A 288358-nucleotide genomic window follows, 5' to 3' on the forward strand; every position below is an offset into this window, starting at 1 on the left:
AGAACTGACCGAGTTTGAAGTAGCAGCAGCTACACTATATATACAAAGGAATGTGGACACCCCTTCAAATTAGTGGATTCGGCTATTTCAGCCACACCCATTGCTGACAGTTGTATACAATTGAGCACAGAGCCATGCAATCTCCATAGACAAACATTGGCAGTAGAATGGCCTTATTGAAGAGCTCAGTGACTTTCAACGTGGCACCGTCATAGGATGCCACCTTCCCAACAAGTCAGTTTGTCAAATGTCTGCCCTGCTAGAGCTGCCCCGGTCAACTGTAAGTGCTGTTATTGTGAAGTGGAAACATCTAAGATCAACAACGGCTCACCCGCGCAGTGGTAGACTGCACAAGCTCACAGAACGGGACTGCAGAGTGCTGAAGCGCATAGCGCGTAAAAATTGTCTCTCCTCGGTTGAAACACTCACTACCCAGTTTCAAACTTCCTCTGGAAGCAATGTCAGCCCTATAACTGTTAGTCGTGAGTTTCATGAAATGGGTTTCCATGGACGAGCAGCTGCACACAAGCTTAAGATCACTATGCTCAACGCCAAGCGTCAGCGGGAGTGGTGTAAAGCTTGCTGCCATTGGACTCTGGAGCAGTGCCAATGCGTTCTCTGGAATGATGAATCACGCTTCACCATCTGGCAGTCGGAGTGAAGGGAATTCCTAACGCTACAGCATACAATTACATTCTAGATCAGGGTTGGGCAACTCCAGTCCTCGGGGGCATGATTGGTGTCACACTTTTTCTCCATCCCTAGCAAACACAGCTGATTAATCAAATTCCTTTCTAAACTGAAGATCATGATTATTTGATTATTGGAGTCAGGTGTGTTAGAATGACACCAATCATTCCACCGAGGACTGAAATTGCCCATCCCTGTTCTTGATGATTCTGTGCTTCCAACTTTGTGGCAACAGTTTGGTAAAAGCCCTTTCCTGTATCAGCATGACAATGCCCCCATGCACAAAGTGAGGTCCATACAGAAATGGTTTGTCAAGATCGGTGTGGAAGAACTTGATTGGCCTGCACAGAGACCAGACCTCAACTCCGCACAGAGCCCTGACCTCAACCCCATCAAGCACCTTTGGGATGAATTGGAACGCCGACTACAAGCTAGGCCTAATCTCCCAATATCTGTGCCCGACCTCACCAATGCTCTTATGGCTGAATGGAAGCAAGTCCCCGCAGCAATATTCCAACATCTAGTGGAAAGCCTTCCCGGAAGGGTGGAGTCTGTAGCAAAGGGGGTACCAAATCCATATTAATGCCCATGATTTTGGAATGAGATGTCCGACGAGCAGGTGTCCACATACCTTTGGTGATGAAGTGTACAACAAAAATATCAAATGTTTCGAGGATTAGGCCTATTGCCCCTCTGTTATCAGGTAATCCAATGCCTCTCTTTTGAGTTTAAGGTCTGTCATCTTTTGATGTGAGCAAGTGCATAGCTTAGCTTAGCCTACAGGTTGCATCCCAAAGAGTACCCTATTCCCAATGGGCCCCAGTGAAAAGCAGTGCACTACAAAGGAAACTGCCTACAACTGTTACTTTTTAAAATGTTTTTTAAGCCCGTGGTCAAACTTTCATAACCAGTTAAATATTGATGTGTGCAGTAACTTCAGCTGCCACAATGGAAAGTTCTAATTGGGGGGAGGGATTGCTTCTTCCTTGTCGACATCACAGTTAACTTGATTTGGAAAATCTCTCTTCTATGAATCATACAGACAATTGAAATTGATTCGTCTCGCTTAGTAGCCTATACACAACGTGTTATGCCCTAAAGCCTTCCTAAACTTATTCTGTTTAATTGATGAGAAATTAAGTTGTTTGGTGTCTTGGTGTGTTGGTTGGTGGCAGAAGGCATTAGACATCTCCACACGGCATAGAATGACTGTCTACAAGCTACCATGTATATTAGTCGACCGAGTTAAACGTAAGAACACTTGCCATGCCACTGCCATGATATCTTGTTATCATGATTTGACAAATCAAGCGTTTATTATCACACATAACATTAAACATTCCCGATGGTATATCAATGGCAGTCTCTCTCGCAGATCCAAGAGACTTGTTGCAACGTCAGAATCGTAACTCTCATTTTTTTGGGGAAGCCCGTCACATCCTCTGTCCATGTATGGGCATGAAGTTTACACGCAGCAGGGAATCCTCTCACTGGAGCCGATGAATGCGGGGAGGGCTCTAGCGACCCGCCAGAGTGTATATAAGGAGAGGCGAAGGAAGCCACTGGTGTGAAACATAGCCACAGCAACAGATAGCCGAAAAGCTACAAAGCGATACAGCACGCAGTCATCTGGACAAAAAGGACATTTCGAATTATTTATTGACACCTTTTTCCTCAAACGACTACCTGCACATTTTTGGGGATAATCGACGACCCCGTGCATCAGAGGGAAAAGGACGCATAATTTGCATCTGCTTTGTTTTATTTTTTTTGTCTACCTACACTTACCTGGATTGACAGACTTGAAATCAATCTCGCAATCATGCTGAACAACATGGATTTGAACTCTAAAGATTCCTTCTACCCACAGTTTGAGAATTGTAACGGTTCTTCCCTGGGGGTGGAAAATAGCGCTCGGAAAGATACCCAGGAGATGTTTTCGGACGCAGAGAGAGGAGCACCTGCCCAGTATACCGCTGGTAAATTCGCAGTAGCCTCTTGCTGCATTGCATAATATAATAAATCAATATGCATGCATTGACAGTTTAAATAAGATTGTTTGTGGTTGCACATTGTGATTTATTAGAAACATCTCATGGATTTAATTTGGCCCATTTGCAGCGTACATGTTATGCATTTATGCTTATTGATTACCCAACGACTTTACTTTATGTGCAATTATCAGAATTACAATCAACCGTTGTAATGACAAACTTTCCCTCTTTCTTTTTCAGAGGGAGCACCTGTAACCCTGAAAACTGAGGCCTCCAACTCAGATTTCGCCTTTAATCCCTGTGAGGGGCCCAAAGGCACCTCCTCCTCCCTCGCCTACTCAGGCAGATTCTATGTCGAGGCGACTCAGGGGGGCCCGTGCAGCACTGAGACATTGCTCAACATGATCACAGAAATTGTCGGTATTTCTACGTTACCGATCTCCGAAGTTCAACTGAGCACCATGGACAGCAGCAGCTTCGGCGACGCGGGCGTCCAGAGGCAATCCTCCACCTGCAGCGCCACCCCGCCCCTGTACTCGCCGGGGCAGACATGCCCCAGATACCCCGACGGTCAGTCCGGCGGCCAAGCTCAAGATTCAACCTCTCCCCACGTGAGCTTCGGCTCCCCTGCTCAAGTCCGAAACCAGAACAGCACCACCGAGCCACAGTCAGAAGCTGCGTCTTTTCCAGTGGTGGTCAAGAATGAATTCGATAGCAGCTGTTACGAATGGGGCACGTTCAATAAATCGGACGCCTATTTGGAAACGAGCTTCCAAACATCAGAAACGTTCCCGATGTCCAGTGACTTCTCGTCTGACCAACAAGTGGATGTAAAGGAACTTTTGGACTCATTTTCACCCATGTGTCCTAACCCAGAGATGGAGTTCAAAGTTGAAGGTGGAATCAAGCAGGAGCAGTGCTATTCTGACACCTGCTCTCAGAGTTTCTGCAGTTCTCTTTACCCCAACTACCCAGTGCCAGTCATGGACCACTCAACCAACAACCTCCTCAAGCCAGCTATGTTTCCCAACATTGAACTTCCGCCATTATCTAATCAATGCGATTCGTCTTGCCAGCTTACCTCACCAGCTTTACCCAGTACTATAGACTCAATTCTTTACTCCTCCTTGTTGCCAGACTCCTTTGCCCAAAGTTACACGCCGCGCGCGCAAAAGGCACCGCGTGTCAGGAAAAGCCCCGCCGCCTCTACTGGGCCTGCCAAAGAGAAACCCTTCACCTGCCCCATGGAGAACTGCGACCGGCGCTTCTCCCGCTCGGATGAACTCAACAGGCACATCCGCATCCACACGGGACACAAACCCTTTCAGTGCCGCATCTGTCTGCGCAGTTTCAGCCGTAGCGACCACCTCACCACCCACACCCGGACTCACACGGGAGAGAAGCCGTTCTCCTGCGACATATGCGGCAAAAGGTTCGCTCGGAGCGACGAGAGGAAACGGCACGGTCGCGTGCACCTTAAACAGAAAGAAAAGATGGAGCTGAAGCCACAAGTGATCAGTGCGTGGCCATTTACTCTTCCCGAGGGAATTTGAAGAGACCCCATTACGCACACGAGTAGCTCTGTCCACACAACCTTACAATATTTCCGTCGAAGATAAAACGCTTAACAGTTCATTGCTGATTACAGGTCGACGTATCAACGTTTGCGGTGTGACATATAGGTCGAGTGAAATTGGTTTGAGTGTGAAAGTCTCTATAGGGAGTCTAAGAATAAGGATGTTTTGCGAGTTAGATTTGCATAGTGCTATATCGGGGAGCGAATTGTGAAAAGGGTCTGCTCTTTCGACCCTAGTTTACTTGCTGCTGCTGACTCTATGCAAGACATGCATGACTTGATTGTAAAACCTTCCCGAGTTGACAGCTCAACAGACACGTATTGTGTTTCTCTGTTACAATCAACCAATTTGATCATTTCAAACCAAACACCAAGGCATCATAACGAATGTCTTCACCAGTTCAGTACCCGTTCGTCTGGACAGCTCCAACGTCAAACCTCGACGAAGAAATATACCATTAAGACAACGAACTGCATCGAAATTGCTGGGCTATATTGCACTTATATACCTAATTTGAGATAGCCTCTATCCACTAGAAAGTCGTATATTTTTTGCTTTCGAGGCTTTTATAACACTAACACTGCAACCAGTCAGATAGTGGTTCTTCAAATGCATGTTTATGTTCATGTGGTATTATTAAATATAGCCAACAAATAACTTAGTCCTCCACTTACCGAATGGAAGTGAAAGAGACTTCGTTTTATGACATGAATGTAACACATTGTTCTTGGCTTTAGTCACAAAGCAGTCCATTTGTGCCAAGGTTTTGAGAATTTATTTTGCTTTGCTGTTAGTAATCTATTGATTGGTCTTTGTGTTGTATTTAAAGAAAACTGGTTGAATTATTAAATCGTGGAAGTTATACCATAAATGGAAAATAAATATATTTGTATGACTGTACTTTGTATTTTTATAGCTGTGTATATACATATTTCAAAAGACCACTGTTTAATCTTGAATTGTTAAAGTGTAAAAGGATTTTTTAAACAAACTCACAATGTTTTACGTGTACTTTTGGAGGGCTGGTAGCAAACAGTGTTTTAGAGAGATTGTCATTTGATATCAAATATATTTCTAAGACAAGTAAAAGATGACCTAACTGTTCCTATAATAGTGACTCGAAATCTCATTTGATTCCACTGCTAATCAGTTCGTGATGAGGACTATAGTATTAAACTAGTAAGTCATTATACATGGCTCTGGTACAGTACGATGTACTGTATTGTACTGTCAAGCCAGAATTGACTAGCAGCACAACACTAAAACATTGCTGTTGAGTAATCAGGTAGCACACATTGCTGCGAGTTTATGTACTTTTCAGATGAGATGATTTAAGACTTGACAAGGCATTGCTGATGAGGAAGCTAATTCACTTTAGCAACAACAAAAAAACAATGGTTATGGCTTGGCGAGAATGTCACCAATCAGTCAGGGTACTGTAAAAAACAACATTTAACTCGCCTTAAGTTATATTAACTGCTTGGGTATATAATGAATTTTGTATATATACACAGTTTATATGAAAATAATTTCGATAAATTGAATATTGATGTTGTTATTTTTATGACAAATGTTTATGAATAAAATGTGTGGTTTTCTGGAAACATTGCAAGAGTCATTTGTCCATGCATAGAAATTCCTCAGTCCTTCCTCCCTATGCTGACAACTTCCTTTATGTAAGTGGCACACTCATATGGATGACTATTGCGGCTGTTCCTAAAAATACACGTTCTTAACGGGGCATCCTAGCACCAGCAGATAGTGGAATCCTAACATTTGACATCACAGTTCTATGTAATGTTGACTCACAAGGCTTTGGACTCCAACTCATTAAAGTGAATACCCGATTACTCATTGTTGTGTTTCTGTTCCATCTGACAGGAAAAAGATCACAGGTTTATAGCTACCAAAAGATGAGATACTCACATTAGGTGAGGGATGACATCATTATAATTGGTATTTATTTGGTATAACCTCAGCTGCAGATGTTTCAGTCTAAAACAGACCTTCATCAGAAAGAGACCTTAACAATACTTCCTATTTCCATGGAGGTCTATGGCCTGTTGTACGTTGTTAACCTCAAATGGACCCATAGAAATACTGCATGTCTCCATGGTTAGCCTCTCCTCTGTCTAACCTGTCATTCATTCCCACAATGCTGACAGATAAGAGATCAATGATGTTTGTTTCTCTCTAGTTGGCTCTTTGTGACCCAGTAGCACTGCAATCGTCCCATTTCACCTCCTCCTTTTCATAGTGGCTGTGTCGAGAGAATGTTACCTATTGACAGTTGTTGCTCTGACTCGCTCATCATTCATATCCTTCATATCACTTATCAAAATGAATATGCACAAAGGATATGCAATTTCCAGGAGATCACATCCTGCTAATTCAATGGTACTTTGACTTTTATGTGGTCCTGCTCCTTTACCAGTGTGCAGTAGGTCTACTAAATGCAACTGAGTCCATTTGAATCAATGTGTCAGAGGTTTAAAAAAAAAGAAGGCAAGAGACTAGCATATTTCAATGTCTAATGTTATTTCTATGCAAATGACAGATTGCACTCTCATCGGGCTGTTGTACTCTTGAGCTGGCAATCAGTTATCTCATTGGTCACTCATGAGTTAGATCAGACTTGGTAAGATTGTTCCGAACAGAAACAAGCATTTTCTATGTATCGTTATTGCCCATTATTATGCTCATAATTATGCTATACTTGAGGTTTTAACAACCAAGATATTTGCATACAATACTTTATACTGTATCACTGGCACATCATATAGTGTTGATTGTTGTGCCCTGAAAGTTTAATTCCCAACAATGGCATGTGAAAAGGCCTACTTTAACAACTTCGAAAAATTATTCTATTCTATGCATGGTCTTTCTGGCTGTTGGTCCACATTAGAGCAGAGTAGAGCAGGATCTTCCCTGACGGTGGTTAACGCAACTCAGCCCGTTGTGTTCCCCACTGAAGGGGAGTAGGGATTACCAAGAGAGGAGACAAGAGAGAGTTATATCGGGATAACACTGGAGAGACAGTCGAGATCTTCAGCACACTTCCTTCTGTAGGCAACTCGCTTGGACTCTCTCCAGGCAATCTGTCGTTGGTAGTGTATCGGCAGGCAGGCAGGCAATTTAGAACCCCCTGTGTGCCTGTGACGTGGCTGCCTGGCAGAACATTGCCCCTTGCCCACACCAGTGTGTAAGAGCCTGCGTTCTCCCCGTCTCTCTGACAACACAACGCACCATACCAGGCAGCGTGAAACATGTGACCCACACCACAGGGAGCTCAACGTATATTACCAACTTCTGTCCATCATCACTTATGGATGGCAACAGTTATCTTCCATCCATCCTCACCACTTCCAAAAGCAGAGGGGACAGGGGGATATTCAGTGGTATAGCACATTGTTTAAGTAGCCAACATGTCCAGTGGAGGATGGTTGAAATCTGAATTGCATAGCTGTGCAGTTACAGTGATTCATTATCCAGACACTTGAAGTCTGAAGAGCTGTTGAACTGTGCCACTGATAGAATCCCGCATGGAGCAGCTCAAACTGGTATTCTTCTTCCGCATTCAGATCTAGAACATGACTCCTGTGAACCCCGTGACTGCAGCCTCAACCATATCAGCTGTGATTACCAACCCCCGCCCCCCTAAATAGCCGATCACGAATTGCTCTCAGATATATGTTAATGTTGTTTCAAACCATGTATATTTCATGGAGATGAGAGTCCAGCCCGCAATACATCAACTCCACTTTCAGGTTGACATTTATGGAGCTGTAGCCGCACGGTGGTTGTTAATAATTATATGAAGGCCATTAAGTAGCCCTGTCGGGAAAAGCTGGCGAGCCCCGCGGAGACCTGTTTTCACCGGGGTAGGCCCTGCACGACGGTGATGACAACTCATTGTGTCAATCAGACCCCAGCCGTCAGCTCCGTAATGCATAGTGTTGACATGAAGCTCAAGCAACAACCACAGGAGAAAGGGAGAGTCATAAAAGTCGAATTACTAGAACGGAAATCCCCATTCAAGTCAATGTTCTGTGATGGGTAATGAGTTTCAGTAATTTAATTCATATACAATGTCTGTGTGATTGATGCTTTCTAAGGGGCCAGTGAGACAAAAAAAGCGTAGCCCGGTTGTGTTTTCCATTGAATCGCATTTCAACTGGATATGAAGTCAACCTTGCTATTTATCTGCCTGAACCATATTCGTGTTTTGGTTGAAGATTACACGAAGAATCGTGACGCGGGAATGAAACCTAGTAAAGGATTAGATATTGTAGTGAATTTGGGGGTAGCCAAGACTTGAACCCGGTTCCAGCGACTGTCAAGCCAACACCTTATCCTTTATGCCAGTTACGCCTTGTTGATGAGGTTGGTAGGTGTTGGGTTAAGTTCGCTACATTACCCCTTCCTTTGGGAGAGCGTGTCCGCATGCTTCTCTATTCTAAGTCACTCTCGTGTACACGCCTATCCCCACGGCTGCCATCCCACCTCTGACACCCATGTTACGAATTCGGGTTAGGGTTATCATCCCCCTTTTCTGGCCTTGTGCACTAGGTCTATTGGAATGTCAAAGAATTCCATGTACATGTGGTTAGTTGCAGCCCAACTTCATCTCACAAGCACACTTCTGTTCTTGGCATTTATCCAACATCTGCAAACATCATGACTTGAAGGATGCAATAACCTAGAAGGGCTAAGGTTAGATAATAACCCCTGTGTGGTTAAGGTCAGGGTATTATTTAGGTACAGACAGCTCCATAATAAAAAGCATTCACTACTAAAATGCCTATAAGGGGTGAAAAGTTGCACTCCATCCGCTGTGCAAGCTATCCACTACTGTGGGGCTGAAATTAGTTAGGGAACGCCTGTATAAGTAGTTACTGCCCTGGGCCTCTCAAGAGCACAAAACAACCCCATTGTCTATGCTTGAACTCCAAACATTTCTGTCTACGGCAATAATCCAATAATCACTCTTCTGAAACGTATTATGAATGCATTTGCTTATATTACGCATCAGGGTCCGATTTAACGGTTCAAGTCTACAGCGTTCAGGCCTCCTCAAGTACCCATTAATAATCACAGTCACCCTTCTTCAGACGCACGTCTACATGGTGTATGACCACACCGGCCGCAACGTCTCGATTGATCCGTTACAAGGTAATCACTGCGTAATTTGATTCGCACCTAGAGAACGCGTAGAAGCAGGCGCGCCATGGTCCTTCTGGTGGGCTCGGTAATCAAGCTGCATAATCACACCGCGGTAATAGCAATCAGGCTTAGCGGATTAATGCCGCGGCTCAGATCATTTCCCGGTCCGGTGGTCCCCATATCTGATCCTGAAGAAGGGTGTAGGTGTTCTGGAGAGCGCCAGGTGATTAAGACTAGAAACTGTTGAAACCGGCGAAGGAGCTCGTTATGCAAACCTGTTCTCCAAGTGTCTAATTCTTTCCCATTGTTCCGGAGGCGCCAAATTTCTTCATTAATATGACTGATCAGGCGAGGCACCATAGTGGATGGATGGGAGGGGAAACGCACTGTACTCATTTCTCGTATCTCTTCCCTGACAAATTGCGTGTCAAACCAAAGGGTCAAGGAGTCTTCGTTTGCTGTTCTATTCCCGCACACAACATCTCCTTGGTAACTCATTCAAAGGTGCACGGCAATGGAAAGGTGAATATTTCTTGGCGTGAGGTAAATTACTTCAAGGCAATTCAATCACTACTGGACAATTCACCGCTGTCCTTGATGCAAAGCAAAGGCCCTCATAATAACCCTGGATCGTTAGTATGCTGTGCATCTGCCATGACAGGCATTATTGGAGAAAAAATATTTCTTGAAGATCCTGGCAGGCAGTGTCTTCTCTACTTTTACCATTGTTTATTCCCAAATGGCGCCCTATTCCCTAAATCAGGGATGTGCAACTCAGAAAAAAATCTGAACTCACCGCAGTTGCTCCCAGGTCTGTATGCAAAACATTTGAGTGGCCTCCCTCTTGACAGCTGAGAGCATCATTTTTCAAGTTTCAGAGTTCATTTCGTGCAATTCTACACATTTTGCCATAGGGTGAAGAGAAATGTTTGCAGTTTTTAATATGATATCGGAGTTCGACTGACTAACAAAATCAGTGGGGGACCCCAGCCGGTAATTCCACCATGATAACAGGTTTTGATAGTTTAGCGGCCAGCTAACTTAGCAATCAAAAAAATGTTAGCTAACATGGGCTAATTGACTGACTATCAGTGAATGACATAATAAGAGAAAAACTGCTGATGCACAACTAACTGTCTAAATTGCAACTTGTGCATTCTACGATTCTAACTCGCAACAGTAAATTGAGCCCCCGGCTGAGTTTAACTTGTGGAAATTGATCCCAGTGCCTTCAAAAGGGGAGCCCATCCCTGCCCTATATAATGCATTACCTTTGACCAGAGCCCCATGTGTGGTTGTATTGTGTTTAAAATCAATCAATCAAACAAATAAAGGGAATAGGGTGCCATTTTGGACACACATCATGTTAACACAGGGGGATAATGTAGTTTCCTAGTATTTCTGGTGGGATTCATTTATTGCCAATTTATTGATTCACAGCTCTAATGGAAATGTGAGACGAATTACCAGGCAATGACCAATGTACTCTACCAATGTGCAGTACCATCATGTACTGTCCCAATGTAAATGATATCTTAGGTGTACTCTACTGCACTAGTTGTCTCTCTGGATAAGAGCATCTGATAAATGACTAAATGTGAGATTACTCACTGTGTATACCTGTGGCTTCTTGCCAGATGTCAAACTGATTGATTTTGTGGAATATCTAAGTAAATTCAGTTACAGTTGATACTCTTTGGATTCTAAATGCCTACAGTTGTATTGATAGCCCTGAGTCATCGACATGTCATTACGTAAGGTTTTCTAAGAAGATCTTTGATTCGGAACTAAATGAGACTAGAAACAAAGAAATTACCAGGAAAACCCCAAAGCGAGAACCCAAGACAAGAGCACTCTGTTACGACAACAACCCCCCTCCCCCTCTCTCATTGTCGCCTTAGCTTGCATTGGAACTTTATCAGCCCCCTGGCCATAACAATGCCCCTGACAGTGGCTCCGCCTGCATGGGATGGCATCCAGCAGATCCAAGATGGATGACAGGATGCAATGGGTTAACCATTAACCTGGTCCAGCCGGTGGCACTGGAAGCACAGCAACAGGCTCAGCGACTCTCAGCGGCTCAACTTCCTCTAGTCTAGTGTGATGGATCAGTCTGTGATGGCCGTCATTGTGTATAGATTCTACTGGATACCTCCCCTGTTTTCCCCAGATTGGGCTGAGCTGTAAGTGCACTGGGGCCCCTGTGATGGCTGGTTCCTGCCACGCCCAGTGATGGATGGATCGGCTCCACCACTCTGCTGATTCAGCGATGCACTCCTAGTGTCTGAAGAGTAGAAATTTCAGTGTGTTTGTGTAGTTCACACCTTGCAATACATTGTTCTTAGTGGAAACGAATTACAATAGCGAAGTGTTGTACCAGAATGCTGGAGTTGGACTTCACAACCATGTCATAGATATGCGACTACATTTAGCCACACTTTATTGGCCAGAGACCCATTTTTTTCTTCCAACTGGCTCTCAAAGCATTCAGCTTTATGGCAGCCTGTTTCAAGTTCTCCAATTTAATAAACATCTACAAATATCCATGCCGTACAAACACAATCACACAACGTCCTCTCCTAAAATAAAGCGTCACGTATGTTCAGGCCCGGCAGATCAGTGTGTGCATTGAGTGATGACTTTAGGGGAGGACATTTGAGGAGCATTAATGAGGCATGTCTTGTGACAGCTGTGTCACTACGAGCCGTCTGTTTGCGGTCTTGCTGTACTGTCGCGATTCAGACGAACACTGGGGAAGGAGATGTACTGTGGCCAAGCGATGGAACCGGTGCACCGCTCTTCTCTAACGATGGCTCACCCACCGAGCATCACTGCAAATGGCAGAGTCCTGGAGAAAACTCGGTGTGTGTGTGTGTGTGTGTGTGCGCGTTTGTGCGCGTGTGTGTGTGTGTGCGTGCATTTTTGTGTGTGTGTCCGTGCATGTGCATGTGTGTTAATGATAACCCCTCTGTCACGGGCAAGATGGAATCAGAGAGCCTGAAAGAGAGGGAGAGCGAGAGAGAGAAGCCTGAGCCATAAAGAATAGCAGTATAAAATGAGTGGGCTGAACGGAACGCGGGCTCTGCTAGTACACTGAACCTTCAGCTTGAGCAGGGTGAGGATTTGCATTTGCTTACCAGGCTCAACGCAGCTCTCTGTTTCCTGCATCTGAATTAACCATCAAATCAAGCATCGCACATCTGAGCAGCATGAAATGTATGCAAAACGTACCTACTACAGTAGTAACAGCATCGATCATCTAGCAAGGTATATGGTGTGCATGTCAAATACTGTGTTGCTATAGCAGTGAATTATAACCATTAGCTGGGGGACTTTGAAAAATCTAACCATGTAAACATAGTCATTCTCCTTTGTGGCTTGACAGTATAACGATAATAAATGCAATTTAGTAGACACCTTTATCCAAAGCGACTTACAGTCATGCATGCATACATATTTTTATATACAGTGTATTACAGAAGGTATTCAGACCCCTTGACATTTTCATGTTACAGCCTTATTCTAAAATTGATTAAATAAAACATGTTCCTCATCAAGCTGTACACAATACCCCATAATGACAAAGCGAAAGCAGGTTTTTAGAAAGTTGTGCAAATTTATAAAAAACAAAACAGAAATACCTTATTTACATAAGCATTCAGACCCTTTTCTATGAGACTCGAAATTGAGCTCAGGTGCATCCTGTTTCCATTGATCATCCTTGAGATGTTTCTACAACTTGATTGGAGTCCACCTGTAGTAAATTTAATTGATTGGAAATTATTTGGAAAGGCACACACCTGTCTATATAAGGTTCTACAGTTGACAGTGCATGTCAGAGCAAAAACCAAGCCATGAGGTCGAAGGAATTGTCCATAGAGCTCCGAGACAGGATTGTGTCAAGGCACAGATCTGGGGAAGGGTACAAAAACGTTTCTGCAGCATTGAATGTCCTCAAGAACACAGTGGTCCCCAAGAACACACATTCTTAAATGGAAGACGTTTGGACCCACCAAGACTCTTCCTAGAGCTGGCCGCCCGGCCAAACTGAGCAATCGGGAGAGAAGGGCCTTTGTCAGGGAGGTGACCAAGAACCCAATGGACACTCTGACAGAGCTCCAGAGTTCCTCTGTGGAGATGGGAGAACCTTCAAGAAGGACAACCACCTCTGACGCATTCCACCAATCAGACCTTTATTGTAGTGGCTAGACGGAAGCCACTCCTCAGCAAAAGGCACATGACAGCCTGCTTGGAGTTTGCCAAAAAGCACCTACAAGATTCTCTGGTCTGATGAAACCAAGATTGAACTCTTTAGCCTGAATGCCAAGCGTCACGTCTGGAGAAAACCTGGTACCATCCCTATGGTGAAGCATGGTAGTGGCAGCATCATGCTGTGGGGATGTTTTTCAGAGGCAGGGACTAGGGGACTAGTCAGGATCGAGGGAAAGATGAACGGAGCAAAGTACAGAGAGATCCTTGATGAAAACCTGCTCCAGAGTGCTCAGGACCTCAGACTGGGTGAAGGTTCACCTTCCAACAGGACAACGACCCTGAGCACAAAGCCAAGACAATGCAAGAGTGGCTTCGGGACAAGTCTCTGAATGTCCTTGAGTGGCCCAGCCAGAGTCCGGACTTGAACCCGATCGAATACTTTCCGAATGCACTGTACGGGTGGTCCTGGTAATTTAACCCACTATGCTGGCGTTCTCCACCGACTACAAAGGACCAAATTATCCATTCTTAGATTATGTTGAATTACATGTTTCTTTGAATTATTGTCATCTACTAATTGCTCAGAGGCAAACATGCCAAATTACATTGGTTGTGTCTCGGGCACCATATTCCCTACGGGTCCTGGTCAAAAGTAGTGCACGATATAGAGAATTAACTTTTTTTTTTCATAATCTCATACTCAGTTATGATAGAAGTTGATGGGACCCAATCAGTCGTTGAGACAAAGCGGAGTAATCTAAGTTGATCGTGCTCAGGGCACGAAGGTAGGCTACACAGTATGACGTCACCTGTCTGTCATATCGATACACCACACATTATAACCTGTCCAGTCGAAACACCACATTGCAGCCCCCCAGGCAATAGTGTAACGTCACATGTGGCTTGCTCCAGTCTCAGCTAGCATCATACAAACACACCTCCACATGGAAACACTGTGGCTGTGTACCAAATGCATAATATTGTGGGCCATTTAGGACTCATCCTCAGCCAGCATCACACACACCTCCGTAGGAGTACAGTAGCAGGCTGTTGCGGAGTAGTAGTAGCTAGCTAGAGAATCCCCTGTTCTGTTCCTCCATCCTGGCTTGTACCTGCTCTTTACCCCCCCCCCCGGTTAAAAGTATAGCATCACACAAAGTCACTACCCCCTCACTCCTCTCCTCCCCTCAATGACGCATAATAGAGCTGCTCCTCCCTCTCCGCTCCCCCAGTGCCGTGGCCTTTAGGCGGATGATGGATTGTCCCCCTCACCTGGGGGAGGAAGGGGAGAGTGACGTCTCTCTCTGTTCTGAGTGTATTGACGCCATGCTGGGGCCACACAGAGGCCCCTCAAAAGGCCTCAGTTGACCCAGAGCCCAGACCTTGGCAGTATCGCAGACGGAAACTGTCGCTGGATGTGATCCCCTTGGAGGGTTTTGAGCCCCTTAAGAGACGTTTAGCGGTTATTTGCTTTGTTCTTTTTAAATGGGGGTTTCGTATGAATGACTCAGAGCATCGCTGGCCATTTGAAAATCAAAACACTTTCTCTTGTTATAGCCGCTAATTCCCTTGTCTTGGGCTGCTCTAATAGCACTCCCATGGATCATGGGACAATGTGAATTAATGCTCGGTTGGGTAATTACTTTTGTGGCTCAGGTGATTATGAGATAAACTTAGGTGAAAATGGAAAATGATATAAAAGGGGCAATTAAACCGGTTTCTAAATTCTAAAAAGGAGAATGTGTATTTTAAATGTGTTAAAAAAGTAATGTTTCTGTTGAATAACAGACCGTGGACTGTACTTAAAGAGCCACAAGGCTGTTTGAAGAGCCAAAGTTGAATATGCATTATCCTTCCTCCCTAGTTTAAATAATACATGGCATTAGTACAATATAACTTTGCGATATAGTTAAACTATACAATCTAGTTCACAGTGTCCGTGTGCAGGCCAATAATTTATTTAATTCACAAAACCTATCACAACTCAGATGCAGACACGGGAGGCGGATTGTACAGTTCTCAGATTATTTATTAGAAACACGGGGCAGGTTGAGGACAGGTAGAGGTTTGTGATTAGGTCAGAGTCAGGCAGGTACAGGACTGCAGGCAGGCTCGGGTTCAGGGCAGGTAGAGGTTTGTGATCAGGTCAGAGTCAGGCAGGTACAGGACTGCAGGCAGGCTCGGGTTCGGGGCAGGCAGAGATTTGTGATCAGGTCAGAGTCAGGCAGGTACAGGACTGCAGGCAGGCTCGGGTTCGGGGCAGGCAGAGATTTGTGATCAGGTCAGAGTCAGGCAGGTACAGGACTGCAGGCAGGCTCGTGGTCAGGGCAGGCAGAAAAAAACTAGCAAACAGAACTAGAGAAACAGGAAGGCGGGAAAGAACGCTGGTAAGACCTGACAAGATGAACTGGCAACAGACAAACAGAGAACACAGGTATAAATACACGGGATAATGGGAAGATGAGCGACACCTGGAGGGGGGTGGAGACAAGCACAAAGACAGGTGAAACAGATCATGATGTGACAAAACCTAGAAAGGCTGAGACGTAATGACATGTTGATGATTCATGACTATAAGTACAACTGTAAGCAAGTTTATTAATATTAATTAGTTATGTGATTCATTATTCAAGTAACTCAACAAGGGCTATTAACTTCCATTGCCATCTGGTCATTTCTCTTACTTAAAAATGTTTCCAAACTCACAGAACTGAATTTTTGAGAAAGAGAATACATATTACAACTGGAAAGGATCGAGGTCAACACAAACACAAAACTACACAAAGACAAATCTCATCAGTCCTCTCAACTGTCAATCAACTCTCAGGTGGCATAGGGTCCACTTCCTGTTAACAAACTATTTGGATGATCCGTGTACAATCAGATGAGTCGATCCTCAGTATCCCGTGTGTGTATTTGTGCCCTCTGACAGTCCAGCCGATTGATTCATGCGTACCCCCATTAACCATTAACCGAACAGCCATTGCGTGCCAAGGGGAGACAGACAACGAGAGAATTCCATTCCTCCACAGTAGATCCATCCAGGTCCAGGCACCCTCTATTGTTATGGATCCAAAATGACGGCTGGTGTCAGGATGCTGGGTTTAGTCATTAACCAGGTACATGACACTGGGGCAGGGGAGCCAGTTTCCTGGGCTGCTCTGGGGGGGTGATAGATCACACGGTCCCCAGGACGAGGTGGTTAACCGTTAACCGTGTCACCGCCGGGGCCTTCATCTTGTCCCGTAGACAGATAGAGAGTGATCCCTCCATCACCATCCCTCCTCCTCTTTATTTGTTCATCCCTCTTTCATTCACCACAGAGGACAGTTGTGTCCCCCGACACGTGAATGATAAGGAGAAACAGATAGATTGATCTGACAGCTGACGAACGTGCTGTTTCCTGTTACTCTACATGGCTGAAGAATTTATGGACTCGTCGTTCTCACTGGATGGAGGCACACACACCAAGGGAAAACAACAGAGCTTGTCATTTCAAGTAGTTAAGAACAAATTCTTATTTACAATGACGACCTACCAGGGAACAGTGCCTTGTTCAGGAGCAGAATGACAGATTTTTACCTTGTCAGCTTGGGGATACGATCCAGCAACCTTTCGGTTCCTGGCCCAACACTCAAACCACTAGGCTACCTGCCGCACCATTGTTTTATGATTGTTAAGAAGTTGTCACCATATCATTTATATATGTGACAATAAATGTTACCATATAGTTTTAAGAGTACCATAATATACCTCTTTTAGACATGGCTTTGAGTGGATGTGTAATTTTACAAGCTATACATTTGTATTTTATGATAATCTCCACATAGCAAAAGCACACATACTCCTATGAATGCAAAGTCTGTGTACACAAGACAACCACTTTATTGACAACACTTTATTACCCCCTTTTTCTTGCATTGTTTTTTTTTTCTCAGACTTTTTTCAAATTAGATTTTTTTTGTTTTGAATTTTACCCCCTTTTTCACCCCAATTTCATAGTATCCAATTGTTTTTAGTAGTTACTATCTTGTCTCATCACTACAACTCCCGTACGGGCTCGGGAGAGACGAAGGTTAAAAGTCATGCGTCCTCCGATACACAACCCAACCAAGCCGCACTGCTTAGTAACATAGCACTTATCCAACCCGGAAGCCAGCCGCACCAATGTGTCAGAGTAAACGCTGCGCCCCTAGCGACCTGGTCAGCGTGCACTGTGCCCAGCCCACCACAGGAGTCACTAGTGCACGATGAGACAAGGATATCCCTACCGGCCAAACCCTCCCTAACCCGGACAATGCTAGGCCAATTGTGTGTCGCCCCATGGACCTCCCGGTCGTGGCCGGCTGCGACAGAGCCTGGGCGCGAACCCAGAGTCTCTGGTGGCACAGCTAGCACTGCAATGCAGTGCCTTAGACCATTGTGCCACCCGGGAGGCCTGTTTTTTTTTTACTTTAAAAAAATAAATATATTTTTAGCACTTTTTCTCCCCAATTTTGTGGTATCCAATTAGTAGTTTACAGTCTTGTCTCATCGCTGCAATTCCCGTACGGACTCGAGAGAGGCGAAGATCAAGAGCCGTGTGTCCTCCGAAACACAACCCAACCAAGTCACACTGCTTCTTGACACAATGCCCACTTAAATTAGGTGGGATTTCCTAGTACAACCTAATTTGAGCATTACGGCTCCATCCCTCCAGTATAGTTTAAAAGGGGTCATGTTCCCAGCTGTAGCCACGGTCACATTCTGCTGTCCCACACTATAAAGTCTGCAACTAGAACTCTATGGTGGCTTTAACCGCTCTATCCGGCTCCATAATGGCCGCCGCTTGTGGGACCAGATAGACTGAAGAGCTTTCAAGTCGTCTGAACAGCAACACTCCTCTCATTATCGGCTATAGTAGCCCTACATCAAACCTGCTCGTTATTTTCAACAAGGGAGGAAACGCGAAGTACACAGAGATGACGAAGCGGGGGCTACAAAGTGACTGAAGTTCAAATCATATCTGAACCTTGTGGTTATGCTATGCACGCTATATCGACAGGCCACCCATCTCTATAGGCAGAGAGCCTGTCAGACTGTCAGTGGAGATAAAAGTAGTTATTATTAACACAGAAAATACTGGTGCAGAGCCTGTGGTCTAGTGGTAGCGTATATACTGTGCATTCCTCCCCACTGGAGACAAGGGTTCAGTCCCCATGGCGGCCCCTTCCTGCTGTGTCTCCCCTCTGCTTCTGTACACTTTTGGGATTTGCGTAATTCTGCTATGAAGTAATTACACCATACGTCAAATTGTGTTGTGTGAGATATACGGTGTGAAGATGACATGGTCTTCAACGTGGTTTGTGATAAATCGGAACCCTCCATGAGCCTCACTGAATCAGAACGGGAATGGTGTTGATATCACCATCCGTATCTGAACGACCACCCATTTATAGTTACCAAGTGTTTTACACCATTTACGTAGAAGCCCAAGTTCTAGGTAATGTGACAGTGATTTGACGAGGTCCCTCAGGCAAGGGTTAAACTAACACACAATGGCTGTTAGCAGTATTAATATGCAAATGAATGCAACTCACCAGCCTGTTGTCATACCTACACCACTGAAAGCTGGCCCAAAATAAGTTCCACTGGGGAAAAAATCCACACAAGAGCCATACTTGATAAGACATACTCTGTTACCATGGCAGCATCGACAGTATGGCTCATGCTAAAAATGCAGAGGTCTGTATAATCATTGTCATTGTGTACATGGATTTTGCTACCAGACCCATGTATCGTTCTCATCAATGGGATAGAAGAAATCTGGTTTCAACCAGTCGTAATTAGGGAGCTTTCAATATTGGCAGAAAAAATCTAATTATTCTTCGTGCAGAAGGACTCATCCATGGTCCCTTACAAACTCATTTTTACAACTGATGAACAATGCATTTGGCACAGTTTCTGTGACATAATGGAGAGTTTTTCTGCACAAGAATTAGAACACTTGCGCTGTGGAGAGAACAAGGGCTGAGTAAGCAATTTTGTGCAAACAAACTCTCCATTGCGTGACAAATATCAGTTGTATCACAACAGTTGTGTCTAATGCGTTGTACATCAGTAACAACCCGAGTGTGTACGGGGGGGCTATGTTGTAGACAAGATGTTTCCTTTTATTGGAAGTCGTAGTGGAGATACACGTACCTTCATGAAAACTGTTCTATTGATCTTTCAACTTGTTGGATCGTCTGCATACACTGTTACATTGATCTGTTAGACTCTCTCATCATATAAATAATAATGTAGAAGTCAATTATCTCTATCTGGAATCGTGGATCTTGTTGGAGCTTCTCTATGCACCACGGTCCATGTGGTATCATCATGCCTGATCTACATCAGTATGCATAGAATGCTCCTATCATTATGAAGCCTTTCACCTGCAATTTTTTACATTTCATTCACTTACTGTGTTTAATTGGCACTTGACGTAATACATTAGTACCAACCAGTGATCCCTTTGACTTTTTGTCGTTTTGTTGTTTTTGTCCTCCATTTTCTCATTGTCTAAGTGACATAATAACAGGACGTAAACTAGTTTGACTTTCTGATGAACGTGCCAAACGTTGAAAAGTTTGGCTCGCTTTCTCAGTCAGACCTTTTTTTGATTGGTTAGGTCCTATATAACTGTGAAAATGTTGTCAATCTATTGAAGTCAACTACCTCTCTCAACAATCCCCTGACCACTGCTGCCACACCAACATTTTTCATACTTTGAATCTCTCTCTCTCTCTCATAGGGCTCTAGTGAAGGGCTCTAGTGGGCTCTAGTGAAAAGTAGTGCTCGAAATGTGGAATATAGGGTGCCATTTGGGACTAAACGTCCGTATATCATAATATGTACATTGTCCGATATTTCCTATTCACTTAAGAGTGAGCAGCAGTACCCAATAATTTTGAAAATGGAGCTGTTCTTAGTTTAATCTGATTTATGAGGTACTATCACATCACGATTAGTTCTTCCAGTAGTATGTGTTGACACTGTTATTATTTGTACACTACTGCTGCCCTCTGCTGTCCAGAAACATCATCCGCAGGTTGGATGTTTTCTCTCTTTTCTGTATTATTCTGCCATCTTAAAGGACAATTCCACCCAAAAAATATTTTATGGTGTTTGTTTGATTTGTCCAAATGTTTTTCTTGTCAGAAATCAAGTTTTCAAGATACGTAACTTTCAAAATACAGAAATCATCCCCTTATGATACATTTTGCATCAACTAATGAAAAAACGCAGCATCATATGATGCAAAATGCAGCACCATATGATGATTTCTGTATTTTGAAAGTTACATATCTTGAAAACTTGATTGCTGACAAGCAAAACATTTTGGGACTATGTCAACAATAGACTAATTAAACAAATACCAAAATATAATTTTTGGGTTGAGTTTTCCTTTAATATAATATCCAGTGGTGTTAAGTACTTAAGTAAAAATACTTTAAAGTACTACTTATAAAATACTTTAAAGTACTATTTAAGTAGTTTTTTGGGGTCTCTCTGCTTGCCTTTACTACTTATATTTTTGACTACTTTTACTTCAGTACATTACTTAATGTACTTTTTACTCAATACATTTTCCCTGACACCCAAAATACTAGTTACATTTTGGATGCCTAGCAGGACAGGAAAATGGTCCTATTCACACATCAAGTTAACATCTCTGGTCATCCCTACTGCCTCTGATCTGGCGGACTCACTAAACACACATTCTTCATTTGTAAATGATGTCTGAGTGTTGTAGTGTGCCCCTGGCTATCTGTAAATAAACGCCATCTGGTTTGCTTAATATAAAGAATTTGAAATTATTTATGATTTTACTTTTGACACTTAAGTGTATTTAATACCAAATACTTTTACACTTTTACTCAAGTAGTATTTTACTGGGTGACTTTCACTTTTACTTGAGTCATTTTCTATTAAGGTATCTTTACTTTTACTCAAGTATGACAATTTGGTACATTTCCACACTGGTAAAATCTGAATAAAAAACATGTGGTTTCATTGATGCCCCCTGGAAATGAAATGCAGTATACTGTATGTGATATAGATTAATTGAACCATGGTAGTGTACAGTGCCTTGCAAAAGTATTCATCCCCCTTGGCGGTTTTCCTATTTTGTTGCATTACAACCTGTAATTTAAGTAGATTTTTATTTGGATTTCATGTAATGGACATACAATAGTCCAAATTAGTGAAGTGAAAAAAATAACTTATTTAAACATAACATTTTTTTTTTTTAACTGAAAAGTGGTGCGTGTTCACCTCCTTTATTATGAAGCCCCAAAATAAGATATGGTGCATTAGTTAAATAAAGTCCACCTGTGTGCAATCTAAGTGTCACATGTATATACACACACATGTACACACATGTATATATATATATCTCAGTATATACACACCTTTTCCGAAAGGCCCCATAGTCTGCAACACCACTAAGCAAGGGGCACCACCAAGCAAGCAGCACCATGAATACCAATGAGCTCTCCAAACAGGTCAGGGACAAAGTTGAGGAGAAGTACAGATTAGGTTTATAAAAAAATATCCGAAACTTTGAACATCCCATGGAGCACCATTAAATCCATTATTAAAAAATGGAAAGAATATGGCACCACAACAAACCTGCCAAGAGAGGGCCGCCCACCAAAACTCAAGGACCAGGCAAGGAGGGCATTAATAAGAAGAGACCAAAGATAACCCTGAAAGAGATGCAAAGCTCCACAGCGGAGATTAGGGTATCTGTCCATAGGATAACTTTAAGCCACAGAGCTGGGCTTTACGGAAGAGTGGCCAGAACAAAAGCCATTGCTTAAAGAAAAAAATGATGAAACACATTTGTGTTCGCCAAAAGGCATGTGGGAGACTCCCCAAACATATGGAAGAAGGTACTCTGGCCAGATGAGACTAAAATGTAGCTTTTTGACCATCAAGGAAAATGCTATGTCTGGCACAAACCAAACACACAAACCAAACACCGCATCACCCCGAGAACATCATCCCCATCATGCTGTGGGGATGTTTTTCATCGGCAGGGACTGGGAAACTGGTCAGAATTGAAGGAATGATGGATGGCACCAAATAAAGGGAAATTCTTGAGAATTTGAGACTGGGACAGAGGTTCATCTTCCAGCAGGACAATGTCCCTAAGCATACTGCTAAAGCAACACTCGATTTGTTTAAGAGGAAACATTTAAATGTCTTGGAATGGCCTAGTCAAAGCCCAGACATCAATCCAATTGAGAATCTGTGGTATGACCTAAAGATTGCTGTACACCAGCAGAACCCAATCCAACTTGAGGGAGCGGGAGCAGTTTTGCCTTGAAGAATGGACAAAAATCCCAGTGGCTAGATGTGCCAAGCTTAGAGACATACCCCAAGAGACTTGCAGCTGTAATTGCTGCAAAATGTGTCTCTACAAAGTATTGACTTTGGGGGGGAGGGGGTGAATAGTTATGCACGCTCAAGTTTTCTGTTTTTTGTCTTATTTCCTGTTTGTTTCACAATAAAAAAAAATATTTTTATTTTTATTTTATTTCACCTTTATTTAACCAGGTAGGCTAGTTGAGAACAAGTTCTCATTTACAACTGCGACCTGGCCAAGATAAAGCATAGCAGTGTGAGCAGACAACACAGAGTTACACATGGAATAAACAATTAACAAGTCAATAACACAGTAGAAAACAAAGGGGGAGTCTATATACAATGTGTGCAAAAGGCATGAGGAGGTAGACGAATAGTTACAATTTTGCAGATTAACACTGGAGTGATAAATGATCAGATGGTCATGTACAGGTAGAGATATTGGTGTGCAAAAGAGCAGAAAAGTAAATAAATAAAAACAGTATGGGGATGAGGTAGGTGAAAATGGGTGGGCTATTTACCAATAGACTATGTACAGCTGCAGCGATCGGTTAGCTGCTCAGATAGATGTTTGAAGTTGGTGAGGGAGATAAAAGTCTCCAACTTCAGCGATTTTGCAATTCGTTCCAGTCACAGGCAGCAGAGTACTGGAACGAAAGGCGGCCAAATGAGGTGTTGGCTTTAGGGATGATCAGTGAGATACACCTGCTGGAGCGCGTGCTACGGATGGGTGTTGCCATCGTGACCAGTGAACTGAGATAAGGCGGAGCTTTACCTAGCATGGACTTGTAGATGACCTGGAGCCAGTGGGTCTGGCAACGAATATGTAGCGAGGGCCAGCCGACTAGAGCATACAAGTCGCAGTGGGTGGTATAAGGTGCTTTAGTGACAAAACGGATGGCACTGTGATATACTGCATCCAGTTTGCTGAGTAGAGTGTTGGAAGCCATTTTGTAGATAACATCGCCGAAGTCGAGGATTGGTAGGATAGTCAGTTTTACTAGGGTAAGCTTGGCGGCGTGAGTGAAGGAGGCTTTGTTGCGGAATAGAAAGCCGACTCTTGATTTGATTTTTGATTGGAGATGTTTGATATGAGTCTGGAAGGAGAGTTTGCAGTCTAGCCAGACACCTAGGTACTTATAGATGTCCACATATTCAAGGTCGGAACCATCCAGGGTGGTGATGCTAGTCGGGCATGCGGGTGCAGGCAGCGATCGGTTGAAAAGCATGCATTTGGTTTTACTAGCGTTTAAGAGCAGTTGGAGGCCACGGAAGGAGTGTTGTATGGCATTGAAGCTTGTTTGGAGGTTAGATAGCACAGTGTCCAATGACGGGCCGAAAGTATATAGAATGGTGTCGTCTGCGTAGAGGTGGATCAGGGAATCGCCCGCAGCAAGAGCAACATCATTGATATACACAGAGAAAAGAGTCGGCCCGAGAATTGAACCCTGTGGCACCCCCATAGAGACTGCCAGAGGACCGGACAGCATGCCCTCCGATTTGACACACTGAACTCTGTCTGCAAAGTAATTGGTGAACCAGGCAAGGCAGTCATCCGAAAAACCGAGGCTACTGAGTCTGCCGATGAGAATATGGTGATTGACAGAGTCGAAAGCCTTGGCAAGGTCGATGAAGACGGCTGCACAGTACTGTCTTTTATCGATGGCGGTTATGATATCGTTTAGTACCTTGAGTGTGGCTGAGGTGCACCTGTGACCGGCTCGGAAGCCAGACTGCACAGCGGAGAAGGTACGGTGGGATTCGAGATGGTCAGTGACCTGTTTGTTGACTTGGCTTTCGAAGACCTTAGATAGGCAGGGCAGGATGGATATAGGTCTGTAACAGTTTGGGTCCAGGGTGTCTCCCCCTTTGAAGAGGGGGATGACTGCGGCAGCTTTCAATCCTTGGGGATCTCAGACGATATGAAAGAGAGGTTGAACAGGCTGGTAATAGGGGTTGCGACAATGGCGGCGGATAGTTTCAGAAATAGGGGGTCCAGATTGTCAAGCCCAGCTGATTTGTACGGGTCCAGGTTTTGCAGGTCTTTCAGAACATCTGCTATCTGGATTTGGGTAAAGGAGAACTTGGAGAGGCTTGGGCGAGGAGCTGCCGGGGGAGGAGCTGTTGGCCGAGGTTGGAGTAGCCAGGCGGAAGGCATGGCCAGCCGTTGAGAAATGCTTATTGAAGTTTTCGATAATCATGGATTTATCGGTGGTGACCGTGTTACCTAGCCTCAGTGCAGTGGGCAGCTGGGAGGAGGTGCTCTTGTTCTCCATGGACTTCACAGTGTCCCAGAACTTTTTGGAGTTGGAGCTACAGGATGCAAACTTCTGCCTGAAGAAGCTGGCCTTAGCTTTCCTGACTGACTGCGTGTATTGGTTCCGGACTTCCCTGAACAGTTGCATATCACGGGGACTATTCGATGCTATTGCAGTCCGCCACAGGATGTTTTTGTGCTGGTCGAGGGCAGTCAGGTCTGGGGTGAACCAAGGACTGTATCTGTTCTTAGTTCTGCATTTTTGAACGGAGCATGCTTATCTAAAATGGTGAGGAAGTTACTTTTAAAGAATGACCAGGCATCCTCAACTGACGGGATGAGGTCAATGTCCTTCCAGGATACCCGGGCCAGGTTGATTAGAAAGGCCTGCTCACAGAAGTGTTTTAGGGAGCGTTTGACCGTGATGAGGGGTGGTCGTTTGACTGCGGCTCCGTAGCGGATACAGGCAATGAGGCAGTGATCGCTGAGATCCTGGTTGAAGACAGCAGAGGTGTATTTGGAGGGCCAGTTGGTCAGGATGACGTCTATGAGGGTGCCCTTGTTTACAGAGTTAGGGTTGTACCTGGTGGGTTCCTTGATGATTTGTGTGAGATTGAGGGCATCTAGCTTAGATTGTAGGACTGGCGGGGTGTTAAGCATATCCCAGTTTAGGTCACCTAACAGAACAAACTCTGAGGCTAGATGGGGACGATCAATTCACAAATGGTGTCCAGGGCACAGCTGGGAGCTGAGGGGGGTCGGTAGCAGGCGGCAACAGTGAGAGACTTATTTCTGGAGAGAGTAATTTTCAAAATTAGTAGTTTGAACTGTTTGGGTATGGACCTGGAAAGTATGACATTACTTTGCAGGCTATCTCTGCAGTAGACTGCAACTCCTCCCCCTTTGGCAGATCTATCTTGACGGAAGATGTTATAGTTGGGTATGGAAATCTCTGAATTTTTGGTGGCCTTCCTGAGCCAGGATTCAGACACAGCAAGGACATCAGGGTTAGCAGAGTGTGCTAGAGCAGTGAGTAAAACAAACTTAGGGAGGAGGCTTCTGATGTTGACATGCATGAAACCAAGGCTTTTACGATCACAGAAGTCAACAAATGAGGGTGCCTGGGGACATGCAGGGCCTGGGTTTACCTCCACATCACCCGCGGAACAGAGAAGGAGTAGTATGAGGGTGCGGCTAAAGGCTATCAAAACTGGTCGCCTAGAGCGTTGGGGACAGAGAATAAGAGGAGCAGGTTTCTGGGCATGGTAGAATATATTCAGGGCATAATGCGCAGACAGGGGTATGGTGGGGTGCGGGTACAGCGGAGGTAAGCCCAGGCACTGGGTGATGATGAGAGAGGTTGTATCTCTGGACATGCTGGTTGTAATGGGTGAGGTCACCGCATGTGTGGGAGGTGGGACAAAGGAGGTATCAGGGGTATGAAGAGTAGAACTAGGGGCTCCATTGTGAACTAAAACAATGATAACTAACCTGAGCAACAGTATACAAGGCATATTGACATTTGAGAGAGACATTCAGCGAGGCATACAGTAATCACAGGTGTTGAATTGGGAAAGCTAGCTAAAACAGTAGGTGAGACAACAGCTAATCAGCTAGCACAACAACAGCAGGTAAAATGGCGTTGACTAGGCAACGGGGCCGACAGATTAAACATAAACAAGCAGAATGGAGTACCGTGATTAATGGACAGTCCAGCGTGCATCAGCTATGTAGCCAAGAGATCAGTGTCCAGGGGCAGCGGTGGATGGGGCAGGGGAGCTGGACTGGCGAGTGTTATCCAGGTTGAAAAAAAGTTAACAATGACTAAATAGCTTGTAGCTAGTTAGCTGGTTGGCTTCTGGAGGTTCTTGAGTGTGTTCTAAAAATTAAAAATAATAGCGATTCCGTGTCACATTGGGTGAGGCAGGTTTCCGGAAAGGTATAAACAGATTAAAAATCAAAAAGAGATAGAGAGTGAGTATGGGTCCGGTGCGTGTTTGGGACGCGGCGATTCAGACGGTTAGCAGGCCTGTGCTAACAAGCTAACAGTTCGTAGGCCCGGGCTAAACAAGGTAGCAGTTAGCGGACCGGGGCTAGACAAGCTAGCAGTTAGCAGGCCGAATTAGCAAGCAGGGAGATAGCGAGGGCTAGAGAGTTAGCCTTTGGGGGACGTCGCGATGGGGTGAGTCTGTTTATTCCTCTTCATGCGGTGACATCGATAGACCGGTCGTGGGCCCGGGTATTGTAGCCCAGGAGTATGCTACGGTGGTAGTACAGGTGCGCTGGCCGGGCTAGCTTCACGCTAAGTGGGTGGAAGCGCTAGCCAGGAGTAATCATCCGGGGTTGCGGTTTAGCTAGATAGCTAGTTGTGAAGATCCAGCTGAAAAATGTTCCGTTTGCGGTGGGAATCCGGGGATGAATCCAGGGATGAAAAATAAATAGGTCCGTTATGCTCTGGTTAGAGTCGCGTTGTTCGAGCTGGCGAGAGCTTTCTGAGCTAAAGGTTAGCTTAGCTGATGACCGGTTAGCTGAAGACCGCTAGCATAGCTGGTGGTTAGCTGGCTAGCTTCAGTTGAGGGGTTCCGGTTCCGAAGTAAATATAAATACTTTAGGAAAAATAGCTACATTGGGTGAGGCGGGTTGCAGGAGAGTATTTGGAAGCTTAGGTTTAGCAAAATGTTTTTGAAGAGATATGCGAAGAAAAATATGTAAAAAACGAAAAATATACGATATATACAAGGGACACGACGAGACAGGACGACTTACTGCTACGCCATCTTCATGTTGTGTAAATCAAATTATCAAAATATATTTTAATTCCAGGTTGTAAGGCAACAAAATAGGTAAAATGCCAAGGGGGATCAATACTTTCGCAAGGAACTGTGTGTGTTTTTTTTGTACACAAGTCTATTGTCTTCATGTTGGTAATGACACAGTCACACAGACCAATATGATCGAAAAGAGATTCTTCGCTGAGGTAATCACTGCATTTGGGAGCAATAATAGTATGCTGAATACTAGTTCCGTCTCAGATGGTACCTTTTCCTATTCCTCATGGGCTCTGGACCAAAAGTAGTACGCCATGTAGGGAATAAGGGTGCCATTTGGGGCGTAGACACTGTCTCTGAAATGTTCTGTGCCCTTTTCCGGATCTGCGTGTATCTTATTATCTGTACTGTACGGTATTGTCTGTGACATGCACTGGCATCATTCAACGTCCTCTGTCATTCAAGGTCTTTTGAATTACATGCATTTCCTTGCCGAGGTACAAAGAAAAGGCTAGACGAGAGGTTGACTCCAAATCTCACTCTTGACATTTTTCCTTCCTCCATTCTCACGGCTAACCAGCATTAAAATACACTCTTGGGAAGAGAACAAAAACAACTTTATTGTATTGAAATGTCAAGCATGTGTTATGGCATTTATTATTTATTATTATGGTTGCTATGCAAACGGATGTTAATAATATCTACACCAGAGGAGGGTGTTTGCTCAATGATGAAAGCAGACCAAAGCACAGCATGTCTCAATCAGCCAGTCGAGAGAAAATAAAGATTCACAGCCCTACTATTACACAGCAGCCAATGGGGCTGTCACTTCTAATAAAAAAAACTGAATGAAAGGAACGGGATGGGGGAAGTGTCTGATCTAAATCTGTCACAGTACTTGGAACTTTGGTACAGTATCATCTTCATTTAATCCAAGCAATTAAGGTTTTATTCTAACACCAACAAGGATGTGTTACGGAATGGCATGTTGCATTGAACAACAAAAGAGCTGATTGGCTGACACTGCCATTCCATAATGGCTGCGGTGGCTACTGCTAGCTAGTATGAGGACAAAAAAAGGACAGTTTTCTGGAAAAACTAGCAGTATTTCAATCTTCTCGATGTATCAGTTTGGATAAAGGTACAATTTGGATTACAGTGGCCTATCCCATCCCTGCTTTGATCTCGCGCCGGCTCCACAGTTTCTTAATCTAACCATGATGGCGTTCCGACCACAGTGCAGCTCAGTGTAAACAAGCGTAACGGTACGGTCAGAATCTTCTGGCTAACTGCCACTTGAACACCACCAGGATTCTCTTCTTGGATGCATCCCAAATGCCTCCCTATTCCATACATAGTGCATAGGACATCCTTGAGAAATACAGTGTTCCAATTGTATCGGGACATACAATATACCATTAACATCGCCTAAAGTATGTATTTTTGAGTGCACAAGATAATATTAATTAGTGTACAGCGTGGCAAAATGTTTTGCAATGTTTCAGCCCATTTGCTTCCATTTCATTCCTGATTAGGACCGATCTCTGAATGGCTCCAGGCGGTGTTTTTGACTGTCAACCTCATATTCAAATTCTCCAGCACCAAACCAGTGTCTCTTATGTGGAAACAGAGTCTTTCTATGATCTGTTGTTATAAAGAAAGGTACTAAAAAAAATGCTTCTCTGTGACATCACAAGGTAGGATTTAAAAAAACCCAGTGATTTTCAAACCCTTCATACAGTTTCTAGCCTAAGGGAGGATCTTTTCTTGCTCACAGTCACAGCAAATCTCATTATTTGAGAATCCATTTTTGAAATGTTAACTTTGAAGATGTCATCAGGTAGAACTTTTTTAAACGTATTATTATTATTTTTTTACAAAACAGAATTGCACCATTTTCACATATTGACACTGGTATTGTGCTGGATATAATGAAAATGAGGTTGAAAAGTGGTGGTGTTGCCCTTTAATGTGGAGAATTATGGAGTGCAGTCTTCTCATTTGGCCACAAGGTGGTACTTTATCCCCCCTTATCAAAACATCAGACTGTACACTGACAGGCAGGACCTGCAGTATCATCCACGTATTGTATTGCACACTGTGTCCTGGCTGAACCTGTATTGGGAACATTAAACACCAGGGTTGCATTCACTAGGCACCACATGGAATAAAACAGACTGAAACAGGAAGGGACTACCTGAGTAACGCTTGTTTACATTACATTACATTACACTAATGTACACTATTGAATGCCACCCAGCATTAGAGTTTTTTTTTTCGCTATCTAAAGGAAAATGATAGTAATGATGAGAAATGACAAGAAGGGTAGCAGAGGATTAATCCTTGAGAATTTCCTCTATCTTGATAGACAATTGGATTGGGCTTGTAGATAACAACAACAAATAAGTGTGTAGGCTATATTGAAATAGTTTAACTTCTCCATTGCCCTTTGCTATTACAGATTCCTGTCTGTCACCCTCCCTAACCATGTAGCAATTTGCTAATGGGCCACTTGCACACAGTGACAGACAGGCAGATACACACGCATGCACAACACACACACACACATACACTAGGCACCCGGTCGAAAAGTTTGAGAATTTTGCAAAGGTGAGAACACCTTTTCCTGCAATCTAGAGCCATAATCATTATTCTATTTTTTGTTATCAGGACATCTGAGGGGGCACGTCGCCCTGTGTCCCCTATGAGCATGACACCTCTACACACACACACACACACACACACACACACACACACACACACACACACACACACACACACACACACACACACACACACACACACACACACACACACACACACACACCTCACCTCATCTCCATACAAGGACTCCTAGTCCTCTTGCATTAGCTGCTGATTTTTATAGTGGATTAGCCTGGGATGTTACCTACCCGTTTATACGGGCACTTTTTTTTTTTATTGACAAGAGAATCTCATTGATTGATGCATTTATTACTGATTGATTGGTTGGAAATAAAGTGTGGAACACATTATAGATGACATGACAGGTGGTCATTATCACTGGTACATGCAGTTGCAGTAACTAGCCCTACTTGGACATGATTTTAAAAAAATGATTCGTTTGTAGAAATGTTCTCTGTTACGCATGCAGTCATCTGAAGGCCTCGTTCTCCAGGGAACGATCCAGTGTTTTTCTGTCCTGTGCTCACAGGAATGAAAGCTCCTTGGGAATCACACAGGTAGAGGGATGCCTTTCATCTTCTAGATTTCGGCCGGCAGAAATCTTTATTGGAGCTCGAACAGCCTTATCTTCTCTCCTTCGCTCTCCCTGTGCGCCCTCCCGCTCTAGAGCAAGCCTACTGTATTTCTGCTGCAGAGTGGGGCGTGTGACGTCAACGAATGCTGGAGCGGCTCCTTGGCTCGAGCGAGAAATGGGGAGAAAATTCCGAGGTGAGAAAGCGCTTTTTACCCTACATAATGTTTTTTGGGGGGTGGATGACAGTGCTTAGTGTTTGCGTGTATGTATCAGTCGAACAATGCCGTTGACACCACGTACGAGGGAATGGCTGAAAATAACTCCAAATTAGAGCAAGCAGGCAGGACACCAGTGATGTGCCTGTGCACTGTCGAAAATGGTAGGCAGGAAAATCAGGGCATGCTGCTAGTGCTACGCTACTACCCGCGCCGGACACTCACCGCCTTCTGCACGTTGTCATCCGTATCGACACGACTGCATTGATATTTGTCAATGTTATGTTATTGAATAAAACGTGTAGTTTTTCTCCGCTTATTCAAATCGATGAATGATAGGTTACAGTCAAGCCGCATGTCCCTGCTGCGGTAGGCTACCTTATGCCACTTGTCTTTGGGTCTTCATACCCAATCGAAGACTGAAATCAATGTGTGTAGCCATTCATTGCACGTGTGTAATTGTCGCTTAATCAATCAGTTGTCAATCGAATCATTCGGAATCCATAATGTCACGACACCGGCCTAATTTGCTACTCATAGGCTACGTGACGGTTAGTGAAGATCTGGCCCCATGCCCGTCATAACATGATATCAACCATTCGGTGGAATAATTTTTCAGCTGATAACGTGTAATGTGGCCTATTTTTGTTGTTGCATATAATAGGAGCTTTTATTGGAAGCTTTTAACAGTCAAGAAACACTTTCTCATTCCAGTATATCCATGTGTTTTTATTCCCGAGAAATGACATTTATTTGGGCAGAATGTCCAAACATCAAAGCAATATGATTAGGGACTATCTGATAATACATCATATCATCATTCACTTTAAATATGTATTTATATTTGAAAGAGCCCACTACTCAGCTATGAGCCTCATAGTACCGCCAGCTGTCTCACTAAATATACTTGAGCTCAAGGGGAAGGTCTCAAAGGAAATCATGACTTGGCATAACTTCCCAGGATCTGCCCCAACAGCTCTTGAAGCCAAAGCAGCACTTTGCCTAAAGTGACAGACAGGCTACTCTAGTGTGGGGAATTGTGCTCTGTGTGACCCGTGGGAAATACTAATTTACAGTTTGTGTGTGACTGGCTGACTACTGTGGGAAATACTGCCTCGCTGTTGCTGTGCCCTTGCTGCCGTTGGGCATCCATCAGATGTGACTGAAGTCAAGCTTTAAAGATGTCCTCCAGTCATTTTTTTGTTGTTTAGCTTTTCCTGTTCAAAAGTGATATCCCAAGTATAAATACAGTAAAGTACACTCTAAAGCATAGCTGCGGGAAGTACAGGTGCTATAGCACCCCCTGTACCCTCACCACCCCTACTTCCCACTGCTATGCTTTAGTGAGTGTACTTTACAATATTTACTCGATTTTTATTCCTTTAATTTTTTAAATATTTTTTTTTACAAAAGTAGTGCCCTGGGGCTTTATTAGTCCTGTATTAGCAGGCCGATATTAGGGGAAACAAGTAAGATTGCACATATTATTTACTTTTAGGCCTAAATACAAGATGAAATTGCATATATGTGCACGCCAACAAACCATCAAAAACATGAGAGCACTCTTGCATGCACAGACACCCCCCACTGCATTTTTATCATTTGTCAGAAGAAACACTGCACACACACGTTTAGTCAATTGAAATACATTTGCATGTACATTGCTTGAGAAGAAAGATATTGTTTCCTCTCGTTTTAAAGGTAAAAGACAGTCAGCCCACCACAGAAATCTCTCTGCCTGTACTATAATAAGCTATCACCAGTGATTTCACTTCCCAGTCAATTACCACTGCAATTAAGTTAGTCAATAGGAGGATAATGTAGGTCACAATCACATAACGAGTCTCAGTGACGTATTTACACCAAACAAAAAAATATAAACGTAACATGCAACAATTTCAAAGATTTTACTGAGTTACAAGTTAAGGCTTTGTCCGCCGACTGGTCGATCTTCAAGGCATTCCTAGTTGATTGCCAAACATTTCTGTAGGCTCAGTGCCTCCAGATCTTCCACGACCCTGGCCGTAGCAAAGTTTGACACTAACCTAAGTAAGATTTAATAACTTTTTAAAACCATGGCAACAGAGAGACTGTCAGAATACAGCAAAGAGCTGCTGTTTTTATGATCGCTTTTCATTTCAGCACTGTCTACACTTTTTATTCAACACGATTGCCAAACATAAAATGCGTTTCTCCGTACTTTCACTCGCACTGCTGCAATGAATGAGTAGCCAAGTGTATCGATAGCCCAACAATTTTACATCAGCCGATGTCACAAAGTGCTATACAGAAACCCAGCCTAAAATCCCAAACAGCAAGCAATGTAGAAGCACGGTGGCTAGGAAAAACTCCTTAGAAAGGCTGGAACCCAGGAAGAAACCTAGAGAGGAACCAGGCTCTGAGGGGTGGCCAGTCTTCTGGCTGTGCTGGGTTGAGATTATAACAGTACAAGATGTTCAAATGTTCAGAGATGACCAGCAGGGTCAAATAATAATAATTGGCCTCATGCAGTTAACACATCTCTTTCGCATAGAGTTGATCAGGCTGTTGATTGTGTCCTGTGGAATGTTGTCCCGCTTCTCTTCAATGGATGTGCGAAGTTGCTGGATATTGGCGGGAACTGGAACACTCTGTCGTACACATTGATCCAGAGCATCCCAAACATGCTCAATGGATGACATGTCTGGTGAGTTTGCTGGCCATGGAAGAACTGGGACATTTTCAGCGTCCTGGAATTGTGTACAGATCCTTGTGACGTGGCTGTGCAATATCATGGTGAAACATGAAGTGATGGCGGCAGATGAATGGCACGACAATGGGCCTCAGGATCTCGTCAAGGTATCTCTGTGCATTCAAATTGCCATCAATAAAATGCAATTGTTTATCTGTAGCTTATGCTTGCCCATACCATAACCCCACCGCCACCATGGTGCACACTGTTCACAACATTGACATCAGCAAACCGCTCACCCACACGACGCCATGCACGCTCTCTGCCATCTGTTCGGTACAGTTGAAACCTAGATTCAGCTGAGAAGAGCACACTTCTCCAGCATGCCAGTGGTACATCGAAGATGATCATTTTCCCACTGAAGTTGGTTACGACGCCGTACTGCAGTCAGGTCAAGACCCTGGTGAGGACGACCACGTGTTTGCAGATGACCTTCCCTGAGATGGTTTCTAACAGTTTGTGGAGAAATTCTTTAGTTGTGCAAACCCACAGTTTCATCAGCTGTCATTGTGGCTGGTCTCAGACAATCCCACGGGTGAAGAAGCCAGATGTGGAGATCTTGGGCTGGCGTGGTTACACGTGGTCTGCGGTTGTGAGGCCGGTTGGACATAGAGACAAATTCTCTAAAACGATGTGGCTTATGGTAGAGAATTGTACATTCAATTGTCTGGCAACAATTCTGGTGGACATTCCTGCAGTCAGCATGCCAATTGCATGCTACCTCAACTTTAGACATCTCTGGCATTGTGTGATAACTACACATTTTAGTGGCATTTTATTGTCCCCAGCACAAGGTGCACCTTGTGTAATGATCATGCTGTTTAATCAACTTCTTGTCATGCCACACCTGTCAGGTGGATGGATTATCTTGGCAAAGGAGAAATGCTCACTAACAGGGATGTAAACAAATTTTTGCAAATTTTGAGAGAAATAAGCTTTTTGTATGTATGAAACATTTCTGGGATCTTTTATTTGAGCTCAGGAAACATGGGACCAACATGTTGCATTTTATATTTTTGTTCAGTATAAATATATTAAGCTCTGATAAGATTTTTACTTCCCAAACGACCCAGAGGCTTTTCATTTTAGTTTATTTTGCAGCCAATTTTTCCTCAAGCCTAAACCTATTTCTTCTTTTATATTGAAATTCATGGGACATTTTTGTTCACTTTTTACACAGTGACCCAGGTGGAAGACATTCCCAAAACGATTCAAGAAAATCTCCTTGACAATGGTGACCGATGAGCACTATCTCTGTAAACTACTGCACTCCTTTAACAACTAGTTACCTCAGATGAATGCGGCATATTCAGTGAAATGTCATTCTCATGCAGAATGTTTACTGTCTGTCACGCTGACAGTTGAGTGTCAAGTATTCCCAACTGTGTGTGTCTGTGACAGCGGATCTTCCCATAGTCATTTTTTCTTGTGTAGGTGTCAACTATTCTCTACAGTGACAGCGGAGCGTCCCAATTCCATAGTAATTTTCCACAAGTAGACATACAGTATCGCATCACCTCTGGCAAAACAACATTGATTGTACTCCTCCTGTCTCATAGCGCCACGACTCTATCTATGACTGCCTCTATGGAACGGTAACGAGAGCTTGTTTTTGTTTACATTAGAGACCTCAGTTGTTGACTGCCTCTGATCTCCCCATCAATCTTGAACGGAGATTCGATACAGCACCATGTTTACACTCAGTCGGTGGTTTATAAGGTACACCCATCAAGTACCAGATCGGAACCCCTTTGTGTCCAGAACGGCCTGAATTATTTGGGGCATGAGAACATTGCTCAATTGGTATCAGGATGGGGCCATGGACTTATGCCAAATCCTGACTCTGCCATCAGCATGACATGTTATATATTTCAATTTGTTTGAACTCTTTTTCCAATAATAGTGAATTGGATCAATCAAACCTTTGCCGTTGTGTGAATAAAGGCCATCCCCAGTCAGAAGGGGAATATCATCAAATTTGATTTGTCACGTACTGAATTACAACAGGTCTTACAGTGAAATGCTTACGCCATCTGCATCCCAAATTGCACCCTATTCCCTATGTGGTGCTCATGGTGCTCAGGTCAAAAGTAGTGCACCTTATAGGGAAATGGGTGCCATTTGGGACACGGTCATTCTCCCAGCCTTTCTTTGCCTGCTTTTCCTACACTAGCTTTGTCACTTCATTTCCTGCCAAGAGCTGCCCCTTCAACAATCTACCAATTCCCTCCTTAATCAAAGTGACTCTATTTTCCCACTAGTGAGCGGTCTAGTTTGAGTGATTGAGTCTGAGATCTGTAGTGGTGAATTACTGGGAGGTGGAGAGGAATCCCAATGGGGCAGCCGAAATTCTCCGGCAAGGATTTGGGAGTCTCTCCACGCATACAGTACTTGGTGACAGCTGTGCAGAGTCAATCACCTTGAAGATGCACTGTACATATTCAGACCTGTGATCAAATTGTTCATAATACTTTAAAGCAGTTCTTGACTGAGCTTGCCTGGTGCAATGGAACCAATGAAATAGTCCCTAAAGTGCAAACCACGCCCATCTGGCACTCCAGGGTCTGAATCAATTGAAATATTACATCCATCCTTGATGGATATTTGCACAGACTAATTGGTGTCCCTCTGTCTCCCCTAACATAGGTTACATGTATGGATTGTGGACACACATCAATGCACGTTGCTTTGCCACCCCAAAAATCAATGACCTCATATACTGTGTTTAGAAATCTCACAGCAGAATGGAAATGCAGTAAGGTTGTATTAATAACCTATTGTATTCAGCGCATGTGATAAATACAATTTGATTTAATTACTTTTGACCACTTCGCTATATAGAGAATATGGTGCCATTTTGGTCGCAACCTGAGAGACAGTCTGTGATTTCTTGCTCTGCTCCTGAGGCCATTTTCTCCACAGTTTCCCTCTATAGAAGATCTGCCCTCTATAAAATGAAAAGTCTAAGCCTCATTCTATTTGCAAACACACAAGTCTGTTGTGGACAAGTGTATATAGGGAGGCTATAGGGAAAAGGCTGTGAAATGGTTTTAGCGCCCATTCAATCCGGGCTTTGGCAAGGCACTGACAGCTTGACAATAAGGCAGGGCCCTTGGGTTAGATAACATAATAACGGCCTTGATGCCAGCAAGCACACACAACCCACTATCACAGATTTTTTTAAATGGACACAAAAAAAAGCCGGTGCCGATTATTGGAGGACCAAAAAACCCCCGGTGCCGATTATTGGAGGACCAAAACACCCCCGATGTCGATTATTGGAGGACCCAAAAACCCCGATGCCGATTATTAGAGGACCAAAAACCCCCGATGCCGATTATTAGAGGGCCAAAAAACCCTACTGCCGATTATTAGAGGGCCAAAAACCCCCGGTGCCGATTATTAGAGGACCAAAAAACCCAGATGCCGATTATTTGAGGGCCAAAAAAAGCCGATACAGATTAATCAGCCCAATTTTTATTAAAATGTTTATAAAAATGATTTTAATTTGATTTTTTACAACAATACTTAATTAACACTTTTATTTGATCTTAATATAATACATAAATAAAATCAATTTAGTCTCAAATAATGAAACATGTTCAACTTTGTTTAAATAATGCAAAAACACAGTGTTGGAGAAGAAAGTAAAAGTGCAATACGTGCCATGTAAAGAAGCTAACATTTATGTTCCTTGCTCAGAACATGAGAACATATGAAAGCTGGTGGTTCCTTTTTAACACGAGTCTTCAATATTCCCAGTTAAGAAGTGTTAGGTTGTAGGAATTATGACGCGTAAACTATTTCTCTCTATACCATTTGTATTTCATATACCTTTGACTATTGGATGTTCTTATAGGCACTTTAGTATTGCCAGCCTAATCTCGGGAGTTGATAGTCTTGAAGTCATAAACAGCGCTGTGCTGTGCTTCAAGCATTACTACGAGCTGCTGGCAAAACGCAGTAAAGTGCAGGGCAGAATTAATGATTCTGCTGCTGCCTACCACCACTCAGTCAGACTGCTATATCAAATCATAGACTTAATTCTAATATAATAAACACACAGAAATACGGGCCTTAGGTCATTAATATGGTAAAATCCGGAAACTATAATTTTGAAAACAAAACGTTTATTCTTTCAGTGAAATATGGAACCGTTCCGTATTTTATCTAACGGGTGGCATCCATAAGTCTAAATATTGCTGTTACATTGCACAACTTTCAATGTTATGTCATAATTATATAAAATTCTGGTAAATTAATTACGGTCTTTGTTAGGAAGAAATGGTCTTCACACAGTTTGCAACGAGCCAGGCGGCCCAAACTGCTGCATATACCCTGACTCTGCGTGCAAAGAACGCAAGAGAAGTGACACAATTTCCCTAGTTAACATTGCCTGCTAACATTAATTTCTTTTAACTAAATATGTAGGTTTAAAAATATATACTTGTGTATTGAATTTAAGAAAGGCATTGATGTTTATGGTTAGGTACATTTGTGCAACGATTGTGCTTTTTTCCCAAATGTGCCCGTTTGGCGAAGTTGGTGTAGGCTCTGATTCGATGATAAATTAACAGGCACCGCATTGATTATATGCAATGCAGGAAAAGCTAGTTAAACTAGTAATATTATCAACCATGTGTAGTTAGCTAGTGATTATGTGGAGATTTATTGTTTTTTATAAAATAAGGTTAATGCTAGCTAGCAACTTACCTTTGCTCCTTGCAGCCACAAGGTCCTTTTGATGCTGCACTCTCATAACAGGTGGTTAGCCTGCCACGCAGTCTCCTCGTGGATTGCAATGTAATCGGCCATAATCGGCGTCCATAAAGGTAGATTACCGAATGTTATGAAAAATGGAAATTGGCCCTAATTAATCAGCCATGCTGACTAATTGGTCGACCTCTAGTGCAAATAACACTGTCTACCAACCCAAACGTTGCGTCTTCGAATCACATCATGGACAATTTGAGCTAATTAGCAACTACATACTACTTAGCTAGCATGTTAGCTAACCTTAACCCCTAATCCTGACCTTAACCCCTAGCCTAGCTAATGTTAGCCACCTAACTTACCTAGCTAACATTAGCAACAACAAATTGGAATTCGTAAGAAAATTGTGTAATGTACACATCTGTTATGAAGAAAATTGTGTAATACCCATGAGAAAGTTGCTAGAATTTCGATTTTGTGTCTATTTCAGAATAACTTGTCACACACACACAGACAGATCCAGGGTCAGAAGGCTTATCTCGTGCCTACATTATCTCAAATAATAAAACTTACTTTGGTCGCTACTGTACATTTAGGATTTTTTTTTAAAATGTCGTTTTTCATTATGGAAGCATCTTGCAGTTACAGAAAACTTGCAGGTACGTTAGGTTTAACAATAGAATGGAGATTTAGAATCTGCCTATTTGTATAACGAACATTTTAGTTTTTTAAAGTTTTATTATGGAAGTAACTGGCAGGTACAGAAATGACTGTGGGTGAAAATTATGGCGTTGAAATTGATTTGGTATTCATGTTGGCAAGTTTGGGAAAATGTAAGGACTGCTAATCCTACTAGCCCGGATGACGTACTTCTAGTCAAGGGTCCAAATCTGCCATGCAATAATTAAAAAGAGAAGATTTTACCCATCGCTCAGGTTAACGCTGTTCATGTTCTACTATCCTGGTCTGAAAAGTGTTAAGGAAACTGAGGTTATCTTAATGTCCATCCCATGTCACTTCACCAAGCAAATAAACAGATGTACCTACATTTACGATATACGCGCAATTTACTCCATATGCAAGCATACTGTAAAATGGCAGCGTGAATCTGTCACATAAGCAGAAGTAGATCTATTAAATTGTAGCACATGCAGGTTATGGAGGGGGCTATTGGATGGGGGTTGGGTGGATCCAAGGCTGCGAGTGTTTTCTCAGTGACATACCCAGCCGAGGCACGGAGCATATGATGATGCTCTCACAGTTCTGTGTAATGGTGGATAATTGCCTCTGACGAGCCACGTGGATCAATAGAAGACAGTGGAGGCGGTGGGACAACCGACTCTGAGTGAGTTTCCTCATACACCCAGTGTCCTTATGCTGTGCAGTGCTATGCAGCCACAGCCATCCCATCTCCTCCCAGCTCTCAGCCCCAATTCTCCACCCTTTTCCTGCGCTTTCACACTTTCTCGCATGCATTTGACAATTGTGGAAACTCCCTCCAGCAAATACTTACACCTATCCTTTTAAATCCATGGTGAGAAGTGTGCAAGTGCACACTTCTGGAAAAGGGTGAAGAATTGGGACGTAGCCCCCGCTGTAGCTTCTCACTGGGTGGCATATCCAGAACAGTGACAGTCGCACCGTGTTACCACAATACGCTCACTGTGTTACTGCTGTTTATTGTCAGGCCTCCTTGTGGTGCCAATTGGGTAAACTATGTCTAATTGCAAATTAAAGTTGAATACTCCGCTCCTAAAACTACTTTAAGACACTCATGGCAATTCAGATTTTTTTTAATTTTAAAATTTCAGTTATTGTCGATTACGCGGCTGCTACTGTACTGTGAGGCTAGGACAATAATCGTAGTGTCTCCTCAGTCATCAACACCTGCATCCAGTGTATCTACTCTAAAGATTCCCACCTTTTCCTGTCTCTTTTCCTTCACACAGTATCTGTGCCCCAATCTTCTTAAAACGGTCTCCTTTATCTCCTGTCCTTCATAACCACTAATACATGAAAGGAGTGGACAGGTTTCCACTTCCCACCTTGGCTTTCACCTATCAACTGTCATGAAGGAAAGGTAGACCGTTGTGTGACACAGTCCAGTCCATTTGAATAGAGTGGGGATCCCCGAAGAGGACTTTGTTGACATTCTGTTCAATTGGCTGGCTATGTGATTGGCCCTCTGCGGTCACGTGGGTAGCCCTTGGCTGTGTGATTTGTCTGTCTTGGGAGAGCCAGTGGCTTACTCAGGGCTAACACTGACTTGCTCATGCAAAAGCCTAGCTGACATTGTGGGTTTCAGTAAGTCAGGTAAGGCAAAAGCTAGGGTAGCTAACTTCTGGTAACCTTTCCAGAAATCCTGGTTGGAGGATTCTGTATTTCCTGCTTATTCCCTCCTGATTTGTGGAATCAGTTTAATTGTGATTTCTTGAAAACCTGGTAATTTTGGGAAAGTTGCTGGAACTTTACAATCCTAGCAGAAGCCCTTATACAGTAAGGAGATTTGGGAATCTGTGTAGCCAACGGGAACACAGTAAAGCACAGGGGCATGTTAATTATTGTCCTTGTCATTAACGTTCGCCAATATGTTTGTAATTACATGCCTCTATAAAATGCATACATTTAATTCCTCTCACTTGTAAACGTTCTCGTTTACGTCTTCAGAATAAAACCCTTGAACGATCTGAACAATACCAAGTAAGATCAGGGTGAGGACGTGATGCATCTTTCCAACTGTACAGTGCTTACCGATCATGGGACGCAAATCAGCACTGAGTTCAGCGCTTCCGATTTCAGAAATACCTCCGATTTGGGTGATTTAGGTATCTATTGTGGGCCAGCAGAATGGATTGTTGTTTAAAAGCCACTGGATGTGGTTTTAAAAGCCACTTGGTGATGGGCACACGATGGGTCGTCTCCCTCGGAGTCCGTCTGGGTCTAATTCAAGGTCAGCTTCTCTGTATCCACCCAGCGAGACGATACTGATGGAACGGGAAAGCTCGTTTGTGTCGTTAGCTCAAAGAGGTCAATCAGTTTGTCCGTGAGGGTCTGTGGATCTGTTTGTCTGAATGGGGGGTGTTGTATATTGTAGGCTTCTATTTTTTGAGTGCTCTTGTTAACACTAGCACACTGTGTAGTAGTGAATAGGATTCTATTTTAGACTCAGCCCGACAACAGAAAGATTATTCAAAACACTACGTTATTGACCCTGTTTGGCCAGTCAATGCAGACTTGCAGTCAAGGCAGGAACGCTAAAGCAATCATGCATAATTAGTATAATCTCACTCAAAACAAAGCAAAAATGCAAAACATCCTTAACCCTCACTGGGAACGATACACCATCTCTTTCCTATAGACGCTGGCTAACTAAATCACACGCACTGCACAGCTTGATAATATTGACACCAGCAATCTCATCTTCTTCCCACCCTCTCGCCCTTAATATAAGTCAGAGGTGTTATTCACAGTGTCTGGTAACCACCTGGCCTGTCTACTGCTGCAGTCCCTTGTTACCATGTCACTTCTTTGTTTCCTCTACCATCTGTGTCTCTTCCCTCCCAACGCCCACAGCTCAACCCCTCGGCTCTCTGTGCCGCTTGCCCTTGCTTGTTTTATTACACTCCCTCTGCTGTCATCACCTTGTCTTGATCTCTCTCTCTCTCTGCGACCTTTCACTGACAAGTAATTTCAACTTCCTGTTAGCATGCCCCGGATCCTTTCATCACAGCAGAACAGGATTCTGGGAGTTAGCTGGTATCCCCGGAGACCAATAGCTGACTTCCATTTTTAGACCTGCTAGCTTCTGCAGACCCATAGGTGAAACATTGTTTCAACGTTCTTCTTCTCAGGCTTGCCCTCTTTTTGCCCTCAAACACCCTCAATTCATCGGGGCATGTTGTCTACAAGGCGTTGAAAGCGTTCCACAGGGATGCTGGCCCTTGTTGACTCCAATGCTTCCCGCAGTTGTGCCAAGTTGCCTGGATGTACTTTGGGTGGTGGACCATTTATTGTTACACGGGAAACTGTTCAGCGTGAAACCCAGCAGCATTGCAGTTCTTGACACACTCAAATTGGTGCACCTGGCACCTACTACCATACCCCGTTCAAAGGCACGCTGTAAACGATGTAACCAAGAAGCTTGATCTTGTAAGTTAGCAAACCAAATGCATAGCTGGAGCCCTGAGCTGAAGATAATTTATTTGCTAAACTTATAGTTACTGTATTTAGCTTGCAAACATTTAGTAGTTAATTTCAAGTAACCTGATCACCTCTCTTGAGCTGCACAACATTGGACCATCATGACATGAAAGCCTCCGTGTGCTCTTTGAGCCCGTCATGGTATGTTTGTTTACGGCTGCTTTGGGAAACGGCTTCATAATGAAAAAATAACGCAATAGGCAAATTAAGAGGCAAAAATATAGATTGATCTGTCAATTTTCAGATTTTGGGATATATTGCTGCTATAAACGTCCCTACTTTCATAAAATGTAAAAATAAATTGGCAATAATGTATATACATACTTGATTTGTATAATTTTTTCCCAACTCCGTCAACTACACCTATCATACATTTTGTTCTTGTTAGCATGTTTCATGTAGATATTCAACCACTATTTTTAAAACTCTCCATGTTGAATCATATATCATTCAAAAGCTTGTCTTCCAGAGCATATTGTTAGCTAGTCCATACATGGCTATATGCTTTGTAGACGTAGTGCTTCATGCTGAAATATGAGTAATTTCCTGACATCTGATTGGTTACTGGCATTTAACGGCCCTTTCCAGCAACCTGATTGGTTAAAATGCCTCACGTGCCACGCAGCACTTCCTTGTTTGAAAATATCTCCCATGAAGAATCTACGTAAAGAGAAATCTCCAGGAATATACCAACAGTATGTGAATAAAAATAGGCGTTCTCTGTTAGCCAGTGCGAGAAAAGCATTGAATGAAAGAAAAAATTAGGCTGATCAGCCGATCGAGGCAATGGCAGTACAGGTAGATGAGGAAAAGGAGATGGCCGGCAGCTGTGCGTCGAGATGCAAATTAGTTGGGACGAAGATGACAGCTAGCAGCGATCAACCAGCCAGCAGCCAGCCAGCCAACAGTGGCTTTTTTCCCCACATGTCACAAATAAACCAACTTGTACATGATTTAATTTGCCCTAAGTGTTTATACACGGGACTGAAAATCACTATAGACCCCACCAACAAGGGATTCTGTCATGACAGAATATGCACACTGTGAAGGTGATCGTGATACATTTAGGAGGAGTGTTTACACTTCCTCCAGGCTGCAGGAATGCTCCAGGGGAGATGTGGCATTTGACATAAATGTGAGGATGGGTCGGTCTTCTTGCCCACGAACTTGGACTTGGTTATGCAGCACTTAAGAAAATAAGCAACGGCCTAGGGATTCCTTCCTTGCGTCTCAGCTCATATCAGAGACATGACAGGAGAGTGACAGGTAAATAAAAGGGGAGTGTAGCCCAGTATTGTCAGGTGACTTTCTGTGTATAGATTTCCTTGCTCCAGCAAATGTATTCAGAGTGAATAAAACGGAGTGATAGGAAAACATAACTATACAATGAGACGGTCACATAGGCCTACAGTGTCCTATGGCTGGAGCCTACTGTGATTACTGAGAAATTAGCTTTACATATAGTAAATACATGCTGATATGCTAACGCTTACATAGGGTAACATGCTGCTATTTAGTCATGCAGTTATGACTAATGTCGACAGACACCATAATAAGTACTTTCCCCTTCCCACTTTAGTCGCAGAGATTCAGAGAGGGCTACAGTCATTGGAGAGTGCCACAAAGATAATTAGCAGAGTATATGCAGATATAGACCCAGACGTAGCAGATTTGCTGAAGGAGGATGCCATCATAGACATTCATGTATCCTTTGATGGCACGAGAGGATTCACTTCCAACTACGGGAATAGGTGTGTGTGTATAGACATTGTAACAGGTCTAGTGATAAGACTATGAGGTGTTGTCTTCCTACTGCCGTGCATGTGTGAGGAAAAGGAAACGTGGAATTAGTGAGGAGGAGTTCAGGGAATGGAAGGATTCACATGCAGATGACTATGCTCAAAACAAAGCAATGGAGCGGGATGCAGCTAAGCGCATGTGGGCCATGTGGGCCAGATCAGTCATTCGCCGCCACTTTCGTTACACCGAGATGCTCTCAGATGGTGACAGTCCTGCACACAAGGCAGTTGTCAAATTAGATCCCTACCCAGGCATTGAGATATGGAAACGAGAATGCATCAATCATGCCCACAAGAGGATGGGAACAGCGCTTCGTAAACTGAGTTCAGAGAAACGCCTTGGGGGGGTGAGGTGACGGGAAACTCACTGCACAGAAAATGTAAGAGTCTGCAAAAAACTATTACAGGGGTGCGATTCTTGATAACGAGTGTGATGTAGAGGGAAAGAAGAATGCTATCTGGGCTGGTCTTGTCCATTCCCTGTCAACTGACAAAATCCCTAATCACGGTAGATGCTTGTCATCTTGGTGCTGGTACCAGCGAGCCCTAGAAAATGGTGAAGATCCACCTAGTCACAAAAACCATGGAGGCCATACATTTTGGAATAGAGAGGTTGCACAGAAAATGCTACCTCCTATATCATAGGATGTCAAACGATAACCTCTGATTGGGAACCAAACCAACATAGAAATAAAGAAACTAGAATGCCCACCCTAGTCACACCCTGGCCTAACCAAAATAGAGAATAAAAACCTCTCTATGGCCAGGGCGTGACAATGTCTGAACTCTAATATGGTCGCGATGCCCTGAAACTGGTCTTCGTGGGGAAAAGCCTCATTGACACAGCAGCCAGTATGGCAGTAACCACTTTCAATAAGGGAGACGCTGCTATATCAAATGTGATGGACAAATTGTGGCTTGACTGCACTTTGGTGACACTGGAAGCAATCAGAGAGGAGGATGCAAGGCGTGTTGTGAGAGCTGATGCTGCTTCAACGGAGTGTGGCAAGCGTAGGCGCAGGTCCAATGACACAGTCAAGACAGTAAAGTGGCACCAGCAACAACTCAAAGAGGACCTTACATATGGGGCAGGCATAGCTGATTTAATGTTCTGCACATTTTAACAGCCATACAAAATCCTTGTATAATGTGACAAATTGAGCAAAGTGATATGAGAATTTTCCCAAAACTGCATATTTGTCCAACAGACCAGTATTCAAAGCATGTGCTCTATTGCTTGAAACAAATGTGTTAAACATGCTCATGTATTTGTAAAAGGTATATTTGATGTATATTTGTCAATTTAGAAGTGATATAAACTCAGCAAAGAAAAAGAAACGTCCCTGTTTCAGGACCCTGTCTTTCAAAGATAAAGTCCAAGAAACTTCACAGATCTTCATCGTAGAGGGTTTGAACACTGTTTCAATGCTTGTTCAGTGAACCATAAACAATTAATGAACATGTACCTGTGGAACGGTCGTTAATATTGACGGTATTAAAATTAATACCGTGGGTATTTCAAAATACCCTGGTATATGGTATACCACCCAAGCTGAATGCACTACTATATAGGGAGTAATTCGGGATGTAACCAGTCTGAACGTTAATCGCTCAAAACCTTGGCGGTAACCATTTTAATCGAATAACTGTGTTGCTCTATTTCACCGGGACACTTATGGCATAATTGATCTGGCGTTAATCCTGTCTCATTTCTATTTTGCTTCCTTCTCGTCTGGAAGCCTGAATAGAAACGGACGGCAATAAAAAGGTTTGTGAGACCGTTACAGTTTGCCTGCCAGCCAGGGAAGGCTATTTTAAACATTATATCTCTATTTTAAAGATTCCCTTCCATTTGTTTTGAAGGCCTAGTCCAGACTTGAAGAGCTGAGTTTCGGCACAGTAGGGTCATACAGGACATGAAGGGAAACAAAAAACTGAATGTCGTCAGTTAGAACAAAACCGTTTTCAATGCTGTGTAGACATGAGGATAAGTGATACAATAAAAAAGCATGAGCTGGCGCACACCCAGAAAAATTATTTTGTGTGGCGGTGCTGACTAACAGGGACTAAACTATAAAAATAGAGTTGCACACTCCATTTATAAACTCCCAGTAATGTTGGTGATTCTCCCAATAAATTACTTTGAGTTTATATATGGCGTGTGCGACTCTTTATTTTTATAGTTTAGTCCCCGTTAGTCAGCACCGCCACACAAAATAATTTTTACAATAACATACAGTAATGCCTGATACAGTAAATATCATTGTAGATCGATGCTGCACTGTGCTGCCTTGCACAAGACTGAACACAGTGGAAGCCCCAGGTGCTGTGTGTGTGTGTGTGTGTGTGTGTGTGTGTGTGTGTGTGTGTGTGTGTGTGTGTGTGTGTGTGTGTGTGTGTGTGTGTGTATGAGGAGATCCCCTCTCACAGTCATACAGTAGTTAGGGCTGTGGCAGTCTTGGAATTTTGGTAATTTGCCAGGCCATTGTACATGGTCATCGACAACCGTGTTTACATAGGTTTTTTTTAAGAAGCATATCCATTTGAAACTAGCCATTACACTTCGTTATTATCTTGGTATTTTATTATTATTCAGGTTATTACTTACAAATAGTAATCAACAAATTAAGAAATGCCAGTTTGGAGAGGATCTGTCACATTTTGGTATTGACACAACATCAACGGAGTCAAACTAAAGATATATGCCTACCTTGTCTGTTGGCTTTTCTGCATATAATTGTTTTCTTCAATAAGTGGACGCCGTAATGAAATAAATAATGTCATCTAAGCTACTGAGAGGCCTTTTAACTAGATTAAATCATCACAGGAGCGTTCGATTCTTATTAAAGAGATGGAGTTCAGTCAGGCTACTTTAGGAAACTTTCTGAATGGACATATAGGCCTATAGAGAATCCGCAAACTCACGCACTCACACCCCAGTAAAAGCACCAGTCAATCAAAGCCAACAGCGTCTTCAGACACGAGCAAATATTTCTCTTTTCCTTAAATGTATTAAACGTATGCCATAAGATATTTAACCAGGAAAGTATGAAGGGGACAGCTATGCTATAGTATGAAGTTGACAATCATTCAAATAGAAACAAATACACGCAACATGTCCATAGCCTATTTATCTGCAACGCTGATTACCATTTTCAAGTACTGTGAGGAACTATTCTAATTTGTGAAGTGAAGAAAAAACACTAAGAAGCCCAGTTGGGCACTTTCCCTACATTTGTGAGAAGCAGGCCAGGTACTTCTATGCGTGTTCAGGCGTGTGCGCTCCGTCGACATTAACAGGACAAAGAAATCAGGCACATGCTAATTGCTCACATGGAGCGTGTAAATGATATGAAATAAACCTATACTTGTTTCTTACAAGTGTAGCAAGTTGTGAACTCTGCAAATAACATTTCAACTCAGAGAATGCAACGGTAAATTACCGTAATTAATACATGCATTAGCAGAAATAAATGCAACTAAATTACAGGGATTAATGGTAAATTGTATGTTTTACAAACTGTAGTCTACCACCTGGGGATTCATAACAGTGCATTGCGGGCTGACACTGTATACCCTATACTATTCTACTTTGCGGGGATAGGAGGGCAGCACGTATTTTATTTTTATTTTCTTCGCCTAGGGCAGCATATTGGCCTGGTACGGGCCTGATCAGCTTTGATTAGTCTAAAAATGAATTCCGTATCAAACTATACCATGCCAGGTATTGGCCAAACAATTGCTTATAGTCATTAGTAAAAACTCCCCCTATTAGATAAAGTTTATCTACATGAAAATAGAGTTAATACAAAAAAAAAGAAAATGAATGTAGCCCTATTTAATTTTTAAAAAATGGTTATTTGATTTTCATGACAATCTCTTCATCCATAATCGTCAATTAAGTCACAGCCCTAACAGTAGTATACCATTCAGCCAGACCTGGGTTCAAATAGTATTTGAAGTGCCAAGTGAGTTTGCACTTTTGGGACTGTTCCATTGATTCAGATGCACAAGGCTAACTCAATGTGCATGGAAAAGGGATAGATATATCACCAGCGGCAAAATGTCAACAAAACTGGAGACACCTGTTGAAGCGAAAGTATATGAAAGATATCAAATACTCTTTGAACCCAGGTGTGTGTGTATATGACTATTGCATGTACTGTAGGCAGGCAGGTGGGGGATAGTGTAGACAGTGAGTGGGCTACAGCTTGAGTGTGTTTATGCTTGACTGAGGTAAACGCTGCATCGACAAGATCTCCCTGTGGTGTCATTTAGAGATGAAGCTATCTGATGTGCTGTCTTCTGTCTCCTGTTCTGTTTGGAACTGGATGTGTACACAGTCAGTTATCGAGGAGAATGCTTTAGAGGGGCTATTTTTGTCGAGCAAAAGTGTGTGTGAGGATAAACTGTACCAGTGTGTTTTGTGTGGGTGTGCGTGCGTGGCACGTGTGCATGTGCGCTACAGCAGTACATCCAAGTGAGTTCATACTGTGAGAGCAGGCCAGTGGGACGCCAATACATTCCAGTCAAAGGAAGTGACACGTGACTGACAAGCCACTTCACTTCCTTCCCGCCCAATTGGCCAATTACATCTCTCTGGATTGTGTCTTTTATCGTCTCTGACCACGGCCTTCCTGGTTTAATGAGCGGGTATACTCTGGCAGTGCTCTTCCCATTCTTGCTGATTTTCCACTCTTTTTCAAGAAGTGTGCCCTTGGGTGCTCCCTTTCATGGATTTAAAAGCATAGAAAATGGTGTGCATTGGAAGGTGGGAGTTTCCACTATTTTGCTTAAATCCATGCGAGAAAGTGCACACTACCTCAAATCGTATTTTTTCTTCTTTCAAAAACATTTTGATATTGATTTGCGCTTACCTGGCAGCAATGGAACTAATAGAATAGTCCCCAAAATGCAAACCCTGTTCAACTGGCAGTCCAGGTAAGCTTAGATGAACACTCAAAGTATTTGAAAGACGACAACCCCTTTTTGAATTCGGGGACTGGTCTAGGGATCACTGGTGTGTGAGAACACTGAGCTGAGTAAGGATGTGTCTGTGCCAGGCTAGTATGTTTACTATCATGCCTGCTTGGCATGTTAATAGGCATTATAGACCCTCATGCCTAATCCCCCTCCACTGAATGCCTAAAAGCCTACTCTGCCTAATTCGCTGGGTCTCAGACCTGTAACGCACAGGATCAGTGTCTGGAAGACATGTCTATTGAATAGGGAGTAACGCTGATGGGATTTTGTTTTGTCCAGCTCATCTAAAGCAGCACAAGCTAACATGCTAATCATAACGATAGCAATTTGTTCAAGGGGAAATTAACATGCCATCACGATGAGCTATTTTGCTAAGGTGAGGTTAGAGGTCGGCTGTGCTGCCCACAATATTTTCAGAGTCACGAATCATGAAGATTTGTCAGTGCTGTAATATGTGAGTTAAAGTTTAAAAGCGCTTCAGGGGGTTGTGTGGGGAGAGCTCACCTCTATGGCAGCAACACACTAATGTGCAAGCAGCTAATGTTGCTCTCTCCTATTAACAGATCCTCATAAGACTTTTTGTATTGTGGCTGAGAATTTTTTACATGTTTTTAAACTAGGGATGACGGTAGTTTGCAGTGGCATTCATCCAAATGATAACAAGAAAGATGTGGCCAACACAATTAAAGGATTTGAAGTATTCCAACATCTCTATTATAAGCTAAATAGATTTAGCATCAATTCTTAGGTTTGTTTTAAAAAAAAATGCACTTGAGCTAAATGTGGTTTTAACAGTGCTCATGTAACCGGTGTGAAATGGCTAGCTAGTTAGCGAGGTGCGCGCTAATAGCGTCTCAATCGGTGACATCGCTCGCTCGGAGACCTTGAAGTAGTTGCTCTGCAAGGGCCACCGCTTTTGTGGAGCGATGGGTAATGATGCTTCGTGGGAGGCAGTTGTTGCCCTGGTTCGAGCCCAGGTAGAGACGAGGAGAGGGACGGAAGCAACACTGTTTCACTCAATGATATGCAGTTTTGTCATGAGTCAGGACAGTAATGTTAGGCCACCAGTCAATTCCACAATCAATATGGTCAGGTCTGACTTAGCTGAAACCCCAACCTGTCAGTCTCTCGCTGTTACTCTGTACAAGTACCCACTACCTATACAGTATCTGACCTCAATGTCTCACATGCTGGACCTTTTTAGCCCAGCAGGCAATCTCTCTCTGCGCTGAAGCTAAATGTGCTTCACTAATTAGATCAGACGATACAGGGGACGCCACAATAGTTGCAGGAAAACCAAACAAATGCCATGCAGAATTAATTGGATTCAATTAAGCGAAGGGCATCACTTTCATAATTTTTTTAATCCCAATTTCATGGTATCCAATTGGTAGTAGTTACAGTCTTGTCTCATCGCTGCAACTCCGTACGGACTCAGGGGAGGCGAAGGTCGAGAGCCATGCGTCCTCCAAAACACAAGCCAACCAAGCCGCACTGCTTCTTGACACAATGTCCATCCAACCCGGAAGCCGGCCACACCAATGTGTCGGAGGAAACACCGTACACCTGGCGACCGTGTGCGCCTGGCCTGCCACAGGAGTCGCTAGTGTGCAATGAGACAAGGATATCCATGCCGGCCAAACTATCCCCTAACCCGGACGACACTGGGCAAATTGTGCGCCGCACCATGGGACTCCCGGCTGCGACAGAACCTGGACTCGAACCCAGAATCTCTAGCGACACAGCTAGCACTGCGGTGCAGTGCCTTAGACCACTGCGCCACTCGGGAGGCCACTTTCAGGTTAATTGCCCTGACGAACGGCAGGCTACGGCATTGTGATGTTCACCGCAGCGGCCCAGCTGCTCACGCTCTGCGTCCGAACTCTAATTGGCAGATGGCTGAGTGGACTCACTGGACTGTTAAATGCCATTAACATGGACCCTACTGTTGTAGCCTGCTGTTGTCACACTGACTGACAGATATTCAGAGCTAAATTCACTCATTTAAATAGGAAAGGGATCAGATTTGACCTGCTTGGTCAGATTTAAAAAAAAAAAAAAACATTTTGGGGGCTGTGTTCATCAACACTCACTGTCTGGAATAAACCGGGCCCCAGCTCTGTTTGTTTTGTCTGGCCAAATCCTGTGGTCGTTGTCAACCGGACCTGGCTAGTTTTGGGATGACTTTGACAGGCAGAATCCAGAATCAAAAGGCCTGCAAGGGAAGGGAAGGGCAGATAGAAGAAGAAGAACAACCGGGTAGAGTGAGGCGACCACAACGTGAGCAGAATTGTGAGGCTTTGACCGTGGCGCCAGGGGTAAGGCGGGTCCACTGTGCCAGACATGCAGCCTGGGTCAACCCTCTAGACTTCGTTGTTAGCGACTTAGCATGGTTGCCCTGAAGATGTAGCGAGCGAGGACGGTGGTAAACAGACTAATAGGCTCTATGTTTACCTCTCCACTCCCCGATGTCTATCCACTCGGAATGCACCGTACTAAGGGGGAGGGAGGGAGCAAGAGATGGTGAGGGAGTGATAGAGCAAGAGAACGTGAGGGGCAGGGGAAGGGGCCAGAGAAACTTTTTTTCCCCCCCGTTTTTTTCTAATTTTTTAAACATTTTAATATGTTTTTCATTTGTTGTTTTTCTTTTCTTTTTTCTCCCTCTGCTCTCCACTGTCTGTTATAACGGGCAGTGTCCATCTGGTCTGTGTGTCTCTGGGGTCACTTAGCTGTTATAAAACCATTATCCATTGACGTTGATATGTGTAGGAATAATTGAATTAGCCTTGTAGGCTATTAGTTGAATGGAGATGTATTGGATAAGGCTTGTCTAGTGAAACAGCTTTAACCAAGTCATATTCTGATCGTTCTAATCTATAATTGGGGATGATAGGATCGAAAGATGTCTATCGTTCTATATTTTATTGCTAACCAAATGGTAATAATTCAACTGATAAGACAATGCATTGAAGGGGAAGAGAAGGGCTTTCAGCAGCAATTTACATCCTCGGCAGTGTCTCGACCTTGTCACTGAAATGTCAGATGTTTCTAAAAATGAGCTCAGCCTGTCAGTTGTCCCCTCTAAAACTATGTTTGTCCTAAATGGCACCCTATTCGCTCTATAGTGCACTACTTTTGACCAGGACCTATAGGGTGCCATTTGGGACACAAAGCTGTGCTGCCTGTTCTTGTTTCCAGCATTGACTCTGCAGCACACTGCATCAACAAACATCATACTCAAACAAGCACCCTTTGAATGGTCCGCTGGTCAATCTCTAAGGCATTCTTAGTCGATCACCAAACATTTATGTAAAAAAACAAAACAAAGCCTCGCATTCCTATTTAAAAACAAATTGTTTCATGTTTTTGCGGTGGATGCAGTTGATTCCGCAGCCCTGGCACCAGGACGGCAAAGTGTTCCCATGTTGAACCATTTTATGTTTCTGAAGGTAGAACGCCGCCTACCCGGGCATGACCAGAGAGCAAATCGAGTGCACCTATAGGCCTACAGCTGGCCAATCGGATAGCTCAGATCACCGAATCTGCAGTTTCCTTGAGCCATAGACTGTAAAAAGAAGCCTCGAACGCAAAGTAAAATGGATACTGTGAGATTACAAAACTTTTAAAACCATGACGGGAGAGACTCGCGGAATACAGTGAAGAGCTGCTGTTTGAGTAAGTTCATGTTGAAGTTGTTATTCAGCACTGTCAACACATTTATAAAACCATAAAATGCACATTCTCCCTAATTCCACTCACACTACAACCAGCTGCAATGAATGAGCAGGGTTCTGATAAAAGCTTGCATTATTATTATTATTATTATTATTATTATTATTATTATAGGCTTGTCTTTTTTTATATTGAGGAGTATTTCACTTTCTCTGGTCATAAGAGTAACAACATGAATTGGTGCAGGAGGCAGAAATAATGCAGTGCGACTTGAGTTTCGCCGTCAGCTGGAAGACTGTGTCCCCTTTCTCTCAGCAGAGGGAGGGAGAGAGGAGGAAGGGTGAGATGCTGCCTCACCGCTACTCCCCTCCCTGCCCTCAGACTGACCAACCGATGCTATTACCAGTGTCCAATCCCTACAATTAAAATGGAAAGAGAAGAACAACAATTGCAGGGCAAGTCAAACATAGCCAATATGCAGTGATAATGTACTGGGCCTATAGCCTACTGCACAAAGCTGTTTTTAGTTGGTTAATGTTGCATAGGCTTACGTTTTTGTCCTGTGAAAAAATAAAATAATCTGTGCTGTAGATCTCAGCTTGCATTTCTACTCAAAGCGATCTTGACTCAAAGGTTGGTGACCACCGCTTTAGCTACATCTTAACTATACATAACTCAAATCAATTTTACCACAATGATTCAGTAGATCAGGGGTCTCCAACAGGTCGATCGCAAGCTACCAGTAGCTCGTAGCCCACCTATGAGTAGCTCGCTAAACATTTCCCAAAGTACATGCAATTTTCACGTGTTCCATCTTAAACTGTCATAAACAGATCTCACAAGTATCAGACACTGCAAGCTCCCACCTATCTAGTGAACGCAACATTTGACATTATCCCACCCCAGGTTAGCTACTATTGGCTTAAAAAGCCAAACCTAACACTATCTGCCAATGAATTTCCAGCAATATTGCCCATTTTTGTCTGTGTGGTGCGGGTGTTTGTCTATCACTCCGTGTGTAGCCAGTAGTGATGAGTCGTTTGTTCACAAACTGCTCTTTTTGAACGGCTCTTTTTGGCGAACATCAAATCCCATATGTGAAAGATGTTCATTTGACTCTCTGATTTGCGTACTTTTACTATTGTCATTTGAGCTCTGGACATCTCATCTGCAGATAAATTATAAAAACATTATCCAAAGATTGTTTGTGCACTGAGGAATTACCATCTAGTGAGAAGAGAGCCTCATTGTTTTAGGGTTTAAATTAGAGATTGACCATTTTTTCATGGTTTTAGTTCACTTTCTAAGCATCACTGAACCAAGAGGCGTTTGAGAGCCAAATGATCCTGCTCACAGAAAAGACTCGTAATGCCCATCACTAGCGGTCGATGTGATGACTGTCTTGTGTGTTGACAGAAATGCTTTTCTCAAAACCTTCTCAATTATGGGCAGAAAGATGAATTCAACTATCTTTCATCGAATCAGATGGCATATTCTTTACAAAACCATTTGATGTTGCCAATTATTTTAATGATTACTTCATTGGCAAAGTGGGCAAACTTAGGCAGGAAATGCCAACAACGAACAGTGAGAAATTGTATTCAGGCATAAAAATAAAAAATAATGAAAGAAAAGCAGTACAAGTTTGGATTTTGTGAAGTTAGTGTGGGAGATGTGGGGAAATTATTGTTAACGATCAATAATGACAAACCTCCTGGCATTGACCACTTAGATGGAAAGCTACTGAGGATGGTGGCGGACTCTATAGCCACTCCTATCTGTCATATCTTTAATCTGAGCCTAGAGGAAAGTCTTTGTCCTCAGGCCTGGAGGGAAGCCAAAGTAATTCTGCTACCCAAGAGTGGTAAAGCGGCCTTTAATGGTTGTAACAGCAGACCTATAAACTTGCTGCCAGCTCTTAGCAAACTGTTGGGAAAAAATGTGTTTGACCAAATACAATGCCATTTCTCTGTAAACAAATTAACAACAGATGTTCAGCATGCTTATAGAGAAGGGCAGTCAACATGTACTGCACTGACACAAATGACATGATTGGTTGAAATAAATCGCTAATAAGAGGATTGTGGGAGCTGTACTATTAGATTTCAGTGCAGCCTTTGATATTATTGACCTGTTGTTGAAAAAACATACACTACCGTTCAAAAGTTTGGGGTCACTTAGAAATGTCCTTGTTTTTGAAAAATAAGCAAAAGAAATGTGTCCATTAAAATACCACCAAATTGATCAGAAATACAGTGTAGACATTGTTAATGTTGTAAATGACTATTGTAGCTGGAAACGGCAGATTTTTAATGGAATATCTACATCGGGGTACAGAGGCCCATTATCAGCAACCATCACTCCTGTGTTCCAATGGCACGTTGTGTTAGCTAATCCAAGTTGATCATTTTAAAAGGTGAATTGATCATTAGAAAACCCTTTTGCAATTATGTTAGCACAGCTGAAAACTGTTATGATTTAAAGAAGCAATAAAACTGGCCATCTTTAGACTAGTTAAGTATCTGGAGCATCAGCATTTGTGGGTTCGATTACAGGCTCAAAATGGCTAGAAGCAAAGCACTTCTGAAACTCGTCAGTCTATTCTTGTTCTGAGAGATCAAGGCTATTCCATGCAAGAAATTGCCAAGAAACTGAAGATCTCGTACAACACTGTGTACTACTCCCTACACAGAACAGCGCAAACTGTCTCTAATCAGAATAGAAAGAGTGGGAGGCCCCGGTGCACAACTGAGCAAGGACAAGTACATTAGAGTGTCTAGTTTGAGAAACAGACGCCTCACAAGTCCTCAACTGGTAGCTTCATTAAATAGTACCTGTAAAACACCAGTCTCAACGTCAACAGTGAAGAGGTGACTCCGGGATGCAGGCCTTCTAGGAAGAGTTGCAAAGAAAAAGCCATATCTCAGACTGGCCAATAAAAAGAAAAGATTAAGATGGGCAAAAGAACACAGACACTGGACAGGGGAACTCTGCCTAGAAGGCCAGCATCATGACCCTCCAGCATGACAATGCCACCAGCCATACTGCTCGTTCTGTGTGTGATTTCCTGCAAGACAGGAATGTCAGTGTTCTGCCATGGCCAACAAAGAGCCCGGATCTCAATCCCATTGAGCACGTCTGGGACCTGCTGTTCCATTTATGACTTGTCAAAACTATAGTTTGTCAACAATAAATTTGTGGAGTGGTTTGAAAAACTAGTTTTAATGATTCCAACCTAAGTGTATGTAAACTTCCGACTTCACCTGTAAGAAATGCAAATAATGTCCTAAACTCTCTTTCGCTGTTTCTTTCAGGGCCAAAGGTTCATGGTGAGGCAGAAGTAACGGTGACGAGGAACAAATCAACAACCTAAGAAGATTCTGAATCTGCGGGTTTGTGTGTGTCAGACTGTCAGTATGTGTGATGGCGTGAATGGCCTTTGGTCTAATTCTCGCCTCCCTCAGACATCCGTCTTCCTTCTCGCCCTCATCTAACTCTCACCACCACCATTTTTGTACCATGAGAGGACCCGCCCAGTACTCCGTGAGTAGTACGCCCGCGGCGTGTCTGCGCCGCTGTGCCGCGTGAGGGGCCCCCCGCCGGCCTTTCGCGGAATGGCTTCTTTGGACCTGCCCTACCGCTGTCCTCGTTGCGGGGAGCACAAACGCTTCCGGTCGCTGTCCTCCCTCCGTGCCCACCTGGAGTACAGCCATACCTACGAGACGCTCTACGTGCTCTCCAAGTCCAACAGCGTGTGTGACGCCGCTGCACTACTCCCCCTGGTGGCCGACAGAGACCTTCTCCTCGCTCCTTCTGCCCCCGGCAGCAACCGCAGCAACAACAACGACCCCTTCGACGGACTTCAACTCCGGTCTTCCGCCTTCAGGGACTTCAAGGAGCGTCGCTTCCCGTGCCGCGAGCTTCCCTGTCCCGACGACCTCGGTGGTTTGTCCACAACGTCCAACGCCGCGGCTCTCTACATCCCCAATGTAGAGTTCCCCCTGGGGGAGATCTTTGTGAAGAAAGCCATGAGTGCAGCCGGTGACCATCACGGTTCCCACAGCAACCAAAGCACGGCCGTGGCGGTGGCGGCGAATGTGGCGGCGAGCGCAGTGGAGGCGGCCTATGAGGAGGGTCTGGCCAGGCTGAAGGCAAGGGCCTTTGAGCGTCTGGAGCTGGACGAGAGGCTGGAGAAACTCTCAGAGGAGGTAATGGTAATCATCTACGTTTATTTATTTCAGTTTTTCCCTAACCTCTCCTTGAGTACCCCGAGCCATTCCACTTATTCAATGTATAATATATACCAGTACTACCACACCTAATTCATTTGGTGAACTTATCACCAAGCCCACTAAGCTCATTAATTGAATCAGGCTTGTTCTAGAATGCTAATATGTGGAATACTAATACTCAATAAGAGGTTTGGGAAACACTGATTTATTTCATTTCTTCCCATCACTACCCTTCTTTGGAAGAGAAAAGTAAAAAAATATATATATTTATTGGTATTTTCTCCCCTTTTTTCAGAATATGTTTTTCTTCTGTATTTTACATATGTACCAACAAACTCAAATAAAAAGTACTTCCCATCACCACCACTGGACTGGAACCAAAATCCCTCCTCCATTGCAGGTGGAGCAGAAGATAGCTGCACGTGTGGGCCGGCTGCAGACAGAGCTGGAGAGGAAGAGCGGCGAGCTGGAGCGGGCCAAGCATGAGAGCGAGCGGCTGGGCCAGGAGAAACAGGACCTGGAGGACAAGGCATCGGAGCTCTCCCGCCAGGTGGATGTTTCGGTGGAGATGCTGGCCAACCTCAAGCAGGACCTGGTCAGCAAGGAGGAGGAGCTCACCCACAAACAACAGTGAGTCAGACAATATAGCGGTTTACCTTTACTGTGTAGGCCTTGTGTAGCTGTACTGTTGCTACCAGTAGGATAGGGGTGTGCCAATCTGGCCATACTTGTAATTGTATCCGTAAATTGGCAGTTGATAGTTGGATCAGATGATACTCGTGATTGTGAAAAACAAAATAGTTTTTATATGCCTAAGTAGATGTTGGCAAAATACCTCATCTCCCTGCAGGTTTATAGACCAAAAAGGCTGGTGTGTGTGTGTGTGTGTTGTAGTGGAAATTTCCTGTATTACCAAATCATGAGAGCAAACCACACACAAGTCAGAGTTATCATAAAGTCCATCTTTAATTATATGAGCTCCATCACAACCCTGTGACTCTCAGATTAATTCAGTGTCTATAAATGAATTCTCTGTGAGTGCTTACACATTGCAACTGAGATCCTTTATAGCAAAGACACACATAGCCAGACAGCATTGGCTATAAATTATCATTCAGCTTTGTCTCCTAAACTATGTTCTTATCTCGCTCTTGGTACCATTCAGGACCAAAAACTAGCATATATCAAATACACCCCTCCTGGACAAGATCACAGAGACACAGTGACTGGCACACAGACATTGTGGAGCCAAGAGATAATTGGTTCCCCCTCAATCATCCCTTAACATGGTTTAAAAGATATGTTTACATATGAAGACAAGCTTGACCTCTCCCCTCTCTGCGGCCCAAGTAACTGAACCCAGGACAGAGAAAGGATAACTGCAAATGGCCACCACTATAGTACAACAAGATACATTCTAAATGAGATGTAAGCATATAATGAAAATAAAACATCTTATCTATGTTACCCAACTATTCTGATTAATCCCCAACAGTGCGTGTGTGTGTGTGTGTGTCCCTCAACTTGCAGCAGGCCGGGCAGAAAAGTTTGCTGTTACTCAGTCAGAATGTGCATGGGCGGTTCATATTTTCTCCCTACCCTCGGCCTGCTTGTTAGATATTATGCTTGCTAGTTGGCAAACACCCTCACCATTTGATTTATCATAGTAGTAGGCGAACAGGAGGCAGCAGCGATCGAAACGATCAGACCGAAAACAACATGCAAGTGAAGCGTGTGGACAGAGAAATACAAGCTTCACTCTATTGAATCAGTGCAGCAGGATCAACGTACAGCCTGCCTTTCTGTTTACAGACAGGATAACTAGCCAGTTGAGTTATTTTAGACCACGTAGCACTGTGCGCTTGATTGAAAGTTGGGCGCTGCCACCCAGATTATTTTTTAAATAAAAAAAATACTTTGATCATAGGAAAATTGCCTATATCTTTTAAGATGCTTGTTTTCTCCGACTACTCGCCACACCCCTACGGGCTTACCCACAAACAGTGAGTCTGATGATAGAGGCCTACTGTTGCTTTACTGTTAGCAGTATGAGCTCACCCACAAACTGTGAGTCTGATGATAGAGGCCTACTCTAAACCTTTCATGTATATACCTACAGTAGCTCTTTACTGTTGCAAGTGAGTCAGACCACATACTGTACAGGTTTAGCTTTACGGTGTATTCTTAGTGGCTGTGATATCCACGTGTGAGTTTGTGTTTATCTGGACCCTTGTGGATAAGTGAGCCAATATACAGAAGCTGTTGCTAGTGCCACATACCGAGAAGGTTTGGACCCTGGTTTTCCTGCCAAACAGTCAGGAGGCATCACATTGTTTTGACTTTAATTTTGTGATGTTTGTGTCCGTAACTCCATGTGTGAATGTGTGTTTGCCTGGACCCTTGTGGATAACTCACAGCTGATGATGGCTGCTGGGTGCTTTGGTCTCTCTCCCCATTCACACAGTTGTCCACAGCTGTGTCAGTGTTACTGATGCATGGCTGAACTCTGAGGGTAAACCGAACAGTGACCCCGACATGGATGGTATGACGCTCTCTCTTACCCTCCTTTCTCTTTCCCTCTCCTTCTCTTTCTCTTACCCTCCTCTCTCTCTCTCTCTCTCTCTCCCCCTCTGGCTCTCTCTGTCTGTCCACACACGCTCTCTCTCTTTTGATGGTGTGATTCTCTGTGGACGTCCAGTCCTCCAGATGTGGCCTTGCTGCCGTCTCCATAACTCTGTGCCTGAAGCGTGCCTATCGACTGCTGTCTCCATGTCACTCAGTGCCTCAGCATGCTCATTGGCCAGTCAGGCTGAAGGGTGGCTTGGACAGCAACATCTGGCCAATAGGAGACAATCTGGACCAGTATCACATAGGCTCAAACCACCTGGCCTACTATGTTTGGGGCAGCTTCAACAAGGCATAGTCATTACACTTATTTCAGTCAGGGGGTGAATGGGGAATATGAGAATAGCTGGCACACTTTATTGTGGTGGTTCAGTTTAGGGTTTGTTTGCGAGTAAGATTTTCTCACTTAGATGGATTACATCCTCACTCATCGGATGTTCTATAATGATTTATAGTTTATAAAACATACGAATGAGCTTGTTAAACTAAGATTTAAAGTGGGCTATTTTTACAGACACAGATATGGTCTCTTAAGTCGCCAGGAAGCAGATTGTGCAGTCAACCTTTCAACCTGTTCTTAATTAGGGTGGAACTATTTATCAAAGTACAGCTGCCTCTACTTTTAAACCTCCCCGGATGTCGTTTTTCATAGCGCCCTTTGTTTTGTCACAGGAGACTGTTTTTATTACTCATCACTGTATTCTTTACCAAAAGGTTGGCTGTGCTTCTTTTGAAGTTACGTAGATCACATCTTTACGCTCTTTTCGTTCACAAGCTTCCGACTTACCTAACTTCACTGTTAAGATTTAAAATTGATTTAAAAAAACAAACTGTCTCCCCTATAACAACACATCGCTCTCCTCTCCTCCATCAAACACATTCCAAAGCCTTCTGGCTTTTTACAGAGAACCCTTAACTTCTGACACTAAACCCATTCTCTTCCACTCTTCCTATTCAAGGCTTCTTCTTCTCTATCATTTATTTAATATCTCAATGTTCAAAATGTCGAATTCAACAACATGTTTGGAATGATCTCCAAAATACATGTTGAATAGATACTTTAGTGTCCCTAGGGCAGTTCAGGCAGTTCTTATCATGAAGAATGTTTTTTGTTGATGGTTTTGGGTGTATTTATGTTTGTCCAATATGTGTTGCCTTGTATTTGATTTGTTTTATATTGTATTTGATTGTTGATGTATTTTTATGAAATTGTACATGCAAGGCTCCCACGTAAGAGACACCGGTCTCAATGGTGACTCCCTGATTTAAATGAAGGTAAATTAAAAGGATTGGTACTGTAAGTTTAGCTCAGCTAGCATTAGTGATGCGTTGGACCGTTAATAGAAGAGGCACACAGAGCATCACTGCACAGTGTAGGATGTTAAAGCATAAAGCAACCCCTTCCTCTTTCTGTCTGTCCTTATCCTTACCACTTCCTCCTCTGACTCAGCAGTTAGTCTGCTTATCAGTGTAGGATGTTAAAGCAACCCCTTCCTCTTTCTGTCTGTCCTTATCCTTACCACTTCCTCCTCTGACTCAGCAGTTAGTCTGCTTATCAGTGTAGGATGTTAAAGCAACCCCTTCCTCTTTCTGTCTGTCCTTATCCTTACCACTTCCTCCTCTGACTCAGCAGTTATTCTGCTTATCAGTGTAGGATGTTAAAGCAACCCCTTCCTCTTTCTGTCTGTCCTTATCCTTACCACTTCCTCCTCTGACTCAGCAGTTAGTCTGCTTATCAGTGTAGGATGTTAAAGCAACCCCTTCCTCTTTCTGTCTGTGCTTATCCTTACCACTTCCTCCTCTGACTCAGCAGTTAGTCTGCTTATCAGTGTAGGATGTTAAAGCAACCCCTTCCTCTTTCTGTCTGTCCTTATCCTTACCACTTCCTCCTCTGACTCAGCAGTTAGTCTGCTTATCAGTGTAGGATGTTAAAGCAACCCCTTCCTCTTTCTGTCTGTCCTTATCCTTACCACTTCCTCCTCTGACTCAGCAGTTAGTCTGCTTATCAGTGTAGGATGTTAAAGCAACCCCTTCCTCTTTCTGTCTGTCCTTATCCTTACCACTTCCTCCTCTGACTCAGCAGTTAGTCTGCTTATCAGTGTAGGATGTTAAAGCAACCCCTTCCTCTTTCTGTCTGTGCTTATCCTTACCACTTCCTCCTCTGACTCAGCAGTTAGTCTGCTTATCAGTGTAGGATGTTAAAGCAACCCCTTCCTCTTTCTGTCTGTCCTTATCCTTACCACTTCCTCCTCTGACTCAGCAGTTCGTCTGCTTATCTGTAGGATGTTAAAGCAACCCCTTCCTCTTTCTGTCTGTCCTTATCCTTACCACTTCCTCCTCTGACTCAGCAGTTAGTCTGCTTATCAGTGTAGGATGTTAAAGCAACCCCTTCCTCTTTCTGTCTGTCCTTATCCTTACCACTTCCTCCTCTGACTCAGCAGTTCGTCTGCTTATCTGTAGGATGTTAAAGCAACCCCTTCCTCTTTCTGTCTGTCCTTATCCTTACCACTTCCTCCTCTGACTCAGCAGTTAGTCTGCTTATCAGTGTAGGATGTTAAAGCAACCCCTTCCTCTTTCTGTCTGTCCTTATCCTTACCACTTCCTCCTCTGACTCAGCAGTTAGTCTGCTTATCAGTGTAGGATGTTAAAGCAACCCCTTCCTCTTTCTGTCTGTGCTTATCCTTACCACTTCCTCCTCTGACTCAGCAGTTATTCTGCTTATCAGTGTAGGATGTTAAAGCAACCCCTTCCTCTTTCTGTCTGTCCTTATCCTTACCACTTCCTCCTCTGACTCAGCAGTTAGTCTGCTTATCAGTGTAGGATGTTAAAGCAACCCCTTCCTCTTTCTGTCTGTCCTTATCCTTACCACTTCCTCCTCTGACTCAGCAGTTCGTCTGCTTATCAGTGTAGGATGTTAAAGCAACCCCTTCCTCTTTCTGTCTGTCCTTATCCTTACCACTTCCTCCTCTGACTCAGCAGTTCGTCTGCTTATCTGTAGGATGTTAAAGCAACCCCTTCCTCTTTCTGTCTGTCCTTATCCTTACCACTTCCTCCTCTGACTCAGCAGTTAGTCTGCTTATCAGTGTAGGATGTTAAAGCAACCCCTTCCTCTTTCTGTCTGTCCTTATCCTTACCACTTCCTCCTCTGACTCAGCAGTTAGTCTGCTTATCAGTGTAGGATGTTAAAGCAACCCCTTCCTCTTTCTGTCTGTCCTTATCCTTACCACTTCCTCCTCTGACTCAGCAGTTAGTCTGCTTATCAGGGCTAGATAATATGTTGGCTGTCTGCGGACAGACGGATAGATAGATACTGTCCAGAGCAAGGCCTGGGATGTCATCATGGCCACATTACTGCCATAGCACCAGACATACCAATAAGCACATGCACACAGTGTGTACACAGCTTTAATGTGGGGACCAAACAATTGATTCCCATTCAAAATCCTATTTTCCCGAAACCTAACCCCTGAGCCTAAAATAGCTTTTTTCCTTTTGGGGACTGGTGAAATGTCAAATTTTCCTTATTTTACTATCCTTGTGGGGGCTTCTGGTCCATTTGGGATGCATCCATTGGCTCTCCTTGCTTGGAAGACAAGCTGGCAACTCAACAGTGAGGTCTTTCTGACTGAAATGTAGGCTAGCTGCAGAGATGGAAAAAGCGTATCACAGACTGAATGTTCAGAGTAAGCCGCAAAGATGACTCCGCAGTGTGGTTGACCACGGCTAAAAGATGGCCGCTGCTTCTTCTCAGCGTGATGGGAGGTGTACAAGTTGTCGTATTAAATTATAATTTTAGTGTATTGGAAATGTTGCTTTTGCATGTGGTTTCCACAAAATATATGGGCCTAATATAAGTGTTGTTATTAGAGGTCCTTGTCAAGGGAAGGTATCATTTTCTAGCAACCACGAATGCTATGGTTATATTCAATCAAACCTCAACCATTATAGAATCGGCAAGCAGAGCAACAACCTCTTTATTTCCTCAACACAGTCAGCCACTATAGGCCTAAAATAGGGTATTTTAGACTCATTTGCGATAACATAAATCATTTCAGGGTTACGCAACTACAGTTTTGCCTCAGGACAAAAATGGAATGTGATATGTAGTTAAGCTAAGCCATCCCAGTAATTTCAATGTTTCATCACGGTTCTAATTGTGTGTGTGTGTGTGTGTGTGTGTGTGTGTGTGTGTGTGTGTGTGTGTGTGTGTGTGTGTGTGTGTGTGCGGTAATAGACTCACAGATCGGAATTGAAAACCTAGGCATTTTTTTTCTCTTAAGATGCTCCCTGCCATAATTACTATTTACTTATTCATTTATATATATATATGCGCTTCGCAACTCATTAAGCTAACTCATGGTGCCAGGAAATCAGGAAGAGGGATGTTCTTTTTATAACCCTCTATGATCTTATCAAGTAAAGGCAGAAGATTGCCCAAGTCATTTGCATTGTAATGCCAGCGCTGGGCTTTGATTGGGTAAATGAAAGTAGTCCAATAATAGCCTGGGCCTTGTCAGTGTGAGCAGTGATGATTGGCTGTTCATGCAGTGTTTACACAGTTGATTGGATGGGAGAGTCATTAAACTCTTTGCTGTGATCTGACATGAAGGTCAAAAGACATGAGAGGGAAGCCACAGGGGGTTTGTTGTAGTCGTAGATAGCAGGGCAACTAGGGGCTTATTCAGACTGAAGAGCGTTGAAACAATGTCATTTCAAATGACATTACATGTACATAAACATTTCTATTTACCTTAGCAATGGAATGTCCCATGCTGAGAGAGGGGATCGGGGACATAGTGACCTGCTGTTCCAGCTCTACAGGTTAAATGTTTCATGAATATCATCATAGCCTTTAGCCAGTAAACATGCAAACGACTCAAGCAACTATTCATCTAGCATATTCCACTCTGGAATAATGCAACCATCAACAAGCATGGACAGACATTTGAAATGGTTGATTTTTGTTGTTGTTGTCTATACACTCATGAATTTGATCTGCAAGACAACAGCCAGTGGTGGAGCTACTGCTAACATTTGCTTCATGAAAAAACTTGAGCATGGCAAAAGTGTACTTTTACCCTTCTCAGAGGAATGTAAAAGTACAGTAACGTTATCATACGATGTCACTCATATTACACAGAGCTAGCTAGCAAGCTAAACAAAATTTCTGCATCCTCCTCATACACTACTACCACTACTACTACTATTACCACTACTACTACAACTACTACCACTACTACTACTACTACTATTACCACTACTACTACAACTACTACAACTGCTACTACTACTACCACTACTACTACTACTACTACCACTACTACTACTACCACTAACACTTCTACCACTACTTCTACTACTACTACTACTGATAGAACAATGAGACAGATATTTCACCGGCTGTATAAATGGTGGTGAGAGGAAGCCCAGTGGGAGCAAATTTGATTTGTCACATGCACTGAATACAATCTTACAGTGAAATGCTTACTTACAAGTCCTTAAACAACAATGCAATTTTAAGAAAAAGTAAGAAATTAAAGTAAGAAATGCTTAAAGAGCAGCAGTAAAATAACAATAGCGAGGCAATTTACAAGGGGTAACGGTGACAGAGTCAATTTTCGGGGACACTGGTTAATTGAGGTAATATGTACATGTAGGTAGAGTTATTAAAGTGACTATGCATAGATAATAACAGAGAGTAGCAGCAACGTAGAACGGGGGGATGCAATGCAAATAGTCTGGGTAGCCATTTGATTAGATGTTCAGGAGTCTTATGGCTTGGGGGTAGAAGTTGTTTAAAAGCCTCTTGCACCTAGACGTGGCGCTCCAGTACCTCTTGCCGTGCGGAAGCAGAGAGAGCAGTCTATGACTAGGGTGGCTGGAGTCATTGACCATTTTTAGGGCCTTCCTCTGACACAGCCTGGTATAGAGGTCCTGGATGGCAGGAAGCTTGGCCTCGGTGATGTACTGGACCGCACGCACTACACTCTGTAGTGCCTTGCGGTCGGAGGCCGAGCAGTTGCCATACCAGGCAGTGATGCAACCAGTCAGGATGCTCTCGATGTTGCAGCTGTAAAACCTTTTGAGGATCTGAGGACCCATGCCAAGTCTTTTCAGTCTCCTGAGGGGGAATAGGTTTTGTCGTGCCCTCTTCACGACTGTCTTGGTGTGCTCGGACCATGTTAGTTTGTTGGTGATGTGGACACCAAGGAACTTGAAACTGTTAACCTGCTCCACTACAGCCCAGTCGATGAGAAAGGGGGTGTGCTCGGTCCTCCTTTTCCTGTAGTCCATAATCATCTCCTTCGTCTTGATCACGTTGAGGGAGAGGTTGTTGTCCTTCAACCACACGGTCAGGTCTCTGCCCTCCTCCCTATAGGCTGTCTCATCATTGTCGGTCTACCACTGTTGTGTCATCGGGAAACTTAATGATGGTGTTGGAGTTGTGCTTGGCCATGCAGTCATGAGTGAACAGGGAGTACAGGAGCGGACTGAGCACGCATCCCTGAGGGGCCCCCGTGTTGAGGATCAGTGTGGCGGATGTGTTTTTACCTACCCTTACCACCTGGGGGCGGCCCGTCAGGAAGTCCAGGATCCAGTTGCAGAGGGAGGTGTTTAGTCCCAGGGTCCTTAGCTTAGTGATGAGCTTTGAGGGCACTATGGTGTTGAACGCTGAGCTGTAGTCAATGAATAGCATTCTCACATAGGTGTTCCTTTTGTCCAGGTGGGGAAGAGCAGTGTGGAGTGCAATAGAGATTGCATCATCTGTGGATCTGTTGGGACGGTATGCAAGTTGGAGTGGGTCTAGGGTTTCTGGGATGATGGTGTTGATGTGAGCCATGAAACATGTTGATATTACAGACACAGAAAGGGAGATGTTGAAAATGTGAAGACACTTGCCAGTTGGTCAGTACACGTCCTGGTAATCTGTCTTGCCCTGCGGCCTTGTGACTGTTGATGTGTTTAATGGTCTTACTCTCATTGGCTGCGGAGAGCGTGATCACACAGTCGTCCAGAACAGCTGGTGCGCTCTGGCATGTTTCAGTGTTACTTGCCTCGATGCGAGCATATAAGTTATTTAGCTGGTCTGGTAGGCTTGTGTCACTAGGCAGCACTCGGCTGTGCTTCCCTTTGTAGTATGTAATAGTTTGCAAGCCCTGCCACACCCGACGAGTGTTGGAGCCGGTGTAGTACGATTCGACCTTAGTCCTGTATTGATGCTTTGCCTGTTTGATGGTACGTTGGAGGGCATAGCGGGATTTCTTTACAGCTTCTGGGTTAGAGTCCCGCTCCTTGAAAACAGCAGCTCTACCCTTTAGCTCAGTGCTGATGTTGCCTGTAATCGATCGCTTCCGGTTGGGGTATGTACTAGAGGTCGACTGATTATGATTTTCCAACGCCGATACCGATTATTGGAGGACCAAAAAAAGCTGATACTGATTAATTGGCCAATTTTGTTGTTGTTTTTTGTTGTTGTTGTAATAATGACAATTACAACAATACTGAATGAACACTTATTTTAACTTAATATAATACATCAATAAAATCTATTTAGTCTCAAATAAATAAATAAACATGTTCAATTTGGTTTAAATAATGCAAAAACAAAGTGTTGGAGAAGAAAGTAAAAGTGCAATATGTGCCATGTAAGAAAGCTAACATTTAAGTTCCTTGCTCAGAACATGAGAACATATGAAAGCTGGTGGTTCCTTTTAACATGAGTCTTCAATATTCCCAGGTAAGAAGTTTTAGGTCGTAGTTATTATAGGAATTATAGGACTATTTCTCTCTATACGATTTGTATTTCATATACCTTTGACTATTGGATGTTCTTATAGGCACTTTAGTATTGCCAGTGTATCAGTATAGCTTCCGTCCCTCTCCTCGCTCCTACGTGGGCTTGAACCAGGAACACATCGACAACAGCCACCCTCGAAGCAACGTTACCCATGCAGAGCAAGGGGAACAATTACTCCAAGTCTCAGAGCGAGTGACGTTTGAAACGCTATTAGCGCGCACCCCGCTAACTAGCTAGCCATTTTACATCGGTTACACCAGCCTAATCTCAGGAGTTGATAGGCTTGAAGTCATAAACAGCGCAATGCTTGAAGCATTGCGAAGAGCTGCTGCAAAACGCACAAAAGTGCTGTTTGAATGAATGCTTACGAGCCTGCTGGTGCCTACCTTTGCTCAGTCAGACTGCTCTATCAAATCATAGACTTAATTATAACATAATAACACACAGAAATACGAGCCTTAGGTCATTAATATGGTCGAATCCGGAAACTATCATCTCGAAAACAAGACGTTTATTCTTTCAGTGAAATACGGAACCGTTCCATATTTTATCTAACGGGTGGCATCCATAAGTCTAAATATTCCTGTTACTTTGCACAACCTTCAATGTTATGTCATAATTACGTAAAATTCTGGCAAATTATTTCGCAAGGAGCCAGGCGGCCCAAACTGTTGCATATACCCTGAGAGAAGTGACACAATTTCACCTGGTTAATATTGCCTGCTAACCTGGATTTCTCTTAGCTAAATATGCAGGTTTAAAAATATATATTTCTGTGTATTGATTTTAAGAAAGGCATTGGTGTTTATGGTTAGGTACAGTCGTGCAACGATTGTGCTTTTTTTCGCAAATGCGCTTTTGTTAAATCATCCCCCGTTTGGCGAAGTTGGCTGTCTTTGTTAGGAATAAATAGTCTTCACACAGTTTGCAATGAGCCAGGCGGCCCAAACTGCTGCATATACCCTGACTATGTTGCAAGCGAAGTGACACAATTTCCCTAGTTAAAAGAAATTCATGTTAGCACTCAATATTAACTAAATATGCAGGTTTAAAAATATATACTTGTGTATTGATTTTAAGAAAGGCATTGATGTTTATGGTTAGGTACACGTTGGAGCAATGACAGTTCTTTTTCGCGAATGCGCACCACATCGATTATATGCAACGCAGGACACGCTAGATAAACTAGTAATATCATCAACCATGTGTAGTTAACTAGTGATTATGATTGATTGATTTAAAAAAAAAAAGTTACGTTTAATGCTAGCTAGCAACTTACCTTGGCTTCTTACTGCAGTCGCGTAACAGGCAGGCTCCTTGTGGAGTGCAATGTAAGGCAGGTGGTCAGAGCGTTGGACTAGTTAACCGTAAGGTTGCAAGATTGAATCCCCGCGTTGACAAGGTAAAAATCTGTTGTGCTGCCCCTGAACAGGGCAGTTAACCCACTGTGAAAATAAGAATGTGTTCTTAACTGACTTGCCTGGTTAAATAAAGGTGTACAAAAAAATTAGAACGGCCAAATCGGTATCCAAAAATACCGATTTACGATTGTTATGAAAACTTGAAATCGGCCCTAATTAATCGTCCATTCCAATTAATCGGTCGACCTCTAGTATGTACGTACAGTTACTGTGGGGACAACGTCCTCAATGCACTTATTGATGAAGCCAGTGACTGATGTGGTGTACTCTTCAATGCCATCGGAAGAATCCCGGAACATATTCCAGTTTGCTAGCAAAACAGTGCTGTAGGTTTAGCATCTGCTTCATCTGACCACTTTTTTTATTGACCGAGTCACTGGTGCTTCCTGCTTAAATTTTAGCTTGTATGCAGGAATCAGGAGGATAGAATTATTGTCAGATTTGGCAAATGGAGGGCAAGGGAGAGCTTTATACGCATTTCTGTGTGTGGAGTGAAGGTGGTCTAGAGGTTGTTTTTCCCCTCTGGTTGCACATTTAACATGCTGATAGAAATGAGGTAAAACTGATTTAAGTTTCCTTGCATTAAAGTCCCCGGCCACTAGGAGCGCCACCTCTGGATGAGCGTTTTCCTGTTTGCTTATGGCGGTATACAGCTCATTGAGTGCGGTCTTAGTGCCAGCATCGATCTGGGGTGTTATAAAGACAGCTACGAAAAATACAGATGAAAACTCTAGGTCGAAAGTGTGGTCTACAGCTTATCATGAGATACTCTACCTCAGGCGAGCAAAACCTTTAGAATTCCTTAGATATCGTGCACCAGCTGTTGTTTACAAATATTCATAGTCTGCCACCCCTTGTATTCACAGAGGCTGCTGTGGAGCGAGATGGATTCTGGGTGACTTTCTACTCATTTTCTCATCAATGAATGACATAAGAGCTTTGTGTTTAACACTGTGCATTTTTTTAAAGTGAGAATCGCAGAATGGTGAACATACTAAATGACTAGAGTTGACTGTGATATTAGACTGTTTCTTTTGTAAATATTTTATGTCTGGATTTTAATGATTTGTATTTAATGATTACGTAAAATGTTTTTGTTGTTCTGTATGTGTGCTTATTGTTTTGTTTAATGTTGTGTTAGTGTATGTAAGTTGTTTTGTCTGAAACGTTGTTTCCCCCTGCTGCTATAAAGGTCCTCGAAAATGGAAACAATTGATCTCAGTTTTCTGTTTTCAAAACTACAATTTGTTACGAACAGAGTAGACAACGTTTTGTAGACTTTAAAAAAAAAACGTTATTTAGAAGGAATGTAAGGGTGACTTGAGATATTGCACACGTACACTTCACAGAGTAGGCGTTCCCTAACAGAGATATGCAAATACATGCTAGAATGCCCCAATAGGATCTCGCTAGCTTGTTCTTGGCTCTGCCCACTTCCTTGCATGTTTTTGCCCACTGTTTGCTCCCATTGGAGACCAAAGCTTGTTGTTTAGCTTAGGTTAGGTATATAAATCTTTGATACTAGCTACTGCTGCTAACTTGCTAGCTATGTTAATAAGCTAACTGGTAATGTCAGCCAACGTTAGCTGAACCATAGCTAGATTGCTTTTCGGCCTACATTGCGTATTGAAGTTACCTTACAAACAAACCATGCTTAATTTCATCAATGTCATGCAACATCCATTACTGTCAATTTGAGTAATTGGCTTTTACTGCAATTTCGGGTAAAAACTCAATAAAACAAGTCTCTAATATAAGAAATACTTATACATTTCAGCTGTTTCAAAAACATTGCTATACTATTAAGAATTTTACAAGCATGCATGCATACAGTTGAAGTCAGAAGTTTATATAAATCTTAGCCAAATACATTTAAACTAATTTTTTCCACAATTCCTGACATTTAATCCGAGTAAAAAGACCCTGTTTTTAGGTCAGTTAGGATCACCACTTTATTTTAAGAATGTGAAATGTCAGAATGATTTATTTCAGCTTTTTCTTTCATCACATTCCCTGTGGGTCACAAGTTTACATACACTCAATTAGTATTTGGTAGCATTGCCTTTAAATTGTTGAACTTGGGTCAAATGTTTCGGGTAGCCTTCCACAAGCTTCCCACAATAAGTTGAAGGTGAATTTTGGCCCATTCCTCCTGACAGAGCTGGTCAGGTTTGAGTCAAGTTTGTAGGCTTCCTTGCTCGCACACGCCTTTTTAGTTCTGCCCAGAAATGTGTTATAGGATTGAGGTCGGGGCTTTGTGATGGCCACCCCAATACCTTGACTTTGTTGTCCTTAAGCCATTTTGCCACAACTTTGGAAGAATGCTTGGGGTCATTGTCCATTTGGAAGACCCATTTGCGACCAAGCTTTAACTTCCTGACTGATGTCTTGAGATGTTGCTTCAATATATCCCCATCATTTTCTTCCTCATGATGCCATCTATCTTGGGAAGTACACCAGTCCCTTCTGCAGCAAAGCATCCCCACATCATGATGCTGCCAACCCCGTGCTTCAAGGTTGGGATGGTGTTCTTCGGCTTGCAAGCCTCCCCCTTTTCCCTCCAAACATAACGATGGTCATTATGGCCAAACAGTTCTATTTTTGTTTCATTAGACCAGAGGACATTTCTTCAAAAAGTACGATCTTTGTCCCCATGTGCAGTTGCAAACCGTAGTCTGGCTTTTTTTATGGCGGTTTTGGAGCAGTGGCTTCTTTCTTGCTGAGCGGCCTTTCGGGTTACTCGTTTTACTGTGGATATAGATACTTTTGTACCTGTTTTGTACCTGTTTCCTCCAGCATCTTCACAAGGTCCTTTGCTGTTGTTCTGGGATTGATTTGCACTTTTCGCACCAAAGTACGTTCATCTCTAGGAGACAGAATGTGTCTCCTTCCTGAGCGCTATGACGGCTGCATGGTCCCATAGTGTTTATACTTGTGTACAATAGTTTGTACAGATGAACGTGGTACCTTCAGGCATTTGGACATTTTTCCCAAGGATGAACCAGACTTGTGGAGGTCTACAATTTCTTTTCTGAGGTCTTGGCTGATTTATTTTGATTTCCCCATGATGTCAAGCAAAGAGGCACTGAATTTGAAGGTAGGCCTTGAAATACGTCCACAGGTAAACTTCCTATTGACTCAAATGATATCAGTCAGCCTGTCAGAAGCTTCTAAAGCCATGACATAATTTTCTGGAATTTTCCAAGCTCTTTAAAGGCACAGTCAACTTAGTGTATGTAAACTTCTGACCCACTGGAATTGTGATTTAAGGGAAATTATCTGTCTGTAAACAATTGTTGTAAAAATTACTCATGTCATGCACAAAGTAGATGTCCTAAGCTACTGGTCAAAACTATAGTTTGTTAACAAGACATTTGGGGAGTGGTTGAAAAACTAGTTTTAATGTTTCCAACGTTAATGCATGTAAACTTCTGACTTCTTCGTTACCTACCTACCTACCTACCTACCTACCTACCTACCTACCTACCTACCTACCTACCTACCTACCTACCTACCTACCTACCTACCTACCTACCTACCTACCAGTGGAGGCTCCTCAGAAGAGGAAGGGGAGGATCATCCTCCTCAGTGAATTTCATTTGAAAAAATAGATAATTACATTAAAAAAATTACTCTTATGATAAAACTGCTAAATATAATCACGTCACCAAATAATTGATTATAACACTACAGTAGCCTCAACAGCACTCTGTAGGGTAGCACAATGGTGTAGCTGGAGGACAGTTAGCTTCAGTCCTCATCTGGGTAAATTGACTTTAATACAAAACCTAGGAGGCTCATGGTTCTCACCATCTTTGATAGACTTGCACAGTTATTATGACAACTTTCAGCATGAACTGACATGTTGTCCACCCAGTCAAAGGATCAGAGAATGAATCTAGTACTGAAAGCATAAGCTACAGCTAGCTAGCACTGCAGTGCATAAAATGTGTTGAGTAGTTGACTCAAACAGAGGGAGAGGCTGTAGTTGAACAGTTTTGAACAAATGAATGTCTTCCAAATTGAAGGAGAAGCAAGGGAGAGCTACTCTCCCTTGCTTCTCCTTCAATTTGGAAGACATTCATTTGTTCAAAACTGTTCAACTACAGCCTCTCCCTCTGTTTGAGTCAACTACTCAACACATTTTAGGGAGAGTATTTTTTTCCCCCTTACTTAGCTAGCAAATGTGGCTAGCTAGTTTAGCTTACTCAAACACCCTGCCCAAACAGAGGGATGCTATGTTAGCTAGCTCGCTATGACTATCTAATACAATAGTGGAACTCTTCCAAGTCAAGGTCAGCTTTTGTGTCAGTGCTAAACTGCTTACCTACTGTACACTGTTACTCCATGATTGTAGCGGATTTACTAACGCGTTAGCTATGTTGACTATGATGTTACTTTAGCTAATATGGTGGCAACGATGCGGGCTGTTTGTAGCGTTTATGATATGGTTTTGCATGTTGTTGTTTTTTTGCCTGGTCATATACAGCTGATGCATTGTGCAAGTCCACAAGTGAAGACTTGCACTTCCACACGCAAAGACTTGCACGTAATTTAATCCTGAAATTTATCTCTCGCTAAATTTGTACCTACGTTGTAAACCTTCATTCATAGGCTTGGTTGGGAACATTTGATTATCAATTTAAGTAGCCTAAACCTATCGCTGTTACATTTTACTGGGTGAACGGAATATGAATGACAGTCATCCAATATGCTGTAATATAAATAATGTTATTGAAAAAAAATAGCAATCGTCTTCATCTTAAACGGCACTGACCGCTACTTCATACATACATTATATGTATTTTTTTATTTATTTGACCTTTATTTAACGAGGCAAGTCAGTTAAGAACAAATTCTTATTTTCAATGACAGCATAGGAACAGTGGGTTAAGTGCCTTGTTCAGGGGCAGAACGACAGATTTTTACCTTGTCAGCTTGGGGATTTGATCTTATAACCTTTCGGTTACAAGTCCAACGCTCTAAACACTAGGCTACCTGCCGCCCCATATATACATGCATACATACATACATACATACATACATACATACATACATACATACATACATACATACATACATACATACATACATACATACATACATACATGGTGAGCACTACTGTACCTGTTTCTCACCTTACCTTTCCCTACCCACATTTGCTGCAGTAGGCCTCAGTAACTCCCCAGGTTTGATTTGTGCCCCACACCCAGCTAGGGTGGACTGAGTGGAATGACCAAGCCCCTAGTGAGAACGTCAAAAGGCACTCTCAATGCGGTGCAATTTCAGTACAGTATTTCATCTAAGGTATTTCATGCTCATTCCCTCAAGACACACACATGGAGAGGGAGGGCGGAAGGGAGGAGGGGCGACTTACAATGTCTCACCGATGTGATGCTGCTGCTACCGTGGAAACAAGCTTGTTCTATGCCAAGCGAGGCAGCATTCCCAGAATGCAAAGCATTACTGACTGTCAGGGTAGGGAGGAACCAGAGTCTTAGAGCGGTGGGTTCACACACACACAAACACACACACTCAACCAAGGTTAATACGAAACTGACGGGAGATGTGAAAGCTTTCCTTAATGGCATGGAGAAAAGGGAGACATTAAAGTTGTCTGTAAATGTAGCCTATGCTATGTGAAAGACAATACATCATTGCACGCACGATAGAACAGCAAAGAATGTACTGCGATTTTTGCTATACCACAATGCTTCTGTTTCATCAAGAAAACAATAACAAATGTACTGGTTTCGATCAGTGGCTCTGTCTCAACTTATGCACCTTTCAACTTCAAAGGTTAAAAAGTTGCAAAATTGATGTTCCAGTCCTAGATTACCCCTTTAACAGAATCCTTTTAAAGATAAATAATTTAAACCTCAACTGAAGGCACTGACATAAACAATATGAAGTTTCTTATGAGAAATGACTGCATGTTTACAGCCCTGAACATAGATATGGAGAAACCAGGAAGGTAGAGGGTCGATAATGACGATGGAGGGTTTGATTTGCAGGTCCTTGAAGCTGGAGAGGCTGGGTGGCAGAGAGAGGCTGGGTGGCAGAGAGAGGCTGGGAGGCAGAGAGAGGCTGGGAGGCAGAGAGAGGCTGGGAGGCAGAGAGAGGCTGGGAGGCAGAGAGAGACTGGGAGGCAGAGAGAGACTGGGAGGCAGAGAGAGACTGGGAGGCAGAGAGAGACTGGGAGGCAGAGAGAGACTGGGAGGCAGAGAGAGACTGGGAGGCAGAGAGAGACTGGGAGGCAGAGAGAGGCTGGGAGGCAGAGAGAGGCTGTTTTTATTCAATTCGAGAATATTATTAATCTGTTGAAAGGAGAGTCTTGATTTTGTCATTGCATTGACAATTATCTGTCAAATGAGATGAGTCATTCTATTGACTAGGGCTGTGCCGATACCAATATAGCAAAAAAAGATTCCATGGCAAAAATGAAAACACGAAGCAGACAAAACTCTTTAGTTCTTTTAAAACCTGCTGTATATAAAATACTGTGTGCTATAGATTGGAAAATAAACAAATACATTTGACTCATTTGAATTTGAATGGCAACATGATTTTCGTTTCCAACATTAGGGCTGTTTTCCTAAAGAAATTAACTCCGATTCTTATTTTGTTTCCTTGCCATGATACTGGTATTGTCCCGGCCCAACTATTGACCGTAGGACTACATTTTATACGAACAAAACACACGGCAAAGACTGACTGCTAAAAGCAGCTGGTGGCCACTGTGTTGGCGATAACCTGCTGGGTGTCGACGTACAGTGACAATTCTACATGTTGTATCGACGGGAAATGAATAGAACATGATGGCAGATATTTCTACTCAGAGGCGATTGGACAGCTAACCGTTGCTTTTAACCATTTTGTCGGCACGGTGTGTTTTGTTCTTAACGTTTTAGGAGCACCAATAGTAGAGCACCCGGATTAGGGTTTCTTGGAATGCAAGAACCTCATGGAGAGAAGGCTTTGTAAATGGGTCGATGAGCTTCATCAACATGATCAAGGCATACTGACTTTTTGTTGTTGTTGTCCTTCCTCGTGCACACTCTATATTCTCCAGCTTGTCTGTATTCTCCATCTGTCGCTCACTCTCTCTTTCACTGCCTCTCCTTTCTTCTATTGCTCTCTTCTCACCTCGTCCTCGACAGGCTGCTGCTTCTCTTTCTTTGTCTCTCTCTCCCCCTCCTCCTTCCCTCTGTACAACATGTTCTCTCTCACAGTTCAGTATCATTCAATAGATCAGGTGTACAAACGTGTGTGTGTGTGTGTAAAATGTGTGTGCATGCAAAATTTGTGTGTGCATACAAGTGTTTGTTCCGTGTGTGTGTGTGTGTGTGTGTGTGTGTGTGTGTGTGCATAAAAAAATCTACTTAGAATAGAATCCATAATAGGCGCTTGTCACTTGTCTGAGCGACACAAAGCCACTATTTATAAAAGGTATTTTCTATCAATCCGTCATGCATGCCTTTTAATGAATTATTTCACCCCATGAATATTAATGCTGTATAATATTGAATTAATAACCGGTGATTATGACGGACTGACCAGTGATAATTAACATATAAACAGGATCACTTTAGAAGATCATGGCTGCGTCCATAAATGGCACCCTATTAAGGGCACTATTTTTGGTCCTTAGGGGTCTGGTCAAAAGTAGTGCAATATATAGGGAATAGGGTGCCATTTGGAATGACGACCATGTCTTATTCACCGTTGTTGTGACTTGTTGGACCCTTGAGTGTACATAGCGAGTCGGGTTTCGTCCCAAATGGCATCCTATTCCCTATGTACTGCACTACTTTTGGCCAGACTCCCAAGGGTACTCGTCAAAAATGGAGCACTAAATAGGGAATAGGGTATAATTTGGGACATGGCCCCTTTGTCGGTCTCATCTTAAGTGACAGTGGCTGTCTGTCTGCAAGCTAGCGTGACTATTCATTAGCTCTTCTTATCGTGGTCATTAGCCCTAGATGAATATATACTAGATCCTGTTCATGTCAAAAAGAAACGTCCTCTCACTGTCAACTGCATTTATTTTCAGAAAACTTAACATGTGTAAATATTTGTATGAACATAACAAGAATCAACAATTGAGACATCAACTGAACAAGTTCCACAGACATGTGACTAACAGAAATGGAATCATGTGTCCCTGAACAAAGGGGGGGGTCAAAATTAAAAGTAACAGTCGGTATCTGGTGTGGCCACCAGCTGCATTAAGTACTACAGTGCATCTCCTCCTCATGGACAGCACCAGATTTGCCAGTTATTGTTGTGAGATGTTACCCCACTCTTCCACCAAGGTACCTGCAAGTTCCCACACATTTCTGGGGGGGAATGGCCCTAGCCCTCACCCTCTGATCCAACAGGTCCCAGACATGCTCAATGGGCTTGAGATCTGGGCTCTTCGCTGGCCATGGCAGAACACTGACATTCCTGTCTTGCAGGAAATCACGCACAGAACGAGCAGTATGGCTGGTGGCATTGTCATGTTGGAGGGTCATGTCAGGATGAGCCTGCAGGAAGGGTACCACATGAGGGAGGAGGATGTCTTACCTGTAATGCACAGCGTTGATATTGCCTACAATGTCAACAAGCTCAGTCCGATGATGCTGTGACACACCACGCCAGACCATGATGAACCCTCCACCTCCAAATCGATCCCTCTCCAGAGTACAGGCCTCAGTGTAACGCTCATTCCTTTGACGATAAGCGCGAATCCGACCATCACCCCTGGTGATACAAAACCGTGGCTCGTCAGTGAAGAACACTTTTTTGCCAGTCCCGTCTGGTCGAGCGACGGTGGGTTTGTGCCCAGAGGCAAGGTTGTTGCCGGTGATGTCTGGTAAGGACCTTCCTTACAACAGGCCTACAAGCCCTCACTCCAGCCTCTCTCACCCTATTGCGGACCGTCTGAGCATTGATGGAGGGATTGTGCATTCCTGGTGTAACTCGGGCAGTTCTACCTGTCCCACAGGTGTGATGTTCGGATGTACCGATCCTGTGCAGGTGTTGTTACATGTGGATGCGAGGATGATCAGCTGTCCATCCTGTCTCCCTGTAGCGCTGTCTTAGGCTTCTCACATTGGACATTGCAATTTATTTCCCTGGCCACATTTGCAGTCCTCATACCTCCTTGCAGCATGCCTAAGGCATGTTCACACGGATGAGCAGGGACCCTGGGCATCTTTCTTTTGGTGTTTTTCAGAGTCGGTAGAAAGGCCTCTTTAGTGTCCTACGTTTTCATAACTGTGACCTTAATTGCCTACCGTCTGTAAGCTGTTAGTGTCATAATGACTGTTCCACAGGTGCATGTTCATTAATTGTTTAGGGTTCATTGAACAAGTACGGGAAACGGTGTTTAAACCCTTTACAATGAAGATCTGTGAAGTTATTTGGATTTTTATGAATTATCTTTGAAAGCCAGGGTCCTGAAAAGGGGCTGTTTCTTTTTTTGCTGAGTTCAGTTTTCCCCTATCCACAAACAACCACAGTTTAAATCATTGTTGTTTGGCGACTTTTACATTTCTATCTGCTTTTATCCCTTTGTCCTTTTTGTTCCTCCCTGCTTCCCCTCTTCCTCAGGACACATCATTATTCTTCAGTCAGCATGACACTCTTTTCATGTCACAACGCCAAAGGATAACATGATCTCCTTTTGAAAGCACAGTTGAAATACTCTCCCTGGAATATCCTGTTGCCTCCCACTCCATTGTGTGTTAGCATAATGATTAGCATTTCCCAATAGAATGCACTGCTGTTCAGGCTAGCATCGTTAGCCTGAATTGTAGCATTAGCATATTAGCTAATTGCCTTCTGTAGGTCAACAAGGGGAATGATTAGCATTAGCATTCAGTGAGGATGCCTGGCTTGAACGCTACTGGATGCCCCTCCACTTAAACTGAGTGGATTTAGCAGCAGATTTATGAGCAAAGTCTAATCTCATTAGTTCCTGGTCCTCTGCTCACCTCATTGATTACCAAAACGTTAATTTACATCCTATGATTACTAATTAGGCATTTGTACCCTGTCTGAAATCATCCTGTTAGTAGCACAAGGGGATGTTTGACACGTACTCCCTCTACCTTAAGTGTTGTCTCTTGCGCCACTGAATAGGTAGCTTTTCGTTTAGCGCCCAAAAGCTAAGACACTTAAGGAGGGCGGTCACGTGAGCGAGCAGGGCAGATGTCCTGGGCTTGAGCCTTAGTGTGAGCCCAATTGGGAGGAAGTGGTACTTGCTAAGGAAGCATCGTGATGTCCTTTACATTAGCATGTGACATACTCCCATCCTTTCAGATACATATAATTTTCATCTTGGTCCCTGCAATGCTAAACACATAGTAGTTCAATAGATACACTGAGTGTACAAAACATTTAGGAATATTGAGTTGCTCCCCCTTTTGCCCTCTGAACAGTCTCAATTCGTCGGGGCATGGACTCATCAAGGTGTCGAAAGCGTTCCACAGGGATGCTGGCCCATGTTGACTCTAATGCTTCCCACAGTTGTGTCAAGTTGGCTGGGTGTCCTTTGGGTGGTGGACCATTCTTGATACACACGGGGAAACTGTTGAGCGTGAAACACCAAGAAGCGTTGTAGTTCTTGACACATTTAAACCGGTGCGCCCTGGCACCTACTACCATAACCCTGTTCAAAGGCACTTAAATATTTAGTTTTGCTTATTCACCTTCTGAATGGCACACACATACAATCCATGTCTCAACTGTCTCCAGGCTTAAAAAATCCTTCTTTAACCTGTCTCCTCCCCTTTATCTACACTGATTGAAATGGATTTTACAGGTGACATCAATAAGGGATCATAGCTTTCACCTGGTCAGTCTGTCATGGAAAGAGCAGGTGTTCCTAATGTTTTGTGCACTCAGTATGTTATTGTACATGTGAAGAATGCAAGTCTTGCATTTAAAAGACCTTCCATTTATTTATAGATACTCAGGATTGCATCCCAAATGGCACCCTATTCCCTAAATACATTTACATGTCAGTCATTTAGCAGACGCTCTTATAAAGAGTGACTGACAGTAGTGAGTGCATACATTTTTGTACTCTTTCTACTGGTCACCCGTGGGAATCGAACCCACAATCTTGGCGTTGCAAGCGCAATGCTCTACCAACTGTATTGCACTACGTACTTCACATTCATATTCTTCTCATTTTATTCAATCGTTCTCTCACATGCTGACCAGACAGGACACGTTGCGTGCACGAGCGTTGCAAAATAAATGTTGCCGAAATTAAAGTTAGCTAGCAAGTGCAAGCTAGCTAGCTAAATTGCCATACATGTTTAATGCTTTTCGACATGTCCCCAAATTAATGTCATTGGTTCAGAGTTTGTTTTGATATTTTAACCTGCGTGTCGTGATCGTGTTTGGTGTGGGGGGGGCAAAATTAATTTATGCACGATAGCGCACTATGGCGCACGACTTTGAAAGTATGCTTGGGGTCATTGTCCATTTGGAAGACCCATTTGCGACCAAGCTTTAACTTCCTGACTGATGTCTTGAGATGTTGCTTCAATATATCCACATAATTGTCCTCCCTCATGAGGCCATCTATTTTGTGAAGTACACCAGTCCCCCCTGCAGCACATCACCCCCACAACATGATGCTGCCACCCTCGTGCTTCACGGTTAGGATGGTGTTCTTCGGCTTGCAAGCCTCCCCCTTTTCCCTCCAAACATAATGATGGTCATTATGGCCAAACAGTTCTATTTTTGTTTCATCAGACCAGAGGACATTTCTCCAAAAAGTACGATGTTTGTCCCCATGTGCAGTTGCAAACCGTAGTCTGGCTTTTTTATGGTGGTTTTGGAGCAGTGGCTTCTTCCTTGCTGAGCGGCCTTTCAGGTTATGTCGACATCGGATCCGTTTTACTGTGGATATAGATACTTTTGTACCTGTTTCCTCCAGCATGTTCACAAGGTCCTTTGCTGTTGTTCTGGGGTTGATTTGCACTTTTCGCACCAAAGTTTGTTAATCTCTAGGAGACAAAATGCTTGTCCTTCCTGAGCGGTATGACGGCTGTATGGTCCCATGGTGTTTATACTTGTGTACAATTGTTTGTACAGATGAACGTGGTACCTTCAGGTATTTAGAAATTGCTCCCAGCATGAACCAGACTTGTGGAGGTCTACAGTTTTGTGGAGGTCTTGGCTGATTTATTTAGATTTTCCCAGAGAGGCACTGAGTTTGAAGGTAGGCCTTAAAATACACTCACCGGTACACCTCCAATTGACTCAAATGATGTCAATTAGCCTGTCAGAAGCTTCTAAAGCCATGACATCATTTTCTGGAATTGTCCAAGCTCTTTAACGGCACATGTAAACTTCTGACCCACTGGAATTGTGATACGGTGAATTGTAAGTGAAATCAACCGATAGGCAAGTGCGTAGCCCTAATCAACGCCACATCCTCTTGAGGTAACTCAGCACTTTTCACATCAATGCCTCCAGAATGTTGTACAATTACCCCAACATCTATCCTTTTATATGTTGACCATGAAACTAGCATCCGATGGCATTATATCAGGCACACAGCGCCCTTTCATCTTGGCATGGTGAGACAGATGGATACTATTCATTGTGTCTGCATCCTAAATCGAGCCGCACAGTGGAGGTGTCATAGTACCCATAAAACCTAGCGGTCAAAAGGTGCTAGAGATAACGTGCAGGAGCTTGCAGGGATTTGTAGTCTTCCATGATGTCTACTTTTATGCTAATGAGCATTTTCAAATCGGATAGTAAATGGAGCCAAATATATTTATAAGTCACCTTGTCCGAGAGAGTGGTTATGAAAATGTCACGTCAGGGTAAAGCTACATGAAACACAGCTGTTTGAAGTATTTCTAAAAATCCCCGATGGGAAAAAATGTAGGGTGGGAAAAACGATTTGGAACCATTTCCCTGTTTTCCCGCTAGATTTTCTGGGTATTATGATTCATACTGTGGTAGTCTATGGCGCCATCTATGGCGCCAAGGGTGGCCTGACCAGCTGTTCCACAGCACCGTGTCACACACTGACACTACTTCACCCCCAATGTCTTGTCTAGGTCTGTGCCAGTCGGATATAGGCTGGGCCTGTTTCCCAATAACACACACGCCTAGAGAGAGAGAGGTGTTTTTTAATTAAGGTTGTCAACAGGAAACCAACACATCTCGGTGTCTGTCTGTCCATCTGTCACCTCCTCTGGCTCTCTGTGTGTCGGTCGGTCTGTCTCCTCTCTTGCTTCTTCCCTTTGGCTCTTTCGATCTCTTGGTGTGTGTCTTTTGGTATGTCTCTCTGTCTTGTTCTCTTTCTGAACGTTTGCGTTTCGGTGTGCATGCATGTCTGTTTGTCTCTTTAAACCCACCCGATTTCCCCTCTCTCTGATTCAAACTCTGTTTCAGCTATGCAGAGTGAGCAGCCAGAGGGAGAAGAGAGGCTTTCCAGTTTTTCCCTTCGCCCGACACTCCCAGAGGATTGGAGTGTCTATCTTTCTAGCCCTTGTCAGTTTGGTCAAGCGTGGACTGGGGTGCATATAGCAGTGAGCTGGGCAGAAGAGTTACACTGTCGTTCCGCTTTCAACCCTTTATCTTCATCACTGTCAAAAACAATGCTTTGGCCGAACCTCGACCTCATCCAGCTTTACTCTACCGTGTCATATCCTTCAGTGTTCCATTTTTCAAACGCATTTCGTCCCTTACATGGCTACCCCCTTTAAGACTTCACTAGCGCTTTCTCTGCATTTGGCGTAGCTCGTGCGTAACCAGGAGTCGTCAGCAATGTGAAATACAGTGAAATGAATCACGCTGATACGCCGGGTCACCTGAGACCTTTTGGTACACACGTGTACATAGTCCTGCATGGTGGATCTGTCGGGGATGAATGCTCTGCTGCTCTTTGGAAACCCATCTGGTGGGTCAGCTGCAGAGGCAGGGTTGCCTGAGCACACACACTCAATCCTCGGAACCCCAAACTCAGTCCTCGGAACCCCAAACTCAACCCAAACTCAACCCTTGGAACCCCATATATGCATATATTATATATATTTTTTGTTTGTTGCCCTAGCACTACACAGCTGATTCAAACGATCAACGCTCGATGACGAGTTGATTATTTGAGTCAGCGGTGTAGTGCACATACTGCACATGTTGAACACACATACGCACTCGAACAATCAGTCGAACGCACACCTCTAATCCAGTCTGTGGTCACTCTCCTCTCCTTCCCTCTACTCTATCAGGTGGGTCTGCTCTAGGCTGTGTGGTGTGTGTGCGCGTGCGTGCGTGCTAGCCCCTCCAAAGCCCCTCCAAAGCCCCTCCAACCTACCGGACCACTGCAAATAAGTATTCACTGCAACCATTCAACACCGGTATCTTTTATCCCCCCCCCAAGCAAAGGAGATTTTTCTTTTCATTCAAATGACAGTCATTTTTACATTTTTTTTTCTCCATCTCAGCCTAGTGTATAAAAAAAGCTTTATTTGAATAGATGAAGTGCATAGAAAAGGTCATCAAAAAGGCAGATACATTTATTCTTTACTTTTAATATATTGTAACGCCTATCATCTTTGGATAAATGTATCATGAATACCAATTATTCTTTAAGTATTTATCCAACTCTACTACCAGTCTGTCTCCGTGACAAAATGGCACCCTATTCCCTACGTAGTGCAAAAGTAGTACACTATATATGGAATGGCGTGGCATTTGGGACACGTGTGCTTTTCCTTTGCACATTCAATTTGCCACTCACATTTTATTTAACACATACCCTTCCCTCATCGCTTATTCAAGGCTGACAAGGTAGCCCACAATCCTCTTGGATTTGAAGGCGACCCACAATCCTACAGCGCTTTCTAAGAGAGGATTCAGTGTAGCTATTCCCTCCGCAAGTCAAGTGTAGAGACACAAAGTAGAGTCGCAATTCAATGGCTCAAACACGAGACGTATGTGGCAGGGTCTACAGACAATCACGGATTGCGAAATGAAAACCTGCCCCATCACGGATATCGACGTCTCGCTCCCAGACAAATTAAACAACTTCTTTGTGCACTTTCTCTTTTCCTTTCCTTTGCCCGTCACATCCCATAATATAGAGGAAAATCTGCTCCAGCCACTTCCAGACTCCTGTATCGGTTATGTATTGATATTGACCTCTCTTTGATGTTTTGAGCGTGGCTGCTGAAATCCGTGTGTGTGTGTGTGGGTGTGTGTGTGTGTGTGTGCGCCCTTATTGACACGTCCTCCCACTGCCTGGAGGTAAGGGACAATGTGGCGGTGACTGTGGTGGCATGCCTGACTCCCGATCTCTAGTTGTGAAACTGAAAACAGAAACAGACAGTGTGAACACACACACTGGAAGGAGGATGGGAGCGAAGATGAATCATTAGAACGCTGTTGGCTGAACACACAACATAAATGCACACTCCTACACAAACCATAGGTATACAAATAGGCAGGTGTGAGATTTGTATTCGTGCCTGTCGATTTCAGAGGGAGAGGAAGAGTGGAAATGAGAGAGGGAGAGAGATGAAGAGAGGGAGAGGAAGAGTGAAAAGGAGAGAGAGAGGGAGAGAGATGAGGAGAGGAAGAGTGAAAAGGAGAGAGGGAGAGAGATGAAGAGAGGGAGAGGAAGAGTGAAAAGGAGAGAGGGAGAGAGATGAAGAGAGGGAGAGGAAGAGTGAAAAGGAGAGAGGGAGAGAGATGAAGAGAGGGAGAGGAAGAGTGAAAAGGAGAGAGGGAGAGAGAAGAAGAGAGGGAGAGGAAGAGTGGAAAGGAGAGAGGGAGAGAGAAGAAGAGAGGGAAGGGAGGAAGAGTGAAAAGGAGAGAGGGAGAGAGATGAAGAGAGGGAGAGGAAGAGTGAAAAGGAGAGAGGGAGAGAGATGAAGAGAGGGAGAGGAAGAGTGAAAAGGAGGAAGAGAGGGAGAGGAAGAGGAAAAGGAGAGAGGAGAAGAAGAGAGAGGGGAGAGAAGAGTGAAAAGGAGAGGGGAGAGGAAGAGTGAAAAGGAGAGAGGGAGAGAGATGAAGAGAGGGAGAGGAAGAGTGAAAAGGAGAGAGGGAGAGAGATGAAGAGAGGGAGAGGAAGAGTGAAAAGGAGAGAGGGAGAGAGAAGAGTGAAAAGGAGAGGGAGAGGAAGAGTGAAAAGGAGATGGGAGAGAGATGAAGAGAGGGAGAGGAAGAGTGAAAAGGAGAGAGAGAGAGATGAAGAGAGGGAGAGGAAGAGTGAAAAGGAGAGAGGGAGAGAGAAGAGTGAGAGGGAGAGAGATGAAGAGAGGGAGAGAGAAGAGTGAAAAGGAGAGAGGGAGAGAGAGGGAGAGGAAGAGTGAAAAGGAGAGAGGGAGAGAAGCTGGATAATGTGACTGGAGCCATTTTAGCAACAGGGAAAATGAAATCCTCTCTGGGCTAGTTGAAGATTCATTCATTAGCTTTTCTATCCTACTCAGCATGAATGAGATGAGTAGAAATAGTGTCTCAAAAGAGGGTCGGAAGTGTATTAAAATACCCTGAGATGAGCTCTAACCCCATATCATTATGATGTTATTGTCAAACCTCAAACTACTGCGCAAACCCCCTCGTGTGTGTGTGTGTGTGTGTGTGTGTGTGACTGCGTGTGTGCGGAGTCATCACAACTCAGTTTATTTATTTACACAACCATTTGATAACCACATCTTTCATGTCGCTCAAACACTCCTTCTAATCCCAATCTGAAGAATCTCATTTTGGAATGTCTTTGCCCCCCAAGACAGACACTTAATTTCACCAGATGCCAAACATCTCTCAAGTCTAGCCTCTTCCGTTTTCATAGAACATGGCAACCTATTCAGCCCTATGGGCCCTGGTCAGAAGTAGTGCTCTATAACGGGAATAAAGTGCCATTTGGGATGCAGCCTTAACTCGAGCGTGCTACGTTAACCTTCAGTCAGTAGTTACTTTACTCCCGGGAAAACCAACAACAAGCCAGCGGTCGTAGGACCTTGTGCGTGTGTGTGTGTGTGCCTTGTTTGGATTTTCCGAGGAGATTGTTTGGACAGGAGCGGCTGCTGGTGTTTAAAAGGACAGAGACGTTGGTATATGCACGCACACTCAGATCCACAGAGATGAGGGAAGGGAAAATGGAGAGAGGGAGAGAGAAAAGACTATGAAAAAGATTCAGCTGTGATAGAGTATCTGTGTGGAAATAAAATGTTATGTATGTATAAAACTGGGACAGCGAGTGCAATAGCATTAATCAGTCTGCTCCTGTGTGTTTGTGTAGGAATGTGTGTGTGTTTTGAAGAGATGGATTCCTTGTGCCTGCAGATACAGTATATCACTCATCTGTATATATGCATCTGCTATATACAGTACTTTGGGGGTCAACATTACCCCCTAGCAGGTGTGTGTGTTGAGTACAAAGATGTGCCCAGAAGGTATCAGGTACAGTACTTGATATGATCCTATACTTGTAACCATCAGTGTCCATATAACACTATTGCGGGAGTAAATGATTCTACCAATAGGTCACCCACCCTAGACTACAATTTGGTTTTCAATAGCAGCCATTTCTATAAAGCTGTCTTTCTCTGTCACCTTTTTCAATATTGAAATTTGATCTCCACTGTCCCATTTGAGGATTAACGTGTCAGGATGAGACCTCATTTCTCAGCCAGTGGAAATCATGAATAAGCATAATATTTATGGATACATACAAAGAAATGTCAATAGAAAACCGGGCCAAACGAAACGAAATGCAGCTAGTTTGCTGTGTTTCCAGTTTGAAGTGATTGTGCTAGCTGTGTAGTTGGCTAGCACCTCTGAACATTGTCCTGACGAGAGAGCACATTTTCTATGCCGGGCAAAATCGCTCCTCCATTAGCTCATTGTAAATTTCACTACAAATAAATGTCACTACAAAACAGCCTGAACAAATGCAAATGCAGCTACTTTGCTGCTATTCTGTCTGCACTATTTGGACATGACTTTGTTAGCCGTAGTTGGCTAGCGAGCAACCAAGGGATATGAACGTTGCCAGGCCGCATGGCAGCAGAACATTAGAACGAACGACTTGGATATAGAATAAAAGACTTCATGACTGGGTCTTTGGCAACCTAACCGATCGAATGAACGACCAGGCGGCTTGGGTAGCAACCATAGATTTGTGTCGGGACTATATCTCGTGGAAGGATGAAATATTATGAGTAAAAAATGTTTTTGAATTAAAAATCTATAAATCGTTATTTAAATATGTTGGTAACCAGTTGTATAAAAGTGATGACACTCTCGAAGCCGGTGTTTGGAGGATATATTGGCATGGTTTACCGGCCATCGACTTCGTACCAATATATCCTCCAAATGCCGGCTTCTCTGGCATTGTCACCTAAATGCCTGTACACTGACGAATGCTGCAACAGTTAATATTGATATTATTATAGCAATTAATATGGCTTATTGTTGCCCATTAAACTGCAGCACCAGTCATCAGTGTGCAGGTATCGATCTAAATTTCATGACTTTTAGCTCAACTCCCCTGTGTGTGTGTGTGTGTGTGTGTGTGTGTGTGTGTGTGTATGCACTCCCCAAACCATTCTGTGTCTCTTCTCGCTTCTCTCTACCAGGGAGATGACCCAGATAGACCAGTCCATGACTGCTGAGCCCATATGTCTCTGGTCAGATTTAGTGTACTGGACTGAACAGTGACAGTTCATATAAGGAAATCAGTCAATTTAAATAAATAAATTAGGCCCTAATCTATGGATTTCACATGTCTGGGCAGGGGTGCACCCACTGGGGAGCCAGGCCCAGCCAATCAGAATAGTTTTTTTTTTTTCTCCACAAAAGGGCTTTATTACAAACAGAAATACTCCTCAGTTTCATCAGCTGTCCGGATGGCTGGTCTCAGACAATCTCGCAGGTGAAGAAGCCGGATGTGGAGGTCTTGGGCTGGCGTGATTACACGTGGTCTGCAGTTGTGAGGCCGGTTGGACGTACTGCCAAGTTCTCTAGAGAAACGAACGTTAAATTCTCTGGCAACAGCTCTGGTGGACATTCCTGCCATCAGCATGCCAATTGCACGCTCCCTCAAAACTTGTGGCATTGTGTTGTGTGACACAACTGCCCATTTTAGTGGCCTTTAACTGTGACCAGCACAAGGTGCACCTGTGTAATGATCATGCTGATTAATTAATCAGCTTCTTCTGTCATTCTGCCCCTGAACAAGGCAGTTAACCCACTGTTCCTAGGCCGTCATTGAAATTAAGAATTTGTTCTTAACTGACTTGCCTCGTTAAATAAAGGTAAAATAAAATACAAATTCTTGACATGCCACACCTTTCAAGTGGATGGATTATCTTGGCAAAGGATCAATAACAGGGATGTGAGATGTGAACAAATTGTTGTGCGTATGGAACATTCTGGGTTCTTTTATTTCAGCTCATGAAACAGGGGACCAACTTTACACGACCAACACTTTGTTTGTTCAGTGTGTGTGTGTGTGTGTGTGTGTGTGTGTGTGTGTGTGTATAGGAAATACGGTGCTTTTTGGGATGTAACCTATGTGTGCTTATGCACACCAGTAACCATCTGTCTCCTCTCCTCCTGATTCACCAGGGAGGTAACCCAGATAGACCAGTTCCTCCAGGAGACGGCGGCGCGGGAGGCCAACGCCAAGGTGCGCCTGCAGCAGTTCATTGAGGAGCTCCTGGACCGTGCCGACCGTGCCGAGAAACAGCTGCAGATCATCAGCAGCTGCGGGACCACGCCCAACGGCAGCATGGGACGCTGCAGCCTGCCCGGCTCCAACAAGGGCTCCAACAATGGACGCCAGGTGAGCTGATCTAAGAACAGTTTTGCTTTTGATTACACAAATGGTTAAGGTAAGCTGACTCTAGATCTGTAGCCTGCCGGGCTCCAAAAGGGCAACAAATGCCAAGTGATCTGGAGTTGAGAGAGGAAGTTGACCGTATAGTAGACAAACAAAAGTCAGATTTGTGTGAGGGCAGCCTAATGGTTAAGCATTGGGGAAAGTAAGCTGATCCTAGATCTGTGTCAGGTGATCTGGAGTGGAGAAGAAGTTGCCCTGGATAATTAGTCAACATAACATAAGTCACTTATATAATTGGTTCTACAACTGCATATGTTACTTCCAGGTCAAATAAATGGGGTCATTTTTTGGGGGTGATATTGGTACCTTTTAAATGATCGGTGACGAAAATAAATAAATGATTTTGGAGCGACATGAAAACAGGCAGTTTGATAATCTAACCTAGCATGTGGATGTCTGTCTGAGACCCAAATGGCAACTTATTCCCTACATAGTGCACTACTTTTGACCAGAGCTCTTATGGGTCCTTGTCAAAAGTAGTGCATTATATTGGGAATGGGCAGCATCTTATCACTTGGGCTATTAGAAACAGGCAAGGCGGGTGTGTTGTGATACGTGTCGACTCACCACAATTTTGCTTTTAATTTGATCTGGGACGATAGTGAGTGTGTTAAATATTTATTAAACAGAAGGGCAGAGCGCTGGACTGTGAATAGTGGAATTGGACAGTGAATAGTGGAATTGGACAGCGAATAGTGGAATTGGACAGCGAAGGAGAAGAGGTGTGTGTTTGTGTGTGTGTGTGTGTGTGTGTGGCCGCTGGTCATTTCACCACTCTATTTCTTCATTTACCTCAGAGGTATAATTGGTTGTCTAGGTGTTAGTCATTACTACATTACTATTACTATAATAGGAGTTAGTCATTACTACATTACTATTACTATAATATGTGTTGGTCATTACTACATTACTATAATAGGTGTTAGTCATTACTACATTACTATTACTATAATAGGTGTTAGTCATTACTACATTACTATTACTATAATAGGTGTTAGTCATTACTACATTACTATAACTATAATAGGTGTTAGTCATTACTACATTACTATTACTATAATAGGTGTTGGTCATTACTACATTACTATAATAGGTGTTAGTCATTACTACATTACTATTACTATAATAGGTATTGGTCATTACTACATTACTATTACTATAATAGGTGTTAGTCATTACTACATTACTATTACTATAATAGGTGTTAGTCATTACTACATTACTATTACTCTAAAAGGTGTTAGTCATTACTGTTTTTTGGGATAGAGATGCACTCAGCTTTAATTTAAATGCTAAATAGGTTTTAGCAAATGATCAGGTATTTTGATTACAGGAATCAGTAGTGTCTGACTCACTTGATATCAGGGTTACCCTTGAGGCATGAGGAAATTCTGTGGGGACGTTTCAGAATTTCATCATGCCATTAGATATGATCTGAAACCTAAAATATTGTATTGGTATTGATTCCATGCAGAAAACTTACAGTAGAGGTAATGATAACATGTTCCCATATTATAGACCAAAAGAGGTGGACATTGTGATACTAAGCTCTCCCCTGCCATTTCCAATTCTAAAGTGTCATTTATCCAAGTCTTGTTAGTAAGAAAGAAGGGGCCAGTTTCTATCCGTTTCCTTCCATCCATCGTTTCCATGGAGACACCAGTGGCTCTACTTGTTCTAGTCGTCCAGGTCAGGTGACAGTGCAGTAGTTGGTCTCTGATTCATCTTAGACACCGCATATTCTACTCTCCCTCCCTGTTATCTCTCCCATCTCTGACCTCTCCCACAGTTGACGGAGTTAAGTGAATGTGTGTTTCCCGCGCCGCCCAGATTCCCCACCATTGACCATGCACAACCTGCATCCCATCAAGCTCATTCATTACCCAGCCTGATGTAGCCTAGCTAGGCTTGTGTCCCAACTGGCACCCAATTCTCTACGTCGTGCACTACTTTTGATCAGATCAGATGTATCTGGTCAAAACTAGTGCTCTATATAGGGAATAGGGCGCCATTTGGGATGCACTCCCTAGTCTCCGTTAGTGCTCTATTAAGTGGCTAAATTGTCAACATTTTACAGGGTTTGCGCTTAACCTGTGTTAAGAGGCTGTTAGACAGTCAGTGATGTGCAGCGGTGTTGTTATGATGCTTTTGAGGCTTGATTTGTATCCACAGTAGTCATCTTGTTTGTCTTCTTGTGCTTATGATTTGTTGTTTTCAGTGTTATTGTGTCCTTGGCTAGGATATTATTATATTAAGGACATTTGGCATGCTATGGACAACAGAAAATACTGCATGCTGGCGCACCGGCTCATTGGCCATCCACGGATGCCCCTCTCTCTACCATTGCTCCCTCTCTCCCTCTCTCCCTCTGATTCTGTTTGGGTAGTGAGTGAGATGGATGGGTGTTTGCCTGCTTCCTCCCTTGTCTGTTTCCACTGGTGCTGGACCCAGACAGGGTGTTCTCTCTCTCTCTCTCTCTCTGCGTGTGTGTGTGTGTGTGTGTGTGACACACACACCTCAGTACATCTGAGATATATGGGAAGCCCCTGTAGGGATTTTGCTTGAAGGGAGGAGTAGAGCGAGAGAGTTGGCGAGAAGGAATCTACAGAGGGTAGTGAGAAAAAGGGAGTGGTACTGTAGATTAAGGTATTTGGGGCGAGAGGAGAAGAGCGGGATAGAGGTATAGTCCAGTAGAGAGACGGGAGACTGTGTGAGTTCCTATACAGTAGATGAAGGGAGGGGAAGAGACATGGAAAAAAACAGAGGGAAGGAAGATAAAGGGAAATGTGGCAGGCCCACGCCCAAAGCCTTCTGAATACCTTTGGCTCCTTGTGTAAAAGAGGGGGATTGCCAACCCTCCCTCCCTTTCCACACTCTGTCTGACCAGGGTGGTCAAAAGTAGTGGAATATATAGAGAATAGGGTGCCCTTTTGGGACGTAGTCGCTCTCTTTCAGACAGCTGTGATTACACTTCCTTAATGTCTGCCAACTAGCTGCCATGTTTTTAGAGCCTCAGCCAATCACAGTTAATTATCCCTGAACCTCCGACATCACTCGCATACAGGAGCTTTGTAGTTTCCTCCAGTGTGTGGGTGTGTGTGTGTGTGTGTGTGTGTGTGTGTGTGTGTGTGTGTGTGTGTGTGTGTGTGTGTGTGTGAGCGTGTGTGTGTGCGTGTGTGTGTGTGAGCGTGTGTGTGTGTGTGTGTGAGCGTGTGTGTGTGTGTGTGTGTGTGTGTGTGTGTGTGTGTGTGTGTGGTGTGTGTGTGTGTGTGTGTGTGTGTGTGTGAGCGTGAGAAGTGAGTATGTGTGTTGAAGCGATAGACTGGACTCCCACCTTTTCTCTTTTTTTCTTCATTCGTCAATACCTTTCATGAAAGCAGAATGACTGTTTTTCCTGTTGTTATTGAAATGGTGAATTCGACATTTCACCGAGCAAAGCCCTTTTTGAAAGTCAACTCTGATCCACTCCCACTCATTTTAGTCGTTCGTTTGGCTAACTAATTGGTCTCTGTGGTATTGTATCGTTGTGTGAAGTTGACATCCACGGTGGCATTTTCAAAATGGTGGACAGCCCAACGTTGACGGAGATGATGAACGAGGGGGGATTCTGCTGCCGTGTGGAACATGACGGTAACATTTGATCATGATGGAAACCAAACGAGGGTGGTCTATGGTGATTGGGCTAAGAGTGGCTGAGGGGTGGGATTAAAGAGCTTATGTTCGGTAATGTGTCATTCTTATGTGATTGCGGTATATAAAAGTACCATGTATATGTCAAATATGTGTGTGTATATATATATATATATAACTGAAAAGCTGTAAAAACCAAAAAAGATATGTGTCCTCAGAGGGGGGTGTTGGTGGATGGGTGAGTAAAAAAAATATAAATAAGAACTATTTGATCATGATGAACATGACATGGACATACCACTATGATTTATTGATTGTCAAGTTCCCTCTTCCTGGTACAGCCCCTTGTTGATACTCCATTGGGGGTGGACATCAATAGTGTTCATTTCAGGGGTTTCCTTTGCCAGCCAGTTATTGTCATGTAAAGGTACGACGGGCTCAATGTAATTTACCGTTAATTCACATAAACAGAAGCCGCTGACGCGTACCTTTGTAACATCTACATTGAAATAAAGGCAAATAAATTTGAATATACAGTGGAAGTCGGAAGTTGACATACACCTTAGCCAAATCCATTTGAACTCAGTTTTTCACAATTCCTGACATTTAATCCTAGTAAAAATTCCCTGTCTTAGGTCAGTTAGGATCACCACTTTATTGTAAGAATATGAAATGTCAGAATAATAGTAGAGAGAATGATTTATTTCAGCTTTTATTTATTTCATCACATTCCCAGTGGGACAGAAGTTTACATACACTCAATTAGTATTTGGTAGCATTGCCTTTAAATTGTTTAACTTGGGTCAAGCGTTTCGGGTGGCCTTCCACAAGATTCCCACAATAAGTTGGGTGAATTTTGGCCCATTCCTTCACACAGAGCTGGTGTAACTGAGTCAGGTTTGTAGGCTTCCTTGCTCGCACACACTTTTTCAGTTCTGCCCACAAATATTCTATAGGTTTGAGGTCAGGACTTTGTGATGGCCATTCCAAAACCTTGACTTTGTTGTCCTTAAGCCATTTTGCCACAACTTTGGAAGTATGCTTAGGGTCATTGTCCATTTGGAAGACCCATTTGCGACCAAGCTTTAACTTCCTGACTGATGTCTTTATGATGCTTCAATATATCCACAATTTTCCTCCCTCACGATGCCATTTTGTGACGTACACCAGTCCCTCCTGCAGCAAAGCACCCCCACAACATGATGCTGCCACCATCGTGCTTCACGGTTGGGATGGTGTTCTTCGGCTTGCAAGCCTCCCCCTTTTTTCTCCAAACATAATGATGGTCATTATGGCCAAACAGTTCTATTTTTGTTTCATAAGACCAGAGGACATTTCTCCAAAAAGTATGATCTTTGTCCCCATGTGCAGTTGCAAACCGTAGTCTGGCTTTTTTATGGCGGTTTTGGAGCAGTGGCTTCTTCCTTGCTGAGCGGCCTTTCAGGTTATGTCGATAGGATGAACCAGACTTGTGGAGGTCTACCATTTTTTTTTCTGAGGTCTTGGCTGATTTATTTTGATTTTCCCATGATGTCAAGCAAAGAGGCACCGAGTTTGAAGGTAGGCCTTGACATACATCCACAGGTAAACTTCCTATTGACTCAAATGATATCAGTCAGCCTATCAGAAGCTTCTAAAGCCATGACATAATGTTCTGGAATTTTCCAAGCTGTTTAAGGGCACAGTCAACATAGTGTATGTAAACTTCTGACCCACTGGAATTGTGATACAGTGAATTATAAGTGAAATAATCTGTCTGTAAACAATTGTTGGAAAAATTTACACGAAGTAGATGTCCTAACCAACTTGTCAAAACTATAGTTTGTTAACAAGAAATTTGTGGAGTGGTTTAAAAACGAGTTTTAATGAAACCAACCTAAGTGTGTGTAAACTTCCTGACTTCAACTGTACACCATCACAATAAAGCCATTATTTATTTTAGGCAGGTCTAAAGGAACATTACGATGTAAAGAACATATATTTCAGAAGAACAGAACATGGGTTTGCCGACTACAGTCGTGGCCAAAAGTTTTGAGAATGACACATATTAATTTTCACAAAGTTTGCTGATTCAGTGGCTTCATATATTCTGTCACATGTTACTATGAAATACGGAAGTATAATTACAAGCATTTCATAAGTGTCAAAGGCTTTTATTGACAATTACCTGAAGTTGATGCAGAGTCAATACTTGCAGTGTTGCATGCTGTCAGTTAACTTCTGGGCCATATCCTGACTGATGGCAGTCCATTCTTGCATAATCAATGCTTGGCGTTTGTCAGAATTTGTGGGGTTTTGTTTGTCCAGCTGCCTCTTGAGGATTGACCACAAGTTCTCAATGGGATTAAGGTCAGGGGAGTTTCCTGGCCATAGACCCAAAATATCGATGTTTTGTTCCCCGAGCCACTTAGTTATCGCTTTTACCTTATGGCAAGGTAACACATCATGCTGCAACCAACACATCATGCTGGAAAAGGCATTGTTCATCACCAAACTGTTCCTGGATGGTTGGGCGAAGTTGCTCTCGGAGGATGTGTTGGTACCATTCTTTATTCATTGCTGTGTTCTTAGGCAAAATTGTGAGTGAGCCCACTCCCTTGGCTGAGAAGCAACCCCACACATGAATGGTCTCAGGATGCTTTACTGTTGGCATGACACAGGACTGACGGTAGCGGTCACCTTGTAATCTCCGGACAAGCTTTTTTCCAGATGCCCCAAACAATCGGAAAGGGGATTCATCAGAGAAAATTACTTTACCCCAGTCCTCAGCAGTCCAATCCCTGTACCTTTTGCAGAATATCAGTCTGTCCCTGATGTTTTTCCTGGAGAGAAGTGGCTTCTTTGCTGCCCTTCTTGACACCAGGCCATCCTCCAAAAGTCTTCGCCTCACTGTGCATGCAGACGCTCTCACACCTGCCTGCTGCCATTCCTGAGCAATTAATTGCTATTCATCTGATCACTCTTCATAACATTCTGGAGTATATGCAAATTGCCATCATACAAACTAAGGCAGCAGACTGTGAAAATTAATATTTGTGTCATTGTCAACTTTTGGCCACGACTGTAAGGTATGTTATCTGGCTAAGCATCCTGTTGTAGGCTTGTTCATTTAGCTGTGCCAGTCCTGTGCCATTATTTTATATTGTATGATTTTATAATAAGAAGAAATGTAATTGAACTTCGCTGAATAAGATCGAAAGGATATTCTTCCCATTCCATAGCGAGTGCGCAAATGAAGTGGCTATGTTGAGCATTAAATGTGATCATTTTAAACAGGTCCTATATGCTAGATTTTGAGTAATTTGGCAACTTTAATTGTGAATGATCCAAACCTTACAATGTCTTAGAATCACATGGTGTGACAACCAATGCTTGCGCTCTGTTCCTTGCTTCAGGCTGTGCACGCTGTTCTCCCATTAGTTTGATTTAGAATGGCCCATTATCAAATGGGCAGAGTGAAAAGTGTCATCCGTATGCACTCGAATAGCGAATGGAGGTCACTTTTCCGCCTGTTAGTTTTTCAATAGGCTACTCCGGTTATTTCCCTCCATGCATAAACCACTGTTTGAGGAGCATACAGCCTCTCGCTGCGGAACAGGTGATTTTCCGCCCAAACTCTGTATGCTATGGGCTCTCCAACCCTGTTCCTTCAGCTACCCAGTGCTTCATTTGGGAAACCAAGTGAAATCCGTTCGGGAGCAACGATAGTAACACGTTTTCTCAACACATATTTAAATAAACTGTTGACATTCCCAGACTCATGGATAGAAAGCGGAGCATACGGTAAACCAGGATACATAAAAACACAGTCCACACTCCAAGGCGATTTACTAGATAGAATTAGTTTCATTTTGCAGTATAGGCTAGACCAGTTATGTACCAAAGACATCTCAAATCAGTTTAACGGCACATTTGTCTTTTTTTCCGGGCTCATATACAGTATAGGCCTATGGGTTTAATCATCACCTTTAGAAAGCGCTGGCCATTTCATTGTAAATGCTTTGAAACAACATCCACAGCGACCATGTTTTCCACTCCGTTTCTTTCGTCAAACTGATCAGTCCCAGTGAGGAGAGTTTGAAAAGCACCGCTACTCTTTTGATGATAAGTGTTTGATGTGATTTTCGTTTTTCATTTGCGTTGATGTCCGAGTGGTTAGAGGGACAATGGAGCCCTGAGTACCAGGCCATTAGTGACCCGATGGTCGTTAGCGAGCTGGGTACTACCAACACGTGTCCAGGGTGCATGAGAGGAGATTACCGCGGTCATGACTCGTGTGGCCGGTATTACGGTCACCGCAACAGACCTAGGTGCGAATACTTTCTGAAGGCACTTGTAGATAAGATTGTGCTGGATGGAAAAGTAATCTGTTGATGCACCTCCATCACAACGTTTTCACCTATCCCACATACCTCAAATCAGTTTAGATGAAGGGAAAGAGACGAGAACATTTATATCTGACGAAGAGAAGTTGATTCTCGTTCTTTGATTAACTACACACAGTATGTTGTTATTATTACATTTGGGAATGTGAGTGTTGGAGCCAATCGCCACCTCCATTGAGTGAGTGCTTTTAACCAATCACCTCTTGGGCTTTGAATGAGAGTAGTTGTCCTCGTTATGGGTCGTATTTTAAAAGGTATCACACCTATACACCAGCATTTGAAGTAAGTCTGTTTTATGTGCTTCAGTTTTATTGTGTGTGTGTGTGTGCGTGTGTGTGTGTGTGTGTGTGTGTGGTATTTATTGGAAACATAGAGTAGATTGAAGAGAAACACTAACAGTGAGATGTGTTGTTGACCCTTGACAAACAAACTTTCCTCTGAAGTATTCAAGGAAACAGTTTAATGTATTGACACACCTGTCACTCTCCACCCCATCTCTCCTCTTTCTTTCTTTCTTTCTTTCTTTCTTTCTTTCTTTCTTTCTTTCTTTCTTTCTTTCTTTCTTTCTTTCTTTCTTTCTTTCTTTCTTTCTTTCTTTCTTTCTTTCTTTCTTTCTTTCTTTCTTTCTTTCTTTCTTTCTTTCTTTCTTTCTTTCTTTCTTTCTTTCTTTCTTTCTTTCTTTCTTTCTTTCTTTCTTTCTTTCTTTCTTTCTTTCTTTCTTTCTTTCTTTCTTTCTTTCTTTCTTTCTTTCTTTCTTTCTTTCTTTCTTTCTTTCTTTCTCTCTCTCAGAGGAACTCCAGTATCTCTGGGACGTCTAGGGGCATGTACCACGTCTCTGACCGACGACCCTCTCCCAGCACCGGGTAAGCCAGTCCTCCATACGCTATCCCACACTACACTGCTCTCCGCCACACAAACAAAGTAGCATAAACTTGCCTGTACACACTGATCTAAGGCCAGTTAAAAAATAAATAATTATGTAACCTTTATTTAACTAGGTAAGTCAGTTAAGAACAAATTCTTATTTACAATGATGGCCTACCCCGGCCAAACCCTAACGACACTGGGCCAATTGTGCGCCGCCCTATGGGACTCCCAATCACGGCCGGTTGTGATACAGCCTGGAATCAATCCAGGGTCTGGAGTGACGCCTCCAGCTCTGAGATGCAATGCCTTAGACCGCCGCGCCACTTCGGGAGCCCAGAGTTGTGTCCCCTCCCCATGGTTGAGTTTAGAATAGAGGGAGATGAGCTGATTTCTAGATCTGTGACTTCCACATCCCATCTTCACCCTTCACTCTTTGCACTGTAAGTGGCTTTGGATGAGAGCATCTGTTAAAGGTAAGATGCAACGCAATGCAACCCCCCCGGTGCACTTAGGTACAGTGACTTGATGTGGGGCCCTATGCTTGGGGGCCAGTGGTCCAGCAGATGGATTCTGAGCACCAGACCGTGGCCTGAAGTGAGCCGGTGTGCATCTGACTGGGGCAACAATGACTCCGACCGAACTGGACTCCCGCCCTCCGTGTTGGAAGGTATCAGAGGGCACCAGCCTGGTAGTGTTGGTCCAGTACTGTGCCCTGGCCCTTTGACAGCCTCACAAAACACAACATCCTGTTTTCCTGCCGGGCGCTGAAGTGAGACCGAATCTGTCAGCCACGCAGAAACAGTAGGGGAATGTTCTGTCCTAGCTCTTGCCTCCCGCCACTATGCGTTCGCACTCACACCAAATGCTCACAAGCGAACATGGCACACACACACACACACACACACACACACACACACACACATACACACACACACAGCCGAGGGGCATCGCCACTTCTCTTTGACACATGCTTGTAAATGACGGCGGTCACTGACAGTAAGGACTTAAAGTGTCAGTCCTGCTTCCTCAGGCCTGGCTGCCTCTGTGGGCACAGGGCAGAGAGAGTGAGGGGGAGCGATACAGAAAGAGAGGTAGAACCTGTTTATTTATTTTTTTAAAGCTCTCTGTTGATGTGCACTTTTGTTTCGATGTGTTTATGGATAACTTGTCATATTTGGTTCACCCCCTACTCAGATTAGTGAACTATGTGATTATGTTGGGTGTGAGTAAACAAGCGAACATTTAGATTGGGATGAAATAGTAAGTTGCAGGTTGTTTTCGCCCTATTAATTTCTCAATTGTAAATGTCAAAGTTTCATCCTAACCAAGGATATGATTCAGCCCGTATGGTTTTCAGATCGTCACCGACTGATCTCCTCGTCTTTGCGCAATGATGCATCCTCATGGGTATTTTGATTTGAGTGGCTCACTGAATGGTCCAAATTCTACCCCCCCCCCCATCTCATGCATCTTGCGACGCCCATCTCATTCTCTTTCCTTCACTGCTGATCCAAACCCACCCACGCTGGGCTGCATCCCAAATGGCATCCTATTCCCTATTTAGCACACTCATTTTGTAAATAAAAATGGAATAGGGTGCCTTTTGGTACTCAGCCCTGGAGCCCTAATGATCAAGCTCCGTATCACCATAGTATCATATCCACACAGAACATTGTGTATTTTTATATGTAGACCTTTTCTGCATCGTTATGTAACTCTGTGTGTGTGTGTGTGCGTGCGTGCGTCTGTGAGTGCATGTGTGTAGCTCGTGATTTTACTGACCTTCTGTCACACAACTTCCGCTCACCTCAGACGATGACATCGTCCCTCTTCGGCCGTCGTTTTATTTTGGGGCGAGACAATCGTGAAGTCACACACACACACACTCCTCCCAAGCCTTCTCGAGTACAGTGAATCATGATGGTAGTTAGTCACGAAGTGACCATTTCACTTCCTAGATTAGAACATCCCATTAATGCCCTCGTTCTCCCAGAGATGTATTTGTTCCAAATGCAGTGACGGAAGATGCTATTTAGCTGCTTGTTTGAGAAATAGATATTTGAACCTTTGCATATTTGGGTTTGAAAAATATCTTATTTTGATGCTTTATTGATGTGGTCTGGATAATTCGCACTGAAGTCATCGACTCCATTTTGCACCGAGATGGCTACTCTGTCGCCCATCCTGAGCCCCACTGTGCATTACTGGTCAGGAAACTGTACTTCCCTGTTATACACTTGAATAATGATCTGTACCCAATTAGCCAGCTCTGCTGATTTGATTCCACAATTTTGATCCGACCTGTGGCTTTTATCGCTAAAGCCACCACTCCAATATAGGTTGTGTACCAAGTACCACCTTATTCCCGATAAGGTGTGCTACTTTTGACTAGAGGCCTATCTGTCCTGGTCAAAAGTATTGTATAGGGAATAGGGTGCCATTTGGGATTCAACCTAAGTCACAATGCCAAGTGGCCTCTCCTCTGCTTCTTAAGCGGTGTCACTAGGGTCTGTGTATGCATGTTCTACCGTAGTGGTGATGAGGTGAACACATGCACATTTGGGAGTATTCCATTGGTTCTATGGTTCCATGGTGCCAGGCAAGCTCAATCGAGCCCAGTACTATTTGAATCCAGTTCTGGTGTGGGATTTACCAGGTGCACCTCAAATCGCTATATTCATATCAACATCTAATTATTTCACTGCAGGAGTCGTATAGCAGCTTGATATAATCGCCTAGACTGTTTTACATTCACTCTGAATTCAGGATGCATTAGCTACGGTCGCTAATTAGCTAGCTAAACCGCAGGATGGTTGTTTTTGATGTCAAAGTCATGTAGCATGTGTACATGTCAGTGTCCAACAGCATCTCTGTTGGCTTGTCTCTCTGTGTGTGTGTGTGTGTGTGTGTGTGTGTGTGTGTGTGTGTGTGTGTGTGTGTGTGTGTGTGTGTGTGTGTGTGTGTGTGTGTGTACGCTGGCTGCCTTAGAAAAACTGCTGTTTCCAGAAGCAGTCACTGTAGTCAATTTAGCCCCAAAGCAATCCCTCCCTCCCTCACATGATCTAAATTGGTTGACTTCATATTTCATCAGAGCTTCAAGCACTTTTATGCTGAAGCAGTATCCTTCACTCTCCACTGATGTTATCCTACATTTTGAGATACAGTCTAAAATAGTTGTTGTTGCGCAGTTAACGCGTCTTGTCAGCGCCAAGAGTTAGTCTCTGTCCATACATGATGAAGAGGGAATGTGTTTACGGCTTGGCTTATGACCTCCAGAATGCCTCCCTCGGTTGACTAAAATCTCGACATCAGAAATGATTTCTGAAAAAGGGATAGTAGTAGACAATAATGTTAATGATACATTTTATATAGTGGAGCAGATTTTTATCCAATCGAAAAGTGCTTTACACATAGGCATACATGTATTTAAGCAATTGGTTATATTGAAATGCAGAGGGACGGCAATGTACCACACTCATAGCTACAGTATCTAGCTACAGTATATATCTACAGTATCTATCTCAAAGAATATGTAATGATATACCAACCTATTAAAAAGTCCTCTTCCCATACATATCCTGCACGACCAAAAATATGTCTACACCTGCTCGTTGAACATCTCATTCCAAAATCATGGGCATTAACATGGAGTTGGGCCACCCCTTTGCTGCTATAACAGCCTCCACTCTTCTTGGGAAGGCTTTCTGCTTGATGTTGGCACATTGCTGTGGGGACTTGATTCTATTCAGCCACAGAAGCATTAGTGAGGTCGGGCACTGATGTTGGGCGATTAAGCCTGGCTCTCAGTCGGCGTTCCAATTCATCCTAAAGGTGTTCGACGGGGTTGAGGTCAGGGCTCTGTGCAGGCCAGTCAAGTTATACCACACCGATTTCGACAAACCATTTCTGTATGGACCTCGGTTTGTGCACGGTAGCATTGTCATGCTGAAACAGGAAAGGGTATTCGCCAAACTGTTGCCACAAAGTTGAAAGCACAGAATCGTCTAGAATGTCATTGTATGCTGTGGCGTTAAGATTTCCCTTCACTGGAACTAAAGGGCTTGAACCATGAAAAACAGCCCCAGACCATTATTCCTCCTCCACCAAACTTTACAGTTGGCACTATGCATTGGGGCAGGTAGCGTTCTCCTGGCATCCGCCAAACTCCGATTCGTCCGTCCGACTGCCAGATGGTGAAGTGTGATTCATCACTCCAGAGAACACGTTTCCACTGCTCCAGGGTCCAATGACGGCGAGCTTTACACCACTCCAGCTGACGTTTGGCATTGCTGATCTTAGGCTTGTGTATGGCTGTTCGGCCATGGGAACCCATTTCACCGAAGCCTGAAACTGTTGAAACTGTTGCTTCCAGAGGCTGTTTGGAACTCGGTCCTGAGTGGACACACTTTTTGTTGGAGTTCTAATTTTCCATGCAGTTGAAAGTTTCTGCTGTACAAATGCCTGGGGTCTCCACTTAACCCAGTAATAATCCAGAGCACAGGAGCTGGGTATAAATAGGAATATCCATGAAAATGGCCACTAGCATAAAATCTGCATTTCTTTTCCCTCTACTTTTTTCATGGTTTTATATTACTGGTTTATATTAAGGGAATGATTCCTTCTGTTTTTCAGGTCGGCCTTTAAGCACTACAGTATATTGTAGTCGATTAAACTTGATTACCTTTGGTAAAATATATCATAAAAATAAAATAAAAAGGCTCTGTAGGTGCTTTGATTGACAATCGCGTACACACATGTTGAGGTGTGTATGTGTCAGTCAATGGAGAAAGTGTCAAAATACCTTTTTATATTCTCAATGCTACAGGGAGGGACATGTTTAATTTGTGCCTCAGATTTTTGGGACATGTAGCCACTGCCCGAAGCTCCTGAAATGCATTCTGGGTAAAGAAAAGAGCTGTCCTTGAGGGGCACAGTGTTTCCAGCTGGGACTATGGCCAGAATCTTAGTCACTGCCAAGACATTAGTCACTATTCAAGTATGTCTACACAAACTTAGTTTAAGGGACACCTTCAAAAATAACCCAGACAAGTGTCACACCCAACCCTGTGCAGTTACAAGGTTTAAAAAAACAAAAACAGTGTGCAGGTTGCAGATATATTTCATATTCGTTTTGGAAGTCGTTAATCTTACAAACGTCTCAGTAAGTATTTGTCTATACTGAGCTGTGGAAACCATGGCAACACACTTTTGGGCTGTAGAATCATGCGGTATCAGGAAGTGACAACGTGTGGTGACTCCACTGCCACTTGTCCTCATCTCAGCCGATCACTGACCTGACAAAACAGATCTGGGACCAGGCTACAGTAACGCAGATGACCTATCTGATGGAACCTGTGTAGAGTAATCTAATACTGTATACGTTTCAATGGTTTCTGTCTGTTAGTTGTCCATGTGTAAAGTGTCCGCTTTGAAAAGTTGCTTTGAGTTATTTTTTTTTGAAGTGGTACCTCTGAGTATAACTCATCCCCTCTCTTCCGTTCTCTTCACCCCCCCACCCAGAGCATCGGGCCGGGTCAAGTCCTGCTCCCAGGGCACGGGCGGGGGCTACGACAGCGGCGACAGCGTGGAGATGCACCCCATGGAAGAGTGCCCCGAGGGCCAGTACTACCACGTCCAGTGTCGGCTGGGGGAAGGGGGCGGACAGGGAGGGGGCGGACAGTGCTACGAGAGGGCCGGGGTGTCCCGGAGCTGGGGGCTCCGCAAGCAGGCCATCCAGAACTGGCAGCGGCGACCCTACCGGAACAGCACGGAGGGGGAGGAGGGCGACGTGTCGGACGTGGGCTCCAGGACTACCGAGTCGGAGGCGGAGATGTGGGAGCAGCAGGAGAGGAGGGCCACCATGGCTGAGACGCAGCAGTCTGGAGCACCGAGACAATCTGGGTACCGCCAAGGCACAGGTAGGAATGGATAGGAGGCTAGGCTAAGTTAGGCCGCTAATCTTTAGTAAGGGGGAAGGCTAGGCTACATTGCTAATCTTTACCTTGCTTTGTCACAGGTACAGTACGGTAGGAGGCTAGGCTAGGCTACGTTGCTAATCTTAATCTTTGTTGACTGGCCTTTAGTTAGCCAGGTAGGAGGCTAAGTCTCTTACCGTTATTTTATCCTGATTTATCCGTTGATTGATTTCTCAATTGTTACTCAGCAGATACTTGTAATGTACTGGTGATTTACAGAAAGAAACAGTCATTTCTAAAGGGAACAGCTGTCACATGTCTGGCACACCGTATGACCCTGAGCCTGCCTGCCATCCTGCCAATGGCACCTGCAGCACACACACACAGAAATGGACAGTATCTCCTCACTCATATACACACACACACACACACACACACACACACACACACACACACACACACACACACACACACACACACACACACACACACACACACACACACACACACACACACACACACACACACACACACACACACACACACACACACACTGTCCTGCGGCCCAGGCTAACAGGTCTGTCAGAGAAGGGCAGAAGGACGGTGGCTGGTGTGAAACTGGGTCATGGCAGTTCTAGTCCCAGGTGTTCCAGGGTAAGGCTGTCCAGAGAACAGTGATGGACGACTAATGACCAGAGCGCTCCACAAACTGATTCCGAATCAGCCCAGGGAAACCTGTCATATAGGGATGACTTTTCACCAGACTGCACTACTCTCACACACACGCTACCCAGATAGATCACGCATGAACAACCACAACCTACAGGGTATTTTGTGTGTGTGTGTGTGTGTGTGTGTGTGTGTGTGTGTGTGTGTGTGTGTGTGTGTGTGTGTGTGTGTGTGTGTGTGTGTGTGTGTGTGTGTGTGTGTGTGTGTGTGTGTGTGTGTGTGTGTGTGGATGCCTGTGTGTGTGGATGCCTGTGTGTGTGGATGCCTGTGTGTGATGCCTGTGTGTGTGTGTGGATGCCTGTGTGTGTGTGGATGCCTGTGTGTGTGTGTGTGTGTGTGGATGCTTGTGTGTGTGTGGATGCCTTTGTGTGTGTGTGTGTTTGTGTACTGTACCATTCCCAGAGTTTTATACTGTTATGCGACAGTATGGCTGAACTTTCTCATATTGATAGAACCATAGGGCTCTCTTCAAAAGTTGTGCACTGCATAGGGAATGGCATGCTATTTGGGCCGCAGACATTGACAGTGTTGATGAGAGAACCAATGGATAAACTATTCTTTACCTTCACCACTCCTGGTTCAAACACAGGAAGCGTCTCTCTCCCTTAGTTGCCTTCCCCAGCCAAGATCCCACGATTCCTGACTGGCGACCTCCATTTTTGTTTAGGAACACCTTGGTTGCGTCTCAAGTGGCATCCATATTCCCGATTCGGTGCCCTACTTTTCTACCAGGCACAGTAGAGAACAGGGTGCCATTTGGGATGCAGACCTTTTGCACATGGCAATAGCCACAGTCAGAGAGACCTGGTGCATCATCGGAGAGAGTAAGGATGCTTCCCAAATGGCACCCTATTCCATATATGCGCCCTGGTCAAAAGTAGTGCACTATAAAGGGAATAGGGGGCCTTTTGTGGTCTTAACTAGGACAGAAGCCATTGAAACATGCCCATTTTGCTTTAAATGGACACATTTTTGGACAAAAGAAAGATCTACCCTATTCCCTGTGGGTCCTTTTGGTTACAGCTACTTGGCAAAGCTACCCAAACAGGCAATAAAGCTGTCATGTTTGACACAGCCCAGAATGTCTGGTATGAGAATTCAAATTGGCACCACCAACATTACATAATATTACTTGTCATGTAAATTACATTTTATGCTCTGACATTGTCTTCCATATAAGATTCTCAAAGCGTTTGCCAGGGTTGAGTTTGAAATGGCACACATCAACGTATCACACGGTACGACTGTTAGCATGCACTGGTAGATCGCTAGCTGGCGTAGGCGGTGTGCCTCTTGCCGCGAGGCCTGTTGCTTCAAAAGCCTCCTTCGCTTCTTCTTGTCCAAGGCCAACAGGGATGACACGGGCGATGACTCATCACATGGATTGATGCCTGCTGGGAGAAATGGAAATGTGCTAGAGTTGGTTTGGTCACATGGTGTTGGCCAACACAGATACATCAATGGCAGATATTTGAATGCTCATGTCTGTGTTTGAGGGTGAATGCAAGAAGTCTCAAGTGGATCGCTTGCACCACATGGTGGATATTTTGTAGAATGCCACTAAATATTTTTGCGCCTCAGGATGGCGTTTCTTTCTCCTCCACCTTTTCCTTCTCTGACTAAACTCCCTGCCTCATCCTCCTCTCTTCCTCTCGCCTACCCTTCTCCACCTTTCTCTCTTTTTTTCATAACCCCCCCTCTCCTCATCCTCTCTTTTCTCCTTGCCTTCTGCACTTATCTCTTTCTTTAACCGACCCTCCTTCTCACCATCCCCCTCTTTTGTCTTCAACCCCCTCTCCCCCTCCATCTTTCTCTACCTACCTGACTTAATATCCCGGTCCCTCCCCCTCCACTCTCTTTTCCCCTCTCCACCTCTCTTTCTTCACCTAACCTCTATCCTTTTCTCTCTTCCCGACCCTGCAGGCCGTTCCGAGGGGGGCTACCGCCACAACAAGCCGTGTCGCCACGACAAGAGCCCGTCCCGGTCCAACAGCGAGGTGATCAGCCCGGAGATACTGAAAATGAGGGCGGCTCTGTTCTGTATCTTTACCTACCTGGACACCAAGACCCTGTTGAGGGCCGCGGAGGTCTGCAGGGACTGGAGGTTTGTGGCTCGCCACCCTGCCGTGTGGACCCGGGTGCTGCTGGAGAACGCCCGCATCTCCTCCAAGGTAGAGGACCCGGGTCGTACACGCGGAACGACAGACCAAACACACGTACACACCACAGGAGGCGGCTGAGGGGAGAACGGAGCAAAGGGTATGGCATCAACCACCTGGAGACCACGTCTTTGATGTATTTGATACCATTCCACTGATGCCCCTCCTGTCATTACCACGAGCCCGTCCTCCCCAATGAAGGTGCCACCAACCTCCTGTGGTACACACACATTATGCACCTGCACTCACGCGCACCGATTCTGCCGATGGTTTACTTGCAATAATTGTGATATGTGTTACAGTGAGGGCTTCGAGCCAAATGACTAAAATGTAACTGTAATTTCTTCATCCCAGTTCCTGAGTACACTGTCCCAGTGGTGCACCCAGACCCATTCCCTCATCCTCCAGAACCTCAAACCACGACAGAGGGGCAAGAAGGAGATCAAGGAGGAGTACCTCAAGAGCACACGGTGAGAGGAGAGGCGTGTGTGTGTGTCATGGCCTGATTTCCTTCTGTACAGCGAACAGCAGGGGTCTGCAGTACTCTCCCACCTTCTCTTTTTTCATTCTCTCCTTCCCCTCTCACCATCATCTCTCCTTCCCCTCTCCCCACCATCTCTCCTTCCCCTCTCCCCATCATCTCTCCTTCCCCTCTCCCCACCATCTCTCCTTCCCCTCTCCCCATCATCTCTCCTTCCTAGTCTATATACCGTAGCAGGTTGAGAATGTGTGAGAAAGCCCCAGGCTCTATCTCATTCCTGACATTGTGAGTGTTTGAATGTGTGTATGCACTGCCTTGTATGAGTGTGCGCACACTGTAATTGCATGCTTGCTCGCGTTATCCCTCCTTAGCCTTATGAATACGTTTTAGTACATCATTTTTCTTGACTCTCTTGTTCAGCGCAGCATAATGCCATGCATTATTAACATTCTTACTGCTTAGACAGACAAATCCAGAGGCATACATAGCTGCAGTGCCTTGTTAAACTCAAGGACAATACTCATTCCGCACTGAGTAATTGGTTATTCAGCAACAGTGGTTGTTCCTTTATTAACTTGTTTGTTGTATGTCTGTCTCTCTCTCTCTCTCTCTGTTTAATTAATTAATTCTCTCTGTTTAATTAATGAATTCTGTCTGTCCATCTCTCTCTCCTCTTACTCTTTCTCCCTCCAGTGGTTGTCTGGAGGAGGGCCTGGAGTCCTTGCTGAAGGCTACAGGAGGGAACCTGTTGATCCTCAAGGTGTCTCATTGTCCCAACCTGCTAACTGACCGCTCCCTGTGGCTCGCCAGCTGCTACTGCCGAGCCCTGCAGGCCGTCACATACAGGTACTACCACCAGGGGGCGATCACACATAGTAGAGTACAGCGTGTATATATAATACAGTACAGTATACATACAATATAGTACAGTTTACAGTGGATTTGGAAAGTATTCAGACTCCTTGACTTTTTCCACATTTTGTCGTAGCCTTATTCTGAAATTGATGAGGGAAAAAAAACTATTTAATCAATCTACCCACAATAACCCACGATGACAAGGCAAAAACAGGTTTAGACATTTTTGCAAATGTATTGGGGTATTGTGTGTAGATTGATGAGGGAAATGTTTTGTTTCATCCATTTTAGAATAAGGCTGTAACATAACAAAATATATACAATACAGTACTCGTCACTCCCTGTGGCTGGCCAATGCCTTGCCCCGCAGGCCGTCACACAGACAGGTTAGCTGACATCGTACAATTCATATCTATAGGCTCCACTTGAGGCTCCATTTGATTTTTATTACTTATTTTTTTAAATGTTACAATACAAAAAGTACACATACAAATGACAACATCATACAAACATCCACAACATTAACCCTGCCCAGACCCACTCGCACACACCCCCATCTCTAGCGCCCGCATCACTTTATGCCACGTGGCCTCAAACGGCACCATTTTGTTTCTCTCCTAGCCCATACACATTACATTATTTTTTTTATAAATAATTTGACCTTTCCATTGCGTTAATGATGGAGGATTGGTTCATTTACATTTTTTTTTAAAGTATACATTTTTTTTGGAAAGATTATTGACTTTATTGTCCAACCCATCGGGTATCTCACGGCACCCTCATATGTCACGTCTTGAAATATGCAGACAGACGGATTAGAAGCACATTTACATCGTAATACTTGTGACAGCAAATGTCTAACTCCGCCCTCACTTTTGGACTCTAGAACATTCCCAGAAGGCATGAATTATTGAGTCACTATTAGTTTTACACTTTAGACATGACTCTTCCGTTGTGCTGTAGAGTTAGAATAGTCTCTTGTATAACGAATTATACAACAGACATTTTATACAAGAAGCATTATTTTATACTGAATTAAATGTACATTTGTGTTAACTGTAGTCTTGTTAATTATGTTCCAACATTCCCTCCATCTTGTTCCAGTATCAGTTCTTTTTAAATCTTGGTTCCAATAGTTTATATATTTTTCTAAGAGATTATCAGTTAGATAGGCTCTCTGCGAGGTTTTGTGTAGTTTTACCTACCATATGAATATCCTTTTCTGACCAATAGGATTCCCCCAAGATTGCTCTGATATCCAAAATATTTCAAGATGTTTTCAAGATGTTGTAATATAAACTTTTAAGTTGCATGTATTTGAAAATATCTACATTGGTCAATCCAAAATAGCTTTTTAAAGCTGTCATGGAAATAAATGTATTTCCTATTACCAAGTAATTTATGGTTTCTATGCCTTTTAGTTTTTTTCAATGTGGACCAATTTATCTGTGAATTCTGGAAATCTATCCAAGGATTGATCCATAAGGTTGTGTTTTTAGGAAGTGATATTGGTTCTTGTAGAATACGTTTAGTTTTTTCCATATTCTTATAGTGTTCTTAATTAAGTTATTCACGTAATAACCGTTTTCCTTTGAAAATAGACACGTAAAAGATTCTGGGGATGAGCTGCGCATCTTCAATAGTTACCTATTGTTCCTCTTTAGTGAATTTGACTATAGGTCGCAAGTAAAAGCCTTTGGCAGCGATTTGATACCATTCCAAGTCTGGAAGGTTAAAACCACTCTCAGACATAGTAAGATGTAAAACTTTACTTTATATTCTATGAATTAGTGTTACCAAAATTAAATACAAAGCTTTTATAGAGTTTTATTCTATCTGTAAGATCTATGGGAAGATAGTTCAATTGAATTAGATCTGTTTTCATACTGTTCAGTAATGGAATAAAGGTATCTTTCTATTTGTTGTCACGTATTAAGCATTTCATATTTTTTGTGTTCCACTTAAAGATGGCTGTAAATCATGAGTTAAAAAAATATATGTTTATTGCATTTATTTAGTTTGTCCACGTTAATTGTATTTCCTGAGATTTTAGAGTATTCAGAAAATATATTTTGAAATAAATATCGGTCAGGTATGTCAGGAGATCAGCTGCAAATAAGTTTAGTGTATATTCATGTTTACCAACACTGATACCTGTAATGTTTAGGTCCAGTCTAATTATTTTTACAAGCAGTTCAATTGCCAGTGCAAAAAGGAGGGGGGAGGGGGACATCCCTGTCTTATGCCCCTTTCTAAAGAAATTTCATCACATGAGGTATATTTTTCTTTAGGACATTTATATATTTATTTCATTTGTTTTTTCTGTTGTTAGGCCCTAAATCTTAGGCTACACACTAACTATGCTCCAATTGGATATTGTCTATCCACTGAGGCAAAAAGAACAATGTCGGAGTTGAATTCTATAAGAGAAAAGCTGCAAAACGGAGAGTTGAAAATCAATAGAAGGGAGAACCAGAACAATAGCCTAATGTTCGGGAAAGATTTGGTGACGAGGATGATGACAGTGTTATGTGATGATTGCGAGGCGCTATACAAATTTGACAGTTAGAGACCATCTATAAAGGTGCTATTTTTATCAGCATCATTAAAGCTGATAGTATTTCAACCACATAAAATATGCATTCAAGTGGAACTGAAATCTTATCAGAAATATGTTGGGTAGTATTCATACCTTTTTTAATTTCCTTAAAACCGGTCAAACGTAAATTTTGCATCCCTAAACGTCTTTGCTGCGCAAGAGAAGCAGAGATGAAAGAACTTTAACGACGTCAACTAGATTGAATAATTTATTCTATCGATTTATGACAGTCTGGTGACCAAGGGTTTATTTTGTATTTTAAAGCAACAATGAATGACCGAGGATAAGCTGCACATGTATCTAATTATAGAAAAGTTGACTAACAAATAGCGTACCAAAATGTGGGAAATTCTAAGCAGAAACATAGGCCTGTCTCTGACTGTTCATGGCATTTCCTATATTTGCGGGTTAGGGCCGGGTGCGGGCCTAAGATTTTCACTTTAACACATACAGTTTGAGACCCCTGCTACAGTGCCTTGCGAAAGTATTCGGCCCCCTTGAACTTTGCGACCTTTTGCCACATTTCAGGCTTCAAACATAAAGATATAAAACTGTATTTGATATAAAACTGTATTTTTTTGTGAAGAATCAACAACAAATGGGACACAATCATGAAGTGGAACAACATTTATTGGATATTTCAAACTTTTTTAACAAATCAAAAACTGAAAAATTGGGCGTGCAAAATTATTCAGCCCCCTTAAGTTAATACTTTGTAGCGCCACCTTTTGCTGCGATTACAGCTGTAAGTCGCTTGGGGTATGTCTCTATCAGTTTTGCACATCGAGAGACTGAAATCTTTTCCCATTCCTCCTTGCAAAACAGCTCGAGCTCAGTGAGGTTGGATGGAGAGCATTTGTGAACAGCAGTTTTCAGTTCTTTCCACAGATTCTCGATTGGATTCAGGTCTGGACTTTGACTTGGCCATTCTAACACCTGGATATGTTTATTTTTGAACCATTCCATTGTAGATTTTGCTTTATGTTTTGGATCATTGTCTTGTTGGAAGACAAATCTCCGTCCCAGTCTCAGGTCTTTTGCAGACTCCATCAGGTTTTCTTCCAGAATGGTCCTGTATTTGGCTCCATCCATCTTCCCATCAATTTGAACCATCTTCCCTGTCCCTGCTGAAGAAAAGCAGGCCCAAACCATGATGCTGCCACCACCATGTTTGACAGTGGGGTTGGTGTGTTCAGGGTGATGAGCTGTGTTGCTTTTACGCCAAACATAACGTTTTGCATTGTTGCCAAAAAGTTCAATTTTGGTTTCATCTGACCAGAGCACCTTCTTCCACATGTTTGGTGTGTCTCCCAGGTGGCTTGTGGAAAACTTTAAACGACACTTTTTATGGATATCTTTAAGAAATGGCTTTCTTCTTGCCACTCTTCCATAAAGGCCAGATTTGTGCAATATACGACTGATTGTTGTCCTATGGACAGAGTCTCCCACCTCAGCTGTAGAGCTCTGCAGTTCATCCAGAGTGATCATGGGCCTCTTGGCTACATCTCTGATCAGTCTTCTCCTTGTATGAGCTGAAAGTTTAGAGGGTCGGCCAGGTCTTGGTAGATTTGCAGTGGTCTGATACTCCTTCCATTTCAATATTATCGCTTGCACAGTGCTCCTTGGGATGTTTAAAGCTTGGGAAATATTTTTGTATCTAAATCAGGCTTTAAACTTCTTCACAACAGTATCTCGGACCTGCCTGGTGTGTTCCTTGTTCTTCATGATGCTCTCTGCGCTTTTAACGGACCTCTGAGACTATCACAGTGCAGGTGCATTTATACGGAGACTTGATTACACATAGGTGGATTGTATTTATCATCATTAGTCATTTAGGTCAACATTGGATCATTCAGAGATCCTCACTGAACTTATGGAGAGAGTTTGCTGCACTGAAAGTAAAGGGGCTGAATAATTTTGCACGCCCAATTTTTCAGTTTTGATTTGTTAAAAAAGTTTGAAATATCCAATAAATGTCGTTCCACTTCATGATTGTGTCCCACTTGTTATTGATTCTTCACAAAAAAATAAAGTTTTATATCTTTGTTTGAAGCCTGAAATGTGGCAAAAGGTCGCAAAGTTCAAGGGGGCCGAATACTTTCGCAAGGCACTGTATATATTATGAATGGGTGTCTAGATGATTATACCATGAAGTATAGTGAATTGGTGTTTTTTGTTCTAGGAGTGCCACAGACCCTGTAGGACAGGAGGTGATCTGGGCTCTAGGAGCCGGCTGTAGAGACATCATCTCTCTCCAGGTGGCACCACTACATCCATGGTGAGAGGCAACTCTCTTAGCACACATTTATTTTTATGAATACCGTTAGCACATCTATTGTAACGTACCTCGCTCTTTCTCCTCCAGCCAACAACCGGCTCGCTTCAGCAACCGATGCCTGCAGACCATTGGCCGATGCTGGCCACACCTCAGAGCCCTAGGCGTGGGCGGGGCAGGGTGTGGCGTTCAGGGACTAGCCTCATTGGGTGAGTAAATTCAATTTGGATAAATATCTCATGAATATTAAATCTCATTGGTCATTTTAATAAATAAACTGATATAGGGACTATTCTTTCAGAACAAAGAAACAATTTGGATTGAAGTGCTTTGGATGGTTCATATCAGAGGTCTTTGTTGATGGACAGAACTTTGTCCTTCAAGGGGTTATTTGTCACATTTAGAAATATTTGTTATTTTTCTTAGGAACAAAACATTCTGATTTATTTCTGTCCCATCCACACAGATGGAAAGTGGGATGCGTGCGACTGCAAATACCCTCCCAGTCATAAGGAAATGTAACCCAGCTATTGAGTTCCTACTCATGATTCACAGCATGCAGGAACAGAGGGAGGAAATTACTTTTGTGGCTAGTTGAGAAACGGCTGTCTTGGTGGCCTGTCTGTTTATCAGTACATGGGCTGAGTGAGGATGAGGGGTGGCAATAGGAAAGGACATTGAGTGCCTCTCAAATGGCTCCCTATATAGTGCACTACTCTTGGCGAGAGCCCTACAGTGCCTTCAGAAAGTATTCACACCCCTTGACTTTTTCCACATGTTTTTGTGTTACAGCCTGAATTTAAAATTCAATACATTTAGATTTTGGTTCACTGGCCAACATAATGTCAAAGTGGAATTATGTTTTTAGAAATGTTTACTAATTAATAAAACATGAAAAGCTTACATGTCTTGAGTCAATTGGTATTCAACCCCTTTTTTATTGGAAAGCCCAAATAAGTTCAGGAATCAAAATTTGCTTATCAAGTCACAATAATTTGCACTCTGTCTGCAATTTCGCGATATCCAGTAAGTAGTTACAGTCTAATCTCATCTGCAAGCTCAGCTGAAACTCCTGTACGGACTCGGGAGAGGTGAAGGTCGAGAGCCGTGCGTCCTCTTGACACAATGCCCACTTAACCCGGAAGCCAGCCGCACCAATGTGTCGGAGGAAACACCGTACACCTGGCGACTGTGTCAGCGTGCATTGCGCCCGGCCCGCCACAGGAGTTGCTAGTGCGCAATGGGACAAGGACATCCCTGCCGGCCAAATCCTCCCCTAACCCGGACTACACTGGGCCAATTGTGTGCAGCCCCATGAGTCTCCCGGTCGCGGCCGGCTGCAACAGAGCCTGGACTCGAACCCAGAATCTCTAGATGTTTAATATGATTTTCGATTGACTACCTCATCTCTGTACCCCACACATACAATTATCTGTAAGGTCCCTCAGGTTGAGCAGTGAATTTCAAACATACACTACATGACCAACTGTATATGGACACCTGCTCAAACACCTCAGTCCAAAATCATGGGTATTAATATGTAGTTGTTCCCCCCTTTGCTGCTAAAACAGCCTCCACTTTTCTGGGAAGGCTTCCCACTAGATGCGGAGACTTGCTTCCATTCATGCACGAGCAATGGTGAGGTTGGGCATTGATATTGGCCGAGTAGGCCTGGCTCGCAGTCGGCGTTCCAATTTATCACAAAGGTGTTCGATGGGGTTGAGGTCAGGGCTTTTTACAGGCCAGTCAAGTTCCTCCACACCGATCTTGACGAACCATTTCTGTATGGACCTCGTTTTGTGCACAGGGGCATTGTCATGCTGAAACAGGAAAGGGCCTTCCCCAAACTGCTGCCACAAAGTTGGTAGCACAGAATTGTATAGAATGTCATTGTATGCTGTAGCGTTAAGATTTACCTTCACCGGAACTAAGGGGGCTAGCCTGAACCATGAAAAACAGCTCCAGACCATCATTCCTCCTCCACCAAACTTTACAGTTTGCACTATGCATTGGGGCAGGTAACGTTCTCCTGCCAAACCCAGATTTGTCCGTCGGACTGCCATCTGACGCCTGGCAATGCGCATGGTGATCTTAGGCTTGTGTGAAGCCGCTCGGCCATGAAAACCCATTTGATGAAGCTCCTGACGTACATTTCTTGTGCTGACGTTGTTTCCAGAGCCACTTTGGAACTCGGTAGTGAGTGTTGCAACCGAGGACAACCGATTTGTACGAGCTTCAGCACTCAACGGTCCCGTTATGTGAGCTTGTGTGGCCTTCCACTTCGCGGCTGGGCCATTGTTGCTCCTAGATGTTTACATTTCACAATTACAGCACTTAAGTTGGCCGGGGCAGGTCTAGCAGAGCGGGAACTGACTTGTTGGAAAGTTGGCATCCTATGACACGTTGAAAGGTCTTCAGTAAGGCCATTCTACTGCCAATGTTTGTCTATGGAGATTGCATGGCTGTGTGGTCGATACACCTGTCAGCAACGGGTGTGGCTGAAATAGCCGAATCCACTAATTTGAAGTGGTGTCCACATACTTTTTGTGTAAATATAGTGTAGCTTCAACCACAAAACCAGGAAGGTTTCCAATCCCTCGCAAAGAAGGGCACCTAATGGTAGATAGAAAAGAAAAAGACATTGATTATCCCTTTGAGCATGGTGAAGTTATTAATTACACTTTAGATTGTGTATCAATACACCCAGTCACTACAAAGATACAGGCGTCCTTCCTAACTCAGTTCCCGGAGTGGAAGGAAACCGCTTGGGGATTTCACCATGATGCCAATGGGGACTTAAACAGTTAGAGTTTAATGGCTGTGTAGGAGAACTGAGGATGGATCAATAACATTGTAGTTACTCCACAATACTAACCTAATTAAGAGTGAAAAGAAGGAAGTCTGTACAGAATAAAAAATATTCTAAAACATGTATCCCGTTTGCAACAAGGCACTAAAGTAAAACGTAAAAAAATTAACGTTTGTCCTGAATACAAAGCATTATGTTTGGGGCAAACACAACACATCACTTAGTACCACTCATAATATTTTCAAGCACGGTGGTGGCTGCATCATGTTATGGGGTATGCATGTCATCGTCAAGGGAGTTTTTCAGGATAAAAATAAATGGAAGCACAGGCAAAATCATAGAGGAAAACCTGATTTGTCTGCTTTTCAACAGACACTGGTAGACAAATCCACCTTTCAGCAGAACAATAACCTACAACACATGGCCAAATATACACTAGAGTTGCTTACCAAGATGACATTGAATATTCCTGATTGGCCAAGTTAGTTTTGACATAAATTGGCTTGAAAATCTATGGCAAGACTTGAAAATGGCTGTCTGGCAATGATCAACAACCAAATTGACAGAGCTTGAATACGTTTTTTTAAGAATAATGTGGAAATGTACAATATATACAGGTGTGCAGAGCTCTTAGTCTTACCCAGAAACACTGTAATCGCTGTCAAAGGTGATTTGAATGTAATGACTCAGGGGTGTGAACACTTATGTAAATGAGATATTTCCGTATTTCATTTTCAATCAAATTGCAAACATATCAAAAAACATGTTTTCACTTTGTCGTTATGGGGTATTGTTTGATATGGGTGAGAACATTTGTTTTAATCCATTTTGAATTCAGACTGGTAAAACAACACAATGTGGAATAAACCAAGGGGTATGAATACCTTCCGAAGGCACTGTATGTGCCCTGGTCAAAGGTAGTGCACTAGTAAGGGAATAGGATGGCATTTGGAAATCAGCCATTCTGATCAGTTCTCTCTCATCCTACCATCTAGAGCGAAACACGATGAAACACTTATCCCCACAAGATGTTGAATTGAATCATCTAAAAAAAATATCATACAAATGGTAGAAACACCGTGAACATACTGTTTGGTTTTTGTCGGCTGGTTATGTGCGCTTTCGCCACGACCATCTCTTTTCAACTTACTTAGGTAGCATTGTTAAAGTTGTATTTTTATGTAAGCATTGCTAACACTTCAACCAATGAACAAACATATATCAATGTGTGCTGGCCAGGTGTATATGACTGCTTTAGACTCTAGATGGGCTCTTTAGATATCTTACCCAGCACTTGAAAAATAATGGATGAGCAAATACCAAGCGTCCTGTCCAGGGGGTGTACTTGTGCATCTAGCTGCCTCACCCTACACAGAAACAGAAGATACTCTCCTGACCTGTGGGCTGTTCTGGTGCGGTCAATGCTACTTACATACTACTGACTAAGTTGTTGATATCAAAGGCATCTCGACCTCCTTCTTCTGCCCTCCTCCTCCTTTCCCCCTGTAGCGAGGAACTGCATGCGTCTGCAGGTGTTGGAGCTGGACCATGTGAGTGAGGTCAACCAGGAAGTGGCAGCTGAGGTGTGCAGGGAGGGTCTGAAGGGCCTGGAGATGCTGGTCCTCACCTCCACCCCGGTCACCCCTAAGGCCCTGCTACACTTCAACAGTGAGTACACGCTACACCCTACTGCACTACACTACTGGGAGGGTCTGGAGGTTCTAGAACCCCCCAAGGCACTGCTATACTTTAACAGTGAGTACACGCTACACCCTACTACACTACACTACTGGGAGGGTCTGGAGGTTCTAGAATCCCCCAAGGCACTGCTATACTTTAACAGTGAGTACACGCTACACCCTACTACACTACACTACTGGGAGGGTCTTGAGGTTCTAGACCCCCCCAAGGCACTGCTATACTTTAACAGTGAGTACACGCTACACCCTACTACACTACACTACTGGGAGGGTCTGGAGGTTCTAGACCCCCCCAAGGCACTGCTATACTTTAACAGTGAGTACACACTACACCAGACCCGGTGTAGGAAGGAACCAGTAGAACAATCCCAAAAGTGCAATCCCTGCCCATTTTTAGTTTTCCATTGCTCAAACAACGGCTCAAAGTGTTGAGTCAGCACCATTTTGAATCCAGGTCTGCACTTTTCTCATCCAGTCAATCATTTCAGAGCTACACAAGTGGCTAGGGCATAGGGGCTAGGGTTCTATTTGGAATTGGGTGGCGAGTCTGCTGCGTCCGTGTGAGGGCTGCACACCATCTCGCCCCTCCAGGTGTGTGTCGTAACCTGAAGTCCATCGTGGTGCAGATCGGGGTGGAGGACTACTTCGAGGACCCCAACAGCCCTGAGGCTAGGAAGCTGTTTGACGAGAGGGTGAACAAGCTGCAGGTAATTATAGTGAGGCTTTAACTTCCACATCCCAATGAATCCCAATGCTCTTAAAAAGGATTGCATTTGAATCGTCTAATAACATTTACAAAGGGGGTGCATCTCGATACACTTATAAAGGGGACGAAACCCAATACTATTAAAACTCACTCTGGATCAGTGCTTTGAGGGCAAGTCCTGACTATGCCAGTCCAAATAATTTCCTGTCTTTGGGTTCTCCTGCCCACACTATACGTATCATTTATATGACTAAATCTGTAGTGTCCTTTAGCGATGGTAAGGTGGGTGAGTGAGAGTGGTCTATTATTACAACTCAACCATACTGAAACGTACAATGACTCAAAACCAAGATCCCCGGTTCAGCTGATCGTCCGGGGGATTCTGGAAAGAGGAAGTGTGGCGTTGAGGGCGGTCGCACGCCCACGACGGGCGCCGCTCAGAGGTTAAGAGGAAGAACGCTTCAATATTCACACTCTGAATTTTTCATCTATTGGGCCCTGCTCAAAAGTAGTGCACTAAACAGGGAATAGGGTGGGCGTGTGAGCCTTCCCTTCTTCTGTGAGGAAGGTGTCCCTTTCTCGCTGGCGGATGCCGTGCTCGATTGCTCCTAGCCGTTAAGTAACAAACTCCAGAGAGCTAAAAGTGTGTTTGTAAATTCGGGCCCTGTTCATTTGTCACGGCCGTAGCCAGGCGGGGGAGAAGCAAAGAAAACATTTAATCAAACTCAATGAACCCTCGAGGGGGAGAAACCGATGAGTTATGTGTGTACTGTACAAACAGTGAAAACCACTATTCCAAGCCTAGGAACCAGCAGAGTCATTAATTTCTTACGTGTATACATGTGTGTGCGCAATGGTCTACAAACTTAGTTATATGCTTACTTTTCTGTTTATAAATACAGCTTCTCCCTGAGACACACTAAGCATATTTTAGGTTCACGCATGCTTAATAGGGCTGTGACGATACCAGTATCGCAATATTTTTCCCATGGCGAAAATGAGAACGCGAAGCAGACCGAACTCTTTAGTCCTTTAAAAACCTGCTGTATGTCAAATATAGTGTGCTATAGTTTGGGAAATAAATACACGTGACTCTGGATGACAACGTAATGATGTTTGTTTCCAGCATTAGGGCTGTTTTCCTAAAGAAGTTGAAGCCGCATTATGTTTTGCTTCCTTTGCCATGATACTAATGAGTATCGCAACGCTGGTATCGTCCCGGCCCTAATGCTTAAATGCACTCACTCAGATATAAATAGATTGAGGCACGCTCATTCACACACACACTTTTTATGGTTCAACGGCCTCTAGAGAGTGTGTGTGTAGCGGTCTAACCCCTCTTTACCCTCCAGGGCTTGAAGAAGAGGCCGGGCTTCTCCAAAATTCTGCACGTGAAGGCGGACATCCTCTGCTAACCCCATCCACCACCCAGAACCCCCAAAGAAAAAGGGTCGGCCATTTTGTTTCCAGACACACCAACACAACCGACCTAGTCATTTGTAACCCCTTGACGTGACGCGAGGACGAAACAGCCTGAAGTACCAGTCAGCCAACACACACATGTAACTGAAGAGGAAATTCAGCAACATGATTCTTTATTGTTAAAAACAAAAACCAATGTGTTTTTAGCTCTTAGCCTTGACTAAAAGACAGACACCACAGACAGATAGACGCTCCATAGACCACTACAATGCCAATTGGAGAGATGCAATTGCAGTACAGAACAGAGGATAGACAAGACAAGAGGCCTGGATAAGTCAGGTCAACACCTTACCCTGGAGCATACAAACCCAGTGGAAATTCTCATAAAGGGACCAACCTCCTTTACCATAGATGTACTAGAGAGCTCATCTCCTATCTTTTCAATGGCTGCTTTTTTGACCAAATGGGCAGCACCATTGAGGGCTATCTCTATTTTTAAAGTAGTACATTTTGTGTGTCCTCTATCCAACTCTATGGTGGGGTAAAGTGTAGTAAACACATCATCAGGCTGGTAACAAGACCAGGGGCCCCTAAGTCTCCGCGAAAACTAACAGGGACCATGTTTGTGACTTGCTGACCTTCCAAACAGATTTGAAACATAAACTCTATTGGACTTTGTAGATGCCGTAATCTCGGCGGGCATTTTGATTTCAACTGAGAAAAGAGCTGTAAACTGGGGGATGGATGTCATGAAGGAGCAGGCTCTTGTTCTCTATTCACCGAGAGCATTTGCAGAGAATGTGTCTGGGATGCTTTTTTTTTAAATCAAGATGCTCAACAGCACATATTCTGTGGAAATGCACATGAGCAGTAAAGCAGATGTAGGGATGGATGGTGTGTGATTTTTGACCCTGTCCTGAGCCAGAGGAGTAAGTTAAAATAGAACCTCAACTCCCAACGTGTGTGTGTGTGTGTGTGTGTGTGTGTAATGCATGACATACTAGCTTCAGACTTGGTCAAACATAAAATGAGAAGATATCTTGTCACCTTTTTAGATTTTTTTATTTATTCCAAGGTCTTTATCGGCCTATCAGCCGCTCCATGGTGTAGTCGCCATGGGAACAGTGCAGTTCCCATCTTCAGCAAGATCATCAGAGGAGCACAGTCTCTCCCGCACACACTTGGATTTTCAGCTGTCAATTACTTTTGTCTGTGGAACTCTTACAGTATCTGTAGGCCGGCTGGTCCATAAGGCAGCTACTGTTTATTTTGTTTTTAAACAGGGTTGCAAATGGATTCCTTTTGACTTCTTTTTCAGAATTGATGACGTTCATAGCTGTGTGTGTTCTCTCTTTCGTAAAGTGTTTTCTCCGATGTGCCACTAATCTATAGGAGCGTTGTGTAAGGCAGTCGTTCACCCCAATTCAAATAACTAGCCACTAGCTCTGTAGGCTACAGTGAATTACATGAGGTTCATCCCAAATGCACCCTATTCCCTATGTACAGTAGTGTAATGTACTTTCAACCAGGGCTCATAAGGGCTCCACACCTTAGGGGCCTGATTTGGTGTCACACTTTTGTCCCAGTCCAAGCTAACACACCTGATTCCAATAACCAACTAATTGTGCTCTTCAGTTTAGAATGCAATTAGTTTAAATCCTAGGGATGGGGGGGGGGGAAAGAGTGTGACACCAATCAGGCCTCCAAGGCCTGGAATAGGGTGACATTTGGGATGCAGTCTTGATCTCAATTGCCTAAAAATCCTCTTCTTGTTTCTTCATCTGCACTGATTGCCGTGTCAAGTGAAAACAAAATGGTGGAAGCTCATCATTAGGCTGTCTTTCACCTGACCAGTTATTTTCACTCAGTGCAATGGCGGGAGAAGAGGACAGAGTTGTTAGACAATTGAGTAAGATCGCCTGTAGGTATCCACTCGCAGTAGTGTACCATTTATTTCTTCAGGCATTCATGCAAGTTGTAAGGTTGTGTCGAGCTCAGGCGACAATGCACCCCGACCCAAACCATGCATCCACCCCAGGGAGGCATCTCAAGTCTAATGTGGACTCCTTCTGACAGAAGACAACAGTTGGAAGCTTGATCCTCTGGTAGGCTTTGACTTATCCTTTGTTTGTACGTCATTGTAGATAAAGGAAAGGAAATGAGAAAAAGCCATTTTAGACTATTGAGATGCAGCCCGTGTGCCAGAGAGGAAAGGCTGCAGGGCGAATGCTTTGCTTCCCCGGCAGGTTTTTTTTTTTTTAAATGGAGATGTTTAGTAAAGTTGAGCACCGAGTTCTGTTCTAAGTTACGTGCTGCTTTGTTTTAGTAGTGCTAGCCTGACATACACACACACAACACACACACTACAGTCGTGGTTTCTCATCTCCATGTTCTCTTCCAATACTGAATATTGTACTGCCATGGTGGCTGTGAAAAGACTAGAAGGGGTTGAGACTTGCCCCTTCGATTGAAAAGGTGTTTTTAAAGCCGCTGCCACAATAGAGGAAAACACAATGCACTTGTTTATTTAGGTATGTGGTCCAAATGGCACCCTTTTCCCTGTATAGTGAACTACTGTACTTTAGACGAGGGCCCATAGGGCTCCGGTCAAAAATGGTGCACTATATAGGGAGTATGGTGCCATTCGGGTTGCAACTTTAGGGGGTTTTCAGTTCCTGACAATCTAGTCTTCTTTAAGACATTAAAAACTGTACATAATGTTGTTTATAATATAAAAAGATTACTGCATTTGGTGTTATAAAATTAAAGGTCATAAGTATAAGGATCTTCATGATGAAAAGAAATGAGTATTTTAAGAAAAATGAGTAAATTAAGAGTCTACAGGTGTCGATTCTGAAACATTTTCTCTCCAAAGTTGAAAGGAAAGATGCAGCTATATTATGTATAAACGGTAGTGTTGAAATTTGCGGTTGTGTACTATAGATACTTTATATTCAATGTTCACGATCAATGTGCTATAGAGATTGACATTATTTAAGAAAGAGGATAAAGATTATTTGAGCTATTTATTTCTATAAAAAGAGAGGTCTATAATGTTGGCATGTTTGTGGTCATGCATCAATCATCACGTTGCCTTTGACATATTCTGCTGTAGTGGCTGTAGTTATAACTTTAATGTTTAACAAGATTTTAAGATTGCTTGCAAAGGTTTATGCTGTAATTTATTTTTAATACGTGTGTTGCACTAGTGGGAAAAAAATAAGAATACTGATATGTAATATTAGTGCTGTATTTTAGTGTTTAAAACGCTTTCTCAGTATTTGACATATTATGATGCACTTTGAGTTCCATGGTGGTTCTTTAGGATTAAGAAATCACACTTTTCAGCCTGTCAACATTGTCATGCTGTTTCCATGGTTTCCTCTGTGCTAGCGATAGGTGCGAGCGATAGGTTGGTTGGCAAGAAGGTCGATTACTTCACGACCAGTAGCCAATGGCAGTGGAGAGATTAACATGTCACAATGCAGACCCTATTTTATCGCCTATATCTGTCATATCTCGCTCTCATTGGCTGTTGAAGTTTATGGTTGAACCATGGCCAACCTGGTTCAACTGGATTTCTCACAATCATGATCATTACCAGGCAATGGCAAGAATACAGTGCCTTGCAAAAGTATTCACCCCCCTTGGTGGTTTTTGCCTATTTTGTTGCCTGTAATTTAAATTAATTTTTTATTTGGATTTTGCACAAAATAGTCCAAATTGGTGAAGTGAAATGAAAAAAAATCACCTGTTTCAAAAACGGAAAGGTGGTGCGTCTGTATTCACCCCTTTTGCTATGAAGACCCTAAATCAGATCTGGTGCAACCAAATACCTTCAGAAGTTACATAATTCATTAAAGTCCACCTGTGTGCAATCTAAGTGTCACATAATCTCACACCTGTTCTGAAAGGCCCAAGAGTCTGTTACACCACTAAGCAAGTGGCACCATGAAGACCAAGGAGCTCTCCAAAACAGGTCAGAGACAAAGTTCAGGGTTGGGTTCTAAAAAAATATCTGAAACTTTGAACATCCCACAGAGCACAATTAAATCCATTATTAAAAAAATTGAAAGAATATGGCACCACAACAAACTTGCCAAGAGAGGGCCGCAAACCAAAACTCACAGACCAGGCAGGGAGTGCATTAATCAGAGAGGCAACAAAGAGACCAAAGATAACCCTGAAGGAGCTGCAAAGCTCCACAGCAGAGACTGGAGTATCTGTCCATAGTATCTGACCACTTTAAGCCGTACACTCCGCAGAGCTGGGCTTTACGGAAGAGTGGCCAGAAAAAAGCCATTGCTTAAAGAAAGAAGTAAGCGAACACATTTGGTGTTTGCCAAAAGGCATGTGGGAGACTCTCCAATTATATGGAAGGTATTCTGGTCAGATGAGACTAAAATGTAGCTTTTTGGCCATTAAGGAAAACGCTATGTCTGGCACAAACCCAACACCTCTTATCACCCCATAACATGGGGTGATAAAATGATACAATCCCCCCCCAAAAAAATCTATTTAAATTCCAGGCTGTAAGGCAACAAAATAGGGAAAATGCCAAGGGGGGTGAATACTTTCGCAAGGCACTGTAACTAAGTTTGTGTACTCTGTGTTTGTGTTGGTTTGCTTTAAAGCTTCTTAACCAGATTCATTGTGTGACAGAAGTCCTGCTGAAATTGTTTTAGAACATGCCCTGAAAACAGAAACGAATGAGACAATGAGATTAAGAGTTGAAGAGAAGTCATTCTGACAAAAACATACTGCATGTCAGGGTTCCCCAACTGGCAGCCCCGGGCAGTGATTTTATTAGCCTTTTATTTGATCTCTGAGTAACAAAAAAATACACTTTTTGACTATTCTTTTTAAGTGGTTGGACATAATACTGTAAAAACAACAGCAAATCAGCTCCAATTGATTTATTTTGGAAATCTGTTCCTAAGTATTCCCACGCATAATAGAGAGAGATATGTGATGGTATACAAATGTAAGTTCGGTTTGAAATGATTGTTTTAGTCAAATATACAGAACCAAAAGTTTGGACACATACTCATTCAAGGGGTTTTCTGTAATTTGTACTATTTTCTACATTGTAGAATAATAGTGAAGACGTCAAAACTATGAAATAACACATATGGAATCATGTAGTAACCAAAATGTGTGAAACAAATCAAAATATATCTTAGTTTCTAGTAGTCACCCTTTGCACACCCTTGGCATTCTCTCAACCAGCTTCACCTGGAATGCTTTTCAGTTTTGAAGGAGTTCCCACATATGCTGAGCACTTGTTGGCTGCTTTTCCTTCACTCTGCAGTCCAACTCATCCCAAACCATCTCAATTGGGTTGAGGTCGGGTGATTGTGGAGGCCAGATCATCTGATGCAGCACATTTTTGGTTACTACATGATTCCATATGTGTTATTTCATAGTTTGTCTTCAATATTATTCTACAATGTAGAAAATAGTAAAAACAAAAACCTCTTAAAATGAGTAGGTGTGTCCAAACTTTTGACTGGTACTGTATCTGCTGGGCTTCTTGCGGTAAATTCTTAGTCTACAAATGATTTGTAAATATGTTCTGTCCCCCTGACCATCCGCTCAAGAAAGAAATCCGCCCGCGGCTGTTTTTAGTTGATGGTCCCTGCTGCATGTTCTACTAGGACCTTATAACCATAGCTAAGATTCAGTGTGTCTGTTGTTAAAGGGATAGTTCCCCCAAATTACACAATTTTCCTTACCCTATACGCAGTCTATTGACCAAGTCCATGCTTTGGTTTTGTTTATCTGGCCACTGCCATAGACTGCTTATAAAGGTAAGGAAACCAATATAACAGTTTATAATTTGGTGAACTTTCCATTTAATGTTTCTATGACTTGTTTTGGTAACTTAGTCTTCCTGAATATCTCAGGATTCCCATGATCAAGATTCCTTGTCGCCATTTTATTCATTTAATTGTAATAAGTTGGTACATGATTTAATGATTTGTTATTCTCTAGAACCCTGGCTATTGTTTTCTGTTGATTAGATTTTTTTTTTTTTAAGTATCTTAATTTCTCTTTTCAAAGCCAAATTCTGATTCATGGAATAAGGTTGTCTGGGATATGGGCAATTTATATTTTTGTTTTACAAACAAACTATTCTACTGTGTCAGGCATTTGAAACCTCGATTTTTCCTAAGACCAGCTTTGTGCCAAGAATTTATGCTCCATCTACGGTATATCTCTTTCGTCCCAAATAGCACCCTCTCTCTTATATAGTGCACTGCTTTTGACCAGAATCCTATGGGCCCTGATCAAAAGTAGTGCGCTATTCAGGGAATAGGGTGCCATTTTATACCTGTATCAATTCTTATGTAATTAATTAGCCTGGATCCAGATCTGTTGGTACATTTTGCCAATCCCTATGGTCATTGACATGGCAAGATGGCACAAAAAGATCCAGGACCCAGGCTAGCTTATTTTTACCTCTTCTGCACATATTCCCTGTATGGATGATTGCATTCTCTGCTCATTTGTCTGAGTTGTATTCGAACTCATTACCTCAACACTTATCTGGGCAACTAAGTGTGCACATTCTTTAATGATTCTTTTGGACAGTCATTGATATTATGCTCATTTTAATGTACTGTATCGAATATAGGTATGTCTTGTCGGTATGACCAGGTTTATTCAAAAACCCAAACAGTCATTCCCACAACAATGTTATGCCGTTCATCATCCTAAGACCATTGCAATAAATGGAAAGGTGTTATTTTCCCATTCATCGTCAAAATCATCAAGTTCTTTTCATCAATAAAATGATTTAAATACATTGACCTGTTTGAAAATCTAATTATTTTCTGTACAATCAATTACATTTATTTATAGATCACTTTTTACAACAGCAGTTGTCACAAAGTGCTTATACAAAAAGCCTAAAAGAAGTGGGTTCTCTTTAAAAACTCATGTACTCCTGACTGTTTCCCCTAGGTACAGATCTAGAATCAGCTATCCCTTCCTCCAATCCTGTCCTTAACCATTAGTGAAATAAAATACTAAACTGACTTGAAGCATCCCAGTTGTCCACAAGAGGGCAGTGTAGTTCCATTTACAAGCACGTGCATAATGTTGAGCCTAGGGCTCTGCCTTTTGGTAGTTCATCTTATTCCTTCCTTTCTCTATTGGCTAACACAACTCAAACTGGTTAAACAGGCCCATCTAGTCAAGAGTATCATCACCCTTCACAGATGTATGCAACGGAGTTATTTGAAAATGTATCCTAATAAACACCTTTGAAACTTCACATACTGAACAGGCCACTCACTGTACTGTACCTACTCTAGGAAAGTATAGGGGCTCTATTAAATCTGGATCGACAAACAACAGCAGTAGTACTGTAATGGAAATTCTAGAACATGCATATCATGACGATAAATGTGGACTGCGGACATGTAGTCTGCCACATGTCTAACCTTGAATTCCATCTAGCCTATGTGCCACACCTGTCCAATCCTTCCATCAGTCTAGAACAGTGGCTCCCAAACTGTGGGTCAGGACTAACTTTTGGGTTGCTGCGGGGGGTGTGGATGGGTCACGGGATGACACTTATGCATTGTTACAAATATTTGTATTATTATACAGTCAATTCCTTAAGACCTCATACTCTAATCTACATTCAGTTACATGCTTTGAAGAAGAGGGTATCATTAATAAATTAACTCAGGGGTCTGAGCATGTTTTTTCACCCTTCAACCGACATGTTGGGTCGCGACTCAATTGGTGGGTCACAAAGCAAAAGAGTTTGGGAATCCCCCTGGTCTACGCTAGGGGTTGTTTCTGGACAGGACCAAAGGCTATAAACTAAAGGACAACCCAGCCAGACCACACCACTCTTCATTTGACCTTTGACCATAAAGAACCAATCCTCTTTTCTGACTGCAGGGGAAAGGTGGAAGTCAAGAGGCTGATTAGTCTTATCGTCTCACCTCCTCGAAGACAACCCAGAGGAGACGCAACACAGTGTGGACTGGGAGAGGTCAGTTGGTCAGTAGGGGAAAGGGAAACATCAACAACACAGGTTGCATCCTTATTGGCACCCTTGTCCCTGTTTTGGTGTACAACTTTTAACCGGGGCCCTCAAATGCTGAAGACTGGCTGACACTGGGTGAGGTAGTTAGGCGTGTGGCCCCTGGTCAATCACAGTTTATCCTGTACAACATGATTATCGGGGTACTCAACTCTTACCCTACCCTGGTCTCCCAGGTCTAAATCAGTCCCTAATTAGAGGGGAACAATGAAACATTGCAGTGGATCTGGCTTCGAGGTCCCGAGTTTGAGGGATCTAAACCAGCCAATCCTTCATTTCACTCAACAACAGAGAAGGGAACAGTGCAGAGGCTCTAATTGGCTGAAGCATGTCGAGAGAGAACAGTGCAGATGCTCCGGTTGGCCAAAGCATGCCGAGAGAGAACAGTACAGACACTCGAGGCCTGTTGTTGCCGTGGAGCTCTGAGGTAAGGAAGGTGTGAGCAGAGACTGTATGACACCCCACTCATTTTGGGGGTCTCACTGCCCCAAAAATTCTGGGCGTGCGGGAGGGGACAAGGAGACCAGAGCCAACTGTCCCCCCTCTCGCATGAACATGCCAGATATTGGGTGCATTCCTCTGCCGAGGCGTTGATGCCTGCAAGCTCTTACAACCCCAGTTAGGTATTTTACATATCAGCTAACCTGTCAGCAATCTGTCAGCCGATGACGTCTGAGCAGTGGGACGTGACCAATATGAAGGAGCTGTGAGTTCACGCGGGGGAAAGCGTGCTCACGCAAAAGAGGAAATACCCACTTACACAGACAGACATTTTTTCTTCAAGGTTCCTGATGGCAAACGGCCTGAGTAAACTCTTATTTATCAACAAACAATTGCCAAAATGCCATTTATTAGACAAACCACACACTTTTTACTGTTATTGTAACAGGAACGATACGGCAGCGACTGAATACCAGTGTACTGACAATGGAAGTTCACACTGACACCATGCACTTACCTGCCAAGTTTGGCCACAAGCTCATTTATGTCATGTGGAGTGTTGCTGTTCGTTTGGGGTGGGTCTGCATCTGTACAAGTAGGTGTTACGCAACTAGTGATGCAGTGTGTGAGCCAAGAGTCTTGATCAGTCACTTGAAGACATTTCCACCCTTGGTATTACGTCATACCAAAGTCCTATACTACAAATCGGGTTTGAGGCATTACAGAGGTATCTTTTGGACAACCGGGGATAACCAGTACCACCAAAGTGTCTCACCTGGTCACCAGGTACATTTCTATGGCAACGAATCCTTCCGAACTAACTTGCTCCGTGGGTGGGCCAACTCCATTTATCCTGAATGAAGTGTCTGAGCTGCAAGTTGGGGACAAATTTAATCAGATGCACTCCCTCTCGCATAGATTGTCATAATAATTCAGAAGTATTTGTTGTGTGTCCCCCTTTCTGGAAATGTATGGCATCACCAATAGGTGCATAAATACATCACAAGATGCTACAGCAGAGAACGCGTGGATACCTTCCGTAATTCAGTTTGGAAATTCTGGGAGGGTTTGACCAGTTATTTATTCAATTGACTCATACTGGTGGCAGTGGTGGCTGCTGAGGGGAGGACGGCTCATAATAATGGCTTGAATGGAGTCAATGGAATGGTATCAAACATGTCAACGATTTGGTACCATTCCATCGACCCCTTTCCATCCACTATTATGCGCAGTCCTCCCCCCTCAGTAGCCTCCACTGACTGGTGGGAAAGAATGATTTCTGGGATCTGGTGGATTTGTAAAGATGAATTCTGTATCGGCAGCTTGATGTTAAGAGCTGGTGAGTCAGGTCAGTGGCAATTCTCGCTCCTGCCCGTACTACTCTCGCCAAGAACAGCGCTTCCATGTTCTTGAGATTAACTCCACTGATGCACAGTAAAACTTTTGTATGACTTAATACAATTATTTAAATAAGATTAGGGGGAAAAGGTACTTGTGTACAAGGATGGCATGGCGATAATAAAATAAAGACGGCACTTCTAAAAGCCTCACACACCATATCTACGGACAAAAAAACACAACTGCATTTTATTGATGGCAATTTGAATGCAGAGAAACCGTGACGAGATCCTGAGGCCCGTTGTCGTGCCATTTATCCGCCGCCATCACCTCATGTTTCAGCATGATAATGTACGGCCCCATGTCACACGGTGTACACAATTCCTGGAATCTGAAAATGTCTCTATTCTTCCATGGCCTGCATACTCACCAGATGTCACTATTGAGCATGTTTGGCATGCTCTGGTTCGATGTGTATGACAGCGTGTTCCAGTTCCCGACAATATCCAGCAACTTTGGACAACATTCCACAGGCCACAACTCTATGCCGAAGGAGATGTCACGCTGCATAAGGCAAATGGCGGTCCCACCAGCTACTGACTGGTTTTCTGATCCACACCCCTTCTTTAGAAATGGTTTATATTTTTGTTTAGTATAGCTTCCTTCGTAGTATACCCCCCCAGGAGTATTACCACATCTTCAGGATCACGAGATCTGGCTAACTATTTGACTTGGTAAACAATTACCTTCCGCTGCAGTACAATGTTAAAGGCGCAATCTGGGATTGGAGTGGTTCCATTTCACCAGCCCCATCCTTTTACAAACAATGAGGCGGTGAGCCACTGCTGTTTGAATCCCGTATTGCCCCTTTAAGGATGCTGCTACAACCACGTAAAGGAACTTTACTAAAAGCATGAGCAGTCATTATTTCCAAAACGTGGTCATTTTATTTACAGTTCAAGTCAGTCACATGCAAAAAAACATTATGAATAAAACAATTAGCAAAAGAAATGCATTCATTACTTTTTCTTTCCAAAATGGCAATTAAATATACAAAAATAGAGCTTACAAATACTGTACAGCAAATTTCTTCAAAAATATTCTGCTGCAGAATTCTTAATTTTATAAACAATGTTATATCACAGGGTAGGATGGGTAGACCTCCCCCCCCCCCTCAATGAGGATGGGGTAGGGTTCACCCATCAAGGGAAGAAAGTGTGGGCTGGTGGATAAAGTGGGAGGTTGGGGTAAGATGGTGGGGTAGGTTGATTTATTGAGAGAAGAAGGTGGTGGCTATTGGACATAGTGGGAGGTTGGGATAAAGTGGGGTAGGGGCGAGACAGGGGATGTACTTAAAGGGAGAGAAGGGGGGGGTGCACTACAAGAACTATACACTGAATAAATGCACACCATACACAACATTGAGAGTTTTCAGTGAGGCAGTGACGTGTTAGAGGCCCAAGTGGCCAATTACACAGTTTTGACCTTGAGGCCTGGCCCACAAAATGGCTGCCAACAGCTAGGTATACAAAAGATGGTTGACTCAGGCCGTTTACCATTGAATTGAATGTCTACTTAAGGGGATGGCTCTACTGAAGACACCAATGCGATAGCAGCTTGGTCTGGTCTACTTAGTTCATTTGGCTTCCATTGAAACGGAAAATAAACAAGGGAGCGGGATGTCCCACTTCCTCTTCTGTCTCTGGGTATACTTTCTGAGATAAAAGCACCTTATAGAAAGGACACGCGATAAGGGGCCCGTTATTACGTAATTTGGTTGCTGTGGTGACAAAGAGCCTTACTCTGCTCTCAGTAATTCATGATATTGAAGCAAGTACATCATAGTCCTTTAATATTACAGCCCAATGGCCTGGCGTTCTCTGGAACAGTGCTGACTTCCATGGAGATTACAGTAGGGTGACTCATCACTAAATTCGTCAACAGTCCAATGTTTTTCAAATAGATTTGGCCTGGTACCTTGTGAAGTAATAACTAGTAGACGACAGGTGATTATTCACTATGAATATACACATTATTCCTTCCTCTTGCGTAAGGGCCTATAACTGCCTGCTGTTCTGGCACTTGACCGTGGCTACTTTCCAGGACTCGGAGAGAACCTAGATCCATGTTGTCTGGCCCGAGAAGCGTGGGGGAAGGATTAGGGAGTTACACAGGAAGAAATGATGGGTTATAATAGATAAAGGTTTCTCTTCTGACCTTCAACTCTCATTTGAAAGAAAACATTACAAAATGGCTGGCATTGTTACAATTCTCAGATGGGCAAATGGCAGTTGTAAGTGCGCAGATGCAGTGTTTTCAATGGAAGAATTATCGGTGCACAATCCCTCACAGTAAAAAGTGTTTATGCAGTATGCCTTCCTACCAACACTGCTACTACTCTATGTACAATTACAATGGTAAAATTGGTTGCAGGTGCCATTTCATCGCATGCTTTCACATGATCGGTGTCTCCCAGTCCTATCTCATATCTCCCTCTAAACTGTCAACTCGGAGACAACCACACGTAGTAGAGGATGAAGCTTCAAGACTGGCTGTGTTTCCTGTTGGCTACGGGTTACAATATAGGAGTCTTAAGGGAATAAGAAAGTGATGGGGCTTGTTGTCAAAAGATAACTTTGGACCAGTCAAACGTGGGAGTTTTGAGATGGATATCCGAGTTGAAGTCTCTTCGTACAAAGGAGGTGTTATATACTTCTATTTGAGTGATATACAGAAAGGGTGACACCTCCATTGGTTCCTGCGAGGCAAATGTGTGTGTGTAGCCACACAGCAGAACCAAGAAGAGTCAAACGGGTACCGAAGCGGCCCGCACATGATAGCAACGGCGGGCTCCTTCAATAAAAAGGTTATGGTTATTCTCATTCAACATTCAGCCACACTAGTGTCTCTTCAAACAAATGGCCAAAGTAAACACACATCGTAAGTAAAAGCACAAGTAAAAAAAATATCATAATCGAGATTGTCATCCTCCTCAAATACAACAGATATTATTGGGTGAGGCGGGGGAGACATTGTTTCTGATATTGGCGGCAACATGTTCAACTATTCATTTCACCAGCTAGCTACAGTAGGCTAACGTTCCGCTCGGTTGTTGTTCGAAAGTGAAGCCAATGGACACAGTCAATTTCGTTGGGTGGTTGATGACTCTGTGGTCTTAACACTTCAAAAATGGAAGACAGTTCATAGAATGACTCGAATTCTAAGAATACCATTCCATTTGTAGGAGACACAAGCACAGTGGTTCTGGAGCTGGGCCTGATGCTCAGCACTGAAAACGCCGGGTTCCTGAAAAGTTACAAACACTTAAGGAGGGAAGAACCAAATCGAACCTGTTAGGACAGACCAGGCTGCCTTATAAATAAAGTTGTATTGAACGGCATTATTATGACCCATCACCTAGATCTAGTCTGTGACCTTTGACACAAGCTGACCCCTGACCTATGGGACACTATCCCCCTCGGTTCCAAACTATCACACAGCACTTTTACTACAGTGATCCCACAAAAGGTGGTGGAACAAAGCACAAGGGTAGAGGGGTTGGTGTGCGTGTGTGTAGTGGTGAACAAAACACCAGTGTGGAGAGAGCGATTGGGGAAAGCACTAGAATGAGCCTGCTAAAACACTGCTATTCTCTACGACTGCTGACCAGGGCCTATACCAGCTCAATGACATCTACTGGGAACGTACGTATGTGTGTTGACCGATATGCTGAGTGCTGCCAGGATTTGAACTAGATGCTTAGCCTACATCCCTCAGCCTAATTAGATCAATGTTAAGCTAAAGCTAAATAGCGTTTAGTAATTACTAATCACAGAAGCAGCTTTGAATCGTTGACTGAATTGAGAATGAAGTGAATCTCCGGGTGCTCCTGTTACGACATCAGTAAGGGCTCGCAAACACTAGACGGGGTTTGTTGCTTAGTTTGCATAGTGTCACAGCTTGATACATTTCACCAAGCCGTTCACGTTCCAAGGCAGTGCTGTGTAGCCCTGTAGCGTTCACTACCATCATTCTGTGTCAAAAGTTGGAAATGCAATGAACTGAGCAAACTTGTCTGGTTTTATACGTTTAATGTATAGCAGTCAAAATGCAACAATGCCTTAGTGCAGGGTTTCTTAAACTATGGGTCGGGACCCAAAGTGGGCTCTGGGCATGTGAGAATATAATCACACCCCATTTCTTCTTCATTTGGGTTGTTGGAGGACCATTTGGGTCAGGGGAGGATGATCAATTTCTAATTTGGGGCTCAAACTAGAAAAGTTTAAGAACCCCCTGCCTCAGTGGACCAGTATTTGTTCTAGGTTTCATAAAGATTAGCCTATAGAATATATGATTCTAGACATGATCACGTCGGAGACCATATGGAATATAATTCATCTCGTCATTATATGAAGTACTCTTGTTCACTATTTAGTGTGTAGATTGGGATAGTTGTTTTAGACTTACATCAGGCTAAACCTCATTCAAACTCAAACCAGAGGACAGCAAGAGAGGGATGTATTTTTAAACATAGAAAACCAAAAGAGGAGTCTTCCAACTATGCGTTTTCATAGCGCTCCGTTGCCACAAGCTGAATGAGTAATGCTTTGGGAGCGCTGCGGGCTGGGGGGTTCTTATGTAACAAGAACAGAGGCATATGATTGGATGTTAGCTCTAGGGGTGCCATGGGCTCGGGGTGTTGGGTTACTCTTACTTCCCTGGTCGCTCGTCCACAGGAAGTGACTGAGGCCAGGACCCCTCCACAGTTGAGAGTGTGTATCTGGGTAATTCCAATATTTTAATTTGAGTCGACCCTTATAAAAACCTTGGAGTGAAAAATCTTTCAATGAAAATACAACCTCTGCATTGTTGCGTTTTAACAATTAGTTCACAAACAGAATAGTAACTGTTTTTTTCTGTAATGACAGATGCAGACCGTGAAAGTGGCCACAGAAAAGCCTTGTGGTAAATAAAGTCTGTGTCCCAAATAGTGCACTTTTTAGAGAATAGGGTACCATTTGGGAACGCAGACGCTGAGGTGTGCAGTGAGTAAGAACCTGTACAACCTTCATATGCAAGAGGGGACGCAGAGTCGGATACACCGGTGAATCACATCCTAGTCACAACCCCACATTCGAACCCTTTGCTCTCTTAATTCACATTAAGTTGTTTAAACACCAAGTACTGAGGTTGGGGTGACCCTCCCTTCATAAACACACCTCCAATATCCTTTTTTTGCATGTGTGAGTGAGAGGGAGGATCAGGCCACAGAATTCTGCAGTTCCTTGAGCATCCCAAAGTCAATTCATTTGGAGGCTACTGTCCCTTTAAGATAGTATTGCCCCCCCCCCAAAAAAAAAAATCTTCACTCAACTATAAAATTAACTCATGTGGCTCTGTATGTACACACAAAAAAAGTTAATCGTAATAATAAAATGACCTTGTTGCTACTACAACCTCACAAGCAATTTAAGTTTGAGTAAAATGTTTAAAGTGCTTGTAGAAAAATAAAAAAAAATACAAGTTTAGTCGTTAAAAAGAAAACGAAACGATGAAGCCATTTTCATATCAACGTGTGGTAGTTGTTGGTTTTTATGTCTCTTATTCGTCACGCGCTGGTGTCCCCAGAAAAGTGCTTTGGTTGTGAAACGGTCAGAATAGTGACCACGGCTGTGTCCACAAGAAAAAATGTAATTGTCAATAAAAAGAACCGTAATTATATATAAAAAAATCATTATGTGAATCCACCAAGGCAGACAGATGAGAGGAGGAGAGGCAGCAGACTCACTTCTTCGTCGCCGTGAGTCCATGTCCGCATCGTAACACTGTTGTGTTCCTCCATTGTCTGTCCTGTCTTTTAATCATATATAACGCCTCGATCGCACCTACAGAGTCATTGCGCAAAATGGTGCACAGCATCATCTGGATATGTGTGCAACAAATTTCAGCATTCCCCTTCTGCTACCATTTCTGTCAAGCCGCCTACGCATACAATTTGATGCAGCATCGAACGTATGCCAGGTAAACACAGCATTCCATTGGAAATGAATGTACTTCTGGTGTACCAAAAATGCAATGATGCTGTCGGTGTGATCGAGGCATAAGTGTACCTGTACATGTGTGTGTAGTGTGTGTGTGTGTGTGAGCACTGCGGTTTGCGCTACACCAGATTTTCCACGCCTGGCAGGTGCTGCTGTATGGGCACGTCGATGGTGACGCCCGCCTGTTGGGCGAGCTGCAGAACAGGCATGTTGCACAGCGGGCACACCTTCCTCACCTCCAGCCACTTAATGAGGCACCTGCCAGAGAGAGACAGGGGTGGGCGGAGGAGGGAGGAAGTAAGGACAGGGAGAGAGAGGATGGGGAGGGAGAGAGAGAAACAAGATGGTTAATCTTTAGGGTCATATAGCAGACGCTCTTATCCAGAGCGAATTACAGGAGCAATTATGGCTAAGTGCCTTGCTCAAGGGGCACATCGTCAGATTTTTCACCTAGTCGGCTCAGGGAGTCAAACCAGCAACCTTTTAGTTACTAACCCAACTCCCTTAACCCCTAGGCTTAAATCATCACTTGCAAATGTGGGTGACACCAACTAGACGTGTGTGTTTCTAGTGTCTATCTAAACACTAGCCCTCTCAGTTCAGGTCTGACTGCTGCATCCAGCTGATCTATTGCTGACTGCTCACAAAGAGCTAGCACTAGAAGACCAGGGGGCTTATTCCACAGGGCAGACTGTTCCGCATAGCAGCTAGAAATAGCTCAGTCATTCTCCAATGTGTGTGTTCAGCTCTACTGAATAAGGATGCTCTGTGCTATGCATTGTTAACTGAACAGAGAGTGAGTCAGTACAGTAGGTTGATGGAGCCTAGACTAGGGGCGCGTCCCAAATGGCACGGTGTACTGTGCACTAAATAGGGAACAGGGTGCAAAAACGTCTGCACTAAATAGGGAATAGAGTGCCATTTGGGACGCTAAACGAGAGCTTTTGCCCATCACTCAGAAGTGGGTGGGGGCGGCGTGGCGTGTTCGTCGCTACTGAATTATTTACAGTGGGGCTGGCAGTTCTATTTTGGTACACTCTGGTCCCACAGGGGTGGGAAGGGATTCACACATAGGAGTGAAGGGGGAGAGGGACTGTGCCACTGTGCTTCCTTCTCACGGTCCCCTACTAGAGGGTTGCATATGAGGGGGACAGAGGGAGGCGGGGGTAGTTCATAAATCTTCTGCTCTCTAGCATCATCTAGTTCTCTGCACTGTCCCAGAGGGCCACACACAATCAGTGGTGTGTTGACATGCAAGTCAGTGTGTTGTAATTGAGTGGGCCCCGCCCCTGCTCCTGACATGTGGTAAAAACTCGGCCAAGACTCGACGTAAACAGCCCAATTTAAATTGTCATGCCGGGGTGGGGGGGGGAGTAATTTGGCCCCAGGTTGCTCTCGGTCGGTCGGTCGTTTCCTTTCCCTGTAATCGCTCTCTCTCTTCATCGCATTCACCCCCCCCTCTACTTTCACAGATTTCTTCAGTCTCGCTCTCTGTTATCGTGTGTCGGGTTACTCTACTTGGAGGGGTGGGTACTGTAGATAACGGTGAAGAAATGGTAGTAAGGGGACCATCACTTTTGCAGCCTAATCATAACATGTTTGACTTGGTGTGAGGAGGGGTCCGATCCACATTGCCCCGAAACAGAAGTTACTGTTATTGTGCAACTGGGGCAGAGTGCCCTGGAATCACTGTGTTGATGATAAGCGCATTGTGTGAAGAGGTCGGCCACCATTTTGGACCCACTTTGCCCCTCAAGCTCATCAACAACAGACCAATATTATTGTTATTGTGCGACTGGGCTGAGTACAGTGTGTGTGAATTACACTAGGATGAGTGAGTTGGAATTACAGTTTGGATGGGAAGGACTGTGTACCATTTTGGGTCCAGTTTGACCAACAAGCTCATCATCAACAGAACCTATTGTGCAACTGGGTGATCCTTTGGAACCGCAGTTTGGGTGGAAAAGGGGCTCTGTGTACAGGGTGTGGCTATTACACTGGGTTATTTAGATGGCGCTCAACAGCACTGTTTAATGTTATTTTACTCTACTTTACTCTACTTCCGGCGCCGACAGAGATGGCCGCTTCGCGTTCCTAGGAAACTATGCAGTTTTTTGTTTTTTTACGTGTTATTTCTTACATTAGTACCCCAGGTCATCTTAGGTTTCATTACATACAGTCGAGAAGAACTACTGAATATAAGATCAGCGTCAACTCACCATCAGTACGACCAAGAATATGTTTTTCGCGACGCAGATCCTGTGTTCTGCCTTACAAACAGGACAACGGAGTGGATTCCATGCAGCGACCCAAAAAAACGACTCCGAAAAAGAGGGAAACGAGGCGGTCTTCTGGTCAGACTCCGGAGACGGGCACACTGTGCACCACTCCCTAGCATTCTTCTTGCCAATGTCCAGTCTCTTGACAACAAGGTTGATGAAATCCGAGCAAGGGTAGCATTCCAGAGGGACATCAGAGACTGTAACGTTCTTTGCTTCACGGAAACATGGCTCACTGGAGAGACGATATCCGAGGCGGTGCAGCCAACGGGTTTCTCCACGCATCACGCCGACAGAAACAAACATCTTTCTGGTAAGAAGAGGGGCGGGGGCGTATGCCTTATGGCTAATGTGACATGGTGTGATGAAAGAAACATACAGGAACTCAAATCCTTCTGTTCACCTGATTTAGAATTCCTCACAATCAAATGTAGACCGCATTATCTACCAAGAGAATTCTCTTCGATTATAATCACAGCCGTATATATCCCCCCCCAAGCAGACACATCGATGGCTCTGAACGAACTTTATTTAACTCTCTGCAAACTGGAAACGATTTATCCGGAGGCTGCATTCATTGTAGCTGGGGATTTTAACAAGGCTAATCTGAAAACAAGTCTCCCTAAATTTTATCAGCATATTGATTGCGCAACCAGGGGTGGAAAGACCTTGGATCATTGTTACTCTAACTTCCGCGACGCATATAAGGCCCTGCCCCGCCCCCCTTTCGGAAAAGCTGACCACGACTCAATTTTGTTGATCCCTGCCTACAGACAGAAACTAAAACAAGAGGCTCCCACGCTGAGGTCTGTCCAACGCTGGTCCGACCAAGCTGACTCCACACTCCAAGACTGCTTCCATCACGTGGACTGGGACATGTTTCGTATTGCGTCAGATAACAATATTGACGAATACGCTGATTCGGTGTGCGAGTTCATTAGAACGTGCGTTGAAGATGTCGTTCCAATAGCAACGATTAAAACATTCCCTAACCAGAAACCGTGGATTGATGGCAGCATTCGTGTGAAACTGAAAGCGCGAACCACTGCTTTTAATCAGGGCAAGGTGTCTGGTAACATGACCGAATACAAACAGTGCAGCTATTCCCTCGGCAAGGCTATCAAACAAGCTAAGCGTCAGTACAGAGACAAAGTAGAATCTCAATTCAACGGCTCAGACACAAGAGGCATGTGGCAGGGTCTACAGTCAATCACGGACTACAGGAAGAAATCCAGCCCAGTCACGGACCAGGATGTCTTGCTCCCAGGCAGACTAAATAACTTTTTTGCCCGCTTTGAGGACAATACAGTGCCACTGACACGGCCTGCAACGAAAACATGCGGTCTCTCCTTCACTGCAGCCGAGGTGAGTAAGACATTTAAACGTGTTAACCCTCGCAAGGCTGCAGGCCCAGACGGCATCCCCAGCCGCGCCCTCAGAGCATGCGCAGACCAGCTGGCCGGTGTGTTTACGGACATATTCAATCAATCCCTATACCAGTCTGCTGTTCCCACATGCTTCAAGAGGGCCACCATTGTTCCTGTTCCCAAGAAAGCTAAGGTAACTGAGCTAAACGACTACCGCCCGTAGCACTCACATCCGTCATCATGAAGTGCTTTGAGAGACTAGTCAAGGACCATATCACCTCCACCCTACCTGACACCCTAGACCCACTCCAATTTGCTTACCGCCCAAATAGGTCCACAGACGATGCAATCTCAACCACACTGCACACTGCCCTAACCCATCTGGACAAGAGGAATACCTATGTGAGAATGCTGTTCATCGACTACAGCTCGGCATTCAACACCATAGTACCCTCCAAGCTCGTCATCAAGCTCGAGACCCTGGGTCTCGACCCCGCCCTGTGCAACTGGGTACTGGACTTCCTGACGGGCCGCCCCAGGTGGTGAGGGTAGGCAACAACATCTCCTCCCCGCTGATCCTCAACACTGGGGCCCCACAAGGGTGCGTTCTGAGCCCTCTCCTGTACTCCCTGTTCACCCACGACTGCGTGGCCACGCACGCCTCCAACTCAATCATCAAGTTTGCGGACGACACAACAGTGGTAGGCTTGATTACCAACAACGACGAGACGGCCTACAGGGAGGAGGTGAGGGCCCTCGGAGTGTGGTGTCAGGAAAATAACCTCACACTCAACGTCAACAAAACTAAGGAGATGATTGTGGACTTCAGGAAACAGCAGAGGGAACACCCCCCTATCCACATCGATGGAACAGTAGTGGAGAGGGTAGCAAGTTTTAATTTCCTCGGCATACACATCACAGACAAACTGAATTGGTCCACTCACACAGACAGCATCGTGAAGAAGGCGCAGCAGCGCCTCTTCAACCTCAGGAGGCTGAAGAAATTCGGCTTGTCACCAAAAGCACTCACAAACTTCTACAGATGCACAATCGAGAGCATCCTGGCGGGCTGTATCACCGCCTGGTACGGCAACTGCTCCGCCCTCAACCGTAAGGCTCTCCAGAGGGTAGTGAGGTCTGCACAACGCATCACCGGGGGCAAACTACCTGCCCTCCAGGACACCTACACCACCCGATGTTACAGGAAGGCCATAAAGATCATCAAGGACATCAACCACCCGAGCCACTGCCTGTTCACCCCGCTATCATCCAGAAGGCGAGGTCAGTACAGGTGCATCAAAGCTGGGACCGAGAGACTGAAAAACAGCTTCTATCTCAAGGCCATCAGACTGTTAAACAGCCACCACTAACATTGAGTGGCTGCTGCCAACACACTGACTCAACTCCAGCCACTTTAATAATGGGAATTGATGGGAAATGATGTAAATATATCACTAGCCACTTTAAACAATGCTACCTTATATAATGTTACTTACCCTACATTATTCATCTCATATGCATACGTATACACTGTACTCTATATCATCGACTGCATCCTTATGTAATACATGTATCACTAGCCACTTTAACTATGCCACTTTGTTTACATACTCATCTCATATGTATATACTGTACTCGATATCATCTACTGTATCTTGCCTATGCTGCTCTGTACCATCATTCATTCATATATCCTTATGTACATATTCTTTATCCCCTTACACTGTGTATAAGACAGTAGTTTTGGAATTGTTAGTTAGATTACTTGTTGGTTATTACTGCATTGTCGGAACTAGAAGCACAAGCATTTCGCTACACTCGCATTAACATCTGCTAACCATGTGTATGTGACAAATAAAATTTGATTTGATTTGATTTATTGTGAGACTGGGGCTGAGTCTGGAAGACAGCCTAGGATTAGCTGGGCCAGGCCCCATCCACAGGCTCTGTGTACAGTGTGGGGGCATCAGCCAGTCCTCTGGCGTACTTACTTCCTGTGAAAGGCGTGTTTGCACGGGCAAATCCCCAGCTCGTCTTTCTGTTTGAACTCCTCCAAGCACACCGCACATATCTGTTGACACAGACAGAGAGAGAAGGGCAGGGGCGGGGGGGGGACAGGGTTAGCAAGGCAGCAAAACAACCACAGCTACTGTAGTTTATTGAGAGATTGAGAGAGAAAGAGAGACTAAGACGGAGAGGGAAAAGCAGGGCGGAAAAACAGAACGTAAACAGCCAACCACTGCTGCTGTCCTGTAGAAAAGGGATGCAACCAAAACGGCACCCTATTCCCTATATAGTGTTCTACCCATAGTGCACTGCTTTTGGCCAAAGCCCTATGTTGGGAATATGATGCTATTTGGGATGCAGGCAAGGCCTCGTTATCCTTGTCGAGGACATTTGTCGTTCAGCAGTACAAATATACAAACGGAAACACACCGAGGTTGTAACTTGTCTTTCAGCTTTACAAAAAGACTACATGAACAGAGACTGAGGAAGTTTGTATATTGTGCTTTAGCGACATTCCTTCGCACACAGAATTAGTTTGAGTTGGGCATCTTATTTCATAGCGAGTTGGGCTGTTCTCCTCTCGCTCACTCAAACAGTACTGCAGACCCTCAAGTTGAGTTGGTTCGAACACAGAGGTCAACTGCTGTACTCCGGTCGATGGTGCCACCACGGTCGGCTCAACTGAGCAACTAAAAACAAGCATGCTCTGTGGGTAAATAATCACTCATGGGTTGGACTCTAGATGGAAAAATCAAACATGGACTCAAAACTGACCTCCAAAAAAACGACAGAATAGACTTGACCCACTGAAGGGAAGTGCTCATGGGCCTATTTTAAGACTTGTTTTATTTTTTTAGTTAAAACACTTGACAACGACACCATTTCCCAAATCTACAAAGACTTCAAAGATGACAGATAGAGGAAGCACACCCAGTCTTTTCCTGGAATGTAGCTTCGAGATAGCGGGTTTTGTATGTACCGTTATGGCAACGCATCAAGGATGACAGACGTCAGTATCTCAAACTAAAACATGTATGGGCATAGCCAGAGGAGGGAGCGTCAACACGCCTTGATATATAATTTCTACACTGCTGGGCCTATATTCATTAATCGTCTCAGAGTGCTGATCTAGGATCAGTTAGTTTGGCCTTTTAAATCATAATGAGTAAGACTACATGGACATGGGGACCTGATCCTAGATCAGCACTCCTACTAGATGATTTATGAGTTATGGTCCCTGAAGCCCAGAGAAATGTCGACGATATAAGCAATCACCTCGATATACCACTTCTCCTGCCAGACCCCAATATGTGATTTCTCAGGCCTAGAAAGAGTGGTGACACACCTCGAGATAAGACTCTACAGGCTGGAGAAAGAAGCCTCTCCCTCAATCAGTAGAATGCTTTAATTCAACTGTGATGTTATAGAGGGAGCATTCTGGAGAGTGGAAACAGAAAAGGCCTCTGTACCTGGAGGGTTGTAGAAATTAAACTTACGTAACACACACACACACACACACACACACACACAGAGGGGCATGAGGGACACAGAGGGACACACAGAGGGGCACAACACCATAGTACCCTCCAAGCTCGTCATCAAGCTCGAGACCCTGGGTCTCGACCCCGCCCTGTGCAACTGGGTACTGGACTTCCTGACGGGCCGCCCCCAGGTGGTGAGGGTAGGCAACAACATCTCCTCCCCGCTGATCCTCAACACTGGGGCCCCACAAGGGTGCGTTCTGAGCCCCCTCCTGTACTCCCTGTTCACCCACGACTGCGTGGCCATGCACGCCTCCAACTCAATCATCAAGTTTGCGGACGACACAACAGTGGTAGGCTTGATTACCAACAACGACGAGACGGCCTACAGGGAGGAGGTGAGGGCCCTCGGAGTGTGGTGTCAGGAAAATAACCTCACACTCAACGTCAACAAAACTAAGGAGATGATTGTGGACTTCAGGAAACAGCAGAGGGAACACCCCCCATCCACATCGATGGAACAGTAGTGGAGAGGGTAGCAAGTTTTAAGTTCCTCGGCATACACATCACAGACAAACTGAATTGGTCCACTCACACAGACAGCATCGTGAGGAAGGCGCAGCAGCGCCTCTTCAACCTCAGGAGGCTGAAGAAATTCGGCTTGTCACCAAAAGCACTCACAAACTTCTACAGATGCACAATCGAGAGCATCCTGGCGGGCTGTATCACCGCCTGGTATGGCAACTGCACCGCCCTCAACCGTAAGGCTCTCCAGAGGGTAGTGAGGTCTGCACAACGCATCACCGGGGGCAAACTACCTGCCCTCCAGGACACCTACACCACCCGATGCTACAGGAAGGCCATAAAGATCATCAAGGACATCAACCACCCGAGCCACTGCCTGTTCACCCCGCTGTCATCCAGAAGGCGAGGTCAGTACAGGTGCATCAAAGCTGGGACCGAGAGACTGAAAAACAGCTTCTATCTCAAGGCCATCAGACTGTTAAACAGCCACCACTAACATTGAGTGGCTACTGCCAACACACTGTCAATGACACTGACTCTACTCCAGCCACTTTAATCATGGGAATTGATGGGAAATTATGTAAATATATCACTAGCCACTTTAAACAATGCTACCTTATATAATGTTACTTACCCTACATTGTTCATCTCATATGCATACGTTGATACTGTACTCTATATCATCGACTGCATCCTTATGTAATACATGTATCACTAGCCACTTTAACTATGCCACTTGGTTTACATACTTATCTCATATGTATATACTGTACTCGATATCATCTACTGTATCTTGCCTATGCTGCTCTGTACCATCACTCATTCATATATCCTTATGTACATATTCTTTATCCCCTTACACTGTGTATAAGACAGTAGTTTTTTTTTGGAATTGTTAGTTAGATTACTTGCTCGTTATTACTGCATTGTCGGAACTAGAAGCACAAGCATTTCGCTACACTCGCATTAACATCTGCTAACCATGTGTATGTGACAAATAAAATTTGATTTGATTTGATTTGATGGATTCATCATAGCCGTCTGACTAAATCCAGAAATTACACACTGTACACGCCACTGAGACGCACGCACATCTACTAATAGCCAGCATCATACACATACACACACCACACACACACACACACACACAACCAGACGAAAGATGATGTTGATTGCGCCCTCAAAGTTACACAAGCCATTAAAAACCAGTTGAAACTAGATCCGGTAGGGGTCTCCTCAGCCCAAACCAGTCTGACCCAGCTGGGTGAGGGTGCCAGCCCAGGCAGCTCGGCAAATAAACTAGCTTTACTGGTCTTAGTTAGGCCTATAGCCTAGTTTGGCCAAGCTGAAGCAAATACTAGCTGTGTAGTAAGACAAGAGAACACCACTCATGGAGCGAGAGGGACACTTGACTGGGTATTTAAAGTCACTTTTTGTGGAGGGCTGGATTCAATTAATCCTGCTTTAGCAATATTGATGCAGGGATCGTTGTTTACAAAAACTACTGTATGCGCAGTGCGCGTACACAGGCCTTATTCGGAAAACCTGTAAGCATTCAGGAGAAATTAGGCTATGCATCAGTCTCATGGCACCCTATATAGTGCACTACATTTGACTAGAGCCTCATGGACCCTGGTCAAAAGTAGTGCACTGAGGAGGGAATAGGGTGCCATTTGGGACGCAGCCTGTTTCTACAGCAGTGCATGCTCGATTGAACAGCGTGCTGAGAGGCAGTGGTTGGTGTGTGTGACAATGTGTTGACAATGACTGGGAGCTAGAGAGGCTGAGGTAGTGCGTTTATGGCTGCCTGATGAAGCACTAGCCCTACTGTCACAATTGTTTTCTGTGTGGGTGGCGAGAAGAAGAGTGTGGCTTGTGTGTGTGTCGCGTTCTGTAATGAAGCATTTAACCCACTGTCACAATAGGACTGTGTGGACTGGGAGATCGGAGTGTGTGTGTGTGTCTGTCTGTGGACACAATGGAGAAGGTACAAGACAACGCTGCTGACAGAGGCAGGATGGAGACCGGCAGACTGGATAGAGCTCATCTACCTCACTAGCTTGCCAGTGCTGCTGTACACACACCCCATTCACTGACCTATCGGCACTATTGTGTGTGTATACATTACTGCCAGTGGTGGTTCCACAACGTTCATGGTGAATCATCCTTGTAACTCCAGCTCTAATCAGACAAAGCTAGTAATGTTGTAGCCCAGACATTGAAATCGGAACATTACCACTGCATCATTAAGTGCGTCACTATATCCAAGGGTACTTTCAATCCATATCAGTACAATGCATGACATCTTGTCTTGGGACAACGGCCCAGGAGGCTCACTACACAGTGACGCAAATTACTAGGTCAAATTCAAGGATGCGTGTAACATTCCCTCAATACAGAAGAACTGCTAGTGCTGTTAGAGTTGGATAGAGGGCACATCTTTGCAAATAGAGTTTTATAGAGGACACGCTTGCCACAAATCCTATGTGCCCATCTTTTTACCTGCAGCCATTTGGCTACAGTATTACGTCGTGGCAGGACCTACTTTGGAGTGCTACACTTCAAGGACAAAAGGCATACTTCTCCCCCCTTTTAAAAACAGACTAGCTTGGGGCTGGGGATGAAAAGAGGTAGCCCGCTAAGGTTTCTCTCTAGTCTAGGGTATAGTTCGAGACAAGACGCCATCCTCTCTGTTGAGCTCCATTTGAACACTAAACCCTGGCTCCTTCTCATTCACTAGATCGACGGTGTCCGTTCTTTAACTATGTTGGTACACTAATGGGAGGAGAGGCGTGATGTTCCATACGGCCCAAAACTGCACGTCTCAGCACCACCACCTCCTGTGTGTGTGTGTGGTATCTATGCAAGTGAGCGTTAGATCATGTAGATGAGCAGTGCAATAAATCTGACAGTTGTGTGCACGATATGGACCAAAGAGCACATCTCAGCACCAGCTCCTCCTGGGCTCAGTACAGCACACACCCAGATCTCACAGCGTGTGTGAGTGTACGAGGGCATGTAGATGTATTACTATCACTAGAATAAATTAGTGTGCTGCTGTGCTCAGCTCTGGAATGCAGTCTCTTTGGGTGTAGCCAGGGTTACAAGAGCAACCTGCACTGAAAATAGTGTAAGGAGCCTGCCTACATACAGTTAAAGTTAGCATAGTGTTATTCCCCCCCTCCCAAAGGATCTGAGCCCTAGGACCATGCCTCAGGACGACCTGGCCTGATGACTCCTGGCTGTCCACAGTCCACCTGGTCCTGCTGCTGCTCCAGTTTCAACTGTTCTGCCTGCGGCTTTGGAACCCTGATCTGTTCACCGGATGTGCAACCTTGTCCCGGGACCTGCTGTTTTTGACGGTCTCTCTCCCCTGCACCTGCTGTCTCGACCTCTGAATGACCCTGATGGTCATCTATGAACGTTTGAACATCTTGAAGAACAACCTGGCCTTAATGGCCATGTACCATCTCCACCCAGCAGAGGTCGACCGATTATGATTTTTCAACGCCGATACCGATTATTGGAGGACCAAAAAAAGCTGCCACCGATTAAAATCGGTCAATTTAAATGTTTGTTTATTTATTTGTAATAAGGACAATTACTACAATACTGAATTAACACTTTCAGTTTAACTTAATATAATAAATCAATTTAGCCTCAAATAAATAAATCAAACATGTTCAATTTGGTTTAAATAATGCAAAAACAAAGTGTTGGAGAATTAAGTAAAAATGCAGTATGTGCCATGTAAAAAAGCTAATGTTTAAGTTCCTTGCTCAGAACATGAGAACATATGAAAGCTGGTGGTTCCTTTTAACATGAGTCTTCAATATTCCCAGGTAAGACGTTTTAGGTTGTAGTTGTTATAGTAATTATAGGACTCTCTCTATACCATTTGTATTTCATATCCCTTTGACTATTGGATGTTCTTATAAGCACTTCAGTATTGCCAGTGTAACAGTATAGCTTCCGTCCGTCTCCTCGCTCCTACCTGGGCTCGAACCAGGAACACATCGACAACAGCCACCCTCGAAGCATTGTTACCCATCACTCCACAAAAGCCGTGGCCCTTGCAGTACAAGGGGAACAACTACTTCAAGGTCTCAGAGCGAGTGACGTCACCGATTGAAACGCTATTAGCACGCACCCCGCTAACTAATCTCAGGAGTTGACAGGCTTGAAGTCATAAACAGCTCAATGCTTGAAGCACATCGAAGAGCTGCTGGCAAATGCACAAAAGTGTTGTTTGAATGAATGCTTACAAGCTTGCAGCTGCCTACCACCGCTCAGTCAGACTGCTCTATCAAATATGAAATCATATACTTAATTATAACATAACACACAGAAATACGAGCGTTAGATCATTAATATGGTCAAATCCGGAAACTATCATTTTGAAAACAAAACAGTTTATTCTTTCAGTGAAATACGGAACCGTTCCATATTTTATAGAACGGGTGGCATAAATATTCTTGTTACATTGCACAACCTTCAATGTTATGTCATAATTACGTAAAATTCTGGCAAATTAGTTCGCAACGAGCCAGGCGGCCCAAACTGTTGCATATACCCTGACTCTGCGTGCAATGAACGCAAGATAAGTGGCACAATTTCCCTAGTTTAATATTGCCTGCTAACTTTGTTTAATAAAATATACTTCTGTGTATTGATTTTAAGAAAGGCATTGATGTTTATGGTTAGGTACATTTGTGTAACGATTGTGCTTTTGCTTGCAAATGTGCTTTCGTTAAATCATCCCCCGTTTGGCGAAGTTGGCTGTCTGTGTTAGGAATAAATAGTCTTTACACAGTTCGCAACGAGCCAGGTGGCCCAAACTGCTGCATATACCCTGACTCTGTTGCACAGAATGCAAGAGAAGTGACAATTCACCTAGTTAAAATAAATTCATGTTAGCAGGCAATTTTAACTAAATATGCAGGTTTTTAAAAAAATTACTTGTGTATTGATTTTAAGAAAGGCATTGATGTTTATGGTTAGGTACACATTGGTGCAACGAAAGTGCTTTTTTCGCGAATGCGCTTGTTAAATCACCCGTTTGGCGAAGTAGGCTATGATTCATTGATAAATTAACAGGCATCGGATCGATTATATGCAAAGCAGGACAAGCTAGAAAAACTAGTAATATCATCAACCATGTGTAGTTAACTAGTGATTATGTTAAGATTGATTGTTTTTTTATAAGATACGTTTAATGCTAGCTAGCACCTTACCTTGGCTCCTTGCTGGATTCGCATAACAGGTAGTCAGCCTGCCACACAGTCTCCTCACAGAGTGCAATGTAAATCGGCAATAATCGGTGTCCCAAAATGCCGATTATTATGAAAACCTGAAAAATCGGCCCTAATTAAAATCGGCCATTCCGATTAATCGGTCGCCCTCTATTCAGGACATAGGGACACTGGAGATAGCGGCAATCACATGACTATTTATGAGACTCCTGATCTCTCGCTCTCTTTATCGCTGTCGCCGTGGGGAAAAAAATCCCGACCACTCCAACCACCGGAAAACATTTTTATGAAAAAAAAATGGTCACTCCACTCAAGGAGAGAGGGGGGGCGAGATTGAGGGGGAAAGGGAGAAAGAGCACTCACGATAGACTCAGCACCCACGAGGTCATCAAACTATCTGATGCTATGTAACTGCTATGTTAAAATAAACTCCATCGCATCGTAAACAAGTTGTCGCTTTTGATACAAGATGTACAGTAGTTATACAGTAACAATAAGTACTAGGCTATTTAGTGTCTCTTTTACTTCTGCTTCCAGCTCAGCCCATATCGATAAAGCGTCTCAGTAGGAGTGCTGATCTAGTATCAGGTTTGCCTTTTAGACCATAATGAATACAAATATATGGACAGAGGGAACCTGATCGGTTAACTGAACTGAAATATTGCTTAAATGGTCAGCTGCTCGATTAAGTTCTGGGTCCATACATAAGAGAAGGGATCAAGAAATGCTAGAACGAGGAGCTCCACCTTCTCTCTTTGTAAGTTATGGGCGAAAGTCCCCTCCCATTCCGAAATTCAAAAGACCAACACCTGCAAAAACACGATTTTTTTTCTCCAAATAACCGCTGCTCGTTATCCTACGCATCCCGTTCAGTCCCGACAGACTCTACAGTACCAGTTGTGTTTACGTAGATCTGTCCAAGAGAGATTAGAGGGGACCTGATCCTAGCTCAGCACGCTTTATGAATACTGGCCCTGACATCTGGCCACCCATTGCTCATCTTGGTCCACATCCCAGCTTAAATAAGCACTTGCCTTGTTGCTCTCGTAAAACTGAGCAACAACCCGCAACACAGACTACTGTCCACAAAGCTAGCATTTAAAACAAAGCCAGACGGCCTGTGTCTGATTGAAAAGCAACCGCTCTGCTCAAAATGCCAACGGCCTCATGAAAATGAACGACAGCAAATTAATTTATTCAGTCTGGCTCTACTATTACCGTTCCACCTAAACGTTGCATGGCTTGTGTTCTGTCTGAAGTTTCCCCTAGGTACAGATCTAGTTTCCCCTCCCCAATCCTATACTTAACCATTAGTCGAGAAAATGACCCAAGATCAGCAAAAAACGTCTCTCTTGCACTGGTTCAGGCTAGTTTGTGAGATACAATTCCTATTAAACCAAACAATCAAGTTCTCCTTGTACCGTTCTGCGTAGTTCTAATCCCACGTAGCCACTTAAGAAACCCTGGAAAAACCCTTTGGCTTAATGAGCAGTTTGTTAAGTGGATATTGTACGTGAGGTGCATGTGTGTATATCAGAATGTGTACTGGTCAGTGTGTGCGTCCCCAGGCAGGCTAACTATGGGTTAGGGTAAGCAGCTCTACCTTGGGCAGGAAATGGGGTCACCAGAGACCCAGGCTGAGGCGAGTGGGGGTTTTCCATTCTGAGTACAACTGCACTGAGTTAGAGGAGAGATGGGCTGCATCTCATTCCTGACAAGTTGCCCTCCTCCCCTCTACAACTGCACTGAACTGAACCAGATGACCAGTTGCCTCCTCTCTATCCTGAAGAGAGAGCAGCATGGCAAGGAAACTAGGCAAAAGTGAAGGGTCAACCAAGGGTCGATTTGAACTGTTGAAGCGGAGACATTTCTGGAATGAAACAACCGGGGACAAAGAGCTTTTGAGTTGATGGAGACAATGTGGGGACAGTGAGGGGGCGCAATGGGGACCTGAATGGGGACAGTGGATCACCCCCAGTGGCCCATTCAAAACTACTGTTGAGGGCCACAGTCCCCTGGTCACCACAAATGTCCATTACGAAGCGCATAAAAAGCAGTGTGTGCGCGCGTGTTCAAACTGAAAAACAATCTATAGGCAATTATTGGCAAACAGGGAGCATTGCTGCTCCTACCAAACCATGCCCCTGTAATGGTATTTAATTCAAGCTCCTGATATTATCAGTAGTGCTGTGAACATAGACCTTGTCTGTGTCCCCATAGGGCTCTGAACAAAAGTAGTGCACTATGTAGGAAATAGGGTGCCCTTTGTGACGCAAAGCCAGAGTTAGGCTTATCTTATCAAAACGATAATGGCTGATTAATTCAAAAAGTAGGCCTCTGTTTGCTATGGGAAGGATCGCATGTAAAAATGCTGCAAGACAAACAGAGCTGAGAGCTTATTGAAGCGAAAGTCAAAGCTGGCTAATGTCAACACTCAGCCACATACAATAGTCCTACATTTTGATTAGCCTTTGTCACACGGTTTAGGCATAAAATGTTCCTTGAATTGTTCTTTGAATGTTAGAGACTGGCTTCTAATGTTCAATGTTCTTTGAATGGTACATCGCTGCGGCTGTACAGTGCAGCGTCACTATCTGATAGGGTGTTATGCCCATTGGCTGAGTACTATCAAGGACACTAATACTGAACTGCCACAATATTGAGCTGCTGCGCTTCCTCACACAATATAACCCCCGTCCATCGTAAACAGCCAAGGACACGACGTGATGTACCGTTGTGTGTGTAGACCTATGTTCAGCTGGATAAAATGAACGTATTATTCACAGCTGTTGTAGCCATGCTCTGTGTCAAATGGAGGTTAGATGTATACAGCTGCAAGAGGCGCAATCTATACACTTTTTCCAAAACATTTTCATTTGGACAGGGCCCTTTCAATAAAATGGGTCATTTCCCCCGGCCAGCGTTGGTGAGTGTTATTGTTTCTCAGCAATACATAACAATTTGGCTGTCCAAGAATTACACACACACACGCTCTCCCACTTTTAATGACATTGAATGACTCAATAATGGCTACATAACTAGAGCTCTGCACGGTGGGAAATTCCTGCCCTGCCGGTGAGCCGGTTGGTTAGCGACGTAGCATTTTCGCTCCTTACACGCGGGTGCCAGCGCTAGCCTTTTCATTAGCATGAGCGTGCTAAAGGGAGTAGCGGGGGCTAGCGAGAGGCTAGTAGGGTCAGGGCTGAGGCTATGAAAGGGGATCGGCGGAAAAGGGGCGAACGCTGCTAGCTGTACAGCTGGGCTATGACTTCTAACCACATTGTCCGACGCAACAGATGGACTGTAACAAGCTCCAGAGACAGTGCAGACAGGCATAATGAGAGAGGACAGGATGCACGCGCAGACACACACAACGTGCCTCTTCTGACATGGATACCCTAAACATGAGACACAACGACAGTCTACTGACTGTCTCGACAGGTCCATTTTGCATAACTGGGTTCCCTCGCTATTTAAACAAAATGTTATTTCATGTATTTTGGGGGATTTAAACAGGTTAGTCTAGTTGAGATACAAATCTATTTTTTCAAGAGAACCCTAAGGGAGGTTGTGGCTATTGAACAACCAGTTCGCTACAGGCGACATTGATAAATCTGCTTCATCAAGATCACACGTTTCTAAATAAATAAGCAGCCTAAATGTATGTCATGGGACCCATATTCAGTAACACCGCAGTAAACAACAAACCAATCAATGTGAATACCAGACCAACGGCGACTTTACAGTTTATCAAGCGCAGCCGGTTCAGACAGGAAACCAGAGTATATGCATCAGCTGACGTCGTACCAATTATATTCCACAAACACTTCCTACCTTAATATGGTGGTATATTTAAGCTGATCAGTTTTACTCACATTCTCTACTGCTGTTGGTTACTCGATCGTTTGCGGTTGCATTTTTGTTGTTCACTGCCTGTAATTATTAGGATCTTAAAGGTGCACTATGCAAAAATCGCTCCGCCATATCCTGGTTGCAAAAATTCAAAGAGTTTGCCTAATTTCAGTTTGTGTGACAAAACAAGCAAGTATAGTGTAGAGAATCATTGTACCATCTGAATCACTGTGAAATAGATTTCCCATAACCAAAAACATTTATTTTCAGCTGTTTGAAGCTGGTGTACAAAACCAAAAGACGCAAAAACGAAACTTAAGAACGGGAAGCATGGAAATAGCTCACATAGAACATATCTACAGCTTCTTAGATTTGTTTTCAATGAGTGACAGATCTATAACTCTTATTTCCATGTGAATTTGGTCGGGGTCACCCAAAAAGTGACATATTACAGCTTTAACATGATACACTCTCTGGCAGTGAGATAGGGTTGGTGTTCCCTCGAAGGAGCAGAGCCTAACATATTGCAATCTTTTTCTAAATAATGGTTACATGGCGTTTCCTGTCTGAAATGTTGTGTTTGAGAGATCTAAAGTTCAGTACAACAACCAGTTACTGATAGGTTACATTCGGGAAGTACATCAGCTAAGCTTGTCAGTTGTATTACAGAATGTCACTGTCCTGTCCAATGAACGTTTCAACACACACCATCAACTCAAAGTCCATGTAACCATGAGATACAGTATCAAGACAATAGAACAAGAAAAAAATGTAAGCGCTTACCTCATGCAAATTTAGCTCTTTGACCTTTTCCTTCTGTATAACCTGAGGGGGAAATTAAAATTTTAAAAAGGCATACAATTAGAACTGGCAACATAAACACACTTTTTCTCAAAGAAAACATCCAGAAGTGAATCCAATACAATTATTTATTTTTTTGTATTAGAAGAATGGTGACTAGAAGTTATGGTCCTGTGTGGCTCAGGCCCAAGCCCTCACCGCTCCAAGGGATTAAAGGCACGTCAACAAAATCCTGACTTTTTCGTGGTAGGTTAGGAGAATTTACGTGGCATGTTAGGAACGGGTACGGATTAGCTAGTCACAACAGCCCTGCTGACCAGGCCTGGCTAGCTAAAACCGGCCGTATATTTAAAAAGGGAGAGTCCCCCACTTCCACTGAAAGTAGCCCAAAATAAACCACCATCCGGCTTAGTTGCCTTCTACAGCATGTATATTATGGGTGTATATTATATAATGTGTATATTCAGCAACAGAGGATTTATAGACTACAGTGACATACTGTGAGAAAAATAAACCATGTTCATAGTATTTTGTGTGTGTGTAGACGACGGGCCTCTTACTTGTTTGTATGCATACAGCTCCTTGTGCGCCTGGTGCCTTAACCTGCAAGGACAACGCAGAGAAACACAGCATCTCTTCAATTAGTAAAGGAGCCTCTACAACTCGCCAGTTGCACTCACTGTACATTCAGATCGTGACAAGTCAATAGACCCTGAAACAGGAAGTGAGCAACTGCATAGATAGAGAGCATTCAGGGCAGAAAAGCATAGTTGATTTAACAATTTCCATTCAAATCTCCAGCACTGAAATAAAAGCAAGTCAAATTCAACTGTTTAGATGCTGTAGAAACCAGTGGTGTAAAGTCCTTAAGTAAAAATACTTTAAAGTACTACTTAAGTAGGTTTTTTGGAGGTATCTGTACCTTTACTATTTATATTTTTGACAACTTACTTTTACTCCACTACATTCCTAAAGAAAATAGTGTCCTTTTTGCTCCTTACATTTTCCCTGACACCCAAAAGTACTCGTTACTACTCGAATGCTTAGCAGGACACAGGGAAATGGTCGAATTCACACACTGGTCATCCTTTGTAAATTATGTCTGACTTGAAGTGTGCCCCGGCTATCCATATATTTTAAAAAAGAAAATCGTGCCGCCTAGTTTGCTTAATATAAGGAATTTGAAATGATTTATACGTTTACTTTTGATACTTAAGTAGATTTAAAAACAAATACTTTTACTCAAGGTGACTTTCACTTTTACTAAAGTATGACAATTGGGTACTTTTTCCACCCCTGGTAGAAACAGACATTGATGACAGTGCTGCAGTTTTCAACTAGTCTGGTCTACATTGGATTAAAAATGATTTTAGTGCTACGAAACTTTCAGGAAACTCACCCCTGCACAATATTTTGACTATGGCAGCCTGGATTCTTAACCTTCAGGTTTTTTTAAATCTTTAGTTTTGAAGTCATAAATCAATCCAGATGAGTTGATGGAAGATAAAAGCTATGGTCATTGTAATAACCACGGAATTGAATCCAGGCCTTTCCCTATTTAGTCTTTATACACACACACACAGTAAATTCTGTCTGTCATCGTAAGTGGTTCCACTTGGCATTTCAAAATCGCTTTCGAAAAGGATTGGATCTGCTATCTTATGGTCAATAATGAAATGACCCGAGGTCGGGCAGGGCACCGGTTCTGCCCACAGACCCATTTTATTTCATAATATGTGTTTCCCAAATGGCACCCTATTCCCCCATGTGCTCTTGTCCAAAGTAGTGCACTATATATAGGGAATAGGGTGTCATTTGGGCTGCATCCTATGTGATATCACACCCATCTCACAGCTATGTACCTGTGACATTGAACCCCAATTGCTTTGGCTGCATCTGACCCTGATGACACTGTTACACATCCCCCACTGACTCCCACCAAACCAAAACATAACTCACTTCCCACCCACGACCTTGTGACGACTGACGCAGCACTGGTCAGCAGTCGCGCTGTGGTACAGCTCCTCTGCCACAACTAGGTGGGAATTCCACACAACTCAATTTAATGTGGGCCTACCCCAGTACTGAATGACGAATGGTCTGGCCTGAACTGGACTGCTTAGACAAAATGTCCGCCAGATCAAGAGACTAATACTTTCTCTCTAAAGCGTAAAAAATAAATAATAATAATAATAATAATAATAATAATACCACAACTGACAGCTTGAGGTGGTTATAGCATAGGATACATCTTCTTTAAACCAATCATCCCTGTTACATTAGTAACTCTTCAGCACCCCCCACAGATGGTTTCTGCCAGCAGAATATGTGGTTTTATCACAGTCATTCGTTTGAATGCAGTAGGGATGCTTTCCACGTGAGAGTGCCTAACCAACCAGAGCTCCTGACTTTATCGTAGTGGCCTTCGTTACTGCTGACTAGGCTAAATAGGAGAGACTGATGGGTCATTTGTGGGGGAGAAATGGGAGCTTTACTTTACTACGGTACATACAGTGGGGAGAACAAGTATTTGCATGTAGAGGTCTGTAATTAATTAATTTGCATTTTATTGCATAAGTATTTGATCACCTACCAACCAGTAAGAATTCCGCCTCTCACAGACCTGTTCGTTTTTCTTTAAGAATCCCTCCTGTTCTCCACTCATTACCTGTATTAACTGCACCTGTTTGAACTCGTTACCTGTATAAAAGACACCTGTCCACACACAATCAAACAGACTCCAACCTCTCCACAATGGCCAAGACCAGGGAGCTGTGTAAGGAAATCAGGGATAAAATTGTAGATCTGCACAAGGCTGGGATGGGCTACAGGACAATAGGCAAGCAGCTTGGTGAGAAGGCAACAACTGTTGGCGCAATTATTAGAAAATGGAAGAAGTTCAAGATGGTCAATCACCCTCGGTCTGGTGCTCCATGCAAGATCTCACCTCGTGGGGCATCAATGATCATGAGGAAGGTGAGGGATCAGCCCAGAACTACACGGCAGGACCTGGTCAATGACCTGAAGAGAGCTGGGACCACAGTCTCAAAGAAAACCATTAGAAACACACTACGCCGTCATGGATTCAAATCCTGCAGCGCACGCAAGGTCCCCCTGCTCAAGACAACGCATGTCCAGGCCCGTCTGAGGTTTGCCAATGAACATCTGGATGATCCAGAGGAGGAATTCGGAGAAGGTCCTGTGGTCTGATGAGACGAAAATAGAGCTTTTTGGTCTAAACTCCACTCGCCGTGTTTGGAGGAAGAAGAAGGATGAGTACAACCCCAAGAACACCATCCCAACCGTGAAGCATGGAGGTGGAAACATTAGGGGACAGGGGACAGGACGACTGCACCGTATTGAGGGGAGGATGGATGCGGCCATGTATCGCGAGATCTTGGCCAACAACCTCCTTCCCTCAGTAAGAGCATTGAAGATGGGTCGTGGCTGGGTCTTCCAGCATGACAATGACCCGAAACACAGCCAGGGCAACTAAGGAGTGGCTCTGTAAGAAGCATCTCGAGGTCCTGGAGTGGCCTAGCCAGTCTCCAGACCTGAACCCAATAGAAAATCTTTGGAGGGACCTTAAAGTCCGTATTGCCCAGCGACAGCCCCGAAACCTGAAGGATCTGGAGAAGGTCTGTATGGAAGAGTGGGCCAAAATCCCTGCTGCAGTGTGTGCAAACCTGGTCAAGAACTACAGGAAACGTATGATCTCTGTAATTGAAAACAAAGGTTTCTGTACCAAATATTAAGTTCTGCTTTTCTGATGTATCAAATACTTATGGCATGCAATAAAATGCAAATTAATTACTTAAAAATCATACAATGTGATTTTCTGGATTTTTGTTTTAGATTACAGACCTCTACATGCTTTGTAAGTAGGAAAACCTGCAGTGTATCAAATACTTGTTCTCCCCACAGTATCTCAATAAAACAGCTTCCTTTCTTGATCTTCTTCCGTTGACCTTTTATTTTATTTAACTAGGCAAGTCCGTTAAGATCAAATTCTTATTTACAGTGATGACCTACCCCGGCCAAACCTGGATGCTGCTTGGCCAATTGTGCACCACCCTATGGGACTCCCAATCATGGCCGGATGTGATGCAGCCTGGACCTTCAACAAGCAACGATGGGTGATAGGATTGGATAGGGCTCAGACATTTTTGTTTTCACCTTTAAAGTCCTCTTAGATCAGTGATCAAGGGGATAGAAGACAAGGAAAGGAAACAACTGGGCACATTAACCTTTAGTGGGGCAGCTAAAGCCCTTTAAGAGGGCTTGAAAATGTTAACAAAATGGGAGAGGAGTGTTTAGGTCAACTCAAGAGAGAGGCAGCCAAGCATAGGGAAGGAAGTTCAAGTCCACATTCTTAAGATAAATAACCCTTTGAAAAGTGTGTGTGTGTGTGAATGGAAAATGACACCTAGCTGACAAGCACAAAGCAATCTAAATAGATCCACAAATATTACGAAAACAGTGAGTATATACACACACACACACACACAGCACCCTGTGAACATTTTTACTATGAACAGTCAATATACGTAGTGCATGAACATTACACAAGCTTGGATATTAACAGACATTTATAAACAAATAACTATTTTGGTAACTCCCATTCACACATTTTCCCATCACCTGAAGCAAAAAGGAATATCATAGATAACACCAGTGGTCGGTTTGTATGATCATACACCAGTCATTCAATTTAGCACAAATCAATGGACAAAAATAAAACATGTTCAATGAAAAACAGAATCGAAAGACAGTAGGAGGGATATACACAGAGCGTACAAAACATTAGGAACACCTGCTCTTTCCATGACAGACTGATCAGGTGAATCCAAGTAAAAGCCATTATTCCCTTATGGATGTCACACAGGTTAAAGAAGGAATTTTAAGCCTCGAGACAATTGAGACATGGATTGTGTGTGCCAATCAAAAGGTGAATGGGCAAGACAAAAGATGTAAGTGCCTTTGAACAGGGTTTGGTAGGAGGTGCCAGGCACACCAGCTTGAGTGTGTCAAGAACTGCTACACTGCTGGGTTTTTCACGCTCAACAGTTTCCCTTGTCTATCAAGAATCATCCACCGCCCAAAGGACATCCAGCCAACTAGACACAACTTAAGGAAGCATTGGAGTCAACGTGGGCCAGCATCCCTGTGGAACGCTTAACACCTTGTAGTCCATGCCCCAACATATTGAGGCTGTTCTGAGGGCAAAAGGGGGTGCAACTCAATATTAGGAAGGTGTTCCTAATGTTTTGTACACTCAGTGTATAAAAAAGAGGGAGAAAAAGATAAAGAGATTGAGATACATAGGTGTTGAAGATTTACCTCTGTTACTAGTAACCTTAACCTCTCGGAGCAGAGCGAGAGGCTGAGGGATCTGTAACACACAGCAGCACAGTTCTAGGAGAGAGACTGACACCTTCTGAAAGAGAGCAGCGGGTAAAGGTGCAGAGACTCCCATTGGGCAAGGGTCAGAGGTCAGAGGTGAGGGGTTGTCAGAGGTGAGGGGCAGGGGGTGATTTGATGAGTGGCCCTGTTAGCATGGTAGTGAGGGGGGGGCGAGTTTAAAGTGTCGGTAACATTTAGTACAGGGGCCCACAGAAGGGCCACATGGTTTTTAAGAATGTGATCTTTCCATGGACTCCTATACTAAAATAATGTAACTGACTTCTAAAACAGAAATGGGCAAGATAAACACTGCTCTGTGTGTGTATATATGTAGTATGCATTTATGTATGCATGTATGTGTCGCCAGCCACAGGCTTATTTCACGCATGTGTGTGAACTTCTGGACTAACCAAGAGGGAGTCGAGTCTAGCTGTGACGTTCAGCCTCACGTCAACCTGTCCGAGCTGTGTTTGCTTGGGCCACACCGGGAGAGCGAGCGCTCGCACGTCCGCTCCAGAGCCCGACTGGCCTCGTTCCCTTCTCCTCGTCCCGTATTTGTCCAGTTTTAGAGGGTCATCTGTGGACTGGGTGTGAGGAGTAGGGTGAAGTTGACGCAAGATGAGCGTCTATGGGTAGTTTTGCATTTCCCCCACTAATGGTTAAGGTTAGGATTGGGGGAAGCTGATCCTAGATCTGTATCTAGGGTAAACTTCACACTGGAGCCTCTGTGAAGGGGGCTAAAGTTAAGACCGGGCTCAGTGTTTCATCAATCTGTCTCTAAAGGAAATTAAACTTGGTCAAGGCTAATCAAACTGTTTGTGTTGTTAAAAGATACATGGGAAAAGTAGCCTATCCAGTGAGGCCATGTGGTGTTTGTGGTTGGTTGGTTGGGTGGGTGGTTATTGTGATTTAGGGAACTGTGGGGGCCACAGGTGTTAGAAAGGGAGACCGCATCTTTAGAAGCCTTTCAGAGTAAAAACTGCCGACGTCCCAAATGGCAATCCTATTCCCTACACAGTGCATTACTTTTGACCAGGACCCATAGGACCCTGCTCAAAAGTAGTGCACTATATAGGGAATAGGGTGCCATTTGGGACAAAGACAACATCTTACCAAATTAATTGGTTAAATCAGACCACCTTTTTCCCCCTTTTCTTTTTCCTCCTTGAATTTTAACGTGACACTGCATCAATTTCATAGTTTGTCTTGAAACATTGAAACAAAAGCAGAAACACACTTACCATCTCCCCCCCACTGGTTTAGGTACAGGGCAGGGTGAATTTGGGTTGAGACACGCTGCTTCTCGCTGCTTTAGGTAAGAAATGCTACAGAGTTCCAACATTATTGGCCAATGACCACCTTGATTAGACCAGAGGGGCTAGAGTGGAGGACCAATAAGATCTCCAGTAAAAAAAAAAATCTCCAAGCCAGGTCTGGGACTTCAAATGTGCTGAAGGGAAGTGGCCATTCTTTAAGAAGATAATACTAATTTAGTTGGTTCAAGGTTCAGCCATGTCGAGCGCTGGTTAAAACCACTCAGAGCCCTATAGGCCCTGGTCAAAAGTAATGCATGATATAGTGAATAAGATGACAATTGGAAGCATGCATAAACAGTGCTGGATTTATACCAACATCTATACAGATGCCCTTGGATTTCCATCTAAGAGGAGAGAGCATGCCTAAGGACTTAACATGAGAGGCACGACACAAGCCTCTTCAAGGTTGGGAGTTGTGGTCGTGATTATGCAGCTAAGCAGCTTTGAATAAATGTGTCAGCAGGGGAGAACAGGCCCGGATATCATTTTTCTGGTGGGATTTCTTTTTTCTCCAGTTCAGATGATCAAGTCAGCGATACCTTCTCCAAACTGTGCTGTTGAATCTTTTTTTTTTATAAGCCTTTATGAAAAAGGGTTAATTTGAAAAGAACATGATAACACACCAAAGGAATTTAATTTAGACCCAATATGCCATACAGTTTCATTAAATCCAGACCACCAAGAAAGGAGTTGTTTAGGCCTAATGACAGCAAATAAGATTGACCCGTCTTGGATAACATGCATTTACTGAGCTTTTAACAAACTAAAGTGGATTTTGGTTTGTTAAAAGACCGTAGCAGACTGAAATAATTTGACCGCTTGGCTAATAATTGGACTAACACGAGCCTCGCTTCAGTTACTTAAGGCATTCATTAAGCGCAAGACAGACCTGCCGCTTTTCTGTCCATCTGTGCACTCAACTACTTCAAAAACACTGCTGCAGTTCATTAGTGCATTACATATCGCCTTGGAAGCTTTGCTCGGAGCCGCAAAGGTTAGGCTAGGTCATAGTTTGAGTTCAAAACCCTGTTGCCTGAACACATTGGGTAACAGCGCTTACACTTCAGATACAAATCCAGCCGTATTTGCTGCGGACACAATACAAGTCATTTTTTTTATATGCAGCTGATGAACTACCGGATTGCCGGGTCCCCCTGCTGAGTGTTGCATGCTAGGAGCCTGAAAATGCACACATTCTAGTCTCATCATCACATCTGATGATAGCAGGCTTGGCAACACAGTTTGGCAAGTCCTACAACATGAGCGCCTTTGCTCGTTTTAAAGTAGCCTAAATGTTCTTTGTTTCGGCTAACTCTGTGTTTCTACCCGTGCTCAAAGCAGGTCTTCAAAGTAAACTAGTGTGAATGGTGAACAGCCTGTGGCTGCTTCCCAAATTACTCCCAATCCCCTATATAGTGCACTATTTTTGACCCGTGCCAATAGGGCTTAGGTCAAAAGTAGTGTCCTATATAGGGAATCGGGTGCCATTTGGGACATATTGTCACTGACATGGTGGAGAGAAGGATGAAAGAAGTTTCCTTCTCTCCCGAGCTGTACCAGCTGTCTGTGTTCCTCTCCTCTCTCATGCTGTTTATCCTTCTGTTCTCGTCATACTGGCTTAAAGCAGTATTAAAAGCATCACCCTCTTTGATAGGGGAAATATGTTGTCCCCCTTAGTTCCACAAATTACAGCAGAGAGAGAAATGTGCGCTGCTTGGACTGAAGGACACAAATAATCCCTCTAGTACACCGAGTTCTTGTAAAACAGCACGGCTAGGCTACTCGTGTTTGGGAGAAGGCCTGAACCATGTTCATAGGCAGCCCCTATGTGGCTCTGGACAAAAGTATTGCACTATGTAGGGAATAGGGTGCCATTTGGGACGCACAGTGTTTCTGTAAATAGAGAAGACCATCACATGGTGGGACATACCATCCTGGGAGGCGAAACAGGGGGGGGTCCTCGAGTACGACGCTCGAATGGAATCCAACATAAGACAGGTGCCAAAGTATTGGCAGAGTAATGACACCCGAGCAATGCCTTTTTAGTGTAGGACTGTGAATTCACTCGCAGTCTGGACGTATTTAACATCTAACTCAGTGGTATGAAAATATCAATAACCAATGTGGTTACAGTGAAAATGCTGCATCTCATATGGGATAAACAAAGTAATTTACTTGACCACTGGGGTTGAGATTAAAAACACTGCTGTCTCATAATTGGATATGCGCCAAGTCATTCGAGGCAATGGATTTAGCCTATGTCAATCAGCTTTGAAGAATCTGTGGTTTATTGCACGAACACTTCAGTGTGCTAGCACAAAAAAAATGGCTTCTCTAAACGTTGAAGTGAGGCTTTGTTGATGTCAACAACAAAAAAGTAGTGTTGATTTCAATCAAAAACAACAAAATGAATGGGGTCAAATATGGGGTCACAAACAAATGTAATAACGCCACACTGTAAGAATCTACACTGTCTGGCACTGGTGGCAAGGAAACCTAAACACAAATCAAGATTTCCAAAGGAGACTATTGAAACTAGGAACTAGCCTACATCAACTAGGACATAGCAGTGTCGATCATACCTTATCAAGTAGCAGCAGAAGAGAAGGCTGAGGATGAAGACAAAGATGGCGGTCCCAAACACCACAATGTAGATGTTGAGGGGAAGGTTCTGGAACCCAATATTAGGCATCCTGAAACTGTAGTGCTGGAAATCGGAGCTCATGGATATCCTGCAACGAGAGAGAGACGGATTAGGTGGTGTGATGAAGTGATAAGATTGACAGATTGACCGTAGGACTGTATGTGACTATAGGGCTGAGTGTGTGCTGGACAATTTCTCATAGCCAGCAGGAAGCTTTGATAGGGCTTCCAGCCTGCCACACAATGACAATCGGTAGGGTGAATTGACGACAATAGGCCACCACGATCATATCAATTTGTTAGTTGCGTAATGTCACATGCAACACACTTGATTCAGTCTGACTCTTACGGGGTGTCTGCATAACAGCCAATGGTAACATATTAGCCTAAATTGGGGTTAAGTCAGTGAGCAAATCTGTCCAATAATATAGTTTGAGCATTGTGAGCCTTGTATTGCCAGCTACCCACACAGTGGCTTGGGAACATTGGTAACCCATGAAAACCTGTGTCTACCTCTTGTGTCTGTTCCTACGGCTCTAGACTATGGAATATAGGCCTAGACTGTTATTGTAGCTTTAAGCTACCTCTGGGATTCACCAGCAGGTTTCCCTTTGTTTATGTACTTATTTGTTTACATAGATTTGACATATAGTGGGGCAAAAAAGTATTTAGTCAGCCACCCATTGTGCAAGTTCTCCCACTTAAAAAGATGAGGCCTGTAATTTTTATCATAGGTACACTTCAACTATGACAGACAAAATGAGAAAACTATGGTGGAAAATAAGTATTTGGTCACCTACAAACAAGCAAGATTTCTGGCTCTCACAGACCTGTAACTTCTTCTTTAAGAGGCTCCTCTGTCCTCCACTCGTTACCTGTATTAATGGCACCTGTTTGAACTTGTTATCAGTATAAAAGACACCTGTCCACAACCTCAAACAGTCACACTCCAAACTCCACTATGGCCAAGACCAAAGAGCTGTCAAAGGACACCAGAAACAAAATTGTAGACCTGCACCAGGCTGGGAAGACTGAATCTGCAATAGGTAAGCGGCTTGGTTTGAAGAAATCAACTGTGGGAGCAATTATTAGGAAATGGAAGACATACAAGACCACTGATAATCTCCCTCGATCTGGGGCTCCACACAAGATCTCAACCCGTGGGGTCAAAATGATCACAAGGACGGTGAGCAAAAATCCCAGAACCACACGGGGGGACCTAGTGAATGACCTGCAGAGAGCTGGGACCAAAGTAACAAAGCCTACCATCAGTAACACACTACGCCGCCAGGGACTCAAATCCTGCAGTGCCAGACGTGTCCCCCTGCTTAAAGCCAGTACATGTCCAGGCCCGTCTGAGGTTTGCTAGAGAGCATTTGGATGATCCAGAAGAAGATTGGGAGAATGTCATATGGTCAGATGAAACCAAAATATAACGTTTTGGTAAAAACTCAACTCGTTGTGTTTGGAGGACAAAGAATGCTGAGTTGCATCCAAAGAACACCATACCTACTGTGAAGCATGGGGGTGGAAACATCATGCTTTGGGGCTATTATTCTGCAAAGGGACCAGGACGACTGATCCGTGTAAAGGAAAGAATGGGGCCATGTATCGTGAGATTTTGAGTGAAAACCTCCTTCCATCAGCAAGGGCTTTGAAGATGAAACGTGGCTGGGTCTTTCAGCATGACAATGATCCCAAACACACCGCCCGGGCAACGAAGGAGTGGCTTCGTAAGAAGCATTTCAAGGTCCTGGAGTGGCCTAGCCAGTCTCTAGATCTCAACCCCATAGAAAATCTTTGGAGGGAGTTGAAAGTCTGTGTTGCCCAGCAACAGCCCCAAAACATCACTGCTCTAGAGGAGATCTGCATGGAGGAATGGGCCAAAATACCAGAGACAGTGTGTGAAAACCTTGTGAAGACATACAGAAAACATTTGACCTCTGTCATTGCCAACAAAGGGCATATAACAAAGTATTAAGATAAACTTTTGTTATTGACCAAATACTTATTTTCCACCATAATTTGCAAATAAATTCATTAAAAATTCTACAATGTGATTTTCTGGATTTTTTTTCTCATTTTGTCTGTCATAGTAGAAGTGTACCTATGATGAAAATACAGGCCTCTTCTTTTTAAGTGGGAGAACTTGCACAATTGGTGGCTGACTAAATAGTTTTTTGCCCCACTGAACATATAGCCTACTTTACCCATCTACATAACGTCCTTGACAGAACGCTCAGAAAACTAGACACAAAAAACAAAACATGTAGGCCTATAAGGGATGTAACAATTACACATTGGTCCCCGGTTCAAATGATTAAGATACACGTGCATCGATCCATGAGAGTCCAGATCGATCCAAATGTGGCATGCATCGGTCAGAAAATCGATTAAAATGTTACGAATCGCCAGTTCACATTTTTTTGTTGTTGCTCATATTCTTTTCACCTTCCGAAAAAACCTACAGTAGCATATTTTGTGAGAACATGTGTCCATTTCCTCTCCTTCAGTGTTGAACTAACATGTAACTCCGTTGACGGTCATTGATCTAAAAGTCCTTTTGCCGGCCAAGCAACCCAGGCCTATTCCTGATCTTGTACATCTGTGCGGCATCTTCAGCATTCGAATACTTGTAAAATGGCTAGCGCAATATCAGGCTTTATTAGTAAAATGACAACCAATGTAATTTTCTAGGTTATTGTTAATTAACAAATGCACTGTTGAAAATGGTATTTTACCTGAATAAAATTAAGATAAAATTAAGCTACCGGAGACAACTCGCATCTGGCTAGATCTGCTGATCGGGGCTTACATTAGATTTTATTGTTCAAGATCATCATTAGCAATAGTTTGGTAATTTTGCTTTAAACAATCAGTATATATGGTGATTTATAAAGGGTAGGGTAAAGTTGTTAATTTCAGAACAGCACTGCATCTCGCAGCGGGACAATGATGATAAGCTCATGCTGTAAAATTGGTCAAAACCACCACTAATTGCACCCACCTGGTGTCCCAGGTCTAAATTAGGCCCTGATTAGAGGGGAACAATGAAAAAATGCAGTGGGACTGGCTTTGAGGTCCAGAGTTTTTTCCCCTTTTTTATTTAACTAGGCAAGTCAGTTAAACAACAAATTCTTATCTACAATGAAGGCCTACACCGGCCAAACCCTCCCCTAAACCCGGACAACGCTGGGCCAATGGTTCGCCGCCCTTGTCGTGACTTCTGCCGAAGTCGTTGCCTCTCCTTGTTCGGGCGGTGCTCGGCGGTCGATGTCACCGGTCTTCTAGCCATCATCGATCCATTTTTTCATTTTCCATTGGTTTCGTCTTGTCTTCCCACACACCCGTTTTCAATCCCATCCATTACCTGTTGTGTATTTAACCCTCTGTTGCCCCTCATGTCTTTGTCAGAGATTGTTTGTCAGTGTAGTGTTTATTTGTATAGGTGCGCGACGGGTCTTCGTTCTCATATTTGTTTATATTCATTTTTCTTATTAGTGTTATGGAGCATGTTTCTTGGACATTTATAAAAGACTCCATTTTACACTCCGTTTGACTCTCCTGCGCCTGACTTCCCTGCCACCTATACACACACACACACACACACACACACACACACACACGTCTCTGACAGCCCTATGGGGCTCCCGATCACGATCGGTTGTGATACAGCCCGGGATCGAACCCGGGTCTGTAGTGACGCCTCTCGCACTTCGATGCAGTGCCTTAGACCGCTGCGTCACTTGGTCCCTAAGAGTTTGAGGGGTGTAGAGAATCATTGTACAATCTAAATCGCTGTGAATTATCTTTTCAGTAACCAAAAATATAGCATTTTCAGTTGTTTAAAGCTAGCGTACAAAATCAAAAAAGTAAAACACGCAAAAAATTACAGGAAACATAGAAATAGCGCACATACCGATTCTTAGACTTGCATTTCATGCGAATGACAGATCTGTAACTCACATTTCTACACTATATGTGGACACCCTTGTTTTTTTAACATACATTGTTGCTCTAATTTGATAGTGTAGTGGTAGAAGCCCAGTCTCAGCTCAGGTGCTTACATACACCATAGACATATTTTTACATACACAAGCACACACCTTTTGGGGTCCAACAATTGATTCCCATTCAAAATCCTATTTTCCCTAACCCTAAACTTAACGACGAACCCTAAAATAGTGAGGCCCGGTAGAATGTCTTCCCAGTTTTACTTGGTTTACTATTCTTGTGTGGAATTTTGGTACTAACAAGTATGTTAAAATGTGTCTACACACACACACACACACACCCTACTACTATTGAAGAAAATGAAGAGAATACAATTCCTGAGTGAGTATGTGTTTGTGTGGTTTACAACTGAAAATTCCCATTCTCCACAGAGGGACATGACTGGACATGCCTAAGAATGAAAAGATGAAAAGAGACCAACAAAAGACACACAAAAGTTGGGCGGTATACCATTTATACCGTATCCCGTGAGTTGAGAAAAATCCTCGGTATGGATTTTCCAACACGTTTTTTTAAAATATATTTTTTTAAATACTTGTACACTTCAAATAAATATCTGCAGTCAAGTTGTGAACTAGAAAATAGACAAAGCAGATCGTGTTCATCCGTTCGCCTGTTAGATCATTTTTCATTATGAAGCTTACCGATACTAGTTTCCCAAAACAGCTGTTTGAGCCCGTCAAGTGTGTATGTTTACAAAGACGATCAAAACGGGAGTTTCTTGGGGGGAGTCACTCCTACAGCGCAACTTAAGTGAGAAGAACAAGTTACACTTGTATGTTTGACAGCAATATATTTTATAACTATTAAGTTAACTATCTAAGATGTGCCAAATCAACTCACTCCAGCTGTCTTTTACCAACTGGCTAATGTTAGCTAGCAAGATCAAGCTTCTTGGTGACAGCAGCAGAGACTATCCCCTCCTAGATTAAGAACCCTGAGGTCAAATGTTTGTTTTGTGCGTGCTGCAAACTGTCTTAGTAGAAAATGTTTGCATGCGTTAGTTAGCGTTTACCTAGCATCCACTATGGGGATTCCTTAGTACTTGTTAGCATTTTGTTAGCATTCTGGTAAATAACATTTATGGGATTTTTTTTTTTTTTTTTTTTTTTACATGTGGAAAAGAACAGCGCCCCTTGTGAGCACTACTGGTAATAACGCATATCCTGGGATGGCACAGGCACGGTAAGAAGGTAGGAAATCTGTATACCGCCCAACCCTAACACACAGTTTACAGTTACTCCTCCCTATACAGCCAAGTCAACAGAGAAAATAAATCATAAACCCTGCCTTCCACTCACACTGTCTACTTCCAGAAGACACACTCATTAACCCACACACTCACCCGTGTGGTGCCTTCATAGTGTTGAGCGGAACCCAATCTTTAAATCTATAACTCTGAGAACGGCAGCGCTGGGAAGATGAGGAAGCTCAGCCTTTGTTCCTTTTCCCCTTGCCACACACACACCATGAACGGTAGTAATAACACCATCACAATTTAACACCCTCAGTCTCCCTAGCTTAGCCGCTAGGCTGGTACGTGGTCATAAACACTGCTGCCCTCTCAGTTGGGCTCGAATCTGCCCCCTGCTCTGCCAGTATGCAGTATGCAAGGCCACGACTGGAAAGCCCGATTATCGCCACTTAGTGGGGCTCCCAAACACACTGGGTCCACATGGCCCTTTGACATACACATTCCAGAGGCAAAACACACAAACTCTGGGGGTAACATGAAACCCATATGTTCACACCAGGCCCTAAACTCTACTTTCTGGTCCACCATCCACTGTGGCAGGTAGATTTTAAAAAATACATCTACCAGCCACTCAGATTTTTTACCAGAAAAAAAAAACAATTATCCCTAAATTTACACCAACAAAACACAAAAAAAGATGAACATGCATGTTTCTAAAACAAATGTTTCTAAAACAAATGTATTACTAGTAAGAAGTAACGTGGTATATTGTCTAATTTCATTTTTTACTAAAAGATCACAGATGAGACAAAAATGTTCACGAGCCGGGAGGTTAACGTGGAAATGCGACTCAAGAACATGATTGTGCCTTGAGATTAAGTCTGACTAGTAACCGCATTGTCTTCTCTTCCCTAACAGTTGAAACTCAAACATTGAAAAACAACCTAGTTTGTGAACAAACAATGTAAATAGCCAAGAAAAGAACAAAGTATCACTTCAGTAGACTTTAGTTTCAAATTAGACCCATTTTTAAAAAAGTATATCATTCACTCAGCAGCGCAATGTGGGATAGGATTCGTAGTTCTTGGACTTGTGAAATTCATTTACCAGCTATGAAACAAAAAACGGCAGAAATACTTTGAAAACAGCTACTGCAGCTGCACTATTTATATTCACAAATGCAAGTGAAATGCTCGCACTGTGGAGCCCTGACCTGGCGGGTGTTCGTTTTAGGCCCTGGTTAAGACACTCCATTCCATGTATACAGTCCAATGTAAGTGTTAAGGGGAGAATTACAGTTCAAGGGCATGTAGAAGACCTAGATTATGCATGTGTATATGTATGGTTAAGTGTGTGTGTGCAAATACAGTGCTTTACCCCTGGACTTTTAATCCGCATCTTGTTATGTTACAGCCTTATTCTAAAATGTATTAAATTAAAAATGTTCATCATAGATCTACACACAATAGCCCATAATGACAAAGTGAAAACAGGTTTAGACATTTCTGCAAATGTATTAAAAAAAATACTGAAAAAAAAGACAAGTTAGTTACATAAGTATTCAGACCCTTTGCTATGAGTCTCAAAATTGAGCTCAGGTGCATCACGTTTCCATTGATCATCCTTGAAGTTTCTACAACTTGGACTCCACCTGTGGTAAATTCAAATGACTGGACGTGATTTGGAAAGGCACACACCTGTCTATATAAGGTCCCACAGTTGACAGTGCATGTCAGAGCAAAAACCAAGCCATGAGGTCGAAGGAATTGTCCGTAGAGCTCCGAGACAGGATTGTGTTGAGGGACAGATCTAGGGAAGGATACTAAAATATCTCTGCAGCATTGATGGTCCCCAAGAACACAGTGGCCTCCACCATTATTAAAGGGAAGAAGTTCCCTTTAAGGGCCTTGGTCAGGCAGGTGACCAAGAACCTGATGGTCACTCTGACAGAGCTCCAGAGTTCCTCTGTGGAGATGGGAGAACCATCCAGAAGGACAACCATCTCTGCAACACTCCACCAATCAGGCCTTTATGGTAGAGTGGCTAGATGGAAGCAAATCAGGAAAATCACATGATAGACCACTTGGAATTTGCCAAAAAGGCAACTAAAGGACTCACAGACCATGAGAAACAAGATAATCTGGTCTGATGAGACCAGATTGAACTATTTGGCCTGAATGCCAAGCGTCACGTCTGGAGGAAACCTGGCACCATCCCTACTGTGAAGCATGGTGGTGGCAGCATCATGCTGTGGGGATGTTTTTCAGTGGCAGGGACTGGGAGACTAGTCAGGATCGAGAGAAAGCTGAACAAAGCAAAATACAGAGAGAATCTTGATGAAAACCTTCTCCAGAGTGCTCAGGACCTCAGACTGGGGCGAAGGTTCACCTTCCAACAGGACAATGACCATAAGCACACAGCCAGGACAATGCAGGAGTGGCTTCGGGACTAGTCTCTGAATGTTCTTGAGTGGCCCAGACAGAGCCTGGACTTGAACCCGACCGAGCATCTCTGGAGAGACCTGAAAATAACTATGCTCCCCATGCAACCTCACAGTTTGAGAGGATCTGCAGAGAAGAATGGGAGAAACTCCCCAAATACAGGTTTACCAAGTTTGTAGCGTCATACCCAAGAAGACTTGAGGCTGTAATCTCTGCCAAAGCGCTTCAACAAAGTATTGAGTGAAGGGTCTGAATACCTATGCAAATATTATATTTCCTTCTTTGTTTTTTCATACATGTGCAAAAAACAACTTTTTTGCTTTCTAATTATGGGGTATTTTGTGTAGATTGAGAGAATAAAAAATATATATATTCTAGAGTAAGGCTGTAACGTAACAAAAATGTGGAAAAAGTCAAGGGGTCTGAATTCTTTCCGATTGCACTGTATGTTTGTACACTACACGACCAAAAGAATGCTCGTCAAACATCTCATTACAAAATCACGGGGATTAATATGGAGTTTGTCCACCCCTTTGCTACTATTACAGCCTCCACTCTTCTGGGAAGGCTTTCCACTATAAGTTGGGGACGTGCTTCCATTCAGCCACAATAGCATTAGTGAGGGCAGCACTGATGCTGGGCGATTAGGCCCGCAGTCGGCGTTCAAATTTATGGGGTTGAGGTCAGGGCTCTGTGCAGGCCAGTCAAGTTCTTCCACACCGATCTTGACAAACCATTTCTGTATGGACCTCGCTTCGTTACATGCTGAAACAGAAAAAGGGTCTTCCCCAAACTGTTGGGCCTTCCCCAACAAAGTTGGAAGCACAGAATCATCTAGAATGCTGTAGCGTTAAAATATTCCTTCACTGGAACTAAGGGGCCTAGCCCGAACCATGAAAAACAGCCCCAGACCATTATTCCTCCACTAAACTTTACAGTTGGACGATGTATTTGGCCAGGTGGCGTTCTCCTAGCATCCGCCAAACCAGATTCGTCTGTCGGACTGCCAGATGGACTGCTCCAATGGCAGTCCATCTGATATTAGGCTTGTGTGTGGCTGCACGGCCATGGAAAACAATTTCATGAAGCTCCCGGCGAACAGTTATTGTGCTGGCGTTGCTTCCAGAGGCAGTTTGAAACTCGGTGGTGTGTGTTGCAACCGAGGACAGACGATTTTTATGCTCTAAGCGCTTCAGCACACGGCGGTCCCATTCTGTGAGCGTATGTGGCCTGACACTTTGCAGCTGAGCCGTTGTTGCTCCTAGACGTTTCCATTTCACAATAACAGCACTTACAGTTGACTGGGGCAGGTCTAGCAGGGCAGAAATTTGAACTGACTTGTTGGAAAGGTATATCCTATTATGGTATCCTATTATGGTGCCACGTTGAAAGTCACTGACCTCTTCAGTAAGGCAATTCTACTGCCAATGTTTGTCTATGGAGATTGCATGGCAGTGTGCTCGATGTTGTACACCTGTTAACAGGTGTGGCTGAAATAGCCGAATCCACAAATTTGAAGGGGTGTCCACATACTGTACACTATATATACACAAAAGTATGTATGTATGTAGTGCATGCGGGGTGTGTATAGAATTAACCCTTCCCTCCCAGAAGGCTCTAAGGACCCACCAGCTGTCTGTGATATTCTGAAGTAGGCTAAGTGCAGTGTTTCACCTAACCTGCAGTCCTCTCACTCTGACAGTCTCCTCTGACAGTCTCCTCTGACAGTCTCCTCTGACAGTCTCCTCTGACAGTCTCCTCTGACAGTCTCCTCTGACAGTCTCCTCTGACAGTCTCCTCTGACAGTCTCCTCTGACAGTCTCCTCTGACAGTTTTCCATGCATCTGCCCTCAAGTGCAGATCCACAGTCTATTTTTTTACATCTAACCCTCAGAGGTTAGGTTAGTATAACTGAGAGGTTAGGTTAGTATAACTGGTAAGCTGATTATAGATCTACATCTACACTTACAGGCTAATTTTTACCTCAATATGACCTCATTCGACGACTCCCTATTCTGGTTTATCTAAACAGCTTCTTGATCCAAAGCTGAGGGAGGCATTACTATTGTACTACTAATGAAGGATGCCTAAGGAGGCAGGTTGACAGTTCTGAGATCTGTGAGCAGGCCTACAACAGCAGTACTTCCACAGGGCAGCCTAGCAGACAGGTCTGAGACCTGTGCCTGTTGCTCCATAGTTAAGGGGGGGCTAACTCTTTCACAGCTTAATGTAGGATGCCGGAGGGGGTCAGGGAGCCTGGCTGGCAGGTCTAAGATCTCTGCATTGCAGAAATTCTCAGAATTGCTCAGGAGGAGCTGGGAGGATCTACTCCACAAAGGGAGGAACCTAAACAACATGGTATTTTTTTCACAATCTTCTACCATCTCCAACGCCCCAAACTGCTTTAGTAGTCTAGTTCTTGGACTGGGTGCAATGAATGGCCCAAACAAAAAAAATATAAGGAACACCTCTTGGCACAGCGCCTCTCGACTTACATAGTGTATATTTATTGATATGTAGGCCGTGTGTGCCGCTTAAAAAATAATGTTGTTCTGTCCTTGAGATGTTCTTGTCTATTAAATGGTTCTGTACTATGCCATGTTGTGTGTGGACCACAGGAAGAGTAGCTGCTGCTTTTGCCAAATTCTTTGGACAAAGAAGACATTCTATTTCTGTAACAGGGCACATTTAATTTCAGTTTCATAGATACTAGCTTAACCTCCAAAATATGCCACAGTCTGAGGACAAGTCACTCTGACTTGATCCAGAAACAAACAAAAAGCCTAACTGCCTTTCTTTCTGCATTGGCTAGTTCTGTGGTGGCTCTAGCTGGATCCGGCAGTCTCTCCCTCCAAACAATGTTAAGACGGCCCGAAAAGGACGGTTGAAGTTTTACATGCCCGTAACCAATTATGCTATTTTGTTCGTTCTTTTGCGTTGTTTGTAACGTTAACTTATTTTGTACATAATGTTACTGCTACAGTCTCTTAAAATAACTTCTAGACATCAGAACTGGGATTAATCACCACGAACTAGAAGAAGCTTTTTCCTTTAACGAGTCGAGAAAGATATACTGCTCTCCCGGGAACAGGCCCAGATCCCCGTCATTTGCGTGAAGACAGGAAAAGAGGACGCAGATTAGGCTTCTAACATGCAATCACTGGAAAATAAAATTGATGACCTACGATTACAATTATCCTACCAACAGGATTTTCAATGCACCGGCAGAACAGAAAGGCTACGTCTGGTAAGACGAGGGGTGGGGGTGTGTGTCTTTTTGTCAATAGCAGCTGGTGCGCGACGTCCAATATTAAGAGAAGTCTCAAGGTATTGCTTGCCTGAGGTAGAGTACCTTATGAGAAGCTGTCGACCACACTATCTACCAAGAGAGTTCTCATCTATATTACTCGTATCCATCTATTTACCACCACAGACCGATGCTGGCACTAAGACCTCACTCAACCCAACTCTATAAAGGCCATAAGCAAACAAGAAAACGCTCACCCAAAAGTGGCCCTCCCAGTGGCCAGGGACTTTAATGCAGGCAAACTTAAATCAGTTTAACCAAATTTTTACCAGCATGTCACATGTGCAACCAGAGGAAAGAAAACTCTAGACCCCCTTTACTCCACACAGAGATGCATACAAAGCTCTCCCCCACCCTCTATTTGGCAAAACTGACCATAATTATATCCTCCTGATTTCTGCTTACAAGCAAAAACTAAAGCAGGAAGTACCAGTGACTCACTCAATGTGGAAGTGGTCAGATGACGCAGATGCTACGCTACAGGACTTTTGCTAGCACAGACTGGAATATGTTCTGGGATTCATTCAATGGCAATGAAGAGTATAGCACTTTGGTCATCGGCTTCATCAATAAGTGCATTGACGACATCGTCCCCACAGTGACCGTACATACATATCCCAACCAGAAGCCATGGATTACAGGCAACATCCGCATCGAGCTAAAGGTTAGAGCTGCCGCTTTCAAGGAGCGGGACACTAATCCAGATGCCTACAAGAAATCCCGCTATGCCCTCAGACAAACCATCAAACAAGCAAAGCGTCAATACAGGATTATGATTGAATCCTACTACACCGGCCCTGACGCTCGTCGGATGTGGCAGGGTTTGAAAACTATTACGGACTACAAAGGGAAACCCAGACGCGAGCTGCCCAGTGACGTGAGCATACCAGATGAGCTAAATGCCTTTCATGCTCGCTTCGAGGCAAGCAACACTGAAGCTTGCACGAGAGCACCAGCTGTTCTGGATGACTGTGTGATCACGCTCTCGGTAGCCGATGTCAGCAAGACCTTTAAACAGGACGTGTACTCAAAGCATCCGAGGATCAACTGGCAAGTGTCTTCACTGACATTTTCAACCTCTCTCTGAGTCTGTAATACCTACATGTTTCAAGCAGACCACAATAGTCCCTGTGCCCAAGGAATAAAAGTTAACCTGCCTAAATGATTACCACCCCATAGCACTCACGTCAGTAGTCATGAAGTGCTTTGAAAGGCTGGTCATGGGATCACATCAACAGCATCCTACCGGATACCCTAGACCCACTAATTCGCATACTGCCCCAACAGATCCACAGATGACACAATCTCAATCGCACTCCACACTGCCCTTTCCCACCTGGACAAAATTAACACCTATGTGAGAATGCTACTCATTGACTACAGCTCAGTGTTCAACACCATGACACCCACAAAGCTCATCACTAAGCTAAGGACCCTGGGACTGAACACCTCCCTCTGCAACTGGATTCTGGACTTCCTGACAGGCCGCCCCCAGGTGGTAAGGGTAAGCAACAACACGTCTGCCATGCTGATCCTCAACACTGGGGCCCCTCAGCGATGTGTACTTAGTCCCCTCCTGTACTCCCTGTTCACCCACAACTGCGTGGCCAAACACGACTCAAACACCATCATTAAGTTTGCCTGATCACCGACAACGATGACAGCCTATAGGGAGGAGGTCAGAGACCTGGCAGTGTGGTGCCAGGACAACAACCTCTCCCTCAATGTGAGAAAGACAAAGGAGCTGATTGTGGAATACAGGAAAAGGCAGGCCGGACAGGCCCCCCATTAACATCAACGGGGCTGTAGTGGAGCGGGTCGAGAGTTTCAAGTTCCTTGGTGTCCACATCAACAATCTATCATGGTCCAAACACATCAAGACAGTCGTGAAGAGGGCACGACAAAACCCTTTTCCCCCCTCAGGAGACTGAAAAGATTTGGCATGGGTCCCCAGATTCTCAAAGATTTCTACAGCTCACCATCGAGAGCATCTTGACCGGTTGCATCACCGCCTGGTATGGCAACTGCTCGGCATCTGATTGTAAGGCGCTACAGAGGGTAGTGTGGACGGCCCAGTACATCACTGGGGCCAAGCTTCCTGAAATCCAGGACCTATATAAATTAGGCGGTGTCAGAGGAAAGCCCATAAAATTGTCAGCGACTCCAGTCACCCAAGTCATAGATTGTATTCTCTGCTACCGCACGGCAAGCGGTACCGGACCGCCAAGTCTAGGACCAAATGGCTCCTTAACAGCTTCCACACCCAAGCCATAAGACTGCTGAACAATTAATCAAATGGCCACCGGACTATTACATTGACCCACCCCCATCCCCATTTGTTTTGTACACTGCTGCTACTCACTGTTTATTATCTATGCAGTCACTTCACCCCTACCTACATGTACAAATGACCTCTGACCTGTACTCCTGCACATGGACTCGGTACCGGTACCCCCTGTATATAGCATCGTTATTGTTAAGTTATTGTGTTAATGTTTACCAAATAAACTAAAGTAAAACGTTTCGTAACTCTTCTTGAACTGCACTGTTGGTTAAGGGCTTGTAAGTACGCATTTCACGGTAAGGGCTACACTTGTTGTACTCGGCGCATGTGACAAATAAAGTTTGGTTTAATTAGATCATCATATGTACGCACACGCACACTGACACCCACAAACACACCAGAGCAGGCTTGCTGAGACAAACGCCACTTCTGCCCAGGCTGGCAGAGCCACGTGTCGTTATGCAACACCCACCGGGTAAACATTGTTGGGTGGGTGCCAAGCCCACGGCAGGCAGATATGATCACTCACTGTTATAACTTATCATGACTGAAGTAGACTAGGAGGTGTGTGTGTGTTTGTGTGGAGGAGCAGTTTGTTTTTACGACTGGTTTTGATTTTGTTCAGAGTTTAATGACTGACCATTAAACGATTTGCGGTCATAAAAGCTTAGCCTATCTGTTTTTTTTACACTGATTAACAGGCTAGGCGGTGTCAGAGGAAGGCCCTAAAAATTGTCAAAGACTCCAGCCACCCTAGTCATAGACTGTTCTCTCTGCTACCACACGGCAAGCAGTACCGGAGCGCCAAGTCTAGGTCCAAGAGGCTTCTAAACAGCTTCTACCCCCAAGCCATGAGACTCCAGAACATCTAATCAAATGGCTACCCAGACTATTTGCACCCCCGCCTCCTTCTACGCTGCTGCTACTACTCCGTTATTATCTATGCATAGTCACTTTAATAACTCTACCTACTTGTACATATTACCTCAATTAACTCAACTAACCAGAGCCCCTGTATATAGCCTCGCTATTTTACCGCTGCTCTTTAATTATTTGTTACTTTGATTTCTTTTTCTTTTTTTTTAAAAAAGGTATTTTTCTTAAAACTGCATTGTTGGTTAAGGGCTTGTAAGTAAGCATTTCACTGTACACCTGCACCTGCTGTATTCGGCGTGTGACAAATCAAATTTGATTTGCTACTAGAGGACTTGAATCACATAGACCATTTCAGTCCCTGACAAACTGTCCTCTGCCCCTGACCGTCATCTCAAAATGGTGGACTTCTTACCACTACATTCCCCAACATCGAGTCTATTACAGTAAGGCTCGATTTATGTTTGATGTTAAGTTGATTAAATAGTTACGTTTTCACCGCACGTGTGTTGACACAGAGGACGTACAGTACACGGCTTCGATCCAATTGATGTAAGATCTGGGAGTGCAGGTCTAGGCCTAAATGTCAACGTAGCAGCAAAGTAGCCTAGCTGCTGTTGAAGTAGGGTGGGTTGGGGTAAGGAGGGGAGGGTTGGGGAACGGGCAGGGAAGAGAGGATTTTAAAACGTCTCTCTTGGGGATCTTGTCCAAGGCGATTTATAGAATCTCTCCCAGAACCCCTTCCTCCCCTCGTTGTGTCGCAGGCCCCTGTCGACCATCGACCCCCTGCTAATGGAAAGTATCAGGATACGCTTAGCTAGATGGTCCCGGGTACACCCCGTCGTCCCGGTAACCCTACCCCGTCGCGGTAAACAACCGACATCGTCCACAAAGGCGTGCTTCAGGTGTCACTCATGGCTGTATGTTGTCCCGCTATTGAATGGAGCAAGAAAAATAAGAAAATACACTATTGGGAGTCCTAATTCATCCCTTTTCAATTCTGACACTGACTGCTTTCTGAAATACTTTTTCTTCTTTCATCACTGGGGTTTCTATTTAGGTCTATAAAGCAGGATGTCTCCATGTCTCTAAACACATCCTTGCAGGAGGTCGAAGAAGCCGAGGAAGTTGAGTAACCGGTCCAGAGCCTGTGCCTCTCAGCATTGACAGGGAAGGTCTTTCACTGGACAGACAGACATTAACTCTGAAATGGGCACGGACAGCCAGACAGACGGACGGATAGACATTAACTCTGAAATGGGCACAGCCAGACATTAACTCTGAAATGGGCACAGATATGTAGGGAGTCCACGATCTACAGCCAGCTACTCTGTGGGGCTGGAACACACAAATGCCTACAAATAAAACGCACACTCAAAGTCACTCCAGAGTTCATGGGAAATGTGAATAAAGGTCCACGTCGTGAGGTCGCGGACCTTTATTCACATTTCCCTTGTTTGTACTGAATCAGGGGAAAGAAATCCAATGTACACTTCTCTTGCCTCACACAGTGCCAAAACAAAGCCAATTGAACTGACAGTCAGAGTGACAGGACTATTGACCATATAAATGACAGAATCTACCGCTCGCACACCACTGCCCTCAAAGGAAAGCACCTAAAAGTCATCCGATCCAGTCACAGAAAAGTACCTCAAATATCCTACAAAAAGGGCCTGATAATTCCCTAGCTCCTACTTCTTCTCATCTCTGAACTGCCTTGTTCAGGGGCAGAACAACACATCTGTACCTTGTCAGCTCGGGGATTCGATCTAGCAACCTTTCGGTTACTGGCCCAACGCTCTAACCATTAGGCTACCTGACACCCCAAAGTATGGGGAGCATCTAGTGAGTATGGGGTTACTGAACTGATTTGTTTCAACAATATAGTCTAAACGAATGCCGAAACGATTCAAATGTATTTGGCTAAGCACCATAAAACCACAGAGGTGTTGCATAGGAAGTGAGACATGCCTTGTTTGCTCACACAAGCACTCTGGAGTGCCACCAACCAATCCACAGGACCCTCACAAATCATCTAAAGAGGAAACAGATGGGCCAAAACATTTCTTAACCCAAACAATGCCTAGCCTAGCTAATGCCAACACATGCAGTAGCCAAAGCCCAGTTAATGCCAAATTGTTTTTCAATAAAACTAGCCTGCTTTATTGATCACAGTTTAGTCTAGTCAGACAACACTGAAGGATATGACCATTCCCAAAAGCTGGACCTGAGCAATAGTTCCAATATTCACACAGTGGTTTGCCTACACAAATACGGTACATTTCTTATATCACAGACTGAACAGTGAAGTCCCAGTTAGACATGTTTTGGTTGCGGGGAAACAAGAGCCTTAATAATACCACCACTGAGGGAAGGCAGTTTCTCTAGCTAAAGTAGTGTTTCTTAAACACGTCCTTGGGTGCTTTGACAGTTTCACACATTTGATCGATTCCACCGCTTGCACACCTGATCCAACTAGTGAAGGGCTTGATGATGATGGCTTGTTGACCAGCTGAATTAGGTGTGTTCGTACTGGAATAGATTGCATATGTGGATCGCCTGAGGCTCACAGGACGAGGACTTGACTAGAGTCTGCCCAGTGATAAGGGATCTGATTACCCTGGCTGGGACTGGGTGACCTCAGGGTGAGGCCTCAGTAGTTTTCCCCTCATTTTCTCCTTGCGTCTGTCACATGGATCTGCCCGCTGGTTCCTAGATTGCACCAGAGTAACTGCCCAAATGGTAGGGTGTTAGGTACCGTGTGGGTAGTCTGGGGATTATTGTGCAAGTTACAGGTATTCAATTCATACAGCCATGAAGGAGCTATCTTTAGTGTGCATTCCTGTTTGCCTGTCCCCCCCAGCAATAAATGTAATGGCTAAATTTGACACAAGTGTTGAAAAATCATTGCTTTCATACCTCAATCTGTCCAAATACTCCACAACCCGAGATACCCTTTGAAAGGCTCTAACAAAATTACCCTCCTTTTCTCTCTTGCATAGCCCGTGGCTTTCACAAATCACATTACAAGCCGGCATGGGGCCGTAATACCATATCCACTCTGAGCCGTGCTGTTCCGGCAAACTAAGGAACCCCAGAGCAGAGCACATTGCCTTACACTGGACCTAAAATTAGAGTTGCCTGGAAGTCCCTCCTACCAGATAGCAGCCAAGTAGATAGTCAGAAAGTGAAAGAAGAATCCTCTTTGCATCATTCCAGTAATTTTCCATTGCATTGGACAGGGTCTAATACTAAGAGACAGGAATGGTGCAAAGCGGGGTAAGTCTGTGGTTTATCTAAGACATAACATCCATTTTCCAACCACCCATGGTCAATAACCTGAATGTGACATTCAGACAAAACACATTGAGCTGGGGTTTTCCCCTGAAGAGCTCTTACAGAATGTTCGATCAATACTAGTGTTGCTAGCGGACTAATCACATGTCCTGATGACCAACTTAACCTTTGAACCTCATCCCACAGATTCATTTTTGAGGAAGTGTTCTCCGTCGCAACACCATTATCTGGTATTTAAGGGAAACTGACAGTCACTACTGCATGACTAGGAAGCACAAGATCACAAAATGTTTATTTGAATTTGTTATGGTATCCTATTGTAAAAGGTCTTCGTGGTGGTTAGATTACACTCAATGGAGGAAGAGATTCGCCAAACATGGTAGGTTGATACATTAGGAAGGAACATCAGAAATCAAAAAGTCACTACAGTAGTTCACTACCTTTCATAGACAGCAGTGTAACATATTCACAATAAATCAGGCTTTCACCCTTTGTTGAGGATTAAATCTTCATTGAGAAATCAAGTTTAAAAAAGCAGTTATACAAACTCCAGTTTTATGGTTTTGGTTCAGAACACATGCTTTTGTATGACATTCCCCAACCCCCCCTCTTTTGTATTAAAATAGCTGACTGTTTGCAGTGTTTCACAGAGGGCTTGTGGCAAGCCTCCTGCACCCGAAACAAAGGCCGCTATCTGATTCTGAAGTGGAAATTTCCACTGGCAGCTACAGCCAGCCATGATTTGCACATTTGAAACATAATATGCCAAAGGGCAACACCAAACCAGAGGCCTCGAGCAGAAGGCAGAGCTCCATACGAGGCAGCAGTCAGGCTTCATGACTCACCACTACCACACACATCAGTCAGCTATTGTTTAATGCAGTAGCATTATCAGGGCTTTAGAAGTAATTGGAATCATCACAGCTTAGGCTAAAAGTATATGTAATTGTTCCTAGTCATTGTGACAACAGTGGTGAGCTAATCTGCGAACCGACCCAGTCAAGTCATCCCTAACACAGAAGACTCACAAAGCTTACCTGGGGATGCATCCTATACATCTGTAATTTAGGCCATTTCTAAAGTGGAAATCTTAGAAAAACTCCACTTTGTTCTCTTTTAGCCAGCGGGACAATATGAGTGGTTGGTTTTGTTCACCGAGGGGGAACGACACCGCAATAGAGATAAATAGGCATCCCAGCGATCCGGGGAGAAAACATAACAGTGCTGTTCCCTTAGGTGTGGAATTGTGTGTCTGCGAAAAAACGAATGCTTGTTTTTCTGCACAGTTGATGCCAAGTTCTGCAATAAACTAGGTCAGACAGTAACTTTAACTTTAGTTCCGTAGATGTGGTGGCGGAGGGTAGAGAATGCGCTTCGATAGGAGCGAACAAGGTCAACCTCAGGGATGTTCCTGGCTATAATTTTTTCGGGACACTGTATTAAAAAATCAAATTTAAAAATGTTTCAGTGTAAACTTAAATGACTAAACCTAGATAAAGTATGTAGAAACAATGATGAATCTCTCAAATTTTATACACACATATATCTATATATATTTTTACAGTATCTTATAACCAAAATAAAAACTATACAGTCAGGGAGATTGAAAACAATGAATTTAGCAGTATTGATTTTGTTATTATGTTTGAGCAAAATAACACCATTAGCCATGGCAAAGTGCATAGAATTGCAGGAAATTTGCTTTGAAATGGCAACATTTTCTGTCAATTCAATGGCAAAATGTGCAGATTTACTGAAAACGTGCTTTAAAACTGCAAAAAGTTCTCAGTTCCATGGAGAAAGTATTAGAATGACAGGAAATTGGCGGCGGGGAAAAGTCTCTACACCGCCAAGATGGGGGCCTCTAAAATGTTCTCTAAAATTCAGCCATGTCGACTGTGCCCATTGCCATGCCCCAGTTCCAAGATGATTGACAAGAAAAGTATCATCCAACCCATCGGGTATCTCACTGCACCCTCGTTATGCCATGTCCTGAAATATACAGACAGACAGATTTTTTTTTTTAAGTAGACCCAAATGTACATACTTCTGACTGACAACTATAACTTTTGGACTCTATAATGACATGACTGTTGTTGTGCTGTAGAATTTACGAATTGTCTAGTAATAAATTCTAAACATTAGTTTATACTGGATGAAGCATTTTCGTTAACTCATTTCGTTAGTTATGTTCCAACATTCCCTCCATCTTGTGCCAACATCAGTTCTTTAAATCCTGTTCCAATAATCTCTTAGATTTTTTTTTTTTAGAAACTATCAGATGGATAGGCTCTCTGCAGTTTTGTGTATCTTCCCTATCATATGAATATCCTTTTCGGACTCAAATAGGATTCCCTCAAGATGGCACTAATACCCAATTGATTTCAAATCTACATTTGTTGATATGAAACGTTCAAGTTGCATGTATTTGAAAATATCGACATTGGTCAGTCCAAAATTGCTTTTTAATTCTGTCATGGAAATAACTTTATTTCCTATTACCAAGTCCAAGTTTCTATGCCTTTTAGTTTTTCATTCATTAGAATGGAAGGGAAAACTGATCCTAGATCAGCACTCCTACTCAGATGCTTTATGAATACGAGACCAGAAATGCATGGCAGACAGTCCAAATTCCCTGCGTGTGAGCCGGGCAGCAGGATTAATCTTCTAACCCCTGACCCAGGGCAACAGTGTTGCTCCTGCGGCTAATTAATCCACTCTTCCCTCCTATGGCCAGCAGTCAAATACTTCTCTCCAACTCTCCCTCTTCCTTTTAAGCTTTGCTCGTTCTTCTTCGGTGGGCTCAGACAGTAACACAAGCTGGTACAAACAAGGGGGGAACTGACACATGCAGCTGTCGCATGTAGCCCCCCCCCCCTCTTCCTCCTCCCTCCTGCAATCTAGCACTAGGCCTACATTTTCTGTGAGGAATTACTCTCTTCTTACACCTCTCTCTCTCATAAACATACTTAAAACAGCCCTACTTTTTGGTGGTGGCCCCTGGTTTCACACCTTACCCCCAAACACATGGTTTACACGTCCTGTTTGGACATCTGCCCACCTGCTTACACACATAATAATTGACTGACTATTGGGTGACTTGTTCAAAGCCAGGGGATCAAACTCTCCTATGTTTCTAAATGGGAGTTTAAACGGTCACTCAGGCCGCAACCCAGCCACCTTTCAGCTATAATTGAACATTTTAGGCTAAACGTGGGCTACATTTCATCCCAATTAGCCTACCATGTTAGTTCTTAGACATGTGGGTCAGATTCAGGAAACGCAATACTAGGCTTATGTAGATGTTCTGCAGATGGTCTACTTGCTTTTCATTTCAATGAGATGAGAGAAACAAGAGCCCTGCTGAAAACAGAGTCCGTGTCGCTAAATAAATCCTGTGGTCATGTGACGAGTGAGTGGGCAGACCAAGGCCCGACAACAACTTGGCAATGCTTGGCAAAATCCAAAAGACAAACAAATCCAACACAACGACTCAATATCAATGCTTTTGTTGGCTGAACTTCTGAATATATAGTATAGCATTAACAAGATAGGACGTCCACATCGATGGAACAGTAGTGGAGAGGGTAGCAAGTTTTAAGTTCCTCGGCATACACATCACAGACAAACTGAATTGGTCCACTCACACAGACAGCATCGTGAAGAAGGCGCAGCAGCGCCTCTTCAACCTCAGGAGGCTGAAGAAATTCGGCTTGTCACCAAAAGCACTCACAAACTTCTACAGATGCACAATCGAGAGCATCCTGGCGGGCTGTATCACCGCCTGGTATGGCAACTGCACTGCCCTCAACCGTAAGGCTCTCCAGAGGGTAGTGAGGTCTGCACAACGCATCACCGGGGGCAAACTACCTGCCCTCCAGGACACCTACACCACCCGATGCTACAGGAAGGCCATAAAGATCATCAAGGACATCAACCACCCGAGCCACTGCCTGTTCACCCCGCTGTCATCCAGAAGGCGAGGTCAGTACAGGTGCATCAAAGCTGGGACCGAGAGACTGAAAAACAGCTTCTATCTCAAGGCCATCAGACTGTTAAACAGCCACCACTAACATTGAGTGGCTGCTGCCAACACACTGTCAATGACACTGACTCTACTCCAGCCACTTTAATAATGGGAATTGATGGGAAATGATGTAAATATATCACTAGCCACTTTAAACAATGCTACCTTATATAATGTTACTTACCCTACATTATTCATCTCATATGCATACGTAGATACTGTACTCTATATCATCGACTGCATCCTTATGTAATACATGTATCACTAGCCACTTTAACTATGCCACTTGGTTTACATACTCATCTCATATGTATATACTGTACTCGATATTATCTACTGTATCTTGCCTATGCTGCTCTGTACCATCACTCATTCATATATCCTTATGTACATATTCTTTATCCCCTTACACTGTGTATAAGACAGTAGTTTTTTGGAATTGTTAGTTAGATTACTTGTTCGTTATTACTGCATTGTCGGAACTAGAAGCACAAGCATTTCGCTACACTCGCATTAACATCTGCTAACCATGTGTATGTGACAAATAAAATTTTATTTGATTTGATTGAGTCAAGCGCCTACTATACAAATACAAAGAGCGAGACAAGAACGGATATAAACATGGCATCAATATCAACATCTCTACACCTAAGAATAGTTGCACATGTGCACGCGCACACACTCTCCACCGAGCTCGTGGGATAAAGATGGCTAATTGATTACCCGTGGTGGACAGATGGGACTGAACATGACACATTATTCAAGGGCTAATGAAGCAAAGCACTGGGTCAGCAGCACTCTCAAAGGGACGACCACCTTGTCCTTGAGCATCGTCCAGATGTTGGCATACACAGCAAGCCACTGGCTGGCACAAATGGCAACGAAAACGAGCCCTAACAAAGCTAAAATGGAAATGAATTACAATGTTCACATTTTCAAACCAGGCTTAAAATCAGGATTAGGCTACAAATCAACACTGAGGAAATGAATGTCTTGTTGTAGGTCTTTTGACCTAGGCCCTAATTGTGTTTGTGCTTGTCCACAACCTCCTCGCTACAATTCCATCACAAAGAGAACATTCCAACATGTCAAATAAGTTAAGGCTAGTACTTCCTGAAATACATTTGACATTTTAGTAATTTAGCACACGCTCTTATCCAGAGCGACTTTCAGGAGCACATAGGGTTAAGTGCCTGGCACAGGGGCACAGCAACACATTTTTCACCTAGTCGGCTTTCGGTTACTGGCCTAACGCTCTTAACCGCTCGGCTACCTGCCGCTCTGACAAGACAGACGAATGACAAGAGACCGACGACATTAGACAAAACTGTGTCTCAGAACAGAAATCGCATCTGAGGCACGTGGCATAATACTATTGCAAGTTCATTGGGCAATTCTACCCAGCACTAAGCCAAGCCAGGGAATGTGTGTGTGTGTGAAAGAGAGGGACCATTCATTCCATGGGGCTGATTTCATCGTCCGATTGCTATAAAAGGCCTATGAGATGACTGCCTCACATGTGGCAGCTTAACCGTTAAGCAAGCTTAGTTGCATCAAAAAAGGGAATCGTAAATTCGTGTGATGACAGCGTGTTCATGTGTACGATAGGATGCCAAATGGTAACACTTATTAAGCTGGTGCCCAACTTCTTTGTTTACGACTGGAGAATGGGGTTACCCAACTGAAGTCAAGGATGTTGTGTCTATTGTTTCTCCACTCCGTTGAATTGGTTAGAGTCAAGATTAGGGATGGGCACGAGTAATCGCGTACTAGAATTAACGTCAAACAACGTTAATATGCTTTGACTCTCGGGTTCTATTTGTACATGTGCATTTGCGGTGCACAACAAAAAAGAAACCAAGCCAAGCATCACACAGTTCTCCCTAAATTACCTTTCTCCCTTGTGTCTCATTCACTCAATTGAATTCCGACCACTTCCTACACACATGCGTGCTGAGTCCACACACAAGCTCCTGTTAGATATGTTTTTAATCGGCATTTCTGTAAGCCTAACTGATGGGATACACAAGCTACATTCCTTGCCAAATGACAACAGTTTTATCACAAATTCAAAATGGACTGGTTGATTTAAGTAGGAAAACCGTGTTTTCATCAGAATCCTTAAAGTGGTAATTCACCATGCAATGTAGTGTTCAATGTGGAATTGTTAATCCATTTTGACAATGCCAAAGAACAGCCAGAATAAACTCAATTGAACATCTGTCTATATATCGAAAATCAGAAAGATTTTGGTTTGTAACCCTGCAATGTTTTTTTTCTTTCAACTCGCCAAATTAAGCCCCGTTTCAAATGATCACTCTGAGAATAACTATTCCAGACACGAAATAGACATCACTTCACACTTGAAAATGTTCTATTGTATTCGGTTGTATTACATCATGGTTTGGGTGTGTCTTGACTGTGATAAGGGCTCATGAAATAAGAGCATCTTGTCTGCTAAATTAACAAAACAAGGCTATGCCATTGCACAGCAATAGGCTTCTATGCAAGCGCTACTGCTGAGGTTACGGATCCAGTATCTCAGAAACGGCCACCCTCCTGGGATTTTCACGGATGAGTCTAGGATTTACAGAGAATGCAGTGAAACAAAAAACAGCCAATCGGCGGTAGTCCTGTGGGAAGAAAACAGCTTGTTGATGAGAGATGTCAAAGGAGAACGTCAAGAATTGGGTAAGCTAACAGGCGAGACAAAAACAGGCAAATAAGGGCACAGTACAACCGTGGTGAGCAGAACGGCACCTCAGGAATGCACAACTCAATCCTTGTCACGGATGGGCTATTGCAGCAGACGACCACACCGGGTTCCACTCATATCAGCTAAAAACAAGAAGCGGTTCCAGTCGGCACGCGATCACTGGTCAATTGAGGAGTGGAAAGACATTGCCTGGAACATGACCGTGAGTTCAGTTTACTTGAGTGGCCTGTGGAGTCCACAGACCTCAACCCAATAAAGCATCATTGGGATGAGATGGAACGGGCTGTTGGCAGCATGAATGTACCGCCGTCTAATCCGCAGCAACTGTGTGATGCCATCGCGTCAGCATGGACCAACTTCCCTGTGGAATGTTTCAGACACCTTGTAGAATGGCCCGAAGAATTCAGGCTGTTCTGAAGTAGGGTTGAGCGATATGGCCAAAATATCATATCATGGTATTTCTCAAATTTGAGGGTATTTTTGTTTTTGATTAATAAAAGTTCTAAATTTACTTAATGAGTAGTGCGTGACCCTAGGGTGGCAACACATATATTCTAAATTATTTCAAATTATTTCATTGGGTCTTTCGCCATTCGGATTGTTTTATGCTGTTCAATTCAACTTCAGCCTAAAATAATTTCCTGCATTTCCATCAATTTCTGCATTTCCTGCACTCATTTGCGATCATTTCCACACTGCCAGAATATGAGGAAAAATACTAGGCCTTATTTTTAACCAAATGTTGCAATTGCGATTTAGATCAAAACACTTGGGTGAACTTTTGGAATCATGATAATATAAAGTTTATTATAATTCTAGATCAATAATAGTGAGCACTTTGAATACAGTGTTGACTGTACATTACAACGAATGAAAATGCCATGGACGACTTGTGACAGGGTAGGAACCAAAGTGATGCTCAGTGTTTCCTAGGGAACCCTATAATTTTTGGCTACATTAAAAATTATTCATATAGCCAACATATTCATGCTTCGCCTATTCCTCTTTGATTTAGAAGATACTGTTGCACAAACATGCTGATTTAAGCCTCCACCAGTACTGGTATCAGGATTTATTAGCTAGCTACGTTCACTCTGACTCAGTACTTTTATTAGCTAGCTAGCCAGATAACTAGCGATTAGTATTAGTGGCTAACACGATTTAGCTTAACATGCTAAGAAAATACAAACTAGCTGTTTGCAGATGTAAGAAACACAAACTAATATTGTAATTATAGAACGCTTGAGGATTTATATTAAGCTCAAAGTGGAAACATTGTTGTCATCAACATTGTTGCATGTGCTGCATTGACCATGCAGACTGAACAAAAGTGTCTCGTGGTAAAGCAACAACAAAATGCGCTCCTTGATTGACAAGGGGTGGGACTAGGTCTGTGTGGAAAGCGGCATGGAGAGCGAGAGAGAGAGAGAGAGAGAGAGAGAGAGAGAGAGAGAGAGCGGAGAGGGATGGCTCAAGTAGCAGAGTAAACTATAAAAATGGACGTTACACATGGAGTATCACATTTAACAAACCAAACATTAAAATACCGTTATAGAAGGTAAAGTAAAAACCCAAACCGGCCCGTGCATAAATACCGGTATATAGTAAAATACGGTATACCGCCCAGCCCTATTCTGAAGGCAAAGGGGGTCCGATCCAGTACTAGATGGATGTACCTAATAAACTGGCTGGTAAGTGTATATGGGGCAATTTAGCAATTAGGATATGTTATCTGTAATGGTTATTATAAACAAGACATTGTATACAGATAAATGTGCAAATGTATTTCCAGTGCGGGCCTCCATTCGGTAGTCAAAGAAAATACATTTGAGTACTCGAACACTCAAAAAATGGAAATGCCCATCCCTAGTCGAGATTTGACATGTTGGCACTGCTTAAAGTTGAAGCATCTCAAAAAAAGAATAGTTCAACAATAAATCCATTATCTAATATTATTTCTCCCACGTTGGATATGGTCGCAGTCCTCGGTTCTGAAACGATCTTCAGTGCCCCGTAGAATTGCCGCCTTTCCGTATGTTGCTATGTGCATAATATCAAAGTTAACCAGCATATTGGGAGTGAGAACAATGTAGCAGAGGCGGCAGCAGCAGCAGAGACGAGGATACAGCCTTCGCCTTAGCTTAATTGTCTAAGAAAATTGAGGAGAGAAGAAACCCCAATTTAAATTAGGTCTATAATCCAGTTCTAATCCAGTTCATCTGCCAATGACTGGACAGAATTGCAAAAATCTCTGAAGCTGGAGTCTTATATCTCCCTCTAATTTTAAGCATCAGCTGTCTGAGCAGCTTTACCGATCACTGTACCTGTACACAGCCAATCTGTAATTAACACACCCGACAACCTCATCCCCATATTATCGCTTACCCTCTTGCACCCCAGTATCTCTACTTGCATATCTATCACTCCAGTATTACTGCTCAATTGTAAATGTTTTCGCCTCTAGGGACTATTTATTGCCTTTCCTCCCTACTCTTCTACATTTGCACACACTGTACATCGACTTTTCGATTTTTCTTTTCTTTTGTGTTATTGACTGCAAGTTTGCTTTTGTGTAACTCTGTGCTGTTGTTTTTGTCACACTGCTCTGCTTTATCTTGGCCGGGTCGCAGTTGTAAATAAGAACTTGTTCTCAACTGGCCTACCTGGTTAAATAAAAGGTGTAATAAATAAATAATCAATAGCCTAACTTAAATGTGCCTGCCTTTATAAATCATCCATATACATCTACAGAAAATAGAAAGATCTTGCTTCTGTTGCCTGTTTGAGCGTGTTTAATAGCCTACTTATTCCGTGAGCGCCAAGGCTCATGCAATGGCAAATTTCACTGTTTTTAATATTTGCTATGCTGTAATAAAGGCTTTACAAAAAAACAGACTGGTAATTGCTTAATGTATTTAGTGTGGTTTACACTTATTCCAAACAGGCAGAAAAATTATATTGTAATCTAACAGCACCCGTGTCGTCACACATAATATGCACACAGCTCTGGCTCCTATACACTCCTTTATCTGCATCTCCTTCTTATTGTTATTATTACAATTATTATTATCATCATTATAATAACAAGTCATGTCATCATTAGTAGGCTTGTATAACCACCATCGATCTGTAAGCCTAAGAGGGTGTCCTGTTTAGTCCTAATACATAACTTACTTACTGTATTTCAATATATAGGCTACCGTATCAATCAATCATTCGTTCATACCATCACACAGCATATGAAACATTCACGCTTTGAAATGCAATCAAGCATTTTCATTTTTAAAATTGAATAATTAGCCTAAAAAAATAAACCGCAAATCACAAATGCATGCAACTGTTTTTAGTCTGCTGTAATAAAATGCTTTATATGTGTTTTTCCCTGTTAGAACAGACTCTCTGGTACCCTTATTTACTTATTGCCTTCCCCTTTGCCCCCTGAGCAACCAGTAAACATAAGCCCTTTAGACTTTATTTTTCACATCTTCCACATCCATTTTGCTGTCGACATTGTGTTCGGAGTTTGTTATAACCAATTTATTGGTGTCATTATGACAGGTTATAAGTCAGGCCCTATTGGTCACATGCATGTGATGCTTACATGTTTCACGTAGAGAGAGCAAGGGTTGGGGGAATAGGAGATGTTAATTGGTAAAGAAATTAGGGATTTCGGTAACAGAACTTTTTAGCCAGAACTAAGAATTAAACTAAACGGCTGATATGATGTTGCAGCTTCAGCAGGGACAGCTATCGCTGTGCTGCTTTCACTGCAGTAGGGAGGAGAGCGAGAAAACGTGTGCCAGTGCGCAGCAGTATAAGACACTGTATCACACTGTATCACAGTGCTTGAGGTGTCACTACAGACCCGGGTTCGATCCCAGACCCGGGTTTGATCCCAGACCCGGGTTTATCCTAGATACAGGCCTTTTTGCAATCTCAACATTCAATATGCAGCTGGATTTATGGCATAGTTGATCATTGGTTGTTAGAAATAACATTAATATTAATATTTTCCATGACAACACGTGGCACCTCAAATAGAATTTGAATTATGAAGTCAAAAATAAACATTTAGCTGCTAGTTGCAAGTTGTTGCACTTTGCACTTAAAATCAAAGCAAAGAGGTTTTGTGGTTGGAATTGCAGTATATATTTAGTTTGAGAATTTTACATGAGTTAGCAACTTTTGACAGACTTGTTTTGTCTGGACAAACAAAAACAAAAAAAATGTTGCTTATCAACCAGAAAGATAGGCAAGGAGTGGAACGTTAGTTAAAGAGACTGGTACTCAGGCTAGAATGTCTCTGCTGTAAGCAAGAAGCTTGATCATGACAGTTAGCCACTTAGCTAGCAAATTTGCAAAGCTGGAGCCCTGAACCGGATCTAATTTAGTTGACATATCTTAGATTTCTTATAGTTATACTTAATATATGGTTATAAGCAGTGGCGTAGCACGCACCCCTGCAGCCCCCAGGTGCCCCCAACCCTGCAGCCCCCAGGTGCCCTCAGCCCTCAGGTGCCCTCAGCCCTGCAGCCCCCAGGTGCCCTCAGCCCTCAGGTGCCCTCAACCCTGCAGCCCCCAACCCAAATGTTTTTTGCTTATTTTTTTAAAACGTTATTTAAAAATCATACCGTCTGTATTTTATAATATACCATATACCAGGGTATCGCCCAAGCCTACTGCAATTACTTTTATTTAAAACAAACAGGCTTTGGCTACCTTGATTTTGAGAGCAATAGCTAAGTAGAATATTACGGCTCGAGTTTGACTAAATATCTTAATTCTTTTAGCATGTCAACAGCCTAATACGCCAATGGAAAATAATAACATGGTCCAACGGACCATCATTAGACTTTACTATATTTACAGTTATGTAATAGGTTGCAGGAGCATTTACCCTAACAGTGACAGACCTCAGGAAAGTCTCATTTAATGTTCAATTATGGTCAAATGCAGTGTTGTTAAGCCTAACCAGGGGTGAAAGGAGATTTAATTTCTTACCGGCAAGAGCATTTTTGTAGTATTTTTTTTTTAATACTACAAAAATTACAGGGTGGCCTCCTCTGCTGACACTGACAAACAGATAAATAAAAACGATGTCTGATCCATATAAATCGGCCTACGAAAAGGGGAAACAAATACAATATGACGTCCAGCTAACCTGGAGGAAACTATTGTCCAAAAGTGGCACTGACCCAATGACAAAGATAGTGAATATGCACACTTACCGGGGATATGGCCGATGTTCTCCGTTGGTGCCAATAAGATAGGCTATTGTTCGCTCAATTAATTAATTGTCATCTCTTTACAGCAATAGCCATTTGCGTTCCAAAATTTTTTTCGGCAATTGTATGTTTAAACATTGCAATATGCCTGGCTGTTTCTCTCTGCTTTTCACTGACAGTCGCAACTTAACAATCACCTATTTGGTATCGGCAGCGTGCGCTGCACAAATTGCGGGCCCTTCCATACTGTTGGCTATGCGATTTAAAACAATCCACAGGTTGTTTTTTTAAGAGGCTAATGATCCTCTGTTGCCAAATCAAATCATACTTTCTGGTGTGGTAGCCTATGTTGAATGATTTTTATTTATTTCTGTATAGACAGGAGTAAGGTAATTAGACTATACATGTATACATTTTGGCAAATTAATTAAAATTACTTTAGGGAAAACTTAGCTTTCCCTAGCCTTATGGACACACCACCTATGCCTTTTAATGTGGCATAAACACAACCAGTCATGATGTTTTCATCCAGATTGTCAAACAATCAATCATTCATTCACTCACAAAATAATTTCAGCATCCAAATCCCAATAGTGCACTGTGCACCTGCTATTTAATGAATGGAAAGAGAGTCACAAAACACAGACGTGTAATGAAATTCTGCGATTGTCAATAGGCCTACACTTGTAGCCTGAATTGATGCATTATCCATCCACTGTTGTCCATGCGCGCCTCGGTTAGCGTATACTCCCCAGTTTCAGATCAAGTCGCGCATTCTTCATGCGGCTGACATGCAGTCATGTTAAATAATGGTGTAATAGCCTATAGTTTTGTTGTATTAATTTTGATAGGCTCATATTTTACCGGTATGGCACACCCCCACTATTTATTTAAACAGCATTACTTTCACCTCTGCTGCTAACAGCAGAATTTCGTAATTTGGGATTAGCGAGCGCAGCATGAGGCCCGTCATCTACTGTGCCGCTCCAGTGACTGACAGGTTTGATAAACGGGGTATGCATTTGGGTGGCGTCACCTTCCTATGGCTTTAGAGTCCTTGGTCATGTTCAATAGGCACCAAACGGAACGAAACAGAGTGAATCAGGAGTTGTCCAATGAGAAACATTAGATTTTCGTTCCAAAACGTTTTCAAACCTTTTTCCGTTCTGTGCCCTAATGAACATGACACCTTTGATTTCATATTTGAAGTGGAGAGGTCCTTGAGAGAAATGATGCAGTTTGACCCTCCACTCTGACTCTCCGAGGGTGGGTGTTCTCTCCATTGTTCATTCATCCCTCAGCAGCCAAGATGTCTGTTAGACTTTTCTACATCTTTGGACATTGCGCACAATAAAAAGTATCTGATTACTTCTTAATAGCCTTTCCCATAAGGGGACAGGGGGCACTGTGAAACTCTTGGTACACTTGGTTTACAGTGAAACTGTAAAAAAAAAAAAAAAAAACTACATTTTCACAAGGGACTGAATCTGAGGCACAGAGAATACAGAGTTAAGCCTTTAGCTATTCAACAATGTGTGCACATGGCATGACACATGCAGAGCATCTTGAGTCAGAAGCCAGTGAGGTCTATAGCAGGTTTATAGCCAGAACAGTTTTATGTGGACCCCAGGAAGAGTAGATGCTGCAAGTGCAGTCGCTAAAGGCGATCCTCAAACTCCGAGTGGCGCAGCGCTCTAAGTTACTGTATCTCAGTGCAAGAGGCGTCACTACAGTCCCTGGTTCGATTCCAGGCTGTATCACATCCGGCCGTGATTGGGAGTCCCATAGTGCGGCGCACAATTGGGCCAGCATCGTCCGGTTTTGGCCGGGGTAGGCCGTCATTGTAAATAAGAATGTGTTCTTAACTGACTTCCCTAGTTAAATAAAGTCACATAAAAATTAAAAATAAACTAAACAGCAGTCTGTGCCGGGCAGGTAAGGGTTAAGGCGTTACCTAAACCCTTTCTTCCCATCCACTGATGACACTAACCCTGTAATAATGTGCAATTCTGTTTAACAATTTAGTCTACGTCAACAGGGAAGAAAATCATTTCGCTATTGGTTAGAGTGCTGTATTTTGTTTATATAACGTTAGCACTTTACTAAGCACATGCATGGTCGAGAAAAAAAACAGCAAACAGCACTTGGAATAGGAGCAGGTCTAGAACATTCTATTTTGCGCGTGCAAAATTACTAACTTCACTTTCAGGTTTGCTGAACCAAGAGCCAATGCGTTTTAAAAGTGAAACTGCATCGAAAATGCACAATTCGCAAATCAGTCTGTCTGATGTACAAAATAATTGAATAAGCAGTTTATCACGAGCGACTGATATCCACAGCACGAGCTAGTACGCACAGCTGATAATAATGGGCCTAAATGTATTTTGCTCGTCCATCGTCAATGGAGGGGGGGCGTATTTTCAAAAATCGATGAAATGATGGTCAACGTTTAATAATCCCTATCATATATATCAGATAGACAAATAAACTAGCTCGATTTTTACAACGATACCCCAACTGCAAACACGCCTATTAACATACAACAGTCACGTTTGACACTGCAAAGCAACCCAAATAATAGGACACTTACCAATCAATACCGTCCTCAATATCTGCTCGTCTCTTCTTCACCAATACCAATGAGAGAACTAGCAGGCCAATGAAACAAACAAAAAAACTCTGCACTTCAGATAACTAGCGACAGTAACGTTAGACAGCTGTCTTATCTACACGGGACAGGCTACAGCCCGTGCAAAGCGTCTTCATTCAACTCGAGGTGTTGGTGGTTGACTCCGGTTTGCTCGATGTTGGCTTGCTGGCTAGCGATGTGGCAATATTTATCAACACTGTAACAGACAACAACAAAAAAACTGCGAAGCGGACATCACGATAAATTTAAACCGATTTTTTTTTAAAAGGCGACAACTGCTCCTCAGACGACGATATGTGTTGATTTCCAGGTGTCCAATATTCCTGTGGTCAATTTTGAACGGTTCTTCAAGCACGTAGTGCTCGTAGTCCCTCCTCCTAGTCCGTTTTAACGGAGACAAGAGTCGTGTATAGTGTGTACGCGGGATTGCTGTGCTCTGGTTGGAAGGATGAATTGATGCATTGCTCACGGAGTGTGCTGGCATCAGAGATGGGAGAACCCCCGCCCTTTATTAAAAAAATGTAACCTTTATTTTACTAGGCAGGTCAGATAATAACACATTTTTATTTACAATGACGGCCTGCCAAAAGGCTAAAGGCCTCGTGAGGGGACGGGGCCTGGGATTAAAAATAAATACAATATGAATAAAGGACAAAACACACATCACAATAAGAGAGACAACGCTACACAACGAGAGACCTAAAGACAACAACATAGCAAGGCAGCAACACAAAACATGGTACAAACATTATTGGGCACAGAACAAAGGGCAAAGGAGGTAGAGACAACAATACATCACACAAAGCAGCCACAACTGTCAGTAAGAGTGTCCATGATTGAGTCATTGAATGAAGAGATTGAGTAAACTGTCTAGTTTGAGTGTTTGTTGTAGCTCATTCCAGTCACTAGCTACAGTGAACTGAAAAGGAGCGACACAGGGATGTGCGTGCTTCGGGGACCTTTAACAGCATGTGACTGGCAGAACGGGTGTTGTATGTGGAGGATGAGGGCTGCAGTAGGTATCTCAGATAGGGGGGAGTGAGGCCTAGGATGGTGTTTTAAACAAGCATCAACCACTGAGTCTTGCGACGGGTATACAGAGATGACCAGTTTACAGATGAGTATAGAGTCTGCCTGGCTGGTGTGGGGATTTAACATTTTTGACATTATGATGATGATAATAAGGCTATTACCACCTGGGGGGAAATCAAATCAAATTGTATTTGTCACATGCGCCAAATACAACAGGTATTACAGTGAAATGCAACCTTTACAGTGAAATGCTTACTTACAAGCCCTTAACTATGCAGTTTTAGGAAAATACCTCCCAAAAAGTAAAAGATAAGAATAACAAATAATTAAAGAGCACTCTTGCCATACGGTAACAGAGAGAACAGTCAATGACTAGGGGGCTGGAGTCTTTGACAATTTTTACGGCCTTCCTCTGACACCGCCTGGTATAGAGGTCCTGGATGGCAGCAAGCTTGGCCCCGGTGATGTGCTGGGCCGTATGCACTACACTCTGTAGTGCCGTGCGGTCGGAGGCCGAGCAGTTACCATACCAGGCAGTGATGCAACCCGTCAGGATGCTCTCGATGGTGCAGCTGTAAAACCTTTTGAGGATCTGAGGACCCATGCCAAATCTTTTCAGTCTCCCGAGGGGGAATAGATTTAGTCATGCCCTCTTCACGACTGTCTTGGTGTGCTTGGACCATGTTAGTTTGTTGGTGATGTAGACGCCAAGGAACTTGAAGCACTCAACCTGCTCCACTACGACCCCATCGATGAGAATGGGGGTGTGCTCGGTCCTCCCTTTCCTCTAGTCCACAGTCATCTCCTTTGTCTTGATCACGTTGAGGGAGAGGTTGTTGTCCTTGCACCACACGATCAGGTCTCTGACCTCCTCCCTATAGGCTGTCTCGTTGTCGTTCCAGGCCGCGCAGTCATGAGTGAACAGGGAGTACAGGAGTGGACTGAGCACGCACCCCTGAGGGGCCCATGTGTTGAGGATTAGCGTGGCGGATGTGTTGTTACCTACCCTTACCACCTGGGAGCTGGTCCGTCAGAAAGTCCAGGATCCAGTTACAGAGGGAGGTGTTTAGTCCCAGGATCCTTAGCTTAGTGATGAGCTTTGAGGGCACTATGGTGTTTTGTTTCTAGCTCCAACAGTGCAGTAAAACCTAACAATAGAAAACAATACACACGAACCCAAAACAATGTAATAATGAAATTAAGAAATACCAGAATGAGAGTCCAGAATATACATGTACATATATTTATGCAGTGCATTCGGAAAGTATTCAGACCCCTTGACTTTTCCCACATTTTGTTACATTACAGCATTATTCTAAAATAGATTCAATTATATTTTGTCCTCATCCTTCTCTACACACTATCCCAAAATGACAAAGTGAAAATAAGTTGAGATTTTTGAAAATGTATTAAAAATAAAAAAACAGAAATACCTTATTTACATAAGAATTCAGACCCTTTGCTATGAGTCTCAAAATTGAGCTCAGGTGCATCCTGTTTTCATTGATCATCGTTGAGATGTTTCTACAACTTGAATGGAATCCACCTGTGGCAAATTCAATGAATAGGACATTATTTGGAAAGGCACACACCTGTCTGTATAAGGTCCCACTGTTGACAGTGTATGTCAGAGCAAAAACGAAGCCATGAGGTCGAAGGAATTGTCCATTGAGCTCCGAGACAGGATTGTGTCGAGAAACAGATCTGGGAAAAATGTCTACAGCATTGAAGGTTCCCAAGAACACAGTGGTTTCCATCATTCTTAAAGGGAAGAAGATTGAAACCACCAAGACTCTTCCTAGAGCTGGTCGCCTGGCCAAACTGAGCATTCAGGGGAGAAGAGCCTTGGTCAGGGAGGTGACCAAAAACCCGATTGTCACTCTGACAGAGCTCCAGAGTTCCTCTGTGGAGATGGGAGAACCTTACAGACGGACAACCGTCTCTACAGCACTCCACCAATCAGGCCTTTATGGCACATGACAACCTGCTTGGAGTTTGCCGAAAGCCATCGAAAGGACTCTCAGACCATGAGAAACAAGATTCTCTGGTGTGATGAAACCAAGATTGAACTCTTTGGCCTGAATGCCGAGCGTCACATCTAGAGTAAACCTTGCACCACCCCTACGGTGAAGCATGGTGGTGGCAGAATCATGCTGTGGGGATGTTTTTCAGTGGCAGGGACTGGTCAGGATCGAGGGAAAGATGACCGGAGCAAAGTAGAGAGAGATCCTTGATGGAAACCTGCTCCATTTTGCCCTTTTTATCAAAAGTGTTGGAAAAAAATGGTCAATAATCAACTGACTGGCTTTCTTGATGTCTATAGTATTCTCTCTGGTATGCAATCTGATTTCCGCTCAGGTTATGGATGTGTCACCACAACCTTAAAGGTCCTCAGTGATGCCACCCTTGCCCTTGATTCTAAGCAATGTTGTGCTGCAGTTTTTATTGACTTGGCCAAAGCTTTTGATACGGTAAACCATTCCGTTCTTGTGGGACGGCTAAGGAGTATTCGTGTCTTTGAGGGATCTTTGGCTGGTTTGCTAACTACCTCTCTCAAAGAGTGCAGTGTATAAAGTCAGAACATCTGCTGTCTCAGCCACTGCCTGTTACCAAGGTAGTACCACAAGGTTCGATCCTAGTCCCCACGCTCTTCTCAATTTACATTAACATAGCTCAGGCGGTAAGAAGCTCTCTCATCTATTTATATGCAGACGTTACAGTCTTATAATCAGCTGGCCCCTCCCCGTATTTTGTGTTAAACGCTCTACAACAAAGCTTTCTTAGTGTCCAACAAGCTTTCTCTGCACTTAGCTCTTAACCGTGTTCTGAACACCTCCAAAACAAAGGTCATGTGGTTTGGCAAGAATAGCGCAAAGAAGAGCGCGCCCGTTCCAGGCGAATACCACGGCCTGTGCATGCCAACGAGGCGCCCGTGACAGGGACACATTGAGACGGAGCACGGCAGGCACGGAGTGGGCGGGCGATGCGACCGTCCTGAATGGACAGCGGGGGTTGGTCAGGAGGGAAGGATGGCAGTGTCCACAAAGGCCCATTGAGTGTGGCACACTGGGTGCTAGACTGGCACCGGCCCCCCTGACATAACCGGGCATGAGTGGGGCGGGCGAGGAGGAAGCCTGCTACCTGGTACAGGCTGAATAGAAGGATTCTTCCAGCTAGAATAGGAGAGCATTTTGCACTTCATCATTCCAGGCTAATGTTAGCTATTATGTCCCGTTTTGTACACAGAAGTGTACTGTTGACATCTACTCAGTGTTTTTCCCATGTGGCCTTTATGTGAGAAGATTGCTCATGCACGGCCCGAACATGATAAAATGTTTGTAAAACAATAGAACAGACTATATTGGTGTTTTACTCCCCAAAGTGTACATCTTGTGCAGAGAGGTGAAAAAGACATTTGGCAAATTTTGAGGCATGACACACGCACACGCGCACATACACGCACACACAGAGGAGGGACACGTACACACACACACATAGCCAAAGAATAGGTTTGTTCTAGATAAACACGCATATCTGGTAAGGGTGATGTTCACGTAATACTCATCCCTAGGACTACTTGGCCATGAAGTACATTTAGTAAACAAACCCTTTTTTCCCAACCCTTTGGACACAAAGACGAGTATAGGATGAGTCATACTACATTATCTGGGTATGAGTCAACAGAACATGACCTTTTAAAAATGAGATTTCCACTGTACAGTTACTTTAAGAAAGAATGTGTGACAACACTCACTGGGGTGATGGAAGTGTACTGGCAATGTATACTAGATTCAAAGTGAGTAAGGCATTCTATACAAGCCTGTTTAGAGTAAGAAGTGATCTGCATAGGGTTGGAAAAAATATGGTTTGTGTCCGAAGGATAAATTGGAGAAAAAAGCACTTCAAAAACCACACCTCAAAAATGCTTGCTATTACTTCCTGAGAAGGATGAGCTGGCCAATCAGCGGCCTACTCGCGTTCATATTTTTTATGATTGGAACACGCCCACATCATTCTGCTGATGTGGTACGCCCACACCAATTCAACCGCAGACAAGCTGCTTTTTAATACATTCAATTAGATGATTTGGAAGCAAAACTATTTCACTTATCAAACATTAGGAACACCGTAATATTGCGCTGCGCTTGCCCCACCCTTTGCCCTCAGAACAGCCTCAATTCGTTGGGGCGTGGACTCTACAAGGCGTCGAAAGCGTTCCACAGGGATGCTGGCTCTTGTTTACTCCAATGCTTCCCCCGGTTGTGTCAAGTTGGCTGGATGTCCTTTGGGTGTTGGACCATTCTTGACACACAGGAAACTGTTGAGCGTGACAACCCAGCAACGTTGCAGTTCTTGAGACAGACCAGTGCGCCTGGCACCTACTACCATACCCCGTTCAATGGCACTTCAATCTTTTGTCTTGCCCATTCACCCCTCTGAATGGCACACAAACACAATCCATGTCTCAATTATCTCAAGGCTTAAAAATCCTTCTTTAACCTGTCTCCTCCCCTTCATCTACACTGATTGAAGTGGATTCAACAAGTGACATCAATGAGGGATCATACCTTTCACCTGGATTCACCTGGTAAAGTCTATGTCATGGAGCGAGTTCTTCATGTTTTGTATACTTAGTGTAACTCCCTCTTGTCTCGGACAATCAATTAGATAACAAAGTCCAGTCGACATTGCTCTGCATCACATTCACAGCCAGGCTACATAACACTGCACAACACAGTCTAGAGAACAGAACACACATAACTAACGGATTTCACAATGAACATCAAATAACTTGTTCCCTATGAGCAAAAGACGTTGACAATCATTATTTTTGGTTGAAAAGATGCTGAAAATACGTGTTGTGCTCCCTGGGTAGGTTACTTAGTAGCTCCAAGACATTCTTTGTTATTCCTCAAGGGCCAGTGTGCAATTGGGGGGCAGTAATACATAAGGTGATGGATCAGGGTCAAGTCATAGGTTAGGTTTAAATGATATAAAGTCAAACTTAATGTGATTTGGATTTAAAAGGAGTGGTGCAGAGTCTGGTGTAAAAAATACAGTGGAAGGAAACTCTCTCGCCCATGTTTACACCAATCTAAAGCTTTTTAACTTTAGTAGTGCATGTAAGAAGAATCAACCTAGCTACTTAGCTGTTTTTTTCCCTGTTAGCTAGGGATAGCAAGGGATAGTGATGCACAAGCTTATTATTATTATAATTTTTTACATTTTAGTTTCCTCAATTGTTTTTTCATGATTAGTTTCAGTTTTAGTTTTAATAACCTTGGTCTGTGTACATGTTTTGTTCCAGCTCAGCACAATCTCATCTGATCTAACTAAACATGCCCGCCAGAGAGTCAAAATGTCACAGAAGAACCAACTTCTGCTACGGAGCTGATTACTGACAAGGATTCATAGCATTTTATTTAGAAATCACCAGTGTATGACCCTAAGCCATAAAATGTATTTCTTTTTTAAATTTTCTTTTTTTTTCTTAAGGCCAGAGGCGACTCAAATATCAATCATTCTATGTGTTTTTGTCTCTCATTTTACTTCCTTTGCTGTAACCTTGGTGCTCTTTTGGAATGTGTGCTCAATCGTTGCCTTCTAGAGGAGCATTTAGGAGTCTCGTTTAGGGAACTTACCGCCAACTTTTACAATGCATTCCATCAAATACGTGTGGATATTTAGTGTTGAGTTGTGTTTCGACTGTGTCCCTTGTCTCGAGAAAAATAATTGACTCGTGAGTGGTTTCCACCATATATGAATCTCTACTGCCCTCTACTGTTGAAAACCATACATCACAGGTCAGGTTGTAATGCAATTGGAATTGTGTCATAAGTTATAGTATACTCAGCATCTTCTAAAATAATTGGGAAAAACAAACCCACAACAACACACTCACAATAGAAAGATGATATAGCAAATCACGGATTAGGATAAATAGTATTCACAGCTATAGTATTATACAGCTATCTCATTTATGTATGCACAATTCAAATATGAATGCATCTCTCGTTCTGCTTCCTGTAAATTGTAAAAGATGAAAGGGATGTGTTTTCTAAGAGACAGTAGTCAGCCTGTCGGCCTGTCATGTGCATACCAACTCCTCATTGTCCTTCGCTCTGAAAGGGATGTGTTTTCTAAGAGACAGTAGTCAGCCTGTCGGCCTGTCATGTGCATACCAACTCCTCATTGTCCTTCGCTCTGAAAGGGATGTGTTTTCTAAGAGACAGTAGTCAGCCTGTCGGCCTGTCATGTGCATACCAACTCCTCATTGTCCTTCGCTCTGAAAGGGATGTGTTTTCTAAGAGACAGTAGTCAGCCTGTCGGCCTGTCATGTGCATACCAACTCCTCATTGTCCTTCGCTCTGAAAGGGACAGTGGCGCAGTGTTATGTCATTTGTGCCTCCCCTTATTTATTTCTGCAACAGCACACTCACTCATCATTGCAAATTGTAAGCAAGCTAATTACAGTGCCTCCTATTGACATCATTGACATCAGGAACAGAGGGTGGGCTATTAGCTGATCATTGATATTGATGATTGATGTAAATCTGCTAGTTAGCTGGCACAATATTTTTGGGGGGACTGATTGTGATTTATCTTCAATGCTCTTAAATAATAACTTCATAATATAATATTCATCATCTTCCAACTTATGACACTGTATATGTCTGGCTGGCTAATGGCTTGTGAGGATATTTAGTATATGGTGGTTAGACAAGGCAGACCAGCATGCGCCACCAATGTGGGCGGTGGGTGGCGAACTTGACGAAGTCACAATGACTTGCGAGCAGTGGGTTCAGAACAACAACAACGAAAACAGTATTAAAAAAAATACATATATATATATATATATATATATATATATCTACATTGGTGGCGCATGCTGGTCTGCCTTGTCTAACCACCATATACTAAATATCCTCACAAGCCATTAGCCAGCCAGACATATACAGTGTCATAAGTTGGAAGATGATGAATATTATATTATGACTGGAATATATTCCTGGCTGGAATAGAATAAATGGAACGGAGTCAAACGTTGTTTCCATATGTTTGATGTGTTTGACCACATTCCATGTATTACCCCTATCGGTGCACGCGCTCAGTAAACCAGGAGGAAAGCAGCAGTGCTTTCACCAGAGGCAAGACTTGTGATTGTTTTTTTTTTTTGCTCTCAAGAAAGGGCGCCGTTGAAAGGAGCGATTACTGGAGTGGCGGTAAATGTGAAAGCTGACCAGCTAAAGGGGAAGATTCCCGGTGTTTGTGACGCTCGCTGTTTGGTGCGCCGCAGACAGGGTGGCATGAGTGGAGAGACAGAAGAGTTATTGTCTGTTCTTCATCACAAAGTGATGTTAGGATATATAAGTTATCCTGTGCGAGATTCTGTGTCGAACACATTGCGTTGTTACAGGAGTCACGCTTATGGGCATGTGGCAGCAGTGTGTAGGTGGGAGGATCCTAGGTGTGAGAAGTGTGCAGAAGGTCATGAGACAATAGGAATGTGTAGCATTGGGGAAAGTAGTGGTATGTGTTAATTGTAGGGGTGCCCATGTGCCGGGGGATCAGAAAAGTCCTGTGCGAGAGAGGCAGGTTGAGGTTTACAGAGTAGTGCAAAAGATAAGCAACCCAAATGGTTTGATCCCACTGGTACCCTATTCCCTATATAGTGCACTATTTTTGGTCCTGGTCAAAAGTAGTGCACTACATAGGGAATATGATGCAATTTTGGATTCATTTAGAGAGCAGGCCAGGACACTCACCTAATGTAGCAGGTGTAAATATAAATGCAACATGCAACAATTTCAAAGATTTGACTGGGTTACAGTTCATATAAGGAAATCATTCAACTGAAATACATTTATTAGGCCCTAGTCTATGGATTTCACATGATACAGTTAGAAAGGCTGTTGATTGTGGCCCGTGGAATGCTGTCCGACTCCTCTTCAACGGTTGTGCGAAGTTGCTGGATATTGGTGGGAACTGGAACAGGCTCTCGTACACGTCGATCCAGAGCCTCCCATACGTGCTCAATGGGTGACATGTCTGGTGAGTACGCAGGCCATGGAAGAACTGGGATATTTTCAGCTTCCAGGAATTGTGTACAGATCCTTGCGTTATGGGGCCGTTGCATTATCATGCTGAAACATGGGTGATGGCGGGGAATGAATGGCATGACAATGGGCCTCAATTGTGTTCGTTGTCCCATAGCTTATGCCTGCCTGCCTGCCCATACCATAACCCCACCACCACCACTCTGTTCACAATGTTGACATCAGTAAACCGCTCGCCCACACGACGCCAAACACGCTGTCTGCCATCTGCCTGGTACAGTTGAATCCGGGATTCATGCGTGAAGAGCTCACTTCTGGTGGACATTCCTGCAGACAGCACGCCAATCGCTCGCCAATCGCACGCCAATCGCTCGAGACATCTGTGGCAATTGTATTGTGTGACAAAACTGCACATGTTAGAGTGTCCTTTTATTGCCCCCAGCACAAGGTGCAACGGTGTAATGATCCGCTTCTTGATATGCCACACCTGTCAGGTGGATGGTTTATCTTTTCAAAGGATAAATTCCCCAGGTCGTTGCTGTAAATTAGAATGTGTTCTCAGTCAACTTACCTGGTAAAAAAAGAGAAAAAAAACTTGGTAAAGGCATGTAATATAATGTTTCTATTGTAATATTTGTATTCTGCATTAAATGCCATTAAATGCATATGAGCTTTGAAGTAGAATTGAATGCTGTTTCATGGCGTCAGCTAATGGGAATACCAATATAGTATAAAGAATTCATATTGATGGACCCATAAACAAATACTATTCTGGTACTGAAAAACAAGTACTGAATAACAAGTGTAAAACTAATTTGGACTTTGCAGCTGGCCCAGCTAGCGGAAATTGCTCAGTTCTGCCTCCAGGGGGAGATTCATGACATTAAACGTCAACCTGTGTAACAGGGTTGACGAATTCATCTTAAATCATCCAGAAATCCACCTGTGACAAGCTTGTTGTGTGCAACACAGAGTGACGATTCAAAACGAGCTTAACAAAAACATTTCATTGTTAAAACGTTTCTAGCCCGTCTATCTATGGGTAACAGCCACAAAACACCAGAAAAGGGCTAAAAAGAGCAGAACCAACTCACCCAATTTTACACTATGATTTGACTATTTAGACGTTCAATGTTTCCTTCGAAAAAAAATATTTAAAAAGGAATAGTTTCACCATATTAAAACGAGAGTTCAGTTCATGTGACAGGGTTGACCTTAAAGTGAATCACTAATCACATGAAATAAATAATCATCTTCAGAAATGACATTGTCAAGGCAACAACATAACCAGGGCTTTACAATGGTGTTGAAAACTTGAAGAAATGTTGGGGTGAAGTGTGTTAAAAGTCACAGAGTGGACATGTCAAAATGCTGAATTCCGGCACTTCAGCAAGTCTTTATTCATATTAGAAATCTGATTTGTTGAATTTACATGTGGTCTATATTAAAGGGCACGTCATTTATGATATCAGGCTTTGAAAATTCCATATTTTCGTGCAAAATTTTGGCTTAAAATATCAAAGGGACGCAAAAAAGCAATCCTTTCGTGGAACAACCAAGGGGAGTTTAGCATTTTTTGGTGGGTATGATCTTTGTTCCTTTCTTACTCATCATTATTCATGGATCAGTCATGATTATCCAGCATCATGGTAGCATCCACGTTAATCTAGAAGTGTCCCGAATTTCTCCCTTTTCTTATTCACATCAAAACTGACTCCAAAATGACATAACACATAATACAAGTTTGTAGAGCCACAAGCTTGATGTAGCCATCGCGTGCTAGAAATATGAGACCAAATATCAACATTTTGACTATTTTAACACACTAAAAGTGAAATTGTCCAAATAATTATGAAAAAAAAAATCTGATTCAAAAGGGAGGACTAGATACATAAAGTGCTTTCATTTCTAAAAGTAAAACATATATGCATGTAAATATCATCAAATTAAAGTTGACACTGTACTGTCGCCTCATATGAAACATTTGGTCTCAAATCCCCCAAAAAATCCAGTGATCCATTTTGCCATGCTGTGAATTGGAACAACTGTAATGTCCGCGTACCACCTCAAGCTGGCAGCAATCACAACCATACATCAAAAAAATCCCCCCACAAAGCTGTAAGTAAATCCCAAGTTATCCCTTACAATTCAGTTTATAATTCACGATAAAGAATGTAATTTATGGGGGGAAAAGTACGAGTTCTTGGAAGTAGCCTTGTTTTTCAGGAAGTAGCCTTGTAGTTTTTCAACTTCTACAGTCTTTCTTTAATGGTATTCAATGGGCAAAAACGTAGTGCAAATGGGGTTCAGTGCAAAAACTTCGTAAAAGGCATCTGGTAGAAGTAAATTCATCCACGGACACAAATATACAGTGGCAAGAAAAAGTATGTGAACCCTTTGGAATTTCCTGGATTTCTGCAGAAATTGGTCATCAAATTTGATCTGATCTTCATCTAAGTCACGACAATAGACAGACTTAGAGTGCTTAAACTAATAACACACAAGTTATTGTGTTTTTCTTGTCTATATTGAATACATCATTTAAACATTCACAGTGTAGGTTGGAAAAAGTATGTGAACCCCTAGTCTAATGACTGCTCCAAAAGCTAATTAGAGTCAGGAGTCAGCATTGCCTGATGTGAACCATGCCTTGAACAAACAATATCTCAGAAGCCCTAAGAATTGTTGACGTGCATAAAGCTGGAAAGGGATTCAAAAGTATCTCTAAAAGCCTTGATGTTCATCAGTCCACAGTAAGACAAACTGTCTATGAATGGAGAAGTTCAGCGCTGTTGCTACTCTCCCTAGGCCTGGCTGTCCTGCAAGTGCACAGTGCAGAATGCTCAATGAGGTTAAGAAGAATCCTAGAGTGTCAGCTAAAGACTTACAGACATCTCTGGAACATGCTAACATCTCTGTTGACGAGTCTACGATACGTAAAACACTAAACAAGAATAGTGTTCATGGGAGGACACCACGGAAGAAGCCCCCCAGCTATCCCCCAAAAAACATTGCTGCACGTCTGAAGTTTGCAAAAGTGCACCTGGATGTTACACAGCGCTACTGGCAAAATATTCTGTGAACAGATGAAACTACAGTTGAGTTGTTTGGAAGGAACACGCAACACTATGTGTGGAGATAAAAGGTACAGCACGTCAACTTCATCCCAACTGTAAAGTATGGTGGAGGGTGCATCATGGTTTGGGGCAGCTTTGCTGCCTCAGGGCCTGGACAGCTTTCTATCATCGACAGAAAAATGAATTCCAAAGTTTATCAAGACATTTTGCAGGAGAATGTTAGGCTATCTGTCCGCCAATTGAAGCTCAACAGAAGTTGGGTGATGGAACAGGACAAAGACCGAGAAGTAAACACAGAAGTAAACCAACAACAGAAGAAAATAGGTTTTCTGGAGTAGCCCAGTCAGAGTCCTGACCTCAACTCGATTTGAAATGCTGTGGCATGACCTCAAGAGCAGATTCACACCAGACATCCCAAGAATTTTGCTGAACTGAAACAGTTTTGTAAAGAGGAATGGTCCAAAATTCCTCCTGATCGTTGCGCAGGTCTGATCCGCAACTACAGAACATTTTTAGAATAAGGCTGGAACGTAACAAAATGTGGAAAAAGTCAAGGCGTCTGAATACTTTCCAAATGCACTGTACTTGAAGAGGGATTTTCTGTACCCATCCAGTCCCTCTTACTCCCTCCCTCCCTTACTCTCTCCCTCCCTCTCTGCACTACCTATTCAGGTCACGTGAGACAGGGGCTGTGCTCTAAATGGCACCCTACTCCCTGTATAGAGCACTACATTTGACTTGAAAAAAGTAGCGCGCTTCATAAGTAACAGGGTACCACTTGGGACTCAGACACACTGAGAAGAGGACTATCAGCATCCCAGCTGGGTACAAGGGGCTGGGGACAAACACACAGGGTCAACACATTTAAATATAAAGGGGTCAAATGATATCATCAGAAGGAAATATTCTCACCCGTAAGACACTGAGACAGGATTACATCAATGTCTTCGTTCATTGCTTTACTATCAGCAAAATATCAACGGAACCATATCACCATTGAATATGCCTCATTCCGCCTCATAGTGGCAGTGCTGTATGATAGATATCTCTGCAAGCTCGCATTGTGTGCCATTGAAAACGATGGTAAACAGAATGCTTTCTATGTAACCTATTAGATTGACCACATACACTGCTTTATAAACACAGAATACATTGATTTACTTTCCACATTCATAGACCATTAACAGAAGAACTACAAGATCCAAGCTACATATATATATATATATATATTATTTAAAATGTGATGTCTTCATATGGTGGACATGCAAATAGGAAAGTAATAAAATACCAAATTATGTGCTTTGATTATAGATGTGGATCCAGTAGTGGTTTGACCAATATGCTACCCATTTCCATAGAATTACTTTAACTACTGCAGTGTTTCATAATCATAAAGCATTAACTCAATGTGCAGCCAATCCCCTTCTTTAGTAATAGGAGAAGATGTCTCTAACCTCAAGCTGATGACATGAAGGCAAAAAAACATAATTTTCACTCTGTCCATTCAAAGCCTCCTCAAAAAGTAATCTCTCGTCCCCCCGCTCTATCTGCCCTCATTCTCACTCACTCACTCACTCACTCACTCACTCACTCACTCACTCACTCACTCACTCACTCACTCACTCACTCACTCACTCACTCACTCACTCACTCACTCACTCACTCACACACTCTCTCTCACTCTCACTCTCACTCTCACTCTCACTCTCACTCTCACTCTCACTCTCACTCACACACAAAGAAACAGACCTTGGCCACAGCCTTTCCCCCCAAGTGAACTATATTAAGCTCTGTTCCCCAATCCTCATGCCTAGCTGTTGGGGACTTACATAAGCTGCTTACTGTGCCTGCTTCCTCACCACAACTCCAGCTGCAGACCTTTCTCATGTGTGTGTGGCTGCTTGTGCCTGTGTCTCTGTGCGGTCTGTGTGTGGATGTGGTGATGGCATGTCTGTATGAGTGTGTGTAGGGGGAGGGTTTCTCTCTCACTCTGTGTGTGGTTGTGGTGATGGTATGTCTGTATGAGTGTGTGTGGCTGCTTGTGCCTGTGTCTCTGTGCGCTCTGTGTGTGGATGTGGTGATCGCAGGTCTATGTGTGTATGTGTGTGTGTGTGTGTGTGGGGGGGGGTCATCAGAACCATGTATTACTCCCATGTGATGACACTTTCCTCCTTTTTAATAGATTCCCCCATTTCAATAGGGTTGGCTGTAATATAAACGTAAAATTGAACAAATCACATTCTGTCACATGTAGATATCACACCTTTCTCTGACGGCTATGGTGGTAACCTTAGCTAAGAAGACAGAGACGCTGTCTATATGCCATAAATACTGACCTGTGCCATCTACTGTAACAGAGCCATGGCATGTATGCACATGGCACCGATAAGATTATGAAACTAGCTTATGTGTCTAACCACTCGAAACGTGCCTTTGTTAAGTGGTGGGTGAATATTTTGATGCCACTGTACCGGAAATGTATTTTAAGGACACATACTCACCCAACGATGTTTGGTGGAACATTCTCCTTCGATAACACTGTAAGAACAAGGACAAGAGGTAAGATCTGAATAGGATACAAGAAAGAAATCTGGAATGCTAGTTATGGTCACCCAGCACCTTTTGGTCAAGACAGACAGACAGACACACACACACATATATGACATACAGTACCAGTCAAAAGTTTGGACACACCTACTCATTCAAGTGGTTTTCTTTATTTTTTACTATTTTCTACATTGTAGAATAATAGTGAAGACATCAGAACTATGAAATAATTCCTCATGAAGCTAATTGTATGCATTCCATGTGATCTCATGAAGCTGGTTGACAGAATCCCAAGAGTGTGCAAAGCTGTCATTAAAGCAAAGGGTGGCTACTTTGAAGAATCTCAGATATAAATTATATTTTGATTTGTTTAACAGTTTTTTTGGTTACTGCATGATTCCATATGTGTTATTTCATAGTTTTGATGTCTTCACTATTATTCTACAATGTAGAAAATAGTAAAAATAAAGAAAAACCCTTGAATGAGTAGGTGTGTCCAAACTTTTGACTGGTACTGTATGTGAGAAATAATGTGAGTGTGTGTGTGTGTGCGTGCGTGTGTTTCCCGGTAACCTGATCAGTATTTTCATATTTTAATGGTGTTGTGCCGGCTGGTGGTCTGGCTGGCTGTATACTCCACTGACTGACCTAGATGACCGGCTGTCTGTTTACTTTATGGTATCAGTTTCCAACCAGACCTGGGTTCAAATACCATTTCAAATCATTTCAAATACTATATCTGTCGTTGATTGAGCCTCCCTGTTGCAATGGAACTAACAGAAAAGATCCAATAATGTAATCCCTGCACACCTGGCATTCCAGGCAGGTTAACGCAAACATAAATATTTCAAATAGTATTTGAACCCAGGTATTTCTACAACATGCCTCTCTTTGATTGGTGTGAAGTTGAATACTGTTTAGTGTTTTTAGTGATTTCCAGTCAACAGAAAAACTGTTTTCATGTTGATTCATTATCGATAACATTGTTGTCTTCAGTATCTGTATAAGATTCAGTTCCCGATCACAATCTGATTGAGGAAAGGAAGCCACAGCTACGGTGTCCATGTTAGTAGAGCCTCAGTCTCAGCAGGACTTAAGTCAGTCCTGTCATGTGAGACTGAGACTGTTCTAATATGGACACCGCATTAGTGGTTCTCTCCTGGTTATGATTAGTCAAATTATACAGTCATTATCATGCTAGGTACAGTATAACATGTCAAAGCGCAGTAATGGCAGAATGTGGACTTCAACTCTCACCCATCAATAATCTGGTCAGGCCTTTACTCCGTGGCGGGATTGTGATACTGACTTTTCCATTTAACACATTTACAACCTGGAGTGTGTGTGTGTGTGTGTGTGTGTGTGTGTGTGTGTGTGTGTGTGTGTGTGTATGTTTGCGTGTGTTTGTGCGTGTGTGAACAGCCGCCCTCAAAGGTGACATTTGTTCTCAAATGTGAAGGCTTTGGGAAGGTCATATGAAAATCATTTGTACACCGAGTCGACTTCATATGTAGCAACAACAGAGCACAGTACACTGTACCCTACTGAAACAGTACAGTGTGTGCGGAGGCATCTATTTACGTGCTTACCAGGGAGCGTGTGAAACTTCGCACCAGTTTTTGCACATGTGCAGTCCCTGAATCACTTTATCACATTAGTCGGACATCATCAGGCTTGTTTTTGCATCAAACCAGCTCTTGAGGCAACAATTAATCTGATTGTGTTCTGTCTACCATAGTCCTGCAGGATGTTCTGTTGACTTGTGCTCTGTGACACACACTGAGACCCAGAGGTGAGGTCGCAGCAAGCTCTATATGTTCAATTCTCAGTTATACTGTAGTCAGTGACCTACCAACCACAACCAATCGGTCAAACACTGCCTCTAGGTCCTACTATGCCTATAGGTCAAATGTTAGACTGCAATTAGGTGAAAGGTCTCGCAAATCTCCATATACGTCCTTTTCGGCGGCAGTGCCTGAGTCTGCACAGCTGAGTAAGTTGGCGCACCCTCTCGTCCCTTCCGTGACATTTTGAATCAGCTGCGCTGCGCTAGTCTACACTTTATTTTGTCACGAGATAGGTCCACAGCCACAAGACCCCCTAGTCCGACTGCGTATAGCATTACGTGGCCCCGTGGCAAGGCTTAGTCTCAGATGACAAACACAGAAGCAGACATTGTATATGGAGCAGACCTGGGTGTGAACAGTATTTGAAATATTTCAAAGACTTGCGAGGGTTTGCTCCAGCCTGCCTAGAGTGCCAGTAGGCAGGGTTTTACCGGTCTGGCATTATCATCGCTGTATGATGAGAACGTCTTACCGGTATCTCCAAATCAGAAACGTTTTATGAAATTGAAACAATTTGCAGATTTTCCCATGAATGAACATGCAGTTATGACATTTCAAGAGCTATTTTGAAGACATCTGCCTGGTCCTAGAGTCATGAAACACACTGAGTACATTCAGGGGAGTTACTGCTTTGAATAAATGTAAACAAATAAACATTTGCAAAAATGCTACAAGATTTTCATCAAACAGCAACACCATTCTATTGGTCTATTAAGTCGGGAAAGCTTAATCGAGCACAGATGAAGTAAATGACATCAAATAGCATTTGAACGCAGGTCTGGTGGCAAGGGGGGTCTCAGATGACAAACACATAGATGTTGGTACTGTAGGCTATGTGGAGCCAGACAGCCAGACAGGAGAGAGCCTAGGCTATACACAAACCAGATGGAGTCTTGGGATGTACTGTACACGCAATGTAAAGCGGAATGGTTGTTTGTCTCCAACTGCTCTCAGTTGAAATTTAAAACCATCCTCGATCATTTAGGATGTCATTAAAAAATGCCCTATTTTATGATTCACACTTCCCAGAATCCCTTCTTGGCTCCTGGAAACTTGAGGAAGAATCCTTCCTCTCTTCTTCTTGGAATATTGGCTTGTGTTGCTTTGTTGAGCGTGTACAAACGGTTTCTAGCACACTTTCATGTTCTCAGTGATTCATATTCTGACTGATGATCAGGTCTGCTAATTTGCAGTGGAACGGAGTTTCCTCACCGTCCCATTGAAAATCAAATTTACAACATCCGTTTCGAAACCCTCTGGATCAAAGCCATGCGGCAGCACATTATTTCGCTCACCTTGGAGACCTAGATACCAGCTTTGATTGAATATGGAGCTCTATAAGAAAGTGACTTGAAAATGAGGCAGATGGCAGATGTTGTGAAAATGTTACAGATAGGAATGCGTGAATAGAGCTGACATTATTCCTTGAATCTACATGTCAGAAAGAGATGTTTGGTCTGCAATAATATGTATATCGGCTAAACACCAATCCCCAGAAACCCCAAATAGATCCCTGCTGGTTGAGATAATGGAATAATGTGGTAATAAAGTGGTGTGTGTGTGTGTGTGTGTGTGTGTGTGTGTGTGTGTGTGTGTGTGTGTGAACGTGCTCAGGGACAGGGAAGCAGGGATCCTGGACAGCTGGGGAGTGGACCACCATGCTATCAGGGCGTCGCTCGCGCATCCATTTCCTGGATGACAAACAAAAATGAACCCCTGCGACAGGTCAGCGGGTCATCTCCACCTCCTCCCATCCCCCCTTCACCCTCAGTCACTTCTTCACCATCGGATCACCGGATGAACGACAGGATGGATTGTTTGGAATGGGAAGGTCCTCCTGACGTTTTAAGTTTTTCTTCCCCTTCCAGGGCCACTGACAGGACACGAACCTGGGTTTGTTATTACAGTCCCTGCCTTTCACCCTGCCTCTCTCCCCCTCTCCAACTCCTTGCATTGGGGTCCAGCTGGGCAGAGGCCTTTCGTTTCATTGTCCATTGGACAGAGGCTAAGAATAGCGGGCAGGGGTAAGGGAACAGGGAGAGGGGCGGTGGGCCATCTGTGCTGCATAACTCACTGACCCGGGGCGGGGACAGAGAGACACACCCAGGGTAGCAGCCAGACGCAGATGATAGACACCCCAGAGACACAACAGGGACTGAGACTGCTGTAATTTATAGGGCTCTGACAGTGGCAGATAACCTTTACTCCTGTGGGAAATCAAGATCAGGAACTACAAGAGCTCACCTCTGGATAGAGAACAACATGAGAATAGGGAGAATCCCACTAGATCCAGTGTCTTTATTTTTACATGACTAATATGGCCTAAATTATCACTGTACTATTTTTATGCCTTACTGACATTAGTGACATTGAACCTGTTTGCCGGTTTTGTTCAATTTCCTGTCCAAACTAATAGATGGGCTAACCTTTCCAATGGAGCTAAAAAGCTACCTTGCTTTTCTGTAGAAGGCAATGTTCTCTCTCTATTTGTCCAGTCTCAATGTATTAATCCCACCATCATCAATTAGTGCGTTCTCTCTATTGACATGACCAAAACAAAACCTTGACATAATGACATAAACAGATGATTCCGAGCATGAGAGGGTCATGTAGGGCCCTATAAAATCTGTCATTTGGAGAACGCCATGCAGAACCACGGAATTCAGACAATAAAACGGAATTCTACAATATTCAAGATGGTATTGAACTTAGTAGGGAATCAACTCAATGTGATTGAAAGTTTATCATAAGACACGAACAGAATGCATCAGTGAATGATATTCCTTGCAACTTTCTGAAGAGGTAATGAGAATTATCGCTCTGTGTACGTTCGGTGCGCACAGCTACCACTTTGTGTAGCCGTTAGCCATGATGCTAATGACAAATCTTCTGGTAGATGGAAAGGCTTTACCAAAAACCTTCTCAATTAAATGTTAATTACAAAGTAGCCTATGCTTACCTGGTAGAATGACATCATGATTATATTCATCAATCCAGTGGGTATTTGTTTTGCAAACTCTTTCCATCACATGTGCGCTTCAAAAACATTGCTAATCAGCAGCATCATGCTGCTGGAGTTGAAGGGTAACTACACCCCAAAAATAAAAATGTCTCAGATTTTTTCCAATACCTCAAAAGTGGTCTCCTGATGTGGTTTAAGCAACGTTGTGGAATTAGAACATCCAATTGAGTTGTTTTTCTATTTTTTAAAAAGTGTGATTTAGAGGGCAGGGGAAAACGAGAAAAAAACTATTTTTTTAGGAAGAAAATAAACGAAATTAGGATAAAAATACAACTGATTTCATTGTAGGATATTGAAAGGAGAAGTGTAGTCTAGTAGGGCAAAGCTGACTAAAACTGCTGAGTGGATAAAGAGTCAAACGCAGTGAGACATACATGTGATTTCACACTCAGATTAAGTTGAATTTTGTATATACCTCAGGGTGAAAGGTGAGAGAGTTTCATTGCTTCATGGAGTACTGTATCATCAGCTGGATACTGAGCAAACAAAACACATTCTCCTCACACTTGTGTTGCATAAGATCACGTGTCTCAGAGGCCGAGAGCCCCAGAGTTACCTAAAAAGCCTTTTGGTCTCAATGTAATCAGTATGTTTCTAAATATTACTTTTTCAATATAGCTGCTACATGTAATTGAAGTCTTATGGAACTTAATAAGGAACATCCAAATCGAACAATTAATGTGCTTGTAAAGCACTTAAGATTAAATACTCTTTTATGACCTCAGTTATAGCCTGCCACTAGATAATTATCTAACGATAAGTGCCTTCCAAGGCGATGTGTCCCAAATTGCACCCTATTCCCTATATAGTGCACTGCTTTTGACCGGAGCCCTATGGGCCCTGGTCAAATTTAGTCCACTATATAGGGAATAGGGGGCCGTTGGGAACACACAAAGCCTCCCACAGCTATCTTTCCTCTGTACAATCCATCCCAGAGACAGCCGTTTACCATCCATTGGTTGAGATGCATAATGCATGTCGTTCGGATGCTTTATTACAGTTGGTTACAGCATCAGTGGAACTAGGCCATCATATACTCTAGTACTATTTTCTCTAATACTGTGTGTGTGTGTGTGTGTGTGTGTGTGTGTGTGTGTGTGTGTGTGTGTGTGTGTGTGTGTGTGTGTGTGTGTGTATTTGTGCGAGCTGAAGATTTTGTTCAGTGTATTTGAGATTGAGAATGTACTTTAGGACTAGAGTTTGGGAAACGTGATCTGTGTGTAGATGGAGAGAAAGGTTAAGTCCCAATTGGCACCCTATTCCATAGGGCTCTGGTCAAATGTAGTGTATTATATAAGGAAAAGGGAAGCATACAAAGTCTGGTAATTGGCCCTTCTGATATGATGGAGAAAGTCAACCATCTTTCATTGAGGAAGCCACAGCTATTAAAATTCAACCCTATTACTGGGATCTCTTGTTCAAGTGCTGTCTCTCTCTCTCATTATTTTATATAGTCTTGCTCTGAATATATGGATTTCTTTATCACACTTGAAGCCATGCACACAACCTAATTTTCTCTCACTCTCTCACTCTCTCATGCATTCACAATTGACCCCTCAAGATTCACAGTCAACTTCCTGTGAGACAAGTTGTTTGATAAGCTCAGTAGAACACAGCAGGAGCACTTTAATGACAGCATACTTTGATGTAAATCCGTTGTAATCCACCAAACAATTTTTCAATGTAGACCAGCTCCAAATGAATCCCTTTAAACATGGTGAAACACTGCGGTATAATACAGTGTTGTGGGATTTTAGTGTACTGGTGTCACGTGTGCTCCCTCTCCGGCCCCTAGGTCACCAGGCTGCTAGCTTTGGCGCACACCTGTCACCAGCGTTACGCGCAGAATGACACTCACCTGGACTCCATCACCTCCTTGATTACCTGCCCTTTATGTCCCTCCTTTCGGTTTCTTCCCCAGTCGTCATTGTTCCTGTTTCACGTCGTGCTCTGTTTGTTTATTTAGTTCATTTATTAAATGTGTTCACTCCCCGAACTTCCTGGCTCTCAGTGTACATCGTTACAGCTGGCATTACCATAATACAGGGATCATCAACTAGATTCAGTCGCGGTATGATATTTTTTTCTTGAGCAGCTTGTTTGGGGGCCGGAACATAATTACAAATTGACCGCAAGAAGCCCAAACAGATGATTTTTGACTAAAACATAATCATTTCAAACCTTGCTTACAGTGGCATGCGATATATAGATTTTTGTATTTGTTTGCACAGAAGACTTTGGGCCGGCAGTTGGAGCCCTACCATAATACATTCAGTGACTGTAGGATGCGTTCCAAATGACACCCTATTCCTTAAATAGTGCATGACTTTCAACCAGGGCCCATAGGTCTCTGATCACAAGTACTTGACCTCGATGCGCTCTTAAGAAATAACATTAAAATGTATGTAGGCCTATATATGCAGTAATTCAATTAAACTGGAAAAACTCCCAAATGTGAGGTATTTTGGAGTACATGAGGAATTGTTGATATACAATAGGGAGAGGAGAGGGGGGACATATACAAAGTACCCTTCATTTTTCCCCCCAGCCTCAACTACATATGTTCATGCCGTTAGGTTCTCATCTGCAAGCAAGGCAGTTTACTAGTCTGCACCTTATGCTCTTTTCAGGGAGGTTGGGAGACTTCACATTGTGTTTTAAGCTCCAAATATTCCCTACATAGTGCACTACATTTGATCTGGGGCATATGGGCCCTATTCCCTATAGCGCAACATTAGTACACTTAGAGTTGCAAAATTCAATTGCAAAAAAACGGTTTGGAAGAATTGTGCAATCAGGAGGGAATCAGTCGGAAATCCGGGACACCTCTAACCTTTCTGAAAAACATGGCAAATTTGGGAAAGTTACTGGAATTTTGCAACCCTAAGTGCACTGTACAGGGAATAGAGTGTGATTTGGGGCGCAACCTGTATTGTGGGGATAGGGTTAGGCGTTATACAGGCGTCATGCCATTCTGTGCACCCCACCACGACAACAGAGAGAGTGACTCCTGACAAAGAGAATTGCGCAACTGGTGGTGTGAGTGAGTGTAGACAAGGAGTGGGGGAGGGGGAGACGCAAACCATGAAAACAATATTCTAGGGTTAGGTTGCCGACTGTACTTCAGACAACTTAATAGCTATGACACATCTATGCCTGTTTGTACGGGCTGAAGTGTCCTCACATCTAGCCTGTCCCATCTAACCTGTCATGAGAGTTTATGGCAGCACTTTAAGGGCAATCTGGTTGGCACCACTTCGTGAGCGGTCAAAATGTACACAATTGTTACCCAAGGGGGAATGGGGATGGGTCATGCTTTTTCACTTAAGTTAGGGGGAGGGTTTAGTATTTTTCAATTTAGTCCAGGGGAGGGTCATGTCATTTGTATGAAATGTCATATTGTTCTGGGTTTCAGATGTCGTTACTTATTATAGTATCTTGACTGTGTGCCCGATGATGCCCTGATTCTCTGCAGGGTGCGCAATATCAAGTGCGCCTAGTGTGGTTTCAATGAAATGATTCATAGCCTATACTATAGGTTTATAGGCCTAAGCCATACGAAGAGCATGCTCAGAGAAGCACAGTGTAAATTTCTAAGAAAATGTACTTCCTTCCATAAATTTTGCAGCTGCTGGGATGGTGTATGTAAAACTAAGCTACACTGTACTACACATCGCAATGGATAGGAGTTGAATGGACTTGATTATATAATGCCATCTATAACAACGCTTTAGTCTGCAATGCTTTATGCTAGAAACAAGCCGGAGAAAGACATGACTCCGATGCATATGTGATATCTTTGGTTTGTCTCTATTACATTCAGAGGCTGCGCTACAACTTTCAATGGCCATGGAAACAAAAAATGTTAGACATTTCAACAGGCTATGAAACAACATGCTAACTCTAAATCAGTCAAGAGCAAGCCAGATGGCCTAAGAAGGAACACATTTGAATTATTTAAAAAGGCTGGCAGGAGTGCTCAGCATTTCAACAATTCATCAACAACGGCACTTCAACATCATGCCTATAAATTTCACACAACAGAGAAAATAAAGAAAATAGAAAATAAAGACTTTGAATGAAATAATAATTAAACCAAAAAATGCCTTATTAGGCTATACAGTGCCTTTGAATTCACTGTTTGAAAACACAGTTTTGGCCAGTCTTTGGTTATAGGCCTAACTGATGATATGCGGCTGATCAGATGGTGAACCAGCTGTAACTGGTTCTGTCACGCTTAATTTTTCTATAGTTGATAGACAACTTAGACTATCCCCCTTTTTTAACATTTAGCCTGTATAGAAATCAAAATGTCCCCAGTGCTGCGGCATGTGCTCATTCGTTGTCATGCTCTGTTGTGGTATTAAAATATATTCTGCTTGTTTCCACTCATGTAAAATGACGTAGAATGGCATGAAATTAATGTTGCTAATTTGTTAGCTTCTCCCTTTTCAGGAATAACTTTCAACAGGAAGTTAAGTTTCAAATGATCATCATCTGGTGAGTGGAACTGTGTTTTTTTTTTATTGCAGTGCACTTGCTGTTGTTAGCCATCTCTTTGAAAATAACTTGTGTATGAAACATTGTTGCATTTAAAGTGGAACTGACAGCATTTTAGCAACACGAAATCTTATTAAAAATCTGTTTATATACACCCCCAGGTGATATGATGCTTAAAAAAGAAAATTCTGACAGCGACCACTGTCACACCCTGATCTGTTTCACCTGTCTTTGTGCTGGTCTTCACCCCCCTCCAGGTGTCGTCCATTTTTTCCCACTATCCCCAATGTATTTATACCTGTGTTCTCTGTTTGTCTGTTGCCAGTTTGTTTTGTTCATTCATACCTTGCAGCGTTTTTCCCTGCTCCTCCCTGTTTTCCTGCTCCTGTTTTCTAGTCCTTCCCGGTTCTGCCTGCCCTGAGCCTGAGACTGCCTGCCGTTCTGGACCCTTTATACCTTCTCCGGATTATTCACCCCTGCATGCCTTGACCTGTTGTTTGCCTGCCCCTGTTGTTAGGAATGCACTCTTGTTTCATCAACGCTGTCTGCATCTGGGTCTTACCTTAAACGTGTTAACCACATAGACATGGTTATTTTCACATTTTCATAAGTTCTTAGAATGTTTGGGAAATACCTATACTAAGGCATTTGTGAAAATTCTACTGCGATATAGAGTTGGAAAGTGGATGTGCACTTGGACAATTAATAGACACTGCAGTAAATAAAACCAAATAATAACACCTGTCTTGTCCAGGACCGGAGTCTACACAGACCGGTGCACTATAGCCAATCAGAGCTACAGTAGACCTTTATACCTTTATACAAGCATGCCATTTTACACACAGGCCTGCCATCATTCACACCTACCAGTGTCTGCGGTGGTCTGCGAATCCACATCTTTCTGGCTACCTTCATTACAAAATGTTTACAAAATGAAGAACAGTTTCATCCGGGTTAAGCGAGCGGATGACGCATGACACGACCTTCGCCTCTCCTGAGGCCGTTGGGGACTTGCAGCGATGAGACAAGATCATAATCACAAAAAGGGGGTGAAAATTAAATATATATAATATATACAGTACCAGTCAAAAGTTTGTACACACCTACTCATTCAAGGGTTTTTCTTTCTTTTAACTATTTTCTACATTGTAGAATAATAGTGAAGACATCAACACTATAAAATAACACACATGGAATAATGTTTGAACCAAAAAAGTGTTAAATAAAGGTTCTTTAGAGTAGCCACCCTTTACTTGATGACAGCTTTGCATTCTTCCACCCAGCTTCATAAGGAATGCTTTTCAACAGTCTTGAAGGAGTTCCCACATATGCTGAGCACTTGTTGGCTGCTTTTCCTTCACTCTGCGGTCCAACTCAACCCAAACCATCTCAATTAGGTTGAGGTCAGGGGGTTGTGGTGGCCAGGTCATCTGATGTAGCACTCCATTATTCTCCATGGTCCAATAGCCCTTACACAGCCAGAAGGTTTGTTTGGGTCATTGTCATTTTGAAAAACAAATGATAGTCCCACTAAACATAAACCAGATGGGATTGCATATTGCTGCAGAATGCTGTGGTAGCCATGCTGGTTAAGTGTGCCTTGAATTCTAAATATATCACTGAAAGTGTCACCAGGAAAGCACCCCCACATCATTCCACCTCCTCCTCCATGCTTCACTGTGGGAACCACATATGTAGAGGTCATCCGTTCACCTACTCTGCATCTCACAAAGACACTGCGGTTGGAACCAAAAATCTCAAACTTGGACACATCAGACCAAAGGACAGTTTTCCACCAGTCTATTTCCATTGCTCGTGTTTCTTGGACCAAGCAAGTCTCTTCTTACTATTGGTGTCCTTTAGTAGTGGTTTCTTAGCAGCAATTTGACCATGGAGGCCTGATTCACGCAGTCTCATCTGAACCATTGATGTTGAGATGTGTCTTTTACTTGAACTCGGTGAAGCATTTATTTGGACTGCAATTTTTGAGGTGTAGTTAACTCTAATGAACTTATCCTCTGCAGCAGAGGTAACTCTGGGTCATCCTTTCCTGTAGCGGTCCTCATGAGAGCCAGTCTCATCCTAGCACTTGATGGTTTTTGCTACTGCACTTGAAGAAACTTTCAAAGTTCTTGAAATTTTTCGGATTGACTGACCTTCATGTCTTAAGGTAATGACCGACTGTTGTTTCTCTTTGCTCATTTGAGCTGTTCTTGCCATAATATGGACTTGGTCCTTTACCAAAAAGAGCTATCTTCTATATACCACCCCTACCTTGTCACACACAATTAATTTGCTCAAAGGCATTCAGAAGGAAGTAAATTCCACAAATGAACTTTTAACAAGGAAATGTATTTCAGGTGACTACCGCATTCTCTCATTCTGGTTGAGAGAATGCCAAGAGTGTGCAAAGCTGTCATCAAGGTAAAGGAAGGCTACTTTGAAGAATCTCAAATATAGAGTATATTTGATTTGTTTAACACTTTTTTGGTTACCGCATGATTCCATATGTGTTATTTCATAGTTTTGATGTCTTCACTATTATTCTACAACGTAGAAAATAGTAAAAATAAAGAAAACCCCTTGAATGAGTAGGTGTGTCCAAACCTTTGACTGGAACTGTGTGTTTTACTGAAGGGAGGCCCATGCATTTTCATTTCAGAGAGGTCTGATTTTCTCCAGGTATCCCTCATTATCAACAATGTAACAGTCCCTTACTGCTGAGCTACTGTTGGGCTGTTTGAAGTGATTGTCTCTTGCCTCACCAATCTGTAGCAGCTTGGGACAGCTGTGTGTGTTACAGCTGTGCCTGAATTGGCTGGGCTTCCTTTATTTGTTCTCGTTTTAATCCAAGTTAAAGCCATCCGCACGCAAGCACGCCCGCCTGCCCACACACACACACACACACACACACACACACACAGTGGATGTTTAGAGTTCTACAGTGGATGGTCAGCAATGTTATGGTTTGTTCATAACCAAGTGGGTGGTGGGAATTTACCATGTCTTACCACAGTAGAAATGTAAACTTGGCTGTGTTTTTTCTGGTTTGTCCTCTGTTATGTGATGACATTTTAGTAATTAATGTAACATCTGAAAAATTCCTAATAATAAAACAATAATTATATAAAATATACAAAATAATTTGAAAAACAATATTTATTAAGACCTGCCATTTTATTGTGAGGAACACATTTTTTCAGGTTTGTCCTATGTTATGTGAGTCTCTCTCACACACACACACACACACACACACACACACACACACACACACACACACACACACACACACACACACACACACACACACACACACACACTTTACAATTTGATTACTAGGAAGTGAACTTTGCCTCCGGTCTGTCTTATGTTGGCAATGAGCTGACCGTCAACATCAAAGGTCTGTATCCCAAATGGCACTATTCCCAATGTAGTGCATTACATTTGACCAGGGTTAATAGGGTCCTAGTCAAAAGAAGTGCACTATTGGTAAATAGGGTGCCATTTCAAATCAAATCAAATCAAATCAAATTTTATTTGTCACATACACATGGTTAGCAGATGTTAATGCGAGTGTAGCGAAATGCTTGTGCTTCTAGTTCCGACAATGCAGTAATAACGAACAAGTAATCTAACTAACAATTCCAAAACTACTGTCTTATACACAGTGTAAGGGGATAAAGAATATGTACATAAGGATATATGAATGAGTGATGGTACAGAGCAGCATAGGCAAGATACAGTAGCTGATATCGAGTACAGTATATACATATGAGATGAGTATGTAAACAAAGTGGCATAGTTAAAGTGGCTAGTGATACATGTATTACATAAGGATGCAGTCGATGATATAGTGTACAGTATATACGTATGCATATGAGATGAATAATGTAGGGTATGTAAACATTATATAAGGTAGCATTGTTTAAAGTGGCTAGTGATATATTTACATCATTTCCCATCAATTCCCATTATTAAAGTGGCTGGAGTTGAGTCAGTGTCAGTGTCAGTGTGTTGGCAGCAGCCACTCAATGTTAGTGGTGGCTGTTTAACAGTCTGATGGCCTTGAGATAGAAGCTGTTTTTCAGTCTCTCGGTCCCAGCTTTGATGCACCTGTACTGACCTCGCCTTCTGGATGATAGCGGCGTGAACAGGCAGTGGCTCGGGTGGTTGATGTCCTTGATGATCTTTATGGCCTTCCTGTAACATCGGGTGGTGTAGGTGTCCTGGAGGGCAGGTAGTTTGCCCCCGGTGATGCGTTGTGCAGACCTCACTACCCTCTGGAGAGCCTTACGGTTGAGGGCGGAGCAGTTGCCGTACCAGGCGGTGATACAGCCCGCCAGGATGCTCTCGATTGTGCATCTGTAGAAGTTTGTGAGTGCTTTTGGCGACAAGCCGAATTTCTTCAGCCTCCTGAGGTTGAAGAGGCGCTGCTGCGCCTTCTTCACGATGCTGTCTGTGTGAGTGGACCAATTCAGTTTGTCTGTGATGTGTATGCCGAGGAACTTGAAACTTTCTACCCTCTCCACTACTGTTCCATCGATGTGGATAGGGGGGTGTTCCCTTTGCTGTTTCCTGAAGTCCACAATCATCTCCTTAGTTTTGTTGACGTTGAGTGTGAGGTTATTTTCCTGACACCACACTCCGAGGGCCCTCACCTCCTCCCTGTAGGCCGTCTCGTCGTTGTTGGTAATCAAGCCTACCACTGTTGTGTCGTCCGCAAACTTGATGATTGAGTTGGAGGCGTGCGTGGCCACGCAGTCGTGGGTGAAGAGGGAGTACAGGAGAGGGCTCAGAACGCACCCTTGTGGGGCCCCAGTGTTGAGGATCAGCGGGGAGGAGATGTTGTTGCCTACCCTCACCACCTGGGGGCGGCCCGTCAGGAAGTCCAGTACCCAGTTGCACAGGGCGGGGTCGAGACCCAGGGTCTCGAGCTTGATGACGAGCTTGGAGGGTACTATGGTGTTGAATGCCGAGCTGTAGTCGATGAACAGCATTCTCACATAGGTATTCCTCTTGTCCAGATGGGTTAGGGCAGTGTGCAGTGTGGTTGAGATTGCATCGTCTGTGGACCTATTTGGGCGGTAAGCAAATTGGAGTGGGTCTAGGGTGTCAGGTAGGGTGGAGGTGATATGGTCCTTGACTAGTCTCTCAAAGCACTTCATGATGACGGATGTGAGTGCTACGGGGTGGTAGTCGTTTAGCTCAGTTACCTTAGCTTTCTTGGGAACAGGAACAATGGTGGCCCTCTTGAAGCATGTGGGAACAGCAGACTGGTATAGGGATTGATTGAATATGTCCGTAAACACACCGGCCAGCTGGTCTGCGCATGCTCATTTGGAATGCGAGCAGTGTCAATTTGTGGCCGTTGCATTTTGGAACTCAGCCAACTTCAGCAAATGATGGCTTGGAATTCTAGTGAATAAAATCGTATATGCAAGTTGTTGTAATAGAGATTGGAGAATACTAACTGTATCCTCTTCCTCATAACATAACGTAACACAAACTTAATAAGACATTATTCTTCATAAAAGGGAAATATTAGAATGTTTAAACCTCCTCATGTCTGTTAGAACAATTCCAGTGGGCAGAACAGGTTGAAATGACATTATTATAACCAGATTACAACTGGTTATACAACTGGTTGTAAATGTCATTTCAACCAGCTTTGCTCACTGCATTTAAGAGACAATTGATTTTTTTTTGACTGAAATAGAATAGATTTGGTTTGTGCTTTTCTACTCCAGTTGGAATTTTGAGATATGCCAGCCTGATCATCATCCGTGGGGGATTTGCGCAACATATTGTATTACGCAAGTAGATCTAAAGTAAGTCTTTGTTCCTCTTATCTGTCATTATTTTTGACCTACTTTTGTTCTTACTGTATCGTACTGCCTTTTGACAGCTTGTCATCAAAGTCTACAGAAAAGTCGACAATAACTCTGCCCTCACAAGTGTCTGAATCATTTTTGAACTGCGATGACTCTTGTGTCCCTCAACTTTGCAACAATGAGAAACACTTTATAATGACAAATAGTTACACATCAAACATGGTTTTGTTGATATTGATCTGTTCATCAATGATAAACCATCATGCAAGTCCTTTATACTGCAAAACGTTATTCTGCCTTATGAAGGACCCGATATGGGCATTGGTCAAAGGTAGTGCACCACAGAGTGAATAGAGTGCCATTTGGGACGTACACTGAGGTTCCATGGTACAGGGATCACACTCTAAAAAGGCCCTTCTTGCCTGTCAACCAATGCTGATTACACAATAACAAACAGCCATCAAACACTGGCTCTCCGTCTGGTCCATTTCCATCCTTCCATGCGCCCATGCCCTGATGGAGTTGGAAAAACGCCCAGGATTCACATCGGTTGGTGCTGGAGAACCGCTAGATGGGGCGTGGAAAAGCCAGTTGTAGCCGGCTGACTAACTCGTCTTCCACCAAGTTCCTGTGCATAAATGAGACTAGGATTCCCAGGCTCCATCTCATGTCAAACTGCTGATTACATTAATAGTGATTCTCTACTACTCTATTACTGTGTATTACATCCTGCCCTTTTGATTAACTCAAAGGTTGTGTCAGTCACGCAAAGGGTTGTCCAAACAGTTACAAGACAGGCTTCAAGCTTACATATCTGACAAAGATCATCCACGCACCATGTCATTAGATGATGGATCACGTGTAGGACAGTCAGTCCGCCCCAGCAATCAAATAGTTGTAACACTCATGACTGGACATTACGACAGTGTACTACAGAGCACGGTATTATAACGTGGTAGAGCCTTCATAAAAATAAAGGAGATGATTGTGGACTACAGGAAAAGGATGGCCGAAACACGCCCCCATTCGCATCGACGGGGCTGTAGTGGAGTTTCAAGTTCCTTGGTGTCCACATCACCAACAAACTATCATGGTCCAAACACATCAAGAAAGTCATGAAAGGGCCTCCCGGGTGGGGCAGTGGTCTAGGACACTGCATCAGATTCTCAAAAGGTTCTACAGCTGCACCATCGAGAGCATCCTGACCTGTTGCCTCACCGCCTGGTCTGGCAACTGCTCAGCATCCATAAGTAGCTACAGATGATAATGCGTATGGCCCAGTACATCACTGGAGCCATCCAGGACCTAAATACTAGGCGTGTCAGAGGAAGGCCCAAAAATGGTCAAAGACTCCAGTCACCCAAGTCATAGACTGTTCTCTCTGCTACCGCAGGGCAAGTGGTACTAGAGCGTCAAGTCTAGTACCAAAAGTCTCCTTAACTTAGGGCGCATGAACCGCTAGCAGGACACCTACGACAACATCCGGTGAAATTGCAGAGCGTGAAATTCAAAATACAAAAATCGGAATATTAAACAATCATGAAAATACAAGTGTCTTACATAATTTTAAAGCTTAACTTGTTAATCCAACCGCTTGTCAGATTTTAAAAAGGCTTTACGTCGAAGCATACCATGCAATTATCTGAGGACAGCGCCCCACATCAAAATACTTTTCAACCAGCACAGGCGTCACAAAATCACAAATAGCGATTAAAGAAATCACTTACCTTTGAAGATCTTCCTCTCTTTGCAATCCCAGGGGTCTCAGATACACAATGAATGATCGTTTTGTTCAATAAAGTCCTTCCTTATATCCAAAAACATCAGTTTAGTTGGCGCCAATGATCTCAGTAATCCACTCGTTCAACATGCATACAAACGAATCCAAAAAGTTACCGGTAAGGTTTGTCCAAAGAAGTCAAACGGTGTTTCTAATTAATCCTCAGGTACTCTGATATCTAAATAAACAATAATATTTAGGGAAAATAAATAACGAAGAGCGCTCACATCATTCACCCGCACAGCAAGACTACTTTTCTAATGAGAGACACCTTGGAAAAACTACAACTACTTGTTCATTTTTCAAGAAACAAGCCTGAAACTCTGTCTAAAGACTGTTGACATCTAGTGGAAGCCATGGGAACTGCAGTCTGGGTCCTATCTATTTGTATATCCCATTGGCTAGCATTGAAATGGTCTGTGACCTCAAAATTAAAAAAAATTCCGGATGGATTTTCCATATCAGTTCTGTTATACTCACAGACATTATTTTAACAGATTTAGAAACTTCTGAGTGTTTTCTATCCAATAGTAGCAATTATATGCTTATCCTAGCTTCTGGGTCTGAGGAACAGATAGCCACCCGGACTATTTGCATTAAAATCACCTCTTAACTCTATTTTCTTAAAACTGCATTGATGGTTAATGGCTTGTAAGTAAGCATTTCATGGTAAGGTTGCGCGTGTGACAAACAAAATTTGGTTTAATTTGATCTGCCTTGGGTTCTTTGTGTACCTCTGACCAAATCTTCGGGACACCCAAGAGGAAACGCTACCAAATTAAAATCTGGATATCAACCTGGCCAGATTGTACAATTTGCTTCAGTTCTGTCAACACATTCTGTGATTGGCTTGCAAGGCTACATCAGCCGACGTAGCCTATGCCAACTGCAGCAGTGTGTTTGATCTTTGCATGAGCAGTGCAAGCCTCCCAAGTGACTTGGGAAAAACTGACATTTTGCATTAGAAATAGTTTTCACATACACATAAATTTTGTGTCACACCCTGATTTGTTTCACCTGTCTTTGTGCTTGTCTCCACCCCCCCTCCAGGTGTTGCCCATCTTCCTCATTATCCCTAGTACATTTATAGGTGTTCTCTGTTTATCTGTTATAAGTTTGTCTCATCAAGACTACCACCGTTTCTTAGTTAGTTTTGTTTTCTAGTTCTCCCGGTTTTGACCATTCTGCTTGCCTGCCATTCTGTACGTCTTGACTCTGCCCTGGATTACTGACCTCTGCCTACCCATGACCTGTCGTTTTGCATGCCCCTGTTTCATAAATAAACATTTGTTATTTCGAACTGTCTGCATCTGGGTCTTATCCTGAGGTCTGATATAATATGTCTGAACTCATAAATCAAATCAGTCGTTGTGGGAGAACGTTTATTTTGATTGCCCATTTTGTGCATTTATCAAAATCGCATCAGGTATCCGGATTTCAGATGTCAGGTAAACAAGATTGTTAGGGAAATCTGTTACGATCAACTAGGAGTGGTGGTGGGTGGAATCAGGCGCAGAGAGCAGGGTTCAGTCTTTCCTTCAAATTTATTCCCCAGTGCAACAAAAACAGTCACGCCAACACACAGGGCGTATAATAAGTTGCCGGTCCAAACAACAGGACAAAATAGTCCGGAGAATAAATGTAAGAATAACTCACACCATCAAACACAGAGTAACACAAACAAGCCCGCACAAATACCCAGCGGGCCTAGTGCCCTTAAATACCCTACAAACAAACCCTAATACAAAACAGGTGTACCCAATTACCCAATAACCAAAAACAAACGGAAAGGAAATCGATGGCAGCTAATAGGCCGGCGACGACGACCGCCGAGCACCGCCCGAACAGGAAGAGGCACCGTCTTCGGCAAGGTTCGTGACAGTACCCCCTGACGCGCGGCTCCCGCAGCGCGCCGACCCCGGCCTCGAGGACGACCCGGAGGACGAGGCGCAGGGCGATCCGGGTGGAGGCGATGGAAATCCCTCAAGAGGGAAGGATCTAAAATGTCCCTCTCCGGTACCCAGCACCTCTCCTCCGGACCGTACCCCTCCCAGTCCACGAGGTACTGCAGGCCCCTCACCCGGCGTCTCGAGTCCAGAATAGCTCGTACTGTGTACGCCGGGGACCCCTCGATGTCCAGAGGGGTGGAGGGACCTCCGGTACCTCACTGTCTTGTAGGGGACCAGCTACCACCGGCCTGAGGAGAGACACATGAAACGAGGGGTTAATACGATAATAAGAGGGAAGTTGCAATCTATAACACACCTCGTTTATCCTCCTCAGGACTTTAAATGGCCCCACACACTGCGGCCCCAGCTTCCGGCAGGGCAGGCGGAGGGGCAGGTTTCGGGTCGAGAGCCAGACCCTGTCCCCTGGTGCGAACACCGGGGCCTCGCTGCGGTGGCGGTCAGCGTCTCTCTTCTGCCGTTCACTGGCCTGCCTGAGAGAATCCTGGACTGCCCGCCAGGTCTCTCTAGAGCGCTGTACCCACTCCTCCACCGCAGGAGCCTCGGTCTGACTCTGATGCCACGGAGCCAGGACCGGCTGGTAGCCCAGTACGCATTCGAATGGCGACATATTCGTGGACGAATGCCGAAGAGTTCTGGGCTAACTCTGCCCACGGGACGTACCTCGCCCATTCTCCTGGCCGGTCCTGGCAATACGACCTCAGAAACCTGCCCACTTCCTGGTTTACTCTCTCCACCTGCCCATTACTTTCGGGGTGATAACCAGAGGTAAGGCTGACCGAGATCCCCAGACGCTCCATAAACGCCTTCCAAACCCGAGACGTGAACTGGGGACCCCGATCGGAGACGATATCCTCTGGAACCCCATAGTGCCGGAAGACGTGGGTAAATAGAGCCTCTGCAGTCTGTAGGGCCGTAGGGAGACCAGGCAATGGGAGGAGACGGCAGGACTTAGAGAACCGATCCACAACGACCAGAACGGTAGTGTTCCCCTGAGATGGGGGAAGATCAGTAAGGAAATCTACCGAGAGATGGGACCATGGCCGTTGTGGAACCGGGAGGGGCTGTAACTTCCCTCTAGGAAGGTGCCTAGGAGCCTTACTCTGGGCGCATACCGAACAGGAAGAGACATAGAGCCTCACATCCCTAGCTAAGGTGGGCCACCAGTATTTCCCCCTAAGACCCCGCACCGTCCTATCAATCCCCGGATGACCCGCAGACGGTAGTGTGTGGGCCCACCGAATCAACTTATCATGGATACCAAGCGGTACGTAACTTCTACCAGTCGGACACTGTGTAGGCGCAGGTTCAACCCTCAACGCTCGCTCGATGTCCGCGTCCACCTCCCATACCACTGGGGCCACCAGCCGAGAGGCTGGAAGGATGGGAGTGGGTTCGATGGACCGGTCCTCGGTGTCATAGAGACGGGACAGCGCGTCGGCCTTAGTGTTGAGGGAACCTGGTCTGTAAGAGATCGTAAATCTAAAACGTGTAAAGAACATGGCCCACCTAGCCTGACGCGGATTCAGTCTCCTCGCTGCTCGAATATACTCCAGATTACGGTGGTCAGTCCAGATGAGAAAAGGGTGTTTAGCCCCCTCTAGCCAGTGTCTCCACACCTTCAGGGCTTTTACTATAGCTAGTAACTCCCGGTCCCCCACATCATAGTTCCGCTCCGCCGGACCCAGCTTCTTAGAAAAGAAAGCGCAGGGACGGAGCTTCGGTGGCGTACCCGAGCGCTGAGACAGCACGGCTCCAACCCCAGCCTCGGACGCATCCACCTCCACTATGAATGCTAACGAAGGGTCCGGATGCGCCAACACGGGAGCCCCAGTGAACAGTGCCTTCAACTGGTTGAAGGCTCCATCAGCCTCTGCTGACCACTGCAGACGCACCGGCCCCCTTCAGCAGTGAGGTAATGGGCGCCGCTACTTGGCCAAAACCCCGGATAAACCTCCGGTAGTAATTGGCAAACCCTAAAAATCGCTGCACCTCCTTTACCGTGGTCGGAGTCGGCCAATTACGCACGGCGTTAACGCGGTCACACTCCATCATCATCCCCGAGCTGGAAATGCGATAACCCAGGAAGGAAACGGCTGGTTTGGAGAACACATATTTCTCAGCCTTGCCTTGACGTATAGGTCATGCTCCAGCAGTCGCCCAAGAACCCTGCGCACCAGGGAAACATGCGCGGCGCGTGTGGCAGAATAAATCAAGATGTCATCAATATACACTACCACACCCTGCCCGTGCAAGTCCCTGAGAATCTCATCTACAAAGGATTGGAAGACGGCTGGAGCATTCATCAACCCATACGGCATGACGAGGTACTCATAGTGGCCTGATGTGGTACTAAACGCTGTTTTCCACTCGTCTCCTTCCCGAATACGCACCAGATTATACACGCTCCTGAGGTCCAGTTTTGTGAAGAAACGCACTCCGTGGAATGATTCCACCGCTGTAGCGATGAGAGGTAGCGGATAACTAAATCCCACTGTGATCGAATTGAGACCTCGATAATCAATGCACGGACGCAGTCCTCCCTCCTTTTTCCTCATAAAAAAGGAACTTGAGGAGACAGGTGACATGGAGGGCCGAATGTACCCCTGTCTCAGAGCTTCCGTGACATATGTTTCCATAGCCACCGTCTCCTCCTGTAACAGCGGGTACACATGACTCCGGGGAAGTGCAGCGTTCTCCTGGAGGTTTATCACGCAATCCCACCGTCGATGGGGTGGTAATTTGGTCGCCCTCTTCTTACTAAAAGCGATAGCCAAATCGGCATATTCTGGGGGAATGCGCACGGTGGAAACCTGGTCTGGACTCTCCACCGTCGTGGCACCGATGGAAACTCCTATACACCTCTCTGAACACTCGTCTGACGACCCCTTAAGAGCCCCCTGTTTCCAGGAAATAAGGGGATTGTGAATAGCCAGCCAGGAACCCCCAACACCACCGGAAACCCAGGTGAATCAATAAGGTAGAAACTGATCCTCTCCCTATGATTCCCCTGCGTTACCATGTCCAGCGGAATCGTGGCCTCCCTGACCAACCCTGACCCTAACGGTCGGCTATCTAAGGAGTGCACGGGGACAGGTGGGTCTATCTGTACTAACGGAATACCCAATTTACGGGCGAGTCCACGATCCATAAAACTCCCAGCTGCGCCTGAATCGACTAGCGCCTTATGCTGAAGAGAGGGGAAAAACGCAGGAAAAAAAATTAACAAAAACATGTGACCAACAGGGAGCTCTGGGTGAGTTTGGTGCTTACTCACCTGGGGTGGCCGAGGAGTGTTCCGCCGACCCTCTCGACTCCCAAAGGGACTCCTCCAACACCGGTCCGAAGTGTGTCCTCTCCGTCCACAATAGGAGCAGGAGGAGCCCCCTCTGATCCCCCTAGATGCAGCTCCTCCCAACTCCATCGGAGTGGGAGTGGGAGAGCTGGAAGGTGGAATTAACAGGACCCCTTCTGAACGCCCGCGGGCAGCCAGCAGGTTGTCCAATCGAATAGACATGTCTATTAGTTCATCCAGGGAGAGAGTTGTGTCCCTGCACGCTAGCTCCCGGCGGACGTCCTCCCGGAGACTACACCGGTAATGGTCCATCAGGGCCCTGTCATTCCACCCAGCACCAGCAGCTAGGGTCCTAAACTCCAACGCGAAGTCCTGTGCGCTCCTCGTCTCCTGTCTGAGGTGGAACAGTCGCTCACCCGCCGCTTTACCCTCTGGTGGATGATCGAACACAGCTCGGAAACGGCGGGTGAACTCCAGGTAGTTGTCCCGAGCCGAGTCTGGACTGTTCCAGACCGCGTTAGCCCAGTCCAGGGCCCTGCCCGTTAAACAGGAGACGAGGAGGCTCACACTCTCCTCACCCGAGGGAGCCGGACGCACGGTAGCCAGGTAGAGCTCTAGCTGGAGCAAAAATCCCTGGCACCCAGCCGCCGCTCCATCGTACTCCCTCGGGGGGGAGAGACGCAGTGCGCCGGACCCAGAGGATGACGTAGGTGGAGGAGGTGATGTCAGCAGTGGGGGAGCTGGGGTAGACGTCGGTAGGCCACTCCTCTCCCATCGTTCCATCCTCTCCATCATCTGGTCCATCGCGGTACCAATCCGATGGAGGACCGCTGTGTGGTGGTGAACGCGCTCCTCCATAGTGGGGAGAGGGGTGGTCGCTGCTCCTGCTAATTCCATTTCAGTGGTGCGGGCTTCTGTTACGATCAACTAGGAGTGGTGGTGGGTGGAATCAGGCGCAGAGAGCAGGGTTCAGTCTTTCCTTCAAATTTATTCCCCAGTGCAACAAAAACAGTCACGCCAACACACAGGGCGTATAATAAGTTGCCGGTCCAAACAACAGAACAAAATAGTCCGGAGAATAAATGTACGAATAACTCACACCATCAAACACAGAGTAACACAAACAAGCCCGCACAAATACCCAGCGGGCCTAGTGCCCTTAAATACCCTACAAACAAACCCTAATACAAAACAGGTGTACCCAATTACCCAATAACCAAAAACAAACGGAAAGGAAATCGATGGCAGCTAATAGGCCGGCGACGACGACCGCCGAGCACCGCCCGAACAGGAAGAGGCACCGTCTTCGGCAAGGTTCGTGACAAAATCAAAGTTCTTGCAAAGCATGTAAATGTTTAAATAAAACTATTATTACAATCTGACTTTATTTTGTGCATGTTCATATTAGTCACTCACCGGAATCGTCTTGTAACACCAGCCACACCACACGATAAATGCTAAACATTTCTGAAACTGACAGACCTTTGTTGGACCCTACGACTGCACCTGGTGGTACTTAATCAGCAGACCTTCTCACGCTGAACGAACCAAGACGACCAACAATCTTTTACGAGCTAATAATTTGCCCACGACGTGGACATTTTTAGATTGTGAAAATGTCTATCATACATGTCAGATGTCAATACTAGTTTTCTTCTCACGAATGAGCCATTGATCATATTTTTGCAATATTCCTACCTCGAGAAATGCGTAATTTAACAGAGGGTCCACCACATTTCTCTTATTGTATGCCTCTTCAGTCCAGGGTGCATTGCATGGTGTCGTTGCATGGCCGGAGTGACAGGCGGAGTGACAGGCGGCTCTGGCAGGTCCTGCCTGACGGGCGGCTCTGGCAGCTCCTGACTGACGGACGGCTCTGGCAGCTCCTGACTGACGGGTGGCTCTGGCAGCTCCGGACAGGAGGGAGGCTGTCCGTGTACTTCCGGCGCCGACAGAGATGGCCGCCTCGCTTCGCGTTCCTAGGAAACTATGCAGTTTTTTGTTTTTTTACGTGTTATTTCTTACACTAGTACCCCAGGTCATCTTAGGTTTCTTTACATATAGCCGAGAAGAACTACTGAATATAAGATCAGCGTCAACTCACCATCAGTACGACCAAGAATATGTTTTTCGCGACGCGGATCCTGTGTTCTGCCTTACAACCAGTGTAACCGAGTGGATCACATGCAGCGGCCAAAAAAAAAAAAAAACGACTCAGAAAAAGAGGGAAACGAAGCGGTCTTCTGGTCAGACTCCGGAGACGGGCACATCGTGCACCACTCCCTAGCATTCTTCTTACCAATGTCCAGTCTCTTGACAACAAGGTTGATGAAATCCGAGCAAGGGTAGCATTCCAGAGGGACATCAGAGACTGTAACGTTCTTTGCTTCACGGAAACATGGCTCACTGGAGAGACGCAATCCGAAGCGGTGCAGCCAGCGGGTTTCTCCATGCATCGCGCCGACAGAAACAAACATCTTTCTGGTAAGAAGACGGGCGGGGGCGTATGTCTTATGGCCAACGTGACATGGTGTGATGAAAGAAACATACAGGAACTCAAATCCTTCTGTTCACCTGATTTAGAATTCCTCACAATCAAATGTAGACCGCATTATCTACCAAGAGAATTCTCTTCGATTATAATCACAGCCGTATATATCCCCCCAAGCAGACACATCGATGGCTCTGAACGAACTTTATTTAACTCTCTGCAAACTGGAAACGATTTATCCGGAGGCTGCATTCATTGTAGCTGGGGATTTTAACAAGGCTAATCTGAAAACAAGACTCCTAAATTTTATCAGCATATCGATTGCGCAACCAGGGGTGGAAAGACCCTGGATCATTGTTACTCTAACTTCCGCGACGCATATAAGGCCCTGCCCCGCCCCGCTTTCGGAAAAGCTGACCACGACTCCATTTTGTTGATCCCTGCCTACAGACAGAAACTAAAACAAGAAGCTCCCACGCTGAGGTCTGTCCAACGCTGGTCCGACCAAGCTGACTCCACACTCCAAGACTGCTTCCATCACGTGGACTGGGAGATGTTTCGTATTGCGTCAGACAACAACATTGACGAATACGCTGATACGGTGTGCGAGTTCATTAGAACGTGCGTTGAAGATGTCGTTCCCATAGCAACGATTAAAACATTCCCTAACCAGAAACCGTGGATTGATGGCAGCATTCGTGTGAAACTGAAGGCACGAACCACTGCTTTTAATCAGGGCAAGGTGTCTGGTAACATGACTGAATACAAACAGTGCAGCTATTCCCTCCGCAAGGCTATCAAACAAGCTAAGCGCCAGTACAGAGACAAAGTAGAATCTCAATTCAACGGCTCAGACACAAGAGGTATGTGGCAGGGTCTACAGTCAATCACGGACTACAGGAAGAAACCCAGCCCAGTCACGGACCAGGATGTCTTGCTCCCAGGCAGACTAAATAACTTTTTGCCCGCTTTGAGGACAATACAGTGCCACTGACACGGCCTGCAACGGAAACATGCGGTCTCTCCTTCACTGCAGCCGAAGTGAGTAAGACATTTAAACGTGTTAACCCTCGCAAGGCTGCAGGCCCAGACGGCATCCCCAGCCGCGCCCTCAGAGCATGCGCAGACCAGCTGGCCGGTGTGTTTACGGACATATTCAATCAATCCCTATACCAGTCTGCTGTTCCCACATGCTTCAAGAGGGCCACCATTGTTCCTGTTCCCAAGAAAGCTAAGGTAACTGAGCTAAATGACTACCGCCCCGTAGCACTCACATCCGTCATCATGAAGTGCTTTGAGAGACTAGTCAAGGACCATATCACCTCCACCCTACCTGACACCCTTGACCCACTCCAATTTGCTTACCGCCCAAATAGGTCCACAGACGATGCAATCTCAACCACACTGCACACTGCCCTAACCCATCTGGACAAGAGGAATACCTATGTGAGAATGCTGTTCATCGACTACAGCTCGGCATTCAACACCATAGTACCCTCCAAGCTCGTCATCAAGCTCGAGACCCTGGGTCTCGACCCCGCCCTGTGCAACTGGGTACTGGACTTCCTGACGGGCCGCCCCCAGGTGGTGAGGGTAGGCAACAACATCTCCTCCCCGCTGATCCTCAACACTGGGGCCCCACAAGGGTGCGTTCTGAGCCCTCTCCTGTACTCCCTGTTCACCCACGACTGCGTGGCCATGCACGCCTCCAACTCAATCATCAAGTTTGCGGACGACACAACAGTGGTAGGCTTGATCACCAACAACGACGAGACGGCCTACAGGGAGGAGGTGAGGGCCCTCGGAGTGTGGTGTCAGGAAAATAACCTCACACTCAACGTCAACAAAACTAAGGAGATGATTGTGGACTTCAGGAAACACCAGAGGGAACACCCCCATCCACATCGATGGAACAGTAGTGGAGAGGGTAGCAAGTTTTAAGTTCCTCGGCATACACATCACAGACAAACTGAATTGGTCCACTCACACAGACAGCATCGTGAGGAAGGCGCAGCAGCGCCTCTTCAACCTCAGGAGGCTGAAGAAATTCGGCTTGTCACCAAAAGCACTCACAAACTTCTACAGATGCACAATCGAGAGCATCCTGGCGGGCTGTATCACCGCCTGGTATGGCAACTGCACCGCCCTCAACCGTAAGGCTCTCCAGAGGGTAGTGAGGTCTGCACAACGCATCACCGGGGGCAAACTACCTGCCCTCCAGGACACCTACACCACCCGATGCTACAGGAAGGCCATAAAGATCATCAAGGACATCAACCACCCGAGCCACTGCCTGTTCACCCCGCTGCCATCCAGAAGGCGAGGTCAGTACAGGTGCATCAAAGCTGGGACCGAGAGACTGAAAAACAGCTTCTATCTCAAGGCCATCAGACTGTTAAACAGCCACCACTAACATTGAGTGGCTACTGCCAACACACTGTCAATGACACTGACTCTACTCCAGCCACTTTAATCATGGGAATTGATGGGAAATGATGTAAATATATCACTAGCCACTTTAAACAATGCTACCTTATATAATGTTACTTACCCTACATTGTTCATCTCATATGCATACGTTGATACTGTACTCTATATCATCGACTGCATCCTTATGTAATACATGTATCACTAGCCACTTTAACTATGCCACTTGGTTTACATACTTATCTCATATGTATATACTGTACTCGATATCATCTACTGTATCTTGCCTATGCTGCTCTGTACCATCACTCATTCATATATCCTTATGTACATATTCTTTATCCCCTTACACTGTGTATGACAGTAGTTTTTTTTGGAATTGTTAGTTAGATTACTTGCTCGTTATTACTGCATTGTCGGAACTAGAAGCACAAGCATTTCGCTACACTCGCATTAACATCTGCTAACCATGTGTATGTGACAAATAAAATTTGATTTGATTTGATTTGATTTGAGGCTCTGGAAGCGATGGACAGGAGGGAGACTCTGGAAGCGCTGGACAGGAGGGAGCACCTGGAGGGAGGAGACTGAGAGACAGCCGGTGTGTCGGGCTGCCACAGGAGGCCTGGTGCGTGGAGGAGGCACCTGATTGACCGGACCGTGGAGGCGCACTGGATGTCTCGAGCACCGAGCCTGCACAACCTGTCCTGGCTGGAAACCCCCTGTAGCCCGGCAAGTGTGGCGGGGTGGAACAGACCGCACTGGGCTGTGCTGGCGAACCGGGGACACCGTGCGTAGGGCTGGTGCCATATAACCCAGGCCGAGGAGACTAATTGGTGACCAGATGCGCTGAGCCGGCTTCATTCCTCCTGGTTCGATGCACACTCTAGCCCGGCCAATACGAGGAGCTGTGATGTAGCGCACCGGGCTATGCGTGTGCACTGGGGACACCGTGCGCCTCACAGCATAACACGGTGCCTGCCCGGGCAACCTCTCTCCACGGTAAGCACAGGGAGTTGGCTCAGGTCTCCTGCTTTACTTAGCCACACTCCCCATGTGCCCCCTCTAATACATTTTTGGGGCTGCCTCTCGTCCCTGTTGCGCTGCCGTGTTAACTCCTCATATCGCCGCCACTCGGCTTTGGCTGCCTCCAGATCTTCCCTGGGGCGGCGATATTCCCCAGCCTGTGCCCAGCGTCCTTTACCGTCCAAAATATCCTCCAATGTCCAGGAGTCCAGAACCCTCTGCTCCTGGTTACCACACTGCTTGGTCCGGTTGTGGTGGGTAGTTCTGTAACTAATCTCTTCGTCATCTGAGGAGGAGTAGGAAGGATCGGACCAATATGCAGCGTGGTAAGTGTCCATGTTAATTTTATATTAGACTGAACACACAAAACAAAATAACAAAGTGAATGGAAGAAACGAAACAGTAAGGTGACATACACTAAACAGAAAACAACTACCCACACCCATAGTGGGAAAAACAGGCTGCCTAAGTATGGTTCTCAATCAGAGACAAAGACACATCCAGCTGCCTCTGATTGGGAACCATACCAGGCCTAAACATAGAAACACAACACCTAGACATACAACATAGAATACCCACCCACATCACACCCTGACCAAACTAAAAATAGAAACATACAAAGCAATCTACGGTCAGGGCGTGACACAGCCCATAGAGAGAACATTGCATTGTGAGTTTTGTAGTCTACTTGAGCTGCAACAGATTTCCACAACGATGTTCACATGTTGCTAGTAAACTTATTATAATTACAAAATGAAACATTTGTTCACAAAAAATATTGTTCTCATATATTAGTGTTATTTAACACAGTTAATTATAGGAATGAGTGGTTTTGGGTGAAGAACCGGCTACCAGGGTGGTGAGGACGGCCCACTGCATAGGTGTGATCTCCCAGCCATCCAGGACGTACATGTCTGAGAAAGGCCCCAAAAATTGCCAAAGATTCCAGCCACCGAGACACGGACTGTTCTCCATGCTCCCTACTGGCAGGTGGTACCGGTGCATCAAGGCTCAGATCAACAGACTCCTAAACCGCTTCTATCCCCTGGCCATGTTACTGTTGAATGGCTAACAACTACTGCTTCCCCACACATCTACGCTGCTGCTAAAATTATTATTGATTCGACTTATTACTGCCACTATGCTGCTGTTCATTGATTATTGATTGCGATTACCATTAGTATCTATCTATTTATCCTACTACTGGTCACTGTTACTCCTGTTAATACCATTAGTATATTACCATAAGTATATATATATTCCTGCTACCAGTCGCATTTCAGGCCTGTTTACATGCATATCTGCCTATCACACCTACACTGACATTCTTGCACACACACTCACACTCACACTGGCTTCTATCTCAAGGGCCATCAGACTGTTAAAATAGCCATCACTAGCACATTAGAGGCTTCTGCCCCTATATACATAGACTCTAAATCACTGTCCACTTTAATAATGGAACGCAAGTCGCTTCATTAATGTTTACATATATTGCATTACTCATCTCATATGCATATACTGTATTATATCCTAATGTACTGTATCTTAGTCTATGCCGCTCTGACATTGCTCGTCCAAATATTTATATTTTCTTAATGCCATTCCTTTACTTTAGATTTGTGTGTATTTTTGTGAAATTGTTAGATATTACTGCACTATTGGAGCTAGAAGCATAAAGCATTTCGCTACACCCGCAATGACATCTGCTAAACCCGTGTGTGTATGTGACAAATAACTTTTGATTTGATTTAACACACACATACACTTACATACACCCACTCACCACCACGCACCCACCCACCCACCCAACCACCCACTCACCACCACGCACCCACCCACCCACCCACACACCCAACCACCCACTCACCACCACGCACCCACCCACCCACCCACCCACCACACACCCAACCACCCACCCACACACCCAACCACCCACCCACTCACCACCACGCACCCACCCAACCACCCACTCACCACCACGCACCCACCCACCCACCCACCACCCACTCACCACCACGCACCCACCCACCCACCCACCCACCCACCCAACCACCCACTCACCACCACGCACCCACCCACCCACCCACACACCCCACCACTGCTGCTGCCATAATATTTACTATTATTATTATTGTTGTTATTATTATTTATCCTGCTACAAGTCACTTTCTCCTAATCTATGCCTACATGAAACATATATACATTCTCCAGTATCCCTGCACATTGTACATTTGGTACTGGCACTAACCCTGTATATACTGTAGCTTCCTTTCTTATTGATTTATTTTCTCATGTTTTTGTATTTATTTATTCTTATTAACTATACTTTTTTGATGTGGAATACCGCACTGTTGGGTAGGACTTGCAAGTGAAGCTTTTCACTGTCTTTGCGCCCGTGACACATAAAAGTTGAACGATAGACTTTATATAAATAGGTTGGCGCTGGTTTGGTGCTGGAGGTAAGGAGGTTAAAAAGTGATGAAGTGTCCCTTTAAACAGACCATGGAAAAAATGTAGATATGACAATGTGCTTCCCTGCTGATGTGGCGCGATGGAACCGCTACATTTTCCTTCACTGTAGCTTCACTATTTGAATGCAGGAACATGATGTCCTAGTTACTCGCATGTCATTATCCTCCTATCTTCCTATTCTGCCAGTATCTACAAGTACTGTATTTTCAAGAGATAAGCAACAGTTTATGTTTTTTTTCCCTGGACTTGGTGTCACTGGTTATATACTATAACATGAATATAAAAAGTCAAAAATGTACTTGCAATCACACATTGACTCTTTAACCGAACGTTTTACCACAGAAAATGGAAGAGTTTCAACAGTCCTTTGTAGCTCAGTTGGTAGAGCATGGTGCTTGTAACACCAGAGTAGTGTTTTTACCCATTCGTAAAATGTATGCACACATGACTGTAATTTGCTTTGGAAAAAAGCATCTGATAAATGGCATGTATAATATTTTTATGTAGATGCTGTGAGAATTTTGATAATTTCAGTACAATGGGGGAAACACTTATTTCAGGTTATCTTTGGCTCTAAAAATGGCATTTAAGTCAATTATACTGGTTAAAGGAATGACAACGTAAGTGTGGTTAAGTTCCTAACTACACATTTTAGCAGCGTCATAGCACAAGGGTGGGTATTGATATAGAAATCATTCAAGTTATGCTGATGTGAAACAAGGGTATTTTAAAACTGGCATGGTTTATGGCTATAACTAGGACACAATGAGCTATGATTATACTCAGCTATGCTTGGGGCATAAGTACAGGCATGAAAATGAAAGCTGTGTGAAAGTCTGAATGTCTGGAATGTACAAGTACATCTTTTTGTTTCCCTCTAAAGCCTGACCAGAAAGTCTACTTTCATCACATGACCCTGAATAAACCAAAGGATTCATTTAGAGTTCAGCTTTAGCTGGCGTGTGTGTGTGTGTGTGTGTGTGTGTGTGTGTGTGTGTGTGTGTGTGTGTGTGTGTGTGTGTGCGTGCGCGCGCATGTGTGTGTGTGTGTGTGTGTGTGTGTGTGTGTGTGTGTGTGTGTGTGTGTGTGTGTGTGTGTGTGTGTGTGTGTGTGTGTGTGTGTGTGTGTGTGTGTGTGTGTGTGTGTGTGTGTGTGTGTGTGTGTGTGCGCGCGTGTGTGTGTGTGGGTGTGTGTGTGTGTGTGTGTGTGTGTGTGTGTGTGTGTGTGTGTGTGTGTGTGTGTGTGTGTGTGTGTGTGTGTGTGTGTGTGTGTGTGTGTGTGTGTGTGTGTGTTAAAAACCACAGCTTTTGGACACTCCTCTGTCAGCCTTGTTTGACAATCTGTGCCCCCTGTCACCACTGCCCACTACCCCTTTCTTCTTCCAGAGCTACAGGGGACTTGTCATGTGGTCGTCATGTTGTTCCCTTTCCTCCCAAACTACCCCATGAAACACACTTGACCTTTACAAAACCCAGTGCATGTACACACTCTTTTAAGAAAACTCAGTGGCCAACCACTCAAATGGAGCCATACAAGGGGATAAGTGTTCCGACACAGTGCTTTTGTGCAGATTTTGTTCAAGAAACGGCATCTGTCATTTCTGACCACATTGTGTGATTGTTATTTCTGGTTAATTTCTGTTGGTCTATTGGTACACAGTCAAAGGGATAGTACAGTCCACTTTCAGCCCCTTGTGAAAAAACCCATAGAAATAAAAATGGCATCTGCCAACTTGTACCGAGACAATTTTCAATAATGTGATTTTTTATTGAAGCCTTTGTTAAAAAATGGCGTAAATGATTTTCTTCAGAAACGAATCGTCTCGTTTGATAATAGCACACTTGGCTGTCACATTACATTTGAAGAAGTATTCAATTCTCACAGATTGTACCTTTTTGAAATTAAATTGTCACTCTGAACGCATCCAGTGTTCTGACGAATGTCATCCGAGAAGAACAAAACAGGTTCATATCATTCATTTTCATCCCAGACATTTCAATTTTCTTGTCTAATAGTGACCGTTGTTTGTTACAAGCTGCACAAATTCACTTTACCGAACACAATTGCATATGCAGCTCCTAGATCTGCTTTTTTGGCTCCTATGAGCTATTTCTGTGGGTGTTGGTGGACTGTTTCAACGCCTGCGTTCTGATCTCTGCAGTTTGCGCAGACATGCGAACAGAGGTACACAGAATGACAATAGATCACAAGTAACAAGACAAAAAGCTGTAGGAGAAGTGTCGTTAGCTTCTGCTCGGAGGCTGAAACATCTCCACAATCAGAAGCCATGATGAGAGAGAAATCAACAGAGAGGGAAAAAGATTGAAGAAGAGGACGAAAGAGGAAAAGGAAAGGAAGAAAGAGGAAAAGAGAGTGATATAGCACGTGAATGACTGACACTACCCAAGTCCCGTTATAGTTTTCAATGTTCAAAATTTGCTTTTCAAAATAAAAAATGAAAAAAAAAACATTCTCTGCTCACAGTCAGCCTGTCTGCACATGCTCTTTTTCGATAAGAACACAAAGGAACTGAACTGTCATACCTGTGATGAATACTACCCCTTTAAATAAAAATGTCTTCATTCTATGATAAACTCTGAACAAAGGGACAAAACCAGGGCAGGATGGGAGTCGACCTGAGGGTCCTGTTGGATGAAGCCCACTGATTATTGGCTAATTCTCAGACAAATGCTGATGACGTCTCCATGGAAGTTCACCCTCTGATTTGAGTTTCCCCCCAAGTCTCCCTGTTGATATTTGCGCCAAGACCTGCAGACAAAACAATTGGAAGAAGGGGCCTTTAGACATGTTAAAGGATTGATTGGCACAGGGCACGTCCCCTTTTGCCTGAAGGCCCCAAAGGGGAGTTTTCTTCTCATTCTCAGACACATGTATGCACACACACACACACACACACACACACACACACACACACACACACACACACACACACACACACACACACACACACACACACACACACACACACACACACCTGTTAACCACAAATCAACAGTTTTTTGGCCATGATGAATGCTGAACAAAATGAGAACACATACAGTATTTCAACAGTACACCATGCTACAATGTTGCTATTTTAGGAAATCTTCAAAAGCATTGGGTTATTATTATCAGGGTTGAGGACAATTCCTTTTTAATTAAGTAAATTCAAGAAGTAATCAGAAAATCTAATCCCTCATTTCCTGCAATGCTTTTCTATAGGAAAACAGTGGAATAGGAATGTCAGGTTTCCGCCTGAATTGACTATATTGAAATCAAAATATGTAATTAATTGGTTTAATATGTTGGTAATCCATTTTATATAGCAATAAGGCACCTCGAGGGTTTGTGGTATATGGCCAATATACCACAGCTAAGGGCTGTTTCCAGGAACCTGCAGAGGAAACCAGTTGTTAAAGGCTCAGTATGCACAGGGCACACCAAAACAAACAACTCCCCTACTGCCTGAGGGGTGTCCGTGGAAAGTTGTGAACACAAAAGGACGGGTTTCCAGTGATGCTCATGTAGAAGAACCTGTAACACAAAGGCCCCTCATTGTAAACAGGTGTTGGAGAGCTAAAGGACAGAGATGTACACTCACCCTGTGTACTGTATTGTACTGTACTGTATTTATTTGGAGCGTGAAGCTAAAATGTCATTTGTCCCTAGCCTACACTCAAGCATTTTGGATTTGAGAGAAACTGTTTTATATGAGGCGACAGTACAGAATGGCACCTCTATTTGAGGGTATTTGAGGGTACCCTTTGTTTGAGAGTATTTTCATACATATCTGCTTTACCGTTTCGAAATGAAAGCACTGTATGTACTGTATCTAGTCCTCCAAATTGAAGGTGTCATAAGTATTTCTGGAGTCACTTTTGTTGTAAATAAGAACAGAATCTGTTTCCTGAACACTTTTACGTTAACGTGGATGCTACCATGATTCCATACAGTTATAATCATGAAGGAATCGTGAATAATGATGAGTGAGAAAGTTAAAGAGGAACAAAGATCATACCCACAAGACATGCGAACCTCTCAACATTACCAATAACAGTGGAGTTTAGGATTTTTTTTTGGGGGGGGTATGACCTTTGTTCCTCTGTAGCTTTCTCACTCATCCTTATTCAGGATTAATTCATGATTATCCATAGTCATGGTAGCATCCACATCAATGTAGAAGTGTTGAGAAACATAATCAGTTCTTATTTACAATAAATGTGACTCCAAAATGACACAATACATCATTCACCGTTCAGTTACTACTGGGCAAAACATAATCTGAACCATAATCACAACCAAAACAAACTGCAAATGCATCATATAGTCATAAACTTGATGGAATCATTGCGTACCAGGAATATGGGAGCCCAAAATATTTTTTTTACTACTTTAATAGAAGTGAATTTGTCCAAATACTTCTGGAAAAAATAATTTATTCAAATGGGGGGACTAGATACATGAGGTGCTTTCATTTCTTTAAATGGTAAAACAGATATGTCTGAAAATACCCTCAAATAAAAGGTGACATTCTGTACTGTCGCCTCATATGAAACAATCCAAAATGCTGGAGTAAAGAGCCCAAAAAAAGAAAAGAAGCTTCACCAAATAGATACGTAGGGGAGTGTAGCTGTCCTCACATCCCTTTTATCTTCTAGTCTAGTGCTCTCTGATGGGAGGGTTGACGATACTCTTTAATCAACTAATACTAAAAAGTTGAACTGATTGCAGGACTGTCCATGGGCTATTAATGTCCCTCTGGAAACAAAAGGCAGATTAGTTCCCGGCCCCCTGGAACACCCAATGATGGATGGATATGCAATGAAAGGGCTTTGCTTTTGCCAACTGCCCACTCTTATTCTCAGACAAACTCTGACAAAGACCTATTTGTAGGAACAGACAGTTTATAGTTTGGCCATGATGGTTGCTGAACACACTGAGAACACATATTTCAACAGTACACAGTACTACAATGGTTGTCGTTTTAAGATGTCTACAAAAGCATTTGGTTATCAAGGTTGGGGACAATTCCTTTTCAATGCAGTTCAAGAAGTCAACAGAGAATCCAGTTATTATTTCCCACAATGCTTCTCTATAAGTAAAACATGGAATAGGAATTTCAGTATCCTCCTGAATTGACTGAATTGAAAATGGAATTCACTCCAACTCGGGTTGAAGAATTCCAGTAACTTTCCCAAAAATTCCTAGGTTTCCTGAAATCCTTGTTGGATGCTGGATTTCCTGCTTACACACACAGGATGGCGTCAGCAGACATGGCGACCCTGTTTCTAGCTTCTAGCCAACTTTGCATGATTCATTAAAAATGTTTTTTTTGTGTTATTTCTTACATTATTTGCTCAGAACGTTGCTTGCATCATTACCCACAGCCAAAAATAACCTTTGCATATTAGATTGGCATTTCAACCAGAAATGCGATAACCCTGAATTGGATCCTTTGTTTGAACACCCAGAGTCAGTTCCATTCATCCCGGGGGCTGAACCAAAAAGCCAGACGCCAGAGAAGAGAAAGAAGGAGTGGGCTCCTAGTCAGACTCAGGAGGCATGCATACCATCCACCTCTTCTGAGTAAAGTACTCTCTAACATTCAGTCCCTGGTGTCACGCCCTGATCTGTTTCATCTGTCCTTGTGCTTGTCTCCCCACCACTCCCTCCAGGCGTCGCCCATCTTCTCCACGTATCCCCTGGGTATTTATACCTGTGTTTTCTGTCTGTCTGTGTCAGTTTGGCTTGTTTGTTCAACTCAACCAGCGTTTTGTCTCAGCTCCTCCTTTTCCTCAGTCTGTCTTTTTTCTCGTCCTCCTGGTTTTGACCATTGCCTGTCTTGACTCTGAGGCTGCCAACCATCCTGTGCCTTTGCCCTTACTCTGGATTAATATGTTTTGCTTTTTACAGATACAATAGTCATTTACATCATTAACAATGTCTACACTGTATTTCTAATCAATTTAATGTTATTTAATGGACAAAAAATGTGCTTTTCTTTAAAAAACATGAACATTTCTAAGTGACCCCAAACTTTTGAACGGTAGTGTATGTATATATTCGGGCGGCAGGTAGCCTAGTGGTTAGAGTTTTGAGCCAGTAACCAAAAGATTGCTAGATCGAATCCCCGAGCTGACAAGGTAAAAATCTGTCATTCTGCCCCTGAACAAGGCAGTTAACCCACTGTTGCTAGGCCGTCATTATATATAAGAATTTGTTCTTAACTAACTTGCCTAGTTAAATAAAGGTTCAATAAAAAAAAAAAAAAAAATAAAAAAATATATATATATATATATGTATATATATACATATATATATATATACACACTATATGGCCAAAAGTATGTGGCGACACCTTGAAATTAGTGTATTCGGCTATTTCAGCCACACCCGTTGCTGACAGGTGTATACAATCGAGCAGACAGCCATGCAATCTCCATAGACAAACATTGGCACTAGAATGGCCCGTACTAAAGAGCTCAGTGACTTTCAACCAGGCTCCGTCAAAAGATATCACCTTTCCAACAAGTCAGTTCGTCAAATTTATGCCATGTTAGAGCTGCCCCGGTCAACTGTAAGTGCTCTGCCTCTAGAAGCAACGTCAGCACAATAACTGTTTGTCGGGAGCTTCACAAGCCTAAGATCACCATGCACAATGACAAGCGTTGTCTGGAGTGGTGTAGTGCTAGCCGCCATTGGACTCTGGAGCAGTAGAAATGCGTTCTTTGCAGTGATGATCTTGGGTTTGGCAGTTGCCAGGACAACACCACCTTCCCAAATGTATAGTGCCAACCGTAAAGTATGGTGGTGGAGGAATAATGGTCTAGGGCTGTTTTTCATGGTTTGGGCTAAGCCCCTTAGTTCCAGTGAAGGGGAATCTGAACTTTAAGGTATACATTTACATTCTAGACGATTCTGTGCTTCCAACTTTGTGGCAATAGTTTGGGGAAGGCCCTTTCCTGTTTCAGCATGACAATTCCCCCGTGCACAAAGTGAGGTCCATACAGAAATGATTTGTTGAGATCGGTGTGGAAGAACTTGACTGGCCTGCACAGAGCCCTGACCTTAACCCCATCAAACACCTTTGAGATTAATTGGAATGCCGACTGCGAGCCAGGCCTAATCGCCCAACATCAGTGCCCGACCTCACTAATGCTGTCCCTGCAGCAATGTTCCAACATCTAGTGGAAAGCCTTCCCAGAAGAGTGGCTGCTGTTATCGCAGCAAAAGGGGGAATAACTCCATATTAATGCCCATGAGTTTGGAATGAGATGTTCGACGAGCAGGTGTCCACATACTTTGGGCCATGTAGTTTATGAGGCATTCAGTTACTGTTTGATTGAACGTTAGAATTGGCAAAAGAAGTGACCGAAGCGACATAGACCCATCCTGCCTGGTGTCAACAGTACAGGCTGCTGGTGGTGGTGTACCGCCATCCAATCTGCAGCAACTGCATGATACCATCGCGTCAGCACGGACTATCATCCCTGTGGAACGTTTCCGACTTGTAGAATCCATGCCCCAAATAATTCAGGCTTTTCTGGAGACAAAGGGGGTCCGACCCGGTGGGTGTGCCTAATAAACTGGCCGGTATATATATATATATATATATATATATATATATATATATATATATATATATATATATATATATATACTGAGTATACCAAACATTAGGAACACCTTCCTAATATTGAGTTGCACCCCCCAAGGCTTAAAAATCATTCTTTAACCTGTCTCCTCCCCTTCATCTACACTGATTTGAAGTGGATTTAACAAGTGACATCGCTAAAGGATCATATGTCATGAAAAGAGGAGGTGTCTTCTGCAAACATCTGCAAACATCTGTATGCGATGAGTAAAATTTGATTTGTTTTTTATTTAATCTAATTCCTTCCTTATTCCAGGGTTCTTCCAACCAGGTTTTTTTTTTAAACTGTGAATTTTAGGGAAGTTTAGAATTTTAGAACTCTAGCCCTGGTTGTAGTTTAGTTGAGCATTTTCACATCGTAAACCAGCGCCTGCAAAGTTAATTTACTGTAGGCCTTCTATAAAATGACCTTTTTTCCCTGTCTTTTTTCTCCTTTTCTCTTGAACACTTTTCCCTAGAGTCTGGCACGTGAATAGCTCAAGCTGTTGGCCAATATACAATTACAATTTGTGGTGTCTCAAATGATCCTTTCTCAGTTAGCCATTGTGGGCACTCACCTCAGGCACTGTTTGTTGGGCAGGTCAGGGTTGCTCATATTAATGAAGACCCAATGCAGTCTTTTTTATTTTATTTTTTTAATCATCACTGTATGTCTAATAAATCACGGTGTGTGTTATTTTAATGAAAATAACTCCAAATATATTTCAATTGCCATTGAAATGCTTAGTCTGATCGTGTGGGTGTGTTGATGCAGTTGCAAATATATTTACATACACAGCCCTGATTGGCGGATAGGATTGTCTGGACTAGTCTAGAGCATAGCCACATACCACTTCAAAGTAAGAGGATACATATTATACAAATAAAAGATGTGATTGGTCAGAATATTCAGGTTGTGATGTCATCGTCTAGGCCAAAAACTCCATGATCAGTGCTATCTGAGATTCTTGGGACATCCTAACCTTAACCTTAACCCATACCTTAACCAATACCTTAACCATAACCATAACCTTAACCATAACCCTTACCCAACCCTAACCTTAACACTTACCGTAACCATTGTAAATATCAGCTTCAGTCGTGGAAGGGAAGTCCTAAGGATCCCAAATAACAAGGACAAAAACTCCATTCCACCTGAACAGGTTGAAATTTTGGGCGTTTTTTTTTCCTCTCCAAAAGCTCTTAAACTAACAGTGCCTTATCATAATTTCCCAAATTTCAGAATGTTATTGCGATCTCATTGCGCGGAAATACCATAACATGTAAATACATAAATAATAATAATAAATGAAATCACGTTTTTGCACTGCTCCTTTAAGCAGGGAGGCAGCGGCAACAGGGAACTGGCTGCTTCTGGTTTCTAGGCACATATAAATACAAAGCGGAGCCGGGTACGAGGAAAACACAAAGGAAAAGAGGAGAATTCTCACGTTTAAAACTGAAGACTAACGGAGTCAGGTAATGAGCGCCTCCTGAAATCAAGCTTGTTTCGTAGAAGGTAAAACATGTGAAACGCCATTTGTCGCAGGTTATAATATTCATCAACATTGTGGACAGCAACGAAGTAAACAGCTGAGCTGCAGCTGTCAGTAGGCTATGGTGTGTACTTGTTGTAGGCAAAGTCTATTTATGCCAAATGTTGAATTATGTGCCGCTGTATTAGGCCAATAAAATCTAACGCAAATGATCGCAATTTCATTATTCACATCGCTTTGTGAAATTATGCGGTTAGATCTTCAAAGCATTATGGCTATAGCCTAAGTTTCATTCTGTGTAAAAATGTGTATTCTATTGTATTTTCTATTCCGTTTTGACTCGATATGTCTCCCCGGTTGAATGGTTACAGGGAATCAGGATATCTCACAGGAAAAGAACTAGTCGTTCTTCTTTGTTTCCAACTGTGGTCTGTGTTGCCACATTGACTATTACGTGGCAGAGGATGAGATACACATAGCCGTGCATAGCCTGTCTGGAACTCAAGGCTACTTTCTCTGTGGTCAGCAAGATAAACTTGAGATTATTTCAGTGACATTTTCTCTCGCTTTCAGTCTCTAGCTTGCCTGTATTATTTATCCCTCTTCATTTATTTATGAATTGAATAGAATGTTAATGGGATGCAATATCATTTCATTCAATTGACTTGTTTTACAATGCTATTGTAACTTGATTAAATCCCAGCCCCTTATCTGTAACCCAATGAATAAGAAAATATATGGAAAAATATAACCACATCGCTTCTTGTGAAATTCCACTAGTTTATGCATTAATAATTACCAGCATATGCACATTGCCTGAAGGTGTGATAGCCTTGTTCTAGAAATCAAGTGAAGTATTATCATTAGGTGAGGTAAATAATATGATCTGTCTGAACTCCATGCTGTCAGGTGATATCCACACATTCACTGTTCACTTTTCAACCTTTTCAAAAGGCACTACTGTCCATTGTGCACCACCTGACTTGATAATCTCCCTTCCTGTCCCTGCCCTTTATGCTTGTGAATGAGTTTATTGCAACCTGGGTCTTCACTCGGCACCGAATGTAAGAAAACAGACTGAAATAGAGAGGGAATACTCTGAATTTGTCCAATACGAAACACTCATTTGAGTTTTCAGGTTACAAAGCGTTTTGGTATGGTGTACACTAATGAATACTGCCGTGAAGGAGCGCATTCCAACCTGTTCCCCTGACGGGGCGGTACCCGTTTAACTGCTGCTTACCTTTGGCATTGCCACTCTAGTACTAGGAGCACCACACTCCTGTTTATACGGCTCCAGAATGGATGACACCCAAGCATCAGTTCTAGCACTGCCAGCCAGAGGCCGTCCCCTAGCCCTAACATCCCAGCTCTGGAACACCGGAGCTGGGCGAGAGATGTGGAATGTCTGGGGCCTGGGCCCCTAAGGCTAGAGGGCTCTTGTCCTTTTTGATATCTGAGGTTGAGGAAGTGAGATGTCATGTTGCCACACTAGCATGCACCGTAGGGCACACTAGGGGTTTGATCCAGACCAGAGATGTTCCAGGGTTGTCGGGTATGGCATGAAAGCAGCTGTGGAGTGGACTGAAGTGCAGAGGAGGAGATGGATGGAGGAATGGTGTGTGTGTGTTTTTAGTTTTTAGGAAGGCTGGTATTTGGGAAGGAAAAGGGTGTTGTGGTGACCTTACAACTCAACAAATGACAGGCAGATAATTTTTTTGTTAACCTTACAGTCCCTTTTATGCCCTGGCCCGCCCCTTAAAGAGCAAACTCGAGCCACGTCAGTCAAATGTAGGCTAGGTTGCTCGTTTCTAGGTCACAACCTGTAGAGTTCCCCACCCCGGGTCCAGCCCCCCATTAATCTGCATGACAGGTGAGAGAGGAGTGGTGACATGTGGTGAGTGCATTCACCGGCCAGGGATAATAGAATCACAGCGGCTCTATGTCTAGGTCCAAGGAGAGAGAGAGAGAGAGAGGTGTGTGTGGGTGGGTGTGTACATGCGTGTATGTCACCTGTGAAATAGCAACCCCATTCTGTGATCTTAAACAATCTTACAGCTGTTTTGTAATAAAGTATAGTAGTATCATAGTATTACTGTAATAGGACTACAGTAGGCAGCTTCACTGTATAGCAACACTGTAAATACAATGTTCTGGGATGTTCAATATATTTATGCTCTCCTGTGATTCCGAAAGTAAGGCTGAGTTTGCGTGTTATGCCATTTTTACACAGTGATTTCTGGTAGTGCTTGCATACGCATCACCAATTGCTTCCCAAGTAAATGTGGATGCAGGAATAAAGCTTTGGAGAGGCATATGTCACGAGCAGGCTTTTCTGTTACTTCCTTTCCGATTTTTGTAATCTTTCTTCAGAATCACTGAAGGAATCCAGGGCCCGCTAACAGTTTGTCCCAAATGGCACCCTATTCCCAATACAGTGCACTACTTCTGACCGGGGCCCCAAGTTGTGCGCTATTTGGGACCCTCTGTGTCTCATTTATTACATAGTCACAGGCCCTTCTAGCCTCTGGGAAAGGGGGATACCTGCATTCAACCGAAATGTGGGGGGGGTTGCCTTAATCAATGTCCACGGCACTCGGGGGGAGCAGTTGTGGGAGCAGTTGTTGGTGGTTAACTGGGGCAGAACTGCAGATTTTTCCACCTTTCCGCCTCAGGTGTTTTGAACCAGAGACCTCTAACCGCCAGGCTTACATACCTCTGTAGAGTGACTGTAGTCTTAAGGATGAGGAGGGGTACTTTGCCTGTTTAGGTGTGTCACCTTGTGTTGTGGGGACGGGGGAAGGAACACATGGGGAAAGGTGTTTGCTTCATCTTTTTCATCTCGTATTCCCTCTCACTTGATGAGAGGCAGCCCTAACTCCGCCTTAGCACTAATAACAAAAAAAGATCTCCACATTTTGGTTTTGGCCCTAAAAATAAAATGAGAAAAAAAAGCGGAAATAGTAGTGTTTGTTAATTTTGAGACGTCTTAGCCAGTGTAGACTTCCTCAGAATAGTCCGAATTAACCTTTTGTGACTCCCAAACCCGCATGCGGGAGCGTAATCATCGCTACTGTTGGTACATTCACAGCTGAATAGGGAGTCATTGGAACGCAGCGCTTTCAAAACCTGGGGCACTTCCGGATTGGATTTTTCTCAGGCTTTCGCCTGCAACATCAGTTCTGTTATACTCACAGACAATAGCTTTACAGTTTTGGAAACGTTAGACTGTTTTCTATCCAAAGCTGTCAATTATATGCATATTCTAGCATCTTTTCCTGACAAAATATCCCGTGTAAAATGTTTTTTTTTTCTCCAAAAATTAAAATACTGCCCCCTAGTACCAAGAGGAGATCTTAGTGGCCCAATTTTTAATCTAGCTAAGACGTTTGATGCCGTAGTTATCAATGAAAAGATGTGCATGAAAATGAGTCGTCTCTCGTTGAATGACAAAGACTTTATTGAAGAATCCCTACTGTTGACCAATCACCGACGAACGGGGCATAGACTTCAGCTCCAAACTTCGGCTGGAAGTGAAAAAAAACCTTCACCGATGTCAAAAACGAATGAAAAAAACCCGTCACAATGTCATCATAGTACATGCACAAACTCTTCTGGACTGTTTTGGCTGGGAAGCGTGCGGACGCCTTTACCTTATCGGCCTTGGGTGAGCTCCACTGTGGGTCCTCCTCCCGGGTCAACAGGAAATGTCTCAGTGACCTACAATAAGGTCACTGAGACATCACACCCCGCTGTATCCTCACGGAGGCCCGCTGTGTGCTCGTGTCTTATCTTACATGTGTCTGCCTGAACTTAGCAAGAGGTCCATTTCATCCCCCGTTACCTCTCATTTCAATTACATTAAAACAACTTACTTTTGTATTTGGTCCATGAAACAAGCTGCACTACAAATGAGAAAAGCACGTGTGTGTGTGTGTGTGTGTGTGTGTGTGTGTGTGTGTGTGTCAACATTTCATATAGATTAATATGTGACAGAAGGAAGGATTGAAAAAGACAATCATGAGCAGTAAAAATACTTTTCATTGTTTCCTCAGCCCGCAGGCACTTAGTCAGCTGACTCTTAACTCCACCATCGTTTCAGTTGTGAGGTGACCCGGGGATGCCTATTAGCCCAAAGAAATGGATGAATGTTGTCATAATTAGGATCGTCATTATCGGGAGTATTATTTCTGTGTGTGTTTGTGTGTTTATCAGTGGAGGCTCCTCAGAGGAGGAAGGAGAGGACCGTCCTCAGAGAATTTCATAAAAACAATGAAACATTTAAAAAGGTATACTTTTTTAGATAAAACTGAACTAAATATATACACGTCACCAAATAATTTATTGAAACAGTGTTTTGCAATGAAGGTCTACAGTAGCCTCAACAGCACTCTGTAGGGTAGCACCATGTTGTAGCCGGAGGACAGCTAGCTTCGGGCCTCCTCTGGGTACATTGACTTCAATACAAATACCTAGGAGGCTCATGGTTCTCACACCCTCCAATAGACTTACACGGTAATTATGACAACTTCCGGAAGACATCCTCCAACCTATCAGAGCTCTTGCAGCATGAACTGATATGTTATCCACCCAATCAAAGGATCAGAGAACAAATCTAGTACTGAAAGCATAAGCTACAGCCAGCTAGTACTACAGTGCATACAATTTGGTGAGTTGTTGACTCAAAGAGAGAGAAAGACAATAGTAGCACAGTTTTGAACAAATGCATTTATTCCAAAATGAAGGAGGGAGGGATTCATTTACTTAGCTAGCTAGAACAGCTAGCTAGTTTAGCCTGCTCAAACAGAGGGATGTTACAGTATGTGTGTGTAGCCACTCAATTCTTGCTGATAAGGTCCTCCCCCCTGCTGCTCGGTTGGGGCTATTCGTTCCATGCCTCAAGGCTACAAGACTAATCCTCTGTTCCTAAACATGGCCTATATACGTAGAAACCGCCATTGCTATGCCAAATGAGAATCCATTCTGACATAATAAGTAGTTTCACGGCATTATGCCTTTTTTGTATTAAATGTTTGTCATCTGTGACAAATACCACAACTTTGTTGATCGAGTTATGATCAGCACTTTTCAGGATCGTGTGAATATTCCAGGTAAGGCATGACAGTCAAATGAATCAAATCTCAAATTTATTTGTCACATACACATGGTTAGCAGATGTAAATGCGAGTGGAGCGAAATGCTTGTGCTTCTAGTTCCGACAATGCAGTAATAACCAACGAGTAATCTAACCTAACAATTTCACAACAGCTACCTTATACACACAAGTGTAAAGGGATGAAGAATATGTACATAAAGATCTATGAATGAGTGATGGTACAGAACGGCATAGGCAAGATGCGGTAGATGGTATTGAGTACAGTATATACATATGAGATGAGTAATGTAGGGTATGTAAACATATACAATGTGAAGAAATCGACCCTATATATTACACTACTTTTGACCTTTTGTAAAGTGCTACGAAACAGATGCAGAAAGAGGACACATCCCAAATGGAACCCTATTCCCTACGTAGTGCACTATGTAGGTAATATGGTGCCATTTGGGATGCACAGAGACTCATTGAATGGTCTAGCCAGCTAGCACTTGTCCAGACATGTTTTTCTTCCTTCTCAGCCTGCTACGATGATCATTTCCCACTACTAAGTTAACACTCTCAGTCTTGGGATGCAGACAGCTGTGAGGTTAAAGGTGAACACAGCTGGGAAGAAGGTTTTGAACTTCTAGTGTTGCAATCACTGCTGCTTGTGCTTGAAATGTATCTAACCTTTCTGCGACACACTGTGAACTATATTAGTTCCCATAGTCTGTACAGCGTTTTGAATATGATCCACACTGCAGTTGGCGCCTCTAATGTTGGTGTTTAACTTTCGTGAGATATTTAGGCTGCGTTTACATCGGCAGCCCAATTCTGATATTTTTCCACTAATTGGTCTTTTGACCAATCACATCAGATCTTTTTACATCAGATCTTTTTCAGAGCTGATCTGATTAGTCAAAAGACAAATTAGTGAAAAAATGCCTGTGTAAACACAGCCACTGTGTACTCTATTCGAGCCTTATTACACACAGCTAGTTTGAAACCGGTTTCGAAGAGACGTCTTGCCCATGGCACATTGCCCATGACACACAGTGTAAAGAGACAGGTAGTTCTCAGAGTCTACACTGCATGTGATATGATTAAGCAATAAGGCCCGAATGGGTGTGGTATATGGCCATTATACTATGGCAACGCGGAGTGCCTAGTTATAGCCCTTAGCCGTGGTATATTGGCAACATCCTTATTGCTATGATAAACTGGTTACCAACCTAATTAAAGCAATAAAAAAAAAAGTTGTCATACCCATTGAATACGGTCTGATATACCACAGCTTTCAGCCAATCAGCATTCAAGGCTGAAACCGCCCAGTTTATAATCCACATTTTGGTCTGGGTGATAGTAAGTGTACTCAAATTGGTTTGTCGTTTTGGCTCCGTCCTCTTTCACTTTGTGTACCAATATGGTGTCATTTGAAACAGGAAACAGCAAACGTTCGGGAAGCTCAGATGAGCAGCATGCTTCAGACGGAGCTACAGTTCTAAATAGAAGGGGTAACGGATTCACTGAACCGGTTTGACCCCGATTCCCGGAGAAACTGCCTTTTTCTTGTGTGTATTGCGAGACATTTCTCAGTATGGTGCCGCAGCATTTCCATGTGCAGCATGGTGACAGAGCGGGGAGGTTTTTTGGGGGAGAGGGGAGTGGAGTGCAGTGCGTCACATGTAGGAACTGAAGGTAGCATATGGTCTCACCTCTGGGGGGGGTGCTCTCAGGGATGCAACAATTGAAAGATGGAACACGTTACTACTCTGTTTAGTCTGTTTCATAAATGCATTTTCTTCCCTGGACCCTCCATCTCCTCTTCATCTTTCTCACACAGACATACTTTTTTCTCTTTGACTCTCCTTGCTTTTCCTATTTTTTTTCTCCCCCCTCTTTCTTTCTCTCTCTTCTTCTCCTGTGTCCTCTCTTCCTCTGCCTGCTTTGTGTCAAATGTGCCTATTTTCCATTTGGCAAAGGTGCTGGGGGTACAGTTCAGCTCACTTGCATATACACACACACACACTACCACTTCAATCAGAGAGGTGGAAGGAAGTCTGTGAGGGAAAAACGTGTTTCATTTCACCTCAACGTTTCGACCCTGCAATGCCCTGTCGCCCCAAAACAGTCAATTAAGGAATTGAATGGGCCTCGTTCATTTGGTGTTGCTTAGCGTTTTGTTTCGAGACAATATTAGATTAGTATAATGGGATCAGCGAGATGCGCTTTAAATATGCTCCCTTTTTGCGTTTGTTGCCTCAGACACAGTTGTCTGTACGTTATTATACACTGAGTGGTTCAAGACCGTATACCACGGGCATGGCGAAACATTTATTTTTACTGCTCTAATTGCGTTGGTAACCCGTTTACAATAGCAATAAGGCACCTTGGGGGTTTGTGGTATATGGGTAATATACAGGCACATTGCGTCGTGCATAAGAACAGCCGTTAGCCATGGTATATTGGCCATGTACTACACCTCCTCGGGCCTTATTGCTTAAATATAATAAGCCCCAACTACACAGCGCAGCTACTTGTTAGCCTTGTAACCGTGAGGTGTTTTTAACCAGGTCTAGTGTAGGTATGTTTTCCAGACACAGTGTCTTAGACAGCTTACACCACACTAGGCCACGAAATATCAAAACCTGTTGTAATAACGTGATGAACCCGTTCCCCTTTCACACTCAAAGTATGCGTACTTGGGATGGCGTGATGGAATTCTGCTTCCGGAATGGATTGATGTCATAACGGGTGTTTTGATCTGAAAGAGGGTTTGTGGTCAAGTACTGTGTACGGAGGCCTTTACTTTGAACTGAAAACACTCCATCGAGTACACACCGATGCCCAAGGATGCTATCTTACCCTGTGTGAAAAGATACTTTCTGTCCTCATCTTGCCCGAGGGAAACTGACTTGCTTTGTTTTTTGTTGTTGTTGTTGTTGTTGTTGTTGTGTGCTGTCCCATTCCGTCCATGTTTATTGGACAGGACAGTGAGGAAGAATGAGAGGGCAAGGAGTCCCATTCGAACCCGTGCTGGCAGCGGTATGGGTTCCACAGTCAGCGCTTTACACCGCTAGACCCCCCCAAGGCTCTCCTTGTTTTTAACTAACGGTTTCTCTGTTTCTGCTTCCCCCTCAGACCCCCTAGAAGAGGAGCTTGGACGGCATGCAAAGTTGCGAAATATCTTCAGACAGCACTGATGACCCCCTTAGTAGAGACCTCCGCACTCGTCGACAGCCTCGAATAGTAGTGATCGGCGCGGGCTTGGCCGGCCTCGCAGCTACCAAGAGCCTCCTGGAGAGCGGCTTGACGGATGTCACAGTCCTAGAGGCGTCAGACCGCGTCGGAGGGAGAGTTCAAAGCATTCAGCACGGTAAGACATGACGCTGTGAACCTTACCGTACAAAGAGTGAGCGAGGAAACAACACGCGGTGGAAATTATGCTCAACCCAACATGGAATTTCATGGGTTGTGACTCAATGGGTGTTTTTTTTTGTTTCTTAAATAGTTGACATTTTCTGTATTCTGAAAGCTCCAAACCTCACTCACTGAGACATTCGACATGTCTGTGTGTAATCATCAGGTTGTTTCCCCCGCACTCGCATTTAGCTGTCAAACATTCTATTCTCTATGGGGCTACGCTATCAGTGCTAATGCTAAAAGCCTTCCCAAAAATAACACTGGATCAGAATGTGTGCTTTGCAAAGTCCAATTAAGCTTTCACAATTCAAAAATGTGAAATGTGATTGGGGAATTTGTCTCTATCTCTCGGATGGATGTGTGGTTAGTTCTACGAAATCCCCTTTGAGCTGAACAAGTTAGAAGATTACTCCCATTGCCACACATGGCTTTAATTCAATATTTAAAAATATCTATATTTATCCCTGTTCCTCATTCTCTACGAAGTCGTTTCAATCACAAGTATCTCTCGAATAGGTGGTTGTGGCATCCTCAAAATGTCCTGTAGGCTGCAGTCACATTCTTTGACTTGACTCCCTCTAATTGCACTTCCTTTTCACTTCCATTCCATTAAAACAACTTCCTGTTCTCATTTCTCTGTTTATTTAATTGAATTCATGTTCCATTCCATTCAACTTATTCCCAAATGAATTGACACAAACAATCAAGTTCTTGGGGGGAGGTAAACAAAGTTTGTAAGTGTAACCTCAAAGGTGCATCTGATATGGCACATTATTCCCAATATATTGCACTACTTTTGACCAGACCCTAGGCCTGTCCCAAAATCCCCACTACTTGCTATGCCAAAACATTGTTTCATATTGGGACAGAGACTAAGTCTATTATATATTTTTAGGCCATTTAGCAGATGCGTTTATCCAAAGCTTACATTTTGTATGTATGGTCCCAGGAAACCAACCCACGATCCTAGCATTGCAAAAGAGAGGACCACATTCTTCTTCATCTTATTCTCCTCTCTCTATTCCAGGACAAACGACTTTGGAGCTCGGCGCCACCTGGATCCATGGCGCTAACGGGAACCCGGTGTACCACCTGGCGGAGGACAACGGGCTGCTGGAGCACACCACGGACGGCGAGCACAGCGTGGGCCGTATCAGCCTGTACACCAAGAACGGCGTGGCCCACTACCAGACCAACAGCGGTACCAGGATCCCCAAGGACCTGGTCGAGGAGTTCAGTGACCTCTACAATGAGGTGAGGGTAGAGAGGTGTGTGTGTGTCCAGATTACCACTGATGTGTGCACATGAAGGGAGCCACCCATGACTGAATGTAGATACTGTACGTACACAGTGGCACATATGCTCAGGTGTGTGTGTATAATACAGGTGCGTGTGTATAATACAGGTGTGTGTATAGTACAGGTGCGTGTGTGTATAATACAGGTGTGTGTGTGTGTGTGTGTATAGTACAGGTGCGTGTGTGTATAGTACAGGTGCATGTGTGTGTATAGTACAGGTGCGTGTGTGTATAATGCAGGTGCGTGTGTGTATAATGCAGGTGCGTGTGTGTATAGTACAGGTGCGTGTGTGTATAGTACAGGTGCGTGTGTGTGTATACTGCAGGTGCGTGTGTGTATACTGCAGGTGCGTGTGTGTGTGTGTGTGTATAATGCAGGTGTGTGTGTATAGTGCAGGTGCGTGTGTGTATAATACAGGTGCGTGTGTGTGTGTGTGTGTGTGTGTGTGTGTATAATACAGGTGCGTGTGTGTATAATACAGGTGTGTGTGTGTGTGTGTGTGTGTATAATACAGGTGCGTGTGTATAATACAGGTGCGTGTGTATAATAATACAGGTGGTGCGTGTGTGTGTATAATATAATGCAGGTGCGTGTGTGTATAATGTGTGTATAATGCAGTGTGTGTATAATACAGGTGCGCGTGTGTGTATAATACAGGTGCGTGTGTGTATAATACAGGTGTGTGCGTGTATAATACAGCTGCGTGTGTATAATACAGGTGTGTGTGTGTGTGTATAATACAGGTGTGTGTGTGTGTGTGTGTGTGTGTGTATAATACAGGTGCGTGTGTGTGTATAATACAGGTGTGTGTGTGTGTGTGTATAATACAGGTGTGTGTGTGTGTATAATACAGGTGTGTGTGTGTGTGTGTGTGTGTGTGTGTATAATACAGGTGTGTGTGTGTGTATAATACAGGTGTGTGTGTGTGTGTGTGTGTGTGTATAATACAGGTGTGTGTGTGTGTGTGTGGGTGTATAATACAGGTGTGTGTGTGTTCAATACAGGTGTGTGTGTGTGGGTGTATAATACAGGTGTGTGTGGGTGTTCAATACAGGTGCGTGTGTATAATACAGGTGTGCAGGGAAACTCAACGTGATCCAGTGAAGCGTGTCATTCCCTGTTCAGCTACCTCAGAGCGTTGTGTTAGTCACACACCATTGGCTTCCCCCCCACTACCATTCAGATCTGTGCAATTAGACACGGTGCAGAGCAAAGGGGGACGCTTTCGACACACTTCCCTTTGTCTGTGTTCCTGAGTAAATCTCGCAATAGTTCCGTTCCATAAGTGTTGCAAGCAGCGAAGTTGCCAATAAAGAACACATGCCAGTCAGTTTTTAAAGGATTCACATTGGGTGGGCCAGAAAGCGGTGTATCAAGCTTGTGGTGACGTCGGATGTTCGGGAACGCTTACGGAACTGGAACCATTTCAAGGCACTTGAACACAGAAGCACTTTCTCTATTCACCTTCACACAGCATTCTCCACAGCAGCACCCGTTCCTTTAACAACACACTGTACGAACAGGAATAAAACACGGCAATAACGCAGAGTTTCCAAACCCAGAGGCGCAACATTGCGAAACTTCCGAGAAGTTAATTTGAGAAGGTAATGAGAGAAGTGGGAAAATTCTTCCTTTTCAGCTGTTGATTTTCTTGAAATCTAAAAGCACGTCTTCAATTCGAGCCGATAAGTAACTGAACTTGTTATGACTACAACATGGTGAGTGCCTTTTGATTTAGACGGCCTGCGCATGCACAGTTCGGCGTGAGACGAGCTTAGCTAGCCAACGTCTCCAAGGCATCGCCTACAAGCGCGATTGAGGAGTCCTACTGGAAGCCGTTTCTACATATCTTCATACTAAAACCATCGTTGGTAATAATTAGGGAGCTGTAACATACAGTGTGATCCATGCTTTTCTCCTGATTGCTTGCGTGTCAGTCTGCATACCTCTGTGCTGCAGCAGCATCGACACAGCATGCATTAGGCTAAACCCCCCCCCCAACGTGCATTCTTACAGTAGCAGGAAACGTTTATCCCCACCATGTATCATTACAACTGCCCTAATCCACCTGGAAATCAGCATAATTAACTAAGCTGTAGGATTGGCATAACAAGGCTGACTTGTTTCGCATGACGATGTGAGGTACGTAGACATCCTGTTGGTTTAGGTCTAGTGTTTCGTGATTGTGAGGCAACGGACAAGAAATAGCTGTACGTTTTATTTAGTCTTTGAAAATGTGTTTCTTGAGGATCCCATTTCAACCGGAGGCTGTTTTATATTGTCAACAAAGGTGTGCTGAATCCTGGGTCGGGGTCAGTAGGGCATGCAACAGAAAAGGTTTTCAAGTTTTGCAAAGGAATTTAAAAATGCACTTGTCGGGTAGTCCCTCCCCGTTTCAGTCTGTTTTCTTCCGTTTTGGTGCCTAATGAACAGGAGCCTGGAGCCTGATTCCATGGGAAAAGAATGAACTTCACTCTGGGACAGCTAAAACAGTCATTTGAACTGCTCTTGAATAAAACAAAAATATATATATATTACTCTGACATTTTTAAAGTCATGCCCCCCTCTGTCCTTGCCTTTTCCTATATAAGTCTAAATCAAATCAAATTGTATTGGTCACATACACATGGTTAGCAGATGTTATTGCGAGTATAGCGAAATGCTTGTGCTTCTAGTTCCGACAGTGCAGCAATATCTAACATGTAATCTAACAATTCCACAACTACGTAATACACACAAACTACCTAATACTACCTAATCACACAAAAACATTACGAATCTTTACTGTAAGTAAAGGAATACATATATGGATGAGCAATGACAGAGCGGCATAGGCAAGATGCAATATATGGTATAAAATACATGAGTAATGCAAGATATGTAAACATTATTACATTAAAGTGGCATTATTAAAGTGACTAGTGATCTATTTATTAAAGTAGCCAATGATTTCAAGTCTGTCTGTAGGCAGCAGCCTCTCTGTGTTAGTGATGGATGTTTAACAGTCTGATGGCCTTGAGATAGAAGCTGTTTTTCATTCTTTCGGTCCCAGTTTTGATGCACCTGTACTGATCTCGTCTTCTGGATGATAGCGGGGTGAACAGGCATTGGCTCGGGTGGTTGTTGTCCTTGATTATCATAATCCCAGTCACTTTTCCATGGTTAAATGCGGTGGTTCGTGCTTTCAGTTTTGCGCAAACTATCCACAGTTTCTGGTTAGGGTAGGTTTTAATAGTCACAGTCGGTACAACATCTCCTATGCACTTCCTTATAAACTCACTCACTGAATCAGCGTATATGTCAATATTATTCTTTAAGGCTACCCGGAACATGTCCAAGTCCGCGTGATCAAAACAATCTTGAAGTGTGGATTCCGATTGGTCAGACCAGTGTTGAATAGTTCTAGACAAGCATTTGTGTAAGTTTAGCATGGCATAATGCTATGCTAGGCTGTGCTGGCAGCAGGCAACATTTTCACAAAAATAAGAAAAGCAACCAAATTAAATCATTTTCCTTTGAAGAACTTCAGATGCTTTCACTCAGGAGACTCCCAGTTAGATAGCAAATATTCCTTTTTTCCAAAAAGAATATTTTTGTAGGCGAAAAACATCACGTTTGTTCATCCTGCTTGGCTGAGAAATCGACCGAAAATACTTAAACTATAAAATACTTAAACTACTAAAATTTGCTCCATAATATCGACAAACACGGCAAACATTGTTTAGGATACATCCTCAAGGTGTTTTTAACATATGTATTCGATAATATATCCGTGGAAGCAGTTGGTTTCTCATAAGAAACAATTGGAAAAATGGCTACATCAGTATTTTACGCAAGGTTTTCTCCCGGAGACACCATGCGTCCACTCGCCCTATATGGTCTCTTACAGCCATTCTCCAATGGAAATGCCTAAAAAGACGTCACAATGCTGCAGACACCTTGGGGAAAACGTGGAAAACGTAAGCTGACTCCTAGCTCCTTCACAGCCATATAAGGAGTCATTGGCATGAGGCGGTTTCAAAAAATGCGGCACTTCCTGATTGGATTTTTATCAGGGTTTCGCCTGTAACATCAGTTCTGTGGCACTCACAGACAATATCTTTGCAGTTTTGGAAACGTCAGAGTGTTTTCTTTCCAAAGCTGTCAATTATATGCATAGTCGAGCATCTTTTCGTGACAAAATATCTTGTTTAAAACGGGAACGTTTTTCATCCAAAAATTAAAATAGCGCCCCCTATATCCAAGAAGTTAACACGGGTACATCCTGTTTGAGTTTCTGTCTATAGGAAGGGAGGAGCAAAATGGAGTCGTGGTCAGATTTGCCAAAAGGAGGGCATGGGGAGGGCCTTGTATGCATTGCTGAAGTTAGAGTAGCAGTAATCCATAGTTTTGCCAGCACGCGTACTACAGTCAATAAGCTGATACAATTTAGTAGCCTTGTTCTCAAATTTGCTTTGTTACAATCCCCAGCTACAATAAATGCAGCTTCGGGATATATGGTTTCCAGTTTGCATAAAGTCCAGAGAAGTTCCGTGAGGGCCGTCGTAGTATCGGCTTGAGGGGGGATATACACGGCTGTCACAATAACCGAGGAGTATTCTCTTGGGAGATAATATGGTCGGCATTTGATTGATGAATTCTAGGTCAGGTGAACAAAAGGACTTGAATTCCTGTATGTTTAGGGGGCTCCGGAGTGGTGCAGCGGTCTAAGGCACTGCATCTCAGTGTAAGAGGCATCGCTACAGTCCCTGGTTTGATTCCAGGCTGAGTCACATCCGGCTGTGATTGGGAGTCCCATAGGGCGGAGCACAATTGGCCCAGCGTCGTCCGCGTTTGGCCGGGGTAGGCCGTCTTTGTCAATAAGAATTTGTTCTTAACTGACTTGCCTAGTTAAATAAAAAAATTACACCATGAGTCGTAAATCATGAAACATACAACCCCGCCCTTCTTCCCTGAGATGTTTATTCCTGTTGGCGCGACGTACAAAGAATCCTGGTGGCTGTATCGACTCCGACAGCATATCACGAGAGAATATGGTACAATACCTGATGTCTCTCTGGATAGCAACCCTTGCCCTAATTTCATCTACCTTGTTATCTAGAGACTGGACATTAGTGAGTAATATACTCTGAAGCGGTGGATGGTCTGCGCGTCTTCGAAGTTTGACCAGAAGACCGCTCCGTCTACCTCTTCTCTGGCGGCATTGTTTTGGGTCAGCCTCTGGAATTAGGTCAAATGCCTTGGGTAGTTCGGACAAAGGATTAACTTCGGGAAAGTCATATTCCTGGTCGAAGTGCTGGTAAGTTGACGCTGCTCTGATATGCAATTGTTCAATAACACTTAAGATTTTCTGGGCAAACAATGTAAGAAATAATACATAAAAAAGCAATATGCTGCGAAGTTTCCTAAGGACTAGAAGCGAGGCGCTGTTGCCGCCACTTTGTTTCTATATATCCACACTGTTTCATTTGGTGGTTGCTCGGACACCTGCTCAGTACTAACCTTTCTAGTTTTTTTTGTGCTTAGGCCTCGGTGGTGTACAGTATGTTCAGGCTGAGGCTCAGAATCAGAAGAATAATCATCAGAGATGTCATGATTCATTTCTTTCCACCATCTGAGTTGCCTAAGCACAAAAAAGCTTGAACGGTGCGCACTGAGCAGGTGTCCGAGCCACCACCAAATGAAGCGGTGAGACCGGAGAGAGGAAGGGACAGCACGGTTTGGATAGAACAAGCCGGTGATAGTGCTACGGGACTATTATCAGCACAAAATGTAATCACTGAGAGAGCAGGCCCTCAAGCAAAAAACAACACCAGTAACGCGCTCACCAGCTTTGTTGTTTATGTGACATGGACATGCTCCAACTGATTGCGTTAAGATTACGATTGCGTTAAGACACACACCATGTAAGCAAGACCTGACAATAATTGACTATTTTTGACTATTGTCATATCAGCGCTTACTCATTATAATGCCATTTATTGCTTTTGTGCTGATTTTCACTATTTATCAAGCACACTTGGCGCTTATAAGGATGTTTAGGCTACACTCTTAGAAAAAAAGGTTCCAAAAGAGTTCTTCAGCTGTCCCCATAAGAGCACCCTTTTTGGTTCTACGGGCAACCCTTTTCCTCTGTGGAAACGGTTGGAACCCAAAAGGGTTCTACCTGGAACCAAAAAGGGTTCTTCAAAGGGTTATCATATGGGGACAGGTGAAAAATCCTTTTAGGTTCTAGATAGCCACTATCTAAGTGTAAAGGGTGGCAGGGAGCCTAGCGGTTAATAGGTTGGGCCAGTAACTGAGAGGTCCCTGATGTGGTCCCTTCGAATCCCTGATGTGAAAAATCTGTCTGTGCCCTCGAGCATGACACATAACCCTAATTGCTCTGGACACGAGAGTCTGCTAAATTTTTTGTTTTTGTTGTCATAAAAAGAAGCTGTTACCACGTTCCAACACATGCTTTCTGTTTCATAGTTAAAGTTAAGTATCCCAATGTTATTTAAACTTTTAACATTTAAACATGACATATGTAGTTATTCTTATCACGTTGCATAAGGAGGGGAGACATGTGCATGAATAAGTAATAGGGTTTTTGAATTCTCTACCCAAAACAAAAGAGGGAGGTGTAAACTTCTAAATAATCATTAAAAAAACGAGCATAGGTGCTCACAAGACCAACGGACCTAGGACAATGATTGACAAGGACAATGGGGAACAGGGCACATATATACACATACTAATCAGGGGGAATGGGAACCAGGTGTGCGTAATGAGACAAGACAGTCCGGGTTTGGTGGTAATGATCCAGTTCGGTGACGCCTAGAAGGCCGCGACGTAGACCTCCTGAGCTGGTGAACGGAATGAGCAGCAATACCGGGGGGGTATCCGTGACAGTACTGTATCAACCGTGACTTTGGGTCCTTGAAAAGCATCCTTGAAAAACACCATTTTTTAATGATTATTATTGCACACAATAATAATATGTGGTTACAACACACTCATAACTTGGCAGAATCACATCACCCGCACAGGCTACGGAATAGGTGGCTGCCTTTGGCTTCAAGACATGGTATCACTCATGCCACACAGGTTTTGGTGCTGTATCAACCAAAGATATTCTGTGGTAGCCTACCCCCATCACCCTCATACATGGGCAGAATACCCACAGGCTATTGAATAGGCGGACGCCTTTCGGCTACTTTGCGGTAGCCTACCATAGATCTTATTTCCCAGTGCCAGTGGTGTCTACCTGTTGTAACCCGGCACTCCCTAGGAATGGCCCCTGGGCGATCACCAGTCTCGTGACTGACTGACAGCTCAGCTCAGCTCCAGTTCCCTCCTGCCTCTTTTCAGCTCACTGTTTAACTTATTTAAATAAGACACCTTCACGGTTGCACTTTATTTTACGGAACAGAAATGGTTAGGGCTGCATCCCAAATGGCACCATATTGCCTATACTGCACAGCTTTTGACCAGAGCCCTATGGGTCAAAAGTAGTGCACTAAATATGGAATAGGCTGCCATTTGGTATCATCCCAGGTATTTACTGAGAAATTACATGTGAAATGGTGCACGGTAATAATCTATAAATGACTTGTTTGTTTTTAAAACAGGCACCAATTGGTACCAGGTCATTGCCAATTGTGTTGAATTGTTGGAACTAAGTACCAGAAGGTATTCATTAAAAAAAACATAATTTCCTAGTCAATTCCATGTAAATACCAATGGATATAGTGCTACCCCCTTCACTGTGTGACCTCCTACACAATGATGCTCCCCCTATTGTGCAATGAGTGGGCAGTTCCTTCTAAAAGAGGTGTGTGCTTTGGATAAAGAAGTTCTGTCATGCATGTTGCTATATATCCTGTACTGTAGAAGTCACGGACCTCGGAAGAAAGTGTTGATAAATTAAAAAACGATCTGTTGTTGAATAATGTACTATGGCCCACCCTCCCATGTAGCCATGCCAAGGTGTTAAATGATGTTATACATTCTCTCCTTGCTGCACCCTTTAAAGGGCAAATTTGGCATTCAAACAACGTGATCACAAAGAGATCACCTTACAGATTGCCCCTTTTAAAGTTTTAGAAGCACCCCAGTAGATTCTGAATGTTCAGACTCCGTTATAGCCACAGTAGCAGGAACACTCTATGCTATTTTGGATTGCTTGGCTGTTGGATAAGGTAGTAACAAAATACTGCCTGTCTATGAAACTCTGGGGTGTCCAGTGTAGAACCAGAATGAAAACAGACTGGCACCCAGACAAACCCTGGCAACAAACCCTTTTGACAAGAACCCTATTTGCCATGGTCAAAAGTAGTGCCCTATAAAGGGAATAGGGTGCCATTTGGGATGCAGTCCCTCAGCACATTCATTACTGCTTATACCATGACCATCAAACTCACATTTCTCTCCCCTCTTGCCATCCCCTCTACCCCTCTCCTCTTCTCCCCCCTCTCCTCCCTAGGTGTACGAGCTGACTCAGGAGTTTTTCCAGAGTGGGAAGCCTGTGTGTGCTGAAAGCCAGAACAGCGTTGGGGTGTTCACGAGGGACGTGGTGCGCAAGAAGATCATGCTGGACCCCGACGACTCTGAGAGCACCAAGAGACTCAAGCTGTCCATGCTCCAGCAGTACCTCAAGGTGTGTGTTTGTGGAGGGTGGGTAGGGATGGGGGTGTGTGTCTGTGTGAAGGGGGGGGGGTCCTTCTAAGAGACAATAAAAGATGCTAGAGCTCTGGTTTATGGTTGGAATGCAGTGGTAAGCCTAGACAAACATGCACATCCAATAAATTCGAGAAAATGATGGTTTCCTTCTCGGTATGTAGGTTTGCTCTGTGTTGCAAGAAAAACAGTTGTAAAAATCGTCACGGAAGGCATGACTTTCTTTTTTTCCCATATTAAATCTACAGTGCTGTATTCTGAATCACTCATCTCTGCTGAGAATTGGTGCACCTCTATGGCCTCTCTCACAGTTCTGATTCAAAACAGTTCTTTATACTCTGATCAATGGCTGAAGTAGCACATGTAAGGCTCCTGCTATGTTTAGTCTCACACAATATAAGAGTTTACGGCATGTTTTAGAACTCAACTGAACAAGCAGGTCAGGAAATCAAGTGTAAAACTCTGACTTACATCCCCAGGTGCTAATGTTGGCATTGCTGTTAGCTATAGGTACATTATCTTGTTTATGCTAGCAATAGCTTAATTAGCTTGTTAATGTTATTGCTCCGTCGGTGATCCTTGCTCCTTGTAATTATACCCAATGACCCATTGGATTCAAATTAGTGTTGATCACTTAAAGGTCAGTTTGCTAATGAAATAGAAACACAGTGGACAACAAAATGGACGCCCTTTTTATTACACCTAGAGCCAACTGTGGTACGGCAGGGCATCCAACAATTTACCTCAGGAAATGTAGCTATTGCAAGCCTTATTATGTTTGTATATTTATTCAATTAATTTCCTGGTCCGCCGATACTCAATTACTAGGGCTATATCCCAAATGGCACCATATTACCAATGTAGTGCACTACCATTGACCAAAACTCTATGTACTAATCTAGGGAATAATGTGCCACTTAAGATGCATCCCCTGATGTCAAAAGTTTCCTTTAGTGGCAGCCAAGGCCATGATTAAAACCTTTCCTCCGGGAAACGTTAGGCTCTATTGTTGAGGCTACAGAGCCACCGATGCAGATGACATCCTTACTGTCGCTCTAGTTCGGTAAACAAGCTATTGGGTTCATAGACTTGAGCCATAAAACGATATCCCAACGAGAGTTTAATACATAATGGCCAATAAATAGGTCATTCAACTTGGACTAAGTAGCACTTTGATAGAGGGGGTTAATTTGGCCTCAATTCAATAAGGAGTTTTAGCCAATCAAAGGGTAAAAGAAAAAAATACACTGCTTAAAAAAATAAAGGGAACTCTAAAATAACACATCCTAGATCTGAATGACTGAAATATTCTTATTAAATACTTTTTTCTATACATAGTTGAATGTGCTGACAAGAAAATCACACAAAAATTATCAATGGAAATCAAATTTATCAACCCATGGAGGTCTGGAAACCACACTACAGGCTGATCCAACTTTGATGTAATGTCCTTAAAACAAGTCAAAATGAGGCTCAGTAGTGTGTGTGGCCTCCACGTGCCTGTATGACCTCCCTACAATGCCTGGGCATGCTCCTGATGAGGTGGCGGATGGTCTCCTGAGGGATCTCCTCCCAGACCTGGACTAAAGCATCCGCCAACTCCTGGACAGTCTGTGGTGCAACGTGGCGTTGGTGGATGGAGCGAGACATGATGTCCCAGATGTGCTCAATTGGATTCAGGTCTGGGGAACGGGAGGGCCAGTCCATAGCATCAATGCCTTCCTCTTGCAGGAACTGCTGACACACTCCAGCCACATGAAGTCTAGCATTGTCTTGCATTAGGAGGAACCCAGGGCCAACCGCACCAGCATATGGTCTCACAAGGGGTCTGAGGATCTCATCTCGGTACCTAATGGCAGTCAGGTTACCTCTGGCGAGCACATGGAGGGCTGTGCGGCCCCCCCAAAGAAATGCCACCCCACCCCATGACTGACCCACCGCCAAACCGGTCATGCTGGAGGATGTTGCAGGCAGCAGAACGTTCTCCACGGCGTCTCCAGAATGTCACGTCTGTCACATGTGCTCAGTGTGAACCTGCTTTCATCTATGAAGAGCACAGGGCACCAGTGGCGAATTTGCCAATCTTGGTGTTCTCTGGCTAATGCCAAACGTCCTGCATGGTGTTGGGCTGTAAGCACAACCCCCACCTGTGGACGTCGGGCCCTCATACCACCCTCACGGAGTCTGTTTCTGACCATTTGAGCAGACACATGCACATTTGTGGCCTGCTGGAGGTCATTTTGCAGGGCTCTGGCAGTGCTCCCCCTGCTCCTCCTTGCACAAAGGTGGAGGTAGCGGTCCAGCTGCTGGGTTGTTGCCCTCCTACGGCCTCCTCCACGTCTCCTGATGTACTGGCCTGTCTCCTGGTAGAGCCTCCATGCTCTGGACACTACGCTGACAGACACAGCAAACCTTCTTGCCACAGCTCGCATGGATGTGCCATCCTGGATGAGCTGCACTACCTGAGCCACTTGTGTGGGTTGTAGACGCCGTCTCATGCTACCACTAGAGTGAAAGCACCACCAGCATTCAAAAGGGACAAAAACATCAGCCAGGAAGCATAGGAACGGAGAAGTGGTCTGGTTATCACCTGCAGAACCACTCCTTTATTGGGGGTGTCTTGCTAATTGCCTATAATTTCCACCTGTTGTCTATTCCATTTGCACAACAGCATGTGAAATTTGTCAATCAGTGTTGCTTCCTAAGTGGAGAGTTTGATTTCACAGAAGTGTGATTGACTTGGAGTTACATTGTGTTGTTTAAGTGTTCCCTTTATTTTTTTGAGCAGTGTATATATTTGAAACTAAGTAGATACACCAAGATGGAGGATATATATTTGACCAGAATTGAACCGACTAATTTGTCTGTATGTCTATACGGTAAAGCCAGTGTCTGGTTCCTCTTTTTAGGTTTCTTCCATCCAATGAGTTTTTCAACTGTTCTGCTGCTTGCTCTCTGGGCTTCTAGGCTTGGATATTAAAGAGCTCAAATACATTTGACTGATTCACTGATTGATTTGATGGAAAGAGGTGGAGAGTTGTGAGAGCAGCTGATAAAGGAGCTCAACTTGATCTGAGTCAAACTGACTGTGTTTGTTTGTATGTGTGTCGTTCCCAAGGTGGAGAGTTGTGAGAGCTCGTCCCCCAGCATGGATGAGGTCTCGCTGAGTGAGTTCGGCGAGTGGACGGAGATCCCCGGGGCCCACCACGTCATCCCGGGAGGCTTCATGAAGATCGTGGACCTCTTGGCGCAGGACATTCCGTCCCGCGTGATGCGCCTGGGGAAACCCGTCCGCTGTGTCCACTGGAACTACTCCACCCAGCGACAGGAGGAGATCGCCCATGGCGACAACAATCGGCACGATGACCATAACGACGACCGACGTTGCCATGGTGAGCCCAACCCCAATCCGGGTCACGCGTACCCCATCAGCGTAGAGTGCGAGGACTTCGAGTCGCTCCCCGCCGACCACGTGATCGTAACCGCCTCTCTCGGCGTCCTCAAGAACCGCCATGAGGCGCTCTTCTCACCCTCGCTGCCCGAGGACAAAGTCCTCGCCATCGAGAAGCTCGGCATCAGCACCACTGACAAGATTTTCCTGGAGTTCGCCGATCCCTTCTGGAGCCCCGAGTGCAACAGCATCCAGTTTGTGTGGGAGGATGAGGCGCAGCTGGAGCAGCCGGTCTACCCCGAGGAGCTGTGGTACCGTAAGATCTGCTCATTTGACGTGCTGTACCCGCCCGAGCGCTACGGCCACATGCTGAGTGGCTGGATCTGTGGCCAGGAGGCACTGCTCATGGAGCGCTGCGATGACGAGACGGTGGCTGAGACCTGCACCAAGCTGCTGCGACGCTTCACAGGTCAGTGTGCATGTCTGTGTGTTTGTCATTGTGACGTTGACATAGGTCAGTTGACGTGTGTGTGTGTGTGTGTGTGTGTGTGTGTGTGTGTGTGTGTGATATGCAGTAACAATCAGAGTTTTCTGAATCGAACCCGCAGCTTTTGTACACGTCTTGCACTAACACTACATTTCAGGTACTTAAAGGCCTTGTTGATGAATCAAATCATATGTTCTTGATGGAGTGAGGGACCACTGACCTAAATAACTCACTGAGATAGGCCATCATCAGCATTCCCTCACTGAGTATGAATCAAGCTCTGTGCTTCAACTCATCAGTATAGGGCAGGAATACTCTCACACACATCACGCACTGTTACGAGCACACTGTGACCTTGAGGGCTGAATGGGTGCATCACTACTGTACTCCTAGTGAGTCACGGGAGCAATTCCACTTATTCAGCCTTAGTGGGCCTCTAGGTACACATTAGATACAGGAAATGACATCATCATGTGACATCATTCCCGAGCCTTGAGTTATGTCCTTTCCCAGAAGGGGCTTTTGGGGGCTGATGCTGAATCAGTCACATAGATGTCTGGCAGAGTGAAGGTGTTGAATACAACTGGTCCAGGGTCAGTTTTAGTCACTGTGCTCTTTATAGGTGGAATAAGGATCGGATGAAGAAATGCTGATCCTACACAAGTTGGTAGAGGAGTTGCCTGTGTGTCTGCATCCCAGACATACTTTATGAATGACCCAGTATTCTCACAGAAGAGATGAGTGAGTCAATGCCATAGCTGCTCGACTTTATCAAGTTGTTCATTTCTGTCTTTCACCCATGAGCAGCCCCCTTTTAAGAGTAATGATGACAAAAAGAAACACAGCAAATTGAAATTGGCTGTAACTTTCGTCGAGACTAACCAGCCTTTTTTAAAGAAAACCTGACAGAAAATCAATTGTTCGATTCGACGGGTCTCTACATGAGACGGGAATCATTGCTCTCTTACGTTAAGGCCATATTAAGTTTCTGCTCCCTGGAAAACACTGTAAATGATAGTGTAGACAAGACACACACACACACACACAGTCGTTCTTGGGATGCCCTACACCGGGAAGAAAATAATGACCATTGATAGAGATGAGCCCTCTGCATGTGGCTCTGTATAGCTTCAGTCTGTTTCATATTGACAGAGAAAATAGGTTAAGAGATATCAGAACGCTGTCCTGGTTTAAATAGTTTAGATAAAGGTGTGTGTGTGTGTATATGTCTGTGGAATGAACACAAAATACAGAGTCCACTACTTTTGACCAGAGTCTGATGGGCCTTGCTCAAAAGTTATGCACTAGGGAATAGGTTGCCATTTGGGATGCATCCCATCTCATGGGTGGACAAAGCTCGGTATTACGGCAGACAGTAAGTGACAATTGTCCTCCTTCAAGGACTAAGTTATCCTCTGGTCAAGCCAGTTAGCTGACAAATAGGTCATATTAGAGTCAGGTCTAAGCTTAGCATATGTCTCCGACCCTGTTACCATCACTTAATGATGACGTCAGAGGCTTTCCTGGACACACACAAACACATACACACCTCACTGCAGTTACTCCTCCCTATGCAGCCAAGCCAACGGACACAGTAAACCCTAAACCCTGCCTTCCGCTCTGAGCAAAACTCACTTTGTTTACTTCCATAGGAAGGACACACTCACGGCAACTCATTTACCCACACACTGACACACTCCCCTGATGTAGGTCAGTGCGGTTTAATCCCCCTACGAAGCACATTCATCACAGACAGACTAGAGTGTGTGAGTGTGTATGGCCTCTGAGAGGGACCGTAGCTTATTACCGATACAGGAGGTTGGATTGGATGTGTTGGAGGATCACCTATGGGAGATTGGTAGAGGATCACTCACCATGCATTGCCATTACCTTAGGAAGTTTTCAATGGCTTATTTCCACCTGCGGAAGAGTTGTAAGAGAGGGTGTGTGTGTGTGTGTGTGTGTGTGTGTGTGTGAGAGAGAGAATCTTGATGTTTCCGTGTCCATCCAAAGGGTTTATATTGGACTGACCGTCCTCACCATCCACCTCACCGTTCCTTTCTCTCCCTCCTTCAGGGAACCCCAACATTCCGAAGCCGAGGCGGATCCTGCGCTCGTCGTGGGGCAGTAACCCTTACATCCGGGGCTCCTACTCCTTCACCCGGGTGGGCTCCAGTGGGGGTGACGTGGAGAAGCTAGCCATGCCCTTGCCTTACAACAAGAGCACCAAGGCTCCGGTAAGAACCGCATCTGGATCTGGATGCAGACTTGGGTTCAAATACTATTTAGGGTATTTACATTTATTTTTCAAGACATTTCAAAGTAAGTATTTTGGAATGCATCTGGAAGTACACTTGGAAAGTATTGGCTTGTATTTGAAAATACTAAACTCTGCAAAAAAAAGAAATGTCCCTTTTTCAGGACCCTGTCTTTCAAAGATGATTTGTAAAAATCCAAATAACTTAATTGTAAAGGGTTTAAACACGGTTTCCTATGCTTGTTCAATGACCCATAAACAATTAATGAACATGCACTTGTGGGTGGTCGTTCTGACACCAACAGCTTACAGACGGAAGGCAATTAAGGTCACTGTTATGAAAACTTAGGACACTAAAGAGGCCTTTCTACTGACTCTGAAAAACACCAGAATAAAGATGCCCAGGGTCCCTGCTCATCTGTGTGAACGTGCCTTAGTCATGCTGCAAGGAGGCATAAGGACTGACCATCTGGCCAGGGCAATAAATTGCAATGCCCGTACTGTGAGATGCCTAAGACAGCGCTACAGGGAGGCAGGACGGACAGCTGATCGTCCTCGCAGTGGCAGACCACGTGTGACAACACCTGCACGGGATCAGTACATCCGACCATCACACCTGCGGGACAGGTACAGGATGGCAACAACAACTGCCAGAGTTACACCAGGAACGCACAATCCCTCCATCGGTGCTGACTATTCGCAATAGGCTGAGAGATGCTGGACTGAGGGCTTGTAGGCCTGTTGTAAAGCAGGTCCTCACCAGACATCACTGGCAACAACGTCGCCTATGGGCACAAACCCACCGTCACTGGAACAGACAGGACTGGCAAAAAGTGGTCTTCACTGATGAGTTGTGGTTTTGTCCCACCAGGGGTGATGGCCGGATTTGCATTTATCGTCGAAGGAATGAGCGTTACACCGAGGCATGTACATTGATTTGGAGGGCGCGTCATGGTCTAGGGCGGTGTGTCACAGCACCATCGGACTGAGCTTGTTGTCATTGCAGGCAATCTCAACGCTGTGCGTTACAGGGAAGACATCCTCCTCCCTCATGTGGTACCCTTCCTGCAGGCTCATCCTGACATGACCCTCCAGCAGGACAATGCCACCAGCCATACTGCTCATTCTGTGCGTGACTTCCTGCAAGACAGGAATGTCAGTGTTCTGCCATGGCCAGCGAAGAGCCCAGATCTCAAGCCCATTGAGCATGTCTGGGACCTGTTGGATCGGAGGGTGAGGGCTAGGACCACCCCCCTCCAGAAATGTCCGGGAACTTGCAGGTGCCTTGGTGGAAGAGTGGGGTAACATCTCACAGCAAGAACTGGCAAATCTGGTGCAGTCCATGAGGAGGAGACGCACTGCAGTACTTAGTATCTGGTGTGGCCACCAGCTGCATTGACTGTTACTTTTGATTTTGACCCCCCTTGTTCAGGGACACATTATTCCCTTTCTGTTAGTCACATGTCTGTGGAACTTGTTCAGTTGACGTCTCAGTTGTTGAATCTTGTGATGTTCATACAAATATTTACACATGTTAAGTTTGCTGCAAATAAACACAGTTGATATTGAGAGGACGTTTCTTTCAATTTTAAATACTCCATGCATTTTAACCCAGGTCTGTTTGGTCCTAGGGCTATTTGAAAATGGTTTTGTATATTTTATAGGAAGTCGTTTGAAAATACTTAAAAATACTTCAAATAGAAGAAGTTGATTTGGCCACATTATTTGAAAATACTCTAACAGATAATAAGTATTTTAAATAACACATAGTTAAATATGTATGTATTTGAACCCAGACTGGATATAGTGTATATCAGCTGAGTCGGGTTAATTAGGGCACACCGTAGCAAGACGTTTTAAAACTTTCATTGGTCTTTGGAGGCGTGACGCTTGTTTACAGCCACCAGAGGAACTCGTAGCATGTTGTCAAATTGCCTGTGTCATCACTATGTCACCAAATAAGGCAGCAAGGGACATGACAGTCCGTGTTGGATCGATTATGAATCATGGGTCTTGGCCAGCAGTGTAGCCCCTGAAACTTGATGCATATGTCCTTATCTTAGTGTGTGTGCGCGTGTGTACTGTGTGTGTGGCCACTTAAAGACTGCTAAATGAGCAGTGTGACCTTTGAGAAATCCACCCTACCGTCAAAAGAGCGACAGATCGTCACAAGCAGCCTTATTACATATAGACAGATACACTCTGTCTAGAGCCTAAAATAGCTCCCCGTGGCTGCGTCTAAATGGTTCACTATTCCCTATATAGTGCTCTAATTTTGCCCAGGGACCATAGAGCTCTAGCCAAAGGCAGTGTGCTATGTAGAGTATAGGGGGCCATTTGGGATGCAGGCCATGGCTCGGAGGCAGTAATGCCATATGTTGGGTCATGCCGACATTCACTGGTTTGTTTAGATCTTGTCTTTTTTTCTCTCGCCACTCCTCATCTCTATCTCTGCCCTCTCCTCTATCCACCTATCTCCTTCTCTATTCTATTCTTCTGTATATCATATCTCTTCTCTATCCTCTCCTTTTTTCCAACCTCTCTCCTCATCTCTATCTCTGCCCTCTCCTCTATCCACCTATCTCCTTCTCTATTCTATTCTTCTGTATATCATATCTCTTCTCTATCCTCTCCTTTTTTCCAACCTCTCTCCTCACCCTTCCTCTCCTCTTTACCCTCTCAGCCTCTACAGGTGTTATTCGCTGGGGAAGCCACCCACCGGAAATACTATTCCACTACCCATGGTGCATTGCTGTCGGGACAGAGAGAGGCCACTCGTCTTACAGAGATGTACCAGGACTTGCACAAAGAAACCATAAAGCCTAACATGTAAAAATGACAAATGAACCACTGACTAGTGATAAAAAATAAACAACTTGTTTTATGCTTTCTATATTTTAAGTTTTTTAGATTAAGTTATACATGTAAAAGCATAATAGGGGCATTAACAATTCTAACGATGATAATGATGAATACTGTTTTTACTGTATTGCGAGGTAGATTTTACCACTTATATGAGATGTACTGTAAATAGGCAAAGGGTGCCGTCATCTCTGGTCCTTCATCAATCTGTACGTTTAAAAAAAAGTCATTGATAAGTTAATGTTTATATAATAACACGTCTATAATTGAACTGTTTTTTTGTAAGTGCCTTCTGTATTTAATGTCATGTTATTGAAAAACAAACAAAAAATAATGGCAAGAATTAATAAACTTGTTTATTAATGTGAGAAATGGTCATGTTTAATTGTAAATGTAATCCCATTTGAATGTGTACCAGAAGGTGCCAGTCGAGGACAGACATTGGCAGGCGTTGACACTATGTTCCTTAATCTCAACCAATCATAGACGAGGACACTGAAGCACACTGTGTGACTGTGCCAAGGTAGCAGGTGGCAATGGAGCCTCAGTCAAGTCTTCACACCTCTCAGATGTGTTATCATGTGTGTTTGTTCTTCCCTTGTGGGTGAAATGAAACAACGTGTTGTGGTGCGTGCTACATCAGGTACTTACAGTTGCAAAGAAATATTGGCTCAATTAGCAGAACTAGATTTGAGGGATGCAATGCAACACAATTGGTTCAGTTCCTTCCAACAGGACTGATCTGTGGCCATATGTATCGAGCGTCTCAGAACAGTTTAAAGTTTCAATGTCACATGCACAAGGACGGCGAAATGCCTTTCAAACTCAAAACCCAACAATACAATAATCATGTTTTACAAGAAAAAAACGACAGGAGAAATATGAAAGACACAAGTAAGCATACCATGTACAGGAAATATATATATATATTTAAAGTCCGTTCCAATAGTTCAGAGCAATACTGGCTGCATTCAAGGCTCAGCCTTGTTTATTTATTTACCTTTATTTAACTAGGCAAGTCAGTTAAGAACAAATTCTTATCTTCAATGACAGCCTAGGAACAGTGGTGGTGCGCTGCCTGTTCAGTGGCAGAACGACAGATTTGTACCTTTTCAGCTTGGGGATTTGAACTTGCAACCTTCCAGTTACTAGTCCAACGCTCTAACCACTAGGCTACCCTGCCGCCCCATAACAACAGAATGGAGCAGCTACCGACGAGAGAAAATACAGTCGATTTGCTACAGGAGTTACAGCGTCAGCTCTGGAAATATAGCGGGAGAGGGGAAAGGCAGTTTGTCAGTTCATTTACAGCAGTGCGTCCCCTGAACGATAACGAAGGGGTAGGTGAGAAGTCTGACCACAGAGACGGGGGTGAGAAGGTGATGAAGCGTACTTCATTAGCCTTAACCGAAAAAACAACAACTGGCTATAGGAAAGTTTGAGGTGAGGGAGAAAGTGTGGTGTACCAGGTCATCATCGCGTTGTTAAGTATCTTGCTAGCTGTTTCGAATGATCTGTTAGCTAGCCAGAGAAATGATGAGCGTTGGCCAACGTAATTGATCAAATAATTGAGTTTATGGTGTGAAAACTGGCTGGCTAATAAAGTCTAATGTTACAACAGATGTGCTAACGTTGGTAACCTAACCAATTCGCCTCGACTCCTTGCCGTTCCTCAAGTTATAACGCGTTAGTTGCTTACTGGACCCTGGCAATCTATGGAATGTTTACGAGTTATGGTTAGGTAACGAACAAACTGTTTTTCCTCTACAGTAATTTATGTGGTTCATTTTCAGAATGAGAGAATTAGGTGAAAATGAGGCGTTGCTTGTTATTAAACAGGTGTAGCTGAGGCAATACAATATCACTGACACAGCCCGCTACCAAAACCTGCTGGCTTTCCTTCACCGCAGCCAACGTGAGTAAAACATTTACACGTGTTAACCCTGCAAGGCTGCCGGCCCAGATGGCATCACTAGCCGTGTCCTTATAGCATGCCTATCCCAGTCTGCTTGTTCCCACATGCTCCAAGAGGGCCACTGTTGTTCCTGTTCCCTAGAAAGCTAAGGTAACTGAGCTGAACGACTATTGCCCCATAGCACTCACTTCCGTCATCATGAAGTGCCTTGAGAGACTAGTCAAAGATCATATCACCTCCACCCTACCTGACACCATAGACCCACTCCAATTTGCTTAACGCCCCAATAGGTCCACAGACGACGCAATCGCAATCACATTGCACACTGCCCTAACCCACCTGGACAAGAGGAATACCTATGTAAAAATGCTGTTCGACTACAGCTCAGCATTTAACACCATAGTACCCTCCAAATTCGTCAGTAAGCTCGAGACCCCGGGTCTCGACCCCGCCCTGTGCAATTGGGTCCTGGACTGTGACGGGCCACCCCCAGGTGGTGAGGGTAGGAAACAACATCTCCACCCCGCTGATCCTCAACACTGGGGCCCCACAAGGGTGCGTTCTCAGCCCTCTCCTGTACTTCCTGTTCACCCATGACTGCGTGGCCATGCACGCCTCCAACTTAATCATTAAGGGTGCAGACGACACTACAGTGGTAGGCTTGATTACCAACAACGACGAGACGGCCTACAGGGAGGAGGTGAGGGCCCTCAGAGTGTGGTGTCAGGAAAATAACCTCACACTCAACGTCAAAAATACAAAGGAGATGATCGTGGACTTCAGGAAACAGCAGAGGGAGCACCCCCCTATCCACATCAACGGGACAGTAGTGGAGAAGGTGAAAAGTTTTAAGTTCCTCGGCGTACACATCACGGACAAACTGAAATAATCCACCCACACAGACAGCGTGGTGAAGAAGGTGCAGCAGCGCCTCTTCAACCTCAGGAGGCTGAAGAAATTTGTCTTGTCACCAAAAACACTCACAAACTTTTACAGATGCACAATCGAGAGCTGTATCACCGCCTGGTACGGCAACTGCTCCGCCCACAACCGTAATCCTCTCCAGAGGGTAGTGAGGTCTGCACAACGCATCACCAGGGGAAAACTACCTGCCCTCCAGGACACCTACAGCACCCGATTTCACAGGAAGGCCAAAAAGGACAACAACCACCAGAGCAACTGCCTGTTCACCCCGCTATCATCCAGAAGGCGAGGTCAGTACAGGTGCATCAATGCTGGGACTGAGAGACTGAAAAACAACTTCTATCTCAAGGCCATCAGACTGTTAAACAGCCATCACTAACATTGAGTGGCTGCTGCCAACATAGCCACTTTAATAATTTAAAATAGGATGTAATAAATGTATCACTAGTCACTTTAAACAATGCCACTTCATATAATGTTTACATACCCTACATTACTCATCTCATATGTATATACTGTACTCTATACCATCTACTGCATCTTGCGTATGCCGTTCGGCCATATTCTTATTCATTCCTTTCCACTTGTGTGTATAAGGTAGTTGTTGTGAAATTGTTACATTACTTGTTAGATATTACTGCACGGTCGGGAACTAGAAGCACAAGCATTTCGCTACACTCGCATTAACATCTGCTAACCATGTGTATGTGAACAATACAATTAGATTGGATTTGATTTGAGCTGGGCCTGGCTGGATGCAACTATAGAGGTGAAAGGAACGCCACACACTTTCCCTATTTCTCACTTTGTTAATACATTGCATAAAAAGGGGTATACCAGGTGTACTCTCTGCCTGAAAGAGATCAATTATGGCAAGAAAGGGTATCATGCTCTGCTGGCATGTTGTAGAGTAGATTTCCACAGACAGAACGTGTACAATGTAATGATGTGCAGTGTAGCCCAAAGATATTGCTTTGTTGTGTGAACTTGACAGAAACATTTGTGTGAGAGTGAGGGGGGGATTATTACATTTTTTTACTCAGTGAACATTATTTTTGCACACATGTAGCCTTTGTGCACTTGATCAATGTCTATAGTGGCCACTATAATAGATCAAAAATAGAATGCTTGTTTGTTTCATTCTATTTCTACTTTAAGATGTTTTTTCCCCCAAGTGTAATATTTAGATGTGTGTGGTCACAAGCTTTCTATTATAAAGGCTATCATGGCTAACTGCAATATTAGTGTATTGTTCTTTCTCATTTGTAGTAGTGAAGTCTAGGCAACAAATAACATTGGATTGCTTTCTTTACATTATTTTAGCTGTGAGTTAGGTTCACATTAACCACTTTTCATTTTACACACAGAGACTGGTCATGTACAGTTCCATGCGAAAGTATTCACCCCCCTTTGCATTTTTCCTATTTAGTTTCTTTGGGGGGGTTTGTATCATTTGATTTAAACAACATGCCAACCACTTTGAAGATGCAAACTATTTTTTATTGTGAAACAAAAAAAGACTATTCACCCCCCATAATTCAATACTTTGTAGAGCCCTCTTTTGCAGCAATTACAGCTGCAAGTCTCTTGGGGTATGTTTCTATAAACTTGGCACATCAAGCCACTGGGATTTTTGCCCATTCTTCAAGGCAAAACTGCTCCAGCTCCTCCAAGTAGGATGGGTTCTGCTGGTGTACATCACTGTGGGGATGGTGTTCTCGGGGTGATGAGAGGTGTTGGGTTTGTGCCAGACATAGCGTTTTCCTTGATGGCCAAAAAGCTAAATTTTAGTCTCATCTGACCAGAGTACCTTCTTCCATATGTTTGGGGAGTCTCCCACATGCCTTTTGGCAAACACAAAATGTCTTTGTTTATTTCTTTCTTTAAGCAATGTCTTTTTTTCTGTCCACTCTTCCATAAAGTCCAGCTCTGTGGAGTGTACGGCTTAAAGTGGTCCAATGGACAGATACTCCAATCTCCGCTGTGGAGCTTTGCAGCTCCTTCAGGGTTAACTTTGGTCTCTTTGTTGCCTCTCTGATTAATGCCCTCCTTGCCTGGTCCGTGGGTTTTGGTGGACGGCCCTCTCTTGGCCGGTTTGTTGTGGAGCCATATTCTTTCCATTTTTTAATAAAGGATTTAATGGTGCTCTGTGGGATGTTCAAAGTAATAAAATAAAAACTCAACCCTGATCTGTTCTTCTACACATATTTGTCCCTGACCTGTTTGGAGAGCTCCTTGGTCTTCATGGTGCCACTTGCTTGGTGGTGCGCCTTGCTTAGTGGTGTTACAGACTCTGGGGCCTTTCAGAAAAGGTGTATATATACTGAGCTCATGTGACAGATCATGTGACACTTAGATTGCATACAGGTGGACTAATTGTGACTTCTGAAGGTAATTGGTTGCAGCAGATCTTATTTAGGGGCTTCATAGCAAAGGGGTAAATACATATGCACGCAACACTTTTACATTTTACATTTTTTGGAAAGAAAAAAAAACTTCACTTCACCATTTTGGACTATTTTCTATGTCCATTACATGAAATCCAAATATAAATCAGTTTAAATTACAGGTTGTAATGCAACAAAATAGGATAATGCCAAGGGTGATGAATACTTTTACAAGGCACTGTAGATAATATTATTTGTTGGTTCATTAGTTAAAACCTGCATTTCCCCCTGGCAGGGATTTTTTTGCACGTTTCAGTGCAAAAAAAAGAAGAAGAAAAGTGTCACCTTTTTGGGCCCTCAGAAGTTTGCATCCCTGATGTATAGGGGTAAGGTGACTAGGCAACAGAATATTAGATAAACAGAGTAGCAGCAGCTTACATGTGAGTGTGTGTGTGTAGAGTCAGTATAAATGTATGTGCATATTATGTGTGAGTGAGCAAATGATGGAGTGTTTGTGTGTGTGTGTTGGAGTGACAGTGTGTGTGTATGGCCCTGTGAGTCGTATTGTTTGGGGATAGAAGCTGTTCAAGAGGCTGTTGGTATCAGACTTGATGCACTGGTACATCTTGCCATAAGGCAACAGAGAAAATAGACTATGGCTTGGGTGGTTGGGGACTTTGACGATTTTCTGGGCCTTCTTTTCACACCTCCTGATATAGAGGTCCTGGATGGCAGGGAGCTCGGCCACAGTGATGTAATGGGCTGTCCGCACCACCCTGTGTAGCGCCATGTGATCGAGGGCGGTGCTATTGCCATACCAACAGTGATGCAGCCAGTCAATATGCTCTGAGTGGTACAGCTGTATAACCTTTTCAGGATTTGAGAGCCCATGTCAAACCTTTTCAACCTCCTGATGGGAAAGAAGCACTGTCTCGTCTTTTTCATGACTGTGCGTGGACAATTTTAAGCCTTTAAGTGATTTAGACACCGACGAACTTGAAGCTGTCTACCTGCTCCACTACCGCCCGGCCGATGTGGATGGGGGGGGGTGCTCGCCCCGTTTCCTATAGTCCACGATCAGCTCCTTGGCCTTGCTGACTTTGAGGGAGAGTTTTCTTTCTTTTACCTCTTTTTCTCCCCATTTTGTGGTATCCAATTGGTCGTTACAGTCTTGTCTTATCACTGCAACTCCCATACAGACTCGGGAGAGGCGAAGGTCGAGAGCCATGCGACCCCCGAAACACGACCCAACCAAGCTGCACTGCTTCTTGACACAATGCCCGCTTAACCCGGAAGCCATCCACACCAATGTGTCGGAGGAAGCACCATACACCTGGCGACCTTGTCAGCGTGCATGCGACCGGGCCGCCACAGGAGTCGCTAGAGCACGATGGGACAAGAACATCCCTGCCGGCCAAACCCTCCCCTAACCCGGATGACACTGGACCAATTGTGCACCTTCCCAGTTGTCTCCCGGGCCCCTGCCGGCTGCAACAGATCCTGGACTCCAACCAGGATCTCTAGTGGCACAGCTAGCAACTGCGATGCAGTGCCTTGGACCACTGCGCCACTTGGGAGGCCCGAGGGAGAGGTTGTTGCTCCTGCATCACACTGCCAGGTCACTTACCTCCTCCCTGTAGGCTGACTCTTCGTCACCGGAGATCAGGCTTACCACCGTCGTGCTGTCAAATAAATAAATAATGGTTGTCATGTTGTCAAAAAAATTATAATTGGAGTCGAGCGTTGCTACCCAGTTGTGGGTGAACAGGGAATACATGAGAGGACTAAGCACACACTTCTGTGGGGCCCCTGTGTTAACCTCACTAGGGTACGTGGGACGCTAGTGTCCCACCTGGCCAACATCCAGTGAAATTGCAGCGCGCCAAATTCCAAAACAGAAATACTCATTATAAAAATTCATAAAACATACAAGTGTTATACATCGGTTTTAAGATTAACTTCTTGTTAATCCAACCATGGTGTCAGAAATAGAGATAGAATTAATCACATACCTTTGATGATATTCATATGGTTGCACTCACAAGACTCCCATTTACTCAATAAATGTTTGTTTTGTTCGATAAAGTCCTTGTTTATATCCAAAAACCTCAGTTTTGTTCGCGCGTTTTGTTCAGTAATCCACAGGCTCAAACGCAGTCACAACAGGCAGACTAAAAATCCAAATAGTATCCGTAAAGTTTGTAGAAACATGTTTATAATCAATCCTCAGGTTGTTTTTTAGCCTCAATAATCGATAATATTTCAACCGGACAATAACGTCGTCAATATAAACGGTAAACAAGAAAGGCGCAATCTCAGTCGCACGCATGAAATAGCACTGGGACACTGCAGTCTCCACTCATTCAGAGTGGTCTTACTCCCTAATTTTCAGAATACAAGCTTGAAACAATTTCTAAAGACTGTTGACATATAGTGGAAGCCATAGGAAGTGCAATTGGAGTCCTTTGAGTCAATGGATACTGTAATGGCATTCAATAGAAAACTACAAACATAAAACAATCCCACTTCCTGGATGGATTTTTATCGCATGAAACTTTAGAGTGTTTTCTATCCAATTCTACCAATTATATGCATATCCTAGCTTCCGGGCCTGAGTAGCAGGCAGTTTACTTTGGGCACACTTTTCATCCGGAAGTAAAAATAGTGCCCCCTACCCTAGTGAAGTTAAAACTTCTTTGGAATAGGGGGCAGGGGGGCAGTATTTTCACGTTAGATTTAGATAGAAAACAATAAAGTTTCTAAAACTGTTAAAATTATGTCTGTGAGCATAACAGAACTGATATGGCAGGCGAAACACAGAGGACAACCTCCCCCCAAAATAATTCACCTTCCCACAGTTTTCAATGGCTAGTACTATAATTATAAGCCCAAGTCCTCCCAAATTGCAGTTCCTAGGGCTTCCACTAGATGTCAGTCTTTAGAAAGAGTTTCAGGCTGGTTTTTGGAAAAATGACCCAGAAATTGTAGTTTTTCTAGGTGGCTCCCATTTTGGCTGTAGTGTTTCCAAGCGCGTGGAGGAAACGCGTGGAGGTGTTCTTTCTTATTTATCTCCGGTAATGAACATACTATTCTCCGTCTTAAATTTTATTGTTTGTTAGCGTATTAGGATACCTAAGGTTTGATTATAAACGTTGTTTGACTTGTTTGGAAAAGTTTATTGGTAACGTTTGGGATTCATTGTGTATGCATTTTGGTGGAAGGAAACTGGATGGATTATTGACTGAAGCGCGCCAGCTAAACTGAGTTTTTATGGATATAAAGAAGGACATCATCGAACAAAAGGACCAATTGTGATGTAACTGGGACCTTTTGGAGTGCCAACAGAAGAAGATCATCAAAGGTAAGGCATTGTTTATATCGCTATTTCTGACTTTCGTGTCGCACCTGCCTGGTTGAAAGGGCGCTGTCCTCAGATAATCGCATGGTTTGCTTTCGCTGTAAAGTATTTTTGAAATCTGACACGGCGGCTGGATTAACAACAAGTTAAGCTTTATTTTGATGTATTACACTTGTATTTTCATGAATGTTAAATATTTGTAGTAATTTAATTTGAATTTGGCGCTCTGCAATTTCATCGGATGTTGTCGAGGTGTCCTGCTAGCGGCACGCCTTTCCCAAACAGATCAGTGGGGGGAAGGGGATGTTGCCTACCTTCACCACCCGGGGGCGGCTTGTCAGGAAGTCCAGGTTCCAGTTGCAGAGGGAGATGTTCAAGACCCAGAGTACTAAGCTTGGTGATGAGGATAGGGCTGCTGATTTAGGATCAGTTTTGCCATTAAGATCACAAACAATATTACACAGACAGAGCGACCTGTTCCCAGATCAGCACTCCTACTGTGAGACACTTTATGAATACAGGCCCAGAGTTGGATTCTATTTGCCTAGAGTTTAGGAAGGATATGGCTGCCATCTACTGCATAATACTATGTACTGGATATGGGACTCAAGTGTATGGTAGTCCCAGCAGTTTTTCCATCTGTTGTCTCTAGGTACTTGATATACTACATGTACAGAACAGTTAATCACCAGCCTAGACTATGGCCAGTGGTAGAAACGGGAAAGGCAACCCTCCAATGCAAAATCCTTGAATTTAATGTAAAAATGCACATTTTACATGTCAACATTATTACAATCCAGGACCCAGGTTCCACCTGGGAATGCCGAATATGAACCTAACAAGTTCAGAGCAAGTATTTCACTCGTATTTGCCCCTAAAAATAGATGTGTGAACCGGAAAAAATATTTACGAGCACAGTGTGCGGTTAAAGATTACAACCTACCGTAATCTATCCCCCCCCGCTGCTAATTGTTTAAAAACTACAAGTTCCACAAGCGGCATGCGCCAACCACAGTAGAGTTTTCTGTGATGACGCAGTCCAGTCAGAGAGAGGATGGTGAACAACACTGGAAAATAGTATCGGTATAGCATCAACAACAGCTGAAGTTCAAGGGCAGGGAAAGAAGGTCAGTTTTACAAGGGACATGTAATACCACACTAGTTTTAAAAAATAGGTTCAATACTCAAATGAACTTTCAGAATCAAGTAATTGACAGGTGACAGTTTATTTACTTACTACTTAACAGAAAAAGCAGGAAATGGAGAATGCACTCTTGTGTATTCTACCATTTTCTTTCAGACATGTTTGAGGAGCTATCCTCACCCTGCAAAAGAATGACCTGACCCTCCCCCAAGCCACATCAGAGTTGAGGAAGACAGTGACCAGACTGGAAGCACTAAAACTTAGGGCAAAGGCAGGAGGCATGCTGGAAAAGATCCAGACCATGCTTGCTAAGCAGCAGAGTGATGCGAGGAGATTCCAGGTGTGTTAGGATGAGAGCTTGTTAGGATGTAAGAGAAATTGATTCAAATCGATGATTAAGACAGAATTCTCAGTGTGAGAATCAATGTATTCGTTGCCCAATAGAACGATTTGAGGATAAGGAGGGAAATGCAGTGGAGAAGTCTTTACATTACAGAAAAATGGGAGACAGACAAATGGCCAGACATGTTGTTGTGTGTTGGGTGTGTCTCTCTGTGTGTGAAGGGAATAACACTGAAGGGGAATCTGAAAGGCTTCACGGACCTCACCAATCCCCAGCTGAAGCAACACGTGGAGGCGGCCATCAACATGGGCGTGGATGATCTCAAAGCCAGATTTGGTGGTCTGCTGAAGGATGAGGGTGTCCAGACCCCAGTGGATTCTTTCAGAGTGCTAAATCCTGACACATGGCCAGAAGACCAGGCCAGCCTTCTCACCTTTGGCGATGATGGTGTGGCATACCTAATGAGGCATTTCAAGGAGCCTCTAGAGAGGTAAGATTTTATTTGACACTGCGTTGCCATATGAGACAATGTTATGTTTGCATATTTGCAAACTCACTTGCTCTGTTCAATTTTGCAGATCGGGGTGCAACATGGCTGCAATCCAGGATGAGTGGCAGGGGCTGAAAATCCTGGTCAGCCACAATTTCAAGGACAAGTCCTACAGTGGCCTGTGGGAGACCATGTTGACAAAGAACCCCTGCAGGCACGATTACAAAGGAAGACTACGAGTCCTGAGTGGTTATGTATGGTATCCTGTGGTTGGTTTTGATAAGTTAATGGTAAGAGTTTAAATGAAATTGAAAGATATCGTCTTTTCCCTGGAACATACTGGAGTTGGTGCAGCTTATGCTGGCGCTGCCCATTTCAGCCACCCGGTGTGAGCGAGGCTTCTGCGCAGAACCGGATTAAGAATTCGACAAGAAGCTGCCATGGGGTCTCCACCAGCGAAGACCTGATGAGGATCAGCCTGGAGGGGCCTTCTGTCGAGGAGTTGTGGATCCCACTCCTGCCGTGGACCGCTGGCTGACCTCTAAGCGTGCCAGACGGCTGACCTCTAAGCGTGCCAGAGGGCCGACATACAAAAGCAGCTGGACAACTGATATCCTTTGCGTCTAGTAGGCATGGGTCAATGTGTGATTTTGGTGGTATGTGCTGTTCCACAAATGTGTGTCCTTTGGTACACGCACACACACTCACACATGCAGTATAAATATGAATGTAATAAATTGTTTGTTAATAAACTCTGTGTTACATTTTTCACTGTGCTCCTAAATTTCTTTGTGTGCTCCTAAAAAAAATTCATTCAGAAGCACATGTACTCCTAGTGGAAAAAGTTAGCGAAGAGCTCGGGAAGTTAGGACATGTTATGTCATGCTACAGTTGAAGTCG

The 288358-nt window shown here is 43.7% G+C and overlaps 4 protein-coding genes across 7 annotated transcripts; 3 read left to right on the top strand and 1 right to left on the bottom strand.

Annotated features, from left to right (window-relative positions):
• The first annotated feature begins 2144 nt into the window (after window positions 1-2144).
• LOC112234427 (early growth response protein 4-like) lies at window positions 2145-5521 on the top strand. Its single transcript, XM_024402547.2, has 2 exons — window positions 2145-2669; window positions 2925-5521. The coding sequence occupies exons 1-2, from the start codon at window positions 2513-2515 to the stop codon at window positions 4235-4237; spliced, it is 1470 nt and encodes a 489-aa protein (XP_024258315.1). The 5' UTR covers window positions 2145-2512; the 3' UTR covers window positions 4238-5521.
• Window positions 5522-31043: 25522 nt separating this feature from the next.
• LOC112234352 (F-box only protein 41) lies at window positions 31044-121724 on the top strand. Of its 2 annotated transcripts, XM_042329771.1 has the most exons (14): window positions 31046-31486; window positions 56920-57813; window positions 58238-58467; window positions 89275-89491; window positions 98353-98426; window positions 103951-104348; window positions 106998-107245; window positions 107588-107703; window positions 108408-108560; window positions 113351-113446; window positions 113534-113652; window positions 117762-117920; window positions 118544-118659; window positions 120011-121724. In XM_042329771.1, exons 2-14 carry the CDS (start codon window positions 57220-57222, stop codon window positions 120071-120073), a joined length of 2583 nt encoding a protein of 860 aa, XP_042185705.1. In that variant the 5' UTR covers window positions 31046-31486; window positions 56920-57219; the 3' UTR covers window positions 120074-121724. The 2 variants fall into 2 exon arrangements, with proteins under 2 accessions (XP_042185706.1, XP_042185705.1); XM_042329772.1 differs by lacking the exons at window positions 117762-117920; window positions 118544-118659; window positions 120011-121724 and adding an exon at window positions 113910-114229 and having other exon boundaries at window positions 31044-31486.
• An 11106-nt stretch (window positions 121725-132830) lies between these two features.
• rnf24 (ring finger protein 24) lies at window positions 132831-195358 on the bottom strand. 3 transcript variants are annotated; one of them, XM_024436721.2, is made up of 6 exons: window positions 194858-195358; window positions 162828-162977; window positions 154087-154129; window positions 153509-153550; window positions 141600-141679; window positions 132831-136220 (listed from the first exon to the last, which is right to left on the bottom strand). In XM_024436721.2, exons 2-6 carry the CDS (start codon window positions 162968-162970, stop codon window positions 136082-136084), a joined length of 447 nt encoding a protein of 148 aa, XP_024292489.1. In that variant the 5' UTR covers window positions 162971-162977; window positions 194858-195358; the 3' UTR covers window positions 132831-136081. The 3 variants fall into 3 exon arrangements, with proteins under 3 accessions (XP_024292489.1, XP_024292488.1, XP_042185707.1); XM_024436720.2 differs by lacking the exon at window positions 194858-195358 and adding an exon at window positions 179922-180072; XM_042329773.1 differs by lacking the exons at window positions 132831-136220; window positions 194858-195358 and adding exons at window positions 158867-158918; window positions 179922-181050 and having other exon boundaries at window positions 141626-141679.
• A 53905-nt stretch (window positions 195359-249263) lies between these two features.
• LOC112261420 (spermine oxidase) lies at window positions 249264-277262 on the top strand. The gene is made up of 7 exons (XM_024436722.2): window positions 249264-249403; window positions 257660-257894; window positions 258969-259195; window positions 267707-267880; window positions 271019-271760; window positions 273855-274015; window positions 276719-277262. Exons 2-7 carry the CDS (start codon window positions 257687-257689, stop codon window positions 276866-276868), a joined length of 1662 nt encoding a protein of 553 aa, XP_024292490.1. The 5' UTR covers window positions 249264-249403; window positions 257660-257686; the 3' UTR covers window positions 276869-277262.
• Window positions 277263-288358: the final 11096 nt, after the last annotated feature.

This window comes from Oncorhynchus tshawytscha, linkage group LG11 (assembly GCF_018296145.1).
Source record: "Oncorhynchus tshawytscha isolate Ot180627B linkage group LG11, Otsh_v2.0, whole genome shotgun sequence".
Taxonomy (NCBI): Eukaryota; Metazoa; Chordata; class Actinopteri; order Salmoniformes; family Salmonidae; genus Oncorhynchus; species Oncorhynchus tshawytscha.

Coding starts and splice junctions, on each gene's coding strand:
- rnf24 (XM_024436720.2), bottom strand. CDS start 180,040: ATGCCGGCTTGTAATGTGATTTGTGAAAGCCACGGGCTATGCAAGAGA. Junction 141,680..153,508: donor AAGAGCTAAATTTGCATGAG/GTAAGCGCTTAC, acceptor CTGTGTCAACAG/ATATGTGCGGTGTGCTTGGA. Junction 136,221..141,599: donor AAACACGCCTTTCACAGGAA/GTAAGTACGCCA, acceptor TCTCTCTGGCAG/GTGCCTCATTAAGTGGCTGG.
- LOC112234427 (XM_024402547.2), top strand. CDS start 2,513: ATGCTGAACAACATGGATTTGAACTCTAAAGATTCCTTCTACCCACAG. Junction 2,670..2,924: donor ACCTGCCCAGTATACCGCTG/GTAAATTCGCAG, acceptor TTTCTTTTTCAG/AGGGAGCACCTGTAACCCTG.
- LOC112234352 (XM_042329771.1), top strand. CDS start 57,220: ATGGCTTCTTTGGACCTGCCCTACCGCTGTCCTCGTTGCGGGGAGCAC. Junction 108,561..113,350: donor CTGCAGGCCGTCACATACAG/GTACTACCACCA, acceptor TTTTTGTTCTAG/GAGTGCCACAGACCCTGTAG. Junction 113,653..117,761: donor TCAGGGACTAGCCTCATTGG/GTGAGTAAATTC, acceptor TTCCCCCTGTAG/CGAGGAACTGCATGCGTCTG.
- LOC112261420 (XM_024436722.2), top strand. CDS start 257,687: ATGCAAAGTTGCGAAATATCTTCAGACAGCACTGATGACCCCCTTAGT. Junction 271,761..273,854: donor GCTGCTGCGACGCTTCACAG/GTCAGTGTGCAT, acceptor TCCCTCCTTCAG/GGAACCCCAACATTCCGAAG. Junction 274,016..276,718: donor ACAAGAGCACCAAGGCTCCG/GTAAGAACCGCA, acceptor TTACCCTCTCAG/CCTCTACAGGTGTTATTCGC.